We start from the raw sequence: 288,358 nt of genomic DNA on the forward strand, positions 1-288,358 counted from the left end.
CTAGCCATCTTCCCTCTGTGTCCATATACCCTCCCATGTCTGGCATTACCCCTGTGTCCATCTACCACCCCATTCAGCATTTCCTTTTTGTCCCTGTTCCTATGCTTCCATCCATGCCCCCAACAATCCCACTATCGCTCTTTTTGTATATTTCACTGTGTCCAGCTTCTCCCTTCTCTTACTCCCTTACACCAATGTGTCTCACACACTCCTCCCTCTTCTATGTTCAATATTTAACTCACCCTTTATCTCCTTGGTTCAGCTTTTCTCTTTCCCTTCTCTCTCCACCCTGCAGGTCCCTTACCTCTCTCCCTCTAGTTCCTTTCCCATGGATCCAACACCTCTTTCCCCTCCCTTCAGTACCCAGGTGTGGGTCTGGCACCTCTCCCTTCCCTCCAGCTCCAGTCCCCCCTCACTTTGGTCCAGCAGTCTTCCCCCCAGACCAGATCCAGCACCTGTCTCCCCTTCATATCCAGCAGCCCCCACAATTGCGGGTCTAACACATACCACACATCACACTGTACAGCTCACAATACCACTACATACTACACAACACAATACACAACACATACTACATACAACACACAACATACAGTGCAACAATACAACATACTGCAAGAATACAACACTACATAACATACAATGCAAACTAACATGACGACAAAACATTACATAACTGCAACAACACAACACTACAAAACATACAGTGCAACAGCATATAACGCATTGCATATTACAACATGATGAAACTATACAACAACACAACTACAACAACATTGCCATGCACAGAAATATAGGTTAGGGAAGAGTCAAAAATATCGACCAAATCACTTCAGTAGTGAGGCAATTTTTCAGACCAAGACAACAGGACAATCAGTCAAGCAATTCTGCTATTCCTGGACTACTGCAATTCTCCATACAATGGAATTCAGAAAAATAACTCAAAATATTACAAACACCAGAATACAGCAGCCAGCCTAATAGTCAGAGCCAAGAAAATGGAGAAAGCTTTATGACAATACAACCAACATACACACAAAAACAATACCATCACTATCTGGCAAGCTATATGAATCCTGAGTTACTAGTTCACTATTTGGCAAGATTCCAGGTACCATGTAAATCCTGAGTTACTAGCTCATTATTTGGCAGACTTCCAGATATGTGAATCTTGAGTTACTAGCTCATTAGCAGACTGCCAGCAATATGAATTGTTAGATAATTTGTTCTTTCAATTTTCTTTTTTGTTCTTTCTCATTCCCCCTTGAGTTACTAGCTTGTTATTTGGCAGGCCTCTAGCAATCTGAATTCTGAGTTACTAGCACACTATTTGGTAGGCTTCCAGCCAATGTGAATCCTGACTTACAAGATTATTATTTAGCAAACTTCCAGCCATGTGAATCCAGAGTTACTAACTCGCTCTTTGGCAGACTTCCAGCCATGCTGATTCCTGATTTATTTACTCACTATTTGGCAAACATCTAGCCATGCTGTTACTAGAAATTATAGAAACTGCAGGCAATGTACAAGATGCAGGCAAGATTTATTGTACCAAATTAAAATGCAGTAATATAAAAACCTTTTTACCAACAAAGGGACCCAACACGGTCCGTGTTTCGGACAGTACACCTTCGTCAGGGGTCCATGGTAAATAAGGTATAAGATATACCGCAAAGAATAAGGGTAACAACAAATGCCTGTGTATTCAATTCACTAAGGGTCACTGCCAGAAGTAAAGCGCCTCAAAAAATTTTAATTTGGTACAATAAATCTTGCCTGCAGTTTCTGTTGGTTTTTCCGTTTTGGTAATTTTTTACTGCAGCTTCAGTTGGATTTTTCTGTTGTTGCTCACTAGAAATTATAGCTCACTATTTGGCAGGATTCTAGCCACTATGAGAAGCCTAAGTGACTATTTGGCAGGCCTCCGCCCATATGAATCCTGAGTTGATGGCTCACTATTTGGCAGGATTCCAGCCATGTGAATGCTGAGATTTTAGCTCATTATTTAGCAGGCTTCCACCCTTGTGAATCCTGATTTGATGGCTCAATATTTGGCAGGCCTCCACCTATGTGAATCGAGTTGGTTCACTATTTGGCAGTATTGCAGGCACAATGTGAATCCTGAGTTACTAGCTCACTATTTAGCAGGCTTCCACCCATGTGAATCTTGAATTGGTATCTAAGGCTCACTATTTTGGCAGGATTCCAGCCACCATGTGAATCCTTAGTTGATGGCTCACTATTTTGTAGGCCTCCACCCATGTGAATCCTGAGTAAGTGGCTAGTTCAGGGGTGGGCAACTCGAGGACCGGAATCCAATCGGGTTTTCAGGATTTCCCCAGTGAATATGCATTGAAAGCAGTGCATGCAAATAGAACTCATGCATCTTCATGTGGAAATTCTGAAAACCCAATTGGATTCCGGCTCTCGAGGACTGGAGTTGCCCATGTCTGGGCTAGTTGGCAGGCCTACATCCATATCAGGGGTGTCAAAGTCCCTCCTCGAGGGCTGCAATCCAGTTGGGTTTTCAGGATTTCTGCAATGAATATGCATGAGATTTATTAGCATACAACGAAAGCAGTGCATGCAATTAGATCTCATGCATAGACATTGGGGAAATCCTGAAAACCCGACTGGATTGCGGCCCTCCAAGAGGGCCTTTGACATCCCTGATCCATATGAATCCTGAGTTGGATCACTATTTGGCAGGATTCCAGCCACCACAAATGTGAATCCTGAGTAAGTGGCTATTTGGCAGGCTCCCCCCAAATGAATCCTGAGTTGGATCACTATTTGGCAGGATTCCAGCCACCACACATGTGAATCCTGAGTAAGTGGCTATTTGGCAGGCCTCCACCCACATGAATCCTGAGTTGGCTCACTATTTGGCATGATTCCAGCCATCATGTGAATCCTGAATTGGTGGCTCACTATTAGGCAGGATTCCAGCCACCATGTAAATCCTAAGTTAATGGCTCACTATTTGGCAGGCCTCCACCCATATGAATCCTGAGTTGGCTCACTATTTGGCAGGATTCCAGCCACCATGTGAATCCTGAATTGGTGGCTCACTATTTGGCAGGCCTCCACCCATGTGAATCCTGAGTAAGTGGCTGGCAGGCCTCCACCCATATGAATCCAGAGTTGTTGGCTCACTATTTGGCAGGATTCCAGCCACCATGTGAATCCTGCATTGGTGGTTCACTATTTGGCAGGATTCTAGCCACCATGTGAATCCTGGGTGGGCTCACTATTTGGCAGGATTCCAGCCATATATGTCAATCCTGAGTTACTAGCCTACTATTTGATAGGCCACCCATGTGAATAGTGAGATACTAGCTCACTATATGACAGGCATCCACCCGTGTGAATCATGAGTTGTTGGCCCACTATGTGGCAGAATTCCAGCCACCATTTGACTACGAGAAAGGAAAAAGAAAGATAGCAAGAACAAGGGAACGAGAAAAAAGGGAAAAGAAAAAAAATGAAAGAACAAGGGAATGAGAAAGAATAAAGAAAAATTGAAAGACCAAGGAAACAACAAAGGGAAAAGAAAGATAGAAAGAATTAGGGAACGAGAACAAAGGAAAAATAGAACAAGGGAATGAGAGAGTAAAAAAGGAAAAATGAAAGAACGAGGGAATGAGGAGGAGAAAGAAAGAACGGTGAGAAAGTATAAGAAAAAGAATGAATGAGGGAACAAGGAAAATTAAAAATGAAAGAACGAGGAAATGAGAAAAGAAAAATAAATGAGGGAATGAGTAAAAATGAAAGATAGAATGAATGAATGAGAAAGAAGGAAAAAGAATGAACGTGAGAATGAGAAAGAAAGAAAATGAAGAAATGAAAGAATGAGGGACCAAGAGAAAAGGAAAAAAATATATAGAATGTAAAAAAGAAAAAATGAAAGAATGAGGGAACAAGAAAGAAGGAAAAAAGATAGAATGAGGGAATGAGAAAAACAAAAATAAGAACATGGAAACGATAAAGAAAAAGCAAGGGAATAAAAAAGAAGGAAAAAGATAAAAATAGAAAATGAAGGAATGAGATAAGGAAACATGAACGAGGGAATGAGAAAGAATAAAAAAGGAAAAATGAAAATGAGGGAATGAGAGAATGAAAAATAAAAATGAGGGAATGAGAAAGAAAGAACGAGGAAATGAGAAAGAAGGAAAATGAAGAAATGAAAGAACGAGAGAAAGAGAAAAGGAAAAAGAAAGGGAATGAGAGTAAAAAAGGAAAAATTAAAGAATGAGGGAACGAGAAAAGGAAAAATAGAATGAGGGAACGAGAAAGGATGAAAATGAAAGAACGAGGGAATAAGAAAGAAAAAGATAGAAAATGAAACAAGAAAGAAGGAAAATGAAATGAAAGTACGAGGGAACGAGAAAGAAGGAAAAAAGAAAGGGTATGAGAGAGTAAAAAGAAAAATGAAAGAATGAGGGAACGAGAAAGGATAAAGATAGAAAGAATGAGGGAACAAAAAGAAAAAAAAGATAGAACAAGGGAATGAAAGAAGGAAAAAGAAAGAAAAACTAGGGAATGAGTGAAAAGGATAAATGAAAGAACAAGGGAATGAGAAATAAGGAAAAAGAAAGACAAGCTATTGAAAGTGAAAAAGAAAAAATGAAAGAACGAATGAATGAAAAAGTTAAAAATGAAAACGAGGGAATGAGAAAGTGACAAAGATAGAAAGAATGAGGGAACAAGAGAAGGCAAAATAAATATAGAAATGAGAAAGGGAATGAGAAAGTATAAAAAAGAAAATGAGGGAATGAGAAATAAAAATGAAAGAACAAGGGAACAAGTAAAAAGGGAATGAGTAAAAAGGAAAAATAAGAATGAGGGAACGAGTGAGTAAAAATGAGATTGAAAGAATGAGGGAATGACAAAAAAGAAAAAATAAAGATAGAACAAGGGAACGAGAAAGAAGGAAAATGAACGAGGGACTGAGAAAAAAGAAAAAATAGAACAAGGGAACGAGAAAGTGACAAAGATAGAAAGAATGAGGGAACAAAAGAAGGCAAAAGAAATATAGGAAGAACAAGGGAATGAGAAAGTATAAAAAAGAAAATGAAGGAACGAGGGAATGAAAAATAAAAATGAAAGAACAAGGGAACAAGTAAGGGAATGAGTAAAAAGGAAAAATAAAAAGAACAAGGGAACGAGTGAGTAAAAAATGAGATTGAAAGAATGAGGGAATGACAAAAAAGAAAAAATAAAGATAGAACAAGGGAACGAGAAAGAAGGAAAATGAACGAGGGACCGAGAAAAAGGAAAAAGAAAAATAGAACAAGGGAACGAGAAAGAAGGAAAAAAGATAGAACAAGGGAATGAGAAAAAGAAAAATAGAACAAGAGAACGAGAGAGTAAAAAAGGAAAAATGAAAACGAGGCAACGAGAAAGAAGGAAAAAAAAAAAGAGAAAGAAGGGACCGAGAAAGATTATAAAAGAAAAAAATGAAAGAACGAGGGACTGAGCAAAAAGGAAAAAGAAAAAATAGAATGAGAGAACAAGAGAGTACAAAAGGAAAAATGAAAGTACAAGAAAAAGAAAGAACAAGGGACTGAGAAAAATTATAAATGAAAGAATGAGGGACCAAGGAAAAAGAAATAGAACGAGGGAACAAGAAAGAAGAAAAATGGAAAAATGAAAGAACGAGGGAACGAGAATGAAAAAAAAAAGAACGAGGGATAGAGAAAGACGGAAAATGAAAAATGAAGGAGCAAGAGACCAAGCAAAAAGAAAAAAATGAAAGAACGAAGGAACGAGACAGAAGGAAAAAAAATGAAAGAACAAGGGAACAAGACAGAAGGAAAAACAGATAGAAAGAACAAGGGAATGAGTAAGAAGGATAAAGAAATATAGAAAGACCGAGAGAATGAGAACGAGAAAAATATAAAATGCAAGAACAAGAGAAGGAAAAAGAAAGAACAAGGGAATGAGAAAGTATAAAAAAGAAAAATGAAAGAACAAAGGAATGAGGGAACAAGAAAAGGAAAATGAATGAATGAATGAGGGAACAAGAAAGAAGGAAAAGAGAAAACAGAACAAGGAAAAATGAAAGATTGAGGGAACAAGACAGAAGGAAAAAGGTAGAATGAGGGAAAGAAGGAAAATGTAAAAATGAAAGAATGAGAAAGAAGGAAAATAAAGAAAATGAGGGAACAAGGAAAAAAGGAAAATGAAAGAACGAGGGCACGAGAAAGAAGGAAAAAGGTAGAATGAGGGAAAGAAGGAAAATGAAAGATGGAGGGAATGAGAAAGAAGGAAAAAAAACAAGGGACGAGAGAGTAAAAAAGGAAAAATGAAAGAATGAGAGAATGAGAAATATAGGAAAAATGAAAGAACAAGGGAACGTTCTTTTTTCTTTTTCCTTTCTCATTCTCTTGTTCTTTTATTTTCATTTTATCTCATTCCCTTATTCTATCTTTCTGTTTCCTTTATTCTCATTCGTTCTTTCAATCTTTTATCCTTTTTTCTCGGCCCCTTGTTCTTTAATTTTTTCATTTTCCTTTCTCATTCCATCATTCTGTCTTTCTTTTCCTTCTTTCTCATTCTTTCTATCTTTATTTTTTCACTCTCGTTCCCTTGTTCTATTTTTCTTTTAACTTCTTTCTCATTACCTCAATCTTTGTTTTTTTTACTTTCTCGTTTCCTTGTTCTATCTTTTTCCTTTCTCGTTCCCTCATTCTTTCATTTTTTTCATTTTCCTTATTTCTCATTTCTGTCATTCTTTTTGGTTTTCCTTTTTTCTCATTCCCTCATTCTTTCATTTTTTCTTTTCCCTTTTTTCTCATCCCTCGTTCTTTCATTTTTTCATTTTCCTTTTCTTGTTCCCTCATTCTATCTTTTTTTTCCTTCTCTCATTCCCTTGTTCTTTCACTTTTCCTTTTTCGCTCGTTCCTTTGTTCTTTTTTATCGTTCTGTTCTTTCATTTTTAATCTTTCTCGTTCCCTCATTCTTTCTATTTTTCCTTTTTTCTCATGCCCTTTCTTTTTTTCCTTTCTTATTCCCTTGTTCTTTCATTTCTTTTTTCTTTCTTGTTCCCTTGTTCTTTCATTTCTCCTTTTATACTCTCATTCTTTCTATTTTTCTTTTTCTAGGTCCCTTGTTTCATGTTTTTCATTTTCCTTCTTTCTTGTTCCCTCAATGGGATTCACTGCTAAAGCAGTGGACCCAGCAGAAACCTGCCCCTGTCTCTCTGGGGAGGGGGGGGGGGGGGAAGAGGTCACCTGAGGCTGCAGTCAAAATGGAGGAGCTTTCCGCCAAAATTGGCACAAAACCCGCTGAGAAAAACTACCCTGAGGCCTGTAGTGGCTGAGAGGCCTGAACTGCCCTGGCCACTAAAGCAGGCAAGCCAGCAGCAGGTGTAAGCGAGCCCCAGCAGCATCGGCGGCAGGGCTGGATTAAAGGATAGGCCTATGAGACACGTGCCTAGGGCCCGACATTGTCTGGGGGCCCTAGGGCCGGCATTATAGGGAGCAAACAGGGCAGCTGCCCTGGGCCCCTCAGATCCAGGGGGCCCCTTGGTCCGAAGTGCTTTATTAAAACTATACCTTTTCAGAGGGGCCCGACATGGCAGCTATTCTCACAAGCTGCCGGCGGCTGCCCCGAAGCTTTCCCTCTGCAGCAATCTGCCCTGTCGGAAACAGGAAGTCGCGGCAGAGAGAAAACTTCGGAGCAGCCGCCAGCAGCTTGTGGGAAATGCTGCCATGTCGGACCCTTCTGAAAATGAAACTCCCGGACGACGCTGCCCGTGCTTCCACCGCACGTGCCTCCGCTCAGGTCAGAAAAGACGGCGGGCAGAGGAGACCCATCCCCATCAGCTCTCATGGGTTCCTCTCTTGGCAATCCTTCAGTGCACCACTTTCCTGCTGCTGCTGGGGCTCCTGGTTTGGATCTGCGCGGGGAAAGGAGCTTTAACTGACAGATGCGGGAAAATAAAAGATCAGGGGGATGGCAGGTATGTTTCCCTTAAAAACAATCTTCTGCAACTGCCACCCCAATCCAAGGCCCTCCCCGACTATCCTAGGCCCCTTATTCCTGTCCCCCACCCTCCCTAAATTCCTGATGATCTAAAAGGTGTAATTGGGGCAGGAGTGATGCCCATTCACTCCTGCCTATAGCCACAGTTGCATCCAATATGGCAGCTGCAAATTTTACCACAAATTTATGGTACCACTAGGGGCCTTGGTAGTAACTTGAGACTTGTGGCCACCCTATTCAGGGTGGCTGAAGCCATAGGCAGGAGTGAATGAGCATTGCTCCTGTCCCAACATCCGACTAGACCATTAGGGATTCAAGTAGGCTTGGGGGACCTATGTGGAGTGTGGAGGGTACAGGACTAAGGGCCCCCCCACCCTTTTTGTTTGCATAAATAATTTTCAGGGTCCCCTTTCCAAGAGCAGATAACCCCCCACCTTCCCTAAATAAAATGACCATTCTAGAAGACACGAAATGATATGAAGTGAAAAAATTTTGGCTACCCATCCTTAATATGTGTCTATGAGAAAGGGTTTGAGTGTCTGTACTGGAGGAGAGTGAGTGAGTGTGTGTGCGTGGAACTTTGAATGAGAGAGATATGTGACCCATCTTCACTCTAGGCTACAGGACTTGGGGATATCTGTTGCTGTTCTTACTTGGTTTCACACGGCCTAGTGCCCATCAACTTCCCTCTCCACTACTTGCTGGGCACCAAGGCTCTATCCTGGAAAGTGTATAGAGTAAGGAGAGAGGTCTGCAAAGAAACCAAACTGATTGGGGATAGCTCAATAGAGAGACCTGATCCTGAGTTTCAGAAAACAGAAAGTAACCAAGCAAAGCTGGCCTACAGTCCTTACAGAAAAAGGACTGGATGCTGCTTAGAGAGGAGGTGGGGGATCAAGTCTTGGGTGCTGCCTGATGTGTATGGTTTAAGTGAAAAGGAGCAGTGGGGAATGGGGAAATGAGGAGGAGACAGAGAGAGACATTGGAGCTTTCAAAATATAGTGAGAGGAGAGTTCAGGTCTTGGCTTATGCCCAGAAGCTAGAATATATCTGAATGATTGATAAAGAGGAGACAGGCAAAAGTCTGTCAAGAGTGAAAGATGTGTGATCTGAGGAGATCAAGAGGTACACTCCTAAACCTTTGAAACCTTTTGATGCTTTTGCAACTTCTTGTTCTTTATCTACATATTTCTATTTTTAGTTTGTGATTCTTTATTCCATACTGGGTGAAGGTGTATCTTTGTTCTGTATGTATGAAAAGACATGGTTTTCTGTTAGCGTTGACTAGTCGTGTTTGGCGAAATGCATCAGGCATGGTTCCTGGGAGCACCTTGAATAAACCTCTTTTGAATTTTCTTATTGTCTGTCAATCTTCTTTTGTTTCATGTTGGATTCTTTGGACTTTTTGTTTTGTCACAAGTTAACATGCATGGAGTGGAACGTACTAGAGGAGTTACAGATTTGGTTGTTTATACATACATATGGGTTATAGTTGGTCGACATAGTGAGGCAGTTGAGAGGCGTTGTAAACTTCATTATTAATATAGACCTGTATATCGGATAGTATTACTGCTTTACAATATATTTGAACACTTTTATATACGTATTGAAAGGGTTCAGAGTTAATGTCCCGGGTAAGTAGGTGGGAAGGAAGGGGGATTTGTTCAGAGATGTTGGATTGCATAGAAGAAAAACTGTGCATTGGTATGCTAATCTTTGTTTTGAATTTATATAAAAAAAAAGAAATACAGGTGGAAATAACTAAGAAAACAGATAAATGGGGCAGAGCAGGGGTGGGGTATGGGTGGGGCAGGGCAGGGCAGGGCCTGGGGGGGCCCAGTGTATTTGTGTGCCTAGGGGCCCTCGAAGAATTAAACCTGCCCTGATCGGTGGTAAGGGAAACCTTATTTCCCTGTCGGCAGGCTGAGGGAAGCCCAGGCTTCCCCACTCTCAGCTGCCGGTGTGCAAGGCACTTGCGAAGGGGATCCCTGGATGCTGGCACCCGAAGCTGAGGTGGCCTTTGCAGCGGCTGGCACACCGCAAGCACAGGCCAGCTGCATCAACATTGCATCTGGAGCACAAAGAGCACTTTTTCCCCTTAAAAGTGCTCATTACACAATATGCGACCTAGCTAAAAGAAAGGTGCTGGCTAAGAATAAAAACAAATACAGGGAATAGAGGGCTCTCTTCAGACTGGCACTGCCTCAGGATTTTTTTTTTTTTCCCATCACTGGCTCTCTAAGCCATATGCCTTGCATATCAGTGGCAAGGCTTAGCTGAGGCACCTCTACAAAACATTGGGGAGGTGGAGGAAGGGACTCAACTCCATCGAGTGTGACACTCCTGAGGTCGGACTCATCAGTACTATCCAGATAACCTCTGGACAAATTAGCTGTCTCAAGTTATGTGGATAATGGTTCTGAATGTTGCTGCTATCCAGGTTAATTTGCTGCTCCTAGCTCCACCCCCAATCCCAGCAGGTAGAATGGCTCCTCTTGGCAGATGGCCACTAGAGAATGACACGGTGACAAAATTCATCACCATTCCCGTCCCCGCAGATAACCGCAGTAAACCATCTTCATGTCATTCTTTAAGTAGAGAGGGAAGAATCAGAGTATGAATGGCCACAACCACTGACCCGCAAGCTTTGCTTTGAAGAATGCTGGTGTAGAAGGACTAAGACAGAAATAGACACTAGGAAATGACATGGGATTATTTCCCTCGGTTATCCGCGGGGACGGGAACGGTGATGAATTTTGTCACCGTGTCATTCTCTAATGGCCACCTCTCAGCTGGAAGTCATAGGTTCAAGGCTAGTTTATCTATCAGCTATTATCACTGGAAAAGAGTACTGAAATTTAAGGGAAATAGAGATGTTTCACACTCCAGATGTGCTCTGACAGTTCGGTGCCTACCAGTGTATTTAGCAAGGCCTGGGAGCATATCAGCTATGTGAGTGAATTCTTGCCTGGCATGCCCTCCCATGGGAGATGGCGGAGTAGAAAGCAGTAACAGAATTCAAGAATGCATGGGATACATACAAAAGGATGCAAAACAGAATGGAATGGAAGCAAAACAGTTTAGAGGTGCTTAAGTGCCAAATCTAGTAGTTGGTAAGTAAGGCTAGTGCCAGGCAGAGTCTATGTCCTAATTATGGCTAGAGAGATCTTGGGCTTGAGTGTGCTTCGGTAGCAACTCCAGTAGTTGAAAATTAAACTATGACCAGAAAATGGCAAGGACACTCGAGCTCAAATATAAATGTTATCGTATACGAGAAGTTTGTCTTGATGGGCATGCTAGTCTTTATCTGTTGTCGTCTACTATGTTATGATGACTTCAATTTCATCAAGACGGTCTTTAAATATTAATTCTTTGAAATTTTGGGTTACGGCGGGAGTAAAATCTGTTGAGAGCTCACCTCCGATGCTTTTTTTCGGATAGGTTTCTGAATGTGCAATGCTTTGGAAGATGTGATACAGAAAGGGTTCGGCTCCTGAAGAACACAGCAAACCAGAGCTCTGTCGGGAGAATTACAGACTTTCCTTTCAACACAGATAAGTCTAATGTTTGGGACATTCTATGTTTTTATGTTTGAACATTTAAACAAATATTCTTTCACTGCGCTCATGGGTATATATGAACAGTATGTGCAACTAACTGAAAATTGGACACTCCTGTGAGAGGGGGTGAATGATACATGTTTATATATATATTTTTTTTTCACTGTTTTATTTAGAGTTGGAGTTTGATTTTTTGCTTCACATCACCATTAAAAGGTAGAGACATTATGATGTATGGGGTGAACTAATTCGGGCTGCAGTGATAGTCCTCATATGAGTTGTCAGCCCGGGGGATACTGTTGCAAACCTAATTTATTCATTTCAGTTTCCCAGTACTGAGGTCTCTTCTAGAGAAATTTATGTGAGGTGAAATATAGTTACGAAGTTACTCATATCATATCACCCTCCCCTCCTCGGGGTATATGGTGAGAGGTGTCTCTCTCCCCATATAATTTGCTGACTTTTTGGAATTTGATTTAAGGTTTTCGGCAATCTTAGGTTTTTTTGCCTGTAAAATATTCAGCAGCACCATCCCAGGAGTAAACCAAGCCAGAATCGTGCCCTACGAGACACATCCCCTTGTGCCACCCACCCTGCCTCCTGCAGGTGAGACAGTGGACAGGAAGTCAATGTTGTGTCCTCATCTCCCTTGCACACTGTGCAATTGCACAGCTCACACAGCCTGAACCACATGGATAGCAGTAACTATTATCTGGATCACTAATTTTGAATATTGAGGGCCAAATGCACAAAGCTCCAGCAATCAGGTAAAAAAATACTGGGTTGGGAGTGATTTTATTTTTCCAGGCAAAGCTAAGAATAGCATGCAAATTATATGCAAGCTATTTGTGCTGAGCAGCCCGATAAAAGGGGAAAAACTGTGCAAATTGGTCTTCTGAGCAGATTTAGAACAGCGCCCAATCACCGGAGCTGCAAGTAATTATTTAATTTTTGACTTGCATTGCCCAGGATCAAAACTACCACCTTAGGTTGCTGAGGCTGGAGCTGTCACCACTTTACTGTGGGTAGGAGAGGCTGGAGCTCACCACTTTACTGTGGGTAGGGTTGCAGGTTGGAAGTTTGTATGTTTGTTTCTGCTGCAGAGCTCCTGCCTTGTCAGCAGCCTGACGTTGTGGGTTTGATTTTCAGCAAGTTTTAGAGTGATTTGAACACAGCTGTTGTGTGTTTATTATGCGAGTGTATGTCCTGTGCCATAGGCATGGGACATACACTAGAGAATGACGCAGGGACAAATTTGTCCCCGTGAGTATTGTCGCTGTCCCTGTCCCATTCCTGTAAGCTCTGCCTTAACTGCCCAAGCCTCAAGCACTTATGATTTTAAAATGTTTGAGGCTTGTGCAGATAAGGATGGAGCTTGCAGGAATAGGAAAGGGACAGGAAAAGAACTCACGGGGATGGAACGTGAAAATGAGTTCCCGTGGGGATGGGGAAAAATTTGTCCCAGTGCCATTCTCTAACATACACTCACATAACAGATGTAGAAACAGCCGACAGCTCCAGCCCTCCCATACCCAGTAAGAGGTGGCCGTTCCCTTTTGTGCATCACATGGAGAGCTCATTTGAATACTAATGAGCTCCTTGTAAATGCATTTGCATAGAGTTCTCAGTGGCTGCTCCGGCCATCGATAGAAGCCCCAGAGAACTCTTGAGCATGGGAATCTGAGCTGCCATACAAGTAAGACTATTATATGCAAAAATTATCTCTATTGGACTTCCTCTATTCTTTTCAAAACAAAAAATAATCACATTCAATAATCAATGTTATATTAACATATGCTCAGAATTGTGTAGCCCCGCCAAGGATCGAAATCCTTATAGCGAGACCCACTATCCAATCATTGCATATGCATTAGAAATATGTTAATTTATATTACTAACCACCCAAAAATTCTAAGTGATGATAAATGAACACTTATCTCTGATGCTTGAGTTAAAGCGCTTACAGGTCCCAGACGCAGACCACGTTTCAAAATATTTTTCAAGGAGCCCAAAAAAGCAGGTTGAGTGCATATATTATATACATGTTTCTTATGCTAGGCATGAACAGATGGTTAGGTTATTTCTTCTTATACTGAAGTAAAAGGCTGCTAACTTTTCTTCACTGGGAGTGTCCGATGTGATGGAGAAAAAAACCCCAAATATAAAAATAAAAACCAAAAATATTATATTGTATATTCCAAAGCAAATAACTTTTTTTATTCTAGTAATTAATATTATAGCAGCATTTGTCAAATCAGAAATAAATCAGTTTGGACATATACAATGGAGAGAAAAAAAACCTCATACCAACAGTTCCAGCATATTTCTGTAAGCATGGCGCAGTTTTTCTAAAGAGACTCTGCTAGAGCATAGGGGTTTTATAGAGAAAGTATGTCTTTCTAGTAAGTCCTTCCCCTGGCTACTATGTACCACCCTATTGGATAATCCAAATGCCTTATCTAACTCCCTCTCCTAGGCCACGCCTCCATTCTTCCCTGGGAGACCCTGGACAAGCATAGCTTCTAGAACTTTCTTCTTCTTGAAGTTTCCATTCTTCACACAGGTACAGCAGTGCCTCAGCGCATTAGCCTGGCATCACTTTATCAGTTCTTAGGTTCCCAGATAGAGTGTTCTGCTGACTTGCATTTTTCTTTCTTTCAGCACTGTTCATTGACTTTTCAGCACTGGCTAGTGTCCTTGAGAGATTTCACAGCAAGAAATCTACACACTCACATGCCACACATTAGCATCTCAGCATCTGAACTGAAACCAGTTTGCACAAGCCCGTGATTAACAACTTCAGCAAAATGTAGGAATAGGTCTCACAACCTGTAAAAGTCTCCCATAGGCTCCTGCCATCTATCTCAACACCAGAACTACTGCAAATAATAACAAAATTTGGGGGTGGGTCTCGCTATAAGGATTTCGATCCTTGGCATGGTTACCCAATATTGAGCATATGTTAATATAACATCAATTATTGAATGTGATTATTTTTTTCTTTTGAAAAGAATACAGGAAGTCCAATAGAGATCATTTTTGCATATAATAAATTTCTTTTGATCTCAATTACTTTATAAGTGAGAGTCCCTGACAATGTATATATTTCTGACTTAGTATGACTGGCTTCAGGACATGCACGGCAGACTCTTGTGCAGTGGGGCCCGAGTCTTGGGTTATGCTTAGGACTGCAAGTGCTTCTTCAGGAAAAGATCCCCATGGCAGAAGCGGAGGTAGCGGCAGCAGAAATTTGAGCTGGAAATGTCCTCCATCCCTTTTTAAACAATGAAAAACACAGGCTACAGATCATTTGCCTAGCACATACACAGCAGTGCAAAAGCACTCCAACTCTGATATATTCTGTGTGCAGCATAGCAAACAAATTAGCTTTATTTATTTATTTATTTAATTTTCAATACTGTTCTCCCAGGGGAGCTCAGAACGGTTTACATTAATTTATTCAGGTACTTGAGCATTTTTCCCTATCTGTCCTGGCAGGTTCACAATCTATCTAATGTACCTGGGGCAATGGGGAGATTAAGTGACTTGCCCAGGGTCACAAGGAGCAGCGTGGGGTTTGAACCTCAGGATGCTGAGGCTGTAGCTTTAACCACCGTGCCACACTTTTCCTATTTTTAATCTTGATGTGTGACAACTGTTTCTTCTTATTTAAAAACCCAATTGGGTTTTAAAATTTTTTTTTTCACAGTGTGCAACATATTTCTCTGAAAAATTATATAATTGTGTTACAAAGTAGGTTTCATTGTGACAAAGCTGAAGTTATAGAACTCCGGCAGGCCCTTGTGCTCTGTCTCATTGAATCTACTCCAGCTGAAAGCAGGGAGTCCGTTCTCCACGGGTGGGCCATTGATAGCAAAAGCTGTAAATTGTGAAGCCAAAGTGATGTCAGAAACCTACGAAACATAAAATAAGAATAGTTAGGAGAATGTGTTGTCTTCAGGTATATGCCCCCACAGCTGTGTGTACATGTTTAAATTTATAAAAGGGAGAAAGAAAATCCAACGTAGTCTGCAGTAAACAACAGCAACCAGAAAACAACAAACAGACTGCAGACAATGTACAAGATGCAGGCGTTGTTTATTAGTAAATGCAGTAACATATACAACCTTATAGCCAACCAAGGGACCCAACACGCCTTCCTCAGGGGTCCATGGTGGTTAAGGTATAAAGCAAACTGTGTAAGACTTGCTTGACCCCATTTGATCGTGATTGGCGTGTGTTTGTTATCTTTTACGCAGTTTGCTTTATACCTTAACCACCATGGACCCCTGAGGAAGGCGTGTCATCCGAAACACGGACCGTGTCGGGTCCCTTGGTTGGCTATAAGGTTGTATATGTTACTGCATTTACTAATAAACAACGCCTGCATCTTGTACATTGTCTGCAGTCTGTTTGTTGTTTTCATGTTTAAATTTATTGCATTATATAATTCATGCTAATATTGCTTTCCTAGTTGAACTTGTAATCTCAGTTTTCATAGGTCAGTCCTTGCATCTGACCCATTTTCACTGAGGAACCTGCCAAGTTTCAGCTTCATCCCCTCAAATACATGCTCTGATCCTCTTGGTCATTTCCTCAGCACTAGTCTTATGGGTATTCTCTGGACACAAGCAGGAGATATGCAGCTGACTGAGCCTGAGTGCCGGTGCTGTCCCCTAGCTAAGTAAGTTTTTGAACTTACTGGGCATGTGCAGGAGTCCCTACACCTAGAGCCCCTCCTTTAGGACGTTAGTTTTTTCTTAGACTGCTCCTGACAGGTCGAAATTCTCCTCTCTTCTTCACAAAAAAATTTATTCTTTTAAAAAGTTTTATTTTCATATTTTTTCCCTTAGTTAGTAAATCAAAAGGAAAGGGGGTAATATATATTTTTAACTGAGTAGCTTTACAAGAACTTCTAACAGTTCTTAAAAAAAACCAAGAACGGAAAAGAAAACAACTTCCATATTTGTTCTTTGATACGTTTTTTATTTTTTAGCTTTGTGTAAAAAAACAACAAAAACCCGGAATCTTCTGCGGTCACTGTGAAGAAATTTTTTCTTTCCTTTTTCAAAAAAAACCCCACCCCAACAACAAAGAAGGTAAGGAAACAAAGCAACGAAAATGGAAAGCTTCATCACTTCGGCAATTGACACGTCCCTGCTTTGCCAGCAAACTTTACTTTTTAGAGCACGGCAGTGCTGTTTATAGTTAGGTGCTGGGACTAGGAGGGCGCCTCTTTAGCTGCTGCGATGAAGGCTTCCCGCGCAGGGTCTAATACTGCAACGCTGCAGAACCTCCTGAAGTAAATCTCAGCATCGCTTGCTCCCTCCCCCTAGGGCCCTGTTTCGGCACCACAAGGAGAGGGAAGCCTGCTGCCGCTGTCGATGTTGACAAACCTTCTCCAAAACAAATGGCAACATCGACAGACTAACAGGAAACGGGATCACTATTCTATTTTCACTTCGGCAGTGATATATAATGGCCAAGGAGTTCCAATTTGCAAGTAGCAGAGGCTCTCTCTCTTTTTCTCGCAACTTTAGAGCTGCCGCTGAAAACGCTAGTGCCTAGAAGTGGAGCATTCAGGATGATCATAGAGATTTTTCTCCCTCCCCCCAGGGCCCTGTTCTGGTACCACAAGGGGAGGGAAGCAACATAGTGCCGAAGACGTAAGTAATAAAAAGCCGGTGGACTTGGCACCCCAGCGGATGGTAGCTGTAGCACTCCTTTATTACTGGCATCTTCAATGGCATGGATTACTTATGAAGAGGAAGCAGCAGAGGTTTCAGCAGAGGCTCCCGTGAGCTCAGTCTCAGCCTCGCAGTCCTCTCCTGACCTTCTTCAGAAGACTTATTCAAGTTAAAAGTATGCTTTTTTCCTTTACTATCACCTACAGCCATTGCCTAGCCTTCCTCTGTTCTTCTCCAACTCAGGGAATTCCTTTCTTCCTGGATTGGTCACAACCAGTGGCGGTTTCTCATTCGAATCCAGATCAGCCTCTTCAGTCATCACTTTTTATGCAGAAGGTGCCAACAGCAGAGTATTGTCATCCAAAAATTTTTACAGAAGGTTTTGTCCCTGTTTTGTCTTGATCAAGGGGCAGCACCTACACGAAGTGAGGATTTCTAAGCCATACTTCAACAGTCCAAGACTCCTCTAAAAGAACTGCAGAAGACTCTAGGTATCTCTCCCAGCAGGAGATCGGGGGTGATAGGGGGGTCACTTAACACAACACCCCCCAACACCCCCCTCCAGGTATCTTTAAATCCTTAAGTTCTTCACCAGATGATAAAGGGGATGGAACGCCTCTCATATGAGGAAAGACTAAAATGGTTAGGGCTCTTCAGTTTGTAAAAGAAAAGGCTGAGGGGAGATATGATTGTAGTGTACAAAATCCTGAGTGGAGTAGAATGGGTACAAGTGGATCGATTTTTCACTCTGTCAAAAACTTCAAAGACTAGGGGACACTCGATGAAGTTACAGGGAAATAATTTTAAAACCAACAGGAGGAATTTTTTTTCACTCAGAGAATAGTTAAGATCTGGAACACATTGCCAGAGGATGTGGTAAGAGCTGATAGCGTAGCTGGTTTTAAGTAAAGTTTGGACAAGTTCCTGGAGGAAAAGTCCATAGTCTTGTTATTGAGAAAGACATGGGGGAAGCCACTGCTTGCCCTGGATCGGTAGCATCAAATATTGCTGCTCCTTTGGTTTTGGCCAGGTACTAGTGGCCTGGATTGCCACCATGAGAATGGGCTACTGGGCTTGATGGACCATTGTTCTGATCAAGTAAGGCTATTCTTATGTTCAGGACCTCCAATTAGCTGATTGGGAAAAACCCCTTTCAATTCTGCAGTTTCAGTGAATGCTCCCGTGGGCTTAGCCTCAGCTTCATGGTCCTTTCTGGATCTCTCTCTCTCTCAACAAGAATTTGCTGTACACCCAGGTACCCCTACAGCTGTTACAAAAAAATATATATATATCTACATCTAAACTCCTTTGAACTTGCCAGAGCCCGACGCGAAGGACAGCATCCTACAAACTTTCTATGCTATCTATGATCAACAGCGTTATGCTAGGGTCAGCCCTGGCCTATGAGGCTCCCTTAGCACGTGCATCTACTGCAGATCTGCTTTGACACTTTCATTACTCATCATTCGCTGCTGAGTTTCTTTCTAGCTGTTCAGTGAGGACATGAAGTCTGCCAATCAAGTGGAGCAGGCTTCGTCCAAGGCAAGACAAATCACGGGCTGCATACGAAGGGGTTTCGTCAGTCGTAAGGCGGAAGTCATTATGCCATTGTATAGATCCATGGTGAGGCCCCACCTGGAATACTGTGTGCAATTTTGGAGGCCACATTATCGCAAGGATGTGCTGAGACTGGAGTCGGTGCAAAGAATGGCCACCCGGATGGTCTCGGGACTCAAGGATCTACCATACGAAAAACGGCTTGACAAATTACAGCTATACTCGCTCGAGGAGCGCAGAGAGAGGGGGGACATGATCGAGACGTTCAAGTATCTTACGGGCCACATCGAGGCGGAGGAAGATATCTTCTTTTTCAAGGGTCCCACGACAACAAGAGGGCATCCGTTGAAAATCAGGGGCGGGAAACTACGAGGTGACACCAGGAAATTCTTTTTCACTGAGAGTGGTTGATCGCTGGAATAGTCTTCCACTACAGGTGATTGAGGCCAGCAGCGTGCCTGATTTTAAGGCCAAATGGGATCGGCACATGGGATCTATTCACAGGGCAAAGGTAGGGGAGGGACATTAAGGTGGGCAGACTAGATGGGCCGTGGGCCCTTATCTGCCGTCTATTTCTATGTTTCTATGTTTCTATTCACATACACAAGCGGATAGCATTTCTCGAGCTATGTCCTTTCTTTGCCGTTAGTCTTCCCATACCTCAAATACACTACAGTAATTTCTTTTCTGTCACTAGTGGCGTAGTGTTTAAACCTCAGCATCCTCAGACAGTGGGTTCCTATCCCATGCTGCTCTTTCTGACCCTGGGCAGGTCACTTCATCTGCCATGGTCCCAGCTACATTAGTGGGGTTGAATATTTTTTTAAAAAGGTGGGGAGGGGCAGTTACAAGTCCTCACTGCTATCATATTTTTCCATACATATCTTCTTTTCTTGTACTCATTATAGCTCTTATTCAGTTCAGGCAGCCTCTGAGGTTTTTCCCCAATGGTTTGAATCCTTATTTTAGTGTTTTCCAATCGAATGGACTATCCTCTTGTACCTTTTTACTTTCCCATTTTTTTCATACTCTCACTAACAAGAATTTTATACGGACAAGAACAAAACATTGAGTCCATTAGATCAACAGTTGTTTGAAATGCTCAACTTCTTATCAGTACAAATAATTTTTTCAAACCATGTACTTCATCGTCCTCATCTACGTACTTCCCACAGATCTTCTCAGTTTTTGCTTGCTACTTGGCTCAGGCAAACCCTCACAATTTCTATTTTTCATCCATTTCAGTCGACCCCCATAAATTTATATCTTCTCTACCAAGCTGGAGACGCTATCTCCTTTTACTTCTCCAATAGGTTTGCGCAAAACAACTTCACTGGTAAAGCAGTGAACTAGTCCTCAGTCCCTGCCTTCACACCCCACTGTTGCAGATGATTCATGCTAAACTATCAGGAATCTATCTACATAACATATGACACTGATAAAACACCAGGTCAGTGAAATTTTCAAATGCGCTCCTTATGACACCCGAATCCTAAATTCATCCATGGTACTGGATGTCCCATTTAACCCCCCCCCTCCCAAACAAACCCCTTAGGAGAAAAAGATTTCTCAGACTACTTTACTACAATCATGAAGCCCTCCTGTAGAGTGCTAGAGTGAATCCACCAGAGGAGAGAACCACGAACTTTTGGAGGCAGAGGAATCATCCGTGCGAGAGTGAAGGAAAGTTGCTGATTCCAGTGCAGCTTTTCTGAGCTTTGCTGAGATAGCATCATAACAACTGGCTCAGGGATTTGTTATGGAATGCAGTCATCCAATCTAGTTTACGGGTGCTTAGCTATTAACCCAACTTATTACTAAAAGTCAGTATCAAATACATTTCTACGCATTCTGAACTGCTCAGAAACTCCAGCTCTGAGCAGACTTCCAAAAAAAAAAAAAAATTTAAAATTCCTGTACACATGTGTAATGCCACATTCTTCTACATGTTTCCTGGTTGGACAGAAGCGATGCACTGTCCCTTCATCTCCGAGGTACTATGCTACATTCATAGGGTATTGCACTTGGTAAGTTTGTACCATCTCTTCCCTCTGCCCACAATATACAATAGAGGTTGAGAGCTCATAATTGCGATATAGCAGTTTCTAGCATTTCACATCTACATAATCAAAGCTCCAAATAAGCACCTAGTGTACAGGGTGTTATCTAGTTAACACATTCATTTTCTTACACCTTAAGTTCCAACCACTATTCCAATAATACTTAGTGGCAACTGGTACATTACAGAAGACTGATTGGGCACAGGCAGCTCTCGGCGTGTGCCCTGAATTTGATTTTAAATATTTTAATGCATGATCTGTTTGAGCCTTTTGGATCTCCTTCGTTTTCTTTCCTTACTTACTGAAGGAAATAGATTTTTCTCACAGTTTTTCACCCACAGGAGTTGGTGACCTTTTAGTGCTAGTCACATCTTTCCCTTCTCTCAAAAAAAAAAAAATAATAATAATAATAATAATTTTTCCTAATGGAGTGCACTTCTGAACTTGTTCCAAATCCCTTCCTAAGATTGTCATGCACTCTCCTGTTAACCCAACTATATCTTGATCATTGTTTTTCCTCCTCCGCATTCTTCTCCAGCAGAAAAATCTTTCCTTCCATTGGACTGCATAGGAGCAATCCCTTTGTACCTCAACTCAACTGCTCCTTTATGCCACAAACACCAACTCTTCCTTTCCTTTAATCCAACTACAAGGAAACCAAGCATCATAACGAACTCTATTCTCTTTGATAACACATTGCATCAAGTTTGGCTACACAAGAGAGCAAATTCTATTACCAGGTACATTTAGATTTCATAAAAGTATGAGCTACATCTTTTCCTATGGCAAATTTTAACATCCATGCTCATTCGGGATATTTGCAAGGCTATAACTTGGTCCTCTGTGCATACTATTTCAAACTACTATTGCTTGGATCAGAGATTCCCTCAAGTTTTTTGTTTTGGTCATTCATTCTTACGGAACCAGTTTGCACAATGACTATTTTTACCACCCCCATCTCCTTTCAGCCTGGGACTCACCAACAAGTATACCTGCATATCCCCTGCTTGTCTCCGGAGAAAGCAAGGTTGTTTACCTGTGACAGGTGTTCTCCGTAGATAGCAGGGGAATACAGCTACACTTGCCTGTCCTCCATCCCCTCGTCTTTCTTCCTTTTCTTGCTAGGGACAAAACTAAGGGGAGGGGAGGGGCTCTAGATGTAGGTACTCCTGCACATGCCTAGGAAGCTCAAAAGCTTACTTAGCTAGGAGAGAGCACTAGCACTCAGGCTCAGTCAGTGGACTTCACCAACAAGTGTGGCTGCATTCCCCTGCTGTCTATGGAGAACACCTGTTACAGGTAAGCAACCTTGCTTTCTCTGCCCATCTTCCCTACAGAGCAGAATTCTCCATCTTGGGCTCTAGAGCAAGCTATCCTTAACTCCATCTCTATCTCCCCTTGGGAGAAAGCATCCATTTTCACAAAAGGTGCCATATCCTCTCCAAATACTTGTACACCTACTATCCCTTCATTGAGCCCTGCATTTATCCAATCAGAAAGACATTCCTTTCTTAGTAAAGTTAACTTCTACCACTGGAAATCAGTGGCGTAGCGATGGTATGAAGCGCATGGTGCAGTGGCGCCCCACCACCATCTCCTCCTCCTCCTCCCCCTGCTCCTTCCCCGATTCCCCCTGCCGTGCGTGCCCCCTTCCCTTCCCCCATATCTCTAGTTGAAGTTATTGCTCGTGGCGGTCAACCACATGCTCCTCACAACCCCATCAGCTCTCCCTCTGACATCACTTCCTATGCACAGCACCCGGAAGTGACATCAGCAGGAGAGCTGATGGGGTTGCGAGAAGCACATTGTTCACCGCCACGATCAACAACTTCAATTTGAGGTAGGGGGAAGGGAAGGGGGGCACGCGTGTGGTGAGGGGAGGTGTGGGAAGAGGTGGTGGGGGTGGAGAGAAGTGCTGGTGCCACCTCCTCACCCTTCCCCTTTACTATGACGCTTACTGGAATAATTTAAAATACATCTCTCCACTCACTCAACATTTGCTCCTTCATTCTGGCAATCTGGCATCCAGCTTCTAGGTTAAAGGACTCCTCCTTCCTGGGATAAAACCTTTTTAACTATCTGCATGCAGTTATCTGTTTCACTTATTTGCAATAAATGATGTAGCATTAAGAAAGTGAATTTTCTTTTGGATACTGGCTTGGTATAGCTGACCGTCAGATCATTGTGACATCTCCAAGAAAAAGCTAGTTATAGGCAGATACAATAGTGTCGGGGACTTAGTGAAAGGTATCATGATCTCTGACCCATAACCCTTTCTTTGTACCTTTGAATCGTGGCAACCCTTTGGAACTGGAGAACCAGGTCTCAGGTCTCCCCGACAACAGATAGTATTACAGGGGTTTTCCTCAGCATAAGGTTCATTCATATAGTCTGTAAGAGACAAAAAAAAGCACGGACGCAGTCTTTCATGACAATTACAACAGGTGCTTTTTTTGGACTTTTAAAATAAGTGCCTTACTTAATAAAGGTAATAGACATCTGTATACTTTATAAAATTGTTCTTTATGAGGACATCCAGCCATGCATAAATACTCTCACTCAAGTGGATGCGAGTTCCAAAGGTGGTCTATATGTGGCATGCACGCTATTCATGTACATGTGTATTTTTTAAATAAAATTCTCCAAAATTCCCAAGCAATCTGGTCTATGACAATCAGGCCCTCAAATAGTGGATTCAGTACCATAAAATATCTTTAGGTACTACCTAAAAAAATAACTCCTCGTAGCTCCAAGATACTTTAGCATGACTCATTTTACAAGATGCAACAATGCACTTATCTTCTCTCTCTCCCCCCCCTAATATTCAGCCAGTTGTGGTCAGCATTTTTTTAAACACTTACTGTTGCTGGCTGAATTAACCCCAATATTTTGTGCTGGACCATGAACGGGCACCAACACTGAATACTGGGGACTAAGACTGGGCTTATGCGGGCCTAGCTGAATATCAGGCCGAAGCCTGCATAAGTATTTTTTGGTTGGAATTAATTCCCCAAGCCCTCGATCCCATTTCACCTGCTCCCTATTCCCCATGCCTAGGATGGCTCCCCCAGACCTACCTAAATACCTGGTGGTTCAGTGGAAGTCTTCGGGATCAGGTGTGCGAGAACTGATGAAGCCATTTAGAAAACAGCACGGGCCCAAGCGGGAGTGCGGAAAGCTTGCTGCTGACGTCCTCGTTCCTGAATTGTGTGCCGCTAGCGAGGGAGGGATACATGCTGGACCACCAAGTATGGGGGGATGATTTAAAAAATACTAGGAAGGGTATGATCTAAAAATACTGGGAGGTTATCTAAAAGTACTGGGGGGGGATGATCTACTGGGGGAAGATCTAAAAGTACTGGAAGGGATGATTTAAAAGTACTGGGGGGGGGATGATTGATCTAAAAATACAGGGGGGATGATTTAAAAAGGTATGGGGGGAGACTGGGGGGCTGGCTGGCTTGGGGCAGGCTGGTTTGGGGCTGGCTGGCTGCCACTATGCGTGTCTACCATTAGACGTACCCTCTAGACGTGCCCTGTACCCTGTCCCGGCCTACCACTAGACCACCAGAGGGGGAACAGAGTACAGGACACACCGTTTGGTTCAAAAAATTTTTTTCCTGGTTTTTCCTCTTCTACAGATGGGTGCGTCTTATGATAAGGTGAGTCTTATGGAGCGAAAAATATGGTAAATCGCCTGGACTGGATAGTATACATCCCAGGGTACTAAAAGAACTCAAACATGAAATTGCTGACCTGCTGTTGGTGTTCTCTAACCTGTCGCTAAAATCGTCTGTACTACCTGAAGATTGGAGGGTAGCCAATGTTACACCGATTTTTAAAAAGGGCTCCAGGGAAGATCTGAGAAATTACAGACCAGTAAGCCTCACTTCAGTGCCGGGCAAAATGGTAGAAACAATAATAAAAAATAAAATTGTGGAACATGTAGACAAACATGATTTAATGAGATGGAGTCAGCATGGGTTCAGCCGAGAGAGATCTTGCCTCACCAATTTGCTTGACTTCTTTGAAGGTGTGAATAAACATGTGGATAATGGTGAGCTGGTTGATATAGTGTATCTAAATTTTCAGAAAGCTTTTGATAAAGTTCCTCACGAGAGGCTCCTGAGAAAATTAATGTCATGGGATAGGTGGCAAAGTTCAATTGTGGATTAGGAATTGGTTATCAGATAGAAAACAGAGGGTAGGGTTAAATGGTAATTTTTCTCAATGGAGGAGAAAAAACAGTGGAGTGCCGCAGGGGTCTGTACTGGGACCGGTGCTATTTAACTTATTTATAAATGATCTGGAAATTGGAAAGTGAGGTGATTAAATTTGAAGATGACACTAAACTGTTCAAAGTTGTTAAAATGAATGCGGATTGTGAAAAATTGCAAGCAGACCTTGGGAAATTGTAAGACTGGGCGTCCAAGTAGCAGATGAAATTTAATGTAGACAAATGTAAAGTGATGTACATTGGGAAGAATAACCCAAATCATAGTTACCAGATGCTAGGGCCCACCTTGGGAGTTAGAGCCCAAGAAAGGATCTAGGTGTCATCATAGACAATACGATGAAACCTTCCATCCAATGTGCAGTGGCAGCTAAAAAAGCAAACAGGATGCTAGGAATGATTAAAAAAGGGATATTTAACAAGACTAAGAATGTTATAATGCCTCTATATCGCTCCATGGTGTGACCTCACCTAGAGTATTGCATTCAATTCTGGTCTCCTTATCTCAAGAAAGATATAGTGGCGCTTGAAAAGGTTCAAAGAAGAGCAACCAAGATGATAAACGGGATGGAACTCCTCTCATATGAGGAAAGACTAAAATGGTTAGGGCTCTTCAGCTTGGAAAAGATACAGCTGAGGGGAGATATGATTGAAGTGTATCAAATCCTTAGTGGAGTAGAATGGGTACAAGTGGATTGATATTTCACTTTGTCAAAAATTACAAAGACTAGGGGACACTCGATGAAGTTACAGGGAAATACTTTTAAAACCAAAAGGAGGAATTTTTTTTCACTCAGAGAATAGTTAAGCTGTGGAACGCATTGCCAGAGATTGTGGTAAGAGCAGATAGCGTAGCTGGTTTTAAGAAAGGTTTGGACAAGTTTCTGGAGGAAAAGTCCATAGTCTGTTATTGACAAAGACAGGGGGGAAGCCACTGCTTGCCCTGTATTGATAGCATGGAATATTGCTACTCCTTGGGACTTGGCCACCGTGAGAATAGGCTACTGGGCTTGATGGACCATTGGTCTGATCCAGTAAGGCTGTTGTTATGTTTTAATTATGTCAAAGAAAATGCCTATTTTGAATAGGAAAACCATCTGGATTTCTCTGTCAGAAAAATGTCTCCAAGATGGAAGTTTTTGGACAGGATATGTCTAAAAAAGAAGAGCCATTTTCCAAACTGACATGTCCAAGTTATAAACACACACACAGGGGTGAGGGGGGGGGGGAGTCCAAGATGGCGACGGAGTGAGTCACGTCTGAAAGCTGCTCCTGCTCTGTTTTGGCAATTTCTGTTTCAATTAAATTTTCTTACCCTTACTATGCCTAAGCGCAGAGGCATACAGAGAGGCGTTCTTCCAGCCTCATCTGGTACTTCAACAACGAGACAGGTGGCAATTACAACATATGCCACACCGGCTGGATCAGGCATATCCATTGACCGAGGTGGGCAGACCTCGGTCTTGGAGAGCGAGGTTTCGCTTAGCCCTTTGGGCCCTGGAGCTCCTCCGTGTCCCGGGAGGATGTCGGCAGTGCAGGAGGTGCCGGAGACGAGTTCTCCTTTGACGCTGCTGAGTTCACCCCTGACCCCGGAAGTAATCCATGGTTTGCCGACTCTCTTGCAGTCGACACTGAAGAATGGAGGAGCAGTTACCTGCGAGGAAGCAGGGATAGAGGAGCAGGGAGCTATTGGGGTAATTCCCGGAATATCTTTGCCCCCTCCTCTAGTAAGACCTGAAGTTATCGACATGGAAGCAATCTGGAGTGGACTTGAATCAATACATAAGGTATGCTCCCAATTTTTTTCTTCAATACAGAGTACTAATTTGCAAGTAAAATCTTTGGAGGAGAAACTCCTAAAGCAGTCCAATAGAATGGACAACCTGGAAAAATCAATGTCAGAAGTGAAGGCTTCCATGAATTTACATTTGTAGGAAAAGTCTTTGCTTGTTAGAAAAATGGAAAATTTGGAAAATGCAAATAGAAATTTAAATCTTAGACTGTTGAACTTTCCGGTATCCAAATTTCAAACTCCAAGAGACCTATTTAATTCCTTCTTACAATCAATGCTGAAATTCTCTGAAAATAATATGCCACCGCTCCAAAAGTTATACTATTTGAATATTCCCAAAGAAGACAAAGGCAAAGGGACTATACCAGGAGACTTGGACCTCACTGATTTGCTGGAAACATCAATTCAAGAAGAAATAATTGTTAGAGCAACTCTATTGGTAACTTTCGTTTTTCTTCAGGATAAAGAGGCAGTTCTCCGTCTATTTTATAGGACTGAGAATGTGGAATTTCACGGCTCCAAAGTATCAATATTTCCTGATGTATCAAAATGGATGCAAGCCAGACGGAAGAAATTCCTGGCCTATCGTCAGTTAACCTTGAGTATGGGAGCAACTTTTCAGTTACGCTTTCCCTGTAAATGCTGTCTTACCTATCAGAATGTTAGATATATATTTTATGACCCTGATCAATTAAATTTTTTTCTAGAGGGTAGGACGGCACTTAGAGCTCCAGATTCTTCCATGGAATCCTTCACCCAGGCAGATGATTACCGTATTTTCGCGGATATAACGCGCACCCGTGTAAAACGCGCACACGGGTATAGCGCGCAGAAATCACGATGATATGTACAAAAACTTTTGTATACCGCGCTCACGGGTATACCGCGCATGATGCCCGACGCTCCTTTCGCCCGCCCTAACTTTCCGTGCGCTGTCCCGACTCTCCGTTCACCCCCCCTGACTTCCGTGCACTGCCCTGACTTTCCGTGCGCTGTCCCGACTCTCCGTTCACCCCCCTGACTTTCCGTGCACTGTCCCCCCTTGAAGTCCTGTCCCCCCTTGAAGGTCTGTCCCCATCCTGAAAGCCTGATGCCCCCCCCGACGTCCGATACATTCCCCCCCCCGGCAGGACCACTCGCACCCCCACCCCGAAGGACCGCCGACTCCCCAACAATATCGGGCCAGGAGGGAGCCCAAACCCTCCTGGCCACGGCGACCCCCTAACCCCACCCCGCACTACATTACGGGCAGGAGGGATCCCAGGCCCTCCTGCCCTCGACGCAAACCCCCTCTCCCCAACGACCGCCCCCCCCAAGAACCTCCGCCCGCCCCCCAGCCGACCCGTGACCCCCCTGGCCGACCCCCACGACACCCCCACCCGCCTTCCCCGTACCTTTGTGTAGTTGGGCCAGAAGGGAGCCCAAACCCTCCTGGCCACGGCGACCCCCTAACCCCACCCCGCACTACATTACGGGCAGGAGGGATCCCAGGCCCTCCTGCCCTCGATGCAAACCCCCCTCCCCCCCAACGACCGCCCCCCCCCAAGAACCTCCGACCGCCCCCCCAGCCGACCCGCGACCCCCCTGGCCGACCCCCACGACCCCCCCACCCCCCTTCCCCGTACCTTTGGTAGTTGGCCGGACAGACGGGAGCCAAACCCGCCTGTCCGGCAGGCAGCCAACGAAGGAATGAGGCCGGATTGGCCCATCCGTCCTAAAGCTCCGCCTACTGGTGGGGCCTAAGGCACGTGGGCCAATCAGAATAGGCCCTGGAGCCTTAGGTCCCACCTGGGGGCGCGGCCTGAGGCACATGGTCGGGTTGGGCCCATGTGCCTCAGGCCGCGCCCCCAGGTGGGACCTAAGGCTCCAGGGCCTATTCTGATTGGCCCACGCGCCTTAGGCCCCACCAGTAGGCGGAGCTTTAGGACGGATGGGCCAATCCGGCCTCATTCCTTCGTTGGCTGCCTGCCGGACAGGCGGGTTTGGCTCCCGTCTGTCTGGCCAACTACCAAAGGTACGGGGAAGGGGGGTGGGGGGGTCGTGGGGGTCGTCCAGGGGGGTCGCGGGTCAGCTGGGGGGGGCGGTCGGAGGTTCTTGGGGGGAGCGGTCGTTGGGGGGGGAGGGGGGTTTGCGTCGAGGGCAGGAGGGCCTGGGATCCCTCCTGCCCGTAATGTAGTGCGGGGTGGGGTTAGGGGGTCGCCGTGGCCAGGAGGGTTTGGGCTCCCTTCTGGCCCGATATTGTCGGGAAGTCGGCGGTCCTTCGGGGTGGGGGTGCGAGTGGTCCCGCCGGGGGGGATGTATCGGACGTCGGGGAGTCGGCCGGGCAAGAGGGCTTGGGCTCCCTCTTGCTCCGATCGTGGATGCGGGTGCGGGTGGGAGCGCGTGCGAGCGGTCGTTCGGGGTGGGGGTGCGAGCGGTCCTGCTGGGGGGGTGAATCGGGCGTCGGGCGGGGTGGGAACTATGTTTAAAAACTTTTGTATACCGCGCTCAGGCATATAACGCGCGGGGGGTATGCGCGGTAGGTAAAAACGCGTATAACGCGCGCGTTATATCCGCGAAAATACGGTAAATCCAACCGCACTCTGTAATGTGATTTGTTATGAGTTTTTTCTTTTAGATCCAACTTCCCTTGGAGGTGATGGACTCCCTCTCTTCATTTTGTGGACTCTGATTAGTCACATATGTGGAATTATTTTATAATTTATTATCTGTTTCCTTTTTCAATTGTTAATTTCCTTAGATTGTTATTAAACAATTTTGTGAAAAAATACAAATAAAAAAAAAAAAAAATAAACACACACACACACAAAAAAAAGCACAGACAAAAGAACATCTATCTGGCATCATTTTGAGGGAATTGGCCACATAGATCATCACTGCCGATCATAGGGATAACTCTGTGCTTGGTGCAGTGGACTTTTAACAATGGCACTCAGGTATAATTCCCATTAAAAAGGTTAGGGCTCTTCAGCTTGGAAAAGAGATGGTTGAGGGGAGATGATTGAAGTCTACAAAATCCTGAGTGTAGAATGGGTACAAGTGGATCGATTTTTTACTCTGTCAAAAATTACAAAGACTAGGGGACACTCAAAGTTACAGGGAAATACTTTTAAAACCAATAGGAAGAAATATTTTTTCCACTCAGAGAATAGTTAAGCTCTGGAACGCATTGCCAGAAGTTGTGGTAAGAGTAGATAGCGTTGCTGGTTTTAAGAAAGGTTTGAACAATTTCCTGGAGGAAAAGCCCTTAGTCTGTTATTGAGAAAGACATGGGGGAAGCCACTGCTTGCCCTGGATCAGCAGCATGGAAAGTTGCTACCCCTTTGGTATTGGCCAGGTACTAGGGACCTGCATTGGCTCCTGGGTTTGATGGACCATTGGTCTGTCCCAGAAAGGCTATTCTTAGCTGCCACTGCTATTGGGGGTGGGGCTCATTATGTCTAAAATAGGCCTCCTATTGTAGTTGTCTCATCTGTTCCTACTTTGTTGTCTATGATACATGAAATGATGGACCATTTTCCTCTAATTACAGTCATTTTCAGATACAAATTGGAAGAAAACAAGAACATAAATGACAGAGATAGAGATCAAACCAGTCTATCCAACAGCAGTTTGCTCATTTCAGACGGGTAGATGCAAAGGAACATTCCCATATGCTAACCAACACCTAGATCCTATTCCCTCCATGCCTATCATTGCTTTTTAGGGCTACAACTGCTACCCCCCGCTTCATTTCTAATCTCTGACACCAGGGATCAGCTGTGTTTATATCCATGTATTTTTGTTTAGGCCATCTCCTGTGGCAGAGGTTTTTCCAGTATACATTGCCTTTTCTGTGAAACAATATTTTCTGACATTGTTCCTGAGTCTAACCTCCCCCCCCCTCCTTGGAGCTTCACATTGTGATCCTTTGTTCCAACACTTTATTTTCATTAAAATATAATGCCCAATAAGCAAACCTAATGCCATTTAAGCATTTAAAGGTTTCTATCGTATCCCCCTAACCTCTTCTAATGTAAGTAACAGCCGCCATCCTGTGCCACATGTGCAGGAAGAGGTGGCACATTCTGGGTTTATGCTCTGGAGCAGTGCCACTCAAATTAATAAGAGGATGGTCTATGCTAGTATTCAGTAAAAGAAAAGCAGAGGCCTACTATTCTTTATAGAATAGGCTCCAAATAGGTATGTTCTAGACAACTAAAAGTAGATATCCCTTTATAGAACTGCCCTCCGCCAGCCTTTCATAAGCTGAATCAACACAATCACTAGACAAGGTTCCACATACTGTTGTATCTCATGATGTATTTCAGCGACTCCATGTCCACCACATTTGCTTGGTCTCGGCGGAAGATCATGGCACGGGGTGTAAGGTCATATGAGAAAAATTTGCCAGCTGGGTATCCACTTTGGTTGTAAATTATTTTATGAAAAGGGATATTGTAAGATGCCCAGTATCCTGAGGGATATAGAACAAAAAGTTTATACAGAACATAATATACTACTAAAATTCAATAGTACTAAACAGCATATGAGGGAGGGTACTGATAAGTGCTTGGCTTTGTAAAGAAAACAACAAGTTACGGGATTGAAAAAGTTTATTCACTCTACATATACCACTGAGCTCCACACACTTATGATTTCATTGTTCTAACTTCTTTAGCCCATCCAACAAAACTTATTTTGGTTGTGCTACAAACCACTCATCCACAGTTAATGTGGCATCCTCAGTGCTTGGATATTTTCTTCCATTGAGATGTTTTTTGAGGTTAGGAAAGATTCCTTTCAAAAGCTTGCCTCAATGTTTGGAGACCTATTGCTGCTTCAGTTTGTCGAAAAGTGCAATGTAGTACTTTGCTGTGATGATTGCACCCTTTTCCAGGCAATCATCATACAAAATTATATCTTTGTTCCAGAAGACAGATGCCAATACTTTGCTGGGCTTCTGTGTCTTGAACTTCTAGGGACAAGGGGAACTATTGTGTCTCCATTTTTTGGATTGTTCGTTTGTCTCTGGAGATTGTTCATTTGTCTCTGTGTGCTTTTGTTTGTACTTGTGATCTATGTTATGCATGGTCATTTGTAAACTGGCTACGTTTAGGTGGTGTGTACATTATAAAATAACTATGGATGAAACTTGAATATTTATTTAAGACAGTTAAAAAATCCCACAGCATCCTGCCAAAATCAGATTGTGAGGCAACCATTTAATCATGCTTCGGTCAGCACTGAGACACTTGGGAATGCATTTGGCTGAGAGCTTTCTCATGTCTAAATCTCATGAATAATATAGACTACTCATTTTTAGGATACCTCCAGGGCCTCTGCTATCTTTTTAGTGGATATTCTCCGATTGTCCAGAATCATTGAATGAATGGCATCCATATATTCTGGAATTGTCAGTTGAGTTGGTCTCCCAGAATGTTCCTCCATGCTCCAATGTCCTTTTCTAAACATAGCAACCCAGTTCTTGACCGCGGAGTAGGAAGAGCACTTATACCTAATGCAGTGTCTCGCAAAATTTTTGAAGCCGCGGCACACTAAACTTGTGGTTGCAGCTCGAGGGCATCCGGAAGTGCATGGTCATTGACACAATGATGTCACATGCATGCGTGATGTCATCACACTGAAGTCCATGCATGTGCGAAGGCCCTCCAGACAGGGCTCTGAGCCACCAGTGTGGAATGCTGGAAGGGAAGAGGTACGGAGAGGCACTGGCACCAGCTGACTGCCTACAGGATGTGCCTCATCACTGCTCAGTACTCTTGCAGTGAAATCTTTGTTGATGAATGTAAATTGAATAACTAAATAATTGGGTGTGTAACCACGCAAGGCCTTATAACACATGGTTCCAAACTTGAAAAAACACCCTAGCCTCTTCTGGCAACCAATGAAGTTCTTTATAATAAGGTGTAACATGATCTATTTTCTTCAAATTAAAAATTGAATGCATGGCAGTACATATTCTCTGAAAATTTTTACGATAACCTGCCAGATGTACTGTGTTAGAATAGTTCAAAATACTCAATCATGCCAAAAGAATCTGACTGTCTTCTTTGACTAGGTGACCAGAGAATTGGATACAGAAGATGTGCTAGATGTGGTCTACCTGGACTTCAGCAAAGCCTTTGACATGGTCCCTCATAGAAGACTCATCAATAAACTTAGCGGGCTGAAGTTAGAACCCAAAGTGGTGACCTAGATTAGAAATTGGTTGACTGACAGACAACAGAGGATGGTGGTGAATGGAATTTGTTCGAAGAAAGAAATAATAATAACAACTTTATTTTTCTATTCCTCCATAGTCAAACTGACTTCTAGGCGGTTCACATAGAAAGAAGGCTGGACAATCAGCGAATTACAAAATGCAAGAAGAAGGAAGTTACATCATGAATTGGAGAAGCATGGGGAAAGATTACATGAGAGAAGAAAGATGTTACATAATATAATGGGGTTATAAGGGGAAGAAAAAAAAAATACCTGAGAGAGGTGATCTGATTAAGCAAGGAATTTGCCAAATAGAACGGTTTTAATTGATTTTCGGAATGTGTTGTAGGTCTGTCTGGCTTTATTTATGTGGTTTCCCAGCCAGGATTGCTGTCTGTTTGCTTGGAACATGAAGGTTCTGTCTAGGAAGGATTTGTATTTGCATCCTGTGATCTTTGGGTATGCAAAGATGTTTTTGTTTCTGGTTGTACGTGTGGGGTTGTGTAGAGTGAAGTGTGTATGCAGGTAGAAAGGTGCTAGGCCCCAGACTCGTTTGAAGCAGATACAAGCAAATTTGAACAGTATTTGCGCCTCCACAGTGTAATTTCTTGTAATAGGGGCTAATGTGGCCTTTTTTTCTCAGTCCTAAGATCAAGCGAACTGCAGTGTTTTGCACTAATCTTAATTTTTGCACTGTTTTTTTTGGGATACCCAGGTAGGTGATGTTGCAGTAATCTAGGGTAGATAGGATCAGTGACTGCGCCAGTAATCTGAATGATGTTGTGTCAAAGTATTTTTTAATAGTCCTTAGCTTCCACAGCATGTGAAAGCATTTTTTCACCAGTAGGTTTGTGTGGTCAGTCATGGTTAAGTGAGTATCTAGAGCAGTGGTTTCCAAACCTGTCCTGGAGGACCCCCGGGCCAGTCGGGTTTTCAGGATAGTCCTAATGAATATGCATGAGAGAGATGTGCATATAATGGAGGTGACAGGCATGCAAATCTGCTCCATGCATATTCATTAGGGCTAACCTGAAAACCCGACCGGCCTGGGGGTCCTCCAGAACAGGTTTGGGAACCACTGATCTAGAGTGATGCCCAGTATTTTTATGGTTTTGGCGATTGGATATTCATGGCCGTTTATTTTTAACGATGTTTTCGTTATTTTGTTGTTGGGGCTTGCCAAAAAGACTTTTGTTTTCTCTGTGTTTAGTTTTAGTTTGAAGCTAGTGGTCCATTTTTCAATTTCTATCATTGTGTGTGAGAGGTTATCTATAGTTTCATTTGTGATGTCATTTAAGGGGATTAGGATGGATATATCGTCTGTGTATATATAGTGTTTTAATTTTAATTTTTGTAGTAGGTGACCTAAGGATGCGAGGTAGATGTTGAATAATGTGGGTAGGGTCCCATTCTGTTTAATATATTTGTGAGTGACATTTCTGAAGGTTAACAGGTAAAGTGTGTCTTTTTTGCAGATAACACCAAGATTAGCAACCTCCTCGAGACCGATTCGAACCTCACCGACCTGTCTAAGAACATATCCTCTTGTATAATGAACCTACAATCCTGGGCCCACACTGTGCAAATGAAATTGAATGAGTCCAAAACAAGACTTCTTTGGCTCGGTCCAAAACTAGATCATCTACCTACCTCCATCCCACTACCCTCTGGCTCCTCTCTGCAGCTTGAGTTCTCGAGCAAGGTCTTGGGCATCATCATTGATTCCACATTGTCCTTCAATGACCACCTCCAATCCTTGGTAAAAAAATGCTTTTTCAGCCTTCACATGCTGAGGAAAGTTAGATCCTGCTTCCATCAAAAACATTTTACCCTCCTTGTCCAATCCATCATCCTCTCCAGATTGGACTATTGCAACTCTATCTACTTAAGCCTAACTAAGAAAAACCTCCACAGACTCCAACGGATTCAGAATGCCGCGGCCAAGCTCATCTTCGCTAAAAGTAAATTTGACCATGTCTCCCCGCTCCTGGCCAAGCTCCACTGGCTTCCGATAATCGCCAGGGTCCACTATAAATGCGCCTGTTTAACTTTCAAAATCCTATATGGTATCCTCCCTCCCTTTATCCCTTTTTCTTGGAATTCCTCAAACCCTAATACCACCAGATCCTCCTACAAATTAAAACTATCCTTCCCCTCGCTAAAAGGCATTTCCCACACAGGAAAGCTAGGGACCTCCCTCCACTTCAAAATCACTGAGCTCTGGAACAACCTTACCTCCCCTCTTTGGAACTTGAGCTCTCTCCAAGTTTTCCGCAAACATCTGAAAACCTGGCTTTTCTCAAAAAAATGTAAGTCTCCCTCCAACTTAGGAATCAAGGAAACTCTTATATCTTGGCATCCCAAGTCCTCTAAATTTTCTTCACACTTCTATCTCTAACCCTCTGTTGTAGTTCCTTCCTATTTCTCCTACTGTAAACCGCGTCGAGCTCTACGAAAGTGGAGATGATGCGGTATACAAACCTAAGGATTAGATTAGATTAGATTAGCAACAGAGCTGCCCCCTATGCCTGGAATAAATTACTTGAGTTTGCCCGCCATTCCCCTTCCCTAGTTTAAAAACAGACTGAAAACACACTGGGATAGGCTGGAGTTAGCTTGGATGGCGACTCCAGCAGTGGGGCCGATGCTGGGTAGACTTCTATGACATGTGTACCATGTGCAGCAATATGGAACAGGAGCAAGAATGCACATTTTTACCACACTCATATACAGTGGTGTAATAAGGGGGGGTGGTCCTCCCCAGGCGCCATCTTGCTAGGAACACGGCACCCCTCCTCCTCTCCCCCCCACCCTGCTCCCCTCCTTGCCACGCACACGCAAGCCCCTTGCCTTCCCCCGTACCTTTTTTTTACTTCCCTGGTGCAAGGTTGCTGCCCACGTTGGCATCGGCACTCTCTCTGATGTCACTTCTGAGACCTGCGCCTAGGAAGTGATGTCAAAAGATGAGCTGACACAGACATTGGCATGCTGCTCACGCCAGAGAAGTTAAAAAGGTACAAGGAAAAGGGAGGGAGTGTGCACGCAGCAGAGGGGAAGAGGGCGGGGGAGGGGCACCCAATCCTGGGTGTCATGCACCTTTATTACGCCACTGCTCATACAGTCGAAGAGTCTTGCCTATCTCAGAGGAAAGGGGAAAAACATCTTAGAGTGGAACTTAGCAAGTAAAAAGAGTAACTACTGGATTGTTGGTGTAACATTGCCTCAGAAATGAATGCGACTATTGGGCAGACTGGATTTTTTTTTTTTTTTTAATATCTTTATTAATTTTTCAGTCTAAAAACAGTGCATAAAGGAATACATACCAGTAATTTGAAAAACAGCACTTACATCAATCAATCTTTTGGGCAGGCTGGATTGACCACAGAGGGCTTTATCTGCCATCAATTACTGTGCTACTATGTAAGAGACATAGTGAGGATCACCTGAATGAATGCACTTGACGAAGAACAAGAGATGCTTGGATTGTATGCAGACTTGGATAGGGAGTGATTTGAGAAGAGGGCTTAATGAATATGGGTAAAGCAACACTGGTAGAGGATAAGTCATACTGCTAAACTTTGAATGGACAAAATAGAGAAAAATAGTTCAGTGGGGAATCTGAGAAGGACAAAAGATTCTATGATAATTTGGCAGAATGATAACATGATAACATAAGAATTGTCGCTGCTGGATCAGACCAATGGTCCATCGTGCCCAGCAGTCCGCTCCCTGCGGCCCGTAGGTCAAAGACCAGTGCCCTGACTGAGTCTAGCCTTACCTGCGTACTTTCCAGTTCAGCAGGAACTTGTCTAATTTTGTCTTGAATCTCTGGAGGCTGTTTTCCTCTATAACAGCCTCCGGAAGAGCGTTCCAGTTTTCTACCACTTTCTGGGTGAAGAAGAACTTCCTTATGTTTGTATGGCATTTATCCCCTTTCAGCTTTAGAGATTGCCTTCTCGTTCTCTCTACCTTGGAGAGGGTGAACAACCTGTCTTTATATACTAAGTCTATTTCCTTCATTATCTTGAATGTTTCAATCATGTCCCCTCTCAGTCTCCTCTTTTCAAGGGAGAAGAGGCCCAGTTTCTCTAATCTCTCACTGTACGGCACCTCCTCCAGCCCCTTAACCATTTTAGGCGCTCTTCTCTGGATCCTTTCGAGTAGTACCATGTACTTCTTTAAGTACGGCAACCAGTTCTGGATGCAGTATTACAGGTGGCCCGGTACAGCAGCATGATAACTTTTTCTGATCTATTCATGATCCCCTTCTTAATCATTCCTAGCATTCTGTTCACCCTTTTTGCTGCTGCTGCACATTGCACGGGCGGCTCCATCGACTTGTTACTGACATGCATCACCTTACACTTATCCACATTAATCCTCATGTGCCATGTTGCAGCCCATTTCTCAAGCATGTTTATGTCACGTTGCAGGTCTTTGCAATCCTTCTGTGTCTTCACTACTCTGAATAACTTTGTGTCATCTGCAAATTTAATCACCTTGCTCGTCGTTCCAATTTTCAGGTCATTTATAAATATGTTGAAGAGCACGGGTCCAAGCACCGAACCCTGCGGCACTCGACTAGTGACGCTTTTCCAGTCCGAGTATTGTCCATTTACCCCACTCTGTTTCCTATCTGCCAACCAGTTTCTAATCCACTTGAGTATTTCACCCTTGATTTACATGGCTTTCAATTTTTTTCAAAGAAGTCGTTCATGCGGGACCTTGTAGAACGCAAGAGGTGTGCATTTAATCATCTTAATCATTTTCTCTTCAAGCTTTTTTCTACATCCAGAATACCATGAACCTTCTCCCCTTCAACTTCCCCTCTTCCATACCTAGAATGCAATAGCAAGCTAATAAGAATATAAAATATGACCCATCTTGGATTTGGTTCATGCCTTTTCAGCAGTAGTTCAGGGCATGTTATATTCAGGTACCATATATATATCCCTGTCCTTGCAGGGCTTACAACCTATGTTTGTTCTCGAAGCAATAGGGGGTTAAATGACTTGTTCAAGCTCACAAGGAGCATCAGTGGGATTTGAACACTAGCTTCTCAGGTTCTTTGCCTACTGCTACTCATTTGCTCGGCATAGGCAGCTTCCTACTCTATCCACACCTAAATTTGGGCCTGTCCCTGCCCCATTCCTGCACAAGTCTCAAACACTTACGATTTTAAAGTGTTTGGAGGGTTGTACAGATGAGGACAGAGCTTGCAGGAATGGGGCAGAGACAGGAAAATAACTCACTGGGACAGGAAAATGAGTTCCTGTGGGGACAGGGAAAATTTTGTCCCCTTGTCATCCTCTAGCCTGTGTCCCATTACTCCTTCCTTTCCTATATCTAGGATGCCCCTACCCAATACCTCTGAAGCTAGCTTCCACTTACCTAGGATTCTTGGTTACAGGAATCCATTACCAATGACCTACACATTCTGATGCTAGAACTCCCAAACCATAAGGTCTGATGAGCTAAAAATCAAAAGAAACAAGAACAAACCATCAGTCAAAAAAAAAAAAAAAAAAAGAGAGAGTGCGAGTAACACATACAAAATGTTTTGGCAAGCAGAAAAGAAAATAATTTGTATGAACCAATCTATATTTTTTTAACAGTGCTGAGCACTGTGACGAAGGAGCTGGAGGAACTTCCAGCTTCAGTTCTTGTAGCAAGGTAGAAATAATGCCTGAGTGCAGAGACTTTGAACAGTCGATGCACCATGGGATCTTCCACCTGGTCCAGGGCCATTACCGCTTCTTGACCACTGTTCTCATGCAGAGAACAAGACACTGCCAGAGAAACTGCATCCTGGGACAATACGGGCATGGAATTGAACTGTCCATCCTCCCAGTCAGTCTGAACCTCCTGGTCCAACTCTGTGTCCTTGTCTGGTCAGGGTGCATACTGAGGGGAGTTCCCCTGTGCTACTGCCTCTGTTGCGCTGAATGCAGATGTTCAGGACCTTCGGCAGTTCAAATAGGCATTCCACATAAGGCTCACAAAATCCAGGTGAAGCCTTGTACTGGGGGTCTTGAGGACCCTGACAGAGACACCCTGCTGGTCCTTCCAGGCTATGCGGCTACTGCACATCTGCGCTTGGCCAATTCACCTTCAGAGGGCCCTGGAAAGGGTCTCTTCCCTTGAGAATACATTTCCTGCAGATCCCCAGCCTTGGAGAATTCAGCACACAGGACATAGATGTTCCACAGCTGGCCATTCAGCACAAACCTGGCATGATATAGGGGTAGGAAGGCCTGAGAGGTTTATCTCTGTTGATTTTAAGTAAAATTGAAGGGGTGTGAGGCAGATGGAGGCTTTAGAAAAAAAATAGTTTAAAATCCAAGATGGCCACTGACAGTGAAATTGCGCCAAACATGGCCTGTGGGGACTTCCTTGAAGTACAAATTTGAAGGGAGAGGGGATTTAGACGTGGGTGACCCTGGCTCTGGTTGCAGAAGCCTTTAAATTTCACTTTTGGAGACCCCCCTCATCCCCCAATTTTCCCCATAGGCTATAAATAGCCTTACTCACTGTGTCATATGGCTGCCTGCTTCAGCTTAGGAATGTAGCTGGGACAAATGGAAAATTACTCTGCCTCATAGGTTTGCCAGACAAACTTGATCTTGGGGCTACTAGTCAGACCGAGGTTGAACTGAGCCTCAACTCCAGGAAAACCTCATGCCACAAAGGGGGAGAGGACCAAGCAGCCAACCCACTATTAAGCCCAGAAAAGCCGGGACTGAGCCAAACAGCCTGTGCTCAAGCTCCTGCTAAATCAGGGATGCGAGCAGCTATGCAGGGAATGGCTCCAGAGCTAAAAAAATACAAAAGCAGGCTGGCTGGCTAGGTGTCCTCAAGCAGCTGCACTTTGTCACAATCCGTCCCCTGTGGCTCCGCTCATTCCAGAGCTGCCGGTGGCTAAACCCTATCCAGTCATACAGCGAGCTAACCACGGGGATAGGATTGTGACCAGTCCCAGGGAAAAATGTGTATTTCCCTTTAACTTGAACCAGTCTGAACTGCAGGGAGTAGAGGAAGGGGAGCAGCACAGCTCAGAAGAGCCCCAGAGGAACCTCCCTCCCTCTGTTCACTCCCAGCTGAAACCCATAATGAAAAAACCAAGACAAGCTAAGCAAACAGTGCAGGTAACTCCTCCCCCTCAGAGAGCAGGGTGTGTTCGGTTGAACAATTTAGAGGCTGCTCTGAGGAGAGGAAAGTCAGTTGGTCTTGGGCCAGCTCAGGAAAGGGTCTCTCCTGATTGTGCTCCTGAATGTGAGGATGTTGTAATGCAGGAAGTAGACACTGACCCTTTTGCCAACCAGCCAGCCCTGCCTGAACCCATGGACTGTGGGGAAAACCTTGGACTGCCTGAAGATATGCTCCTGGAGTGAAGATAAGTGGCAGGTCTGGAGGTTTGTGAAGGCAGGAGCTTACTCTGTTTGATAGAGTGTTGTTATGCAGGAGTGCTGTGTATTAGAAACTGCATAGACTTGTGCTAAGGAAAAAAAAAACACGTTTTTTTTTTGGTTAACTAAATTCATCTGGCCTGAATTTGGGACTCATATATGTGAGAGTGAGGGAAGTAAATGTTGTGATTTGGGGAGAATTCACTTAAGATCCAGGTTGGGTTAGTGGGGCCATTATTGGCATTCTGAAGTATCAGAAACTTGATAAGTGAATTCCTTTACTCCCCTCTCCCGCCAACAGCTTCTATGTTGGTTACAGCCAAGCTTTAATTCTTGCTGAGCTTGGGGGCCCGGAACTTGTGAGAGTGAGAAAAGGTTTCTTTACCTTCCTAAAAGTAAAGACAACCCCTCTAGAGTTCTGTTTGTGATGGCAGTGTTTAACTGTTACTTACCGGGATTGCCTGATTAAAGGTAGAAGTGGTAAACCCATTCCTGTGGGTCCACTTCATATTTTATTTTGATATTTGGTTAAAGCATTCTACTTGGACGTTGAAGAATTTGTTTTTTTTTTTTGAATGCTTGTGGATTAACTAAGGGAGACGTTGCTCCCAGCATCGTTCCACGGAATAAAGTGACTATGAATAAGTAAAGCTGACTTGTTTTACCTTTATATTTGATTCCTGACAAGTGGAGATATACCAACAGGACTTCCTTCCTTCATCGGAAGCACGCCGGAGTTGCGCTCGGGTGAGCAGAGACCGGGTTCTGGAAAATACAGGTACCGGCTCTGTCACATATGGTATCAGGAGTGGGATAGAGCGCCTCCTGTTGGACACTAGTGGAACTTTTGGGAAAAAAAAAAATATTTTTTTTTTATATAGTTGGAAAAAAAAAAAAACAAAAAAAAAGTTTTGGACTTTGGAGCTAATTTGTTGTTTTAGCTTGTTATTTTAGTTTGTTGTGTGGGTTCCTGTCCTTGAGTGCCTGCTTCCTGAGTCTTCTGCCGGGAGTGCCGAAGAAGCTCGTGACCAGAGGGATCCTGTTTAGCCCACGGTGAACCTGTGCTGGAAGAGGACCAGGGAGAGCTGGAAGCCAAGATAAGAGGACAGAAACGCAGCTACACGACTGGGGGCCAAGGAGGCCTACAAACAAAAGGCAAAGACTCACCTTGCACTCTGGTAAGAGGCTTGACCAAGGGGGGTGAGGGGGATTGACTACCCTTATATAGTGGTACCGCACTTGGGTTGGTCTTTCTGCTTGTTTCTTTCTGTAGGTTACCCGGCACGATGGACCAGCAACAGCTGATAGCGTTCCTGACGGCGGAGCGACAGAAACAAAGCGAGGACTTACAAGCAGTGTTAAAAACCAACCAAGAGTTATGGTATCGGTCCCAGGAGCTGTCCCGACGGCAACACGACGAGATGGTGCTGGCGATGGGGGAGCAAACGCAAGTACTGTCTAAAATTTTGCAGAACCCCTCGACAACTGCAGGCAGTGAGCCTGGACTTAGTAATCTACCGCAACCCTCAGGAGCAGCTAACCCTCTAGCCACGCTGAATCTGTGCAAGATCACACCAGCGGATGCTCCGGATGAGTTCCTATCCGCATTCGAGAGGGTAGCTACTGCTGCTGGTTGGCCTCAGGGTCAGTGGGCTGTAAGGCTACTCCCATGCCTTGCAGGAGAAACCCTGTCTGCTTATCAGACATTAGCCCCTGAGGTAGCTAACAATTACCAAGTGGTAAAAACACATATCCTAGAGTATTTAGGCTATACCCAGGAGCATTACCGTCAGCAGTTTAGAGCAACCATTATGCAGGATAAGGAAAGGCCTAAGGCACTTGCTCAAAAGCTGTCTAAGCTGGCTGAGCGGTGGCTTAGTCCATGACTTGGGGATGCCCGGGCTATTGTATTGGAGGTGATCAGGGAGCAGTTTCTGCAATCCGCTCCAAAGAATTTGCGGGGCTGGGTGCAGAAACAGGGCTGCAAAACCCTAGCCCAGACCTTAGAGGTGGCGGAAGCCTATTTGGACGCCCAGGGCGCCTATGAGGAGGAAAAGACAACCACCCTACTGGGTCTGGGAAAAGCTAAGGGCAGCCGAGGTCAGGACCAACCTAGGAAAACCACAGGGTATCCTAGGGCGAAGGAGCCTGTCCCTGAGAAACCCCTGAAGTGTTATCATTGCGGGAAAATAGGACATACCCCGAAGTTCTGCAACTCTAAAAGAGAGCTGATGGTAACTCAAGGAAAACATACCCAGGTTCCGGAGGCTTATAGAGCTACAGTCTCAGTTGCAGGGAGAATAGTTGCTGCTCTGGTAGACACAGGAGCGGATCAATCCATGATGTCTACACCATGTTATAAGAAATTGTTCCCCTCCGAAGCCGAGTATAAGGGGGGGGAATCGGTGGTCATTAAGTGTGTACATGGAGACAGGGTAAGGTATCCTCTTCGTACCACAACCATTTTGAGTAAGGATAGGGTATACCGGGTCAAGATAGCCATAGTACCCGGAGCACCCTACGACCTCATATTGGGTCGGGATTGGAAGGGTTTAGAGGAGTGTCTCAAGCCTAAGCAGGGCCTAGTGAGCACTCGGTCCCAGGGACCTCTTACTTCAGCCGGAGAAGAGGAACTGGGGAAGATATTTCCCTTTAGTGGGGAGGTAATAGGGGAAGCAACCCAGAGGCCGAATCGAAGCTCTAGGTCACAGAACCGCAGACAAAGGCAACAACGGAGCCAGGCTCTGAAACAGGTTAGCACAGTCAAGGATATTCCCTGGTTACCCAAAGAGGTGACACAGGTATTTCCTACCTTCCCAGCAGAGCAGAAAGCTGATGCCTCTCTGTCAGAGTTCTAGAAACAAGCTTCCCAAACCCCTAGGTCCCCAGTGGGCTTTAAGGTGAAACAAGGGTTACTGTACAGACTCACGTTGGGGAAGGACCCCAATTACAACACTGAACAGCTAGTAATTCCTCAGGGGTTCCGGAGGATAATAGTAGAGACAGCTCACGATCATCCGCTTTCTGGACACAAAGGGACTGAGTCAACGGAAACTCAGATCTCCCAAAGATTTTTTTGGCCAGGCATCGTTCAGGACGTAGCAAGTTTTTGTAAATCCTGTCCCACATGTCAAAAGCTCTCATTGAATAGACCAGCTAAGGCCCCGTTAATACCTATACCCAGAGTAGGAGAACTTTGGGCCCGGGTGGCTATGGATATTGTGGGTCCATTGGAAAAGACTCCAAGGGGATATAGCTACATTTTGGTAGTGATGGACGTGGCCACTCGTTATCCCTGGGCCTTCCCATTACGGAAAACAACGTCATCGATACTTATGAGGGAATTAATGAGCCTCTTTTGTACGATGGGGTTCCCCCGGGAAGTCTTAACCGACCAAGGAAGTAATTTCCTGTCAAAAGAAATGGAGAAGTTTTGGCAAGGGTTCGGGATCCGCCACCTTAGAACGGCTGCTTATCACCCCCAGGCTAACGGGATGGTGGAGAGGTTCAATCAAACATTAAAACAAATGATAAAAAAAGTGGCGGGCTCCGAAAAGCGAGATTGGGATCTTTTCCTCCCACTGGTTTTGTTTGCAGCGCGTGAGAGAGTGCAGGATTCCTTGGGGGTAAGCCCTTTTGAGATGATGTTTGGAAGGGTCCCTAGGGGAATACTGGATGTAGTTAAGGACCAATGGGGCTCACAAGAAGGCGAGGATATGAATGTAGTGTCCTACCTAGCCCAACTAAGGAAAAGATTAGAGCAGGTGGCCCAGTTGGGCAAGCATAATTTGGAGTGGTGTCAAGAGAAACAAAAAAGGTATTATGATAAGGGGACTCGGGTTCGCCACTTGGAAATAGGAGATAAGGTCCTGGTCCTGATACCCACAGACCCGCATAAGTTCCTAGCAGAGTGGAAGGGGCCCTCCACGGTGATAGAGAGAGTGAATGAGGTGGACTATAAAGTCAGGGATGAGGCAAACCGAGTTCAGACTTTCCACATAAATCTCTTGAAGCCCTGGAGGGATAGGGAAACTTTAAATATGATGGCCGAGCAGAAACCTGATGACGACCTGGGCCCACAAATAGCGGACATGGCCCAAACTGAAGGGGTCAATATTGGGACTGAATTGTCCACCAGTCAAGCCAGACAGCTAGAGACTTTGGTACAGGCTTTTGGGGATGTATTCTCGCCAATCCCGGGGCGGACCGAAGTAGTCACCCATGAGATAGTTACTACTCCCGGGAAGGTAATCCGGGTGAAGCCTTATAGACTCACAGAGGGAAAGAAAGAACTAGTTCACAAGCTGGTGGAGGAGATGCTAACACTGGGGGTGATCGAACCATCTCAAAGCCCTTGGAGCAGCCCGATTGTTATCGTTCCAAAGGCTGATGGCACACCCAGATTTTGCATCGACTTCTGTCAGTTAAACGAGGTCTCGCAATTTGATGCCTTCCCCATGCCCCGGGTGGATGACCTTTTGGACCGATTGGGTCAGGCCCAATTTCTCTCCACGTTAGACCTAACGAAAGGGTATTGGCAAATCCCGTTATCCCCATCGGCCAGGCCAAAGACAGCCTTTAGCACACCCCATGGCCTGTACCAGTTCAGGCGCATGCCCTTCGGCCTTCATGGGGCAGCTGCGACATGCCAAAGAGGAATCACGGAGGTCTTAAGGGGGCATCATAGTTATGCAGAGGCGTACCTTGACGACATCGTGATTTTCTCTAAAGATTGGGCTCAACATCTAGCGCATGTGCAAGCGATACTGGAATCCCTGAGAAAAGCAGGGTTTACAATCAACCCGAAAAAATGCTATCTAGGGCAGAAGGAGGTGAAATACCTAGGGTACGTGGTAGGCAGAGGTCAAATTAGGCCTTTAGTGGACAAGGTACGCTGTATAAAGGAATACCCCATACCTAGCTCAAAAAAACAGTTGAGGGGTTTTTTGGGACTCCTAGGGTACTACCGCAGGTTTATTCCAGCATTCTCTACTAAGGCCGCAGTCCTCACGGACATGCTAAAAAAAAATAGTCCAGACACCTTGCGTTGGAAGGATGAGGGAAGACAGGCCTTAGCAGAACTAAAGGAAGCTTTGTGCACTAACCCGGTGCTCGTAGCAATCGACTTTAGGAAACCGTTAATTTTACAAACTGATGCGTCTGGAACGGGGCTGGGGGCTATACTAAGCCAAGAGGTTCAAGGGGTAGAACATCCAGTCCTCTTCCTCAGCCGCAAGTTACATCCTAATGAGAGGAGTTATGCGACGGTGGAGTTGGAATGTCTGGCAGCCAAATGGGCAATGCAAACCCTTGAACACTACTTGCAGGAACGAGAATTTACCTTAGTGACCGACCATGCAGCCCTAAAGTGGCTGAACACTATGCGAAATAACAACGCAAGGCTGACACGATGGTACTTGCCCCTGCAAACGTTCAGGTTCAAGGTTTTGCATCGCCCTGGCAAGTTAAGTATGAATGTTGACACCCTGTCTCGAATGCAAGAGGATAGTGAGTTGCCCCTGGAAAATAGGGACAATCAATCCTTAAGGGTGAGGGTATGTCACAATCCGTCCCCTGTGGCTCCGCTCATTCCAGAGCTGCCGGTGGCTAAACCCTATCCAGTCATACAGCGAGCTAACCACGGGGATAGGATTGTGACCAGTCCCAGGGAAAAATGTGTATTTCCCTTTAACTTGAACCAGTCTGAACTGCAGGGAGTAGAGGAAAGGGAGCAGCACAGCTCAGAAGAGCCCCAGAGGAACCTCCCTCCCTCTGTTCACTCCCAGCTGAAACCCATAATGAAAAAACCAAGACAAGCTAAGCAAACAGTGCAGGTAACTCCTCCCCCTCAGAGAGCAGGGTGTGTTCGGTTGAACAATTTAGAGGCTGCTCTGAGGAAAGGAAAGTCAGTTGGTCTTGGGCCAGCTCAGGAAAGGGTCTCTCCTGATTGTGCTCCTGAATGTGAGGATGTTGTAATGCAGGAAGTAGACACTGACCCTTTTGCCAACCAGCCAGCCCTGCCTGAACCCATGGACTGTGGGGAAAACCTTGGACTGCCTGAAGATATGCTCCTGGAGTGAAGATAAGTGGCAGGTCTGGAGGTTTGTGAAGGCAGGAGCTTACTCTGTTTGATAGAGTGTTGTTATGCAGGAGTGCTGTGTATTAGAAACTGCATAGACTTGTGCTAAGGAAAAAAAACACGTTTTTTTTTGGTTAACTAAATTCATCTGGCCTGAATTTGGGACTCATATATGTGAGAGTGAGGGAAGTAAATGTTGTGATTTGGGGAGAATTCACTTAAGATCCAGGTTGGGTTAGTGGGGCCATTATTGGCATTCTGAAGTATCAGAAACTTGATAAGTGAATTCCTTTACTCCCCTCTCCCGCCAACAGCTTCTATGTTGGTTACAGCCAAGCTTTAATTCTTGCTGAGCTTGGGGGCCCGGAACTTGTGAGAGTGAGAAAAGGTTTCTTTACCTTCCTAAAAGTAAAGACAACCCCTCTAGAGTTCTGTTTGTGATGGCAGTGTTTAACTGTTACTTACCGGGATTGCCTGATTAAAGGTAGAAGTGGTAAACCCATTCCTGTGGGTCCACTTCATATTTTATTTTGATATTTGGTTAAAGCATTCTACTTGGACGTTGAAGAATTTGTTTTTTTTTTTTTGAATGCTTGTGGATTAACTAAGGGAGACGTTGCTCCCAGCATCGTTCCACTGAATAAAGTGACTATGAATAAGTAAAGCTGACTTGTTTTACCTTTATATTTGATTCCTGACAAGTGGAGATATACCAACAGGACTTCCTTCCTTCATCGGAAGCACGCCGGAGTTGCGCTCGGGTGAGCAGAGACCGGGTTCTGGAAAATACAGGTACCGGCTCTGTCACAACTTCCACAGCATGAGTCTGTGTCTTCTAGGCTGAGGTCCCAACAAGTGGGAATATCTGGGCACAGAGCCTCCAACTGAACACTCAGAAAAAAATACCTGAAAATAATAAAACCGCAGAGCAGAAACACTTTTGGGCAACTTTTTTGCAGTAAAAATCTGAGGTGGCAGGAGCAGCTCCCTGAGAAGGAGGCGGAGTTCAAAAGATGACTGACAGCATTCTGCAAGCAACTTGCAGGTTCAGATGCATAACCCCTAGCATTTCTGGACCACTAGACACACTGCACTAAAACGACTGGTTGAACAGGTAGAAGAGGAGAGATCTCAAGCCTGGGCAGAAGAGATTGACCCCTGCTGTCCAAGAGATTTCTTCTGCTCTCTATAACCATATATGTTATGCTATTTGACAGCTCCAACTAAAGCAGGGATCTCAAAGTCCCTCCTTGAGGGCCGCAATCCAATCGGGTTTTCAGGATTGCCCTAATGAATAAGTATTGAAAGCAGTGCATGCACATAGATCTCATGCATATTCATTGGGGAAATCTTGAAAACCCGACTGGATTGTGGCCCTCAAGGAGGGACTTGGAGACCCCTGAACTAAAGCTATATGCATATTGACAACAGGTGTCACCAGTTCCATGGGGCAGTCAGACTGCAAATATTCAGTAACAGACATATTGGATTTACAGAAAAATAAATTATCTGCAAAGTGGGATACCTTTCAGCTAGCCAGTTCAAAGGTAATCCAAAGACAACAGAGAAGCAGAGCAGAAGTGGGAAAAATACTCTAGGTAACATCAAAAATTTGGTACTTGGCATCTGTCAATAGCCTGAGAAAGTTGTTAATGCCTGCTGCAGGTCCAAGACCAAGGATCCTCCAGGCAACATAGAAGAGGAGGTCTTAAAAAAAAGGAAGAAGCAGTAGGGAGGGCAAAGGAGAGCAAAGACTAAAAACTGCCTGGCACCTAAGTTTTCTAAATAATATTTTACCACTATTCACAATAATTTCAGATCTAATGCAGGAATCCACATCTCAAAAGCCAAGTACAAGTTTAGATTATTCTTAACAAAGAGCTCATTGTCCATAGATAAAGCAGTTCAAAATTGTACAGTACAGTGTTCCCTCGCAAATTTGCGGTTCGTGGTTTCACTCATTCGTGGTATTCTCCGACCGCCTCTTCCTGTATTAAAGTCAGGCTATACCAATCAGGAGCTGCGTGTCAAAGCAGCTCCTGATTGGTGTAGCCTGACTTTAGTACAGGAAAAGGCGGTTGGAGCATACCGCGAGTGATTTCTTTCACTCACCAGTGCTCCAGCTGCCCTCTCCTGCCTCTCCAGGTGAAAAACCATATTCGCGGTTTTTCGATATTCGCAGTGGTTCCTGGAGTGGAACCCCCGTGAATATTGGGGGAGTACTCTACTACTACTACTACTAATGGCAGATTCTGTGTATAAAAATTCAAAATTCTGTGTTCAAAATTAGTAAATACTGCAAGTATTTTGTGAAAATTTAAACAATATTTAAATGAATTATTACCCATATTCCATATAAAACACTCAATGTTTTTTCTACCTTTGTTATCTGGATGTTTTATTTTTCCATCATGTTTGTTCCAGTTTCTCTTTTCTGCTTTCCTGCATGTTGTCTGCTTATTCTTAATTGGCTGCTGTCTATTTGTCTTTTCTCCTCTCTTCTGTCTATTCCCTCACTACACTTCTGTCTATTCCCTCACTACACTGGCCTCTGATATTCTGATAATTTATTTTTAGCTCTTTTCTGCTTTTCACCCTTCTCTTCTTTTTCACTTTTCAGCTACCTATCAAATTTCTATTTTATCCCAGGACAAGCAGGCAGCATATTCTCACTGATGGGTGACGTCACCGACGGAGCCCCAATACGGGCCACTTTAAAAGTGCATCGCCACTTTAAGTGTTTAGAAAGTTCGCGATAGTCCGAACTGCGCATGCGCGAGTGCTTTCCCGCCCGACATGGGTGCGCGGTCCCTCAGTTTCCATGGAGCTAAGAAGATGTGTCTTTTTCAACGGCCGTTGAAATTTTTTCTTGCTGCCTTCCCGCTCTCGCGGATTTCTGACTTTTTAGTCAGTTTTCTTTTTATTTTATCTGTTAAGTTCTTAAGAACATAAGCAGTGCCTCTGCTGGGTCAGACCAGAGGTCCATCATGCCCAGCAGTCCGCTCACGCGGCAGCCCATCAGGTCCAGGACCTGTATAGTAATCCTCTATCCATACCCTTCTATCCCCTTTTCCTTCAGGAAATTATTTAATCCCTTCTTGAACCCCAATACCGTACTCTGTCCTATCACGCCCTCTGGGAGTGCATTCCAGGTGTCCACTACCCTTTGGGTGAAGAAGAACTTCCTAGCACTGGTTTTGAATCTGTCTCCTCTTAAAAAAAAAAAAAAAAAAAAAGTTAAAATTTTTGTTTTCTTGCTTTCACGGGTTCGGCTCGGCGGGGCCTGTTCGACCACCTTGGCCTCGGATTTTAATTTAGCCGAGGCCGTCTTCCCTTCAATGTCTCACCCGCAGATGGGTTTCAAAAAGTGTGGACGTTGTGCTCGTCCCCATCTCTGTGACTGACCTGGATCGCTGGTGTCTCCAGTACTTGGGGCTCGAGCACCATCCTGAAACCTGTTCCCGTTGTTCGTCTCTGCAGAAGAGGACTCTCAAAAACTGCCTTATTCAGCAGTAGTGCAATGGAAGGTGACTCTTTAGTAGTGCAATGGAAGGTGACTCGACACCGCTGCCGATGTCGGCAGCACTGGCCAAATCAACACCGCACCGATCGGCATCGGTGGAACCGTCTTCAGTGTCGAAAACTTCAGTGGGTAAGCCAGATAAGAAGCCTTCCCTCACCTCTCTGGGCCTCAGGTCAAAGCAGCAGTGAGCCAAGTTCTGCTGACCTCGAGGAGACCCAAGAAACGCTCTGCTTCAATATCGGTGAGTGCCTCAACATCGGCTTCCTCATCGCTGGAGCGTAGAGCCACACCGATGGTACCAGCAAAAAAGCCAGCAGTACTGGTGCTTACTCTTATGCAACATATCCTTGAGTTGTTACACAAGGAATTACGTGAGCAGTTCCAACTGCTAGTGCCGACTCAAACTCTGTCCATGTTGACACCGACTCCCCCGGTGCCAGTCTGGTCTGAGCCTTTGACACCGGTTGCACCTGCACAAATCAAATTTCTATTTTCTCTCCCATTCCCCATCTTATTCCTTCTTCAGCCTTCCTTTTATTTTCAATGTACTCCCCATAACGATTTTTATTGTCTGTAATAACTGTTCTCTCATCCATTTCCTTGCTACCCCTTCCACCCTCTCCTGGCCTCAGGGTTCTACCATTCTCAGTGTCTTCCTTCCTCTATCCTTATAGTACTGCATCTGGTCCTTCTTCCTTCCCTGCCCACCCTCATAGCTTGACGTCTCTCTGTCTTTTCTTTCTTTCTTCCTGGATCCTGTACTCTTCCTCATTGCCCAGCATTTCTCCCACTCTCTTCCCTCACTCACATTGTCAGGCATATCTCCATCACTCCCTTCTGCTCCTGAATCCAACATCTGAATCCCTCTTTCTCCCCCATCCACCCCTTGTCTGTCTCTCTCTCTTCTCTCTCCTTCTCATTTACTCTCATGTCCAACATATCTCTCTCTCTCCCTCCCTTCCACCCTGGGTCCAATCTCTCTCTTCTCCCTCTCCTATGCAGCATTCTCTCCCTTCCATTGCCATATCCAGCATTTCTGTTTCTTTCCCACTATCCACCATCTCTCTCTGCTCCTGCCTTGTGCCCTGGGTCAAACATCTCTATCCATTCCATGCAGCATATCTCATTTCTTCCCCTCCAATCGTCATGTACAACATTTCTTCCTTTCTCCCCATGCAGTATCTCTCCCTCCCCTCTAGCCCTATGTCTCTCTCTCCTCCTCCATACATCTCTTCCACTCCTCCATGCCATACACAAGATTTCTCCCTTTCTCAACCCTCTCCACTTTTTTGTTGCATTTCTCCCTTCCTCTCCTCTGCCCCATGTCCAACACTTCTTCCTCTTTACCCCATGTGCAGCATTTTTCCTTCCTTCTTTCCCTCCCCTACCCCACTGACAATTCTTGATGAATCTCTCTTTTCCACCCTATGTCCTACACATCCTCCCCCCCATGTGTAGCATCTTTCTACCCTTCCCTATCCCACTGAAAACTCTTGTTGCATCTCTCCCTTTCTCTCCTCCACCCCATGTTCAGCACTTCTTCTCTTCCCTCTTCTCCCCTCCCATGTGCAGCATTCTTCTCCTCCCCCACTGACAACTCTCTCTCCCTCCCTCCCTAAGGCCTTGCTTCAATGGGTTGTGGCAGAGATTCCCACATGCTGCCTGCCACTAACCTGGAAGCCTCTTCCAAGGCAGAAGAGACATTTCCAGGTTAATAGCAAGCAGCATGTGGGAATTGCTGCCACGATCCATGGAAGTAACTCCTGATACTGAGTCATGCAGGCAAATTCTGCATAACTGTGCAATTCTGTGGAAGTTCTGTATTGTGCAGTCTTGCAGAATTCCACCAGGAGTATACTACCTTAGAATAGAGCTACCAGGGGAAAAAATCTGGTCCTCACCTTGCCGGAGCATGCTGGTCTGGTCCGAGTACACCACCAGTGTTGGAATTTGCTCAACAACAGTGAGCGTTCCGTTGTCAAGGCTTTTCAGAAGCTTGATCTTCTTCAAATCAAGAATCATATATTGGTTGTTATAGGTTCCTTTTGGGAAAGAAAGAAAGACAGGTATCTCTCAAATCAAATTCTCTCTTTACAGATCAAAAACATTTTCTACAATCAGAGATGCATTTCAGCATTCATGTAGTATAAAAGCAATATATCATTCAATATTGTGTGCTATATACAATTTTAATCCAATATTTTTCATAATTTTAACCAATTTTACCTTTTTTTAAACTGGGTTGCTACATAATAGTCTACAAATCCAGAAAAAAATCATACCTTGGAATACATTATAACTGCAAAACTTTCTGGCTCACTAAATTTCCTGTTTGGGACTAACCAGTTATTTTCAGGCTATTTTATGGGTCACATACAGTGGAACACTTAATTTGAGGGGGGGGAAGCTCTGTCCTAGACCCCGCCTAAGCTCCACCTCAGATCCTCCCAAGCCCCACCTCAGACCCCACCTCATAATAATAGTACTAATTGTATGGCCTCTCTCTCTCTTTCTTTCTCTCTCCTTCCCTTCCTGGCTGGGTATCTCTCTCTCTTGCTCCCTCCCTGGTAGGGTGTGTCTAACTTTCCCTCCCTCCCTCACTGTTTGAGGGTGTGTGTGTCCCTCCCTCACTAGTTGAGTATGTGTGTGTCTCTCTCCCTCCCTGGTTGAGTGTATGTCTCTCTCTCTCTCTCTCCCCCCCTTTCTGGTTGAGTGTGTGTGTCTCGCTCTCTTCCTCCCTCCCTCGTTTGGTGTCACTCTCTCTGTCCCTCCTTCCCTGGGCCTCCCTCCTTCTCTCCCTCCATGGGTTTCTCTCTTTCCTCCTCCCCACGATTGGGTATTTCTATCCTTCTTCCCAACCGCCCCCCCCCCCCCCAATGATTGGGTATCTCTCTCCTTCCTTCTTCCCTCCCTCTTCCCATTGTCTAGTATCTCTCTCCAACCTTCCCTTCCCTCACAGTGCGGTCTCTCTTCCTTCCCTCTCCCTAGGGCCCCATCTGGCACTTCTACCTACCCTGTCAGCAGTGCTTTAGTGTATCAAGCAACACTGCTGGCCGGCTGGCTGGTTGAGTCTCTATTGTCTTTATAGCAGTTGCAGCTAGGCAGGAACAGAAAGTTACTTCAACATCCTGTCCTGCATAGTCAGAAGTTACATCAGAAGGAGGGATTCAGCCGAAAGAAGGCCCCGAAATAGGTCTGCAAAATTCTTTCTTCGATTGCTGAAGCTCCAGTCCTACGGTGCAGATAGCATAGGACAGAAGGGGAGGTGGGGAAGAAGGCATACAGGGGTTGACTTACAGCAATCAAATTTTTACTGCAAGAGCAAGGCTTTTTACCACACCCATGGAGCGGTGAAATGCAATAAACAAGCTGAATTTTCCCTGTTCCCATGGTTTTATTGCAGGAACAGGTATCTGTATCATTCTCTATATTGTATCCAGTAATTTTGGGGTTGTTTGTCTAAAGATTTATTCCCACTTTTTTGAACTCAAGATGGCAGTGTTCTCCCCAGAAATTTTTTCCAGCCGGATGGCATGAAAAAGTAGCCGGGTGGGGTGGGACGGGAAAATTTGGTGGTGGGGAAAATTAAATGTGTACTATTTTTATTAGTTTATTATCATTAATTATTTTCCAACCTTTTTTAAGGTTCAACACTTGTGCCAGAATATTTTTCAGGATCTTGCAATCCTAACAAAAATTTTAAATAACAATTGTTATGACATAAACCAAGCACCACAAGTATTGTCGCTGTCAGGAAGAAAAGTAAAAACAATGAAAAAAAAAATATGGGAAACCTAATGAAGAAAAAGAAAAAAATATTCCTTGTCATCAACAGCAGATGAATCCAGAAACTAGTAGGATTATATCCATCAAGTTTCAGCTTTGAAGGTACACCTGGGCCCTCCCAGCGTCCCTACCTCACCCTCTTCAAGTGAACACCTGGAAACCTCCCAGGTCCCTTACTCTATTAGATGTGGTGCCTTCTGGACTACAGGGGTTCCTCACAGCTCCTGGATTCTACGGTGGATTTTGAAAGATATTTCTGTGGCTTAGGCCTCAGAGGAGAAATGTTCCTGTGGTTTAGGCCTTAGGGAAGGAGAAATGTTCCTGTGGCTTAGGCCTTAGTGGAGGAGAAATGTTCCTGTGGCTTTAAGGCCTCAGTGAAAGAGAAATGTTTCTGTGTCTTTAGGCCTCAGTGGAGAAATATTCCTGTGGCTTTAGGCCTCAGTGGAAGAGAAATGTTTCTGTGTCTTTAGGCCTTAGTGGAGGAGAAATGTTCCTGTGGTTTTAGGCCTCAGTGGAGGAGAAATGTTCCTGCGGCTTTAGGCCTCAGTGGAGGAGAAATGTTCCTGCGGCTTTAGGCCTCAGTGGAGGAGAAATGTTCCTGCGGCTTTAGGCCTCAGTGGAGGAGAAATGTTCCTGCAGCTTTAGGCCTCAGTGGAGGAGAAATGTTCCTGCAGCTTTAGGCCTCAGTGGAGGAGAAATGTTCCTGCGGTTTTAGGCCTCAGAGGAGAAAGGTTCCTGCGGCTCAGGCCTCAGTTGAGCTGCGGGATGGGGGCTGTACAGTGCCATTTTGGGGGGGCAACACCTGGCTCTCAGGTCCCTTCCCCCCTCCCCCCTTGAAGAACCTGGCTACCTAAGTTCCATAAGTTCACTTGTTCTGTGGGTGCGGGGCTACAGAAGTCACCATTCTCTTTGGAGAGGTGCCAGTGGGAGGAGTTTGTTACTACTTTGTCGCATAGGACAGTCGAGGTTGCTTCAGCCGTAGTTGCGCATGGGCAGCAACAGGCCCTGAGGGCGGTCAGCCAGCCAAGGCCCTTCCCTTCCGCCACAAAAGAGCGGGTGTCATGCAGTTGCCGGTGCCACCGCTGTCAGTCTTTCTCCTCTTGGAGGAGGGATACCGCCTCCGGCAGTGATTCCTTTGTCCTCACTATTCAGCAGGCCCTAGTTGAGGTTGGCCTTGGCTGGGGCACCATTTCACTGGCAGTCTAGTGTACCTTGTTTAATCCTGGCCGGCTGACAGCTGGGGCTAGGCTAGTTGTGGGCTAGCTGCAGCTCATTCTCTCTGGATCAGAGTTTTTTTCTTTCCACTCCTTCTGGGTCATTCATGTGGAGGAGTGGGCTAAAAGTTGGATCAGATATCTCAGTGTCTGATGTTGTTGCTGTATCTATTTGGGGGCTCTGGGAAAGGCACTTGTCACTTTGGGGCCCAGGTACAGTTTTGTTGTATTGCTTCTCCTCTGGCATTCTTCTTGACTTTGGTCAACAGTTTGCCTCCTGAGGGAGTTGTATAGATTTGTGCTTCAGAGGCCTTCAGTTAGAGGAGGAGTCTTCCCTTGTCACGTTTCCAGGCTTGATGCCCTAGACCCTTGCGAGGAAAAGATCTGGTCTGCGGTGGTGCTCACGGGTTTTGACATCAGCTAAGGACCATTGCCAGGCATGATGGTTCCATTCCACAGGAGGATATTTGGGGCCTGTCAGATATGATGGGAGGCTGCTTTGCACTCATTCTATTCGTGTGATGTAGCTGTGTTTTCCACAGCATAGTGCTCTCAGACAAGGATGGCTCCTTTTCACATAGGCTATGGAGGCTAGCCTCTGTATGATCGTGGGTAACATACTCTCTGGAATCTCCTTGGACACGTGCTACAGGGCAGGATTTGGGGGTGAGGGATTTCCCGTTCGCTTCTTTATTTCTCTCCCTACGTTTGGACTGCTTTGATACATCTCACTAGTCTCTGGATTTTTCTGCTGTGACTAAAGGAAAGAAAATTATCAGGTAAGGACATAATTTTACCTTCAAAGCCAACTTGCATATGCAGAAGGTATCTTCAGTTAAATATTTATTCTTCTTTTTTTTCCTAGAGGCCCAGTTGTCTGCAGCTTTCCCATAATCAAAGTCCTCAGGATCTGGGCCCTCCAAGGAGATCAGCATGAGATTATTTAGTGTGCTTTGATTCATGCGATTTCTCAAACATAACTTGATCCTTTTAAGGGCAGAAAACCCCCTTTCACATTCAGCTGTGCTCACTGGGATCACTAGCCCAATATGAGCTAGTTTGGCTAAATTTGGAAACGACTCTTTGAGCTCTGATGTTGTTGCCATTTTTAGTAAAATTTGTTTTGGATTGAAGTCTTTTGTATGATTGACTTCTGATCATTTTTGTTGCAACTGTCCATTCTTGCCTGCTACTTTCATATTTTAAAATTGGAGGGCTACCATTTTTGGAGTAATGAGCAAAAAGAATTTCAGCAGACTCACTTGAATCGTGAGTTTCTGCATTGAAAACTTTTGAAAAGCTGGAAATAGTTGGCATGTCAGGGAATCTTGCATCTAGGTGCTTGACAACTGTCTCTAGGTATTTATCATATATTACAATTTTGAATGCCATTACATCACTCTGTGTATGCGGAGATCTGACCATTCTTCTGCCAAAAGATGAAGGCTTTGAAAATATCTCCCAGGAGTGTCTTTCAACTGCATGATAGACAATTTTGTGGCGAGCAAAATTGGCTCAATTTCGGTAAGATTGACATCTTGCCTTTGCCAAGCCGTAGATAAGTTGGACAACAAAGGTAATACATCTGAAAGCATCATCAGAGAGGAAACAAAATTGTACGTTTTAATACATCTGCTTAATCCTTCAGCTGTGATGTCATTTCGTTCAGTGGCCTCTCTTTCCAGCGCAGCTATGACACTCATCATGCACTGTCGTAGTTACTGTACTGCAGAGGCATGAGACAGCCATCTAGTGTCACTGGCCATTTTCAGCTTAATCTGGGGAATGTTCAGAATATTTTGCATTTCTGTTAAACCAGCCATCCTAATTGAAGAATTTTGGAAGAAATAGAACAGCTGCCTTAAGAGGTCATTCAGTTTTGTTAAATAAGGTATGGCAGCTGCTGCTTGGGCACTTGCAAGGGCCAATCGATGGTTTACACAGTGGCAGTTGACCAAGAGTCCAGATATTTTATCTTTAAGCAGTTTTGCCACACCTTTCTGTTTCCCAATCATAACAGCTGCTCCATCTGACCCTAGTCCAACCAGATTAGCAGTTTTCAAGCCTAGTATGTCCATAGTCTCACTTAGTGTGTTGGTTATAGTCTCCGCTTTGCCATCACTCATATTGCGGGTTGATATAAAACTAATTTTGACCTGTTTAGTGACCTGGCAAACATATTTAATGTAAATAATTAATTGTTTTACAACTGAGATGTCTGTGGATTCATCACACAGAATACTGAAAAAATTTTCAGCGTGCATATTTTTCAGTATGTTAGACTTTATTTCTGATGCTAAGACATCCAGCAGCTCTTGCATTATTCTTTCTTTTTTTTTTTTTCAAAGTATTTTTATTGAGAATGGCAAAAGGTCCAGACAAGCGACCACAAGCTGTGCATAAACATACACAATGTCACAATATCACAAAAGATAAGAGGAGCAGCAACAACAAGCATGAACCAGCCTCTCCCGAATGAAAATTGCCAACAAGCGCAAGGCAAAGCGCAGCAAGAGGCCAAAACTAGGAACACACAAACCCCTTCCCAGAACCCACAACGATGAGAAGCCCGTCTAGACCCTCAGCCATAAATTTTTGTGAATATTCCCCACAGGCAACAACACCCAAACCGTTCATCAAGCACACCAGTCCTCACAACAGACGCTCACAAGACACCCAGTCACCACACAAATTGTACTATCAGACACACCTACCCCCCCACACCCAAACCCAACCCCCCCCCCCCCCGCCCCGGAGAGAGTGCAAACACGAAGTGAACCGTGATGAAGACAGCAGCAGAAATAGAAGAATTCCAGACAAGTAGGATGGCCAAAGAAAGCCCTCAAATAGAAGAGATCATGGTGAAAGAAGCTCCAGCAAGTGCTCCCACAGAGCGACATAGTGTCTCAGCTCTAACTTACTAGATTTACTGTAGGCGCGGATCTCAAATTGCGCCATCTCTCTCAGCTTGGTCCGCCATTGGGCCTGGGGAGGTGTGTCCTCGGATACCCAGTAAGTCATAATCATCTTCTTCCCCACTAGAATGGCATTGTAAAGGAATCGTCTTTGCGGGAGTGAGAAACCCTGTTCACGTAGAGACCCCTGTAAGCCCAGGAGGAGAGTGCCATAGTCCCACTCAATAGTGCTGTGAGTAACCACGTCAAGAAGGCCCAGCAGCCCCGTCCAGATAGTGAGTTTTGTGCATTCAAGGAAAGAGTGAAGGTACGTGCCAGGCTGTGATTTACATTTACTGCATGAGTCGCTTTCCCAAAGTCCTATCTGAGCCCCCCGTTGTTTAGTAATATAGACTCTGTGCAAGATTTTATACTGTAGTTCCTGGTAGTCTGCCGATTTAGAGAAGAGGCAAAGAGACTGGAAGCAGTCCAAAAATTGGGGCTCGGAAATACTCAAACCCAGGTCCCCCTCCCACCTCTCCCGTAGGGCACTCATCCCAGGAACCTGGGCAGAGAGACGGAGAACACTATACCAGTGAGACAGCCGATTGAACGCCGGCGGGGTCGCTTCAAAAATCCGATCTAATGGCCCCGCGTCCCAGCTCCGCGCATGAGTCTGCCGGGTGACCTCCCAATAGTGGCGGAGTTGAAGGAAAGAAAACAAGTACCAGGAGGGGAAGTCCCATTTCGTCTGGAGCTGTTGAAACGAGGGGAAAGTGCCTCCCGAAACAGCCATAACATCGGAAATGGTGCGACATCCACTGCGTGCCCAAGCCCTGAATATCGTCCGTCCCCAACCGGGGAGAAAACTCGCATTACCCTCAAGGGATATAAAGGGCGAAACCGCAACCGGCAGATCCTGCCTACGCCGCCACCACTGCCAGGCCCTCCTAAATGGAGCCAACAGGGCTGAGCGACCCCCCGAGCGAGCCATATGGTCCGGTTGAGAATGAAGCAGATTGAAAAACTGAAAAGGTAGGCTCCAAGATTCAACCCAGCCCTGCGGGAAGTAACGCGCTACACCGGTGTGGCCCTCGTGAATCCACCGCAGTAGGGCCGCTATATTGTACAGGCGTAAGTCAGGGACATTCAGCCCTCCCCTTCCTCTAGCCAACATTAGCTTTGTCAGAGCAACACGAGGAGCCTTAGAGCGCCAAAGAAACCGAGAAATCAAAGAATGAAAGCGGAGGACATCGGGGCGGCGAAGCCAGATCGGCACTGTCTGGAGCGGGTAAAGCAGTTTGGGGAGCATGACCATCTTCACCAATGCCACTCGACCCAGCAAACCTAGAGGGAGATCCTGCCACTGGAGGCACAGTTTCCCAATGGCGTCAAGATGACGAATAACATTCATGGAGTAAAACGTGGCCGGGTTGGTGCTGAGGTAAATACCCAGATAATGGACCGGGTGAAGCGACGGCGGAATGGGTAGTAAGGCATGCCACGGTTCCACGGGGCCGCCAGCCAGCAGCAAGAGTTCGGATTTACTACAATTAACCAGCAAGCCAGATAAGGCCCCAAATTCCCGAACAATAGTCAAAGCCGCCTCCAGGTGTATGGGAGCCCGATCCAGATATAGTAAAATGTCATCCGCAAACATGCTAATTCTGCACTCCTGTCCCCCCACTAGGATTCCACGAACCTCCGGTGCCTGACGTATTTTGATAGCTAGGGGTTCTATGGCTAACAAAAATAACAGAGGAGATAACGGGCACCCTTGCCGTGTTCCCCGCTGCAATTCAAACGCCTCCGTCAAACTCCCATTGATAAGTATACGGGCCCGAGGTTTAGTATATAAAGCTTTAATCCAATCCAAAAAACTCCCCATAAAGCCGAAGCCCTCCAATATCTGAAATAAGTACTCCCAGGAGACACTATCAAACGCTTTCTCCATGTCTAATCCCGCCACTGCCGATTGCCCTCCCCTACCCCTATGCTCGTGAATGGCCCCTAACACTTTCAACAGATTCATGGAGGCATACCGACCCGGTACGAAACCCACTTGATCCGGGTGAATCAGGTGCGGTAGATAACAATTAAGCCGCCGCGCCAGCGTCATAGCCAACACCTTGATATCCTGGTCCAGAAGAGAGATCGGGCGAAAAGAACTTACCAGGTCAGGGTCCTTCCCCGGTTTGGGCAACAATACTATATGGGCCATGTTATCAGAAAAGGGGTCGTCCCCTCTCGCCATCGCATTACACATCCTACTGAGCGGAGGAGCCACCAGGTCCCCCAAAATCCCGTAGAATTCCGGACCCAGGCCATCCGGTCCCGGAGCCTTAGCCAAAGTGAGCGAGCCGATCGTGGTAGAGATCTCCTCCGCCGTAATAGGCTCATTGAGAGACGCGGCTTGGCTCGCCGTCAACTGAAGTAACTTCAAGTCGGCAAAGAACTGTGACATAGCGTCGGCATCCAAAAATCGGCGGCCGTAAAGGGCCTGATAGTATTGAACGAATTGAGAGGCAATGTGACTCTCCCCCTCGTGGCGGACACCCCTAGAGTCTTTAATAGAAGTGATAACCTGTCTTTTTTTGTGTGGTCGGATCAAGTTGGACAGGAGCTTCCCCGTTTTACTTCCCCACCTATAAAGCTGATATCGCTGGTAATACAAGGAGGTCTCCGTTCGCTTGTTGAGGATTTCCTCAAGCTGACCCCGCACCGTCCGCATCTCCTCCCGATCCGAATCCGATAATGTGGTGATATGGGATCGACGAAGGGCGTGCAACCGAGTAGATAGCCTCAAGAGCTCCCCCTCCGTTTGCTTACGTTTGCCAGCGATATAAGCGATAATGTGCCCACGGAGTACTGCCTTTGAGGCATACCAGAATGTAACGGGGCCCACCTCCGGTGTGTCGTTTGTAAGTTGGTAATCTAACCAACGTGCCCTTAAGAAAATGCGGAACTCCGGGTCCTGGTACAAAGAAGAGGGCAACCGCCAAGAAGAGGTCCTACCCGCCGGCGCCACGCATAGACGGAGTCCCACCGGTGCGTGATCAGATAATGTGCTCTCATAAATTTCAGAGTGAGTGGCCCTAGAGAAAAGGCGGTGATCAAGGAGGAGGTAATCCAGCCTGGCATACACCTTGTGGGCATGTGAGTAAAAAGTAAAATCAGTGTCATAAGGGTGTAATGTACGCCAAACATCAACCAGTTCTAAATGTTGAGTGAGAAAGCCTACCCCACGTGTGTCGTGGTCCCGGGTCCGTGCCCGAGGCGGCTTACAATCCACACCAGGATTGGCAGTGATATTGAAATCCCCACCCACAACTAAATTGTAATCAGAGTGCTGCGAAATATGGGCCAATACAGTGGAGAAGAACTTATGACAGTAAACATTAGGTGCATACAGGTTGCACAACAATAACTTAAGACCCCAGAGCTCTCCCAGCACCAGAACGAAGCGACCCTCCGGATCCTGAATTTGCTTATGAAGATGAAAAGGAAGGTGTTTGTGAAGGAGAATGGCCACCCCCCGCTGATGGCCCGTAAAGGCCGACGAAAACACGTCCCCCACCCATCCCCTGCGTAATTTGGTATGTTCCAGCTGAGAGATATGCGTTTCCTGTAGGAAGGCTATATCCGCGCCCAACTTGCGGAGGCAAGACAGCACTCGCGATCGCTTAATAGGAGACTTGATACCATCCACATTGAATGTGAGTATCCTGAGGTCAGCCAGGATCAGTTCCAGGCGGATTGGAGCCGGGCAGAAATGAGATAGGAAAAACCGTTCCTGGGCCTCCCAGCTGGACCCAGCAGCCAGACAGCAGATACCAAGTGAGGCTGCACCCCCCCGAGGCCTTTCCCCCATGCCATCCAAACCACAATCCTAGCACAAGCACACCAACATACAAAACCCCATTCACACACCCCCAACAACCCCCCCCAGCCCCCCACACCCCTCTCCCACCCTCCCCCACCCCTCCCCAGTCGTGTAACCCATACACAAACCCTAACAAACCCACTGCCTACCCATAGCAGAACCCTCCCCCCTCCCACAAACTGTCCACCCCCAAAGGACCAGCACAGTGAACAGAAAAGAAACATGTAAGATATAATAAGTCCAAATCAAGCCGAAATAGGCTCAAGAGCAGTGCCATGCCCCGACAACTGAGGGCTAGTGTCCAGAGGTAGTCTAAAGTGGCGTGATAGAAAGCAGCCAACCTTGGATCCTAGGACCACGTGAGGGTCCAACCGATACACCATCAGGAACCAGCAGAACACAAACAACAACAGTCAGAGCGGCAAGTGTCCGCTACAGGTCAGCATCCGAGGCACCCAAAGCACAGTATAGGCCTGGCGATCGAGAATCAAGGAAGAGGGTGAGCTGCCAGATTGCCCACATAGGTGCGGGCCTCCTCCACAGTGGTTAGGGTCTCAGAGGCACCATTCCTCCAGACCCGCAGCTTGGCAGGGAAAACCAGGGCAAACTGGATCCCCCTCTTGTGAAGCTCAGTGCAGAAAGGTGACATCAACTTGCGTTGGGCAGCAACGCGCACCGAATAGTCATTAAAGACCAGTACCTTCACCCCCTCGTACTCCAGGGCTCCAGCCTTGCGATATGCCCTAAGCAGAGCTTCCTTGCCTCTCCAATTGCAGAAACGTGCAATAGCTGTGCGTGCTCTTTTGCCATCCCCCGATTTGGGGCCAATACGATGGGCTCTTTCACAGTCAAATTGCAGGCCGGAGCCCGACAGGCCCATCGTCTCCGGCAGCCATATAGTGAAGATCCGGTACAGGTCAGCATCTCCAACAGATTCTGGTAAACCAACCAGCCGCAGGTTGTTACGGCGGCTGCGATTTTCCAACTCCTCAAGTTGCTCCTGCATGTCGATGTTGGATTTGCGGAGCGCCGACATCTGAGCCTCCAAGGACGCATACGTGTCTTCCTGGCCTGAAACCCGTTGCTCCACTTCGGTGAGGCGCCGCTGCTGGGAATCAAATTTTTCGTGCACCTCATCAACTGCCGATTGCAGTTTGTTGAGGCGGTCCACCAGGGCAGCCGAAACCGATCGGGTAATTTCCTGAATCCAGTCTCCCGCAGGGATGGTGAAAGACGCTGGCTCCGCCGCCATTTTTACAGCGGGAGACTGAGGCCGATCCCGAGAGGTCTTTGCAGAGCGGATTGGCATGCCCGATGACAACGCGCCCCCAAACTTCAAAGTTAACAGCACAAGACTCCCAGCACTGCTCCCGAGGATCTCGCGGTTCAGAACGGGTGGAAAAGCGCTGAGAATTAGCCGATTTCAGCGGGATCAGGACGGAGGTCTCCGCTCCCACAACCGGTCAGGTAGGCTACATCACGTGACCCCCTCGCATTATTCTTTCTGAGGTGTAATGTGCATTTTTACCAACATTGAGATGTTGTAAAAAGGAACAACCCATTTCTTTAGTGTTCCAACAGCTTTTCAAACAACATTGTATGTGGTAACTCATTTTTTGCCAACCAATACATGGATCTTAAAGCTCCCACAAAGGCATCTCTCTGTATGTTATTTAACATAGAAACAGAAATTGATGGCAGAAAAGGGCTATAGCCCATCGAGTCTGCCCATACCAATGACCCACTCCCTGACTTTTACTCCCCTATAGATCCCACGTGAATATCCCATTTTCTCTTAAAATCTGACACGCTGTTGGCCACAATCACCTGCTGAGGCAGCTCGTTCCAATGATCGACCACCCTTTCGGTGAAGAAGTACTTCCTAGCATCACCTTGAAATTTCCCTCCCCTGATTTTCAGCGAGTGTCCTCTGGTTACCGAGGGCCCTGTAAGACTGAAGATATCATCTTTCACCTCTATACGCCCCGTGATATACTTAAAGGTCTCAATCATGTCCCCCCTCTCTCTTCGCTCCTCCAGTGAGTACATCCGCAGTTTTTTTAGCCTTTCTTCATACGTGAGATCCCTGTTCCAGCTGCCATAAGTCCTGCGTCATAAAGTCAGGCACACTGCTTTTGCCTACTATGTTGCATAGTTTGGCGTTGTCGGCAAACAGTGATACTTTTCCTCTAAGCCCTTGAATAAATTGAATAGAATCGGCCCTAAGACGGAGCCCTGAGGTACTCCACTCGTCACAGCTGACGTTTTGGAGGGGGTACCGTTTACCATCACCCTTTGAAGCCTACCATCTAGCCCAGGGGTGCCCACACTTTTTGGGCTTGCGAGCTACTTTTTAAATGACCAAGTCACAATGATCTACCAACAATAAAATTTAAAAAAAACACAATGCACACTGTACGCATAGAAAATGTTAATCATCATTCCTATTCCAGGGTTTTCAAAGAGGTCAAAGCAGATGACTCTATGCACTGTCACCTCAGTAACAACCATACAAAAGTAGACAAATACCCACCCCCTCCCTTTTTACTAAACCACGTTAGCAGTTTTTAGTGCAGGGAGCTGCGCTGAATGCCCAGCGCTGCTCTCGACACTCCTAGGCTCCCTGCGCTAAAAACCTCTATTGTGGTTTAGTAAAAGGGGACCATAGTGTAAAATATAGACAGCAGATATAAATTCAGACACATTTTGATCACAAAATTTAAAATAAAATCATTTTCCCTACCTTGTCTGGTGATTTCATGAGTCTCTGGTTGCACTTTCTTCTTCTGACTGTGCATACAATCTTTCTTCCCTTCTTTTAGCCTGTATGCTTCTTCTCCTCCAGACCTCATTTCTTCCCCCCAACTTTTCTTTCCTCTTCCCTGCCCTTTCTTTCTCTCTGCCTCCCTTTCATTTTTTTCTGTTTCTCTTCTTTCCTTCTGTCTCCCTGCCTGCCCTTTTTCTTTCTTTCTCCCTGCCCTCCCCCAAGCCACTGCCACTGCCATTGCCATCGGGGACCAGGACCCAAACGCCACCAATAACAGGCCCCAAGCTCTCCCTGCTTCGGCCAACCAGCATTCCTCACCCTGACGTCAATTCTGCCATCGGGAAGAGGAAGGCTGATCAGCCCAAGATCGCGATCGACCTATTAGGGGAAATGCTGCCGGGTCCTGCCTTCGCGGAAACAGAAAGTAAGCAGGACCCGGCAGGAAGAAGAACAAATGCTTGTCTCCCGCATTAGCCCGTAGCGAACGCTTGCTTCAGGGCTCTCAACATGTGCGCGCCGGCTTCCCTTCTCCCCTCCCCCCCCCCGGACATAACTTCCGGTTTCGGAGGGAAGAGAAGAGAAGCCGGCACGCACATGTTGAGAGCCCTGAAGCAAGCGTTCGCTACGGGCTAATGCGGGAGACAAGCATTTGTTCTTCTTCCTGCCGGGTCCTGCCTACTTTCTGTTTCCGCGAAGGCAGGACCCGGTTTTTTGTTCAGCAGCGGCAGATGACAGCTGGGCGGATCGCCCAGCTAAAAGGCCCTAGGGAGAAAGAAAACTGGAGAGGAAGGCTGATCGGCCCGTAGATCAGGACGGCAACACGAGTCTATCACAGAGCCCGGGATAGGCTCCGCGATCGACTCGCGTTGCCTTCCTGAGCTACTGGTCGATCGCGATCGACGCGTTGGGCACCCCTGATCTAGCCAATCCTTTACCCACCCTTTAGTGAATGTATCCCCTAATCCCATCGATTTTAGTTTGTTCAACAGCCTGCGGTGTGGGACGCTATCAAAAGCTTTGCTGAAGTCCAAATATATCACATCTAGGGACTCCCCGGCATCCAGATGACTGGTCACCCAGTCAAAGAAGTCAATCAGATTAGATTGGCAGGACCTTCCCCTGGTAAATCCGTGTTGGTGTGTATCATGTAAATTTTCTTCGTCTAGAATTTTGTCGAGTTTCTGTTTGATCAGTGATTCCATGAGTTTGCACACTATGGATGTAAGACACGTATGTAAGACAGTCTGTAATTTTCTGTCTCTGTTCTGCAGCCCTTTTTGTGGAGTGGAATTACGTTAGCTGTTTTCCAGTCTAGGGGTACTTTTCCCGTGCGCATGGAAAGATTGAAGAGCATGGATAGTGGTTCAGCCAGAACTTCACTCAGCTCTCTGAGTACCCTGGGGTGTAGATTGTCAGGTCCCATGGCTTTGTCTACTTTGAGTCTTGAAAGTTCGTGGTAGAGGTTACTGGGTGTAAACTCGTAATCATGAAACAGATCTTTCAATTTGACCGATTCCAGTTTGCTCTAGTACACGCTTTCCTAAAAGATCAGAAGAAGACTCAATGTGTGTTTTACTTTTTTCATGGTCCAGCAAGCTTTCTTTTCGAATTCTTGTGCATGGCATATTTACCCAAGGTAACTCCCTCCTTGGGAGGTGTTTGTTTGAATATTTCATGCACAATGAGCACCACATACCATTTTCTTTGACCATTAGCCAATCAAACTCTTTAAACCATTGTTTGCTTATGCTGGATAAGCGGTGCTTAGATTTATCAATTGGTAGAGTGGGTGCTGAAAAGATTTCCCTAGATGGACCAGCCTCTGCAATGTCTTTGTCTGAAATTGCCACATCAGCAGTTGACGCTGCACCTTCATTGGTTTATGGCGTCTCTTTTCTGAAATAACTGAGCAGTGTTGTTTTCTGAACACTTTTTTTTACTCATGTTGGTAAAATGAAAAGTACCTATGAATAAGACTTTTGAGTGGTAAAATGGGAGCCTATTGGTTATTCAGTGCACACTTACACTACGGCAGGGCAAGATATGAACAAAAAAAGGAATGGCAGATGTGTCACTTTAACAGGAGTGCTACAAGGATTTTTATTTTTTGCTCGTCTGGGCTTAACCTGCCCCAAACACTCTGTGATGAAAGACGAGGGAAAAGCAAAGCCAAGTCTGGCCCTGGACTCTTTTTTTTCCCCCCTTTCTGGAGGACCTACTGCTATTAAATATTTCTAGAGCGCTCTCAGATGTACGCAGTGCTGCAGAGTCACAAAGAGGGAAAAGCACAGCCAAGTCTGGCCCTGGACTCTTTTTTCCCCCTTTCTGGAGGATCTACTGCTACTAAATATTTCTATAGCGTTCTCAGATGTACGCAGCACTGCAGAGTCACAAAGAGAGAAAAGCACAGCCAAGTCTGGCCCTGGACTCTTTTTTTCCCCTTTCTGGAGGACCTACTGCTACTAAATATTTCTATAGCGTTCTCAGATGTACGCAGCACTGCAGAGTCACAAAGAGAGAAAAGCACAGCCAAGTCTGGCCCTGGACTCTTTTTTTCCCCTTTCTGGAGGACCTACTGCTATTAAATATTTCTATAGGTCTACCAGACAACGCAGGCTGCACAGAGTTAAAAGTAAGAAAATAGTCTTTGCTTGAAAGAGCTTACAACTTTTTTCTCTCCAAAAATACCCTGCTGAAAGCACAGAGGGAAGTTAGAACCATCAACCTAACCCGCCCAAAACTTTCTGCCTGGTCACTCAGCACAGCGGGAAACAAAAGTTCGGTCGTTGAAGGGGCGGACCTTTGGAGCGTGGGCGAAAATGTTTTAATAGGTCGATGTTAAAACACTATGCAAATTACCCTTCCCTGCTCACGGTGAAGGAGTAGGGGCGGGGAAGGGGTAATTTGCATAGCGTGCTAAGGCGTTGGACCAATCAAAATACAACCCCTTGGCGCGCTATGCAAATTACCCCTTCCCCGCCCAAACTCCACCGTGAGCTGTGGCGCGATTCGTGGAAAATCCTTTGGTCGCTAATGCTGGTTCTTCTGCTCATGCTCAGTTAGACCTGATCTGAGCGGAAGAACAGGCATTATCCGAAGTTTGCGTGCTGAATTAAATGCTGCTGAAGTTGTGGTTCAGGCAGGAAAGGTATGTTCATCTTCAAGTACGGGGTGCAGGCAAACCGGAAGAAGCAGGTGCTTGACAATACATGCGTGAACCACCTCCGAGTCGCGAATCCGATGTCAGATCCCGGAACCAGTCCGGCGCGGTCTCTGCAGCTGCAAAATGGCAGCCGGGCACTCACTTAAAGTAGCTGGGCGATGCGCCCGGCTGGAACACGCTAGGGAGAACACTGAGATGGTATACAACCCAAAGCACAGACAGACCTGAAAAATGAACTTGCAGAGCTACTGACAGTAATTTGTAATTTATCTTTAAAATCCAGCATGGTACTGGAAGATTGGAGGGTGGCCAAAATAACACCAATTTTTATAAAGGGTGAATCTGTTGGTGCCAGGCAAAATGGTATTCATTCTTTGAAGAAATGTAGTAGACTGGTGAGGCAAGATTTCCCTTAACTAAATCCATGTTGGCTCTGCCTCCTTAATCCATACTTATAAATATGCTCTTTGGTTTGCAAAGAGCCTCGCTCCAGCAAGGTGTGTGAGAACTGCGGCAACGGGAAGCCTCCTTCCCGCACTGAAACCAGCGGGCTGACCTGTTTGCAAAAAGCCCCGCTCCAGCAAGGCATATGAGATCTGCTCTGCCCCTCCCCCGATCCAGCGGGGAGCTCCATAAAAACAACTGCGGCAACGGGAAGCCTCCTTCCCGCACCGAAACTAGCGGGCCAACCTGTTTGCAAAGAGCCCCGCTCCAGCAAGGCGTGTGAGACCTGCTCTGCCCCTCCCACGATTCAGCGGGGAGCTCCATAAAAACAACTGCGGCAATGGGAAGCCTCCTTCCCGCACCAAAACCAGCGGGCTGACCTGTTTGCAAAGAGCCCCGCTCTAGCAAGGCGTGCAAGACCTGCTCCACCCCTCCCACGATCCAGCGGGGAGCTCCATAAAAACAACTGCGGCAACGGGAAGCCTCCTTCCCGCATTGAAACCAGCAGGCCGACCCGTTTGCAAAGAGCCCTGCTCCAGCAAGGCGTGTGAGACCTGCTCCACCCCTCCCCCCGATCTAGTGGGGAGCTCCATAAAAACAACTGTGGCAATGGCACGCAGCCGTTCGGCGCGCCAGCTAAGGTGCACGGCAAAGGCGCCTGCGCCTTAGCATGTGCCTTTGCGAAGCATCTGAACGGAGCATAAGGAGCCTCCCCCACTGGTCAAACTATAAGTATTTGCATGATTGGTCAACCTAATTATTATCTAATTTTATTATCTTATAAGTATTCGCATGTCTGGTAACTTAGTAAAAACTGGCACAACTAGCCAATTTACCTTGATTTAAAAAAAAAATAAAAAATTTCATACTGTCCTGCCTGCTCCACCTCCCTCCATTCAGTAGGTTTTAGTTTCATTTCCTTTAATCCTTTCTTCTAATCTCAGCACCAACATGACCAACCCTACACGATAGTTCATAGCCTTTCTCCTTCTCTACTTGCTAGGCACGAGAGGATGGGTTTCAAAAGCCTTAGCCTTCGAATCTATCCCAACCTACATTACATGGGATAGAATCTCAGGGCCTGAAAAATTTATTCGCCCCCATCGTGTCCTTCATGATTGCACGGAAACAGGTCCATTCCCAGTCTCTGTGGTCAACGCCACCTGCCATTCCTCTAGACCAGGGGTGTCAAAGTCCCTCCTCGAGGGCCGCAATCCAGTCGGGTTTTCAGGGTTTCCCAAATGAATATGCATTAAAGCAGTGCATGCACATAGATCTCATGCATATTAATTGGGGAAATCCTGAAAACCCGACTGGATTGCGGCCCTCGAGGAGGGACTTTGACACCCCTGCTCTAGACCAACGCACAAAAGAAAACGATTTCTAAAAAAATTACAATGTACTGAGCCCTCATTTTCTCTGGACCAATCCATTATCTATGGAGCATATCTGAACATTCGTTCGGTTAGGAATAAAGCCCAATTAGTCAAAGACTGGTTGGATGAAACCCACCTAGATATTTTACTTCTAACCGAAACATGGCTAATTTCCAATCAGGATGCAATCATAGGTGAAATACTACCATCAGACTACAAAATTATCCCTCTATCAAGAAACTCAAAAAGAGGAGGTGGCCTAGCTATAATTCTCTGAGATCATTTTGAGTTTCAAGTTCTAGATTCTAAACTAACCAATGACCTGGAAATTCTCACTTGCAAAATATCCAAAATGGACTGTAAAGATAACTTGATCGTTACAATATTTTATATGCCCCCTAACAAATGGAATCTAGCAAAACAAGACTTCTACAAATTCCTCCTTATAAACTCGGCACCCATAATCTTTTAGCCGGTGATGTTAATTTACACCTCGAGCAGGAAGAGAATTCTAACATAGCTGATCTACTCTCCTTCCTCACATCGCTAGGTTTTTCCAAGCCTCCCCCGACTACAACCCATAGGAAAGGTCACCACCTTGATTTGATTACTTTTCTTTCCAATGTCCCTACTATCCCCAGTGTAAGTCTCATAGGTGAAATCTGGGCTAACACCCCTTGGTCGGACCACCTTCTTCATAATTTTGAATTAAGCTGGATCAAAAAACAACCTGAAAGGAAACCAAGGACCAATCATAAAGAGAAGATGATTTGGACAAGAGGAAAACTAAATCCAGTAGAATTCTGGTCGCACTACAGCCTTATTTCCAACTCTGACTTAGACCCTAATTTTGTCCTAGAATGGAAAAATTTCAGCAATCAGGTTCTAAACCACCGAGACTTCGCAAGAAAACACTTCGTCCTTCAGACAGATGGTTTGATGCTGAGCTATTAGCTTTAAAACGAGAAGTACGTAAATTAGAAAGAACATGGTGTAAATCAGGGATAGACAACGACAGACTCAACTGGCGACTAAAAGTTAAAGAGTATAAAAGAATGATTAAAGAAAAGCATTGTAAACATTATTCCCAAATAATTAATTCCCCTTTTCTGAATAGCAAAGAACTTTTCAGAATAGTCAGTTCTCTGTTTGATATTGATTTACATAAACTCAGACCTCCCACCCTCTGCTGCAACCCTAGCCGACTACTTTGCCAGCAAAATTCATAATCTGAAATTGTCTCTCGTAGTTTCCAGCATAGAACCAATACTCAACCAACCTGCCTTAGGAAAGGAAGGTTCAATAGCAGACATGATCTGGAATCATTTCAAAAACCCAGACTGGAACCTATTTCTCAAGCTCTATTCTAAATATGCAAAATCCAATTGCCTACTAGACAACTGCCCACCCTCTATCATGAAATCTGCCCCCTCCCCATTCAAATCTGAACTTTTCAACTGGGTTTCACTATGCTTGTCCACTGACCACTCCAAGGAACCAATCTCTTCGGCTTCCAACTACAGACCCATTGCCAATATACCACTCTTCTAAAAACTTATTGAAGGTCTAGTTAATCATGACCTCATGAAATACCTAGAGAAGTTCAACATTCTTCACGACCCCCAGTCTGGTTTTCGTACAAATCATAGCACAGAAACTGTCTTAGCTTCACTGACTAATTACCTCTTCCATTTGTTTTCACTGGGAAAAAACGCCCTGGTACTTCAGTTCGACTTGAGCAGTGCCTTTGACCTGGTTGACCATGACATTTTGCTCAGATGCCTTGACTCCATTGGCATCACTGGACAGGTATTAAACTGGTTCACAGGCTTCTTAAAAAAAACGCACTTACCAGGTTCACTGTAACAAAACCTTCTTCCAATCCTGGTGCAATCCCTGAGGAGTTCCACAGGGCTCCCCTCTATCCCCCTCTCTATTCAACGTCTACATGGCCTCACTGGGACATATGTTATCTGACTTAAAACTGAAATCATATATATACGCAGATGACATCACAATTATCATTCCCATAACCTCTCTGACATAAGAGATGGTACAATTCACCTCATCTGTCCTCACCAAGATAGAACAATGGACCACACTATTCAAATTAAAACTGAACCCAGAAAAAAACAAGATTTTCTTGGCAAGTCCTACCTACAAGTTAACAAATACCTCTTTGAAATTAAACAGGTTAAACTACCCAATTAACCCTACTATCAAAATCCTTGGAGCCATCCTGGACCGATGCCTGACTTTCGAAGTCCATACTAATGCTCAGGTTAAAAAATGCTTTTCTACCCTCTGGAAACTTCGCACCATCAAACACTATTTCGACTTCCTCTCCTTTTGACTGCTGGTCCAATCACTAATCTTAAGCATCTTAGATTACTGCAACATTATATACCTGGGATCCTTTAAGAAAACCATCAAACGCTTCAGAATTGTACAGAATGCTGCCATTCGCCTCATCTACGATCTCAAAAAAATCAGATCATGTAAGCCCTTATTACAGAAAACTGCACTGGCTGCCAATGGAGGCAAGGATCATCTTCACATTTGCTTGCCTCTGCTTCAAAACCTTAACAGGCTCTTCCCCAATCTACCTGTTGGAACATTTAGAATTTTCAGGCCCCAACCGCACACGTAATGCCTACCTGTTTGCCTTCCCGTCCTTAAAGGGCTATATCTACAAGAGATTCCTTAATAGATCTCTGTCATTCCAAGCAGGCAAATGCAATAAATGTTTAACCACCCTCATTTCTAATTCACCCTCCTACCAAATTTTCAGGAAATCAATTAAAACCTATCTCTTTGATAAATTCATCTGACTCCCTCCCCGCCTTGTATCCATGCCTTGTATCTCTGATATGCCTCTGGATATACCTGACTAATCCCGATTTGCTAAGCTAATCTGAATGTCTTGTATGTAACATCGCTGTCTGTGTACAGTCTCTTCCTCTGTAAACCGCTCTGAACTGTTGTGGTACCGCGGTATACACAAATAAAGTTATTATTATTATTTTTATCTTTAAAATCCAGCATGGTACTGGAAGACTGGAGGGGGTCAATGCAATGCCAATTTTTAGAATTACAGAGCATATACATAGACATTAATTAATGAGACAAAGCCAATATGGATTCAGCTAAGGGAATTCTTGTCTCACCACATTTCTTTGAAGGGGTGAATAAACATGTGGCTAAAGGTGGGCCGGTAAATATTGTGTATCTAGATTTTCACAAGGCATTTGACAAAGTACCTCATGAAAGACTCCTGAAAGAATTAGAAAGTCATGGGATAGGAGGCAATGTCCTCTTATGGATTAAGAACTGGTTAAAAGATAGAAAATAGAGTATTCTCAATGAAGAAGAGTAGATACTGGGGTCTGTGCTGGGACTGCTGCTTTTTAACATTGATCAATAATCTAGAGATGGGAATAACTAGTGAGATAATTAACCCCCCCCCCCCCTTTTACAAAAGCACAGAGAAGCGTTGGAGCAGCACAGAGCATTCAGCGTGCTGGCTGATGCTAAAAACCTCTTCCGCGCTTTTGTAAAAGGGGGGCTAAATTTGCTGGTGACACAAAGTTAGAAACATAGAAACGCGATGGCAGATAAAGGCCAAATGGCTCATCTAGTCTGCCCATCCGCAGTAACCATTATATCTTTCTCTCTCTGAGAGATCCCACGTGCCTATCTCAGGACCTCTTGAATTCAGACACAATCTGTCTCCATCACCTCTTCCAGGAGACTGTTCACGCATCTATCCCCCTTTCTGTAAGAAAGTATTTCCTTAGATTACTCCGGAGCCTATCACCTCTTAACTTCATCCTATGCCCTCTCATTGCAGTGTTTCCTTTCAAATGAAAGGGACTCGACTCATGTTCAAGGCTGTTAAATTGCAAGAGGATTGTGAAAAATTGCAAGAGGATTTGGGAGATTAGGCATCAAAATGGCAGATGTGAGCAAATGCAAAGTGATGCATGTGGAAAAGAGAAACCTGATCAATAGCTATGTGATGCAAGGTTCCATATTAGCAGTCATTACCCAGGAAAAAGTTCTAGTTATCATCATAGATGATACGTTGAAACCCTCTGTTCAGTATGCAGTTGCAGTTAAGAATGTAAATAGAATGTTAGGAATCATCAGGAAAGGAATGGAAAATACCGAGAACGTTATAATGCCTTAGTATTGCTCCATGGTATAGCTGCACCTCGAATATTGTGTGCAATTCTGGTCACCACATCTCAAAAAAAGATATTAGAAAAGGTACAGAAATGGGCAACAAATTATAAGTGGGATGGCTTCCCTATGATGAAAGATTAAAGCAACCAGGGCAACTTGGAGAAGGAGATGAATCAGGGGAGATATGATAAGAGTTCTATAAAATACTGAGTGACGTGGAACAGGTAAGAACATAAGAATTGCCACTTCTGAGTCAGACCAGTGGTCCATCATGCCCAGCAGTCCGCTCACGCGGCGGCCCTCTGGTCTAAGACCAGCATCCTAACTGAGACTAGCCCTACCAGCGCACGTTCTTGTTCAACAGAAACTTGTCTAACTTTGTCTTGAATCCTTGGAGGGTATTTTCCTCTATAACAGCCTCTGGAAGAGCGTTCCGGTTTTCCACCACTCTCTGGGTGAAGAAGAACTTCCTTACGTTTGTACGGAATCTATCCCCTTTCAACTTTAGAGAGTGCCCTCTTGTTCTCCCTACCTTGGAGAGGGTGAACAACCTGTCCTTATCTACTAAGTCTATCCCCTTCAGTACCTTGATGTGAATCGCTTATTTACTCTTTCCAAAAATACTAGGACTAACGGGCATGCAATGAAGCTACTAAGTAGTAGATTTAAAACAAACTGGAGAACATTTTTTATTAAGATGGACTTGGGGAAATGCACTGCTTATTCCTAGGCTAAGCAGCACAAAATTTCTTATACTCTTTGGGATCTCACCGGGTACTTGTGACCTGGGCTGGCCACTGTTAGAAACAGGATGCTGGGTTTGATGGACCTTCAGTCTGTCTCAGTATGTTAGCTCTTATGTTCTGTCACTCAACATGCTACCAACTTACCTTATTTTTCTCTCCATAAGACACACTCCACCCCCCCCCCCCCCAAAGAGAGTGGAAATGTCTGTGCATCTTATGGAGAGAATATAACAGTTTTTTACATACACTCCCCCCGGTACTGTTTTAAATTATGGTGGTCCAGCGGTGTAACGGCAGGAGCAAGTTTTCCGTACTCCTGCCCCTCCCTCGCTAGATGGCTGCCTCATCATATCTTGCAGCCAGCGGTATACAAGGCAGGAGCGAGCTTTTCGCACTCCAGCCTGGCCCCGCAATGCTCCCTGAATGGCTGCCGTCAGTTCTCGTGTTACTTTTGAAGGTAAGAGTTATATATTCTTTGAACCAAGGGTGTCGGAACGGGGGGGGTGGGACGGGACCAAAGGGGCCCTGGCCTCCCCCAAAATTGGCGGTGGCCCTGTTCACCTCCTCTTTTAGCCACTCTAATTTTAAATTTTTGGCGTGTAGCATGTTATCATTTCATCCCTTCGCCCCTCCCACTCCCCAGCGGGACCTTGCGGCACATCTCTCTTCACCTTCCGACTCCCTCACCCCTCCTCCCTGGTCGCTGTTATTTAAAATCTTCGGGCAGCTGCAGCATCATCATGTTCAGTCTTCGGCCTGCCCCAGAACCCTTCATTCAGCAGTAGCCCGTCTAGGTGGGAACAGGAAGTTGCTGCTGATTGAAGGTTTACGGGCAGGCCGACGGCAGAAGGCTGATCTCGTGACGCTGTGGCTGCCTGACAATTTCCACATTTCCTCCCTGGTTGCTGTTATTTTAACTCTTTGGGCAGCCACAGCATCAACGAGATCAGCCTTCTGCCATCGGCTTGCCCTGGAAGTCTTCAATCAGCAGCGACTTCCTGTTTCCACCTAGGTGGGCTGCTGCTGAATGAAGAGTTCCGGGGCAGGCTGAAGGTTGAACTTGTTGATGCTGCGGCTTGTAGAGGTGATTCCTTCCTCACATCTAAGGTTAGGCCTCTCTCACTGATGTCAAGAAGCATGAACCATCTTCTGCAAGAAAAATCATCTTTGCTGTCTGCTGCCTGCCAGATACATTTTGGGTATGTTACAAGAACTATGTGTTTCTAGCAAGGACACATTTGACAATGGATACGTGCTCAGCTCCTGAGAAATCTGGAGGAGGTAGGAGCTGCTCTGCTGTTCTTATCTTTGGAAGGCGCCTCTCAAGGCTTTGGGACAGAAAAGGCTATCGATTCAGGTTCTGTTTCTGGATTGATCCTAGTGGGGTCATCTGACGAAAACTAAAGAGAAAGGTGTCTAATAATTACTAGTTTATGCTGGGATATATGGGAGCTTGGATCTTAGCATAGGTTTCTCTACACACACCTTCTAATAATTAAGAACTGATAAGTACCTCTTGTGACCTAGCTCTCAGATGAGCGTGAAAACAAAGAACTGCTTTTGAAACAGATCTGGTTTCTATCACATAAGGAACTGTGGCAGACCTAAATTACAGCTTTTTCTAGTGACTAACGGACTGTTCCTGATGAGAAGGATTCTATCCACTGCTGCATTGAGGAAAACGGACGAATTCCATCTCCCTGATCGAAAGAGGCCTTACCTTAACGGGATGAGACAAGAAATTTTCTACTTTATCAGCTGGGCTAGATAAAAATTCTATTGTTTTTGGGATAAGGAAAGTGAATTTCCTTTGGTGATAAGCTATCTTAGATTGCTGCTAATCAGGAATTATTATAAGGAATTACCTAGTGTGTAAGAATTAGTTGTATTTGCTCATTTAGTAACTACTGTATGATAATTATGTACTGAAATATATATGTAATCAGATATTTTGTGAGCAATAATTAGTTATTATTTACTGCTGGCTTGTGAATTATATTTTATATCTATAATAAAAATCTTTCATATAGCTCTGGTCTCTGTATTCGTATAAGTAGGTGGAGGGGTGAGAAGAATAATATACATCACACACCACGGACTGAGGGTAGGGAGTTGGGAAGACATAGAGGACAGATGCTGCATAGGCGGGGGGGGGGGGAAAGGACAGATGCTGCACAGACTTGGAGGAGGTTGGAAATTACAGATACTGCAGGGGCTGGTGGGTAGGAAAGGCCAGATGCTGCATGGATGGGGTGCTGGAAAGGGAGGGAAAGCACAGTTACTTACCGTAACAGTTGTTATCCAGGGACAGCAGGCAGCTATTCTCACATATGGGTGACATCATCTACGGAGCCCGGATGTGGACAGCCTCGCAAGCAGACTTGCTTGTTGAAACTCAGAATTTTCAAGTCTGCCGCACTGCGCATGCATGTGTACCTACCCGCACAGCACAGGGCTAGTCTCCTCAGTTCAGATAGCTAGCAGAGAAGCCAACCAGGGGAGGTGGGTGGGTTGTGATAATAGCTGCCTGCTGTCCCTGGATAACAACTGCTACGGTAAGTAACTGTGCTTTATCACAGGACAAGCAGGCAGCCTATTCTCAAGCTACCCAGAATGGGATGGTGGGAGAGTTGGCAATTTAGGAGAATAAATTTTGTAATACTGCCTGAACAAAATGGCCATCCCGTCTGGAGAAAATATCCAGACAATAATGAAAGATGAAAGTATGAACCGAGGACCAGGTGTCAGCTTTGCAAATTTCCTCAATAGGAGTGGATCTGAGGAAAGCTACTGAAGCCACCATGGCTCTGACTTTGTGGGCTATGACTCGTCTCTGTAGATGAAGTCCAGCCTGGGCATAGCAGAAAGAGATACAAGCAGCCATCCAGTTGGAGATGGTATGCTTAGAAATTGGATATCCCAACTTGCTTGGATCGAAGGAGACAAAAAGTTGAGGAGCAGATCTGTGTGGTTTGGTGCGTTCTAAGTAGAAGGCCAAAGCACGTTTACAGTCCAGAGTATGAAGAGCTGATTCTCCAGGATGAGAATGAGGCCTTGGAAAAACTACTGGAAGTACAATAGATTGGTTGAGAAGAAATTCTGAAACCACTTTAGGTAAGAATTTAGGATGAGTATGGAGGACCACCTTGTCCTGATGGAAAACTGTGAAAGATGGATCAGCAACTAAAGCTTGCAGCTCACTAACTCTTCGAGCAGATGTGAGGGCAATGAGAAACACGACTTTCCAAGTAAGATATTTCAGATGAGCCGTAGACATTGGTTTGAATGGAGGCTTCATTAACTGAGCAAGAACAACATTGAGATCTCAAACCACTGGAGGCGATTTGAGAGAAGGTTTGACATTGAAAAGTCCTTTTATAAATTTGGAAATCACTGGATGAGCAGAGGGGTTTCCTTTCAATAGGCTGATGGAAAGCAGCAATTGCACTGAGATGGACACAGATAGATGTAAACTTGAGGCCAGAGGTAGATAAGTGCAAAAGATAATCCAGAATAGAAGATAAGGAGGAACCTTGAAGCTCCTCATCATAAGAGATGCACCATGTAGAAAATCTAGTCCATTTTTGGTGATAGCATTGTCTAGTGGCAGGCTTTCTAGAAGCCTCTAAAATGTCTCGTACAGGTTGAGAAACCTGAAGAGGAGTTATTTTGAGAGGTACCAAGCTGTAGGGAGATGCAAAAAGATCTATCTGAGGGGTTCCCAACTGAGAAAAAATGTGATGAAGAGGCAAAGAATTGAGTGTCTATTCGTGAGATTGCAGAAGACGACTCAATTTGTCTGCCAGACAGTTTTTCTCTCCTTGAATGTAGACTGCTTTCAGGAAGGTGTTGTGAAGGATTGCCAAATCACAAACCTTCAGAGCTTCTTGGCAAAGATGGAGAGATCACGTTCCTCCCTACTTGTTGACATAGTACATGGCGACTTGGTTGTCTGTTCGAATGAGGACTACCTGGTCGTGAAGATGTTGAAAATCTTTGAGAGCATTGAAGATCACTCTGAATTCCAACAGATTGATGTGACACTGACGATCCGTGCTGGACCAGTGGCCTTGAGTACCGAGACCATCGAGGTGAGCCCCCCAAGCGTAGGTCGAAGAATATGTCATGAGGACCTTCTGATGGAGTGGCGTCTGAAACAGTAAACCTCTGGAGAGATTGGAAGAGAGCATCCACCAGTGGAGAGACTATCTCAAGGAAGGAGTGACTGTAATGTGTCAAGAGAGTGGTTCGCAAGCCTGCGTCCACTGAGATGCCAGGGTCCACTGAGGAATTCTGAGGTGAAGTCTGGCAAAAGGAGTCACGTGAACTGTTGAGGTCATGTGACCTAGTAGTACCATCATGTGCCTCGCTGAGAGTGAAGAGCAAGAAGACACTTTGTGACAGAGCTGAAGAAGAGCATACAGACATTGTTGAGCAAGGAATGCTCTGAATTGGATAGTGTCCAGAACAGCTCCAATGAACTGTAGATTCTGAAAGGGCTGAAGGTGGGATTTGGGAAAGTTGATTTCAAATCCCAAGCTTTGTAGGAACCATGTAGTCCGTTGGGTTGCTACAATAACCCCCTAAGATGTTGAATAATTGAGCTAGTCTTCTAGGTAGGGAAATACCTGAAGACCATGGTTCCTTAAAGCTGCTGCTACCACCACTAGGCATTTGGTGAACACTCTGGGAGACGATGCCAGGCCGAAGGGTAGCACTGTGTATTGAAAATGCAGATTCCCCACCTGAAATCTGAGGTACTGACGGGAGGCTGGATGAATGGGAATGTGAGTGTAAGCCTCCTTGAGAACTAGAGAACATAACCAATCATTCTGATCTAGAAGGGGATAGAGGGATGCCAGGGACAACATGCAAATTTTTTCTTTGACTAAAAATTTGTTGAGAGCCCTGAGAACCAGAATGGGTCACAGCGCCCGTCTTCTTTGGAACTAGGAAGTAACGGGAGTAAAACCCCTTGCTCTGCTATTCCACAGGAACTTTCTCGATAGCACGGAGATGAAGCAGAGCTCGAGGTTCCTGAAGAACAAGGGCGGTCTGGGACGGATTGGAAGGATGCTCTCTTGGAGGAAGCTCTGGTGGAACCTAAGTGAAATGAAGAAAGTATCCTTCCCTGATTATTGACAGCACCCAGAGGTCGGATGTAATGGTCTTCCATCGATGGTAAAAATGATAGAGATGACCTCCAATGGGGGGAAGGGAGGACAGAGACAGAACGATGGAGGTTATGCTCTGTTTGAGACAATCAAAAAGGCTGTGCAGCCTTAGGTGCAACAGAAGGCTGAGGTTTCTGTTGCTTCTGCTGCTGTTGTTTCTTGGGGGGTGCTCGACTGTAAGGAGCCGCCCTTGGAGGATAACGCCTCTGGAAGGATGGAAGAGATCAAGAAGGTTTTGCAAGAGCTGGCTTGGGCTTTGGTCTGACAATTGAAGCAAAAGGGCTCGATGATCTCGAGGCACCTCGAGTGGAGAACAAAGGCGAAGCCTCTCTGGAGTATTGGTAACCCAAGGAATAGGAAGCAGTTAAGTCCTCAGGGTCTGCAATTGGTGACCTCGATTGAGGAGTTGGAGGCCTCGAAGAGCTGGAAGGCCTGGACAAGGAAGGCTGTTCTTTGGAAGAAGACCTGCACCTCGAATGCCTTGATGAGGATCTCGATCGACGACGAGAGTGCTGCCTGGGAGTAGATCTTGGGTAAGATCTAGGAGACTTCGCCCTATGTTTGGAAACGGGCATTGTCGCTGGTGAATGAATAGGGCTTGAAGCTGTAGATCAAAACACCATAGACTCAGTGGTTTGGATCGAGGAATCTCGAAGCACTCCCAAAGACTCGGCTCCTTGTATGGAATGTGAGGATTCCTATTGAGACACTCGCAAAGACTTGGTTCCTTGTATGGAATGTGAGGATTCCTATTGAGACACTCGCAAAGACTTGACTCCTTGCATAAGAGTGTGAAGATTCCAGACCAGACACTTGCAAAGACTCGACTCCTTGCATAGAGTGTGCAGACTCAGCGTGTGAGACTGCTGATTGCCCAGGCTGGACTGCAGGAAGCAGAGTTGAGGCAGGACTGTATTTGCTCAGTAACTGAACAAATAGCTGCTCTAACGTGGTCTGGAGAGAAGCTTGCAATTGTGAATCCAAGTCTGAAACTGGACCACTTGCTGAGGCTAAAGGCTCCGAGGTGACGGTAGAAACATGCTTCAACTTGGAGGATTGATGCTTGGATATTTTAAGTACCACTGCAGGAACCTTCTGCTTAGGTATCTGACCTGAGGGAAGCTCAGGGAAAGATAAGGCAGGTGTACTCGAGGTCAAAGACGATCCAAATGAGGAAGGTCTGATGAGACTCGAGGTCGGAGTTGTGGAAACAGGAGGACACCCCGTTGAAGTTTTGACCGAGTCAGAAATTGAGGTCGAGGGTGTAGCTGAAGAGTCCATCCTGAACAGCTTTTCCACTTGCATCCGACGACGTTTAAGGGCTCGAGGTTGAAGAGTAGCACAGCGCGCACACGACCTCGGACTATGGTTCAGCCCGAGACACAAGACACCAGTGGTGTGGGTCCGTGAGGGAAGTCGCACGCTGACACTGGCTACACTTCTTGAAGCCTGTGACTGGCCAGGACATAGAAGGGAAGATAGACGCTGCGAGGTCGAAGCCCGCCGGCTGCGGGCATGCGATCCGTCCCACCAGTCAGTCAACAAAAATAAAACTTTAACTTTTTTTTTTTTAAAGAAAAGAACAGAACACAGTGATAAGAAAATAAAACTCAAACTGCGGTGAAGAGAAGGCACAAAGCGAACGAAGTTCAGCACAGAGCATCAAAGACAGACTTCTCGGCTCCGCGGAAAACTGAGGAGACTCATCCTGTGCTGGGCGGGAAGGCACTCGCGCATGCGTGGTGCGGCAGACTCAAAACTTCTGAGTTTCAACAAGCAAGTCTACTTGCGAGGCTGTCCGCATCCGGGCTCCATGGATGACATCATCCATATGTGAGAATAGGCTGCCTGCTTGTCCTGGGATAAAGAGATGCTGCCAGTGGGGAGTGAAGAGAAAAAGAGAATTGCTGGACATAGGTGCATGGAATGGAATGGGAAGAAAGATGATATATATATGGGATGGTATACATGGGGAAATGAAGAAAGAGGAAGAATTGTTGGACATGATAGTGATGGAGAGGAGGGAAGGAGAAATGCTACACTGGGAGGGAGGAGAGATGATTCAAAGAAAGGAGAGATGTCGGATTCTGGAGAAGGGTGATGGAAGGAGAGAGAGAAATGCCAGACCAGGGAAAGGAAGAAGGGGAGAGAGAGATGCCAGACTGCAGGAAGGAGAGGAGAGAAGGAGAGAGATGTTAGACCATGGGAAGAAGAGAGAGATGCTGGACCATGGGAGAGGAGAGAGATTCCAGACCATAGGAGGGGGGAAGGGGAAGACAGAGATGTCAGATCAAGAAAGAGGGAGGAGATGGTGCACAGGGATGGAGGGGGAGAGCTAGGGAGGAGATAGTGCACAGCAATGGGTGTGGCAGGGAAGAGAGATAGAAATGCTTCTTATGGAAGATGGGAATAGGGGTGAAGAAAGAGAGACAAGATAGGAAGGGAAGACATAGAAAAGTAGATTTTGAGAAGAAAGCAGAAAAATAGATGAAAGTTGAATGTTAAAAGTTAATGCCAAAGATGGATGTAGGGCAGAAAGTGAAGGAGAGAAACACAGAGCACAGACAGAAGGAAGTGCAACCAGAGACTGGGAAAAGATGTAAATAGGAAAATCTGCTATTATGGGGGGTGTCGGAGTGACGGGTGGTGTCGGGGTGTGGGGGTGTCAGGTGGTCACGGGGTTAGGGGGGGTGATCGGGGGGGGGGCTGTTTCAGGGGGTCTGTCGTGGGCAGGAGGGACTTGGCGCCCTCTTGCCCTTATTTTATTGGGGTGGGGGGGTTGCCTCGGCAGAAAGGGTTGGGCTCCCTCCTGCCGATATTGTCGGGGGTGGGGGTGGATTGCGATCACGGCAGGAGAGAATAGGCATTTCTCATACCATGATTGTTGTGGGGTGGGGGAGTTGTGGATTCTGTAACCAGTGTTGTTTTTGACACGCCAGTTACAGAATCCAGCTTTTAGGTGAAGGACTGGGGAGATAAGGCAAATCTCCTGCAGCGATCGTTGCGGTGGGGTGGGGGGGGGGCAGGTTGCCGAGGCTGCTGAGCTGATCGTGGCAGCCACAATCAGCTCAGCGTCCCCTATTCAGATCTTATACATCAGGGCTACTCAAGTCCGGTCCTCGAGATCTACTGGCAGGCCAGGTTTTTAGGATATCCACAATGAACATGCATGAGAGAGATTTGCATAACAAGAAGGCAGTGCAGGCAAATCTCTCTCATGCATATTCATTGTGGATATCCTGAAAACTTGGCCTGTCAGTAGATCTCGAGGACTGGACTTGGGCAGCCCTGTTATACCTGTTTTGATTTGGTCTAAGTCAGTGGTTCCCAACCCTGTCCTGGAGGATCACCAGGCCAATCAGGTTTTCAGGCTAGCCCTAATGAATATGCATGAGAGAGATTTGCATATAATGGAAGTGACAGGCATGCAAATCTGCTCCATGCATATTTATTAGGGCAATCCCGAAAACCCGATTGGCTTGGTGGTCCTCCAGGACAGGGTTGGGAACCACTGGTCTAAGTCAAAACGTATATGTTCTGACTGGGCAACCTGTCAAAGTGTTTGGTTATACTTGCTGTACGAGGTCATTAGTACTCAGACTTAATGGGGTGGGTCAGTAGAGTGGGCAGACTTGATGGGCTATAGCCCTTTTCTGCCGTCATCTTTCTATGTTTCTATGTTTCTATGACTAAGTCTAGGTCGGCCCACCTCCTGTTCTTTCCCGCCTCTAAAAATGCCTCTTTTTGATCTAGGCATTTAGAGGCAGGGGAAAGGCCTAAGCTGGTTTTAGGTGCATCTAAAACCAGCTTTGATTATCGATACTTGAACGATCTAGCTTTTTGATCTTCCAAATACCAATTTAGGCCACTTTTTGAACTTTTTTTTTTTTTTTTAAATTATGAGCCCCATAGCCTTTATCAATCTACAATTAAGCAGCAAAAAACATAATAGCACATCAACAGTATTAGAGATTGTCAACAAATAAGCATGCCGGGTTAAGGGAACCACAAAATGTTTCTGCTGTGGCTCATGAAGTCTTCTTTGCCTGTCCACCATGTTGCTATATAGGAACCACAGGAATTATCCGTTATGTCACCAGCGGGGTCAGGGCAATTGGTCCCGAGCCGCTGGGACACAGAAGTATTGGCTCTTGTGTGCTGCAGCTAGCTACACAAGAGTAAGTAAGTCAGGATTCAACCCAAAAAGAAAAAAAACACACTGCAAACCGGTAAGTAAGAACACAAAACCTGGACTGGATTAATTGGTGCAATATCCAAAACAAAAAGGGTTGCTTCACACCTCAGCTTGACATCAGTCTTCAAAATAAAGTAATCAAAAAACTAAACTTTGTCAGGCAATAGCCTCCAATAGGTAAGTCCTTGAAATGTTCAAAAGAGGTAAACTTAACAGTCCTATTGCAGTCCAATATTTCTCCAAAAGAAAGAGGTTTCAAAACTCAAAACTAGAAACCTTAAACCTCAACAAAAAGGATTCTTTTCTGCAACAAGCGTTCCCAAACAATACGGTTTCTCTGCACATCGAATAATATAGTCCCAGCATAAGTCCTTATTCTTCACCAAAGAGACTTGTGCTTGAACCAGTGCACCGGCACTGATTCCTCCAGCCGCAGTAGTGCTGGATAAGGTGGTGTGCTCCACGTGATGGAATACTGCCAAGATATGGCCCTCTATCCCTCCACATTTAACGTGGGGCTAACCCCCCCACCTTCAAACAAAACACAGTCTGCCTTGCTCAAAAATAGGCCTTCCAAAAACCTATATACTTGTAATCCACAGTTATACAGCACTTGAACACTTGCCTTTGCTTAGCAGACTTCCATGGGCTGTGTGCTGGCAGTTAACTCCGGCTCCAAATCCAGTTCCATGGGTTGGAACTCTTCCAAAGGCCTTTCAGGTAACCAGTGGCGTACCTAGGGTATGTGGCACCCGGGGCCCATCATTTTTTGACACCCCCCCCCCCCCATGTAAAATTTTTTTTTTTTTTTTTGCAATAACCATGAAATGGAATAAATGGTCAGAATAGAAACAGGCAGTGAAAATTTTCTTTTATTGAACCTCATATATGTATGGAGCGCTGGTCTAGGACATGGCAACTCAACTTCAATGCCAAAAAATGCAAAATTATGCACCTGGGCAGCCAAAATCCATGCAAGTCTTATACCCTTAATGGCGAGATCCTAGCAAAAACGGTAGCAGAACGAGACTTGGGGGTAATCGTCAGTGAGGACATGAAGTCTGCCAATCAAGTGGTGCAGGCTTCATCCAAGGCAAGACAAATAATGGGTTGCATACGAAGGGGTTTCGTCAGCCGTAAGGAGGAAGTCATTATGCCATTGTATAGATCCATGGTGAGGCCCCACCTGGAATACTGTGTGCAATTTTGGAGGCCACATTATCGCAAGGATGTGCTGAGACTGGAGTCGGTGCAGAGAATGGCCACCCGGATGGTCTCGGGACTCAAGGATCTTCCATATGAAGAACGGCTTGACAAATTACAGCTATACTCGCTCGAGGAGCGCAGAGAGAGGGGAGACATGATCGAGACGTTCAAGTATCTTACGGGCCGCATCAAGGCGGAGGAAGATATCTTCTTTTTCAAGGGTCCCACGACAACAAGAGGGCATCCGTGGAAAATCAGGGGCGGGAAACTGCGAGGTGACACCAGGAAATTATTTTTCACTGAGAGAGTGGTTGATCGCTGGAATAGTCTTCCACTACAGGTGATTGAGGCCAGCAGTGTGCCTGATTTTAAGGCCAAATGGGATAGACACGTGGGATCTATTCACAGAGAAAGGTAGGGGAGGGTCATTAGGGTGGGCAGACTAGATGGGCCGTGGCCCTTATCTGCCGTCTATTTCTATGTTTCTATGTTTCTAACTATTATTCCAAACATAACATAACATAAATTATGTCTGAATTGTCATGACATCAGAAGTACATATGGAGTAGTTGCAGGTGATGCTTGGGACAGTTCTGATTATGTTAGTTCGGTTTTATGTGTTTTTTGAATAGAAGGGTTTTTATTTCTTTTTTGAAGGTTTTGTAGTTTGTGGTCGAGGTCAATAGGTTGTAGAGTTGGGGGTCAAGTGTTGCAGCTCGAATGGCTAGGAGGTTGTCAAACAGTTTTTTTCTTTTGACGTTTTTGGTTGGAGGGTGTGTGAATGGTGCATGAGTTCTCCTATGTCTGTTTGAAGTGGATTGAATTATTTAGCTGAAGAAATTAGTTACCCCCCCATTCCACACACAATAATTCTCTTCCATTTTTGTTCCCATTATAAAAAAACACTGATAAGTTCCCAGGAAAAAAATACATTAAAATAAGAAGTGAAAATAAAGGCCCCTACAGATGAGAACATAACATAAGAATAGCCTAACTGGGTCACACCAATGGTCCATCATGCCCAGTAGCCCATTCTCATGGTAGCCAATAGTGCTGCCCGATTCAGAGAAAAATATTTCATTCGATTCGATTCACCCTGTTGAATCGATTTTTCGATTCGATTCACTGTTAATGACACAGCTTTTTAAGTTTAAACAAAGTACAACAATAAATTTCACAACAACAATAAATTTCACAAAGTACTTAAAAAAAAAAATCACATTTTTCCTCTAAAGCAGTTCTGGAGACATTTGCTTGAACAGTCTTTTTTCCCAGTCCATAAGCAAGCAATATGAAAAAGATTTCCTTAATTATCTACTCAAACATTTTTGCTATTTACTTTCATTGTACCTAGACTATTATTCAGTAGAAAAAATTTAGTTTGTTCAATCAAGCAGAACATTCACTCATAGAAGTCCAATGTCCACACAGGATTTGATTGAACAAACCAAATTTTTCTACTGAATAATAGTTTAGGTATACTGAATAGCAAAAATGTTAAAGCAGTAAAAGCAGAAAAGCAGTAAAAGTCAATAGGTTCTCCAAGTGGGAACAACCTGATGTCTCAACACTTGAGGAAAAGACCACGTAATAATGTTTATAAGATAAATCATATAAATGATTATACTGAAGCAGGGTGTCCTCAGCGTGAGAGGTAAGCGAGAGGAGAGAATTCTCCAGCGTTTTACACAATAAGGCACAGGTTAATCACCCTCTGCCTGCAGTGCACACCATCATAGGACACCTCAGGTATGCTCAAATTAATCAATGTGATAAATTAAACAGTGATAAACAATTGGTCAATCACAAGAGTGCAAGATCAAACAGGTTGTTCCCACTCAGAGAACCTATTGACTTTACTGCTTTTCTGTGTGAGTAGATAATTAAGCAAATTTCTGATAGCCTACAGAACTGATTCTCACCTTCCATCCCCAGCCCCCAAGACTTACCAGACCCCCCCTGCCGATGTATTTACTTACTGCCTGAACTGGATATTAAATCGTGGGGAAGAGAGGAGAAATGCGGGGAAAGAGCCAGCCAAAACTAGAATTTGTTGCTGCTGAGTGCACCAATCCAGGGCAAGCAGACGCTTCCCCCATGTCTTAATAACAGACAATGGACTTTTCCTCCAGGAATTTGTCCAAACCTTTCTTAAAACCAGCTACGCTATCTACTTTTAACATAACTTCTGGCCACTTCATTTTTAAGCTTAGATCTTTCCTTCCAAACAGAGACCTTGCTAGATGTCAAATACAGCACAAGGTAACTTCACACGGACTTAACTGTGCAGGAAATGAATCTCCATATAGTGCAAAAATGTGCAAAGGTCTGTTTTTTTCTTTCGATCACTACATAGCCTAATGCCACACAAGCAGCGCTGTTACAAACATATTCTGAAGGTCAATGCTAAGGTTGACAAAGTTTCCTTCCTTGGACCAGAAGGAGATACTGACAAACCACTGGAAGAGATTCTAAAACAACTACCCAGAAATAACACCCAAAGACCCACTCAGTGTGTGAACCAGTTGAGTGGAGTGGACTAACTGGGGGTGGAAATGGGCCCAGAGTTTGCTCAGCAGAATTTCCCAGACTACCTCTTCCTCTCAACACACTGACATGCTACCACCACCACCAACACTAGGAACACCTCACCGAGTATGCCAGCAATGCTTATAAACTTTATAAAACACATTATTATATTTTCTTATAAAGCATATATTTTAACTGAACTCAGCCTTGCCATTCACAAAAATAGAAAAGTTCCCATTTCAAGCTGTCTCATGTACACTTTTCAAATCTAACATATTGTAATCACAAAACAGAAAATAAAATTATTTTTTCTACCTTTTGTTCTCTGGTTAATATTCAAATCTTGTTGGTCCCAGGCTCTTGTTGTCTTGCTTGCCAGGGTCTCCTTTCTCCGTGCTAACCATCCGTCTGCCATCTCTGTCCTCCCCTTCCGTTTCCCTTCCCTCTCCCGGAGATCTGGCATCTTTCCTTTTTTTTGTCTCCATCCATAGATTCACCTTTTCTCAACTCCCCACCACCCCAGGATCCACCATCTCTCCCTTTCTGTTCCCAACTATCCTCCTATCCAGTATCTCTATCCCCCCTCCACACCATCCCCTGTTTCCAAGTTCTCTCCCTTTCTGTTCTTTCACTCCCTAAATCCCATTATGCACCATCTCTCTCCCACTCCTCTGTTTTTAGACCCATTATTTCTAACCCCCAAAGTCTGGCATATGCACGTATCTTTGAACCCCCTCTTCCCTCTCTCCCTCTGTGTACTTTTACACCAGGACCCCCCCTCCCCCGAAGGTCTGTCCCCCCTCCGAAGGGCTACACCCCACCCCTGAAGGCCTGCACCCCCCCGAAGGACTTTACCTCCCACCCGAAGGTCTGTCACCCTCTGAAGGCCTAAACCCCACCCCTAAAGGCCTGCACCCTCCCCGAAGGATTGTACCCCCCACCCGAAGGTCTGTCCCCCCCTGAAGGCCTGCACCCATCCCGAAGGCCTGCACCCACCACGAATGCCTGCACCCCCCTGAAGGCCTGCACCCCCCCTGAAGGCCTGCACCCCCCCTGAAGGCCTGCACCCCCCTGAAGGCCTGCACCCCCCCTGAAGGCCTGTTCCCCCCCTTGAAGGCCTGCACCCCCTTGAAGGTCTGCACCCCCCCAAAGGCCTACACCCCCCCCCCGAAGGCCTGCACCCCCCTGAAGGCCTGCCTGCCCCCCTTGAAGGCCTGCACCCCTTGAAGGTCTGCACCCCCCCCCGAAGGCCTGTCCCCCCTTGAAGGCCTGCCTGCCTGTCACCCCCTCCCCCTTGAAAGCCTGCTTGCCTGCCCGCCCGCCCCACCCTGAAGGCCTGATGCCCCGACCCACCCCGAAGGACCGCTCGCCCCCCTGGCCTCCCCGCACCACCTATGAAGCAGCCGCAGCAGGATCGCGAAGTCAGCGTCAGCGATCCCTGCGCTGCTTCCTGCGCCACGGTCCCGCCCCTCCTCTGACGTCAGAGGAGGGGCGGGATCGCGGCGCAGGAAGCAGCGCAGGGATGCTGACGCTGACTTCGCGATCCTGCTGCGGGCTGCTTCACAGGTGGTGCAGGAAGGTCAGTGGGGCGAGCGGTCCTTCGGGGGTGGCGGGGGACTGAACGGCAAGGCCGGGAACACCCCCTTAGGGCTGGTACCCGGGGCGGCCCGCCCCCCCCTAGGTACGCCACTGCAGGTAACTCTGCTCCAGCCTCTACTAGTTCCATCTGCTCAGGAACCGAACAGCTTTGCAGAGCTCTCAGCCCTGAGCTTTGCGACTGCCTGTCTTCACTGCCAGATGCCTTCTCCCCTTCTAGCCAGGCAGACCTGAGGTTAAGGAGTTGGGGACCACGCCCCAAACGCTCAGGTGTGCCGGATATCCTGACCTTCCTCCCCTGACTGAGTGGGGGAAGGGAAACCTGCATTCTGGCACCAGCACTCCCTCTGCTGGACTCAGGAGCAAATGCAGGCAAAAGGTTACCTTGGGGTTTAAACAAAGCAACTTGGGCCCTATCTGCTCCAGCAGTGGGCTTTACTTTAGGAACAGCCCTAGCAGGCATACCTTGCATATCACAATACGAAAACGAAAATTATTTCCCAAGGAAAATTATTAAAACACTAAGGCCCCCTTTTATAAAGATGTGCAGCCAAGTGCCACACGGCAAATGCTCCAATGCTCATTCAATTCCTATGGATGTCGAAGCATTTACCATGCTGGCCTGTGTTCCTGGTTTTTGTAAAAGAGGGGGTAAATAACCAAACAAACTTATATGGAGTCATCCTTGTGGAACACATTGCCTGGTGAAATAACTGTAATAATTAGTTATTTCAACTTTTGTAAGATTTGGAAAATCTGGTTGTTTAAATATGCTTTTGGATGAGTTGTCTATGTCAGTGGTTCCCAACCCTGTCCTGGAGGACCACCAGCCAGTCAGGTTTTCAGGATAGCTCTAATGAATATGCATGAAGCAGATTTGCATTCCTGTCACCTCCATTATATGCAAATCTCTCTCATGCAAAAACCCGACTGGCTAGTGGTCCTCCAGGACAGGGTTGGGAACCACTGGTCTATGTCATATTATTAGCTTTTTAGTTTTTTGTAAACCTGCTATTTTATTTTACTGTAAACTGCCTTAAAACTTAGGTAGTAGGTGGTATATCAAAATGAAGTAATCAAATCCCCTTCAAAGTAAAATCTATAAAGTGGTTACCCCAAGGAGCAGGCCCATGAACATGGCTACTGTCTTGAAATTTAAAGGGCTTAGGTCTTACATTCAGTGGTCACGTGACTGCTGTTAACATTAATGTGACAATTAACTGTTTAGGCTAATGTACATATTTCTATAAGTTTGTGTGGTGTTTTAAAAAATTTTTTACATAATGTTGGAGGTCTTAATGCACTTATTTACCTGCAGTCCATCACAGGATTAATCCTGCCTTACCATCATGGAACTGGCTTGGCTCACTGGACAGAGGCTTAACCCATCTTTGTCACCTCTCCTCCACAACACTCCTTTCACTTTGCTGAACTCTTTTAGATACTTAAAGGGTCTCAATACACAGTTTTCATTTAATAGCCAAGCAGCCTCAGTTGTTAAATCAAGTTTTCTTGCCCTCCACTATATTCTTTCGTACGTGTCAATCTCAAGAACTCTTCTTGTGCCACCCTGCTTTACACATTACTTGCATCAATATTTGATTTTTGCAATGTTGTCTTTGCAGGTCTGCTCTCTTGAAATGCCTCCAGTTAGTCCAGAACACAGCAGCCAGGATGCTTTCCCATGCTATCTGTTTTGACCGGGTTACCTCTCTATTGCTAAAATTGGTTAGTGGTCTTTGTCATAAATTGTATGGGGACAGACTTAGAGACCTTAATAAGTATACTCTGGAGGAAAGACAGGAGAGAGGGGATACGATAGAGACATTTAAATATCTCCGTGGAATAATGTACAGGAGGTGAGTCTTTTTCAAATGAAGGAAAACTCCGGAAGGAGAGGGCATAGGATGAAGTTAAGAGGCGACAGGCTCAGGAATAATGTAAGAAAATACTTCTTTACAGACAGGGTGGTAAATGCACGGAATAGTCTGTATCTGAATTCAAGATAGCATGGAACAGGCATGTGGGATACCTTAGGGCAGACATGGCAAACTCTGGCCCACGGAGTCATACAATTTGGCCCGCCAAACAATTAAATATTTGTAATTAAGCTGGCCGGCTGGGAGGACGAGGCAGCTGGGAGGACTAGGCTGACCCGAATGGCGACGGCAGACGAGAGTGTGCAGGCGACCATGAGTGGCAGTAGAGAGCGCCGAGAGCACAGCGTGGTGGCTGCGAGGCTTGCCCGTTGGAAGGCATCAACTGTAGATTCATGTGCCAAGTTTGAGGCGTGTGAATCTACAGCTCATGCCTTCTGGCGGGCAAGTCTCGTGGCCGCCACGCTGTGCAATGCTATGATCCCGACGCTCTCTACTGCTGCTCGTAGTTGCCTGCACTCTCCCGGCTGCCGTCGCCATTCGGGTCTGCCTAGTCCTCCCGGCTGCCTGCACTATTGAAAAGGTGATTATCAGTCACATCTAACTGTAATACATAGTGGAAGAAAAATATAAATCACACAGCTGAACTCCTAAAGCAAGAAAGCACAGCTGGAATGGTTTGTAAACACAGAATCCCTGGGATGTATCTGGCTTTTCATTTACACTTCAGTGCACATTTGTGTTAATCTGAGCTTATCCCAGACACACAGTTTTGCATTCCTAAACCATCTACCTGACCAGAAAGTCAACTCAAGGTGGTTTTTAGTGTCAGCAATTGACTATTACCTCAATGTGATATGCTAAGTGTACATTTGGGAACCTGGGTTGGCCACTGTTGGAAGGAGGATACTGGGCTTGATGGACCTTTGGCCTGTCCCAGTATGGCAGCTGTCATGTTCTTATGTCAGGAGAGGTTGTAACCCTATACTTCTACTAAGGCTAAGGGGTGCTTTTATTAAGGTGTGCATTATCGCGCGCTAAATCGGTTAGTGTACCTTAATAAATGGACCCTTAAGTATCGTAATAAAAAATTTGCCCGCGACAGCCTATGATTTAGACGTCGGCCCCTTATGTGATTGAGTTTGACACCCCTGCCTTAGGGAGAGGAGGAGAGAGCAGATGTTGTGGATGAGCAGACTGGATGGGCCATTCGGCCTTTATCTGCCATCATGTTTCTATGTTTCTAACACCATTGGCTTCCAATCACAAATCACATCCAACACAAGATTCTGACTTTAAAACATAAGGGTCCTCCATTTAGGTATATTTCTCTATTTGCACACTATTCTACCTGCATACTTTGCTATGCCTATGAATGCAACTTATCTTTTCCATCAGTATGAGTATTTAGGGCTAAGTTATTGTAGAATACACATGACAGAGCCTTTTTCCATACTGCCCCTTCCCTTTGGAATTCCCTCCCTGCCCCATTTGAGCAGAACTTTCCTACCTTAAATTTTAAACTGCCTTGAAATCCTACTTCTTTAACAAAAACCTTCTGGATATGGTGATGAGGTGATGCTTGAATGAGTTACAGCTTTTCTGTTCCCATTGATTTTGTAGTGCTTTTCTGAAACTGTTATTTTTTTTTTATTGTAAACTGCTTTGATTGCCTTTGAATGGCAGCATATCAAGCATTACTAAACATAAGTGTGACTGCAGGAAAATAAGAAGCTTACCAGAATTGTACCTGGAGAATGTGAGTGCCCAGGCGTTGCCACTGTCAGCCATCATGTTGGCAATGTACATTCTTTGCCAGGAGAAAAGGGCTTCAGGTACCACAGATTCAAATAAAGACATATTAAAGATGGGGTTTGAGGTTTCCATCACCGTTATACCACTGTCCAGAAGATAAAAGTCATCCATCGACACCAAAGTACCTATGCCACAAAAAAAACAAGTTTTATATTACTGTACAGGGACTTGCATGGTACTGTACATCCTAAAAAATGATGCAAATATCCCTGCAGCACCTCCTGTATTCCCAAGACCCACAGAGGAAACAAAATCCTTCTCTCTTTTCCTTATGTTTGCAGATGTACTACAAAACTAGCTTTTTACATGTTAAGCCTATTGTACTGTCTTTCTGGTGACTGACTAGGTGGCAGTAGAGGGTTAAGTGACTTGCCCAGAGTCACAAGGGGCTACAGCAGGAATTGAACCCAGTACATGCGTGCAAGCCCATGTACCATGACTGGAGGTACCTTGATTGCTCTTTTTAATTCTCAGCGAGGAACATATTTTCCTGCCAGCACCTTAAAACAAGTTCACCATTTGTATCAGGGAATCTTTGTTACAGTGTCATAATTCCCCCATCACCTTTCAGATGGTAAGAAACGCTGTTTTTCCCCGCTGTAAAGATTATTTGATTGAAAGCAGACTTTTACCAATAAAGCCACTAAATGGAATAAGCTTCCTAAACCAATGAGATTAGACAGCATAGCTTAAAACATACGTATTTGAAAATTTTGTTGCTCACATACAAAGCTACAGCACATGACATTTTATCTGTAATATACTTTTTCTATTAGTCATCCTAACAAGTGTCCTAGTCTCTCATTTTGAAAGCTGCATAGAATCCAATGGTTGGAATTAGAGAATGACACGGTGACGGTTTACCCGCAGCCACCGCATTTAAGCCGCGGGTCACCGCCGAAAACGGGGAAGAAAACTAGCAGTCGCTGCGGTGACGGGGACAAGGCCATTCACCGACCGCGGAAACGGTGAACAGGTTTGTCCCCGCGGGCCAATGTACCCCCTTCTAGGAACCGCTATTTACCTGTGTTTCACCGTGCTCCTCATTTGTCAGATCAACCCTTCCTGCCAATCGCAGCAGAAGGGTACCCAACCCCTCCTGCCGGTCCTCCCAATGGCCTCCCCTAAGATCGCCGGCAGGAGGGTACCCAACCCCTCCTGCTGGACCCCCCCCCCAACGAACCCTCCCACCCCGGAACCCCCTTAGTCTTACTTTCCAAGTTGGACCGGATAGCTCCTCGCTCGTCTGGCCAGCAGGCCTGCCTCCGTCCAAATGAGGCGGGCCCGCCCCTCCCCTCCCCTGCCTCCCAATGGCCTCCCCTAAGATCGCCGGCAGGAGGGTACCCAACCCCTCCTGCTGGACCCCCCCCCCCCCAACGAACCCTCCCACCCCGGAACCCCCTTAGTCTTACTTTCCAAGTTGGACCGGACAGCTCCTCGCTCGTCTGGCCAGCAGGCCTGCCTCCGTCCAAATGAGGCGGGCCCGCCCCTCCCCTCCCCTGCCTAACCCACAGGATCCTAGGGCCTGATTGGCCCAAGCACCTAAGGCCCCTCCTATAGCGGGAGTGGCTTTAGGTGCCTAGACCAATCAGGCCCTAGGATCCTGTGGGTTGGGCAGGGTAGGGGCGGGCCCGCCTCATTTGGACGGAGGCAAGCCTGCTGGCCATACGTGTGAGGAGCCGTCCGGTCCAACTTGGAAAGTAAGACTAAGGGGGTTCCGGGGTGGGAGGGTTCGTTGGGGGGGGGGTCCAGCAGGAGGGGTTGGGTACCCTCCTGCCGGCGATCTTAGGGGAGGCCATTGGGAGGACCGGCAGGAGGGGTTGGGTACCCTTCTGCTGCGATTGTCGGGAGGGCCGTTGGGGGGGTCTACAGGAGGGGTTGGGTGCCCTCCTGCCATGATCGCTGGGGGGAGGGGAGACTTGCAGCCGTAGCCGCGGTCACTATGCTAATCACGGCAGCATTTAAAGTACATGTCGTGTTTGTTTTTGCATTGCTAGCCCCAGGGGTGGTGGAAGATTAGTGATTGAAAAACTGTATGAAAAATAACTATTTTAAATTTAGTGATCAAAATGTGTCAGTTTTGAGAATTTTTATTAATTAATTTTTTCTCTGTGTGTTTTGTTTTTGTATAATTATTAACTAATATTTAACTAAGTTTTAAAGTTTTAAAGAATGTTTCCTTTATACGTAAATAAAGAAAAGTGAATGGGATTGCAGTGGCGGTGACGGGGCGGTGAATGGGGTGGCAGTGGCGGTGACGGGGCGGTGAAGAGGATGGTGAGACGGGGACGGGGCGGTGACGGGGATGGTGAGACGGGGACGGGGCGGTGACGGGGATGGTGAGACGGGGACGGGGCGGTGACGGGGACCAATTTTTTCACCGTGTCATTCTCTAGTTGGAATTTTGCAGGTGATAAGGTGTGCCTGCTGACTATGAGGGTAGAAAACTGCAAAAGCTTTCAGCACTGTTGTAACACTCTCCATTTGCTTAGCAATTCCAAAGTTTGCAGCAGTTGTGTGAAAAGAGAAGACTATAACCCCAAATAACAACGACAAAAAGATACATTCTTGAAGAACTCACCACTTGAACTCTGCAACAAGCCTCTGTATACAAACACTAGGGGGGGGACAATTTTAAAGCTGGTACCTCCAGTTAGGCACTGCAATGCTAAAGCAAAGCACCAATTCTAAAAAGAGCATCTGAATGCCAGGATGCCTTTTGTACTATTACTATTTATAGAATATTAGCATAAAGGGGGGAAGAGGAGAATGGAATTTGATGTACTGCCTTTCTGTGGTCACAATCAAAGTGGTTTATAAATTATATACAGGTGCTTATTTTGTACTTGGGGCAATGGAGGGTTAAGTGGCTTGCCCAGAGTCACAAGGGGCTACAGTGGGATTTGAACCCTGTTCCTCAGGCCACTATACTAATCATTAGGCAACTTAATTTAGGTTTGACCATTTCTACCATGTCAATGGTTGGTGTACAGGAACATGCCTAAATGTACCATGCAGAGCACATAACAGTATTCTTTAAGTTGCGACTGTATTTTGGAGACATACCCATGCCCCCATGCTCCGCCCACATGCTTGCCCCCCTTGCAGTTATGCACTATCCTGCAGAATAGTGAGTAGGGCAAATACACGCACAAGCGCTGCTTTTCTGTGTGCTTATGCATACACAACTCCTAAACCACCCACAGTCCTTTCAGCTACCCCAGAGGGTGTTTTAATCATTTGTATTCTCTGGGACTGTACCAGGATAGCTGCTGAAGGACATCCTTCTAGTGCAGGTGTTTTGGTCTCTCATATTCAAGTTGTAGTGTTTGTAAATCCTCAGGGTAGATGCGTATGTGAACCAGGTGGAGTGAGCAAAAAGGACATTTTCAAATCCGGGTAGAACCTGGAAACAAGACAGAAACCTTAGCATTTTGTATGTCAACCTGTAACCCATTATGAGCTTGTTGGGGAGGACAGGACATAAAATGAATCAACTAAATAAATAAATAATGAAGTATACAGTGCATAATTAGAAATTGATTAGGGAGGCTACTAAAAAGTCAGTGCTCTTTGTCATAAAGAAGGGTATCGCAAACTGTGTGCCACAGCAGATTCCAGGTGTGCTGTGAGATGCCGGCAAGGAGAGGCGCCGGCTGACTGTTTATAGGACGTGCCTCTCACAGCAAGAGGCACATCCTGTAAGTCAGCCTCCACGTATCCTCTTCGCTGGCGCCCCTGCTCCTTCTCCAGCATCTCCCTCCCCGACAGTAATAGGAGGCTCAGGGCCGCGGCTGTAGGACATCCACACATGCAAAAAAGTCCTATGAACTTCTCCACCACCTGTATGCACAAGCCTCAGAAGTTCAGCAATCAGTTGATTCAGAGCCCCTAGGGCCACATTTGCAAGTGGTGCTTCCTGCCCTCAGAATGAAAATCCAAAAGATCATATGCTGAGCAAGAAATTGAGATTGAGAGGGGACATGATCGAAACATTCAAGGTACTGAAGGGGATAGACTTAGTAGATAAGGACAGGTTGTTCACCCTCTCCAAGGTAGGGAGAACGAGGGCACTCTCTAAAGTTGAAAGGGGATAGATTCCGTACGAACGTAAGGAAGTTCTTCTTCACCCAGAGAGTGGTAGAAAACTGGAATGCACTTCTGGAGTCTGTCATAGGGGAAAACACTCTTCAGGGTTTCAAGACTAAGTTAGAGAAGTTCCTGGTGAGCAAGAGGGTGCGCTGGTAGGGCTAGTCTCGGTTGGAGCGCTGGTCTTTGACTAGAGGGCCGCCGCGTGAGCGGACTGCTGGGTATGTTCTTATCAGTGAAACCAAAGGCATGCATTCGTATAACCTGGACTGGATGATATACATCCCAGGGTACTGAAAGAACTTAAACATGATATTGCTGATCTGCTGTTATGATCTGTAACCTGTCAATAAAATTGTCCGTAGCCTGAGGATTGGAGGATGGGCAAGGTTACGTTGATCTTTAAAAAGAGTTCTGGGAAATTACAAACCGGTAAGTCTGACTTCAGTGCCAGGCAAAATAGTGGAAACAATTATAAAAAATAAAACTGTGGAACACGTAGACAAACATCATTTAATGGGACGGAGTCAGCATAGGTTCAGTTAATGGAGTTCTTGCCTCACCAATTTGCTTGACTTCTTTGAAGATGTTATGCCGCCTTGAGTGAATTCCTTCAGAACAGCGGTAAATAAATCCTAATAAATAAAATTAATAAATAAATATATTAAACCTACAAAGAATTCAGGGGTTGACATTCAGAAACACTTATCCTGGTTGGAATGGCTCTGTCACTGGCTCTCTCCCAGAGGATCCCAGTAAGCATAAACTCATTGAACCTGTAGCCTAATAATATCATCAGACTGCACTCTGAATTCCTTAAGTAAAAAAAATAAATAAACTCTTAAGGAGTCTTGTCTTCTACAAAGTCCACACACAACCGGCGCATCCCAGAGATAGGGGCCAGAAGTGTATTCCACACACTTTGCGGAGGATAATATTGTACTTCAGAACTTAGATGGGGAACAATAATTTTCCTATGGCCATGTGCTAACCTAAAATGGAGTCCATACAGAACAAACAACAAAAGCAGGCAACAAGAAGAGGGGCATCAGTCCACAAAGCATATAGCAATGCACACTAGGAGCTTGTCTTAAAGCCATAAACCTTAGTTACACATTTCAATACAAGCAACCTGTTCCTAAGAATGTGGGGAGCAGAACAGGCACATACCCAGATAAATGCCATGTACTGGGGCCAGTCGCTGGTTTTCAGTGGCATTATCTATATAGTACTGCTGGAAATCTTTGCTGATCACCCTCAGTTCTATTCCACACAGATCTGGGACAGAGCCAAGGCAGAGACAGAATGTGAAGGAATCTATAAGAAATTGTCTTTCCTCCTTATCACCAACCACTCTCTTAGTCACAGGCAGGCAGGGGCGGCCCTATAATAAACCTAACTCAAGCGGTGGCCTCTGGTGGCACTCTTGAAGGAGTGGCATCTTCCTACTGGCCCTCTCTGCTGCTCCTGTTCCCGGCATCTAAGACTTTTACCCTTCTCTCCACAATCAGCATTTTTCACATTCTACCCCCCACTCCGCTGCTGCATCTACCCCATTCCCTGTGTCTTCTCTCCATTGTGGCCTGCCCTCTCTCTGACAACTTCCTGTTTCCGCTGGGGCAGGCTACAGTGGAAAGAAGATGCAAGGACTGGTAGCAGGGCATCATTACCATTGTCCGGTGACTTTTACAGAAAACTAAAGGCAGATGCATCAGCAGGGGAGGGGGAGTAGAATGTGAAAAATGCCGATTGTGGGGAGAAGGGTGAAAGCTTTAAATGCTGGGAAGGGAAGCAGCAGAGAGTCGGCTGCAAGATGCTGCTCCCTCAACAGTGCCGACTGAAGATAGATATTGGACTCGGGGGAGAGAGTGGGAGAAGGGAGATATATTGCACTCAAGTGAGGAAAGGATAGATTCAGGGTAAGGGAGGGAGGGATGTCAGATTTGGCAGACAGATAGGGAGGACAGAGGGGCTAGAAGGAGAACAGGGAGAGATAGCAGGGGTAGAAAGGGGATAAGGGAGAGGCAGAATTCAGGGGGAGGTAGAATTCAGGTAGAGGGGACAAAATGGGAGGAGAGATATGGACTTGGTGGAGGGGGAAAATGGGGGGAGGGAGAGAGAGAGAGAGAGATGGACTTGGTAGAGGGGGGACATAAGAACAACCTTACTGGGTCAGACCAATGGTCTATCAAGCCAAGTAGCCCGTTCTCATGATGGCCAATTCAGGTCACTAGTACTTGGCCAAAACCCAATGAGTAGCAATATTCCATACTACCGATCCAGGGCAAGCAGTGTCTTCCCCAATGTCTTTCTCAATAACAGACTATGGACTTTTCTTCCAGGAAATTGTCCAAACCTTTCTTAAAACCAGCTACACTATCCGCTCTTACCACAACCTCTGGCAATGCGTTCCAGTCTGAACTCTGAGAACTTTCCTAAGAAATCAGACTCCACAAGTGACCCTTAAAGGGAGGAATGCTGGCCTAGTGCCTAACCTTCAGTAAGCCTGGTTCTAAGAGAGAGGTTGTAGAGGATCAGCAGGCCCACCCCTAGCTCATTTCTTTACTTATAGCAACCTGTGAACTATTGTCTGCCTCTGAAACAGAGCATTAATTTGGTAGGATTTTTCTGTCCTATTCTTTTTTTTTCTTCTAGGTATAAGTTCTTCTGCACCACAGTATGGCTGGGAAACATCGTATCACCAAAGCTGCTGCTCAGGTTACAACTTCAGTCTCTCTGCAGACAGAAAATGTTACCCAGGCAGAGGGAGTAGTTCCATGTACAAGCTGCCTTCAGCTTGAATCCCTCTGAAGGAAGTAAAAGAACTGAGAGAGGAGATGGCAAGATTGAGAAGCATCAGTGAGAATGAGATGTACATTAATGAAATGGTTCATGAGGTGCCAAAGAGTTCCACTAGTGGGGAAGAAGAGTCTGTGATGAGGGAAGACAGCTGGACTCAGATTACACAACACTGCAAGATTGGTACTTTGACTACCCCTGCCCTTGAACTGAAGAACTGGTATGCTGTCCTGAAAGTGGAGGAGATGAGAGCAACCCAAGGAGAGGAAGGACCAGAGCTTAAAATCCCCAAAAGTACTGGATCCATAACCACTAGGAGGTGTAAGGTAGTGGTAGTTGGCGATTCCCTTCAGAAGGGTACAGAAGGTCCATCTGTAGAACAGACATGATGTCACGAGAGGTATGCTGTTTGCCTGGAGCCAAAATCCAAGCTGTAATAGAGAGGTTGCCGAGACTGATCAAGCCTGATGACTACTATCTGATGCTACTCATCCACATTGCACTAACGATACTGCTAGGTACCCCTGCGAAAGTGTCAAAAGTGGCTCTGGGAGAGAAGGTGAAGCAGTCAGATGCGCAAGTGGTATTCTCGCCCATCCTCCCTGTCAAGGGTAAAGGCCAGGGCAGAGAAGCTCGCATCCTGGAGACGAATGCTTGTCGTCGAGAGTGTTTTGGCTTCCTAGACAATGGGATGATCTTCCAAGGGCTGCTGAGCAGGGATGGTGTACATCTATCATAGAAGGGAAGAAGTGTCTTTGCCAGCAGGCTGGCTAATCTACTAAAGAGGGCTTTAAACTAGAAGTGAAGGGGCAGGGTGATCAAAGCTCCCGGGTAAGTATAAGCCCTCAGGTAAGTAAATCACTTAATACCTCTACACGGATGGGAAAAGGGGGCAATGTCTGGAAAGCAGTATATACTAATGCTTGAAGTATGGGAAACAAGATTCTGGTTCTAGAAGCTGTGATGGAAGAAGAGGAGTTGGATATAGTAGCGATCACTGAGACATGGTTCACAAAACAACATGACTGGAATGTAGTTATACCGGGCTATAATCTGTTCAGGAAAGAGAGGGTAGGAAGAAAAGGAGGAGGAGTTGCGTTACATTTTAAAGAACATATTAAAGTCACAGAATTGCAGGATCTACAGGGCAAGGAAGAGGCACTGTGGATCAATTTGAAAGAGGGAATGGGGAATACCGTATTTTTCACTCCATAAGATGCACTTTTTTCCCCCAAAAAGTGGATGGAAATAAGGGTGCGTCTTATGGAGTGAATATAACCAAACCCCCCTAAGAGAGGGATGTGTGACATCACAACCCATACCTCCCTCCTACCTCTTGATCAGGGTCGCTGGATACAAGGAAGGAGCTCCTGCCTCCTGATTGGCATTTGGAGTGGAGCTTGAGAGCACAGCTCTGAACTTATGGCTGCAAGTGCTCTTTGTGTGCATGACTTGGGGGAATGGGGTAGGGCGGAAGACCAGGAGCGGAGGAGCCTGCGGTGCAGCCCTCCCCCGGTGACTCACGCAGGAACTCAGAGCAGCCCTGCACTCGATACGCTGAGGCCAGCAGCATTGGATGCCCTGTTGTCTGTCCCCCCCCCACCCAGAACCTACAATCCTGGCTCACTGCGGAGATGGCCGGAGGGTGGGCAGGCATGGACTTGCCCAGTGAAGGCAGAATGAACTGGGGTAGCCCCAGCACTGACTATATGATGTGCTGTTAGAAACTTCTCTGCAAGGGCAAGGTATCTTTCTCCTGAGAATTGGGGGGATGGGGTACACCGGAGTTCCAGCTCCTCCCCATACCCCCCGGGGTCTGTATACAGGCAGAATAGGCTGGCCATTCTCATGGAAAAGTTGAAAGGCAACACTATAGATGTCAAGATTGACATGTATGTCTACATTGACACATGAAATAGGGTCTTGTTTTCGGCTATTGGGACCCTCTTTGGTCTCTGGCCCTTTCCTGCCTCCTGTCTCAGACTGCTAGGGGGAGGTGCCCGTCTTCAGGTGCCAGGATGGAAGGAGGGAAAGGAAGAAGAAAGAAGGAGACCCTGGCAAGTGAGTTATCAGAAGACAACCAGAGCCTGGGACCACAACATGATTTGAAAAATGACCAGACAACAAAAGGTAGAAAAATGATTTTATTTTCTGTTTTGTGATTACAATAAGTCAGATTTGAAATGTGTATCCTGTCAGAGCTGGTGTTAGACAGGGAGGGGAGGGGGGATAGGGTACAGAGCCTGGCAGGGAGTGAGGGGGGAGGCTAGGTGCAGAGTCTGGTATATATTAGTACACAATTTGGTTCAGAATGTTTTTTTTCTTGTTTTCCTCCTCTAAATCTAGGGTGCGTCTTATGGTCAGGTGAATCTTATGAAGCGAAAAATACGGTATATGTACATTGGTGCGATATACAGGCCTCCTTCACAGACGGAAGAAGTAGATAGAGATTTAATAGTAGACATTCAGAATATATCTAAAAAAGAGGATGTTGACTGGGATATTCCTACTGCAGGGTCTTCTAGAAGTAGGGAGATTCTGGATTCTCTACAAGGAGAACTGTTCCTGTAGTTGGTAATGGAACCCACATGGGATGGGGTCATACTAGACTTAGTGCTTACAAATGGGGAAAGTGTTTTGGATGTTACAGTGGGTGATCATCTGGCATCCAGTGATCACTGCATGGTATGGTTTAATATTAAGATGGGTATAGAGAGAGCTCATTCAAAAGCAAAGGTTCTAGACTTAAAAAAACCTAACTTTGTTCAGATGGGGGTTTACGTCAAGGAATTATTGTCTGGATGAGAATGTCTGGAAGAAGTGAAAATGCAGTGGGCAAAACTGAAAGGAGCGATTGTAAGGGCGACAAACCTTTTTGTGAGGCAAATAAGTAAAAGTAAGAAGGCCACTTTGGTTCTCAAAAGTAGCAGCTGAGAAGGTAAGGAATAAGAGGTTAGCTTTCATAAACTACAGAAGATCGCAGAAAGAGGAAGACAGGCAAAAATATCTGGAAAAGTTAAGAGAGGCTGGTCTTGTAGTCAAGAAAGCAAAGAAGCAAATGGAAGAAAAAATAGCTGACATAGTAAAATGGGGAGACAAGACATTTTTTAGATATATTAGTGATAGGAAGAAATGCAAAAGTGGCATTGTGACACTCAAAGTGTAGGGGAGGAATATGTAGAAGCTGATAAAGAAAAGGCCAAATTGCTTAACAGATATTTCTGTTCTGTGTTCACGGCTGAAGCGCCAGTAGCGAGACCGCAAAGACAAATGTGAATAGGGATGGAGGCGTAATAGACCCTGATCGATTTTCAGAGGGTTGTGTTCGTGAGGAGCTAGCTAAAATAAAGGTAGACAAAGCAATGGGGCCAGATGGTGTACATCATAGGGTTCTGAAGGAACTTAGGGAATTTTTGGTAGCTCCGCTGACTGACCTTTTCAATGAGACTCTAGAGTCATGAGTGGTACTGGAGGACTGGCAAAGGGCAGATGTGGAAGTAAGGAAGAAGTAGGGAATTACAGGCCGGTAAGTCTGACTTCTGTTGTGAGCAAATTATTGGAAACACTTTTAAAAGAGAATGGCCAAGTTTCTGGAATCCTGTAGATTACAGGACCGGAGGCAACAAGGATTCACTAGAGGTAGGTCTTGTCAGACAAATCTGATCAATTTCTTTGACTGGGTGACCAGAGAATTGGAAAGAGGATGTGCGCTACATGTGGTGTATTTAGATTTTAGCAAAGCCTTTGAAAGTGTTCCACACAGACATCTAATAAATAAACTGAGTGCCCTCGGGATGGGTCCCAGAGTGACGGGCTGGGTCAATAACTGGTTGAGTGGAAGGCGACAGAGGGTAGTGATCAATGGAGATCGCTCTGAGGAAAGGGATATTACCAGTGGTGTGCCTCAAAGTTCGTTCTTGGGCCTGTTCTTTTTAACATTTTTATAAACGATATTGCTTAAGGGTTGTCGGGTAAGATTTGCCTTTTTGCGGACGATATGAAAATCTGCAATAGAGTTGACACACTAGATGGTGTGAATAACATGAAGAAAGACCTGGCTAAGCTTGAAGAATGGTCTGAAATTTGGCAGCTAAAATTTAATGCTAAGAAATGCAAGGTCATGCATTTCGGCTGCAAAAACCCGAGGGAACGGTACAGATTAGGAAGTGAAGAGCTTATGTACATGAGAGAAGAGCGGGACTTGGGTGTGATTGTATGTGATGATCTTAAGGTGGCCAAACAGGTTGAAAAAGTAACGGTGAAAGCTAGAAGGATGCTAGGTTGCATAGGGAGAGGTATGGCTAGTAGGAAAAAGGAGGTATTGGTGCCCCTGTATAAGACTTTGGTGAGACTTCATTTAGAATATTGTGTACAAGTCTGGAGGCTGCACCTTCAAAAAGATATAAAAAGGATGGAGTCGGTCCAGAGGAAGGCTACTAAAATGGTATGTGGACTTCATCATAAGGCGTTTGGGGACAGACTTAAAGATCTCAATTTGTATACTTTGGAGGAAAGGCGGGAGAGGGAGATATGATAGAGACGTTTAAATACCTACGTAATGTGCAGTAATTTTCGCTCCATAAGACACACTTTTCCACCCCCAAAAAGGGGGTAGAAAAGTGGGTGCGTCTTATGGAATGAATACACCTTCCCCCCCCCACTCGGTACCTTTGTAAAAGTTGTGGTGCTCTCCTGCCAGACGGCTGTCTTTGTAAGCAGAGCAGAGCGATGCAGGAATGCGACCTTTGTGCTTCCTGCCTGGTCCCGCGCTGCTCGTGATTGGCTGAGATCAGTTCTCATTGAGAACTGACATCAGCCAATCACTGAGCGGCGCAGGACCAGGCAGGAAGCGCAAAGGTCGTGTTCCTGCATTGCGCCGCTCTGCTCTGCTTACAAAGATAGCCCAGGAGAGCACTGTAACTTTAGAAAGGTACCGGGGTGGCTTCGGGCTGGCGGTTTCAGCTTCGAGCAGGTTCCTTCGCTGCAGGCAGCTTTGGGTGCGGGCAGCTTTGGGTAGATTTCTTCACTGCAGGCAGCTTCGGGTGTGGGCAGCTTCAGTCAGGTTTCTTCAGCTGCAGGCAGCTTCGGATGCGGGCAGCATCGGTCAGGTTCCTTCAGCTGCAGGCAGCTTCGGGTGCAGGCAGGTTCCTTTGCTGCAGGCAACTTCGGGTGCGGGTGGCTTTAGGCTGCAGGTGGGCTGCTTCATGCTGCTTAGCACCAGACCACCAGACGCACCCCCATGTAGAGGAAGAAATTTTTTTTTCCTTGGTTTTTCCTCCTCTACAAGGGGTGCGTCTTATGGAAGGGGTGCATCTTATAGACTGAAAAATATGGTAAATGCGCATGAGTCAAGTCTCTTTAATTTTAAAGGAAATTCTGTAATGAGAGGGAATAGGATGAAGTTAAGAGGTGATAGACTCCAGAGTAATCTAAGGAAATACTTTTTTACAGAAAGTGTGGTAGATGCATGGAACAGTCTCTCAGAAGAGGTGGTGGAGACAGAGACTGTATCTGAATTCAAAAGGGCCTGGGATAGACACGTGGGATCGCTCGGAGAGAGAAAGACTGTGGATGGGCAGACTAGATGGGCCATTTAGCCTTTATCTGCCATCATGTTTCTATTAACTATTCTCTTAGTGAAAAAAATATTTCCTCCTATTGGGTTTAAAAGTATATCGCTGTAACTTCATCTAGTCTTAGTAATTTTTGACGGAGTGAAAAATCGATCCACTTGTACCCATTCTACTACACTCAGGATTTTATAGACTTCAATCATATCTCCCCTCAGCTATCTCTTTTCCAAGCTGAAGAGCCCTAACCATTTTAGTCTTTCCTCATACGAGAGGAGTTCCATCCCCTTTATCATCTTGGTCATAGAGTGCACTTGTTTTCATATCCCTCCATAAAATCCTGTCATTATAAAAAGTTCCTTGAGAGAACCCTCTTATTTCAAGCGCTAAATTGAATGTATGGCTTGGAAAAATTATGTTAGAGGTCTCTTCCTATCTTGATTTTAGAAAATTGTTAAAGACTCAACTTTTGATAGGCTGGTAACTTAATGCATTCTGCTTCATTTTTTCAATCAAGTTCCTTATATTCAACTTGATGTATTTTATCTGTTCTATGTATTACTTTTTTTTCCCTGCCATGCCGGTATTTTCTGCATTATATTGTAAACGCTTTCTGTCTTTATCTGTTTTTAAGTCCATTATTCTAATTCGTATTTTATCTGTATCCCATGTATTAGCTCACCTTGTTGTGAACCGCCTAGAACTTTTTCGGTATGGCGATATATAAGAATAAAATTATTTGTTACTATTATTCTTTGAACTTTTTCTAGCACCGCTATATCTTTCTTGAGATAAGGAGACCAGAATTGAATGCAATACTCTAGGTGAGGTCACATCATGGAGCGATACAGAGGCATTATAACATTATTAGTCTTGTTAACCATCCCTTTTAAAAATAATTCCTAGCATCCTGTTTGCTTTTATGGCCGCCACTGCACATTGGGCGGAAGGTTTCATCGTATTGTCTATAACACCCAGATCCTTTTCGTGGGTACTAACTTCCAAGGTGGGCCCTAGCATCTGGTAACTATGATTTGGGTTATTCTTCCCAATGTGCATCCCTTTTAAAAATAATTCCTAGCATCCTGTTTGCTTTTATGGCCGCCACTGCACATTGGGCGGAAGGTTTCATCGTATTGTCTATAACACCCAGATCCTTTTCGTGGGTACTAACTTCCAAGGTGGGCCCTAGCATCTGGTAACTATGATTTGGGTTATTCTTCCCAATGTGCATCACTTTGCATTTGTCCACATTAAATTTAATCTGCCACTTGGACGCCCAGTCTTCCAATTTCCTAAGGTCTGCTTGCAATTTTTGACAATCTGCATGCATTTTAACAACTTTGAACAGTTTAGTATCATCTGCAAATTTAATCACCTCACTCAATGTTCCAATTTCCAGATCATTTATACATAGCACCGGTCCCAGTACAGACCACTGTGGCACTCCGGCAGTACAGATCCCTGCGGCAGACCAATTAAATAGCACCGGTCCCAGTACAGACCCCTGCGGCACTCCACTGTTTACTCTCCTTCATTGAGAAAAATGATCATTTAACCCTACATTCTGTTTTCTATTTGATAATCAATTCCTAATCCACAACTGAACTTTTCCATCTATCCCATGACTCTTTCATTTTCTCAAGAGTCTCTCATGAGGAACTTTAGCAAAAGGTTTTGGAAAATATAGATACACTACATCAATCAGCTCACCTTTATCCACATGTTTATTCATATCTTCAAAGTAGTCAAGAAAATTGGTGAGGCAAGATCTCCCTCGGCTGAACCCATGCTGACCCTCATTAAATCATGTTTGTCTATATGTTCCACAATTTTATTTTTTATAATTGTTTCCTCCATTTTGCCTGGCAGTGAAGTGAGGCTTACCTGTCTATAATTTCCCGGATCTCCCCTGGAGCCCTTTTTAAAAATCGGTGTAAATTGGCCATCCTCCAATCTTCAGGTACTACAGACAATTTTAGCAACATGTTACAGATCACTAACAGCAGGTCAGCAATTTCATGTTTGAGTTCTTTTAGTACCCTGGGATGTATACCATCCGATCCAGTCGATTTATCACTTTTTAACTTGTCAATTTAGCTTAGTACATCTTCCAGATTCACCGAGATTTCTTTCAGTTCCTTACCCTTGAAAACCATTTCTGGTTCAGGTAGACCTCTTACATCTTCTTTCGTAAAAACCGAAGCAATCGGAAAATCTGGACTCCCGAGACCCGCCCCCAGGTCCGCCCAATTCCACCCATTCCTGCCCTATAATGCCCTAATCCCACCTCCGCTGACTGCTCTTGTTGAACAGGGTGGAAGTCTGCGTGACATCATTGTGGGGCATCTGCATATGTGCAGGCTTCCTCCCTGCCCGTGATTTGAGGAGGCTTTTCAAAACCTGGACAAAGTGCCTCATAAGGAGGACAGGTCCAGGGAAATCCGGACGTCTGGTAACCCTAAACTTATGACTTAGCAGGAGCAGAGCAGGGAAGGCATGACCAAGGCAAGATTTTAACCTTCAGCATAGATCAGGGAGGCTCAGAGGAGAGGAGAGAAACCTTCTACTATATTAGTGTAAGCTAAAGAAGCTCCAGTCTGATAGACCAAGTTTATCTTGGAACTCTGCTAAACTTGTAACTTTTGAAATGAGGACACGCTTGGCCAGTTGTATTGCACTGTTGAAAGAGAGAACAGTAACTCTGGGATTCTACGCCAGAATAGGATTACCATATTTATAAAGACAAAAAAGAGGACAAATGACTCTGTCCCTGACTAGGGTTACCAGATATCTGGATTTTCCAAGGGGGGGGGGGAGCTATGGAAGGATTGGGGGTGGGACTGGGGCATAACAGGTCGTGCCTGGGGGGCAGGTCTAGGGGGGGTCCAGATTTTACTAAAGTAAAATCTGGTTACCCTATCCTTGACCCCTATCATAGTTTGTCCCTGCCTCCCACCAGTGCCATGCCTCCACCTTTCACCCATTTCCTTAGTCATCTTTCCCATCCTCTGTACCCATTTTTAGCCCTCATCTACCCTCTACTGCATCACATCACTCTATCAGTCCCAACTCCATTCCTATCTCTCCTTCCTACCCTTGCCTCCAAGGCCATTCTTCTATCCTTGTCCCCATATTCTGTCCTTGCTCAACTTCTCTTCCTTCTTTTCCCTTTCTCCTGTACCCCCACCTCAGGACCAATATCTCTTATCTTCTCTCCCCTGCCTCCTCCTCATGGTACTGCATCTCTCTTTCCCTCCCCGGATCCACCATCTTTCTCAATCTCCCCCTCATCCCAGCATCTATTTCTCTCTCCCTCTTCACCCTCTATTCCCCAAAAGCTCCCCCCATGGTAGCATTTCTCCCTATCCCCCAGCCAACACCATCCCTAGAGATGCTTCCACTACTACTTATCATTGCTATAGCCACTGTACATTAAACATGTAAGAGACAATCCCTGCTTCATAGAGCTTACAATCTAATTAAAACAGACAAACAAGACAAATAGGAGTTAAGGAATTTCTCAGAGGGAATGATAAAACAGACATGGGTACTTTACAAGAGTTAGGAGTTAAACGCAGCTTTGAATTTGAACACTGCCAGAGATGTAGCTTGTCCTTTGACCATCTTTTACTCCTCAATTTCTGAACACTTGCTTCCTGTGTCTGCATGTATTTAATTCAATATCTTAATTCTGATTTTAATTTTTACAGGGGATTCCTTATGCAGGTTGGGAATATAAGATCTCTACTTTTGCAAATGATATCTTGCTTCATTTGAAGAATCCTGAATCCACCATTCCACATTTACTGGAATTGATTGATAGATTTGGTAAATTTTCTGGGTACAAAATAAATTAGAGCAAATCGGAGGTTCTTCTATTAAATGTGCATTGTGCAAAAGGACTATTTAATCCATTCCCATTCATTTAGAAATAGGAGGGTATAATATATTTAGGTATCATGATACAAAAAACATTGGAAGAAACAATGACAATAAATGAAAAATCTTTATTGCTGAAAGTCAAAGAAATGTGTGAGCATTGGAGCCTATTACATCTCTCTTGGTGGGGGAGAGTCCAAATTGTCAAGATGATGATTTTGCCTGTAGTTTGTTACCAAATGAGTATGTTACCGGTTTATTTTCAAGGGTCCTTTTATAAAAAATTTAATGGTATTCTCACAAAATGTATTTTGCTGGGTAAAACTGCTAGAATTGCTTTAGTATCTTTACAAAAACCAATTGTGGTGGGTAGGGTAAATTTTCCAAATTTCTATAGATACCATCACACTTTTATTATGCGGCAGGGTATGTATTGGATCCTTCCTGAAGTCTTGGAGCATCTTCCGGATTGGCTTTACTTAGAATGGCAACTTATGTCCCCATTACGGTTATAACTGGATAAGACTTCTCAGTATACAAATAAACAAAATATATGTCTGGCTTATAAAGTAAGTAAAGTGTTCACATACATTCATAATTGTGAAATTTGACCAAGAGCATTAGCTCCTATAGCCAAACCCACCGCCCCATCACTGAGTATGACTTATTTTGAAAAAGTGCTTAAAAAAGAACATACTGTTCAAATGCTCAACTAATTTTCAGTGGCAAAAGAGAGAAAAAAGTTCCCACTTAGCTTTCAACAGTTGAAAGCTAAGTGGGAACTTCTTTGTCTCTTTTGCCACTGAAAATTAGTTGAGCATTTGAACAGTATGTTCTTTTTTAAGCACTTTTTCAAAATAAGTCATACACAGTGATGGGGTGGTGGGTTTGGCTATAGGAGCTAACGCTCTTGGTCAAATTTCACAATTCTGAGTGTATGTGAACACTTTACTTACTTTATAAGCCAGACATATATTTTGTTTTTTTGTATACTGAGAAGTCTTATCCAGTTATACAGTATTACTTTGACTTCTTTGCCCTTTAAGCTACGATAACACATACCCTCTATTATATTCAGTGTGACTTAGTCTGCCCATTACGGTTATGTCATATATTGAGTATCAAGTTACCCAGAATTTATAAGGACAATAGCATTCTTTTTACCACCTGGAAAACCTTAAAATTTATATCAATACAACAATCCACGATTCAAATTGGCAAGTCTAAGATCCTCTGGAAACATTGGCTGCAGGCAGGTATATGTACTTTAGATGATGTGTTATCAAATGGGAAAGTTTTTCACAACTGGAACAATCATTCGGCATTGTAAAATCTCAAACATATAAGTGGTTGCAGTTGAAGCAGGCCATTCAAAAGGGGTTCCCTGATTGGTGCAACTTAAAAAATCAGTAGAGTTTGCCAGGTCTATGCTTCCAGACAGATTTGCTAGGGCATCAGATAGCCAAATGGTATAAATTAATATCTGAATAAAAAACCTAAAACTAGTCTAAGAGACATTTGAAGCAGAGATAAAGCAACAAATTTCTGCTACTCAATGGCCATGGATTTGAACTTGTAGGATGAGATGTACAGCGTCAGCATCTATGAGACAAACCTGATTTTTTTTTGGACTCCTTCAGGTTCTTTAGATCCTGCACTGCAGACATATAAGAACCTTGTTCTGCAGGATATTGAATCTAAACAGCAAAAATCTTTTTTTCCACATTGGAATTTGTCTAGAATAGAGAAGAATGCTTTGAAACAATTACAAAGTTATGATCAAATTATTATCCGCCGTGCGGATAAAGGGGGAGCAGTAGTGGTACAGGATAGGGTTCAATACATCTCAGAAATTACACGACAGCTCCAAGATATTTCTGTGTATCATTTATTGATAGAAGATCCCACTGAACACATTAGAGAGCTAATTTTTGAGGTGGTAGGTAAGGGGTTACAACAAGGTTTTCTTACTCAAAATGAGTTTAAGTTTTTGACACCTAAATATTCTAGAATTCCTTTTTTATATACCCTTCCTAAGATTCACAAGAACCTTTCCTGTTCCCCTGGGAGACCAATTGTGTCAGCCAAAGGATCTCTTCTGGAAAGAGTAAATCAGTATGCGGACCTATTTTTGAACCCATTAGTTCCCTCAATCACATCATTTGTACAGGATACTACTCATTTTTTGAAGATCTTGCAGCAACATCATCCTACTAGTTCTACAGTTTTAGTTACTCTTGATGTACAGTCATTATACACTAACATACCACAAGAAGAAGCATTGTCAGTTCTGAGTACTAGACTGGAATCTCGCCAACGTCCACACTTGGTGCCCTCTGAGTTTATTATTCAACTTCTATCTATTTCCCTAAAGAAAATTTTTTTTATGTTTCAAAATCGGTTCTATCAGCAATGTAGTGGGACTGCAATGGGGGCATCATGTGCTCCGGCGCTAGCCAACTTGTTCATGGCACACTTTGAAGATACATATGTTTATCCAGCAAGTTGGTTTTCAAGGATGAAACTATGGTGCAGATATATAGACGACATCTTTGCCCTCTGGGAAGGATCCATGGAGGATCTTTTGCTTGCTGTAGATGATTTGAATAGTTATACTCAATCTATTAAATTTACTTGCACATGTGATCTCAAGAAAATTGCGTTTTTGGATGTTCAGATTGAGATCAGAGATCTGACTTTTTTTTACTACTGTCTACTGTAAACCGACTGATCGTAACACCTTTTTGCATTTTTCAAGCTCTCAACCTCAGCATTTGAAGGAGAGCTTGCCTTGTTCTCAATTTTTAAGATATCGTCGGATCTGTTCCACTAAGGAGGAATATAAGTTACAGTCAGTTAGATTGAAACAGAAATTGCACAGTAGAGGGTATCCTGGACAATGTGTCAACAATGCTTATAGAAGAGCACTCTATAATCCCAGAGAACGTCTTTTGGAATATTCTAAATCTAGAGATGAAGATCAAAGAATCACATGTGTGTTGCCTTATTCTCAGCAGGCTAGCATCTATGGCCATATTTTGAAGAAATATTGGAAATGTCTATCAGTGCATCCTTGTTTTCGGGAGTGCACTATGATGTTTTCTTTTGCACGCAATAAATCTATTCAAGATGAATTGTGTCCCACAAGCAGGGTAGCTATAGAAGCTGTAAGTGAACAGAGGAATATGAATACGGTAAGAGGACATACTAAGTGTGGTCATTGCTCCGTATGCAGTGTTATGGAAGAGAGTTCATCTTTCACCAATCCAGCAGATTTGAAATGTTATCAGCTATACTATTCCACTAACTGTATTAGCAGTGGCATTGTATATATCATTAGATGTCCATGTAATAAATTATATGTGGGACAGACCTCGAGAGCCTTTAAGACTCGGCTCATAGAAGTTCCGATGGTGCAACATTGCATGGATTACAATCATTCATTTGAAGAATTACGCTGCTGGGTTTTGGAGTGTGTGTTTCCTTCCATTCGAGGTGGGGATTTTAAACAACTGTTACTTAAGAGAGAACAACGCTGGATATTTGTTCTTCAATCCTGTACTCCCATTGGTTTGAATTGGGGTGTGGAATGGAAATCCTTTTTCTAATGCTTTTGTTTTGAATTTTTTCACTCTGACTTTTGTTTTGGAGTGAATATGCATGATGCTGATGTCATCATGTGGGTGTGGTGCCAGGAGGAGTCCTATATCAGTAAGAATGCCAGGGGGCCATTTTCTTGACAGAAATTGAAGCGGGTGAATCGATGCTGTGAGTTGAGCTGCAGTGGAATATATGTTTTCCTGTCCTTTTAGAGTTTTTTTAAGCTCTGTTTTTGTGTTTTTTTCCAGCAAATCCCTGAAGAAGCGCACCAGCGAAACAGGGAACCCTGTTGGATTATGCTAGTGGTGATATTTAGTAGCTGCTATGCTCTGAGTTTGTCTCCTATGGAGTGATTTTCTCCTGCTTCCAAGCTCCAGGATCACGTTCTTGTGTTTGCAATTTGATTGAGAAGACAACAATTTTCAGATAAGTGTTTTTTTGAAAACTTTTTGAGACTTAGAATTAAGACTGTTGAAATTCACTGTGAAATTGTGTCCTCAACTTTTTGGGAGTTTTTGACCGAGGATGTGTCTGCTCTTGCTTTGATTTTCCCTATTAGACACTGAGGTCTTTTCTCCCTTAAGAGTAACACTTGGACTTGTTATCCTATACTCTTGAGGTTGTGCTATGTGGATATAGATTTTTTTTTTGTTATACAGAACTTTCTGGATTCCTGTTCGTTTGTAAAAGTTAGATAGTTCTAAGTCTAATAGATGCTGGCACTGTCATCTTGAAATAGGGACATTGGATCATTTGTTGTTCTATTGTCCTTTGACACTCAACTTTTGGAAATCTATATGGGGACATATTTATTTGATTCTGGAGACTGTGGTTCTGCTGTTGTATGAAGCGGTAATCTGTGGGACATTGTTATCTCCTACATCTCCAATAGATAGACATAGAACATAAGAACATAAGAACATAAGCGTTGCCTCTGCCGGGTTAGACCAGGGGTCCATCGTGCCCGGCAATCCGCTCCCGCGGCGGCCCCCCAGGTCCATGACCTGAAAGTGTTCCCTACCTAACCTAAAATATCCATACCCTATTCGCTCAATGTCCTGTAAGGTAAACCTCTATCTGTACCCTGTTATCCCCTTCGCTTCCAGGAAGTCATCCAGTCCCTTTTTGAACCCCAGAATTGTACTCTGTCCTATCACCTCTCCGGGAAGCACGTTCAAGGTGTCCACCACCCTCTGAGTGAAGAAGAACCTCCTTGCATTCGTTATGAATCTGTCTCCTCTCAGTTTTTCAGAATGACCTCTTGTTTTAGTTGTCCCTGCTAGTCTAAAGAATCTGTCCCTCTCCACCTTCTCTATGCCTTTCATGATTTTATAAGTTTCTATCATGTCCCCTCTCAGTCTCCGCTTCTCCAGGGTAAAGAGCCCCAGCCTGTCCAACCGTTCGGCATATGAAAGGTTCTCCATACCCTTTATCATCCTCGTTGCCCTCCTCTGGACCCTCTCGAGTATTGCCATGTCCTTCTTGAGGTATGGCGACCAGTATTGGACGCAGTATTCCAGATGTGGGCGCACCATTGCTCGATACAGTGGCAGGATAACTTCTTTTGTTCTGGTAGTGATACCTTTTTTGATAATGCCCAACATTCTGTTCGCTTTTTTTGAGGCTGCTGCACATTGTGCCGCCTGCTTCATTGTGTTATCCACCAATACCCCCAGATCTTTTTCATAAAAGCAGATTACTTGGTATGACTGAGGTAGCCATGCAAATGATCATTAAAAATTTGAAGAATTTTGACAGATTAAATTTCACTTTTTGGAGGAATTCATTATGCTTGTTTTATAAATATGAGAAAATTAATTCTGAACAAATAATAAGTTGTTTAAACTGACGTTTAAACTGACCAATTTAATTAATTTTAATTAAATGGTTTATTCCCCTATTACCGGTTTTATTTGCACATCCAGGGAAAGGGAGTGGGTGGGAGTGAGAGGGATATTATATTAGGATTTGTTTATTAATTACATGTATGTACTGTTGTATGGTTTTATTTAATAAATTGGTATTAAGATATGCATACCTTCTTGCATATCATATTGAGGGATACGGTAAATCCGGGTCTCCATAAAGGAGTACCTAAATGGGCCGCCGCGTGTGCGGATCGCCGGTCTAGATGGACCTCGGTCTGATCCGGTGAAGGCGTTTCTTATGTTCTTATGGGTGGGAGGGGGGAGAAAATGGTTTCTCATGTATTGTTGATGGATGTAAGTGCTGTTTTTCAATTACTTGTATGTATTCCTTTATGCACTGTGTTTAGACTGAAAAAATAATAAAGATATATAAATTTTTTTTTTTAATTTAAAAATTTCTTATATACAGGTAGTCCCCGAATTACAGACGCCCACTTAAGTACGACTTGTACTTAAGAACGTTATTGCAGCTTCATTTGATTTTCAGTGGTATAGACTCCAGTGTTCTTCAACCGGTGCTGGTCCACAAAAATTTCCTGCCGGTCTGCTAAGGGCCGGTGAGATAAAAACTTTATTTTTCCCAGGAAGGGGTTAGGGCGAGAGAAATGAGATAATGGAAGAGCGGTCCTCTCTGAGTTGTGGATTGGTTGTTGGACCACGGATCAGCCAATGAGAAGATGGGAGTGGGAGTTGTGATGGTTTCAATGTGCTGGGAGAAGGAGTCTAGTTTCCAAGGGGGAGCCCTTGTGGGCTGTTAGCGTGTAAGTGGAGTGAGTACTTGGCTATTATTTTTCTCTCTCAGCGGTAGTTGTACAACTTTTTTTTAAAGTTAACACTTTAGTGTGGTACAGTTGCTGTTTTCTGCTCCTTATCGATTTCTACTTTAAAAAACTGCAGGCAGAGCCGCCAGCATCACATTTCAATCACCCGATGAGGCACTGCAGCAGCCTTGGCACCCGATACTGAGAGGGGTCCTTAGAGGCTCCATAAAAGACCAAGGGGTGCTGCTGAACACGGCCCACAGTCGCGTGACCGAAGGGGCGTGACCAAAGGGGCAGGACACACCCATTTTGAGCCCCTTCGGAGTCCTAGAGGAGCAGAGGGCAGGAGAGTATCCCCTAATGGAATGGGGAAAAGAAAGGCAAAGATAGTTCCATCTTTGCCTTTACTAGGGCCATTGGATCGCCATTTCCAGACTTTAACATCACCACCAACGTTGGGGAACAGGATGGTTCCATCTCCTCATACTGCATCTCTCTCCTCGGGCGAACCGTCCCCGCATCTTCAACCAGTAATGAATTCTATGGGGAGCTCTGTACTTGCTCCCGAAGAGGAGAAAGCTTCATCTCCAGAATCAATAATTATGCCAAATGTGAGTATGGACATACAAACAAATATACCTTTCCAGGGAAAAAAAACTGATTCTGGTCTACATGGTGATAGAGTCAAGCCACGATTCTATACCTAAGGACAACGTAATTTCTCTTAATGATGTCTGGCAGGTGGTGAATAGGATTGAGTCCTCATTACAGAGTACTGTTACTAACCTTTGCCAATTCTCATCTGATATAACAGTTAAAGTAAATGAACAACAAACTCAGTTATCTTCACTTACATCTCGATTAGATAAAGTTGATAACTGTAGAAGTTTTGCAAAAAACTACTATTTCTAATATCAAAGATAATTTATCTCTACATAATTGAAGGGACACACATATATGCCTTGTAAGCTTTCTAACTTTGTTTGTGTTGAAAACACAGACACGGTCTGTTTTTCCTTCTTTTTCTGACAGGCTACAAGGTCATTTTCTGAGCCAGGTGTTTAAATACTCTGTTCTGAAGATAGTTGCTTGTGACAAGGTCGCTCCTTTTGCTTCTTATTTAGATAAGAAGCTTTAGATAAGAAAGCAACTTTAGACTTTAGATAATATGCCATAGTTGTGCTCCCCCCTTCCCTTTCCTTGTTTTTTGTAGCTTTCATGTATTCTGATACCAAATATGGCTTGTACTCACGTCAATACTGACCTATGTAAAATACTATAAAAATGAATGGGAAACTGATAATAAACAGACAATCTCCTTGGGACAAGCCTGAGTGTTTTTCTTCCTAACGAGACTGTCTCCAGATATCTGAGAGGTGACAGAGTGTGAGCAAGGTGGTTTTGGGACCAGAATCGGAATAAGTCCGTTTCAATAATCAAATGGAAAAGATGGAGAATTTAGCAAGAGTAAAAAATCTTAGAATATTAAATTTTCCTATATCGCATTACTTGGCACCTTTGGAACTCCTGAAGATGTATATGAGAGACGTTTTACAATATACTCAGGTGGAATCATTTATACCTTATAACTTATATTACATCCCCAGGAGTACCAAGGAAACTGGTGAAGAAGGAGAACTGGATAAGATTGTGTCTCCAGATAGTCTAAATATTTCCCAGTTTCTAGAATCTTGTAAGGATTTGATTACTAAACGAGCAACTTTGTTGGTGATATTTAAAACAGAAATTGAAAAACAACTTATACTTAAATTGTATTTTTTTGAATAAACAAGCTTTGTTTTGTGAACAACAATTAATGATTTTCCCTGATGTGTCCAGACAGACACAACTTAGGAGGAAACAGTTCCTACAGCTTAAGCCTAAAGTCATAGCTGTGGGCAGTGGCATACCTAGCATATGCATGTAAAACAACACTTTCAATTGGCGACTGCTATGGTTATAGGACAATGGAATAGTATCGTTTTGCAGAAACTATGTGAAACAGGTGCCAACTCTAATTTCACTCAAAAAGAAAGAAAAAAGCCTCAGAAAAAGGCCCTCCCACCGCCACAAAGGTGGATATCAAGGTGGTTAGACGGTAACCTCACAGGCAAAACCTTCATTAAAATGAGTGATTTGAGCAAAGAAACTTATGCTTCACATATATACAATTGTGGATAGAGGAAAAACCACTTATCTTCAACTGATCGGCACACCGACGGAGGCCAGCGTTTCACCGACTAGCTGCATCAGGGTGTGACCCGACCGATCAGTCTTGAAAGAGCGAAAACAACCGCTTCAACTGAGTCCAAAAAGATGGCTTCCATAGTTTCTGCAAAACGATACTATTCCATTGTCCTATAACCATAGCAGTCGCCAATTGAAAGTGTTGTTTTACATACATTGGTTTTTCAATATATCTGTGTTTCTATAGGTACCTAGCATATGTGACATCATTTTTTGACACTCCCCCCCATCTATATGAAAAATATGATTTTTAGTAACAATCCACATATCGCACAACAAGAGTGTACCTAGGAAAAGGCAGCATCTTAAACACTGCAATGAGCACTAGAACACCAACACATACATTGTAAAACTAAACAAGCCAGATCCCGCAGTCAATTGATCCTGCAGTCAATGCCAACTGAAAACTATGTCCTTTTCATACACACAGAACAGAAATACACCCTCGCCCAATATGGAATAATCACAAATTAAAAATAGAAATATGTAGACAAAAGTTAAATTGAACCGCCAAGAAACCAGACCCTGGATACAATGCAACACCACATAAACAGTAACACATGTCTTCTAATACAGTGCAAAATATAAAGACAATAGATGTAAATTTGAAAAAACCGATACATAATAATCACCACTTTACAAATTAACAAATAAAAATAAAACAAATAATGAGAAATAAAAAAATACCATTTTATTGGACTAATCCCTGTAAGCTCGGTCCCCATCCCCGCAAACCACCTGATTCCATCCACACAAGCCTTGAATTGTTTTATATTGAACTTATTATATTAAAGTATAAAAAGAAATAATATTCTGAACAATTGTCAATTTATAAATCAGCGTCTTCTCCCCACTCTCTCTTCCCCATTTCCCTTCAGCGTCCTCAGCCCACTCTCTCTCCACTTTCCTTCAGCGCACGCATATAAAAACAAGCAAGTAATTTTATATCATTTTCATTCTATTCATTCATATAAATTAAAGTATAAATAATGCCAGTCACATAACAAAATATGATTTTACAAAAATAATTCCCTGCACAGTCAAGCCTGCAAGGATTACTAGCTGTCTTTCAGCAGCTTCCCTCCATCCCCCTTACCTTTGTGGCCAAGTCAAAATGATCTAACAACAATAAAATTTTAAAAACACAAAGCACACTGTACGCAGAGAAAATGTTAATTATCATTTATATTCCGTGGGTTTTCAAAGAGGTCAAGGCAGATGACTTTATGCAATGTCACCTCAGTAACAACTATACAAAAATAGACAAATATACCCCCTCCCTTTCTACTAAACCGCGATAGTGGTTTTTAGCGCAGGGAGCTGCGCTGAATGCCCCACGCTGCTCTCGACACTCATAGGCTCCCTGCGCTAAAAACCTCTATTGTGGTTTAGTAAAAGTGGGCCATAGTGCAAAATATAGACAGCATATATAAATTCTCAAAACGGACACATTTTGATCACTAAATTGAAAATAAAATCATTTTTCCTACCTTTGGTAATTTCATCAGTCTCTGGTTGCACTTTATTCTTCTGACTGTGCATCCAATATTTCTTCCCTTCTTTCAGCCTCCTGTATGCTTCCTCTCCTCCAGACCTCATTCCCTCTCCAAATTTTTTCTTTGTTTCACCCTGCCCCCTTCTTTCTTTCTCTCTCTCTCCATACCCCCTTTCTTTCTGTATGTCTGTCTGTCTTTCTTTCTCTCTCTCTCCATGCCCCATTTCTTTCTTTGTTTCACCCTGCCCCCTTCTTTCTCTCTCCATGCCCTTTCGTTCTGTATGTCTGTCTTTCTCTCTCTCTCTCTCTCTCTGTGCCCCATTTTTCTTTGTTTCACCCTGCCCTCTTTCTTTCTTTCTGGCTGGCTCCCTGTCCCCCCTTTTCTTTCTTTCTCCCTGCCCGCCCCTCCCCCATGCCACCACCATTGGGAAAATGGTGCCACCGCCGCTGGGGAATAGGCTGCCACTATCGGGAAAAGGCCGGCACTGAGTTCGCCCTGCTTCTCTTCCCCGCGGGGCAGACCAACTCTCGCCGCCCGACATTAATTCTAAAGTCGGAGAGGACGTTCTGGGCCAGCCAGGCAGCGATTGGCTGGCCCAGAACGTCCTCTCTGATGTCAGAATTGATGCGGGCGGCGAGAGTTGGTCGGCCCCACAGGGAAAAGCAGGGAGAACTTGGCGCCAGTCTGTTCCCGATGGCGGCGGTGGCACTCAAGTGGCTAAAGAGCCACAGTTTGCTGGCCTAGGGAGAACACTGGAGGGTGGCCAGCTGTGCACCCCGTTGGGGCGTAAACCCGGGGTGGACCGCCCCACCCCCATCTTGGTATGCCACTGTCTGTACCTCACTCCCTCCCTATGACCAAAAATTCTCCTTTCTTCCATTTCCCGTGTATACAACCATCTCTTTCCCTCCCTTCCTCACTCCCAAGTCCATGCCTTCTGTGTCCAAAAACGCATTCCCTTCCCCACCTCAGCATCTCTTTCCTTCCCTTCCTCTCTCCCAAGTCCATGCTTTTTATGTCCAAAAATGCACGACCTCCCCCCTTTTGTGTTCCACGTTTGCCTCCTAGCCCTCATCTTAGCAACTTTCTCAGCTAAATACAACTGGAGCCACGAGGCTCGTCTTGTGTTCTTACCTGCCCTGCCGGGCACACATAGCCGATCGGAAGTCTTCCCCGATGTCAGCGCTGACGGTGGAGGGAGGGCTTAAGCAAAGCCCTCCCTCCCTCCGACGTCAGCGATGACATCGGGAAGACTTCCGGTCGGCTATGTGTGCGCGGCAGGGCAGGTAGGAACACAAGACGAGCCTCGCGGCTCCAGTTGTATTTAACCCCCGTGGGTCCCCCGTCATCCCACCGTGGCATCCTCCCTTAGGGCGTGCACCCGGGGCGGGCCTCCCCTTAGGGGCGGACCCCCCACCCTAGGTACGCCACTGGCTGTGGGAGCTACTTTTTTCTTAAAATTCCCTTACTAATGTTTGGTAAACTATAAAGCTGATAAATTTGTTTTTGTAGATCCGTCACAATTGGAGAATTTCTTGATTGACAAGGTTACACTGAAAGTTTCAGATACTAATATAGTTGTTGAAGAAAGTTAAGAACATAATGGATTTGGTCATTTTGCCTGTCAAGGATGACTGTAAATTGTTTTCCTTATAATTTTTATCGTACTTTAGGTTTTAATGAGCGGCCTTCGTTAATGTGGACTTGGCATAAGTCTTAAATTTGAATTTTAAGTTGTTTCTTTTGAATTGTTTTCTTTTTGTTTTTCCTGATTTTTGTTATTGATGTAACAAATAATAAAAATGTAAATAAAAAAACAACAAAAACTGCAGGCAGCATTTGAAAAGGCATGAATGGGGTGAATGGAGTCCATTTTGTTGGTTTAGGTCAGGACAGTGCTTTATGTAGGGTCTTCGTTGCCCAGCCCTGTCTATAGGTGCCAACATCTTAATTCTGACCCTATCAAAAGTAGGGTAATGCTCTTTTTGCTTTCTGTAGAAATTTGGGTTGGTGTATTATTTATGTTGCATGTTTGGGTGAGGCTGGGGGACTGTTTAGCTCCTGAAAGCTACTCAGGTAGTCCCGAATAATGCTAGAAGAATAAGTGTTGTTTGGGTTTTTTTTTTTAGCAATATATTTTCTTCATTTAGTAATAAGCAAAAATCCATTCAGATTAGGGTCGTAAGTGCAATCTCTTTTCCCCCTTAAGTAACCAAAATTGGACTGTAAGATAAAAAATAAGGCTTATAGTGCTACCTTTTTTGTTTGATCCTAACGCTGTTTTCATTGTATTCTGGTGAGTCAAGATTGCTTTAGTACGCTTCATAGAGGCAGCCCCTTTCCTTTTAGAGGTACAAGGAATTTAAATCAGTGCTATTTGAAATTTACATAGTAACATAGTAAATGATGGCAGATAAAGACCTGAATGGTCCATTCAGTCTGCCCAACTCTACATACTTCCTAAAAAAAATCAATCATTTAATTAAAATTGTCCTTCTTCTTAGATATTTCTGGGCCAGAGACCCAGATCCCTATTTGAAATTGTTACAACTTCTATCAAATATTTTTGCTTATTGTGTATTTTTCATAAATGGTCATATCTAAAATAGAGATCTTTCCTCAGAGGTGGGCGTGACTCATCAAAGGACCCAAGGCTGTCTAAGTGAATCACTGCACTGACTACTGGTGCTGCTGCAGGCAAGTCTTGAGAGCTGCGGGGAGGGGAAGAAGCCTCTGTTGAAGGCTGGGAAGCTGCTGGACAAAGGAAAATAAAGGGAGAGCTGCTACTGGACCTGGAGGGAGGGAGAAGGAGAGATGCTGCTGGGAGGGGAGTAAGATGAGGATACTTAGGGTGAGCAGGAACCATGAGGTCCGTGGGAGTTAAAACAATGCTTTTCTGCAGTAATTGACACAGGATGTGGGTAATGTACTTTTAATAACGCATGTATTATTTATTTAGGTCCACATTTGGGTGGATGCTGCAGTGGGAAAGCAAAATGGAAATAAAGAAAAGCAAACAGCAAAATCTTTTAACCTTTTTTAATCGAGGCAAAGACAGTAGTCAAGAGAAAAGTAGTGATACTTCTGAAAATGTGCCAAGTACTAGTACATCAAATTTAGAACAAATGAAGAAAAATAAATTTGTTGATACTTCGGAATGCGCAATACCAAAAAATCTAAAGGAAACTTTGTTAGATAATACAATAAGGAGTATTTAAAGCTTGGTTTCATATTAGCACCTGGCAGTGAACTATCGCCATGGCCTTTGTGTGTAGTGTGTTCCGAAATTCTGTCAAATGACACATTGAAACCTTCCAGATTTGCTCGTCATTTGCATTTGAAGCATAGAGATTTTATTGATAAGCCATTGGACTTTTTTGAAAGATTATATGATCAAATGAAAATGTAGAAAAGTGTAATAAAAATGATGACGACTACTGACAAATCACTACTTCAAGCATCTTATTTAGTTGCTCTCTGAATAGCTAAAACTAAAAAGTCGTTTACAATTGGTACGAGAGATTTTGGGACCTCAAGCCGCTAAAAAGCTACAGGTTATACCTATGTCAGACACCACAATTCAGAGAATTGTTGATATGGCCACAGATATTGAAATGCAAATTATAGCGGGGATAAAGAAATTGAGATATTTCTCAATTCAACTTGATGAGTCTACTGATGTGAGTAGCCAAGCTATCCTACTGTGCTTCGTGAGGTATAGTGGAAACGAAGACTTTCAGGAAGAACTTCTTTGTTGCCTTGACTTACCTGGACGAACCACTAGTTCTGAGATATTTAATGCTCTTGATAAATATTTTCAAGCACAAGGCTTAGACTGGAGGAAATGTGTTGGAGTGTGTATGGATGGTGCTGCGAGTATGATTGGACTTTGCTCAGGAGTTGCGAAAATAAAGGAAATCGTGCACCCAGAAATCTTGTCAACTCACTGCATAATCCACCAGGAGCATCTAGCTGCAAAGAAGCTTTCAGCTGAACTGAACACTGTGTTGAATGGTGTAGTAAAGATCATTAATGAAATTCGTAGTCGAGCTATGAATTCCAGGCTGTTCACAATATTGTGTGAGAGTATGGATTCACACTACCAACATCTTCTCCAGGCAGAAGTGAGGTGGTTATCGAGAGGAAAGGTTCTGGCACACCTTTTTGAATTAAGAGAGGAGGTAAAGTAGTTTCTACGAGAACGAAAATCTAATTTAGCAAAACCTTTGTTTAATGAGGAATGGATGGCTAAGCTTGCATATGTGGCGGACATCTTTAACTTTCTTAATGAACTTAATATTTCCCTTCAGGGTTCTTGTACAAATATTTATTGAGAAAATGGATGCGTTCAAAAAGAAGCTGGCTCTTTGGGACATGTAGAAATGGTTCCACTTTTGACAGACTGTTTGATTGCAGCTGATGTCAACCAGAAAGTCATATTCAAAATAATAAGTGAACATTTAAGGACGTTAGCTGAAAACTTTACTATTTCCCTGAAAATGAGGATCCTCGTAAGGGCAACTCGTTCTTAATCCAGGGACTGCCTGTACTGCAAATCTACAAATCTAAGAAGTGTACAACAAACATACATAGAATAGATATAACAACATTAAAACATACGGTATTCAAAATGTCTACAATTTTTACAGTGTCTCTCCTCTGTTGCTGCAGACTCTCTTTTAAATCTTCTTATCTCTTATGTCTCCTCCCAAACTGAAGGCTCTCGTCTCTTACACCTCTCTTTTATCTTCACCTTGTCCTCTCTCATGATACTGCCTTCTCCTATTATACCAAACCACTTCTATGCAATACATTGCAATGCCACCCAGGTGCAAAGATAATGATATCCTGCTTGTCTCAGGGAATAGATACTTAAGAAAAAGCACTTGTAGCTGAAGAGGTAATTAAGGTATGTTCTATTCTTCAGCTTTTATACTGTTTTATTCCAGAGCTGGAGAATGATACTCTTGTGAAAAGATCCCATATTAACTAACTTTCCTTCTCCTGAGGAACTCTGATAAAAGACCTTCTCTTAAGGACAAGTTTGGAAGGAGACAAAAAAAGTAACAGGATAAACAGCTAGCACTGGGTGCAAAAGAGGCTCTCTCCAGCCACCTTCCCCCCGTTGCCAGTCCATAAGCCCACCCAGTTTGACAGGGATGACTTACATCAGGGGTGCCCAACCTTTAGGCTTCCCTGGGCCACACTGGCCGACAAAAATGTTTCTGAGGCCGCACAAATGTGCAAACGCTGCAGCAAGACAGAGGAGGGCGTGGCAAGATGGTAAACACCTGGGGGCAGCAGAGGAAAACACTGCATCGCCCTTGACAGGGGCCGCACAAAATACTTGACGGGGCTGCAGGTTGAACACCCCTGACTTACATGGAGGCCAGTGGCTCTCCCCTCTTACCCCCTTGGTGCTGCAATTAAGTTTTTTTCGGGCCAATGGCAGCTCAGCAAGGTGAGCCTTCTGCCTTTGGCCTTCCTCAGAAGCTTTCTCTCTGCAGTGACTTCCTGTTCCTGTGTAGGCGAGATGCTGCAGAGAGACTTCTGGGGCAGGCTGAAGGCAGCAGGCTCACCTTGCTGACCTGCCAGCGATACGCAGAAAACTGAATTTGCAGCACAGAGGAGGTAAGAGGGGGAGAGCTACCGGACTCCATGTTAAGCTGGCCCTGCCAAACCTGGATAGACTCCCACAATTTAAAAAACCCGTCTGGACTCCCGGACAGCCTTCTAAAAATGAACATGTCCGGGTTTCCCCGGATATATGGTGTGACCAGTCAGACCCCGTGCCTGCCAGAGTCCCAGTAAAGGCAGACGGGAAAGTGAATAAGAAATCCAGGAGGGAAATGTACAAAATCCGACCTGACCCTGATCACGGTGATTTCCCGGCTTTCCACCAGGGGGAGCTGGAAATAACTAGGAAATCTCTAGGCAGTCAGTATTCAGGTCGCCACCAGGGGAGCTCTAGAGCTGCCCAGTTCCCTGCTGATTCAACCAGATTAGGGTGTGACCCTGCATTAGAAAAGCCAGCAATTGGGAACAGGCAGACAGGAAGGTTAGGGAGAAAAAACCTTTCTTCCCTGAGGATCTCCCTGGGCCAAGCAGGAGTGATAGGTGTACACCTATGGAGGTGGAAGAAGCTGTTGTAGCATTGAATCTGTCTTTGCCTGAGGATGAAGTACCGATGGAATTTCAAGCACAACTGCCAGAGGAAGTGATGAGCTTACTTGAACTTATGGAAGTAGGTTTAACCACCAGCTGCAAGTGTTGAGCGGGAAACTGTGAGTTTGATTTATGAACTGTTTTTGGACTCTGTTTTTTTCTGACATTGAAGAAGCTTAAAGTGCCTTTCTGTTTTGGGGAGAGGTTTGCTGTCACCCAGGGAGGGAATTTTGAAGGCTGTTGGAAGAAGCTTTTACAAGGCAAACCTAAGGCACTCTCCATTGCCCAGCAGTACTGTTCCAACTGCTGGAGGCTTTATTTTGAGTACTGTGAATCGTATGAACTTGTGCAGAGAACTACAGCTTATTTTTTTTTCTTTTCTCTCGTTCCAACCTGCTTGGGAGCAGGTTGGGCTGGCCCTGAGTAATTGGGAAGCTCTGAGGAGAGCATTATCTCAGGTGCAGTATTTCCTGACTCTGAAAGAAAGAGAAAGTTGTATTTTAGCTTGAACTGTTTATTTTCCTTTCTTTTGGAGTTTTTGACTTTGTTGGAATTTGTGCATTGACCACTATTTTCTTTGGATCATCCCGACTGATGTTCTTGGAAAGTAAAATTGAAATATTTTCCTTCAAACAACGATAGTGTGTGTTTGATTTTTGGGTTCCTATTTGTGTCAGTCCAATCCTGCAGGGTGACTCCAGGCCGGGTCACACGCTGGTGTAATTCTTTTGCTTAGCCACTCGGTGTGCCGTAGAGTCCCGGGCTTGGGTTACAGTGTGGCTACAATGGTAACCCTACGCCAGAAGCTGTTTGTTCTGCATTAAGAGAGACATATTAGAGCAGGCCATGGTCCTGCCATAGCTGGCCACGGGAAGAATTTTTTGAACAAAAGAACTACATTTTGACGTGTTTACTTTCTCCTGGTCCGTGAGAGGAATGGGTCACCCATTTTTCTGTTCATAATTAAATTGTTTTATTTCACTTATAAACCTCTCTGTGGCTGTGTTTTTCAAGACTCCAAGCCCACTATTGTCCCTTGATACTAAAATTCTGGTGATCTATTTATTAGAAAATCCAGTGGCACTATCATATGATTATTTGGAACATCTATGAGGGCAAAAAGTCAAAAAATAAACTTTTGTTTATAATGACGGGGGTTGCCATGCAGCTTATTTTAAAGAATTGGAAAAGTTGGGATAGATTAAATTATTCATTCTGGTGGGAATCCCTATGTTATGTCTTTAAATTGGAAAAGTTTATGGCCATTCAGAAGGGATATTATAAAAAATTAATGGAAGTTTGGGAATCATTAACTAAATAGTGTAAGGATTGATTTATTTATATAAATGAGGAAAGCATACACATCCGGAGAGGGGGGAGAAGAAGGAGGGGGGAGGGGGGTATGTTTTGGCATTGGTTAAGAGGAATAGATAGGTTGTTTACAGGTATTTTTATGATGTGTTGGTTAATTGGAAAATGGGTGGGGGAAAAAATAAGTCTTGTCTTTATTCTATTAAGTTTATTGTGCTGTGGGGGGCGCTAGTGAGCATCACAGTAAATGGCAGCGTAGCGACTGAGCTCCGCAGCCCAACACACTAAAAAGCTATTTTTGCTACTGTCTTCGGGCTTCTAAGATTCCGGCGAAACAGCGGTTTAAGCTTGTTAGCTATGTCTGCTTCTAAAACCGGCAAGCGAAAGAACGTGGAGCCTATATCGCCGCAGAAATCGCCGGCCGCGAAGGATGAAGGAGACACGCTGCAGACTGTCATGGCGGAACTTCGCGCCATGCGGGAGATTCTGGCGGCCACTAACCAAAACACGGAGGACATAAAATCTGACCTCGCCTCCCTCACAGTTGAGATGGCGGTCTGTCGTTCTCGTCTGGATGTGGCTGAGCAAAAGATCGAGGTGAATGCAGCGCCAATTCAAAAAAATTACTATTCTAGAACAGGAACTCGAAGATGCCCAGAACCGCTCGCGACGGAACAATCTGCGGGTTCTGGGCATTCCGGAAGCGAGGGAGGGAAAAGACGCAATTGCCTTCCTACAGATGTTGCTACCGAAATCCCTCGGAATCGAGTTTAAACACGAGTTAGAAATAGACCGCGCTCACCGAGTGCCGACGCATAAGATCGAAGTGGGGGCCAAATATCCACGACCTATGGTGGCCCGTCTACTGCGCTACTCACAAGTGATGGAAATCATGAGTCAAGCGAAGCTACAGCGTCCGTTGAAGTTTGAGGGTAACAACATCCTCATAGTTCCTGACCTTGCTAAACAAACTGCCAAGAGGAGAAAACAACTTTTGGAATATAGGCCCAAGCTAAAGCACATCGGTGCTAAATATGGCATGTTCTATCCTGCCACTCTCAGAGTCACCTTCAATAACAACACCAGGAATTTCACTCACCCTCATGAGCTGGCAGACTATTTGGAATCTCAAGCTCCAAGTTCTATAGACTCTACTTAGTCCTCGATATTACTACTACTGTTTATTACAGTGTGCCTTTCTGATTGCTGGATTTATTACTGTTTATAGTCTAATTTGATATACCTAATATGACTATATTGTTGATATGTAGCTTGCTAGTTAATGGCTTGTGTTTTGCATTTTTATTATTGCATAGCTGATTAGTTTGCACTACAGATATTTGTGCAAATGATAAGTGATTTTTGTACGGTTTCTATTACCTCTTTCCAGAATGTCTGGGCTGCGTTGAGCGGCTCACTGTCTGCCTTTGTGACCTCACCATCCCTATCTATTTCTACTGACTCTGATTCTGTTACATCTTCCTTCTCTTGCTATGACAGATCCTTATGATTTTCAGTTTTTTGTCATTATTCTGGGTTCATTTTTATCTTTAACTAAGAATATGTGCAATTGTATGGGTGCATATGTGTCTCTATATCTGGTCAATTTTGGTTATAAACTGATATACATAGGATGACATGCTATTTGTTATGTCCTGTACACTATATGGGTGTTACTATTACCTCAAATATCACTCTACTGTTTTGGCTAGTTCTTTTAGTTCTTTATGGATCATTGATGGTTACACAGTCTGGTTATTATTTCTCTGTGACTTTATTACATATTTCTTATGAATATGTCTGCATATTGCTCTCCTTTCCAGTATTGAGCTTGACATACAGGACGATTCCTGATATGGGACTGAGTGTATGCACATCCCATGTAAACCATGAATATAATTGATATAACAAGTCAGTTATTTCTTCTAATTTGATACGACACTTACGTTTTGCTCACTTAATGTGAAGGGACTCAATAATCCTATTAAGCAACAGAAAATTTATGATTATATCTCCCGGCTGCAACCCGATGTAGCCCTAATCCAGGAAACTCATTTATCTGATAGGGACTCTGTTAAATTTCATCTACCCTGGGCTCTCCCTACTCTATACTCCCCTGCTATAGATAAAAAGAACGGTGTTATGGTTATTATTAAATGGAACCAGGGTATTAAACTGATATCTCACTCCACAGATTTAATGGGAAGATGGATTAAATTTCATCTGGATATTAATGGTATACTTCTCACATGCCTTAACATTTATGCCCCTAATGCCGATATCCCTGATTTCTTTGATGACTTGTCTTTACTGCTCTCTGCTTCTCCTGACAGCCTGTATCTCTTAGGAGGGGACTTCAATCTTATCCTTGATCCTTCCACGGACCGTGAGTCTCATGCCCTGTATAAAAAATCCCGCTCTTGGTATAAATTGCAGGAGTTGATCAATCACTTTGATTTAGTAGACCCCTGGAGAATCACTCATCCCACAGATTCCACTTTTACATTCTACTCACCACCGCATAATACATATTCTCGCATTGATTATTTTTTAGTGAGTGCAGCTCTATCCACATATCTCTCCTCTGCTACAATTAAGGAAATTGCAATTTCAGACCATGCGGCCATACTATTAAGCTTACATAAGGTTGTTAAAATTACTCCATATAAACAATGGAGATTCAATAATTCCTTACTCCTTGAAACTGAGTTCAAGGAGCATATATCTGAAGCGATAAATGATTTCTTTAAATTTAATAGTCCCACTTCTACGGACTGGATAAATTTGTGGGATTCTTTTAAGGCATTTATTAGAGGGGAAATTATATCAAGAGCAGCGTACTTAAAACGTGAACGTATATGCACCACTGTAGAATTAGAATCTAAAATCAAAACTGCTGAAGAATTTCATATAGCTCACCCTGCTGATTTTGATGCCCTGATGCGCCTTCGATCACTTAGGGTGGAGTATAATGCACTTTTGAGCAAATCTGCTTCGCATACCCTGTTACTCAAGAATGCTTCTTACTATACGGAGAATAACCGCTGTGGACATCAGTTGGCTCAATATCTGAAAGGGCGTTCTACTAAAACTTTTGTTGCCGCACTGCATTGTGACAACAATTGTGTAGTTACTGATTCTGCAGATATAGTAACACGATTCCATACCTTTTACTCCCATCTTTACACCTCAGAACTTAGTGATGCCGCCGCCACAAAGCAATTTCTGCAATCCCTTCCTCACACGACAATCTCTATGACGCAACAACAAGATCTATCCCGTGCACTAAGTAGTGATGAAATAGAGAATGCTATTAGACATTTGGCTAACAATAAAGCCCCTGGACCAGATGGTCTAACGGCAGAATTTTACCGTGCGTTCCTACCCCAGTTATTAACTCATATTCACACCTTTTTTGCATCTATTATTCAATCGGGTAAAATATCAGGGACTTTTACGGAGGCAACTATAATTGTTCTGCCCAAACCGGATAAATCCCCATTATTAGTCTCCAATTACAGGCCTCTCTCTTTAATCAATACTGATGCCAAGATTTTTGCAAAAGTTATTGCGAATCGTTTAATTCCTAGTATGCACTGTATTATTTCACCAGATCAAACGGGTTTCATTCCGGGGCGCCTGTCCAGTGATAACACTAGACTTCTGGCAGATGTAATACATCTAACTGGTATTAACTCTGAGCCATTACTGATCATGGGTTTGGACGCTGAAAAAGCTTTCGATCGGGTGGAATGGGACTATATCTTCCAAGTTTTACATTGGTATGGGTTTCCGCCTTATTTTATATCAATGATTAAGATACTATAAACATCACCTACAACAAAATTATTTATTAATGATTGCTATTCTGCCCCCTTTCAGCCCAGTAGAGGCACCAGACAAGGATGCCCACTATCTCCGCTGCTATTTGACATAGCTCTTGAGCCACTGTTAACGGCGATTCGTACGTGCCCTAATATTACGGGTTTTTGCACACCATCGGCACATGTTAAACTATCGGCGTATGCTGATGATATCTTATTATATGTAACTCCACCTTCTGTACCCTTTATTCTGAATTTGATATCCTCTTACTCTACTATATCAGGATACAAGCTTAACCTATCCAAGACCGAAATTATGCCACTTCACTGCCCTGACGTCAAAGCAGATCTTGCTAAGTATGGGTTCACATGGGCCTCTAACAAAATTAGATACTTGGGAATTTACTTTGGCCCGACACTAGAGGATACAATATCATATAATTTAGACTTTTTGATCACCAAAATCAAACGACTTACGTCCCAATGGTCACCACTCAAGATTACTTGGTGGGGTCGTTTGGATACTATAAAAATGATGTTAGTCCCGGTAATTAATTACACTCTTTCCATGATGCCTTGCCTGCTCCCGAATTCAGAATACAAGAAAATTGAACAGACTTTAGTCTCTTTTCTTTGGAATGCTAAAACTCCTAGAATCAGTTTACAAAAACTTAAATGCACTAAACGGAATGGTGGGGTTAACTTTCCTAGTGTATATGATTACCACTTAGCTTTCCTCTTGCGTCAAAGCATGGTGTGGAATGATCCCTCCCAACTTACATACATCCCTCTCTGGGCCACTTTAGAATCGAGAGGGATTCTATAAAACATGCTGCTCTTATGGAGGATCATAAAGAGTTGGAACTCCACCCGGTGATGCGCTCCACTCTTACTGCTGTTAGATCAATAGACCGACTGATGGAGATTCCATGGTCCTTGTCATTATTTGCCCCAATCTGGAACAATCCTGTATTTAGGATTCAGAACAAACTGATCTCATGGAAATTGTGGCAGACACATGGTATATGGAGTATCTCCCATTTATTTGATGGCCATTCCTGGTTCTTGTTCGATGATATTTGTAGAAAACATAATTTGCCTCCCTCACAATTTTTTAGGTGGCTTCAATTGACCCATTGTATCAAAAAGATCTTAAAAACTAATGAATACACGATGGATGTGCCTTCCTACTTTACAGCATGTACCACTATTTCAGCTTCTGGTAAGGCGGCCTCTAAATGGTATAAACTACTCCAAAGCTATAAATTTACTCATGATAGATCTATAAAGGAAGTATGGCATAGAGAGCTCTCTTTGGACCTTGATGATTCCACATGGGATCACTTATGGGTCTCTGCTGGTAAAGCCCTTCACTCTTCCTCTATGCTTCAATCAGCAAACTTCTTATTACATAGAGCATACTGGACACCCTGTAGGTTAGTTAAGATGGACCCTTCTGCATCGAAATTATGTTGGTCATGTAAACTGTATGAAGGTTCCCTAAGACACATGATCTTTGATTGTCCATTGCTGAGTAAATTTTGGAAATTGGTTTGGGCAGACATCTGTAAAATACTCAGTATCCATGAAAACTTATCCTATGCTATTCTCATTACTGGTATGCATGCATTAATAACTCCTATTACGGAGTCTGAAGGTATCTTACTTCGGGGCCTCCTCATGTTGGCACTACGGTCCATTTTTTCTAACTGGAAATCTCTGGATATGGTTTCGCCTGCCATACGGTGGTCCAACCTTAATATAGTTGTTAAATATGAAATTCTGTATGCACGTAAATTGGGTTCCTTACACCGTTTTCATGACATCTGGGATCCTGTATTGAATTATTGCTCCCAATGCGTGTAACATCATTGTCATACCTAGACTTTTTCTGATATTTGACTCTTTTGTATTACCTTTTGAGTACACCCATTCATTTGATTCTCATTTAGTGTGTAACTCATTATCTGTATTCATATTGTTGCACATTTTTGAAATGTTCCTTGTACTTTTGGATCTGTCTTTTCATATTCTTATGTGACACAGATGATGGATGTCATGTTCCCTGAATTATTGATTGCAGTTCAGTTCTGTTTCGTTTTGTATTTGGTTATATATAAATTCAATAAAATTTATTGAACTTAAAAAAAAAAGTTTATTGTGCTGTAATGTTAATATTTTATGTAAATGCATAATCTTTTGTGCACAATTGAAGTTTTAAAAATGAATAAAGAATTAAAAAAAAAAAAAAAGACTCCAAGCCCAGCCTTACTTACATTACTACACAGAAGTTACCTGTATACCAATGATATCCAATGCCAATACCTAGATAACAATCAGGTAAGTTAGGACAACTGTTTTGTTGTCCTAATTTATCTGGATGGTAATACAGGTGTCAACACTGAATATTGTTGGTGCCCAGATAACATCTGGGGTACCATCCTATACCCAGTATTTAGCACTGGTATCCAAGTATGGTCTGGCGCTGAATACCTGAAAAGAGAATGGCACAGGACCAAATTTTTCCCCTGTCCCCTGTTTCCCTGTTCCGTTCCTATGAGTTTTGTCATTGTCCTTGTCCCTACCCCATTTCTGTAAGCTCTGCCTTAACTGCACAAGCCTTGAACACTTATGATTTTAAAGTGTTTGAGGCTTGTGTAGATGAGGGCAGAGCTTGCAGGAATGGGCAGGGACAGGAAAAGAACTCATCGGGACGGGAAAATGAGTTCCTGCGGGGATAGGGAAAAATTTGTCCCCGTGTCATTTTCTACCTGAGAATAAATGAAAATGCTGCACTCAGCATTTGAAGTCAATGCATGCTATAGTGTTTAAATATTAGGGAATCACTCTTCTACATGATGAGAACATGCACTAGAACCCTGTACCACAAAATCTGTTTGCAGAAATATACAATTACAATGGAAGATTTGAAAGAATATATATATATTTTTTGCATTTACCTTGATAAGTGCAGAGCAATGACCCATATCCCATCCATAGTCTTTAAGAACTGCCCTCTTACTGAGCTTCCTGCCAATTTTTGCACGGTGATCCAGCGCAGGGATAAGGTCCAAGAGATCTCCAATTCCATTCATGAACAGGATTTGAAATAAATTAAGTGGCTAGATATATAAGGGAAAAAAACCAAAACCACTTTTCAGTAATACATCTTCATTGGAGGGGCTGACCTGCCTCCAAGTTCACTGCTGTTTCTTCTTATCATTTTTTACCCATATTTTATCTTATCATATTTCCACCCAAATTTCAAAAGAAACATATGCAGTGGAACCTTGGTTTACGAGCATAATTTGTTCCAGAAGCATGCTTTTAAACCAAATTACTCGTATATCCACTTCTTCCCCCCCCCCCCGCGGCCACCAGCGCTGCTCCACCCCACCCCATCCCCAAAAGACCACCCCACCCCCGAGGCCACTGGTGCGCTTCCACATCTCCCCCCCTCAAACTGTCATCGCCCCCTACCGCAAACCGGCATTGACCCCCCTCGCAAACACCCGCCCACCCAAACTGAAGCCTTACCCCCATCTAGCATCAGCACTAACCCATAGGAAGTGCCGGTGCCCGAAGATCATGCTGCTTGCTGAACTGGGCCTTGAGCATCTGCGCATGCTCAAGGCCTTCTGGCTCCTGCCTCTCTCCGAGATTCTTGGAGAGAACGAGATTCTAAGAGAGAACAAGAGCCAGAAGGCCTTGAGCATGTGCAGATGTTCAAGTCCCAGTCCGGCAAGCAGCACGATCTTTGGGCACCATCACCAGCACCTCCTTTGGGTTGGTGCTAAGTGCTGGTGCCAGATGGGGGTAAGGCTTCAGTTTGGGCAGGCGTTCGCGAGGGGGGGCAATGTCGGTTCGCCAGAGAGGGGGGCGGTGTTTGCCATCAGGGAGATGCCGGTTCGCGGTGTGGTATGCAGACTATGCCTGCTAGGAGTGTCCCTAGAGCAGTGCACAAGTCCATTCCAGGCTCCACTCAAATTTCCCCTTCTAAAGCACAATTTCAGTCAATTGATGACTTACCTTCTTTGTCCTGTAGAGGGAGCGGGAGAGCAGGATTCCCATCCCCCACTGAAGCCTAGGGTGACTGACCGGAAATCATCTCCACCTGAGGGTTTGGGGCGGGGCTGCAGACTGCTATCCTTGAGAGCCAAGCTACTTGAGAATCAGAAGCAGCAGGAACTCAGGCAGGACAGGCCACAGCACTCAGGGCTGAGAGCTCTGAATGTCAGCCCAATTCCAGAGGCCATGGAGTTAATAGAGGCTGGTGAAGACATGCCTCCTGGTTTGCTGGAAGAACCAGATGACATGGAGCTGGAAGTAAACCCTGAGACAAATGCTGATTTGCCTAGTGAAGCCCAACTTATGGAGGTATGCTGTATGAAAGCCAAGTGACTGACTCTGTTGTAGTGAGTACTGAAAGTTTGTTTTTCTAATTGCTTGCAAGTGCTGGATATTTCTAAGCCAGCTGAAGAGTAAAGAAGTTTTCTTTTGAACTGTGCAAGAACTGTATTTTTGATACTGGTTGTTTGTTTTTTTCCCTTGTTGGAAGTTTATTTTCCCTGGTGGGGGAAAGTGAACTGTTTTTAGGCACAGACAGTGGGTTTGCCCCGTGTTCATGTGGTGGGATAGAGGGCCTATTTTGGCAGAATACCACACGGAGCACACTGCCCAGCATGCCGTTATTGAGGAAGCAGGTGTAATTGCACTGACTTGTGCTGAATTGGTGCAATCCTGAAGTTTGTTTGTTTTGAGTTTTTCTTTCTTTTGTTACACATGCTTTTGAACTGTGAACTAATGTAAATGTTGGGAGAAGATTCCTGTTGGATGTTTTGGGACTATTTTTATTGTGATACACCCACAGAGACTAGTGACTTATTCAGTTTGCCATTTGAACACTGAGTTTATAAGCTGAATCATCCTGACAAGCTTTCCGTTTATTTTTACTTTGAGGAATAAAGTGCAAGTTTATTTTGAAGAAAAATTTACCTGGTGCAGTGTTGTCCTTAATCTAAAAGCTTTATTATTTTTCCTTGTGCTACCCGCAGCGGCTCGCAAGAGGTTTTTCTTGTACCGGTGGCCCAAAACCCATTGCCTTGAGGCTGCTGGTTACAAAAGTGGTACCAGTGTTGGGATTTTTTATTTTACTGCCTAACAGTAGAGGCTGTTGCAAGGGACATCAAACCAGGAACTGAAATTGATTAAGTGCAGTGCTTGACGCTGTGTGTTGTTTTTGCATTTTTTTTGTGTGGCTCTTCATCTGTGGACTGTTGCTGACCTTGGGAGAACTCTGCTTGAGATTGTGCCTGCCAGAAGCCTTGGAAGCGGAACCCAGAAGCAGATCCGGAGGGAGCCCAGCAGTGTTCCAGAAGTGCCAAGCCTGTTGTCAATCCTAAACACTAAGACTCATCAGTCTGTCTGGTAAGAGTACCCTAGGGACAGCTGATTGAGGATTCTGGGGTTGATAGCACGGCTGAGAGGCAGGAGCTGGGACTAGCTCTTTGGGGGTGCGAAAAAGGAAAAAAAAAAAACAACTGCACTTGGGTTCCGTTGTTTTTGTTTGCTTTCTAGGTGGCATCATGGATTTGCAGCAGCTGTTCACCTTGTTGGCGACAGAAAGACAGAAACAGACGGAGGACTTAAAGGTCGTGCTCCAGGCGAATCAGGATCTCTGGCGGGCGAGCCAGGTGGAGGCCGGAAGGAGACACGAGGAGCTGGTACAAGCCATGGGGGACCAGACCAGGACTTTCATTCAGTTTCTCCAAGGGACAGTGTCTGGAGGTTCCAGTGCAGGAGTACCAGCACCAGCACGAGCTCCGGTAGAGCTGAACTATTTTACTAACATGCAGCTTTGTAAGATGGGATCTACCAATGCTCCAGATGATTTTTTGATGGCATTTGAACGAATGGCGGTAGCGGCTGGCTGGCCGGAACAACAATGGGCGACGAGGCTGATCCCGTGTCTCGCTGGAGCAGCGTTGGCGGCATATCAGACTCTCAGCCCTGGGTTAGTTAATAACTACCGGGCCATTAAAAACCATATCCTGGACTACTTAGGGTATACGAGGGAACACTACCGTCAAGAGTTCATGGGTACCCAGTTGAGGGACAAAGAGAGGCCCAAAGCACTACTTCATAGGCTTAGGAAGCTAGTGGAACGGTGGCTACAACCCTGTCTCTCAGATCCCCAGGCTATGTTTGCTGAAATACTACTAGAGCAGTTTTTGGAGGCTCTGCCGAAGAACCTCAGAGCCTGGATCCAGAGACAGGGAAGTCGTCCGCTAGGACAAGTTATAGAGCTAGCTGAAGCTTACATTGACTCCTCTTCATCAGGACTTGAAGGGAGCACTCAAGGAGGTACCTTTGCCTGTAGGGGGCCAATGACTCAGACGGGGGCTACCATAAGTCCCAAGAGAATATTCTTGAGCCCACGAGGAAAGCGCAAGACTCAGGGGCACCTGAGAAAAAACCTGTTTTAGGTGTGGTAAACCCGGATACCTGCAGAAGCAGTGTAGAGTTAAGCTGTCACTTACTACTTCTCGGGAAGGGAGTAAAAACTCTACAAAGCCCTATGAGATAGTGATTCAGATAAATGGCTATAGGGTTAAAGCCCTGTTAGATACAGGGGCGGAGCAGTTGGTTATGTCCCGACCTTGTTGGGACCGAGTAAAACAAACTGGCTCCTTTACCAAGAGTTCAGAGAAGGTCCCTATCGTTTGTGTCCATGGGGGCAAGAACACTTATCCTCAATATAGGATCCCTATAAGGTTTAAGGGGGATGTGAGGTACCTGGGTGTAACAGTGATTCCTAAGGCCCCTGCTTCCCTTATTTTAGGGCGGGATTGGGCAGGCCTTGGGGAGGGCATCCAGGAAAAGAAATCCCTTAGAGGCCAGGGTAAAGAAGGAGGATATAGCTATGCTCTTATGGCCAAAGAGGGTTTGAATTGGAGGCACCGGAGAAATAGGTCCAATAACTGTTTTCCTCGGCAAGAGGAAAGGGCTTATTCTCGTTGGTGTCCTACAATTCGCTGGGCCCCTTTATCTGAAAATGCCCATGCACCGACACAGGCCTATGATAAGGCAGCGGGATGCGATATCTATGCAGCTATAGATGTGGTAGTGCAGAATGGGGGAAGAACATTGGTCCCCACTGATATTCAAGTATCTCCGCCACCGGGGTCTTATCTTAGAGTGGCCTCGCGTTCGGGGCTAGCTTCACAACATGCCCTGGACGTAGGTGCTGGGGTGATTGATCCTGATTTTCAGGGAAACGTTTCCGTTTTGCTAATAAATAGCACAGAGACAGAGTACCAGATTAAGAAAGGGGACCGCATTGCGCAGCTAATCTGCGAATGAATCTGGCAACCAAAGTTGGAGGAATGGAAGCAGTTGCTACCTACACGCAGAGGGACAAAGAGTTTTGGTTCTTCTGATGTTCCTCTAGAGAAGGGCATATCTTTAGGCCCAACGACTTCCCAGTCTGACCAAGACTCTCTGTCAGTCATAGAAAAGGCTGTTGAACAACAAGTGAATGAGGTAGATTATAAGGTCACAAAGATGCTAAAGGGAGAGAACAAATTTACCATGTGAACCTTCTTAAGCCTTGGAGGGAGCATCAGACCTTATCTCAAAGTTGTGAGGAAGATGAATTCGGACCTCAGATAAGAGAATTTAATCTGACGGAGCAGATCAATATGGTGGAGGAACTTACCCCTTCCCAGAAGAAAGGAGTAGGAGGTTTACTGGAAGTGTTTGGGGATGTTTTCTCTCCTATCCCTGGTAGTACTACTCTGATAAGCTATGATATCCAGACTCTTCCAGGGCAGGTAGTGAGGGTTAAACCTTATCGGTTGTCCGAAGAGAAGAGGATTTTGGTTCAGGAATTGGTGGAAGAGATGTTCCAATTCATACCAATAATAAAAAATTTCAAATCAAGTCATGACGATGCATCCAATTACCGCCCCATCTCCAATCTACCATTCTTAATGAAACTCTGAAAAATTAGTTTTTGAACAGCTTTCAGAATTCATCGAATCCTCGAACGCATTACATCCCAATCAAACCGGTTTTCGAAAACACCACAGTACGGAACATTCAATGATTGGCCTCGTAACAAACATACACTACTTTATTGATCACCACAAATCTGTAGCTCTCTTTTCTCTGGACCTGTCTGCTGCATTCGACACAATTGATCATGAGCTCCTACTTAATCGTCTGCAATCATTAGGCATAGAAGGCCAAATCCTAAAATGGTTAACCTCTTTTTTATCAAATCGTACTTCGAGAGTTAAATTTAATGATGCCTTTTCTGCTAACTTCTCCTCATCTTATGGTGTTCCACAAGGATCAATACTATCTCCTCTTTTATTTAATATTTTTCTATCCCCGCTTATTACTATCTCACAGTCATTAGGTTTTACAGCCTTTTCATACGCTGATGATATTCAACTCATGCACCCTCTCAACCCAGAAAACACAGAAGAAATAAAAATTATCAATGACAAATTAGAACTAATAAAAAACTGGCTAAACAATAACAAACTAGCTCTAAATACTCAAAAAACAAAAACAATGCTTTTCACTTGGAAAGGAGATATAACTTTAAAAATACCATTCGCACTCGATAATACTCCTATAGAATCAGTTTCTCAACTGAAAATCCTTGGTGTAATAATTGATGCAGAACTTTCATTTCATAGCCACATTAGTGAAATAGTTAAATCATGCTTTTACAGATTACGACTTCTTCGTTCAATTTCGACTTTTTTAGATTCCAAATCAATCAATATTTTAGTTCATTCTTTAATTATCTCAAAATTAGATTATTGCAATTCTCTGCTTATCAATATAACCCAGAAAGAAAAGAGACGACTCCAAATTATCCAAAACACATCAGTTAAACTAATTCACAAAGCAAGAAAGTTCGACCATGTTACCCCCTTACTTATTAAATCACATTGGCTCCCCATATCTCATCGAATTACCTTCAAAATTATATTTCTGGTATATAAGACATTGATCTTTAATGAACCCCAATTTATATAAAAAATGATTGTCCCGTATACTTCTTCTCGCTCTCTAAGATCATCCTCATCACAATTGTTATCAGTCCCCTCGTTGAGAATTATAGGTACAAGACGTAATGATATGTTCTCTGTGATGGCCCCTACACTGTGGAACTCTCTTCCAAATTTTATTAAAAGTGAAAAAGACCTTGTCTCTTTCAAGAAAATTTTAAAAACATATCTATTTCAAGATGCATTTGATTCTTAAAATGCAATATTTTAAGGTTTTTTATTTTCTCTCTTTTTTTTATATTTAATATCTTTGTACATTTAAAACATTTTATTTTACCTCACCCCATTATTACCCAATGTGTTTTCCTTTTTATGTAAAAATTTTAACAAGCAACGAAATTGTAACTTTCCCCTGCCTTCCCGCTTACTCTTGTCTGTCCAATTTGTCTGTCAGTTGTTTAACTTATTCAAATTATATGTATTGCCACATTCTGATGGTTTTTAATTGTACATCGCTTAGATATTGTTATAAGCGATTCATCAAATGCAAATTAAACTTGAAACTTGAAACTAAGATGCCCTTTGGCTTTCATGGCGCTGCCGCTTCACGTCAACGCCTGATGGATCAAGTGCTAAGGGGACATCAGGAGTATGCTTCCGCCTATTTGGATGATGTCGTCATTCATTCACAAACCTGGGATCAGCACATAGAGCAAGTACGAGCGGTCTTACAAGCATTAAGGGAAGCAGGTCTAACAATCAACCCCAAGAAATGCTGTGTGGGAAAAAAAAGAGGTCAAGTATCTGGGATACTTGGTAGGAGGGGGGGTGAAGCCCTTGGTAAAATCCAGTGTATTCGGGAAAACCCAGAACCAGAGTCCAAGAAGCAATTACGGGGATTCTTAGGGTTGGTGGGGTACTATCAACGATTTATTCCCCATTTTGCCACCTGTGCTGCCTCACTGACGGAGATGCTTAAAAAGAATAGGCCTGACAAATTGCGTTGGGACCCCGAGGGTAGGAAGGCATTGGAGGATCTCAAGACCTGTCTGTGCTCTGAACCAGTGTTGGCATCAGTGAATTTCCAACGTCCATTTGTGTTACAGACGGATGCCTCACAAACTGGTTTAGGGGCAGTACTGAGTCAAAAGGTGGAGGGGCTAGAACATCCGGTCCTTTATCAGAAGCCGCGTGGAGGAGGCAAGAGCAGGCGGCGGCTGAGGCAGGAGAGGTAGCTGTGGGGTGAAGGGAGTCGTTGCCAGTGGGAGTAGAGCCCGGAGGAGGCAGAAGGAAGCAGGGACTGGTGGTGGCGAGGAGCGGGTAGCGAGAATAAGCGCCCACCCGCACCGCGTCACCAGTGTCATCAGCGCCAGGATTCCCCCTTATCAGAAAGGAGCTGCGGCACGAGGGTCACAGAAGCCACATGGAGGAGGCAAAAGCAGGCAGCGGCTGAGGCAGGAGAGGTAGCTGTGGGGCGAAGGGAGTTGTTGCCAGTGGGAGTACAGCCCGGAGGCAAAAGGAAGCAGGGACTGGTGGTGGCGAGGAGCGGGTAGCGAGAGTAAGCTCCGCCCACCCGCACCGTGTCACCAGCGTCATCAGTGCCCGGACTCCCCCTTATCAGGAAGGAGCCGCGGCGCGAGGGTCACAGAAGCCGCGTGGAGGCAAGAGCAGGCGGTGGCTGAGGCAGAAGGAGAGGTAGCTGTGGGGCGAAGGGAGTCATTGCCAGTGGGAGTAGAGCCCGGAGGCAGGAGGAAGCAGGGACTGGTGGTGGCGAGGAGCGGGTAGCGAGAATAAGCGCCCACCCGCACCGCGTCACCAGTGTCATCAGCGCCAGGATTCCCCCTTATCAGAAAGGAGCTGCGGCACGAGGGTCACAGAAGCCACATGGAGGAGGCAAAAGCAGGCAGCGGCTGAGGCAGGAGAGGTAGCTGTGGGGCGAAGGGAGTTGTTGCCAGTGGGAGTACAGCCCGGAGGCAAAAGGAAGCAGGGACTGGTGGTGGCGAGGAGCGGGTAGCGAGAGTAAGCTCCGCCCACCCGCACTGCATCACCAGCTTCATCAGCGCCCGGACTCCCCCTTATCAGGAAGGAGCCGCGGCGCGAGGGTCACAGAAGCCGCGTGGAGGAGGCAAGAGCAAGCGGCGGCTGAGGCAGAAGGAGAGGTAGCTGTGGAGCGAAGGGAGTCATCGCTAGTGGGAGTAGAGCCCGGAGGAGGCAGGAGGAAGCAGGGACTGGTGGTGGCGAGGAGCGGGTAGCGAGAGTAAGCTCCGCCCACCCGCACCGCATTACCAGCGTCATCAGTGCCCGGACTTCCCCTTAAAAGGAGGGGAGCCAACGGCGCACAGCCGTTCGGCGACCGGCAAAGGCGCTCGCCTTAGCGAGAGCCGCCTTTGCGAAGGAGCCTCGAGAAGGAGCCAGGAGACCAGGCCACCCAGCAGCTCAAACTAGAAAGAGAGCAAACAGGATCAGGAGGCAGAGGGGAGGAAGCCGTGTCTGAGAGGAAAAACAGAGGGGCAGCGAGGAGGGGCGGAAGCATGATCAGGGTAGCGGCAAGAGAAAGCTCCGCCCACCCCACCATGTCAGAGGTCGCCTCGGCGCCCGGGCTCCCCTTTAAAAGGCAGGAAGCCGGAGCACGAGGCTGACCACGGCGGCGTTCTAACAAATTCAAACTACAATAAAAAAAAAAAAAAAGCACACAGGTACTTTTTCTTTTTCTTCTCTTCTCTCTCTACTTTTTCAGTTAGCTGCATGCCGGGCACACTCCAACACACCGACGAACTTTAGGTTCGAGAAAAGAGAAATGGAGGCAGCAGAAACCCAGGGAAGCTTCCCAGTATACTGCATCGAGTGTCATATGTATGACTACCTCCCCTCCGGGAGGCAGGCGTACATATGTGGTCGATGTTAGGAATTGGATAGCCTGAAGGAGGTCTGGAGACTGCAGGTTAAGGTCCAGGAGCTGGAGGGACTCCGCACCGTAGAGAAAAGTGGGCAATTGAGGCAACTGAGGATACCACCAGAGAGAGCCACATCAACGAGCAGGTTAGAGAGCTCGAGAGATTCATCGAGGAGGCCTGCAAGATGGTAGAGGCACAGGATCACCAACAATTCAGAAGGGAACCAACAGATGGAGGACAGAACCCACCAGACACCAGAGGGGAAGGACCTTGCGGAGGAACTGAGCGGGCAGAGAAGGCGGAAACCCATCAGAACCAAGAGGATGGTTTGGAGGATCGAGTCACTGATATGGACCTGAGAACAAAGAGGAAGCCTAGAAAAGGAAAATCTGCAATCGTAATGGGAGACTCAATCCTGAGAGAGGTGGACAGTCAGGATAGCAGGAGGCAGAGAGGACCGGCTAGTGACTTGTCTCCCAGGGGCGAGGACAAAGGACATCTCTGACAGAATCGAGAGAATCATGGAAGGAGCTGAGACGGAGGAGCCAGCAGTGATAATCCACATTGGAACCAACGATGTCAGCAGAAGGAACTACAACAGGACTACGCTGACTGAGCAGCTTAAGATCTTGGGGAGGAAACTGAAGCTAAGGACAAGGAAGGTAGCCTTCTCAGAGATCCTGCCAGTACCAAGGGCGGATGCAAGGAGGCAGACCGAGCTGCAAGCAATAAACGGTTGGCTGAGGAGATGGTGCGAAGAGGAGGGTTTCCACTTTGTATGGAACTGGACAACCTTCCTGGGGAAAAACAAGCTCTACAGGAGGGACGGACTGCACCTGAGCACGGCTGGGACAAGGATGCTGGCAAGCAACATCCAGACCGGCATAGACATGGCTTTAAACTGAGGACAAGGGGAAAGCTGATAGTCGATCTGACATCGACACATCGGACTAGAGCAGTGGTTCCCAACCCTGTCCTGGAGGAACACCAGGCCAATTGGGTTTTCAGGCTAGCCCTAATGAATATGCATGAAGCAAATTTGCATGCCTATCACTTCCATCATATGCAAATCTCTCTCATGCATATTCATTAGGGCTAGCCTGAAAACCCGATTGGCCTGGTGTTCCTCCAGGACAGGGTTGGGAATCACTGGACTAGAGTATCAACAAGGATACTGAACAAGGAAAAGGCGATAGAGGGCTCGAGACTGAGTGGACATTTTTTGGAAAAAAAACCCAAAGACACAATGCAGGGGCCCAAGGAACTAATGAAACTAAAGAGCGGGAAAAAGAGGAAATAGCCGGAACCAGAGGGACATCCAAAAATGGGGAATCAGACTGAGGACGAGATAGACACTCCACAGGAGGGGGATGAGGACGAAACAGACACACCTCAGGAGGAGGATGAATGGAACGAGGTTCGGGGACTGGCAGCCCATGAGGAGGTCGGCAGGAGCGGAAAAGGAGGACACAGCCGGAGCCAGAGGGACATCCAAAAATGGGGAATCAGACTGAGGATGAGATAGACACTCCACAGGAGGGGGATGAGGACAAAACAGACACACCACAGGAGGCGGATGAACGGAATGAGGTTCAGGGACTGGCAGCCCATGAGGAGGTCGGCAGGAGCACCAAACCACGAGGAAAACCAACGGAGAAGGTAAATAACCTGGACTTAAATTGCCTATACACTAATGCTAGGAGCCTAAGAAGACACTCCACAGGAGGGGGATGAGGACGAAACAGACACACCTCAGGAGGAGGATGAATGGAACGAGGTTCGGGGACTGGCAGCCCATGAGGAGGTCGGCAGGAGCGGAAAAGGAGGACACAGCCGGAGCCAGAGGGACATCCAAAAATGGGGAATCAGACTGAGGATGAGATAGACACTCCACAGGAGGGGGATGAGGACGAAACAGACACACCACAGGAGGCGGATTAACGGAATGAGGTTCAGGGACTGGCAGCCCATGAGGAGGTCGGCAGGAGCACCAAACCACGAGGAAAACCAACAGAGAAGGTAAATAACCTGGACTTAAATTGCCTATACACTAATGCTAGGAGCCTAAGAACCAAAATGGGAGAGCTAGAGATTATAGCCAGTAAAGAGGACCTAGACATAATTGGAATCACAGAAACGTGGTGGTCCGAAGACAACAAATGGATGTGGTCCTACCGGGTACAAACTCTATAGGAGGGACAGGACACACAAGAAGGGTGGAGGAATAGCGCTATATATAAAAGGACTCCATTCCTTCAACCAGGATGGAAACAACAGCAAGGGCGGACGGCTTCGAATCACTATGGGTTAAGCTACCAGGAGAAAATGGAGCAGACATAAAATTGGGACTGTACTATCGCCCACCAGGACAACTGGAAGCAAACGACCAGGACCTGGAGGTTGAATTGAGGCAGGTATGCAAAAGCGGAATCATACCCGCAAAGGAGGTGGTAGTACTAGTTTTGTACATACTAGCACCACTAGGAAACAGTGATCACAACATGATCCAGTACAAGCTAAAAATAGGAACAGCAAAGGTGAAAAGAACCACAACGACAGCACTCAATTTCAGAAAAGGAAATTACGAGGCCATGAGGAAAATGGTGGGGAAGAAGCTCAGCAACAGCTTAGGGAAAATGGAGACTGTAGAGGAAGCCTGGGCCCTACTCAAGGGCACGGTGCACGAAGCACAAAACCTGTGCGTCCCCAGGTTTAGGAAAGGGTGCAAAAAGAATTGAACAAAAAAAACCCGGCGTGGATAACAAATGCAGTGAAAAAGGCGATAAGTGACAAGAAAACATCTTTCAGAAAATGGAAAAAGGACCAAACAAAAGACAACCAGAAGGAGCACAAAAGGCACCAAAAAGACTGTCACCGAGTGGTCAGGAAAGCGAAAAGAGAATAAGAGGAAAGACTGGCGGGGGAAGCAAGAAACTTTAAACCATTCTTCAGGTATGTGAAGGGAAACAACCAGCCAGGGAGGAAGTGGGATCATTGGACGATGGAGACAGGAAGGGAGTGGTAAAGGAGGAAAAAGAGATAGCTGACAGATTAAACAAGTTCTTCTCGTCTTCACGAGACAGGACACATCCAATATCCCAGAACCCGAGGAGATCATAAACGGAGTCCATGATGAAAAGCTGGTCCAACTAGAGGTAAGCCAAGAGGATGTCCTTCGACAGATAGACAGACTGAAGAGCGACAAATCACCAGGTCCAGACGGCATCCACCTGAGGGTACTAAAAGAGCTGAGAAACGAAATAGCGTAAACACTTCGCCAAATATGTAACCTATCCTTAAAAACTGGGGAGATCCCAGAGGACTGGAAAATAGCAAATGTCACGCCCATCTTTAAGAAGGGATCAAGGGGTGACCCGGGAAACTACAGGCCGGTGAGCTTGACCTTGGTTCCAGGAAAGATGATGGAGGCACTGGTTAAGGACAAAATCTGCGAACACATAGAAAACAAGGGACAACTAAAGGCAAGCCAGCACGGCTTCTACAAGGGAAGGTTGTGCCTCACAAACTTACTGTACTTCTTTGAGGGAATAAACAGCCAGATGGATAAGGGGGAATCCATAGACATCATTTACCTTGACTTCCAAAAAGCTTTCGACAAGGTACCTCACAAACGGCTACTTAAAAAGCTGTGGAGCCACGGGGTGCAAGAGGATATCCACCAATGGATCAGACACTGGCTGGCAAGCAGGAAACAGAAGGTTGGAGTAAAGGGCCATTACTCAGACTGGCAATGGGTCACGAGCGGGGTTCCACAGGGGTCGGTGCTGGGACTGCTCCTGTTCAATATATTTATTAATGACCTGGAGACATGGATGAAATGTGAGGTTATCAAATTTGCTGATGACCCCAAACTCTGCAGCAGGGTTAGAAGCACGGAAGACTGTGAAGACCTGCAAAGGGACCTAACGAGACTGGAAGAATGGGCAAAAAAGTGGCTCAGTGCTGGGCTACCTTAACAAGGTAACCCTGCTGAGTCAGGGGGTGGGGTTCAGCAGGGAGGTGTTTATCTGCCACAGAGGAGTATCATTGGAGAGAGGTCCTCCAAATCTAGAGGCTGATAAAAGCCTCTCCAGGAGAGCTCCCTAGCTGTGTGTTAAGGGTAACCCTGGAAAGTTAATTCTGGAAAGGACTGTTGGAAGGTGCTGACATTGTGAGACTGTTGATACTTGGCTGGCTGAGGTAAGCCCAACATTCTGAGAATTGTGGAATATGTTCATGGGTCTGGCTGGGACTGCTTATTTGAATAGAGAAAATACTTCCCCTAAGCCTATGAGCTCAAAAGAGTGTGTAAATGAAAGCTTTTTCTTATACCTTCCAAAAGTGTCTATGCTGTTTTGAATTCATGTGTGCAGGGCTCCAGGAAGGTCTGGACTGGAGTCTGCCATAGGGCAAAATAACTCTGAAAATGTAATGGCATCGATATCACACTTGACATGGTAGAAAATAGTGAAAAGGTACAGAGTTCAAAAATGGGCCGGACTAGACATTCTAGAGCAATAAGATCCCGCCCCCTAAAAAAATGGCTCAATATATTTGTATGAAAGAAGCTGTTTCAATTTGTGCTGCAAAGACAAATTTAGAAACAATGAAACACAGCAATTAGGGAACTGCTCCTTTTAAACTGTCTCTCCTTTTCCTCTACGCCATCCCCCCACCCGCCTGCCAAATCTACCACCACAACTACCTCCCTCCCTATGCCCATCTCAAGAGCCTTCAATCCATAACTCCAATCCATAACTCTACTCCCCACTGAGCTAAATCGACAAGTTAAAAAAAGTGATAAATCGACAGGACCAGATGGTATACATCCCAGGGTACTAAAAGAACTCAAACATGAAATTGCTGATCTGCTGTTAGTGATCTGTAACCTGTCACTAAAATCGTCTGTAGTACCTGAAGATTGAAGGGTGGCCAATGTTATGCCGATTTTTAAAAAGGGCTCCAGGGGTGATCTGGGAAATTACAAACCAGTAAGCCTCACTTCAGTACTGGGCAAAATGGTAGAAACAATTATAAAAAATAAAATTGTGGAACATGTAGACCAGGGGTGCCCACACTTTTTGGGCTTGTGAGCTACTTTTAAAATGACCAAGTCAAAATGATCTACCAACAATAAAATTTTAAAAAAACACAACGCACACTGTACGCATAGAATTGTTAATTATCATTCCTATTCCGGGGGTTTTTCAGAGGTCAAAGCAGGTCACCTGAGAGTAACAACCATACAAAAATAGACAAATACCCACCCCCTTCCTTTTTACTAAACCACGATAGCAGTTTTTAGCGCAGGGAGCTGCGCTGAATGCCCAGCACTGCTTTCGACGCTCATAGGCTCCCTGCGCTAAAAACCGCCATTGCGATTTAGTAAAAGGGGACCATATTGTAAAATATAGACAGCAGATATAAATTCAGACACATTTTGATCACTAAATTTAAAATAAAATCATTTTTCCTACCTTCTCTGGTGATTTCATGAGTCTCTGGTTGCACTTTCTTCTTCTGACTGTGCATCCAATCTTTCTTCCCTTCTTTTAGCCTGTATGCTTCCTCTCCTCCTGACCTCATTCCCCCCCAACATTTTCTTCTTCTCTCCCTGCCCTCTCTTTCTTTCTCTCTTCATGCCCCCTTTCTTTTTTTCTGTTTCTCTTCTTTCCTTCTGTCTCCCTGCCTGCCCTCTTTCTCCCTCCCTGCCCTCTCCCAAGCCACTGCCACTGCTGCTGCCATCGGATAACAGGCCCCCAAAGCCGCCCGCCACTGGCCAAGCTCTCCTTGCTTCGGGCCCACCAGCATTCCTCTCCCCGACGTCAATTTTGCCGTCGGAGAGGAAGTTCCGCTGGCCAGAACTTCCTCTCCGACGGCAGAATTGACTTCGGGGAGAGGAAGGCTGATCGGCCCAAGATCGACCTTTTGGGAAGAAATGCTGCGGGGTCCTGCCTTTGAGGAAACAGAAAGTAGGCAGGACCTGGCAGCAAGAAGAACAAATCGCAAGCTTCACTGACCCGTCTCCCGCAGCCTGCGAATGGGGCTCTAACATGTGCGTGCCGGCTTCCCTTCTCTCCCCCCCCCCCGGACATAACTTCCGGTTTCAGAGGGAAGAGAAGGGAAGCCGGTACAAGCACACGTTAGCCCCCAGAGCATAAATTCTCCAAGCCGGTTTTTTGTTTTTTTTTAAATGTTGAGCAGCGGAGGCAGCAGCAGAATTCAGGAGCAGGCCAGTCAGGAGGGGAAAAAAGAGAAGGGAAGAAGGGAACCCGCTCTGTGATCGACTAGGGTCGCCTGAGCGAGCGACCTGTCGATCGCGATCGATGTGTTGGGCACCCCTGATGTAGACAAACATGATTTAATGAGACGGAGTCAGCATGGGTTCAGCTTAGGGAGATCTTGCCTCACAAATTTGTTTGACTTCTTTGAAGGTGAGAATAAACATGTGGATAAAGGCGAGCTGGTTGATATAGTATATCTAGATTTTCAGAAAGCTATTCATAAAGTTCCTCACGAGAAAATTAAAGTGTCATGGGATAGGTGGCAAACTTCAGTTGTGGATTAGGAATTGGTTATCGGATAGAAAACAGAGGGTAGGGTTAAATGATCATTTTTCTCAATGGAGGAGAGTAGACAGTGGAATGCTGCAGGGTTCTGTACTAGAACCGGTGCTATTTAACTCATTTATAAATGATCTGGAAATTGGAATGATGAGTGAGGTGATTAAATTTGCGGATTTAAATTTGCAAAGTTGTTAAAACACATACGGATTGTGAAAAATTGCAGGCGGACCTTAGGAAATTGGAAGACTGGGCATCCAAATGGCAGATAAAATTTAATGTGAACAAATGCAAAGTGATGCACATTGGAAAGAATAACCTGAATCAGTGACCGGATGCTAGGGTCTACCTTAGGGATTAGCGCCCATGAAAAGGATCTGGGTGTCATCGTAGACAATACGATGAAACCTTCCGCTCAATGTGTGGTTGCGCCCAAAAAAGCAAACAGGATGCTAGGAATTATTAAAAAGGGGATATTTAACAAGACTAAGAATGTTATAACGCCTCTGTATTGCTCCATGGTGCAACCTCGTCTGGAGTACTGCATTCAATTCTAGTCTCCTTATCTCAAGAAAGATATAGTGGTGCTAGAAAAGGTTCAAAGAAGAGTGACCAGATGATAAAGGGGATGGAACTCCTCTCGTATGAGGAAAGACTAAAACTGTTAGGGCTCTTCAGCTTGGAAAAGAGATGGCTAAGGGGAGATATGATTGAAGTCTACAAAATCCTGAGTGGAGTCTTGTTAGGTGGGCTAGGTAAGGAGCGGTTAGGCTATAAAAAGCTATATTAACAATAATCACAGCTTTAATTACAAAAATTTCATAATAAATATTTATGTGAAAACTCAGACCCTGAACCCGTGAAATAGTGTAACAACACCAACTGAGGTTCAATGGGGGACCATCATAGTTTTTTCACTGTCTTCTAATACCATCCAAACATGTTGAAACAATAAATACAACAAAGTACTTATCTGAATCAAATGGTATTCCGTTGATATAGAACCTCAGAGGAGTTAAAGTGACTTGTGCAGTTAAAAACAAAACCAATGTTGATTGTAGAAAAATTCACTCTAATGAACCTGTCCCCCCCTAGTAATCCAAAGCAAAAATAACCGTTAGAGAAATCCTAACTAAATATAATATAATATAACCCACTACTCAGGTCCTAAGGGAATGTGTATATCTCCAGTTACACTTGGTGGGATCAATGCATTCTTGTCACGGCTGACGTGATAGCATTGTATACTAATATTCCCCAAGTGGAAGCTGTGTCTTTGGTAAATTCTCAGATGGTTAACAAGTCCTTGCTGAATGACTTGGCTGAATTTGTCATTTACAAATGGGGGCTACTGTTGCCCCAAATTTGGCTTGCCTCTTTATGATGGTGTTTGAGGAGACCCATGTATACAAATCACCATCATTCAAACACATACGGTGTTGGAAGAGATTCACTGACGATGTGTTTTTTGTGTGAACTGGTGGGAATGAGGCGCTCAAAACATTTATGGAAGAGATGAATCAATGGGATCCTAACATTAAATTTACTTATCAGCATGATAGCCATCAGATTTCATTCCTTGATATTAAAGTATACAAAGTTCATGGGCGCCCCTCCACCACTCTTCACAAAAAACCATCGGATCGGAATGCCCTTCGGCAATATCAAAGTTTCCATCCACGGCCTCTAAGAGTCAGCATTCCAATAGGGCAGTTTCTCCATTTCAGGAGAATCTGCTCTAATGAGCGAGATTTTGATGATGAGGCCTTTAGAATGTATAACAAGAAGGCTTGGAAACGAGCAAAAAACTGCCATAGACCTTGGGTCATGAAAACAAATTCTAAAAACAACAATAATCTTGATGATTTGGTATGTGTTATGCCACATACCAGTAAAAGTAAGGACATAAAGCAGATCATTCTAAAATATTGGCCTATTGTCCAGTATCATACGGTTTTCCAGGAGAGACCTAAGTTCGCTTTCTCCAGGGCCCCGAATTTGGGGGAGAAATTAAAATACAGGCAGGTAAGATATGATTTAAGGAATTTCCAACCCCACAAAGCGTGTGGTAAATGCCGCTTATGCCAGTATGTATGGGATATTTCTTATGTGGATATCCCCACGGGTCAAGGGAGAAAGTTTAATTTACAATCAGGAACAAATTGTGAATCCGTAGGGGTAGTGTATTGTATAAAATGCCCATGTCAAAAACTTTATATAGGTCAGACGTCTCGTAAGGTCAAGATCAGAATTTCCGAACATTTGAGTAGTATCCGTAATCATAGGATGTCAGCCCCCCTTGCAGCCCATTGGATTGAGGAATCACATTCAATTGATGATCTTAAATACACTGTTCTCATCCAGATCAGGGATCTAGAGGGTGATCTCTCGGGATCTCTGATCCGGAGGGAACAGCGATTTATTTTTGAATGGCATACATTGACCCCACACGGTTTAAATCATGAAATTGAATGGTTATTGACTTAACATCAATGGTGTGGGTAAGCCGTTGTTTCCTGGTTGAGGTTCCGTCATTTCCGGTGGGATTGGAATATAACAGTCGCTCTGGGGAATACTTTCATACTCACACTCTCAGCCAGCCAGTCCTGTTATTGTTACCTCTCTGATGTTCTGTGCCACTAACAGGTATTTTTTATATAGTCTTAAGATAGAGAGTAAGATTGGTAGATCTTAACGGGAGATATACACATTCCCTTAGGACCCGAGTAGTGGGTTATATTATATTATATTTAGTTATGTTTCTCTAACGGTTATTTTTGCTTTGGATTACTAGGGGGGGACAGGTTCATTAGAGTGAATTTTTCTACAATCAACATTGGTTTTGTTTTTAACTGCACAAGTCACTTTAACTCCTCTGAGGTTCTATATCAACGGAATACCATTTGATTCAGATAAGTACTTTGTTGTATTTATTGTTTCAACATGTTTGGATGGTATTAGGGGACAGTGAAAAACTATGATGGTCCCCCATTGAACCTCAGTTGGTGTTGTTACACTATTTCACGGGTTCAGGGTCTGAGTTTTCACATAAATATTTATTATGAAATTTTTGTAATTAAAGCTGTGATTATTGTTAATACAAGTTACGTCATTATCACAGAAGTATATAGATTTTCTCTCCATTATTGGTCAATTATAAAAAGCTATATCCAAACCATCATTACCAGGTGTTTGTTCTTTTTTAATGCTTTTATAATTTTACATATTTCCAAAGTTGTGATTGGTTCATTTAAGCGTCCAACTATTTTTTTCATTTAAAGATTTTTGGATAGAAAGTAGGAATGCATCAATGTGATGTTCAGATGGTGATTTCTGCAATGTATAAAATATCTGCATATAATTCTACAAATAACCTGGCAATAGTTCTAGAGTCTGAACCTATAGGACCTGATTCTGTATAGAACAACTGAGAATTGTGCACCGGCGTCCTATGCAGAATCGCGTCTTATTTTAAAGAACGCCTTAACCTGATTCTCTGACCAGCGCCCAAGTCAATCAGCGCCGGTTAGAGAATTACACCTGCCTGATCATAAAGATAGTAGAACAGGTACAAGTGAATTGATTTTTCACTCCGTCAAAAATTACAAAGACTAGGGAACACTCGAAGTTACAGGGAAATACTTTTAAAATCAATTGGAGGAAAATTTTTTTCACTCAAAGAATAGTTAAGCTCTGGAATGCATTGCCAGAGGATGTGGTAAGAGCGGATAGCATAGCTGGTTTTAAGAAAGGTTTGGACAAATTCCTGGAGGAAAAGTCCATAGTCTGTTATTGAGAAAGACACGAGGGAAGCTACTGCATGCCCTGTATCGGTAGCATGGAATATTGCTACACCTTGGGTTTTGGCCAGGTACTAGTGACCTAGATTGGCCACTGTGAGAACGGGCTACTGGGCTTGATGGACCATTGGTCTGACCCAGCAAGGCTATTCTTATGTTCTTATGATAGGTGGCCCAGATGCCTATCTTTGTTGAAGGATCCATTGCCATCAGCTAATTGTGGAAGGGAATCCTTGTTCAGCTGAGCCTGCAGGACTCCCTGTTATGCCTATGGCTGGCTAGGGCATGGCATATGTGGCCACTTGTATGTGAAGCTTCAATTCTTGTTTTTCTGTGCCAACTTTTAACTTGTTTTCATGAGAGCAAGTTGTTTCAACTTGCATCCTGTGCTGTTTCATGTCTTGCCGAGGAAGGGTTCTTATGGTACTGCGATAAGGGAGGGTTCAAGCAGCGATTAACATTTCAGCCGTGAGAGCTGGGAGATAAGAAAGACACCTATTGGTTTACTGCAAAAACAGCAGTGTGTGAGACGTGATGAGAAAAAGTATATAAAAGGCAACCCTGGGACTTTGTTCTTTGAATCCAGCTGCAGCCAAGGGAAGCCCCGTGTACTGTACCGACCCATCAATCGACCGGGTTCCTGATTGTTAGGATGGACATGGCAGACATTGGTGATATTCTGTATTATCTGGGGTATCTGTATTATCTGATGTTTATCTGATGTTTATGCAATAAAATATCATATTCTTCTGATGCTTTCTTTGGATGTTACTATTGCACACCCTTGTTAGATAGATACGTGGCAGTACACTCCCCAAAACTGAGGCTTTGGGGAGTCCTGCCGGCTGAGCTGATTGGGGGAGGGAGAATACCTCTGCCGTGATCAGATGAGCTGGTAGTTGCAAAGGATCCACCCTCCGATACCCACCCCCACGATCCCTCCTACATAACACTCCCGACACCCTCACATCCAAAATCAGCAGGAGGGTTGCCCACTTCCTTCTGCCATTGGGCCCCCTTGATCACCCAGCACCCCCAACTCTGTACCTGTAGGAGAAGACTGGCAAGAGGGATGCCCACTCCCTTCTGTGGCAGGCCCTGATTGACCCAGATACCTAAGGCCCCTCCCATAGGAGCCTAAGACTCTGATTGGCCAAGATACCAAAGACCACTCCCATGGCCTTTGGTATCTGGGCCAATCGGAGTCTTACGCCTTTCCCAGTACATCCCAGGATGTACAGAGTAGGAGGCCTAAGGCCCTTATTGGCCCAGGTGCCTAAGGCCTGTATGTTGTTGTATTTGAATTTTAAGTAAAGCCATCGTCCCTATGTGTCTGAGCAGTGAGATATTACAGAATACCACAGCAAGATGTCCCAAATGCGGATTTTGAAAATCGGCACTTGGACGTTTTGGTGAGCACAACGTTCCATGTACCGATTTATGCCATTTTTTGGATGTGTCCATTTTTTGAAAATGAGCCCCATAGTTAAGCTCCAGAATTTGTTGCTGCTATGAGCAGTTAGTGCAAACTGGGTTAATTAAAGATTTCAACACGTTTCTGAAAAAGTCCGTAAACTGATATTAGGGTAAGCCACAGCAAATCCATGGGGTTAAGTAGCAAAGAATCTTGCTACTTGTTAAGACCCTGTCAGGTTCCTGTAATCTGGATTGACCACTGTCGAATACTGAGCTTGATGGCATTCTGACCCAGTATGGCAATTCTTATGAATACAGTAGCTTACAGCATTATTTTTTAATATTAATTACAAATACTTACTTGAATTTACATTGGGTGGGGGTGGAGCAGAAGATTTCTCCTGATCCTCTGGGTTTCTGGTTAAGATCTGAAAATTGATTTCCCTGTTTTATATCCTCTTCCCATATTTCTTAGTTCACATATGGCACCGACAGTCCTCTGCTGAGGGCCATTCACCAGGGCTCCTTCCAGAAGCCTATAATCATGGGCACTAAGTCTAGCCAACAGATGTCACCATCGTCTGAGGACTGTGATTAGGGAATGGAAGATTGAAGCTGGAAAGTAAACATGGGTCCTTCTACATAGTAAACAGCACTGAGTCACTGGACCAGACAGCACTCATGGTGGAGTAGCCTAACGCAGGGCTGCCCAAGTCCGGTCCTCGATATCTACAGGCAGGCCAGGTTTTCAGGATATCCACAATGAACATGCATGAGAGAGAGATTTGCATACAAAGAAGGCAGTGCAGGCAATAGGTGGCGCCCCTATGCCGCGTGCCCCTTCCCCTTCTCTGGCAGTGGGCGCAACTCCTCCCAGACCAGTCACAGTAGCAGGTACTAATTTATGCACATGGTTGACTTATAGCCTGGGCCTTTTCCGCCCATGAGAACAGCAGCTTGAACTACTTTAATCAAAGTCGGCTACATACAAAAATCACCATATTCTGGTCAATCAGCACAGCCACGAGGTCATCTCTACCTACTTACTAATTCTCTCTCTCCACCAGCTCCATTTGCCTTAATCCCCTCTTTCCCTCATACACTTTAGCTGTGTTAACTTCTTAATGCCTGTAAAGCATACAGTATTGTTATAACCTTTACATTAAAACATTTTCTTTCTCTGCAGGAAAAAGGTAATGCCTGATGGTGAGGTTATAGCTCCAATAATATTGCTTTGGTCTTGTCATATATATTTTATTTATATTGTTTTACAACCCCCTCCCCCTTTTATTAAGCCATAGTGGAGGTTTCTACCGTGGTCATGAGCGCTACATGCTCTGACGCTGCTCCAACATTCGTAGAATTCCTATGAGCGTCGGAGCATTTAACGCCCTAGGCCATGGTAGAAACCTCTACCACGGTTTAGTAAAAAAGGGCCTTGATTTGTTGCATGACATCTTGTAATCTACCAAGAATTTTAGATCGAGTGGAATAGAAATTTTTCTAAATAGATATCGCAGAGATGCCCTTCATTTGGAAGAAAGAACTGACCATTTATTTTCTTCTGAAGAAAAATAAGTTACTCTCTTCCAATGTAAGACTACAGAAAAGCCACATATCCCTTTAATCCCACATGTAAACCTTCAGCCATCCTAACCGAAGCCAAACATAGTAACTGAGTTCATTTAGTTGTTGGGTTTTTGTGTTGGTTTTTGTTGGGTTTTTTTTTTTACCTTTGAAGCATTACGTTTTGCCCACTCTGCTGCCCCATCACATAGTCCATGAAGTTGGGATATGACATATCCTGCGTGATGCCAGAATGGGTCATCCTTGTTGCATGATATTTGCTGTTTGGTCCATTGGTATTGTTTCCTATGAAGTACAGAGAAGGTCTTTATAGAAATATCAAGGTCTTAATTTGTAGACAAAAAAGAAGTAGAACTGTAGATTCAGAACGGCAAAAGATGTGGAGTAGACCAAAGTCATTGAGAAATATAATATTTATTTATAATCAGATAAACATAACACTCTCTACCAATCCAAAATGGCAATGTTTTGCCCCCTCAAGGGCTACCTCAGGGGCTTGAATGAAAACCAATCGGGAACAGACACAGAGATATCTTGCAATTGCACATTGGTTCACAAATAGAATTTCCTAGGACAGCAAGCTGCATATACTCCCCTTCCTTCCCCTACTCCTAGAGCCTACTGTATTGCCCCTGGTGATCCAAACGGCAGCATGGGCAGGAGTAATCTCCACTCACTCTTACCTCTAGCAGCTCCGTCTAGAAAATGGCCACCATGAGCTCTGGTACTACCACTAGAGATCAGGTGTCCAAATATAGAAGCCTGACCTTTAGTGGTAGTACTATGGAGACTACCACGACAGCTCACAGCAGCCATTTTTAGAGAGAGCCACTAGAGGCAGAAGCAAGTGAGGATCGCTTCTGCCTAGTCTACCCCACTAAATCACCAGGGATGATACAATAGACCCTTTGTGGGGTGGACTACAGATGAGTAGGTATAAGGAGAATTCCAGATCATATTGGGGGGAGGGGGCAAGTGGGAAGTGAGTGTATCTTCAACCGCTACTTGGAAGCTATATGGGTATCAATCAATATTTAGTACCAGCACCCACCTAGCTAAATGACCAAAGTCAGAACAGTTATTTGTGTGGTCCTATTTGATCATTTAGCTATACAGGCCAAATACTTAAAGACCTTTCTTAAATTGACCCCTAAGTGCCCTTGTTGAGACACTCAGATTCTGCTCTATTAAGGATCTCCAGAGACCTCTGATGGCGCTACCAGAGAAGTGTTTCTTTATTTTCTTTTGACTTTACAATACTCACAAGAGTTTTGACAGGGTCTGACTATCCTACCTGTGACTGACAATATCAGGAGGAAGACACTCCTTGGAAATAAATATTGGTATATATATCCTGTCTAGTAGCCATTTCCTTGGCTCCATTTTCCCCAGCCATTATCTCTCTACAGTGAGAGGAAAAGGTTCAGCCCATCTCCCTAAATAATTTACATCTAAGTGGATTATAAATGTGAAAAAAAATAGTACCGAGGGAGAAGACTATCTCTGGCTAGCACAGTCACAAAACCCTAGAGAGAAAGAGAGCATGAAAGCAAATACATGACCCTACTGAAAGCAAAAGCATGACAAGCTACTGAACTTGCACCAGAAAAAATCTAGAAAGTGGAACCAACCCTGCTGAGAGAAACAAGAGTAAAAAAAATAAAATAAAATAAAACTTTAAAGAAAAGGTGAAGAAGCAGAATACATCCAGAAGGGAACCAGAAGGGGAGTCCCAGAATACCTCCGAGGATAAAGAACCCCATCCCCAGAAGATCCAGATGGGCAAACACCCCACAAATGATACTGGGGGTCAATCTTATAACTAGGTGCCTTCATTTAGATACCCCAAGGCTGTGTAGTAGGAACCTAATCTATAGCAGCGTAGGTGTACCTATTTATGAGTTCCTCTGATAAGCTGCTTTTATCTATATTCTTCTCCTCCACTGCTAATTCCAGACTTCATTCCTTTCATCTAGCTGCCTCGTATGCCTGGAATAAACTACCTCAGTTCGTCCATCACACCCCCTGCCCTTTCCTTGTTTAAAAGCAGACAGAAAACCTACCTTTGGATATAGCCTTCAATCCATATCCCTACTCCCCACTGCCCGCTGCTCACCACCCTAGCCAGCAGATTAACCATTGCCCCAACTATATACCCCACCCTGGCATCCTGTTTGTCTGTTTAGATAGCACCTGCTCAAAAGAACTTACAATCTCCATCGTGACTCTTTACAGTGCTGAATACATCTGATAGTGCTTTAGAAATAATAAGTAATAATTGCAGCTCTACACTCTTGAGGAACGTAGGGAGAGGGGAGACATGATCGAAACATTTAAGTACCTCACGGGACGTGTCGAAGTGGAAGATGATATTTTCTTTCTCAAGGGACCCTCGGCCACAAGAGGGCACCCGCTCAAACTCAGGGGCGGAAAATTTCATGGCGACACCAGAAAGTATTTCTTCACAGAGAGAGTGGTTGATCATTGGAACAAGCTTCCAGTGCAGGTGATCGAGGCAGACAGCGTGCCAGACTTTAAGAATAAATGGGATACCCATGTGGGATCCCTACGAGGGTCAAGATAAGGAAATTGGGTCATTAGGGCATAGACAGGGGGTGGGTAAGCAGAGTGGGCAGACTTGATGGGCTGTAGCCCTTTTCTGCCGTCATCTACTATGTTTCTATAATAGTACTAGTAGGAGTTTACTGGTAGCCAATGGAGCCATTTCAATAATGGTGTTACGTGTTCGAATCTGTTCCCTCCACATATTAACCGTGTAGTTGCATTTTGACCTGCAAGGCTCTACATCTAGAAGATGCTATCCCCAGATATAATGCATTGCAGTAATCCAATTTCTGGAGAATCACTGTTTGAACTACTATGCAAAAATCATCCTTTACAGGCAGGCCACTGTTCTGACTGAAGAAACTTAAAATAAAATTGTATTTGTTTTGTTTTCATCTTTGTGCTACTATGCTATGGCCAAGTGGGACTAGTTATTACTCTTCCTCCCCCGACTTAGCAGAGGGGTGCAACTGCAGAAGAAGGGAGCAGTGGCATACCAAGTGTGGGGTGGGCATTTCCAGCCTCATACCAAGGGTGGGGTGGGCAGTCTGCCGTCGATGCAAGAAGCTTGAGGATACTGTAATGGTCACAGATCTCCAGTCCTCTGGCCCTTGCCCCCTCTGACGTCAACTTCCTGTTCGGGAGGAAGGGGGGGAGAGAACCTGCAGAGCTGATGGCCGTGTGCAGGCAGACTGCAGACCTGGAACCACTCCAGCACCCTTAGCTGCCTGGAGGAGGGGAATGCACCGGCCAGAGAATGGGGTGCTGTCCCAGGTTCCTGCTCTTCCACGTAAGCCACTGGAAGGGAGTAGGCTGTTTTCCTCCATGCTAGAGGTCTGCACGGGAACGGGGATCGCGGGAATCCCGTGGGGGTCCCTCAGGAATCCCCTCCTAACCCATGGGACTCCCCTCTGGCCCACAGGACTCCCACGGGGACCCCCTCTAGACAACAGGACTCCCACGGGGACCCCCTCTAGACAACAGGACTCCCACAGGGATGGAAGGCTTTGGAAGCAGGGTTCGTCCATATAATATAATGGACATGTCAGCCTTAGTAAAAGAGGGGGTTTATAAGTTAATTACCTGAACAGAAAACAAAAAAAAGGTTCTACCAAAGAGATTCCACATGGAAAACAGCAGCGCAAACACAAAAGAAACTGTGGAATTGATGATCCTGTCAGAAGTAATTGCTACTTTTTATGGGGATGGAGTAATTCCTTGTGGGGACGGAGAGGATCCTGACGGGGACGGGTGGGGAAGGAGAGGATCATGGCGGGGATGGGTGGGATTTCTGTCCCCGCGCAACTCTCTACTTCATGCCTTGTTATTTCTCTGGTGAAAAGTACCAGAATATTGTCTATCCAAAAGCCAGCCGGGACATTGTGACAGAAGCAGGGATAATCTGGCCTGTCTGAAGACAGCAAGTCACAACAACTTCTTCATTGGCCCTGTGTTACTAATTGTAAGCTACATACCACACGAAGTCCTTAACACTCTTCTGCTGCAAGGGGTTATTGATCAGTTGTGGATAGAAGTTTGCAAAGTGGTGAGACATGTCCCTGAAAACAAAACATTTAAAAAAGAAAAGTTATTCCCTTGCACAAAGGAAAATTTCTAGGTAGTTGTACAGTAAGCGCTGGATCCCAATAAGTGGGAAGTTGTCACTAGAGAGCTGCACGGGAACGGGAACGGGGATGACAGGAATCCTGCGGGACCCGCGGGGATCCCACGGGTTCCCCCTTTGGGTCACGGGGATCCCGTGGGGACGCCCCCTAGGGTCATGGGAATCCTGCGGGGTTCAAAGCAACTCGAGCCGCGAGGCTCATCTTCTTTTCCCTACCTGCTCTGCCGCAGCACACAGCCGACCGGAAGTCTTTCCAATGTCAGCGCTGACATCGGAGGGAGGGCTTAAGCTAAGCCTTCCCTCCCTCCAACGTCAGCGCTGACATCGGGAAGACTTCCGGTCGGCTGTGTGCTGTGGCAGGGCAGGTAGGGAAAAGAAGACGAGCCTCGTGGCTCAAGCTCCATTTTGCTGGCAATTTGCTTGCAGATGAGGGCTGGGAGACGGAACACAAAAGGGGGGAGCATTGTCTCATTTCTAGCCTCATAAAAGTTGAATCAACCCCCATAGACACTGGCTCTTCACTTTATTATCCTTTTTGGCCAATATTTTTCCAGTATTACCAAAGATTCCCCATTATGGATATACAATTGCATTCAATACCCAAAAGAAATATTTCAGCAGCTGGTCAGGTCACATTGAAATACTTAAAAAATTCCTTTGAAGAAACATATCAGTTAGCATTTGTCTGTAAATCAAATGTTTAAGTAAAAATGATTCAAAGGATTAGGAACTGAACACAAATAGATGAAGACAGATGTTTGAAACAGCATTCATTCTGCGAGTTTAAGTTAGATTTAGAATTAGATATTGTCATTTTCGGGGGTTTGCATGGTTTTTCCGTGCTTTTATGGGGGAAGGAGAAGGTATGTGTGGAGGGTGGGGAGTGCATGAGGTGGGGGTGTGCATGGACTGAGTTTGTATGGATGGTGTGTGTAGTCCGGACTCTGAATGCCACAATAGTAATCCTCTTTTTTGACCCGATGATATCCTTGAGCGTTACTGAGTTGGGGGGAGGACTTAGCTGGGACTCCCCCCTCACTACAAACATTGATGTATACCTTGTGTTCATGCTGTTTGGTACAGGTACTAGGCTATGGCACACTTGAATGTAAAATATATCAATGTGGACGGGATCCATTCACCCATTAAGTGCACCAAGATCTTAGCCTATCTCAAGAAAGAGCGTACTGACATACCATTTCTACAGGAGACACTTGACCCATTCAGAGCATGCCAAGCTTCGGAGAGACTGGATGGGCCAGGTGGATTATGTGTCCCATACAACTCGGAAATATGGAGTGGCCATCCTTATCCATAAAAATATACCTTTTCACATACAACAACAAATTACGGACCCTCAGGAGAGATACATTGTCTTGGTAGGGGACCTATGGGGCTTTCCTTTAGTGCTTTGTAATGTATATGCCCTTAACACGTATTCACATAGCTTTTTCTCTAAATTGGTGGGTCTTTTGTCACCCCTGGGGTCCCATTCCCTTATCCTGGGAGGGGACTTCAATGTACTGTAGTAGCCAATCCTGCCTGGGATTGTAAGTCGGCCAAATCTCCCTCGAAAGGTCACTTCTCCAGGGGGGGTGAACTTCCTCATGAAAGAACTGTGTCTTTTGGATTCCTGCACTCTGCACGTGAGCGAATGCGACTTCTCCTTTTACTCCCACCCTCATGCGGTGTATTCCTGTATAGATTATCTTCTCCTCTCTGAAGCGTTCTTTCCCAAGTTGTTAGAGACACAGCTCATGGAGCCTTTGATGTCTGACCATGCATTGTTGGGCCTCACTTTGCAGTATAGTCCCTCAACTGCTACTCACATCTGGAGAATGTCTCCCCAGTTATATTCCGATGCCAATTTTCCTCCCCTTTTTAAACAGAAATGGGATTATTTTGTTCACACTAATTCAGTGGAGGATGTGGGTCCTGTTATATATTGGGAAGCAGCTAAAACGGTCATGAATATTCTGCGGCGTTGAAAAAGCGTAGAGATCAGAGACTAATCTCCTTGTCCTAGGAGTTTCACAACCTGCATAAGAAACACATAGCAGATCTTGACGATGCAACCAGAGAGGCTATGGGTCTGCTCAAGACCCAACTTAATGACCTTCTGAATCAACGAGCGAATCGAAGTATCTATTTCTTTAAGTACAAATTACACCATTGGGGAGATAAAACCGGACGCCTGTTGGCCAACCTGGTGTGCCCACCCAAAGCCAGACATATCATAACCTCCATTAAGGACAAACACGGTACGACACACACTGAACACCAGGCTATCATGAAGCAGTTTGTGAAATTCTATACCGATCTTTACTCGGCTCAGCCAGATGACCCTGATGCCAGCGATCTCTTCTTTCAGAATCTGGCTAGTCCCACGATGTCCGAGGAGCAAAACAGTGCTCATAATTGCCCTATAATGGGGGAGGAGCTTCAAAAGGCCACTAAAAAACTCAAATTAGCCAAAACACCGGGCCCTAATGGGTTGGGTCATGAATTTTATATGCTTTTGGACCCCTACGGTGCTCCAACCCCTACAAGCATATTTTATGGGACTCCGCAATGTGACCCCGCCTGGGGACTCATAATAGAACTCACATTTTCATCCTTCCCAAACCAGGCTGGCCCTTAGATGTTCTTGGGTTCTACAGGCCAATCTCCCTGTTGAACCAAGACATTAAGCAGCTTGCTAGTATTTTGGCCTTCCCTCCCTTGTCTTCCTTCCCTCCCTTGTCCATGAAGATCAGGTGGGCTTCGTGCCTGGCAGACATGCCTCCATGAGCTTGCTGAAGGTTTTGGCGGTGTTGCAATCTCCTTATGCCCCACCTGACAGGGCTTTGATCACCAGCCTAGACGTTGAGAAAGCTTTCGACATGGTCTCTTGGAAACATCTCTTCTGGGTTCTGGAGCGTTTTGGTTTTCAGGGTGATTTTCTTGCTTGGGTGTCTGCCTTATATCATAATCCACACTCTCAGCTGCTAGTGAATGGGGGAGTTTCTGACCCCTTCTCGTTGGGGCATGGTACGAGGCAGGGATGCCCCTCTCCCTTTTTCTTTTATCCCTGGAACCTCTGGCGATCCGCATCCGTCATGATCAAAGCTTGAAGGGTTTGCGGGTGGGTTCTCAGGAATATCATATCAGCATGTTCACTGATGACATGCTGTTGTTTGTTTGGCATGCCGACCGGAATATTCCATACATTATGTCCATTATCACACACTATGGGAAATTCTCAGGTCTTCGAATCAACTGTGATAAGACGGAGGCTCTACTGCTTGGTACCCCAGCTTCACTGCGTTGGGTTGCTCAGCTTGGCATTGGCATAGCCCCTGGTAAGTTGAAATATTTGGGCATCATGTTGTACACCAATCCTGATAAATTGTATGCTACCATAGGCAAAATCAAAACCCTTTGCCATAAGTTGCCTCAGTTAAAATGGTCTTGTTTCCAAAATTATTATACCTGATCCAAAGTTTCAAGTTTCAAGTTTATTGGTTTTTTATACCCCGATCATAAAACAAATATCTGACCGGTTAACAATAAAATTTAAATAGGAAAGCAAGATATATTTAATTGTGTTTAGAGAGAGTAGTAAGAAAAATAGAAACATATAAAACGTATAGACAGACCTGACATTGAGGGTAAGTGGGAGGGTTAGGAAAAAGTTACATAGTCTTAGGAGAAATGAGATAGAGGGAAGGGATATAACACGGGGGGCGGGGGTGCCTGGTATGAGTGATATGCTCTGAGGATGATAATTAGATTGAAAAAGAAATCAACGAGAGGACGAGGAAAAGATTAAGATTTGGCGTAGGCATCTTTAAATAGATAAGTTTTAAGAATAGTCTTAAATTTTGGTAATTGAATTTCGTCCCGAAGAAATTGGGGGAGAGAGTTCCATAATGTGGGTGCAGTTATGGCGAAGTTAGTATTCCTGGTGTAAAAGGATTCTTTTAGAGAAGGAATGAAAAGGAGTTTTTGATCGGATGATCTTAAGGAACGAGGAGAACTTTGGGGGATTAAAAGTTTATCAAGAAATAGGGGTAGGTGTGAGTGTTTGATTTTGAAAGTAAGTAATATAATTTTATAAAGTATCCGATGAGAGACGGGGAGCCAGTGAGCCTCTTTGAAAAGAGGAGTGACATGTTCGAACTTGCCGACATTGTAAATGAGTTTAATAGCAGTATTTTGAACAAGTTGCAGCCGTCGTAGTTCTTTTTGGGGGAGTCCATTGAGAAGAGAATTACTATAGTCTAAGTGTGAGATGACTAGGGAATGAATTAGTATGTTAATCGAGTCGTTAGTTAAAATAGATCTGAGGGAACGAATGATACGTAGTTTGAAGAAACAAGTTTTTACAACGGAGCTGATGTGATCGTGAAATGTAAGTTCGCTATCTAGAAAGACGCCTAATAATTTTATTTTAGTCTCCATACGTAATAGTGTGGATTTGATGTAAATTGTTCCAGGTATTGTTTCGGATTTTTTAATGGGGAGAAGAAGACCGCAGGATTTGTCGACATTGAGTGAGAGTTTGTTAGAGAGGAGCCAATCGCTTAAGATAACCAGTTTGGCATTTAGCTCAGTAATATCTGAAAGGTTTGAGGTGTTAATCGGGTAAAGCAACTGTATATCGTCAGCGTAGGCGAAAATAGTGAAACCTAGTGATTGTGCGAGAGAAAGAAGAGGGGATATCCTGGTGTGGCTTACCTGTACAGACGAGAGACTTTACTAGTCCATTATATGGGCTTTTGTGTGGGGTGGCAAGATGGCCCGTATCAGCAGTCTAAAATTGTTCCAAAGTAAAGAATGAGGGGGGGGGGGGGCTTAGGTCTTTCCGACCTTCAGCTTTACAATGTTGCGGCACTTCTCCGATGGATCCACGAACACCTGGTGTCCTCCTGCGTTACTCCCCTTCGAACCTTTTTTTGGATTGCTGCCTGCCAGACTCCTTTTCTTGCTTCATTCATGGGAAAGGGGGGGGTGTCATGGGGGACTCATTGCAGACCCTTTACCATTCTTACTTTCCTTTCAGAAAGCATGGCGGTGGTGGCACACGAAGCAGGGTCAGCTGCCCAATGTGTCCCCTTTCATGTCTCATCTTCGCAACTGAGTTTATTTCGGGCTTGCGGGTCTCCCGGATCGTGAGGAGTGGGATACCACATTGGGTGATGTTTTACACCTTGGGGGAGGGGGGGGCCTTTTCCCTTCATTCGAGCAAATGTGAACCGATTGGTGTTTAGCTTTCAATTATTCATACATGTACACCCAGATTCATCACTACAATACTCCGCTGATATTCGCGGGGGTTCCATTCCAGAACCACAGCGAATATTTAAAAAAAATGCTAATACAGTTTTTCGCCTGGGGAGGCAGAATAGGGCAGCTGGAGCGCCGGCGAGTGAAGGAAATCACTCGCGGTATGCTCCGACTGCCTCTTCGTGCACTAAAGTCAGACTTCATCAATCAGGAGCTTCTTTGACATGGAACTCCTGATTGGTGAAGCCCGACTTTAGCACAGGAAGTCCCGATCAGAGAATTCCGCAAATGACCGGGACTGTGAACCGCGAATGACTGGGGAACACTGTACTTTCATTCTCTAGCAAGGACCCATGGGGAACGATGGATGTATAGTAGATTGGACCTGGTTTTTCTTTCCACTCCCACTTCCTCTAACAGGATATCCACTTGGTATGCAGAGGGCAGAGATTGTCAGGGGGGAAGTTTGTCCCACTTGGCCAGGGAATGGTCTGCTGAATTGGGGATGACTTGCAGCTGCTCTTTCAGACACTCTATCCTCACGTAAAGGCGGTGTCTCTGCAGGAGACCCAATTCAAAATATTACACAGGGCATATCTTACTCGTTCACGGGGGCATGCCATGGGCCTGTTCTAAATGTAAACTTCAGCGGGAGACTTTCCTCCATTCCTTTTTTGACTGCCCAAAACTGCATTTTTGGGAACCCATACGCTGTTGCTTACTGGGCTTGCTTAACTGTGCTTTCCCTGGAATTGTTCAGCTCTCTTATTGGAGGATGTACAGGTTTTGATTCAGCAGGGCATGGATGTGTCTTCTTAAAAATTTGTCCTGCATGCTCTGCTACTGGGGATAAAGCTTATCCTGAAAGACTGGGCCTCTGCGGCGACTCCTTCCTACCTTATGTGGATAGCATTAATGAAGCAACAGGCCCGCTATGAATTGGATTCTTACTCATATCGACCTTAAATGGTATGGAAGGCCTACTGTGGACTGTAGGAAGGGGTTCTACAACTTACTGCTTGATATTCCCTGTCTGCATGTAACAGATGGGAGTTTTATTGCTGCTCTCCATGACATTTACCTCTGTGCACACTTTTGGTTGCTCTCATTTTCCACATTCCACTTATAGTTCTGTGGTTCCGCCTCACCTCCTGTCACTGCTTTGCTGTCTCTACCTTTCCCAGGTTCGCCAGGGGGTGTATGATGGACTGGAATATGCTGGAGCCTGCATGGGCACTTCCTTTTGTGCTCTTTCTTGTGCTCCTTCTGTTATTGCTCATTGTCACTCTGGGGTAGCATCGGTGATTCAGTGTTCCGGAGGACCACATCTGGTATGAATGGAGTATGGGTTATGTTTGTGAGTGTGGGTATGTGTGTGTTTGTATGGAGGGCTTGGTTGCCCCTGCCTGGAGTGTGTATGTGTTGAATCGTTTGGGGATTCTGTGAGGTTATTGTTAAATGGGACAGAGATATTCGGCTTACATTGCCAACACTTGTGCCTCTCTCTAACCCTGTTATTTAGAGCTTGTGTTTCTTGTTGCCTTTGTTTGTACCTGCAGTGCACTAATGTTTAGGGTACTGTTGCTGATGTTGCCTGTTCGATTATCCGCTGCCATGGATGTACCTTGTGTTTCATTTTTTATTTAGATTTTGGTTCGATCTGTTCTGCAAGCGTTTATTCTCTGTCTTAATAAACATGATATTACAGAAAAAAAAAAACTGCATCGCCACTTTAAGTCTTTAGAAAGTTCACGATAGCCCGCACCGCACAAGCGTGTGTGCCTTCCCGCCCGATGTAGACGCGCAGTTTCTTAGTTTCCGTGGAGTTACGAAGATGTGTTTTGACGGCCGTTGAAAATTTTTCTTGCTGCCTTCCCGCTCGCAGATTTGTTTTACTGTTTCAGTCACTTTTTTTTCTTTTATTTTTTTTTAAAAAAGAAAACACCATTTTTGGTTTTTACCTCTCGCGGGTTCAGCCAGGTGGGGCCTATTCAATCACCTTGGCCTCCGATTCCAATCTTGCCGGGGCCATTTTCCCTTCAATGTCCCGCCCGTAGACAGGTTTTAAAAAGTGTGGACGCTGTGCTCACCCCATTTCCATGACTGACCCGCATCGCTGGTGTCTCCAATGTTTGGGGCCTGAGCAACGTCCAGAGACCCGTTCCTGCTGTTCTTTGTTGCAGAAGAGAACACTAAAGAACTGGCTCATCCAACAGCGACTTCTCTTCGGCGCCAGGATGGAAGGGGACTCGACATCACTTCGGACATCTTCAGTGCTGAAGTTGACACCGACAGAAACACCTTCGGTGTCGCAGCCTTCTGTGGGTAAGCCAGCTAAGAAGCCTTCCCCCACCCCTTCTGGGCCTCAGGTCAAAAGTAGCAGTGAGACAAATCCTGCTGACCTCAAAAAAGCCCAAAAATCACCCCGCTCTCAGTGAGTGCCTCGTTATCGGCCTCCTCATTGCTGGAGCATAGACCCTCACCGAAGGTACTGGCAAAAAAGCTAGTGGTACCAATGCTTACCCTGAAGCAAAAAAATATACAATTTGCTTAGAGAGGAACTCGGTGAGTATTTCCAAATGCTGGTGCCGACCCAACTTCTACCCATGTCAACACCGACTCCCCCGGTGCCAGTCCGGTCTGAGCCCTTGACACCAGTTGCACGTGCAGTGGAGAATCCTCCGGTGAGGATGATTCCCACAACAGAATCGGCACCGTCGACTCGCCAGCACCGGACATCCTCGACACAGAGTCGACTCTGGTCCGGTCCCGGAAGCCATTGCAAAAACTAAAGCATATTGAGCCTTCAACACTGAGTATTCGGCACGGTCCACATTTTGTTCAAGACTCAGACCTGTGGGGGAACTCTGAACAGGATCCTCTTCAGATGATGACTCTCTTCACCATTCCTCTCAGGAGACTCCTGTATTGTCTGAGAAGTCCTCTTTTTCCAAGTTTTTTCATGAAATGTCAGAGACTTTATCCATGAGAACAAACAAAAACTGCAGACAATGTACACGATGCAGGCAAAAATTTATTATCCCAAAATAAAATGCAGTAATATAAAAATCTTATTACCAACCAAGGGACCCAACACAGTCCGTGTTTCGGACAAACACCTTCATCAGGGGTCCTAATAAATAAATACAATACTGAAATAATATAAACAATATTGGCAATATTTAAAAACTTATAAACACTAAAAGAATAAATGGTGATCATAAAATAATAAAAATTATATAAAATAAACTAAAAGGAAGGTGTTGTCATGCCATGCCTAAGAGAAGTGTGATGATGTGACAAAGAGAAGAGGAGATAAATACTTGAAAAACATATAGAAAGTAATAGACATAAGTTAATAGAACAAAATGATTTACTAAACACAAGGAAAGAAACATGCAGTGAAACAAGGTTGATGAGAAATAAAAGTGAAAGCTAAAAGAACAGAAAAACAGAAAGGCGTGACACAGAGGTGAACAAATGAGTCACAGTTTACAAAAAGTGCCGGATTCGTAACATTGTTTTGTGATGAGAGGGCACCTACCATGGTAAATAAGGTATAAAGTATACCGCAAAAAATGAAGATAACAACTGTCATAAAAAACATAAAGACATCAAATAAAACCATAACATCATATAAAGACGTATAGTTAAAAACTTACAATAAAATAAAACCATCCTGAAAAAATGATGATGAGGGTGACAGCTATCATGAAAGGCATTAGACATAACAGTATATGAAATGTGTAAACTACAAATAGAATCAAAATATGATGTCATTTAAAAAAGGAAAAGAAAGTGACAGCTATCATAAAAGGCATGAAACATAAAACATAACAGCATATCAATTGTTTGACCTTACAGATAAAATGGAATATAATATCTTTAAATGAAATCATAAAGTCAAATCATATGGTAATAAAATATGATGTTATTACAAAAACATGTCAATGAACAAGAGGAAAATGGGGGAACAAGCTAATAGAGAACAAAGCTACATATTAGAAATCAGGGAATGAATGTTAACAGCAGAAGTATGTTGAAAAAAAAATATATATAGAAAGGGTTTAAAATGGGAAGACTAATGTATAAAGAGCCAATATTAGTGTTAAGTAATCCTAAACATTAAAAATAAAAAATTAAGTGCTCCTAATAGAAATCGATATGCAAAATGAAAAATAAAAAATATTAAAAACAAGGAATACTTGATTTGACCATGTAAGACAAAGTTATGAGCAATGGAACCAACATAGAGACCTGCAAACGCAACCATTCCATTTGAAGCTGACTCCAAACAATCTAAACAGTTCCTAGAGACCTTAGATTATGATCAACTGCTTAAGGAACTACTCAAGATTTCCCTTCATGATATTTTACAGGAAACCTTTTATAAAAATCTGGAAACGCCACTTACCATCCCTGTGGCTCCTCGCAAGTTGGACTCTCTGTACAGAGTGGTTCCTATTCCTGGGTTTCACAAACCACAACTTCCACATGTGTCCCTCCTGGTTGAGTCTACTTTGAAGAACTCTTTGGGGGCTAGAGTTTACGCCTCTGTACCCCCTGGCAGAGAGGGCAAAGCAATGGATCGGTTTGACAAATGCCTGTACCAAAATGCTATGTTGGCCAACCGTTCTGGCAACTAGAATTTTCATTTTTCATTTTACCTCAAGCATTTACTGTCCAGTTTCTCTTAGTGTAAACCACCTAGAACGTTTGGTAATGGCGGTATAAAGAATAAAATTATTATTATTAATAAACAGATTTCACTTTTCCAGAAATACATTCCAGAATGCAAATTTCCTGCTTTCCAACACCATGTTTCTGATACATTCCAGAACGCAAACTTCCTGTTTTCCAATACCATGTTTCTGATCTGTTTCAGCTGAAGTATATGGTACTTACGACACCTTTGAACTTACCTCCAGGGCTGCAGTCATATCTGTAGCCATGAGAGACCTGGCCTGGATTTATGTATCCGAGCTAGATGTGAACCATCAAGACAGGCTTGCAAATGTTCCGTGTCTGGGAGATGAATTTTTTGGTCCCTCCATGGACACAGCTACTCAGAAGTTGTCAGCTCATGAGACCAGGTGGGACACTCTAGTCAAGCCTAAAAAGAAGCCTCCACCTTCTTGTCCCATCAGACCAGCTTCTTCTTGCCAGTGACGCTTTGCTGTCAAGCCTGTTGCTCCTCCTCAGTTTCAACCTAGAAGGCAAAATCAGCAATCTTGTCAACAACAGAACCACAGGCTACTCCCCAAAAACCCACATAGCCTTTTTGATGTGTTTCTTCAGGGCATAGCCACCGTCACAACCCTCCAGTCTTTGCTTCAGCCCATCGGAGGCCGTCTCTAGTTTTTCATCACTCGCTGGGAGCTCATCACATCAGACCTCTGGGTCTTAACCATCAGGGTTACACTCTCCATTTTCATACCCTGCCTCCAGACCATCCTCCAAGAGAGTTTGCTTTGGATCCTGCACAGTCCTCTCTTCTTCTCCAGGAGGTTCAATCCCTTCTCCTGCTGAATGCCATTGAGGAAGTTCCTCTCTCTCAGCAGAACCAGGGATTCTACTCCTGTTACTTCTTAGTTCTTAGACTGCGACCAATTCTGGATCTCAAGAAATTTCTAGTCAAGGAGAAATTTCAGATGCTCTCCCTTGCCCTGCTTTATCCTCTACTTAATCAGAATGACTGACTATACTTTCTGGATCTCAAGGAAGCCTACACACACATTCCAATTCATCCGGCTTCCAGGAAATACCTATGTTTTGTGACAAACCTACTGCAATACCAAGGTTTATCACAGAGAAATATAGGAAAACATACAAACCCCAGTGCAGAAGGGAAGACTAGTTCAGAGCCCATGACAGTAATTTAGCTGACTATCCTATGTGCAGTGAAGATGAGACTGAGACAGAACAGGAAAGGTTTGCCTTACCTGAAGCAGTGCCAAGCAAAGCAGGAAATCCCTGCCATACTATTATCCAGTTCCTGTAAGGCAGAAAACAGAAAGACAGTTTTCCCTCAGAGAAACGTCCCACGCAGAGGAAGGAAAGCCCTTCCCCCACTGAAGCCAAGGGTGTGTGTTTTTTTTCTCTCAGCTTAAAGTGAGGCTCAGCAGGGAACAGTGGAAGGCAGGATAAGTTGAACTTACCCCAGACCAAGCAGGCAGCCCTGACTGGGAAATGAGAGATGAGCAAGGTGAAGGAAACCTTCCTTCAGGAGTCTGTTCCTCAGAGCTGAGTGAGGATATGATATGGGAAGACAGCAATGCTACAACTGAGATTTGGCTTGTCAAATGGAAGTGGCTTGAAACAAATGTGAGCCTATTGGATGTTTTCCATGGCTGGTTTTTATTTCCCTCTGGTAAGCAGACTGTGTGGGCTACCAGAGAGGTTAATTTTGGACTGTAAAGTTTTCTGCATTTTTCCTCTAGGCTTTAAGCAAAAGGACAGTATCCTTCACTGTAAAAAACAGTTACTAAATTAAAGCCAAATTCTGAGCAGGAAACTCAGCCTGTTTGTTTCTCTGATTGACTCTTAACAGATCTCCATGCAAGAACCCCAGCTGATAGTGGTTGCTATAGCAGCCTGTTAATTGCATTCAGCCTGCGTGCTTCGCAGAAACATATTGAAACCTCTGGATTTAAAACTGCTAAGTTTTCTCTGTTAAACACCAGCTCAGTTTGGATTGAATTCAGCTTTGAGAACCAGTATTTACTGTCTCCTGCTTAATGCTGTATAACTGTCTGTGTACCTTGCTAAAGGACTTGCACAAAAGTATAATTGTTGTCTCATCCTCATGGTTACCTGTGCCAGCAGCCCAGTAGGGCTGGCTCATTAACCACTGCCATAGACTCCCATCCTGCAGCTAAGGAAGAGGTAGCTGCTTATTTCAGCTGATGTACAACAGTGAAACATTTAAGCTAAAGGATTGTATTCTTTTTCCTGCATAATGTATGCCTAACCTTAAGACTCTGGTGAAGAGGATTGTATATAATTTGCTTACTAAAGCCCAGAGCTGGCAATTGAGTTAAAAGTTTGTTTTGAGGAACCTTTTCTTTTGGTTATATTTTCAGGCTCACATTGAAACCTGTGATGGACTGTGATTTTGAGGCCAGTGGCCAAATAAAGCTTATGATTTTTCACCAAGGCCATTCTGACTACGTGGCGTTCTTTAAAGGAACCTTGGAGATAAGTTAAGATAGGCATCTGCCTAGTGGTAACCAATTTGAAAGGCACCCTAATTCTAAAGGGACCAAGCCAGATTGAAGCAACATGTCACTACCCGACTGCCTGTTGCACTCTTTGGGGGCACAGGTGTGACAGTTTTCAAATAATCAACGTCACTACCAATACAAGGTCCTTCCATTCGGCCTGGCCTCTTCTCTCAGTGTCTTCACGAAGTGTCTGATTGTAGTGGTCACATCTCTCCAATCACATGGCCTCCAAGTCTTTCCTTACTTGGATGACTGGTTGATCAAGGCTGTTTCATCTCAGGAAGTGGTCCAAGCAATATCTCAGACCATTTCTTTTCTTCAGGTTCTAGGATTCGAAGTCAACTTCCCCAAATCACATCTCATTCTGACTCAACGTCTTCAGTTTATTGGAGCTATCCTAGACACCACTCTCATGAGAGTGTTTCTCCCATCAGACTGCCTTCAGGCTCTCATCTGCCTATGTCAACAACTGTGTCCTCTTCAATCCATCACTGCAAGACACATGATGGTTCTTCTAGGACACATGGCTTCCACTGTGCATGTGACCCCACTGGCACAACTACACCTTCGCACTCCTCAATGGACTGTTGCATTCTAGTGGTCACAAGCAATGGATCATCTATCACAACATATATCTGAAACATCATCTCTTCTGCAGTCGCTTCAGTGATGGATGACCTCCTCCAATCTATCCAGAGGCCTCCTTTTTCACTTACCCCCTCATCACAGGGTCATGATGACAGATGCATCCCCTTATGCTTGGGGGGCGCATATGGATGATCTTCAGACCCAAGGTCTATGGACCGCCAGAGAACGGAAATTTCACATCAATTTCCTGGAGCTCAGAGGGATGTATTATGCCCTCAAGGCATTCCATCATCTCCTCTGCCCTCAAGTTCTCCTCCTTCGCACAGACAAGTAGCAATCTACTACATAAACAAGCAAGGAGGCATGGGCTCTCTCCTGTTGTGTCAGGAGGACCAGAAAATCTGTACTTGGGCGACAGCTCACAACCTGTTCGTAAAAGCTGTCTACATTCAAGGGTAGCAGAATTCGCTAGCAGACAACCTCAGCAGAATTCTTCAACCTCACGAATGGACTCTCAACTCTGCAGCTCTCCAGTCCATCTTTGTTCAATGGTGCACTCCACAAGTGGATCTGTTTGCGACTCCCCACAATCACAAGTTGCCCCAGTTTTGCTCCAGACTTTACTCTCCTCACTGTCTGGAAGCCAATGCCTTTCTCCTGGATTGGATGGGCCTGTTTCTATATGCATTTCCTCCAAATCCTCTCATGTTGAAGACTCTGTTCAAACTCAAACAAGAGGTGGCCAACATTATTCTCATTGCTCCTCAGTGGCCCAGACAGCATTGGTTGTCCCTTCTACTTCAACTCAGCTCCAGGGAGCCCACACCTCTCACAGTTTTTCCTACTCTGCTTATTCAGCATCAGGAATCACTACTACATCCCAACCTGCAATCATTGCACCTGACAGCTTGGTTTCTCTTGGGCTGAATCCATCTGACTTACATCTCTCTCAGCCTGTTCGACTTATTATTGATGCCTCCAGGAAACCAGCCACCCAACAATGTTATCAACAAAAGTGGACTAGGTTTTCTTCATCAACATGATCCCACTTCCTTGTCAGTGGAATTGGTGTTAGATTATCTACTCCATTTATCCGACTCTGGTCTCAAGCCTACATCTATCAGAGCCTATCTCATTGCTATTACAGCTTTTCACATGCCAATCGAGGGACAATCTCTTACTGCTCATCCTTTGGTCTCCAGTTTCATGAAAGGATTTTTCAATGATAAACCACCTCTCAAGCCTGTCATTTGGGACCTTAATGTGGTTCTTTCCAGTTTGATGAAACCACCATTTGAATCAATGGCCACAGCTCACCTCAAGTTTCTCACCTGGAAAGTTATCTTCCTTATTGCTCTCAGCTCTGCCAGGAGGGTCAGTGAGTTACAAGCATTGGTGGCAGATCTACCCTTCACAGTTTTTCACCATGATAAAGTAGTTCTCTGCACGCATCCTAAGTTTCTACCGAAAGTTGTCTCAGAATTTCATCTCAATCAGTCGATTGTTCTACCAGTGTTTTTTCCTAGACCTCATTCTCACCCAGAAAAATCGCTTTGAACACTCTGGATTGTAAATGGGCTTTGGCCTATTACATTGACCGGACAAAGCCACATCGAACATCTCCCCAACTGTTTATCTTTTTTGATCCAAACAAGTTGGGGCATCCTGTTTCCAAGAGAATAATTTCCAACTAGCTGGCTGCCTGTATCTCATTCTGTTATGCTCAGGCTGGACTGGCACTGGAGAGTCGTGTCACAGCCCACAAAATTAGAGCTATGGCAGCTTCTGTTGCTTTCCTTAGATCTACTTCCATTGAGGAAATCTATAAAGCTGCCACCTGATTCTCATGTTCATACATTCACTTCTCACTATTGTCTGAAGTCTTTCTCCATAAGGGATGGGCACTTTGGCCAATCTGTATTACAAAATTTATTCTCCTAAAGGCCAACACTCCCACCGTCCCATTCTTGTTAGCTTGGAGGTCACCCATCAGTGAGAATATGCTGCCTGCTTGTCCTGGGATAAAGCACAGTTACATACCATAACAGGTGTTATCCAGGGACAGTAGGCAGATATTCTCACAACCCACCTACCTCCCCGGGTTGGCGTCTTAGCTGGCTTATCTTAACTGAGGGACTGCACACCTAAATCAGGCGGGAAGGCACTTGCGCATGCGCAGTGTGGGCTATCGCGAACGTTCTAAAGACTTACAATGGCGATGCACTTTTGAAGTGGTCCATACTGGGGCTCCGTTGGTGACGTCACCCATCAGTGAGAATATCTGTCTGCTGTCCCTGGATAACACCTGTTACAGTAAGTAACTGTGCTTTATCTTACCTTTCTTGTCTGATGATTTTATCTTTCTAATCATTTGGTTTTGCATCTCTGGTTCTGCTTCCCTGTGCTCTATTCACACTTTCTTTTTTTCTCTTCCTGCATTATATCCATCTTTCATGGACAACTTTTCTTTCATTTTTCTATCTCCTATTCAAAGCTGTCCACTTTTTGTCTCCTCTGCCATTCATGGGCACCATCATCTCCCTCCCCTTCCTTTATTTCCCATTCCCTTACATGGGTACCCTCTCTTCCTTCCCTTCCCTCTCTCTACCACTCCATGCTTAACATTCTCTCCCTCCCTCCTCTCTGTCACCATCTCCCTTGTTTTGTCCATCCCTATTTTCAAATCTGGCCCTCTCAAACATTACCCTATACCTCCATCTGCACCTTTTTCTCCCAGCAAATCTTTCAGTGCTCCTACCCTCTCTCTCCCTCCCTGTGAATGGTTATCTTTCTCTCTCTCCCACCCTCTATCCCCGTAGGTATCTCTCCCACATGGTCAAGTTTCTCTCTGCTTCCTTTCTCCCTCCCCCTGTGGCCAGGTATCTCACTCCTTCCTCTTTCCCTCATTCCCCCCCCATGGTCAGTCATCCCTTTCTCTTCTTCTTCCCTCCCACCCTCCCCTGGTCACTTATCTCTCTCTCTCTCTCCCCCCCCCCTGTTCAAGTCTTTCTCTCTCTGTCTCTCTCCTTCCTCCCTCTCATACCCTGGTCACACTCTGTCTCTCTCCTTCCTCCCTCCCTCCTATCCACCCTAGTCAGGTATCTCTCTCTGGTTAGGTCTCTCTCCTTCTTTCCTTCCTCTAACCTTTCACAGCCAGCTAGCAGTGCTGGCAATTAAAGCAGAACACTACCAGCAGGCTCCAGTCTCTTCAGTCCCTGCAACACCAGAACAGCTGATGTAACTTCCTGTTCCGGTATAACAGAGATTGAAGAGACCACGAGAACCTGGAGCCAGCTAGTCTGCTGGCAGTACTCTACTTTAATCGCTAACACTGCTGGCAGGCTAGGAAGATTAAAGGTGGGGATATAGTGGACTGCAGCGGCGATTGTGGTATTAGGTAGCGGGCAGCAGTAGCCACAGGAGGAAGCAAATGGTGGTCAGTGGCAAAGCTGCTTTTCTGGAAGGGCAGCAGCAAGGTGGCTTTCTGGGGTGTGGGCAGTGGTGGCAAGGCAGCTCTCCAGGTAGGGCAGTGGTAGCAAGGGAGGATCTCTGGGATTGGGGGGGCAAAGGTAGCAAAGAAGGCTCTCGGTGGTGGGGACAGTGATAGCAATGGCTCTAAGCCATTGTTCCTCCAATGTCATCTTCTGCCTTGACTTAATTTCCAGTGATTTAAGTCAGAAGAAGATTGCTACGACTGGGAAGGTAGACCATGTTAATCCCCTAAAAATGTTTTAACGTCATTAAACAAACAATTAATGCATTATCGTGTTATCAATATGTTATTAGTAAGGCTGAACATAAATTTTTGATCTAATGAAGCAGCTGGTGTTTCCTATTAAGGGATTGTCTGAGTTGTGAATACATCCTGAGGATAGCACCTCTGAAGGTTACCTTACACATTATACTTGATTTGTTTGAAGGGTATATAAATTTTGTGCTGGAATTATTAAGATATACCTATTTAAATATGCTTTCTGTGCCTTGGTGGGGGGGGGGGGGGTCATTGACAGAACCCTAGTGGAATATATATATATTCAGGTGCTTTATATCTCCATACTCCTGTCTCCTATACCTTTTTCTGATTACTTTTCTGTGTGTATGTACTACTGTCCTATTACCAGTGGAGCTCCTTTCTTATTTCTCTAGAGAAGGGAATATGGTAAAATTAGGACATGAATTGAGGTTGCAGGGTGGTAGACTCAGAGTAATGTCAGGAAATTATTTTTCACAGATGAAGTTGGTTGATGCCTGGAATACCCTCCCAAGGAAGGTGGTGAGACAGAATTCAAAAAAGGCATGCGATGAACTCAGAGTGTTTCTAATTAGAAAATAAATTGCCTAAAAACCAAAACTTAAATTGTTGCCATGTGTGTTTGTGTAAAGGGGTGCTTAGATGGTGACCAACTGTGAAGAACTAATGCCAGTACAGGGCATACTTGCACGGTCTGTGTCCTATATATGGTGATCCAGTTTAGTATGGGCTAGAGAGGGCCTTGATGGAAACTACAGTAATTTGGAATGCAGAGCAGTGCCGGGCAGACTTACAGTCTGTGTCCTACAAATGACATGATGGTACAGCTAGGCTGGAGTGGGCTTTGACAGCAACTCCAATAGTTGAAACCTAAGGACAGTACTGGGCAAACTTCCATGCAGTGGTGTAGTGAGGGTGAGAGGCGCCCCCACCTCCACATGCTCTTTCCCCACCCCCTCCTGCTGTGTGTACACTGCTACCTGTTGCACTAGCTTTGGCTCTTCCTTTGATGTTACTTCCTAGGCGCGGGTCCAGGAAGAGGCATCAGAGGAAGAGCCAACACTGGCGCGACAGCAGGTTGGGGGTTTCTGCTCATGCCAGGAACGTTACAGAGGTATGGGGGAAGGGAAGTGGCTGTTTTGCATGCGTGGCAGTGATAGGGGAAGGAGTGGAAGAGGGTCCCTGCAACCTCACCAATATGACACCTGGGGCGAGGCGAGGCGGACCCCCCACCCCCACGCCACTGTTTCTATGGGCTATGTCCCAGAACTGTAGAATCTGTGAGCTGAACTTACCAAGGGAAGGAATGGGAAAAGAAAGTAATACAAGCTATGACAGAACTGATGAAAATTGAGGAAGAAAACTGCCTTGATGATGGTGAGGCAGTGGTATTTCATGTTGGGAGGGGGAGAAACCAGTTTTTATAATGGGTGAATTTTGCACAAGAAAAATTACAAACAAAAGTGTGCAGAATTTTCCATATTGTGTGGTAATTTTTTTATTTTTCTACACAGAACTTCCCCAGGAGCAATTCTTCAGGAGCCACCATGCTTGGCTAGCAGTACTTTCCACGAGTGTCTGCATACTCCCTGAAGCAAGGCGGGTATAGCTTGCTCAGTTATTTCCTGTGCTGTTCTTTGACCAATCCCTTGGTCTTCCTGCAAGTGTAACATACTCGTCACAACCATCAACCACTAGCTTAACGTCAGTAATGGAGCCAGCATGTCACCTAGTGAAGCAGCATCTGGGATGGGCAGCAAAAAGAAGCATCATTCAAAGCAGAGACATCCTCAAAATGGCAAAATATATTTTCTTTATTGATTTTACAAAAGCTGTCTGTAATTGAGCACCTTCTCCAAGTTGGTATGTTTCTGCTTTGGTTTGAAAAACTACTGAACATACTGCTTTGTTATTAGCACAAGATAAAAAATTTGAGGTTTTTGAAGGAAGGTAATCTAACCTTGAATTGTTGGATACAGCTTTGCCCAAATATACGGTAATGGAGCAGTGAGAAAAATGTATCAAGATGTACTGATTTAAGATTTGAGCATCTCTTTAGTGCAATAGTTGAAAAAAAGCTTTTAACTCCTGCACTTTTCTTATGCTAATTTATCTATGTCAACCAGGACATATTATATACCGCTGCTGATGCCCAAGACTATTTATAAGGCTCTTCCATTTTTGCTGATAGTACGATAACTCAGAACATTCTAAGACTGAGTACATCCTCTTTCTGGGGCAATATTAGTGATATTGTTATTTCAGTATTAGATTGTGATTTAGTTTTGAGAAAATGTTTTCATAAAACACATATAAGTTGTACTATACTTTGAGACTCTGGACGCTTCCAGATGTCTCAACAGCTGCACAAAAGTGTAAGAAACAGTTTCTCTTGATGAGGCCTTAGGTATTTCATAGAGGAAGTAAAGGGTCATGGATTTGATATTCTTCCTTTCTGAGCACAACCAAAGTGGTTTACATACAGTATTATGTACAAGTGCTTTCTCTGTTCCTAGTAGGCTCATCATTTAGGTTTAGAACCTGGGGCAATGGAGGGTTAATTGACTTGCCTATGGTCACAAGGAGCCCTGGTCTAATATATTAGCACCTATCACAAGGATGACTCATGATGCCTAAGCACGTCTAGGCACCACTAAGTGCAGGGCCAGATTAAAGGGTAGACCCAGCAGGCACGTGCCTCGAGCCCAAAAACATCAGGGGGCCCACCAGCGTTAGGGGAAGGCAAAGAGGGCAGCTGTCCTCTTCCCCTTTCCCTCACCTTCATGGAAACCAGAAGGGCACTCACTAGTTGCATGTGCGTGGCTGCCACAAAACTTCTCCTCTGACACGAACTTGCAGAAACCGGAAGTTGCATCAGAGGAAAAGCTTCGGGGGAGCTGCGTGCGTGCAACTTATTTTAAATGTGATCTTGGGAGGTTTGAATGGGTACTCTGCGGGGAATGATAAATATGTTTTTCCCCCCCATTTCCTTTTCTTGAGTGACTGGAAATGTTCACGAAAGACGGCGTGTAATACAACGTGGGCAACAGCGCAGCAGCTGTTGTTCCAGTGCAGCATGTATTCCCCAGTGGGATAGTTCCTCTTCGGGATCTCATTCAAAGAGAGGAGGGACAGGTTTGCTGGAATGTGGTCCAGGACTTTCTGTGGCAGTGATGACCAGGGGGTTGGGGTTCGGTCTGGCGACCGCTCACTTCCTGTCGCTAGCAATTACATCGGTCTCCGCAGCACTAGGTGGACAGAGCCCAAGCCAACGCTGGGAGGAGAGAGGTGGAGTGGGCCAGGGATATTCGAGATCTAGTTCTGACTTCCACCCCATGCTCCTCACCACTACTTATGACAACGGCTTCCCCATCAGGGCCCGTAAAAGAGAGAGAACATCGTTGTTATTGGGCCATCTCCCTCCTTTCCCCTCACCTTTGTGGATGAAGCAGACAGTTTCTGGAAGAGGCATAGAAAGAGATCAGAGGGGCAGAGAGAGGGCAGACAGTGGATGGAAGGAAGAGAATGATGAGAAGATGAGGAAAGCAGAAACCAGACAACAAAGGTAGAAAAAAAAATTATACTGTATTTGTTTTATTTATTTCTTTTTGCTTTAGGATAAAGTATTATTGTAGCTGTGTTGATCTTTTATTAATAGAAAATGGGAATAAGGTGATCCTTTTTATTGGACTAATTTTAGTACTTTTTTTTTTTTTAAACTAATTCAGAGACCAAAACTCCCTTCCTTAGGTCAGGACAGGGATACTGTAACAGCAGTATACTTTACTGAGCTGAAGAAAGAGGTTTTAACCTCTGAAAGCTAATTGAGAAATGTATTAGTCCAATAAAATGGCGGGCACTAAATTTTCTTCCCTCCATTCCCTCATGCCTCCTACCCAAATGCGAAATATAAATTGGTGGGCTTCCCAAAGCCCTGCCAGCTGAAGATCTCTTCCTCTAAGAAGGAAGGGGGGATTTGTTCAGAGATGCTTGGAGGCTGCATAGAAGAAAAACTGTACACTAGCACTGGTATGCTAATCTTTGTTGCTCTGAATTTTAAAATAAAAGATAAACCAAGTGAAAAGAAAGAAGTAAAAAAGAAAGGTAAATAAATGGGGCCGAGGCAGGGCGGGGTGGGGCAGGGGGGCTCAGTGGACTTGTATGCCTAGGGGCCTTCGACAAATTAATCCTGCCCTGGCTAAGTGTGATTCTATAAGCAGCACCTAGTGGGTCTAGCCTCAGTTTTCAGTTCATAATATAGTTTACAACCCTTGTTCCATAGTTTTAAATGTGACAAAGGTAGAAACTTAACTGTAACAGGCTAAAACTTTAAAGTTAGGAGCAGAGCTCAAACTTTCTGTTTAAAATAAAAAAAGTTAGTTTCTGTTCTTTGCCATAAGGAGCAGGAAACAGTGCTGACCTGAATTAGGTGTTAATTAAGATTCTGTGAGGAAGGTAGAATAGCTGTAAAGATTACCAGGGTAATTGGATTACTATGGCCTAGATCACTAAAGGATAGGGAGTCAATCGCTGTTGGCTGATTCCTGGCCGATTTTAAAACAGCAATTGATTCACTATCAAGTTTGCATGCAAATGATTTGTACGATTACCTCCCAGTTGTCGAGAAGTTATATGTGTGTGCTCAGTGCAAAGAGTTCCTAGCTCTCAGAGAACAAGTCCATTTCCTTGAGGCTAGAGGAACAGATTTGGAGAAGCAGGAGAAAGAGAGGTACATAGAGGAGACCTACAGGGACATTGTAGGTGAAGTCTCACTTCCAGTCTGCAATCCTTGTGCTGCCTTGGTGGAAGGAGGTCTCCTAAAAGGAGAGCATCACCCTGGTAAAGTAGAAAATAATCCTGTAGCCAGGACCTACCCAACAGGAGATGCAATATCCTCTTGCACCAAGGATGTGTCTCCAGGGGCTTCTGCCCAGAACATAAGAATTGCCGCTGCTGGGTCAGACCAGTGGCCCATCATGCCCAGCAGTCCGCTCACGCGGCAGCCCTCTGGTCAAAGACCAACGTCCTAACTGAGACTAGCCCTACCTGCGTACGCTCTTGTTCACCAGGAACTTGTCTAACTTTGTCTTGAATCCCTGGAGAGTGTTTTCCCCTATGACAGACTCCAGAAGCGAATTCCAGTTTTCTACCACTCTTTGGGTGAAGAAGAACTTCCTTATGTTCATACGGAATCTATCCCCTTTCAACTTTAGAGAGTGCCCTCTCGTTCTCCCTACCTTGGAAAGGGTGAACAACCTGTCTTTATCTACTAAGTCTATCCCCTTCAGTACCTTGAATGTTTTGATCATGTCATAAGAACATAAGAAGTTGCCTCCGCTGAGGCAGACCAGAGGTCCATCTTGCCCAGCGGTCTGCTCCCCCGGCAGCCCATCAGGCCTAATTGCCTGAACAGTGTCCCTGACTAATTTTGTAACTGCCTCTAATCCTCTAATCTTATCCCTATAACCTACCTCTACTCCTATCTGTACCCCTCAATCCCTTTGTCTTCCAGGTACCTATCCAAACCTTCTTTGAAGCCCTGTAGCGTGCTCCTGCTTATTACATCCTCCGGTAACGCGTTCCATGTATCCACCACCCTCTGGGTGAAAAAGAACTTCCTGGCGTTTGTTCTAAACCTTTCCCCTCTCAATCTCCTCTGTTCGAGGGAGAAGAGGCCCAGTTTCTCTAATCTTTCGCTGTACAGAAGCTCCTCCTACTCCTTAACCATCTTAGTCGCTCTTCTCTGGACCCTTTCAAGTAGTACCATGTCTTTCTTCATGTACGGCGACCACTGCTGTACGCAGTTCTCCAGGTGAGGGTGCACCATGGCCCGGTACAGTGGCATGATAACCTTCTCCGATCTGTTTGTGATCCTCTTCTTTATCATTCCTAGCATTCTGTTTACCCTTTTCGCCGCCGCTGCACATTGTGTGGACGGTTCATCGACTTGTTGATCAGAATGCCCAAGTCCCTCTCCTGGGAGGTCTCTCCAAGTACCGCCCCAGACATCCTGTATTCGTACATGAGATTTTTGTTACCAACATGCATCATTTTACATTTATCCACGTTGAACCACATCTGCCATGTCGATGCCCATTCCTCGAGCCTGATTATGTCACGTTGCAGATCTTTGCAATCCCCCTGCATCTTCACTACTCTGAATAGCTTCGTATCACCTCGCTCGTCGTACCTATGTCCAGATCATTTATAAAGATGTTGAAGAGCACAGGTCCAAGGGTCCCAGGAGGGAAGAGTTAGGACAGCTGTTGCAGTAGGTGATTTGATCATTAGGCATATAGATAGCTGGGTGGCTGATGGACAAGAGGATCGCCTGGTCACTTGTCTGCCTGGTACGAAAGTGGCAGACCTCATGCATCAACTAGATAGGATTTTACAAAGTGCTGGGGAAGAATCGGCTGTCTTGGTACATGTACGTAACAAATGTGGGAAGGTGGTTCTGGAAGCCAAATTTAGGCTCTTAGGTAGAAATACAGATCTTCCAGGGTAGCATTTTCAGAAATGCTCCCCGTTCCAAATGCAGGACCCAAGAAGCAGGCAGAGCTCTGAAGTCTTAGTGTGTGGTTGAGACGATGGTGCAGGGATGAGGGCGTTAGATTTTGGAAAAGGGGGAAGTTATTCTGAAAGGATTGGCTCTACCTTAACCAGGATGGAACCAGGCTGCTGGCGCTAACATTTAAAAATGAGATAGATCAGCTTTTTAAACTAAGATTGGGGGAAAGCAGACAGTTGCCCAGGAGCAAATGGTTTAGTGTATAGTATCCTTGAAGGATACTATTGAAACAAGATATTTAAGGAACCCCAATAGAGAGGTTTCAGTAATGGTGAAGGAAAGCCAGAAGTGTTTAAAAGGAAGGCAGAATAAAGGACACAAATTATCCCTGTCAATTTCTCAACAGCCTGTAAGTGCAAGGGAAAAACACAATTTAAAGTGCATGTATATAAATGCTACAAGCCTAAAATGCAGTGATTCACATTCGGAGGAATAACCCAAATCATAGCTACCAGATGGTAGGGGCCACCTTGGGGGTCAGTGCCCAAGAAAAAGATCTGTTTGTCATTGTAGACAGTACGATGAACAGTTCTGCTCAATGTGCGGTGGCGGCCAAAAAAGCAAATAAGATGCTAGGAATTATTAGAAAAGGGATGGTAAATAAGACTAAGAAGGTTATAATGCTTCTGTATCACTCCATGGTGTGACCTCACCTTGAGTACTGCATTCAATTCTGGTCCCTGTATCTAAAAAAAGATATGGCGGAATTAGAAAAAGTTCAAAGAAGAGCGACCAAGATGATAAAGGAGGCTAAATAGTTTAGGGCTCTTAAACTTGGAAAAGAGACAGCTGAAGGGAGATATGGTAGAGGTCTACAAAATCCTGAGTGGTATAGAACGGGTACAAGTGGATAGATTTTTAATTCATCAAAATTTACAAAGACTAGGGGACATTCAATGAAGTTACAGGGAAATTAAAACCAACAGAATATTTCTTCATTCAGAGAATAGTTAAGCTCTGGAATGTGTTACCAGAGCATGTGGTACGAGCAGTTAACGTAGCTGGTTTTAAAAAAGGTTTGGACATGTTCCTCAAGAAAAAGTCCATAGTCTGCTATTGAGACAGATATGGGGGAAGCTACTGCTTGCTCTTGTGTCAGTAGCATGGAATGTTGCTACTATTTGGGTTTTTGCCAGGTACTTGTGATCTGGATTGGCCACTGTGGAAACAGGATACTGGGCTAAATGGACCACTGGTCTGACCCAGTATGGCTATTCTTAAGTGCTCCCACATTAATTTTTTGCAGGTACCATATGCTAAAATGGGAACATTAGCAAATGACCTAAAAAAAAAAAACCCCTTCAAAAATGCAACATTAAATCTGTGCTTAGCATTTGGGAAAGTCCTATATCAGAACACATTAAGCCCAGGTTTTACTGCATCTTAATAAAAGTGAAAGGGAAGGGAAAAGGATTGTACTTATACTGACTTTTTGCAGATTTACAACCACACTTAAAGCAGTTTACATACAGGTACTTCAAACATTTTCCCTATCTGTCCTGGTAGGCTCACAATCTATCTAATGTACATGGGGCAGTGGAAGATTAAATGACTTGCCCAGTGTCAGAGGGAGCAATGTGGGCCCAGGGTTTGACCTTTAATTAGGGGCTAGGGACGTGGGAAAGGGGAACAAATATAAAGATTTACCTAGGAGTCTAATACCCTGCACCTGTTCTGAGCAGAACCCACTTTAGACAGTACAAGAAAAAGTGCCCTGAAGAAACTGGGAATTCAGCTTTCACATGCAATTGCCAGATGTGATAACCAGCATACCAGAAACCATACTATGTCACAGTAAGATCATCAAGCATTTCAAATTCAAGGAGGTACTAGAATGCTATTTTTGCCACACTAGACCCCTCAGGACACTTACTGAGCACTTAAATAACCCTCCAAGTAGCCAGCAGCATACATAATATCGTTGTTTTCCCTGACCTGAGCTCCATGGCCAGCTCGTATCTCCAGGACATTCCAACCTGTGGATTGTAGGGTATCATTGTAAAATCCATATGCGTCCCCTTCTGTATCCAAGACATTGCTTATGCTAATTTTCTTCTTATTGGCCAAGTATATTGTTGCATACTGGATTTCTGTGAAAGAATTGTTCAGAAAATAAATTATTTGAATTTTCTACAGCGCCTTACACTTACAGGGTGCTTTATACTCTTTATTGTAATTTTTAATTATCAGGGAACCTGCAGCAAACTCTGGGGTGGCTGGACCTGGCTATACCTTAGTAAATGCCCTGCAGAGCAAAGTAGCATCAAAATAAGAACCCAAGAGAGGGGTGACTGCAGGGCAGTCACACGTCACCCATCTATAAGGAAAGCCTGGACATGTCCTCTTTTTAGAGGACAGTCTGGGTGCCAGGACAGATTTGGTAATTTGTCTAAGTTTCCAGAGCTCGGCGCCATGTCTGGAGGGCCTCCGAGCATGCGCGGATGTGATGCGATGACATGTTCATGCATGCTCAGAATCCCTCCACACAGGGCCCCAAGCTTCAGAAATGAGATTAAGGGGGATGAGGCTAGGGCTGGGGCTGGAAGCAGAGTGGTGAGACTGAGGGCGGAACAGGGTGGGATCATATGACCTCTTTTGGTGAAGAACAAATCTGGTAATACTACCCACACACTCCTCAAACCCCTTTTCCCAGGAACTACTTTTGGTATTTCTGCAGCTCATAACTATTACTATAGCACTATCAGACACACAGTGCTGTACATTAAACATATAAGAGACAGTCCCTGTTTGAAAAAGCTTACAAATCTAATTATGACGGGCAAACAGGATAAACTGGCACCACTCCATTAGTCTTGTTTTAGTCTACTTTCTAGAGAATGACATGCAGGAACTCAATTTCCCCGTCCCGTTCCCGTGAGTTTTATCGCTGTCCCTGCCCATTCCTGAAAGCTCTGCCTTAACCACACAGGCCTCGAACACTTATGATTTTAATGTGTTTGAGGCTTGTGCAGATGAGGACGTAGGAATGGGGCAGGGACAGGAAAAGAACTCGCGAAGACGGACGGGAAAATGAGTTCCTGCGGGGGCAGGGAAAAATTTGTCCCCATGTCATTCTCTACTACTTTCCAAAGGGAAGAGGCTTATACACTCACCCTGTTTCTAAGCTAGGTCTCTCCAACTATACCTTTCTGTTTCAGAATACGAAAATTTTAATTAAAAAAAAAAAAATTGACTAAAAAACTAAACTAAACTAAAACTTAGTTTTATAGACCGAGTTATCAACCAAGAGGAGCTTGACTTGGTTAACAATAATGTAAAACATAATACATAAATTTGACAAGAAAAAGTAGACTGAAATAGTTAATTTCCAAAATGTTTAGCAAACAAAAAAGTTTTCAGAACTTTCCGGAATAAAGCAAAAGAACCTAAATTTCTTAATGTAAGTGGTAAGGAACCCAGAATTCAGTTAATTTAAAAGCAAAAGAATAACTAAATCTCTTAAAGGTTCTGTTTTTACCACTGAGAGAGGGAAATGTAAGTTTTAATTTTTGAGAACTTCTGGCGAGATGAACATTCCAGTCTCAAGGAATCACAGTGGCAAAAATGCCAAATAGGATCTTAAATGCAATACAAATGCACTTAAATTGAATTCTGAGATACACTGGAAACCAATGTAATTCCTTGAGCAGAGGGGTTACGTGATCAAATTTACTCTTACCGAAAATAAGTTTAGCTGCAGTGTTCTGTATTGAGAACAAACAATGAGAAGCAAAAATCTGCAGTATCTGTAACCTCCCCCCCTCCACATTTAATTATTTATTCAATTTTCTATACCGTTCTCCCAAGGGAGCTTAGAACGGTTTACATGAATTTATTCAGGTACTCAAAAGCAGTTTTCCCTATCATATGGTGGTTTTTATTATTTCTGTTTTTAAATATTTTTATTGACTATAAACCGTCTAGATAAATTTTGATGGATGGTATATCAAAGAAATAATAAACTTGATAACTGAAGAAGCAGACCAACCTGTCAGTTGTAAGGTTTGCACTTATGCTTGTTGCTGACTGTTGTATCTCCTTGAGACTTATAGCATGGTTATCTTAATCAAAAAATGTTTTTAATATAGTAAAGATGTAAACCGCTTTGGAATGTAAAAGCAGTATATCAAGACATAATAAACTTGAAACTTAAGATGTCATCACAGGGGATATCCTGCCAGTTGTGTTAGGGAAGGATTGGTTACGGCTGAAGAACAATCAAGAAATAAGAGGGGTGTTCAATAATTTATCTACCTGTGTATGAAAGAAAGTAGCACGAGTATTGAAACAAGTCTGTGCATGTTGTGACATGTCTCAAGGTTATTCATGCACAGTTGCGGCTTAGTGCAAATCTAACAGTCCAAGAGACAGGATATCGGGAGAGTCTCATGTGAATCAAATAATAAACTGCTAGATTAGGAGCACTGTTCAGTGATAAAATTTCTCACAAAAGAAGGGAAAAAGCCAAAGGAGATCCTGTAGCTAGGACCTGCCCACCAGGGGATGCAATATCCTCTCGCACCAAGGATGTATCTCCAGGGGCTTCTGCTCAGGAGGGAAGGGTTAGGACAGCTGTTGTAGTTGGTTATTCGATCATTAGGCATGTAGATAGCTGGGTAGTTGGTGGGCGTGAGGATTGCCTGGTCACTTGCCTGTCTGGTGCAAAGGTGGCAGACCTCATGAGTCACATAGATAGTGTTGGGGAGAAACCAGCTGTCTTGGTACATGTAGGTACCAATGACACAGGAAAATGTGGGAGGGAGGTTCTGGAAGCCAAATATAGGCTCTTAGGTAGAAATCTGAAATCCAGATTCTCCAGGGTAGCATTTTCAGAAATGCTCCAAGTTCCATGTACAGGACCCAAGAGGCAGGCAGAGTTCCGAAGTCTCAATGCATGGTTGAGATGATGGTGCAGGGATGAGGGATTTAGATTTGTTAGGAACTTCATATTAAATAAATAAAACTTTTTGAACTGAAAAAAAAAAAAAAAAGTTCTTCTGGGAAAGGGGGGAGCTTGTTCCGAAAGGATGGATTTCACCTTAACCGGGATGGAACCAGGCTGCTGGCGCTACGTTTAAAAAGCAGATAGAGCAGCTTTTAAATTGAGATGTGGGGGAAAGCTGACAGTCGTCCAGGAGCAGATGGTTCGCTGTGAGGTATCCTTGAAGGATAGTATTGAAACAGGATATTTAGGGAGTCCCAGCAGAGGGGTTCCAATAATGGTGAAAGAAAGCCAGGATGGTTTAAGAGGAAGGCAGAGTAAAAGACTTACATTTTCCCTGTCTTCTCAACAGCCTGTAGTTACAAGGAAAAAACACAATTTGAAGTGTCTGTATACAAATGCTAGAAGCATAAAAAATAAAATAAGAGCGTTAGAGTATATAGAACTAAAAGATGATGTAGATATAATAAGCATCTTGGAGAACTAGTGGAAGGAGGACAAAGCACAGTTACTTACCATTAACAGTTGTTATCCAGGGACAGCAGGCAGCTATTTCACATATGGGTGACATCATCCACGGAACCCCGATGCGGACAGCCTCGCAAGCAGACTTGCTTGTAGAAACTCAGAAGTTTTAAGTCTGCCACACCGTACATGCACGAGTGCCTTCCCGCCCAGCACAGAGCGAGTCTCCTCAGTTCAGATAGCTAGCAGAGAAGCCAACCAGGGGAGGCGTGTGGGTTGTGAGAATAGCTGCCTGCTGTCCCTGGATAACAACTGTTATGGTAAGTAAGTGTGCTTTATCCCAGGACAAGCAGGCAGCCTATTCTTACATATGGGTACCTCCAAGCTAACCAGAATGGGATGGTGGGAGTGTTGGCAACAGGAGAATAAATTTTGTAATACTATCTGGCCAAAATGGCCATCCTGTCTGGAGAAAACATCCAGACAATAATGAGAAGTGAAAGTATGAACCAAGGACCAGTGTGGCAGCTTTGCAAATTTCCTCAATAGGAGTGGATCTGAAGAAAGATACTGAAGCCGCCATTGCTCTGACTTTGTGGCTGCGACTCGATTCTGTAGATGCAGTCCAGCCTGGGCATAGCAGAAAGAGATACAAGCAATCATTCAGTTGGAGATGGTATGCTTAGAAATTGGATATCCCAACTTGTTTGGATCGAAGGAGACAAAAAGTTGAGGAACAGATCTGTGTAGTTTGGTGCGGTCCAGGTAGAAGGCCAAAGCACGTTTACAGTCCAGTGTATGAAGAGCTGATTCTCCAGGGTGAGAATGAGGCCATGGAAAAAACACTGGAAGTACAATAGATTGATTGAGATGAAATTCTGAAACCACTTTAGGTAAGAATTTTGGATGAGTACGGAGGACCGCCATGTCATGATAGAAACATAGAATATGACGGCAGAAGAGGGCTGGTGGCCCAACAAGTCTGCCAACTCAAGAACCCTCCCTCCCTGGTGTACCCATTTTTTATGCATAACTCTGCAGCACCTCCACCTGTTTGTCCCATCGACTTTTGAAGTCAAGTGCGCTACTAGCCTCGACCACCTGGCCTGGAAGTTTATTCCATCGATCAATCACCCGTTCGGTGAAGAAGTATTTCCTGGTGTCACCATGAAATCTTCCCCCCTTAAGTTTTAGCGGATGCCCTCATAAGTTTTAGCAGGTGCCCTCTTATATGATGGAAAACTGTGAAAAGTGGATCAGCAACTAAAGCTTGCAGCTCACTGACTCTTCGAGCAGATGTGAGGGCAATGAGAAAGACCACTTTCCAAGTGAGATATTTCAGATGAGCCATAGACCTTGGTTTGAATGGAGGCTTTATCAATTGAGCAAGAATAACATTGAGATCCCAAACCACTGGAGGCAGTTTGAGAGGAGGTTTGACATTGAAAAGTCCTTTCATAAATTTGGAAACCACCGGATGAGCAGAGAGGGGTTTTCTTTCAATAGGCTGATGGAAAGCAGCAATTGCACTGAGATGGACTCAGATAGATGTAGTCTTGAGGCCAGAGATAGACAAGTGCAAAAGATAATCCAAGACAGAAGCCAAGGAGGTATCTCGAGGTTCCATGTCATGAGAGCTGCACCATGTAGAAAATCTAGTCCATTTTTGGTGGTAGCATTGTCTAGTGGCAGGCTTTCTAGAAGCCTCTAAAATGTCTCTTACAGGTTGAGAAAACTGAAGAGGAGTTATGTTGAGAGGTACCAAGCTGTCAGGTGTAGAGACTGCAGGTTGGGATGAAGTAGAGATCCTTGACTCTGTGTAAGCAGAGATGGAAAAACTGGTAGAAGGTATGGCTCCCTGCTGCTGAGTTGAAGTAGAAGGGAGTACCAAAGTTTTCTCGGCCACCAAGGAGCTATCAGAATCATTGTGGTATGATCGTTCAACTTGACTAAGAGTCTTGAGAATTAGAGGGAATGCATACAGGAAGAAATTCGTCCATTCCAGTAGAAAAGCATCTGCCTCTCTCATTTCCATACCAAATATCACAGTATCATAGGATAATGCCACAGGGTTATCTAATAAATTATTAATTTGGTCTCAAATTGATTTCCAAAAATTCATAATAAATGGGCAATGAAACAATAAATGATCTAAAGTTCCTGCTTCTAAATGACAATGCCAACATCTATTAGACAAAGAACTATCTATTTTTTGTAACCTAACAGGGGTCCATAACGCTCTGTGCAACAGAAAAAACCAAAAAGTCAGATTTCTGCAAATAACAATAAATTACTACTTATAATGACTGGAGTTGCCATTCAGCAGATCACATTTAATTGGAAGGATTGGAGGAGATTAAATTACAACTTCTGGTGGAACTCTTTATGCCATATATATATAAAATGGAAAGGTTTATTGCAGTACAGAGGGGTTATTTTAAGAAGTTTCAAGATGTGTGGAAACCATTAACGAAGTATTGTAAAGATTAATTTAAAATTGGTTCCCTTATATTTATTTGTTAATTTAAGGTGCAGGGAAGGGGGGGGGGGATTTTATTATTACATGTTTTATTTGAGAATGGAATTTATGGGAGGGAGAGTTGGGATAGGGATAGGGATGGGGATAAGAATTTGTGAGATGTGTCAATGATTATTTCTAAGTGATATATTTATTGTTTATGTGATTGAATATATTTTAATACTTAATGTAATCTTGAAAATGAATAAAGAATATTTAAAAAAAAGAAAAGCATCTGCCTCGAGGCGATGAGGAGAATATATCCTGGAGCAGAACTGAGGCAGTTTGTGGTTGTGGGGAGATGCAAAGAGATCTATCTGAGGAGTTCCCCAGTGAGAAAAAAATGTGATGAAGAGGCGAGGAATTGAGTGTCCATTCGTGAGGTTGCAGAAGATGACTCAATTTGTCCGCCAAACAATTTTTCACCCCTTGACTATAGACAGCTTTCAGGAAGGTGTTGTGGAGGATTGCCTAGTCCCAAACCATCAGAGCTTTTTGACTAAGGGAGAGAGATCCCATTCCCCCCTACTTGTTGACATAGTACATGGCAACTTAGTTGTCCGTCCGAATAAGGACTACCTGGTCGTGAAGAAGATGTTGAAAAGCTTTGAGAGCATTGAAGATTGCTTTGAATTTCAACAGATTGATGTGACACTGACGATCTGTGCTGGACCAGTGGCCTGAGTACGGAGACCGTCGAGGTGAGTTCCCCAAGCATAGGTCGAAAAATCTGTCGTGAGGAATTTCTGATAGGGCAGCGTCTGAAACAGTAAACCTCTGGAGATTGGAAGAGAGCATCCACCAGCGGAGAGACTGTCTCAAGGAAGGAGTGACTGTAATGTGTCGAGAGAGTGGCTCGCAAGCCTGCGTCCACTGAGATACCAGGGTCCACTGAGGAATTCTGATGTGAAGTCTAGCAAAAGGAGTCACATGAACTGTGGAAGCCATGTAACCTAATAGTACCATCATGTGTCTCGCTGAGATTGAAGAACTGAAGAAGAGTATCCAGATGTTGTTGAAGAAGGAATGCTCTTAGTTGTCCAGCTCCGATGAACTGTAGATTCTGAGAGGGCTGAAGATGAGATTTGGGAAAGTTGATTTCGAAACCCAAGCTTTGTAGGAACCACGAAGTCTGTTTGGTCACTACAATAACCCCCTGAGATGTTGAATCTTTGATGAGCCAGTGGTCTAGGTAGGGAAACACCTGAAGACCATGGTTCCTTAGAGCTGCTTCTACCACCACTATGCACTTGGTGAACACTCTGGGAGATGATGCCAGGCCGAAGGGTAGCACTCTGTATTGATAATGAAGATTCCCCACTCGAAATCTGAGGTACTGATGGGAGGCCGGGTGAATGGGAATGCGAGTGTAAGCCTCCTTGAGATCTAGAGAACATAATCAATCGTTCTGATCTAGAAAGAGATAAAGGGACCCCAGGGAAAACATGCAAAATTTTTCTTTGACCAAAAATTTGTTGAGAGCCCCGAAATCCAATATGGATCGCAGATCGCCCGTCTTCTTCGGAACTAGGAAGTAATGGGAGTAAAACTGTTTGTTCTGATGTTTCAGAGGAACTTCCTCGATGGCAGGGAGATAAAGCAGAGCTTGAGCTTCTTGAAGAAGAAGGGCGGTCTGCGATGGATTGGAAGGATACTCTCTTGGAGGAAGCTCCAGTAGAACCTGAGTGAAATGAAGATAGTATCCTTCCTTGATTATTTACAACACCCAGAGGTCAGATGTAATGGTCTTCCATCGATGGTAAAAATGATGGATACGACGTCCTATTGGGGGAAGGGAGGACAGAGAGAACGATGGAGGTTATGCTGTTTGAGACAATAAAAAAAAGCTAAGCAGCCTTAGGTGCAGCAGAAGGCTGAAGTTTCTGTTGCTTCTGTTGCTGTTTCTTGGGGGGTGCTCGAGTGTAATGAGCCACCCTTGGAGGATAGTGCCTCTGGAAGGATGGAAGAGTTTGTTGAGAAGGTTTTGCAGGAGCTGGCTTTGGCTTTAGTCTGACAACTGAAGCAAAAGATTTTTCATGCTCAGACAACTTCTTGGTGGCAGCCTCTATGATTAATCAAAGAGGTCATTGCCCTCACAAAGAATATTAGCCAGATGGTCCTGAAGATTGGGATCCATATCAATGGTGCAAAGCTAGGCCAGGTGGCGCATCGCTACTGAGAAAGCAGTGACCCTGGAAGAAAGTTCAAAGGCATCATAAGATGGCTGGAGAAGATGCAACCGGAGTTGCACCAAGGTAGCAGAGAGCTCTAGAAACTCCACATGTCTATGTTCATCCAAGTTCTTCATAAAACTTAGAAGATGATCAATCAAGAACTTAAAATAAGTCATGAAAATAAAATTGTAGTGAGGACTTTGGAGACCATCATGGAATTCTGATAAAGGCGACAAGCCAAACTTGTCCATGGTCATTCCCTCTCTTCCAGGATGTACTGTGGCATAGACTCTGGAAGGATGGGTTCTCTTCAATGAGGATTCCACAAGGAGGGATTAGTGAGATAGTTGTGAATTCTCAAACTCTTTGCAATGTAGAGTTCCATACCTCAATTCCAATTTGCTTAAACAGCAGTTATAGCATAAAGAGTCTCCAGATTTCGTTTGAAAGTTTGAGACAAAAGCCTGTTAAGAGGAAGCTCTTTAGAATATTTAGAACCAGTGTCCAATTTAATATCCAGGTCAGCCATTTGACGAAGAAAGGAGTAAAAAGACAATTGATCCACCAGAGCCTGGCCTCGAGAAGGACTCGATGTCCTTGAAGCGCCTCAAGTGGAGAACGAAGGCGAAGCCTCTTCTGGAATATTGACAACCCAAGGAATAAACAGACTTGGAGGATGCACTGGAATCAGCTGAATCCTCGGGGTCTGGAATTGGAGACCTCGAAGAACTGGAAGGTCTGGACTGAGGCCTGGACGATGAAGGCTTTTCTGCGGAAGATCTGTGCCTTGATGGATGCCTTGATCTATGACGAGAGTGCTGCCTGGAAGGTCTCGGGTGAGATCGAGGAGACTTCGCCCTATGCCTGGAAACAGACAGTGCTGCTGGTGAATGAATAGGGCTAGAAGCTGTAGAACAAAACCCCATAGACTCAAGCTCCTTGTATGGAGTGTAAGAATTCCTGTTGAGACACTCGCAAAGATTCAGGCTCCTTGCATAGAGTGTGAAGATTTCAATTGAGACACTCGCAAAGACTCGACTCCTTGCATAGAGTGTGTAGACTCAGCTCGAGGCACAGGCAGGGACTCAACCTCACGGGAGACTGTCGATTGCCTAGGCTGGACTGTAGGAGGCAGAGTCGAGGCAGGACCATATCTGCTCAGTAACTGAACAAATTGTCGCTCTAACATGGCCTGGAGAGAATCCTGCAATTGTGGATCCGAGTCTGAAACTGGACCACTTGCTAAGGCTATAGGCTCCAAGGTGGAAGTAGAAGCATGCTTCTGCTTGGAGGTTTGATGCTTGGATAACTTGAGGACCACTGCAGGAACCTTTTGCTTAGGTATCTGACCTGAGGGTGTATGTCTTAGCTGTCAACAGCGAGTACTACATTATTTAAAGTTTGCACAATTTAAAAGTTTGTTAAAAAGTATTCGTAATCAGGGGGGGCCATGGGGCAGGAGGGCTTGGGCTCCCTCCTGCCCCGAATGAAATCGGCGGCAGGGGTGGGTCGTGGATCGCTGGGGCCAGGAGGGCTTGGGCTCTCTCCTGGCCCGATGTTAAATGGCAGGGCAGGAGGGCTTGGGCTCCCTCCTGCCCCGATGTTGTTGCGGGGTGCCACGGGTGTCCAGGGCAGGAGGGTTTGGGCTCCCTCCTGCCCCGATGTTGTCACGGGGTGCCGCGGGTGCCCGGGGCAGGAGGGCTTAGGTTCCCTCCTGCCCAACCGTAATCATTGGGGGGGGGGTTAGGGATCGCGGGGCAGGAGGGCTTGGGTTCCCTCCTGCCCCGATGTCGTTGGGGGGAATGGGTTGGGTTGGATTCTTTAACCGGTGTTGTTTTTGACAGACACTGGTTACAGAATCCAGCTTTTATGCGAAGGACTGGCTCCTCCTTCACCTAAAAGCCCTTGTGTTGGAAGTTTGGGGCTTAGGCGTTTTTTTGGTTCATTATGGGGTATAAGTGTAGACGTCGTGGGGGGATAAGTGTAGACGTAGTGGTGGTCTGGGCATTTAAACAACTGAATGTAAAGGCAGGCCATTAGCAAAACAAGGACGTTTGTTTTGGTTATGGACACTTTCCCTGCTTCTGCTTTCAACGTTTAAGGCCTTAGGCCAAAAAGGGACTTAGACTTTTTTTTTTATTATACCCCTCTAAGGATATAAGAAGGAGGCATTGAGGGCACTAAGGATATAGGAAGGAGGTAAGGATATAGGAAGGGGCAGTAAGGACATGGGGAGGAGGTACTGGGGGCACTAAGGACATAGGAAGGAGCACTAAGGACATAGGAAGGAGGCACTGGGGGCACTAAGGACATAGGAAGGAAAGAGGGAGGGAATAGCAAGGGACAATTGTTGGGCCTGAGCGCAGAAAGAAAGGATGTACAGTCAGAAGGAAACGCAACCATAGACTCATGAAATCACCAGACAGCAAAGGTAGGAAAAATGATTTTATTTTCAACTAGCTGATGGCCCGGCGTTGCACGGGTATTTAATTATAGCAATAACACTGTAAATGGATTCAAATAAAGATACTTTATAGTGGTGAATGAAATTATACAGCTTTATAAAAAGTACAATATTCAAATTATAATGTGAAATATTTGACAAAATGAATACAATACAACTAACACAAAACTTGATTATAAACAACATTTTTAGTTTCACCTCCAGGAGCAAGAACATATAAATTCTTGGGTGAAGAGACCCCAAGAACATATCACCCCAGTTAGTGAGGGATCTGCATAACAAGTTTCGTTCAAATCTTTCAAGCCGTTTTAGATTTACTGTGAGAATGGCAGCTGTTTACATTTTTTCCATTGACATGAATGGGTGAAATCTGATGTTCTGTTTGTAGCACCGCCCACGTGTGCAGGTGGGCCGAGAGACCCCCCAGAACATATCACCCCAGGTAGTTGGAATTACTGTGAGAATGGCAGCTTTTTACATTTTTTCCATTGACCTGAATGGGTGAAATCTGATTTTCTGTTTGTAGCTCCACCCACATGTGCAGGTGGGCTGCGAGACCCCCAGAACATATCACCCCAGGTAGTGAGGGATCTGCATACCAAGTTTCGTTCAAATCGGTCAAGCCATTTTTGAATTACTGTGAGAATGGCAGCGTTTTACATTTTTTCCATTGACATGAAAGGGTGAAATCTGATGTTCTGTTTGTAGCTCCGCCCACGTGTGCAGGTGGGCCGCGAGACCCCCAGAACATATCACCCCAGGTAGTGAGGGATCTGCATACCAAGTTTCGGTCAAATCGGTCAAGCCGTTTTTGAATTACTGTGAGAATGGCAGCGTTTTACATTTTTTCCATTGACATGAAAGGGTGAAATCTGATGTTCTGTTTGTAGCTCCGCCCACGTGTGCAGGTGGGCCGCGAGACCCCCAGAACATATCACCCCAGGTAGTGAGGGATCTGCATACCAAGTTTCGGTCAAATCGGTCAAGCCGTTTTTGAATTACTGTGAGAATGGCAGCTCTTTACATTTTTTCCATTGACATGAATGGGTGAAATCAGATTTTCTGTTTGTAGCTCCACCCACGTGTGCAGGTGGGCAGCGAGACCCCCAGAACATATCACCCCAGGTAGTGATGGATCTGCATATCAAGTTTCGTTCAAATCGGTCCCACAGCTTTTTACATTTTTCCCATTGACTTGAATGGGTGAAATCAGATTTTCTGTTTGTAGCTCCGCTCATGTGTGCAGGTGGGCCGCGAGACCCCCAGAACATATCACCCCAGGTAATGAGGATCTGCATACCAAGTTTCGTTCAATTCGGTCCCACAGCTTTTTACATTTTTTCCATTGACTTGAATGGGTGAAATCTGATTTTCTGTTTGTAGCTCCGCTCACGTGTGCAGGTGGGCCGCGAGACCCCCAGAACATATCACCCCAGGTAGTGAGGGATCTGCATACCAAGTTTCGTCCAAATTGGTCACAGTGAGAATGGCAGCTTTTTACATTTTTTCCATTGACATGAATGGGTGAAATCTGATTTTCTGTTTGTAGCTCCGCCCACGTGTGCAGGAGGGCCGCGAGACCCCCAGAACATATCACCCCAGGTAGTGAGGGATCTGCATACCAAGTTTCGTTCAAATCGGTCAAGCCGTTTGTGAATTACTGTGAGAATGGCAGCTTTTTACATTTTTTCCATTGACATGAATGGGTGAAATCTGATTTTCTGTTTGTAGCTCCGCCCACGTGTGCAGGAGGGCCGCGAGACCCCCAGAACATATCACCCCAGGTAGTGAGGGATCTGCATACCAAGTTTCGTTCAAATCGGTCAAGCCGTTTGTGAATTACTGTGAGAATGGCAGCTTTTTACATTTTTTCCATTGACATGAATGGATGAAATCTGATTTTCTGTTTGTAGCTCCGCCCACATGTGCAGGTGGGCCGCGAGACCCCCAGAACATATCATCCCAGGTAGTGAGGGATCTGCATACCAAGTTTTGTTCAAATCGGTCAAGCCGTTTGTGAATTACTGTGAGAATGGCAGCTTTTTACATTTTTTCCATTGACATGAATGGGTGAAATCAGATTTTCTGTTTGTAGCTCCACCCACGTGTGCAGGTGGGCAGCGAGACCCCCAGAACATATCACCCCAGGTAGTGATGGATCTGCATATCAAGTTTCGTTCAAATCGGTCCCACAGCTTTTTACATTTTTCCCATTGACTTGAATGGGTGAAATCAGATTTTCTGTTTGTAGCTCCGCTCATGTGTGCAGGTGGGCCGCGAGACCCCCAGAACATATCACCCCAGGTAATGAGGATCTGCATACCAAGTTTCGTTCAATTCGGTCCCACAGCTTTTTACATTTTTTCCATTGACTTGAATGGGTGAAATCTGATTTTCTGTTTGTAGCTCCGCCCACGTGTGCAGGTGGGCCGCGAGACCCCCAGAACATATCACCCCAGGTAGTGAGGGATCTGCATACCAAGTTTCGTCCAAATTGGTCACAGTGAGAATGGCAGCTTTTTACATTTTTTCCATTGACATGAATGGGTGAAATCTGATTTTCTGTTTGTAGCTCCGCCCACATGTGCAGGTGGGCCGCGAGACCCCCAGAACATATCATCCCAGGTAGTGAGGGATCTGCATACCAAGTTTCGTTCAAATCGGTCAAGCCGTTTGTGAATTACTGTGAGAATGGCAGCTTTTTACATTTTTTCCATTGACATGAATGGGTAAAATCAGATTTTCTGTTTGTAGCTCCGCCCACGTGTGCAGGGGGGTCGCGAGACCCCAAGAACATATCACCCCAGGTAGTGAGGGATCTGTATACCAAGTTTCGTTCAAATGGGTCAAGCCGTATGTGAATTACTGTGAGAATGGCAGCTTTTTACATTTTTTCCATTGACATGAATGGGTGAAATCTGATTTTCTGTTTGTAGCTCCGCCCATGTGTGCAGGTGGGCCGCGAGACCCCCAGAACATATCACCCCAGGTCGTGAGGGATCAGCATACCAAGTTTTAGTTCAAATCGGTCCCACAGCTTTTTACATTTTTCCCATTGACTTGAATGGGTGAAATCTGAAGTTATGTTTGTAGCTCCGCCCACGTGTGCAGTTGGGCCGCGAGACCCCCAGAACATATCATCCCGGGTAGTGAGGGATCCGCATACCAAGTTTCGTTCAAATCGGGCAAGCCGGTTTTGCAGAGGCAGTTTTTACATTTTTTCCATTGACATGAATGGGTGAAATCTGATTTTCTGTTTGTAGCTCCGCCCAGGTGTGCAGGTTGGCCGCGATACCCCCAGAACATATCACCCCAGGTAGTGAGGGATCTGCATACCAAGTTTCGTTCAAATCGGGCAAGCCGTTTTTGCGTTGGCAGCTGTTTTACATTTTTTCCATTGACATGAATGGGTGAAATCTGATTTTATGTTTGTAGCTCCGCCCACATGTGCAGGTGGGCCGCGAGACCCCCAGAACATATCACCCCAGGTAGTGAGGGATCGGCATACCAAGTTTCGTTCAAATCGGTCAAGCCGTTTTTGCATGATCGCGGCACATACATACATACATCTGATTTTATATATATAGATTTAGTGATCAAAATGTATCAGGTTTGAGAATTTATATCTGCTGTCTATATTTGTCTATTTTTCTATAATTACTGAGGTGATATTGCATATTTAAAGTCATCTGCCTTGACATCTTTGAAACCCCCCAAATATAAATGATAATTAACATTTTCTCTTCGTATAATGTGCTTTGTGGTTTAAAATTTTTTTTATGGTTACCATTATGAATTAATAAGATATTATGTATACATGAAAAATGAATGGAAGAATTTTTGGGTGGGATTGGGGCGGGGCTGACAATTAATAGATGTCCCGTTTTGATGAAAAAAATAAATGGTCACTTTAACTATGTAGGATAGCATTGCTTAGGGTTATAAGCTATATAGTTTAGACATGGTGAGATGGCCAATGGTTTTGTTGACTCGACTTTCAGTAGGGCAGCTGAAACTTTTTCAGAGCTTGTTAGGGTTTGCTGAGAATTGAATTCTTATCAATGAGGCTAATACATCTATTGTTTAGAGTGAACTGATTGACTAGAATTGTCACATACTGATATGACCTGTTTTTCATCTCTCTGAGATGTTGTCTTGTTTTCACCTTCCATTTGTAAAAAAACAAACGTATCAGTTTCATATTTTGGAAACATGTACCATCTTGTGCTTTGTGTAGGTTTAAAGTAATCCTCTCAACGTGGCTGGCTTGAAGTTCACCTGTGGAGTAAGTGCACTACTGCCCAAGGTCCTTCCATAAGCCCTTCAGACCAGAACATGCTTTGGGGCTTCCCGGTCTGTTTGGAGGCTAGAAGATGCAGCCAATTTTTCACGGTGATGTATTGTTTCTTTACTTTGCAAATACTCTGCCATTTCTTTCTTTTACCAGTCTTTTACTAATAAATGTTATATTTAGTTGCAAGAAACAGCTAGTGTGGATAATTCTGTTTTACCCTAAAAACGTAAGTGGGCTATAAAACTGTGTTGCCCTTGCCTGTTGTCCCCTATATGGCCAGGTGACATACCTAGATTGTTGTATCCCATACAGCTGGGCAATACACCCATAGTTGTATTGGAAGCCAATGATATGACTGGGATTCATGCAGTAATGGCATTTTTGTCGTGTATGATTTTATGGCATAGGAACTTTGAGGCGTCAAGTATTTATTTAAAGTTATTAAGTGAAGTCTGTGTTCTTTCTAACTCCAAGCGAATTTTCAAACACTATTTTGGGTACTATTAAAGCTGTAAGATGAAACATCCTAGCTCTATGCAGACTCTAGAATGGGTAAAAAATTATTTGAAGTTAAAACAGTAAGTTTACATGAATTTGCTTACTATTCAATTCTATAATCACAAAACTGTACCAGATTTCTCAAGGATAAAGTAAGTTAAAATTAAAACCTTGTGAGAAAAAAAATAAAATTTTGCTAACTTAAAAAGGTGCATTAAACTCTATGAATATTTTATATTTTCCCTTGCATCATTTTAACAACAATGAATTTTAGTGTTCAGTGTCTCACAAACATGATCATCATCAATCGAGTGTCATAACAAAACAAAAAAAAAAGGTTTGGATAATTTCTTAAGAGAAATGGCTATTATTGAAATGGCTTTGGGAAATCCACTAATTATTCCTAGGATAAGCAGCATAAAATCTGTTTTACTACTTGGGATCTAGCTAAGTGCTTGGGACCTGGGCTGGCCACTGTTGGAAACATGATACTGGGCTTGATGGACCTTCGGTCTGTCCCAGTATGGCAAAACAAACAAACAAACAAACAAATAAAAAAAACTATAGCAAGTATTTGTTTGATCTGATGGGAAAACTGTTGTGCTATTGAAGTGTATATCATAGCAGGGACAGCGCCAGGTTTTTAACCTCCGTCAGCCACCAGCCTGGCTACAAGAAAAATAACCAGGCCAGCTGGCAACCACAGTTAGGTGTGGTTAACATATACACTCATTTTCCAAGGATTTTTTTAATCACATAAATTAACTTTGTAGTTGGTTACTGAGAAAGCGTGAAAACTATGAACAGTTAAAGCATGCAGCATTTCTTCGTTAACTCAGCAGTCCGCTTTAAAGAGAAACTAAATGGCCTCTGCTGAAGTCACCCATCTACACTTTTCTGGAAGCTCACTCAACGGTGATTAGAAAGTATCGTATTTTTTGCCCCATTAGACGCACCTGACCATAAGACGCACTCTAAATTTAGAGGAGGAAAACAAGAAAAAAAACATTCTGAACCAAATTCTCCCTACCAGGCTCTGCACCCAACCCCACACTCTTTGCCAAGCTTTGTACCCTGTCCCCCCTCTGGTGGTCTAGTGGGAGGCCGGGACAGGGCACACAGGCCTAGTGGCTGGCAGGCAGGTAGGGACAGGGCAAGCAGGCAGGTAGGGATGGGACAAGGCAGGCAGGTAGGTAGGCAGGCAGGCAGCCTTCCTCCCCTCCCAGGCAGGCCTCCCCCCCCAGACAGGCAGCAGGAAAGCCCCGGCCTCTCCCTCCCTATTTTTAATTGGGCAGAGCAAACAGGCAGGCCCTGGCCTCTCCATTCTCCCTCCCTACCCCTCAGGCAGGCAGTAGGCAGGCCCTTGCCTCTTCCTCATCACCCCCCAGGCAGGCGATAGGCAGGCCCATGCCCTCTTCCTCCTCCCCACCGCACCTTTTTTTTTTTTTAATTTCTGCTCGCGGCCAAGGCTGGCTGGCTGGCTGCCTGGTCCTGCGCCGCTTCCTGTGAGAACTGAGTTCTCACGGGAAGCGGCGCAGGACCAGGCAGGCAACCTGGTGTGCCGCTATGCCGCAAGAGAACAGAAGAGGAGGCAGCTGCGACAGCTGGCAGTTCTGGGAGGAAGCGGTGGGAATCAGGCAGCCAGCCAGCCTTGGCCGTGAACAGAAGTTAAAAAAAAAAAAAAAAAAAGGTATGCACGGGGGGCGGCGGGGAGTAGGAAGAGGGCCAGGGCCTGCCTTTCACCTGCCAGCCAGTTGAGGGCACCGCTTCCAGCGAAGGAGGGCGGCTGCATTAAAAATAGGTAACTGGTGGGGGGGGGGGGGTACTTTGGGTATTCACTCCATAAGATGCACCCTAATTTCCACCCACTTTTTTGGGGAATAAAAAGTGCGTCTAATGGAGCGAAAAATACGGTAGCTACACTGGACCGGACACTATGTATACTGTTTATGGTACCTAAAAAAATTGGCATTAAAAAAAGCACTATTCTATAAACCATGCTTAAGGTTTGGCACAGTTTACAGAATAGCACAATTTGAGTATTTGTTGTTGAATTATGACAATATGTAGAAGATTGATGAGGGATACTGCTTTACCCCCTCTTTTACAAAGCCATGCTAGCAGCTGCCAGGCGGCAAAAGCCCCGAATCCCTATAAGTCCCTATGGGCTTCGGGACAGTTACTGCAGTGGCAGCTGTTAATGCAGCTTTGTAAAAAGTGTGTGTGTGTTGGTGGTGGGGCGCTTGTGTTTTATATGGTTTTCTGTCTGGAAATAGATTGTGTATGTTAAATTGCAACTCGCTTGGGTTTTAGGCGGAAAAGAAATTAAAAAAATAAATAAATGACAGGGAACTGTGGTGCAAATAAAAACATGGTGCAAATGCCTGTGCCTAAATTTAGGCACTGATGCCCTTATTCTATAAATTACACGTGTAACTTAAAGTCATGCCCCTGATCTGTCCATTTCTACACCAAGGAAGTTGTTAAGGCGTGGTAATCCTCTTAAACACTGCCATCCTTAACCTTCAGAGCTAGATTAAAAAAAAAAAAAATACTAAAAAAAACGATGAGCTGATAATCGCAGCCATTATAGTAGTGACTGTAAAAAAGCGAGTCATTCTCCCAAAAACGTTCATGCAAATAAGCCCATCGCGAGTTACAGTGATGGGCACAAGCGCAGAATAAACGGAAAAGAAAAGAAAACCCCATAACAGCGGCTTCTGAGTGGGCGTCCTATACAGAATCCGGCTCAGAGTAGAAACGAAAATCAGCAGAAAAACTCTTTTAGCCACAGTGAACTATCACAGCATATCAGAAACTTTGGGCATTAAATCAAGTTATAGTCAATTAAAGATATAATTCCAACATGATACAGTCAGTGTGAAATTATATTTGTGTTTATTTTGAAGGGATCTATCATAATCACCAGTTTGTTTACAGGAAGCAAAACTTTTGGAAAAATTTGTTGTCCAGTGTAATTGGTTGTTAGCACCAATTTTTGCTAGTTAAGGGCTTGTTACTTAATTAAATTGTGCACATCCAAATTTGGGGGGAGGAATTCTGGATGCCATATATAGAATCTGTGAGATGGTTATCTAGTGTAGTGTTCTTCAACCACCGGTCCATGGACCAGTGCCGGTCCACAGAAATTTCCTGCCTGTCCACAGGGCCAGCACATGCATCAGGCCCAAAACAGTGTTCTTCAACCGCCGGTCCACGGTGTGATCGATGCGGCGTTATCTTCGAGCCAGCTCCCTCTTCCTAACCGATTCAGGCTTCCAGATGAGGCATGGGACATGAAAGGTGCAATTAGTACTATTATGGGGGCGGGTTCTAGGGTGGAGATTGGGTAGAGATGGGCAGGGTCTGGCCCATGACTTAGCCCTGTGTTCTTCAACCACGGGTCCACAGACCGATGCCAGTCCACAGAATAATTCTTTTATTTCTGCCGGTCCATAGGTGTAAAAAAGTTGAAAAACACTGATCTAGTGAACAGCATTTGCCATTATTTACCTGCCTCAGATAATCTCATTAATGACAGAGGCTTCTGAAAGCCCAACTTGGAGAGTGTTTGAAAATTAATGCAATTTATGTATGCTTGAACTTTGTTATAAGAACATTATACTTTCCTACTGCTGGTGCAAAGCTGTTCAAGCCTTGAGTGTTTGAAAATGAATGCAATTTATGTATGCTTGAACTTTGTTATAAGAACATTATACTTTCCTACTGCTGGTGCAAAGCTGTTCAAGCCTTGAGTGTTTGAAAATGAATGCAATTTATGTATGCTTGAACTTTGTTATAAGAACATTATACTTTCCTACTGCTGGTGCAAAGCTGTTCAAGCCTTGTAGCACAAGTAATCTGCAGTGCAGGACTTTTTGGACTGAAAGCTGGAAAGTTTTTGCTGCTTGTTTTTTTTTTTGTTTTCTTTTCTTGATTAAAGTTTGAGTTCATTCACCTGTATGAAGATGGGAGAAACCTTTTGCTATGAAGATAACTTTCTCCAAGGAGCTGCAAAGCCCAGGGAAGATAAAAGGGTTTTTTTGCATTACCTTTATTTTGTTACCAAAATGGAATGTTGACTTTTTTGTGTTTTACCAGTTTATTTTCATGCGTTATTAAAGTGACTACTTTGAATAGTGACCAGTTAAAGGTCCAAATAAAATTCAAAGTACCTTATGATTGAACATTGTCTCCTGGGATTCATATTTCATTTGCACTACTAAATAGTAAATATGAATAATTACTATAAACACAAAACTAATCCACTCGATCAACTGAGAGTAATGTAAATGCCTTTAACGGAAGAAAAAGCCTCAGGTTTGGTTAGGCAGGGCATAAATGCTCAAGCCTCCTCCACCCACATCATTGGCAGAAAAAAACTTCCGTAAAGACTCTACACTTGCCGCTAAGCTGGTTTTAAATATGGGACCAAAAAAAAAAAAAAATCGCTTGAATAGCAATGTTGCCAAATGTGTTGAAATGTAAACGTGGCGTCTCTGTAAAAGCCAACGTTTCACGATCCACTACCGCTTCTTCAGGGCTTCCTGACACCCCACATCTTCACACAACTCTGTAAAAATAAAGTATAACTCTATCTCATATCCTTAGCAGGCTCCCTCTATTTTACAAGGGAAAAAATAATGCAAGTACTCACACGATCTCTTCAGCGTCCTGCTTGTCTGGCGGCACTCAGAAACTTTAAAACGAGATGCACCTCCATGTCACTGCCAATGATGTGGGTGGAGGAGGCTTGAGCATTTATGCCCTGCCTAAACAAACCTGAGGCTTTTTCTTCCGTTAAAGGCATATTTCAATTGCACTACATAGCATTTGCTGAAAATACCAGGCGGTTGCCTGTTTTGAGACTCCTGAAGGGCCTCCTCATTTTTCCAGGGGGAGCCACGTCAAGCTTGAGAAGGTCGCTGTTAGCGCTGCCTGCTGACCTAGGCAGGGGCCTAGCATGCACTAACATCGATGCGATGATGTCATGCACGTGTGATGTCAACACACTGACATCAGTACATGCGCGGAGGCCCTCCAGACGGGGCCCTTAGCATGCTATCACTACACCGGGGTGCAGGAAGAGGAGAGTGGTGGAGAGGTGCCAACACCGGCTGCCTACATGACGTGCCTCTTGCCACGAGGGCACATCCTGTAAGCAGTCAGCCAGTGCCTATCCTCGCCAGAATTTCACGGCACACCCGGAATCTCACTGGTCTCTATATACAATACACAGCTGAAAATGCATGGATAGGGCTGTCTGGAGTGCTTATCTGGACAAGAGCTACCATTATAAACTAAACTAAACTAAACCTTAAGTTTGTATACCGTATTATCTCCATAAAGATATAAAGATTATACAAGTAAGTGCCTTTGAATATTGGGGCCTTAATCTTTTAGCAACACTTCTTTCCCCTTTCTTGAAAAAGCACCAGGCACACTAAGGAAGTACTTTTAGCCTAACTGATTTCTGGAACAAGTCATCTGACCCTTTTCCATATCACAACAATTTGTCCACTAGTGAAAGCAAACTGGAGTAAGTTTCAAGGGTTTGAAAGAATAATGCTAAAAAAATATAACAGTGCTGAAATGAAAGCCTATGTGGAAACACAGTACGAGGGTATACAATGCTAACATGCCCATGGCAAGTGGCTATACCAACCTGGCACCCTATTTCTGTAAGTTATGCATATAACTGAAGATCCACCCATATGTACACCTCTTAACATTTATACACTAAACAATCTGCATATTTACGTTTTAGAATAGCACCTAGAAATTATGTTTAAGTGTGCATGATAAGTGTGTAAGTGCTAGTAATTCTGTACACGTCTCCCTCCATATTTGCGGGGGATTAGGGGCAGAGCCGGCCCGCGAATATGAAAAACTCACGAATAACTTTAGGGCCAACTCTGACCCACCCCTGCCTCCCAGACCTGTCCACTGTACTTATTTTTTTAAAGCCTGGTGATCTAGCGGTGAAGTGGGGGGCAGGAGCGATCTTCCTACACTCCTGCCCCGTGCAGAGCCAGGAACAAAAATGGCTGACGTGAGCTCCCACAAGATCATGGGAACTCATGGCAGTCATTTTTGTTCCTAGTTCTGCACATGGAAAGAGCCAGGAAGATCACTCCTGCCCTGCTTCACTGCTAGACCACGAGGTATTAAAAAAGCAAGTAAGTGGAGAGGTCCGGTGGGCCACCCAGACGAAAACCGTGAATAACTGAAGCTGCGAGTTCTGAACCTGTGAATATGGAGGGGGATGTGTGCTTTACATGGCGACCCGTCAAATGCGCGCTGACAATTTCACCCCATTTGCGACAAGGACAAATGTGCGCCACCCTATGCCTCCCCATTAGCATTCTGGGGGAGGGGAGAACCCCTCACTACACTTGCGCTCTCTTTAGGAAACCCCCCCTACTATACTTACAAACTCGCACTCTGAGCACTTCGCCCTATGCCTTCCTGTTTGCGCTCTGAGGGGAGGTATGGTGGGAACCCCCAACTACACTTACAATTCGTGCTGGGGGAGGGGGAACCTTTACAATGACGCGCTCAGGGGGGGTGTTCAATGCCGATGCGCTTTGAATTACAACATTGCTGCAAACCCCTCCCCCACTATACATACAATTCCGCCTCGACAATTCCCCTCTTTTCATGCGCGCACTTGTCAGTGCGCAATTGTGGGCGTGCCAATGTCCTACGCACTATTGACGGTGTACCACTTTACATGTGTAACTGGTGCTTACCAAGCCCTGTGTTACAGAAAAACCAAGTTAACCCTCGGTAACAGACTTAAGAACCAATGAAACTTTACATTGGGGGCTTCCTAACACAAGACTAAGTTCAAGGTTTTGCACCCAATGCAGTAACCAAATACTATGCAAATAGGTTCAGCACATTTGTGTACCTGGATCTGTGCTAGATGCAGGCACCCGGAGTTCATATGCACACAGCTGTGCATGTGCAGGAATGCTATTCAATGCAAAAAATATAGATTGCCAGACCAATATTTATGTGCAGAACAGCATTCCAGCACATGCACAGAGATGTATGTGCATGCATGTGGGGAAAAAGAACCCAAACTATAGCTCAGTGATGCAGGGTTCCACATTAGGAGTCACTACCCAGGAAAAGAATTTAGGCATCATTTTGAAACCCTTGGCTCAGTGTACAGAGATAGCTAAGAAAGCAAATAGAATGTTAGGAATTATCAGGAAAGGAAGATGAGAATGTTGTAATGCCTTTGTATTATCACTTCATGGTGCGGCCGTACCTCAAATGCTACAGTATGTGCAATTCTTGTTGCCGCATCTTAAAAAAGATATAGCGGAATAAGAAGAGGTACAGAATACTAAGGGGAGTGGAATAAGTATAGGTGAATCACTTGTTACTCTTTCCAAAAATACTAGGACTAGGGGGGGTCATGCAATGAAGCTACTAAATAGTAGATTTAAAGCAAACCAGAGAAAATATTTCTTCACTCAATATGTAAATAAACTCTGGACTTTGTTCCCAGAAAACATGGTGAAAGCAGTTAGCAGAAGTTTTATTTATTTATTCATTCAATTTATTTATTTATTTATTCCTTCAATTTTCTATACCGTTCTCCTAGAGGAGCTCAGAATGGTTTACATACATTTATCCAGGTATTTAAGCATTTTTCCCCGTCTGTCCCATTGGCCTCAGAAATTATCTAATATATCTGGGGCAATGGGGGACCAAGTGACCTGCCCAAGGTCATAGGGAGTAATGTGGGTTTGAGTCTAAACTAAACTAAACCTTAGGTTTGTATACCGCGCCATCTCCGCAAGCGCAGAGCTCGGCAGGGTTTACAGAGTTAAGAGGAAAGGAACTACAATAAGGGATAAAGGAGAGGGACTAAGAGGAAAGAGAAGGACAGAATACTGGAGAATGGGAGGTGATTAGATTTTTGCAAAGAGCCAAGTTTTCAAGTGTTTGCGGAAGGATTGGAAGGAGCTTGAATTTCTGAGTGGGGATGAGAGGTTGTTCCAGAGTTCTGTGGTTCTAAAGGGGAGAGATGTTCCAAGTTTTCCTGCGCGGGATATACCTTTTATAGAGGGGAATGATAGTTTCAGTTTTTGGGAGGGTCTGGTGGAGTGTGGTTTTGAGGAATTCCAAAAGAGTGGGATAATGGGAGGAAGGACGCCATGTAGGATCTAAGGCTAAGCAGGCACATTTAAAGAGGACTCTGGAGTATACTGGGAGCCAGTGAAGCTTGGAGAGGAGTGGGGAGACATGATCGAACTTGCCTTTTGCGAAAATAAGCTTAGCCGCGGCGTTCTGAATTAGCTGAAGTCTATGGAGGTTTTTCTTAGTTAGGCTTATATAGATGGAATTGCAGTAATCCAGTCTAGAGAGGATAGTAGATTGAACAAGGACGGTAAAGTGAGAATGATGAAAGCAGGATCTCACCTTCCTCAACATATGAAGGTAAAAGAAGCATTTTTTTATCAGAGTTGAGGTGATCATTGAAGGAGAGAGAGGAGTCTATGACGATGCCTAGGACTTTGCTTGAAAACTCAAGCTGAAGAGTGGGTCCAGAAGGTAATGGGATGGAGGTGGGTAAATGATCTAATGTTGGGCCGAGCCAAAGTAGTTTTGTTTTGGACTCATTCAGTTTCATTTGTACAGATTGGGCCCAGGATTGGAGATTCGTAATACAAGTGGATATGTTCTCAGCGAGGTTAGAGAGGTTCGATTCGGTCTCGAGGAGGATGAGGATGTCATCGGAGTAGGTGTAGAGAGTTTCTAGGGGGGATAGATGAAGGAGTTTCAGAGAGGACATGTAGATGTTGAAAAGGATAGGAGAGAGGGGGGAGCCTTGCGGGACTCCGCATTTCGGTTTCCAGGGGGGGGGGGGATGAAGTACCGTTTAAGTTAACGGTGTAGGAGCGGAAGCTTAGGAATTTCGAGAACCAATCTAGGACTGTGGAGCTTATGCCTATTTCGGAGAGTTGAAAGATAAGGATATCATGATGGACGACGTCGAAAGCTGCGGAGAGGTCGAATTATAGGAGAACAGCGAATTTGTTGCAAGAATGGAGTTGTTGCACCTTAGAGATTAGTGAGGCCAGAAGGGATTCGGTGCTGAAGTTGGGTCTGAAGCCGAATTGGTGGGGTAGGAGGATAGAGAATCTTTCTAGGTAGGATGAAAGTTGAGTGGATATGATGGATTCTAATAACTTGGTTAGGAGGGGGATATTTGCTATTGGGCAGTAGTTTGATGGTATGGAGGGGTCAAGGTCGGCCTTTTTCAATAGAGGGGCCAATGAAATATGTCCCATGTCGGAGGAGAAGAGGCCCGATGTTAGGGCTGAGTTTATAAGTTCGGTGAGGGAAGCGATGGCCTGTGTAGAGGTGTTCTCGAATAGGTAGGAGGGGAAGGGTCCAAGGTGCACTTGCAAGTTTTTAGTTTGAGGCAAAGTTTGGAGACTTGCGATTCGGAAACAAGTTCGAAGACGGTCCAGGATCTGTCGGCTGGAATGGGGGTGGAGACAGGCAAGGTAGGGTTGGGGTCAGTGGAGACCAGGGAGTTGTAGGAGACTGTGGGTGGGAAGGAACGTCTTAGGGTGGTAACCTTTTCATTAAAGAAGATTGCAAGGGCATCGGCTGATATGGACGGTGGGAGCAAGGGTGGGTCTTTTTTTGTAGTTAGGGAGCGCCAGATGTTAAACAGTGCACTGATCTGGTTGTTGGATTTAGAGATCTTGTCTCCGAAGAAGTTCTTCCTGGCTTTTTTTAGTGTTGAATTGTAAAGCTTAATATTGTCCCTCCAGGTCTGTCTATCAGAGGGGGATTTAGATTTTTTCCATTTGCGCTCCAGAGTGCGACATTTCTGTTTCAAATCTCTGTGAAGAGGTAAGTACCAGGGGGCCTTTCGAGGGTAGGAGATGGTTTTAGTGGATATTGGAGCAAGGGAGTGGTAGATGGACTCTGAGAGGGCGGTCCAGTTGCGCCAATGGGATTCGGAGTCTGTAGGTCTAGGGTTGGAGGAGAGTTGGTTGAGGAATTTGGACCAGAATAGATTGCTCTAGATTTTTTTGCGGTAGGTTATGGAATGAGAGGTGTGGGGTGGGGATTCAAGATGTGACATGAAAATGAGGAGGCAATTAGTCCCTAGAAGTGGTCAGACCAAGGGACTTGTTCCCAGCGAGTGTCGTCGATTGAAGTTTTGAAGGCGGTAAGATCGAGGAAAGTGGTGAAATCTAGTGTGTGCCCTTTTTCGTGGGTTGGAGATGGGGTGGGTGAGGGAAAACCTAGTGAAGTAAGGAAGTTGTTGAATTCAGTCGTGTCCTCAAACCTCAGGGTGCTGAGGTTGTAGTTTTAACCCCTGAACCACATTTTCGAAAGGACATCTGGGTTTTAACATTTTGAGAAAGACATCCATAAATTTACTAGTAAAAATGTCCATTCTCAAAACTGCCACATATCTAACTTAGTTTTCCTTTTTTTAAATCTAGACGTTTTAACTCATAGTACGTCTATCTTTTTTTTTTTGACAGCACCAAATATAAAGATGTCTACATGAAAAATGCATAAAAGCAAGCTGTTCGGATGTGGTACCCAATTGTCCTAACCCAACAGATTATTGCTTCAGTATGCAGCATAAAAGCTGTTTTACTCTTTGGGTTCTTGCCAAGTACTTGTGACCTGGATTGGTCACTGTTGGGAAATAGGATACTGGGCTTGATGGACCAGTATGGCAACTCTTAGGGAAGGGGTAAAACGCAGACCTGACGGACCTTGTGGATCTAAAACCGCACGTCCTTAAAAAATCTGAGGTCCGTGCCACTTGTAGTTAGTTTCTGGCTCTGACAGACCTCTATGACAATTTAGCGCCGACGGATCCGTCTCAGCATAGGGAGGGAAAAGTATTAGGATCCGTCAGCGCTAAATTGTCATAGAGGTCTGTCAGAGCCAGAAACTAACAAGTGGCACGGACCTCAGATTTTTAAGGACGTGAGGTTTTAGACCCGCAAGGTCCGTCAGGTCTGCGTTTTACCCCTTCCCCAACTCTTATGTTCCTATGCACCTGCAACTCTAGGTGCTGCTGATAAAATTGTTTGTGCTCAGACAGGTGCACACCTGCAACTCTTAACAGTCCCAGCAGTTTCTCTCCCTTCCAGCATACTTTTCCCCTCAGTTCTGTTCGTACTTTTTTTTACCCTTGCTCTTTAGGGAGCCTAGAATAAAGCTGTAGATCTTATATCCAGGCAATAAAGAGAATAGACAAGTATAAAACTAGTAATGACTGCAGAAGGCCAAACTAATTTTTTTTTAAGTCTCCCCAATGTTCAGCACACTTTTCTGCCTCTCTGCTAAATAAATTATGGTTTCATTAGCATGGATATAAGGGTGTTGCAACCTGGGGAATACACAAGGCTTTGGGCGCTATTGTGCGCCACAAAATCATGCTCTTACCACTGGGCAAAGCCTAGCGGCACCCTTGTAAGGGGAATAGGGAATACCTGCGGTACCTGAAAGTAACTCGCGTCGAGCTAAATGCCAAAATGCTTTGCAGGACAAGGCTTTCTCATTGCCTGGGGATGGAAGCGTCCGTGGGGTTCTGTGCGGAATTCCCTGCAACGGAGGCGGGCAGCCTAACATACCAACCCCCCCTCCGACATCCCCCACCTCACCTGCCAGCGCCCCCGCGATGCAGAAGAGCAAGGAGAGGACTCTTAGTGCCCAGTGCATAATGCAGACGCTACTATTGCCGCTGATTCCTTTGGCTCTCCCCTGGCGGAGTCTGCCCCGAGTGCCGCCGGCTTATGTCTCCCCTCCTCTTCCTTCCCCCACGTTAGAGTTTGTCCCAATGACTTGAGGGGAGGGGCGAGCCGCCCACACATCTTCCCGCCCCAGGCAAATAAATCTGTCCCAGGAAGCGGGAGGCGGGGCCTATAGATCAATCTCTTCCCCGCCTTCAGTGGAGTTTGTCCCGGGACAGGGAAGGGGGGGGGGGGGTAGGTCGGGTCGCCTGCTCAGTATTTCGCGCCGACCGCGCCTAAGTCGCTGCTGTCGTATGAGGTCACATAGAGAGAAAGAGCGAGAGCCTCATGTGGGGGAAATTTGACTCGTGCTTCTGGTCGCTCTTGCCTCCTCGCTGTTCCATTTCTCTGTCCTTAATATCCCCCAATATCAGTGCTATTCCGACCTCTCTCTTAGTCCCAGGAGCTTTTTTTTTTAGTCAAGGTTTATTTATTGAAAATAATTTTCATTAGTACAATAAGTGGAAAAACTGGCATTTGAACAAGTAAAAACGAGATGTATAAAACTACTGAAAAAGTCAGACCAAAAATGTAGTTAACAAGGCAGGTAGTAACAACATGAGATATAAAGCTAATACATTAAAACACCTCCCAAGGAAACAGTGGCGTACCTAGGGGGGGGGGGGCGCGCCGCCCCGGGTACCAGCCCTAAGGGGGTGTTCCCGGCCTTGCCGTTCAGTCCCCCGCCACCCCCGAAGGACCGCTCGCCCCACTGACCTTCCTGCACCACCTGTGAAGCAGCCCGCAGCAGGATCGCGAAGTCAGCGTCAGCATCCCTGCGCTGCTTCCTGCGCCGCGATCCCGCCCCTCCTCTGACGTCAGAGGAGGGGCGGGACCGTGGCGCAGGAAGCAGCGCAGGGATCGCTGACGCTGACTTCGCGATCCTGCTGCGGCTGCTTCATAGGTGGTGCGGGGAGGCCAGGGGGGCGAGCGGTCCTTCGGGGTGGGTCGGGGCATCAGGCCTTAAGGGTGGGGCGGGCGGGCAGGCAAGCAGGCTTTCAAGGGGGAGGGGGTGACAGGCAGGCAGGCAGGCCTTCAAGGGGGGACAGGCCTTCGGGGGGGGGGGGGTGCAGACCTTCAAGGGGGGCAGGCCTTCAAGGGGGGCAGGCAGGCCTTCAGGGGGGTGCAGGCCTTCGGGGGGGGGTGTAGGCCTTTGGGGGGGTGCAGACCTTCAAGGGGGTGCAGGCCTTCAAGGGGGGGAACAGGCCTTCAAGGGGGGAAAGGCAGGCAGGCCTTCAAGGGGGGGGACAGGCCTACAAGGGGGGGGGGGACAGGCCTACAAGGGGGGGACAGGCCTACAAGGGGGGGGACAGGCCTTCAAGGGGGGGTGCAGGCCTTCAAGGGGGGTGCAGGCCTTCAAGGGGGGAGACAGGCCTTCAAGGGGGGGAAAGGCAGGCAGGCAGGCCTTAAAGGGGGGACAGGCCTACAAGGGGGGGGGGGAAGAAGCTACAAGGGGGTGGGACAGGCCTTCAAGGGGGGGACAGGCCTTCGGGGGGTGCAGGCCTTTGGGGGGTGCAGACCTTCAAGGGGGGGACAGGCAGGCAGGCCTTCAAGGGGGGGGACAGGCCTACAAGGGGAAGGGACAGGCCTTCAAGGGGGGTGCAGGCCTTCAAGGTGGGACAGGCAGACCTTTAAGGGGGGACAGGCCTTGGGGGGGGGGACCATGATTTAGAAGTACACGGAGGGAAGGGGGTGTTCAAAGAGACATGCATATGCCAAACTTTGGGGGGGGGGGAAGAAATAATGGGTCTGAAAATAGAGGAGAGGGAGAGATATGATGGACCATGGGATTTAGGGAGGGAAGGAACAGAAAGGGAGAGAAATTGGACACAAGGGATGGTGTGGAGGAGGGATAGAGATACTGGATAGGAGGGTAATTAGGAAAAGAAACGGAGAGATGGTGGACTCTGGGATGGTGGGGAAGGAGGGAGAGATGCCGAATGAAAGGGTATTTAAGAAAAGGTGGATCTGTGGAGGGAGATGAAAAAAAGGAAAGATACCAGACTTCCTGGGAAGGGAAGGGAAATGGAAAGGGAGGACAGAGTTGGCAGATGGATGGTTAGCATGCAGAAAGAAGGAGACCCTGGCAAGCAAGTTATCAGAAGAAAACCAGAGCCTTGGACCAACAAGATTTGAAATATAACCAGACAACAAAAGGTAGAAAAATTAATTTTATTTTCTGTTTTGTGATTATAACATGTCAGATTTGAAATGTGTATCTTGCCAGAGCTGGTGTTGGACTGCAAACGTGAGCTAGGATTTAACAGAAAGAGGAAAAGTCCTTTTTGTTTCTTTATTTTATTTACACCACAGCGCCAGTGTGGTTAGGAGAAGCCAAAGGGGGTGAAAAAGCTATAAAACCCACCAGGAGTTTTGAAAAAAATCACCCAACTGGGCAGGAAAATCGAATTGAAAAACCAATTCAATAGGGCTGAATCGAATCAAAATTTTTTTTCCCTGTATCTGGCAGCATTAGTTTGCGCTACTGTCTTAGACTTTAGGACCTGGAATTGGGGAGAGATGGCATCCTCAGTACTTTATAATGCAAGTGAAACGAGGATTTGGTCAGACTTTTGAAGGGTCTGCAGAAAAAAAATATTGTATAGGCCGGGGACATGAGACAGCAGGAAATGGGAACTTTTCTTCCTTCTATTTTTGTGAATGGAAAGGCTGAGGATGTCAGAGAGGTCAGTTAAAATATGTGCTTTATAAGAAAATATAATAATGTGTTTTATAAAGTTTATAGCATAGCTGGCCTACCCAGTGAGGTGTTCCTAGTGGTGATGGTGGCAGCGTGTCAATGTGTTGAGAGGAAGAGGTGGTCTGGGAAATTCTGCTGAGCAAACTCCGGGCCCATTTCCACCCCCCCAGTTAGTCCACTCCACTCAACTGATTCACACACTGAGTGGGTCTTTGGGTGTTGTTTTGGGATCTCTTCCAGTGGTTTATCTCCTTCTGGTCCAAGGAAGGAAACTTTGTTATCCTTAGCATTGACCTACAGAATATGTTTGTAACAGCGCTGCTTGTGTGGCATTAGGCTATGTAGTGATCGAAAGAAAAAAACAGACCTTTGCACATTTTTGCACTATATGGTGGGTGTATGAGGAGATTCACATTTCCTGCACAGCTAAGTCCATGTGAAGTTACCTTGTGCTGTATTTGACATCTAGCAAGGTCTCTGTTTGAAAGGAAAGATCTAAACTTAAAAATGAAGTGGCCAGAAGTTATGGTAAAAGCAGATAGTGTAGCTGGTTTTAAGAAAGATTTGGACAAATTCCTGGAGGAAAAGTCCATAATCTGTTATTAAGACATGGGGGAAGTGTCTGCTTGCCCTGGATCGGTAGCATGGAATGTTGCTACTCTTTGGGTTTTGACCAGGTATTAGTGTCCTGGATTGGCTACCATGAGAATGGGCTACTGGGCATGATGGACCATTGGTCTGACCCAGTTAGGCTATTCTTATGTTATGTTCTCATCTGTAGGGGCCTTTGTTTTCACTTCTTATTTTAATGTATTTTTTTTCTGGGAACTTATCAGTGTTTTTTATAATGGGAACAAAAATGGAAGAGAATTAATGTGTGTGGAATGGGGGGGTAACTAATTTCTTCAGCTAAATAATTCAATCCACTTCAAACAGACATAGGAGAACTTGTGCACCGTTCACACACCCTCCAACCAAAAACGTCAAAAGAAAAAAACTGTTCGACAACCTCCTAGCCATTCGAGCTGCAACACTCGACCCCCAACTCTACAACCAATTGATATCAACCACAGACTGCAAAACCTTCAAAAAGAAATAAAAACCCTTCTATTCAAAAAACACATAAAACCGAACTAACACAATCAGAACTGTCCCAAGCATCACCTGCAACTACTCCATATGTACTTCTAATGTCATGACAATTTAGACATAATTTATGATATGTTATGTTTGGAATAATGGTTACATATATGAGGTTCAATAAAAGAAAATTTTCACTGCCTGTTTCTATTCTGACCATTTATTCCATTTCATGGTTATTGCAAAAAAAAAAAAAAAATTTTTTTACATGGGGGGGGGGGGGGGTGTCAAAAAATGATGGGCCCCGGGTGCCACATACCCTAGGTACGCCACTGCAAGGAAATATCAACTATCCACAGAGAAGTAGCATGAATCACCATGAAGGAAAAGAAAAGTGAAGAGAGGGAGAAAATAAAGGGTAATGGATAGCGAGAGCAAGAGAATCAAGAGTTAGGAGGATATATATATGATTTTAACAAGATCCAATTAGATTGAAGACGAGAGAATCTATTGGAAGATTTGGCTAAATAGGCTTCTGTTCTATAGGTGAGGCATACCAAATTCCACCACTGTGAGTGAGTAGCCCTAGTTAAGTCTTTCCAGGAGAAAAGAAGAACTTTTAAAGCTAAGGTGAGTAAGATATCCATGAGGAAATGAGCATCCTCGGGAATCAAGTGGTCTAATGCAAAGGATTTCAGGAGGAGCATTTGATAAGTGAGAGCAACATCTATGTGGAAGATAGAACAAATTGTGTCCCAAACAGAGTTCCAAAAAGAACGAAGCAAAGGGCAAAAATATAAAAGATGTTTCAAGGAACCCACTTCATCATGGCAAGTCCAACAATTTTTGGAATAGGACGCGTCAATCTTATGGGACTTAATGGGAGTCCATTGTGCTCTATGTAGGAAGAAGAGCATGTTCTGGAGGATCGAGGCTGTACAAAAAGTGGACTTAAAAATGGAGGGCCAAGCCTCTTCAGGGATGGACATCTCTAAATCCGTTTCCCATGCTGATTGTAGGGAAGTTACAGGTGTGGGAAAAAGAGATTTGAGAAGCTTATAAAAGAGCGAAGCGGTGTGGCCTCATGCTATAAATTGTTGCGAAAGAGTGTATAGAGTAGGGACGGAGTGGGAGATTATTGTGGCTTCCTTATGTCCCGCACTTATCAAGTACGTTTTAATTATGAACTTTCAGATACCTGGAGCAATCCATCCGGTGTGCCACAAGGGTCTCCGCTATCTCCATTGCTCTTCAACATCTACATGTCCTCACTAGGCACGCAGCTAACCCAGTTAGGGATAAAACTATTTAGTTATGCAGATGATTTTACGATGATCATTCCATTCGTTAATTCTATCTCTGAAACTATTCCTAAAACTTCAGAAGCCATAAACGTGATGGAGCACTGGATGACAACCTTTAGGCTCAAACTTAATTCAGAAAAGACAACTTTCTTTGTTGCTTCGCCACATCCGCTTGACACCAAATCACCACTATGTATCAATAATCTTAATTACCCTATCCAACCTACCATAAAGATACTAGGTGTAACTTTGGATCAGTGCCTAACCATGAGAGACCAGGTGAACTCCTTGATCAGAAAGGGATTTTTCACTCTCTGGAAACTCAGACCATTAAAGCTTATTTCGATACAGCGGCATTCAGAACCCTAGTCCAATCCCTCGTACTGAGTCTACTTGACTACTGTAACATCGCCTATTTAGCAATTTCCCAAAAGAACATGCAGCGTTTACAATTGATGCAAAATGCAGTGGTCAAACTGATCTTTGGGCTGAGGAAGTTTGACCACGTGACACCCTACTACCGGCAGCTGCATTGGCTGCCACTGGAGGCGCGCGTAAAGTTTAAATTTGCTTGCTTCTGCTTCAGAGCACTACACGGACTTGCCCCTAAATATATAACTGACCTTTTCATCTTCTCAGCCAACAGACACAAGTGAAGCTCATATTACAACTTCGTTTCCCCCCCAGTGAGAGGTTGTAAACTGAAAAAACACCATGAACATCTTCTCTCGCACCAAGCAGCATCATGGGGTAAAGACCTAGAACAATTGCTTTCGCCCACTACTTATGAGGAATTTAGGAAACGTCTGAAAACATACCTGTTCCTAAAATATCTAGACAACTGATCCTCTCTTCTCTCTCCCCTCTGTAGCGATGAACTTGTTCTATTGATCACTCTCTCCTCAAAAATGGATTTCTTGTCCTATTAACCCTCTTTCTTCCTCCCCTCTTAAAGTCAATCAATTTGTACCTTTGGCTTAATCTTTGTAAACTGCATAGAACTTCACGGTATTGCGGTATATAAGCTGTTATTATTATTATTATTATTGTGGGAAGACCTGATTTTTTGCAGCAGATCTTAGCTGTAACCAATGAAAGAAGTTCGATTCTGCGATTGAGAAAGAGGTCATCAGCTCATGAAAGGTGAGCCAAGTTCCATCTGGGTGGCAGAGAGAGCCACATCCCAAATTTGATGTTGAAACCATGAGGGCCAGGAGATGGGTTTTTTTTATCGATCAAGTTCAATTTATTAAACCACAAGGGGCAAAAAGTAGATTGAGTGTCAAGAGCTGTGAGGACTTTATGAGTAGTTTGCATGATGGGGTTTTGGACGAGGCGTGGGAAGTTCTTAGTACCCAGCAGACGGAGTAAAGGAAAGGATGCATAAATGAAATCTCTAAACGCAACCAATTGGGAATATCTGTGATATGAGAAGTGGAGAGCCACTCTGCACCCTGTCTGAGGATAAATGCTTTGTGGTAGCAGTGAAGGTCAGGAAAGTTAACACCACCTAAAAGGTTGGGAGCTTTCAGTTTCTGGAGAGAGATTCTATGTGGTTTATCATTCCATAGAAAGCGTAACATCAGTTTCTCGAGTTGCCTGTATAAAGAGGGAGGAAATAAGAGAGGAAACATGTTAAAAATGTATGTGACCTTTGGAACTACCATCATCTTTATGGTATCCAGGCGACCCCACCAGGAGAAATGTAAAGGGGACCAGGAAGATAAAGAATCCTGAACCTGAGTGAGGAGTTTAAAAGATATCAGTTGCTGAGACGACCGAATGTCTTTGTCAAATATTTTATGCCAGAGGAAACCCAAGTAAAGGGTTGGGACGAAATGGTGAGAGGCATACCAGAATCACTGAGGGGCATAACTTCGGATTTATCCCAATTGATCTTGTAGACTGAGAACAAGGAAAAGGAGGAGATCAGACGTACTAGCGCAGATAGTGAGTGTTCTGGGTCCGACAGGTAAAGGAGAACATCATCGGCGTAGGCCGAGAGTTTTAATTCAATATTGGCAATGGAAATGCCCTTTATATCTGAAGACTGCCGGATAGCTGCAAGAAGGGGCTCGAGGGCCAAATTAAACAAAAGTGGGGACATAGGACAGCCCTGGCGGGTACCTCTGTGTAGTGTAAATGGAGTGGAAGCCTCATCATTAACTATTAACTTAGCTGTGGGGGTATTATATAATAAGGAAATCATATGAATAAGAGGTGGAAGAAGGCCAAATCTGGAAAGAACATCAAAAAGATACCTCCACTCCACGCCTTTTCAGCGTCTCTAGAGAAACAATCACCGAGGGGTGAGCAGTCGATTGAGAGGAGTGGAGCACATGACACAGAAGTCTGGTGTTGTCTACTCCGTAGCGACCTTTCAGAAAGCCCACTTGATCCCTATGGATCAGACAAGGCATGATCTCCAAGTGGAATACCAAAAGTTTAGCATAAATTTTATAGTCTAAGTTCAAGAGGGATATGGGGCGGTAATTCTTCACCAGCTGAGGTCTCTGTTCGGCTTCGATAGGACAATGATGTTCGCTTCAAGAAATCGATGGAGAGTGTGCGGAGCATCCGGGGGACCCTGATGGTAGGAGAGCAAATGAGGAGTCAGGAGGGTTGAAAATAATTTGTAGAACTCCGAAGTGAGGCCCGGGTGCTTTGGCTGAAGGCAGTGAAGAAATGGCCCAAGCAATTTCATCAGAGGAGATAGGTTGTTGTAAAGATTGTTGCTGATGTTCAGTAATGGTAGGTAAGTTGAGTGTTCGAAGAAAATCCTGAATGGCGGTAGAAGATGAAGAGGATTCTGAGGAGTATAGGCCTTCATAAAAGGCACGAAAATCCTCTAGAATGTCCCTGATGGTAGTATGCAAATGGCCGTCCGATGATTTGATGTGTGAAATACGGTTTTTGGAGTGTTTGCCTTTCAGATAGAGAGCTAGTAGGTGACCAGACTTGTTGGAAGAAGCATAGTACGTGGCTGAGCGACGAAATAAGGAAGCAGAGGCGAGCGAGCTGAATATTTCATTGTATTGAAATTTAAGTTGTTGTAATTTTTTATAAAGCACCTGGTCATGATGGCTGTAGAGTTGAGATTCAAATGTGTGAATGTCCGCTTCTAGTTGGTGCAGTGTAGCCTTTTTTTGCTTCAGTTGAAAGGCTGAGAAGCTTATCGCTTTTCCCCGTAGCTATGCTTTATATGCTTCCCAGATGATAGAGAATTCGGAAACTGATGAAATATTGGTAGCAAAGAAAGCTTGAGTTTCCTCTTTGATGTGGGAGAGAAATGAGTCATCAAACAGCAGATAGTTATTTAGTCTCCATTGTCTGGATGCGGAAGCAGGAGACCAATTAAGGAAACAAGAAACAGCCGCATGGTCCGAGATGGTAATGTGAATACGTGTAGATACAACACAGTTCAATATGTCCTTAGAGCCCAAGATATAGTCGATCCTGGAGAAGGAGTGGTGCGGCGCAGAGTAGAAAGTGAAATCTTTGGCGACAGTTTTGAGGATCTATCTATAAAGGGGTCTATCAGAAAGTTAAAGTCCCCGGCGAATATGGTATCTGTGGTTAATGGTGAGTTGCAGACAGTCTGAAAGGATTGGTAAAAGGAGGGGTCGTCTGCATTAGGAGCATAGATGTTGAATAGTTTCAGTAGTTTCCCAGCAATAGAACCTTCAATGAAGGACCAGCGTCCATTGGGGTCATATTTGTGAGATGAAAGGTGGAAATTGAGAGATTTTTTCATCAGAGTTATGACTCCGTTTTTCTTGCCCAGAGCGGGTGCAGCAAAACAGTGTTGAACCCATCCGCCAACCAGCTTCTGAGCTTCCTCCGAACTGAGGTGAGATTCTTGAAGGAGACAAATATCTGCTTTGAGATGTTTGAAGTAATGTAGAATTTTTTTCGCTTAATTGGACTGTTGATTCCTTTAACATTAAGAGAAACAATGTGCAATTTAACCATTCAAAAAAGGGAAGGATGTAGAGAGCCAGATGGTTAAGACTGATAAGACAATGAGCATCAGAACAAGATGAGATGATAGGTGGACAATAGCGGAACTAGCAAAAGAGAAGGACGATCGCTCTGCAGAAGATGGGTGAAAAGGTGCCAAAAAAAAAAGGAAGAAAATGATTCACGCTGACATTGCTCTGGATTAACAAAACAAACAAAGATCCAAAAATGGGATCGCATGCTGACAAGAGGAGCTCAGCAAGCCTCCTCAGCCCAGGAACTGATCAGTAGCTTGTGTGATCAGAGCCCCATAGAGCAGTAAATAGGACTTAAGTAATAAGAAGTATGTCAGGTCATAACGCCCACAGTGTCGTCAAGAAATTTCTGTAGTTCTAACGGGTCGTCGAAGTTCTTGGTAGTGTTGTGGTAAGTAATCTTCATCCTAGCTGGGTAAAATAACCCATATTGAGCTCCGATGTTTTTAAGCTGGGGCCGCATGGCTAGAAAGGCCTTCCGTCTCTGAGCCGTTGTTTTTGCCAGGTCTGGGACGAATAGAATTCTCTTGCCTTCCACCAGCAGGGCCGATGAGGATTTTGCGGCTTGTAAAATTTGGATGGTTTGCGTGTAGCGTAATAGTTTCAAAACTATGGGCCTCAGGGGTTTGGCAGGCATCGGAGGGCCCGAAGGGACTCTGTGCGCTCGCTCTATCTCCAACGGTGGAGCAAAATGGAGATTCAGGGTCTTGGGAATAAAAGTGAGTAGAAACGCCATAAGATCTGTTCCTTCAGTCGATTCAGGGAGCCCAATGATGCGAATGTTGCTCCGACGCATTCTGTTGGAGATATCTTCCAGGTCGTGCTGTAAAATGGACATTTTGCGGAGGTCGTGTACTTGTGTGCATAGGGGCCCTCAAATTAATCCTGCTCTGATTGCACACCCTTGTTAGATAGATATGTGGCATTACACATTTAAATAATCCGTTCAGATACTCCTGCTCTTCTGCGAAAGACTCCGTCTCTTTTTCTAAAAGAATCAGATCATTGTACCCCCTCCTCCCATTTGTACCTTACTTGTTTTCTATCCTATGCTGATTGTATTTCTATCCCAAATCCCTAATGTGTTATGTAAGTTTTAGGTCGTGTTGTCTTTTTTATGTAACGCCATATACTTAAGTTGTTTTATTCTTCTTAATTGTACTGTCTTTGGCATTTTTTATTTTAATTTGCCTCCCCATTTTTATATTCTGTAAATCGCTTAGGAATTGTATAAGCGATATCATCAATTTTTTTAAAATAACTTTTTCATGATTACAATTTCACAGTTGAAATAAGCAAAGGACAGAATAGAATCTTAATTCAATAACAAACATCACTCAACAAAAAAAAAAAAATTCCTTTCAAGCCCACAATATTGGGAAAAACATGCTTATTTATCTCACAAAAAGAAAAATATTAGGTAACTAGTCTTTAAGCCCGTTACATTAACGGGTGTTAGAATAGATGTGTCTTTCTTTCTTTCTTTCTCTCTCTCTCTCTCTCTCCTTGGCCGCTTTCTGTCTGTCTGCCTTTCTTTCTTTCTGTCTCTTTCCTTGGCTGTCCACCACCACCCCTTGCCTGCTCCCCCTGTCCAACAGTAGCCCTTCTCCCTTCTTTTTACCTCCCCCATGTCCAGCAGCACCCCTTCCCTGCTCCCTCTGTCCAGCAGCAACAATTCACTGCTCCCCCTGTCCAGCAGCACTCCTTACCTGCTTCCCCTGTCCCTCTTCCCTGCTCCCCCTGTCCAGCAGCACCTCTTCCCTGCTTCACCTGTCTCTCTTCCCTGCTCCCCCTGTCCAGCAGCACTCCTTACTTGTTCCCCCTGTCCCTCTTCCCTGCTCCCCTTGTCCAGCAGCATCCCTTACCTGCTCCCGCTGTCCAGCATGCGGCTTCCTGGTCGTTTGCGTCTGACTTCCTCTTCTTTAAAGCAGCCTGCTGAGGATTGTGGCCGGCTGTAGTGAACCTCGCAGGCCGTTCTGCACCTCAGTAGCACGTTCCCTCTGGGGACGCGATTGCATACATCAGAGGGAACGTGTTACCGAGGTGCAGAGTGGCCTGCGAGGTTCGCTACAGCCGGCCGTGTTCCTCAGCAGGCTGCTTTGAAGAGGAGCAGTAGTGTTGGCAACGGTTGGTGAGTGAGGGCGGGAGGGGAGAGTCGCCGGCGTGTTCCCTGCCTCCATGTTCCAAAATTGAATTTGGCACGGAGGGACACAGCACGGCAGCAGTGATCACAAAACCCTAAGTGCGCATGCACGCTTAGGGTTTTATTATAGAGGATGCAAAATGGGCAACAGAATCTATTATTAAATAGACCCTGTTGTCATTCACAAATACAGGGTTTAAAACATTTTATAAACTCACTTATTTATAAGCAAGCAGTAATCATATTGTTTCTTTAGCTAGAAGAAATTATTGTAGCTGCATTGGGTTCCAAAACAAAAATTCATTGTCTTGTAATCTAACAAGACACATACACAGAAACTTAAGAAAAAAAGATGCCTCCAGAGCCACCACTGTATTCTTTAATTTCAAAAATTATTTTCATCTTAATTGGGTGGCTCAGGAGACATCAGGAAAAATCCTATGAGTTTTAAAATACATTTTCATTATCAAAATTTTATCTATCTTACTCATGCAAGTTATCACAAGGATGGATCGAGTCTGGATCAAATCTTCACTATCCTTCAAAAAAACTGTTAAATCAATTTCCGTTGATACCAGATGATCCACTTCCTTATTCGACTCCATCTTCTTTTTTTGTGGAAGATGATAGTAATTTAATATAGGAAAATTCTCCGCATTGAATAATCCCAGAATTTCCTTAAGAAACTTTTTCAATAGAATCTCAGGTGACAGCAAATGGGCAACTGGGAAATTAACCAGCTGGAGATTTTTTGATTTATATAAATTTTCCATTGTTTCTAATTTTGAATGAATTACAGATGAGTCTTTAACTGCAGAGGTAGAGACATGCTGTAAGGTAACGATATCATCAAATTTTAATAAAAACTTGAAACTTGAAAAAACTTGAAACCTGATTGTAATCCAATTTCTTCCATCCATTTTTCATATACATACAATGTAATCTTGATACATAATAGTAACCACAAAATTAAAAACAAAAACAACAAAGAACACTGTACGCAGAGAAAATGTTAAATTATCATTTATATTTGGGGGGGGTTCAAAGAGGTCAAGGCAGATGACTTTAAAATATGCAATGTCATCTCAGTAACAACTATAGAAAAATAGACAAATATAGGGCTCCTTTTACGAAGGCACGTCAGGGCCTTAATGCGCGGAATAGCGCGCTAAAATGCCACGAGTGCTAATCACTACCGCCTGCTCTTGAGAAGCAGGTAGTTTTTCAGCTAGCGTGCGCTAATCTGGTGCATGCACTAAAAATGCTAGCGCACCTTCGTAAAAGGAGCCCATAGTGCACACTATAGACAGCAGATATAAATTCCCAAAACAGGCACATTTCGATCGCTAAATTGAAAATAAAATAATTTTCCTACTATTGCTGTCTGGTGATTTCATGAGTCTCTAGTTGCACTTCCTTCTGACTGTGCATCCAATATTTATTTATTTCTGCCTCCTGCATGCTTCCTCTCCTCCAGACCTCATTCCATTCCCCCAACCAACATCTCTCTTTGTCCTTCCATGAGTCCAACTTTTCTTCTTCTCCTCTGCCCCCATTGGCAACATGTTTCCCACTCTCATTCCCTTCTCTGCTGCAAAGGGACTGGGGTAAGAGAGATATCTCTCCCTTTACTGCCACATCCCTCCCACTCCCTCTATTGCCGCATCCAACATTTCTCCCTCCTTTCCACCAGTCCAACATATCTTTCTCTCTATCTCCTGCATGCTTCCTCTCCTCCAGTCCTCATTCCCTACCCCAACCAACATCTCTCTTACTCCCTCCATGAGTTCAACTTTTTATTCTTTGCCTTCTCTCCCTTTTCCTGAGTGTGCCATTTCTCCTTCCCTCCTTTCTTCCCTCTCCATCAATCTCTTTCTTTCTCTCTCCATGAGTCCAACACTTTCTGCCTCCTGTTCGCTTCTTCTTCTCTGGATCTTATTTCCTGCCCCAACCAACATCTCTCTCTGTCCCTCCATGAGGCCATCTTTTCTCCCTCTCTCATCCCCCGGATCATGTGCAGCATTTTTCACCACTGCCCACCAGTCCCATGCCCATTTCTTCTTCTATCACCTCTCTCCAGCACAATGCCACATCTCTCCCTCCATTACTATGTCTAGCATTCCTCTCCCTTGACATTCAATCTGTCCTGGTCTAATATATGCATCCTCACTGGCATTAAAAAACCTCTTATATAATGCAAAGAGCCATGGAACCAAAATATGTAAATATATTTCTGTATGGCTTTCAATAAATAATAGCTTAAACTTATCTTTGTTGAATGTCTTGCAGTATTCAATAATGGGTGTCCGGTCCACGGGCTTCTTTATATTGATTTTTCAAAGTTTAAAACATATGAGGACCTAACGTTGATGATTGTCAGTGCTTTGCTATTAAGGCTGCTTCAGGGCAAAAGATCCTACTTAAGAACATAAGAATATTCTTACTGGGTCAGACCAAAGGCCCATCAAACCCAGTAGCCTGTTCTCATGGTGACCAATCCAGGCCACTAGTACCTGGCCCAAACCCAAAGAGTAGCTACATTCCATGCTACTGATCCAGGGTAAGCAGTGGCTTGCCCTATGTATCCTATATAATAAAACCCTAGAGCGCTCATGCGCTCTTGAAATTTCGTGATCCCTGCCGCCATGATTTCTGATCCGTGGCAGCCAATCCAGCGGCAGGGAACATTCTGGCCACTCCCCTCCTTCCGCCATCACTCACTCTGGAAGCCAGGCAAGCTCTCTTCCTGCCCGCGTCCTCGGAAGGGAACACAACTCGGCCCTCATTCGCCGCCGCTGCTGCTGATCCTCCTGTAAAGAGCAGCCTGTGATGGTGGCCGGCTTTAGCGAACCTCGCAGGCCATTCTCCAGCCTCGGTAGCATGTTCCCTCTGACGCGATCCCGTGCGTCAGAGGGAACATGCTACCGAGGCTGGAGAGCGGCCTGCGAGGTTCGCTAAAGCCGGCCACCATCGCAGGCTGCTCTTCAGGAGGATCAGCAGCGTAAGAGGAGCCGCCACCGGCACTTTTAAAACTAACCTTCGGCCGCAGCACGCCAGCCCGCGGGAAGGGAAGGGGGAGGGGCCGAACGGAGCAGGCCAAATCGCATTAAGAGAAGGGAGGGGCTGAACGGAGCAGGACAGCTCACGTAAGAGAAGGGAATTGCTTCACAGGGACCTGGAGGGGAAGGGAAATACGCTGCTGCTTCTGCAAAGGAAAGTGTGGGGGGGGGGAGAGAAGGGAATGGGGGGAAATGCTGCTACTACTTCACAGGATCTGGAGGGGAAGGGAAATATCACTGCTGCTTCTGCAAAGGAAAGTGGGGGGGGGAGAGAAGGGAATGGGGGGTGGGGAAAAATGCTGCTACTACTTCACAGGGACCTGGAGGGGAAGGGAAATACGCTGCTGCTTCTGCAAAGGAAAGTGGGGGGGGGAGAGAAGGGAATGGGGGGTGGGGGAAAATGCTGCTACTACTTCACAGGATCTGGAGGGGAAGGGAAATATCACTGCTGCTTCTGCAAAGGAAAGTGGGGGGGAGAGAAGGGAATGGGGGGTGGGGGAAAATGCTACTACTTCACAGGATCTGGAGGGGAAGGGAAATATCACAGCTGCTTCTGCAAAGGAAAGTGGGGGGGGGAGAGAGAGAAGGAAATGGGGGGTGGGGGGAAATGCTGCTACTACTTCACAGGGACCTGGAGGGGAAGGGAAATACGCTGCTGCTTCTGCAAAGGACAGTTGGGGGGGAGAGAAGGGAATGGGGGGTGGGGGAAAATGCTGCTACTACTTCACAGGGACCTGGAGGGCAAGGGAAATACCGCTGCTGCTTCTGCAAAGGAAAGTGGGGGGGGGGGGGAGAGAGAGACAGAAAGAAATGCAGACAGACAGAAAAAAAGACAGACAGGGAACCAGAGAGACAGACTGAAAGAAAGACAGACAGACAAAGGGTGCCAGGGAGAGAGAGAGAGAGAGAGAAAAATAGCAGGAGGGAGAGAGACAGAAATAAAGGAAGAAAGAGACAGGAACAGGGAGAGAGACATAAATAAAGAAAGACAGACAGGCATATATTCTAGCACCCGTTAATGTAACGGGCTTAAACACTAGTTTCTCAATAACAGACTATTTACTTTTCTTCCAAGAAATTGTCCAAACCTTTCTTAAAACCAGCTACACTATCTGCTCTTACCACAACCTCTAGCAATGCGTTCCAGAGTTTAACTATTCTCTGAGTGATAAAATATTTCCTCCTATTGGTTTTGTAAGTATTTCCTTGTAACTTAATGGAGTTGTCAAATGCAAACCCTATTTTTGTTGAAAACTGTATTTTTATTGTAAACCGCTCAGAAGTTTGATTGAGCGTTATAAATTTTTTAAAATAAACTTGAAACTTGAGTGTCCCCTAATCTTTGTAATTTTTGATAGAGTGAAAAATCGATCCACTTGTACCCGCTCTACTCCACTCAAGATTTTGTAAACTTCAATCATATCTCCCCTCAGCTATCTCTTTTCCAAGCAGAAGAGCCTTAACCTTTTTAATCTTTCCTCATACGAGGAGTTCCATCCCCTTTATCATTTTGGTTGCTCTTCTTTGAACCTTTTCTAGTGCCGTTATATCTTCCTTGAGATAAGGAGACAAGAACTGAACACAATACTACAGGTGAGGTCACACCATGGAGCAATACAGGGACAGTATTACATTCTTAATCTTGTTTTTAATAGTTCCTAGCATTTTGTTTGCTTTTTTTGGCCGCCACTGCACATTGGGTGGAAGGTTTCATCGTATTGTCTACAACAGTATCTTTCAAACTTTCTCGAGCCGGGGTACACTAAAGGTAGTGGCCACAGCTCAAGGCTCCCGAAGTGCGCAGACGTCGCTGTGATGACATCATGCACATACATGTCATCATCACACTGACATCCACGCATGTGCAGAGGCCCTCCAGACAGGCCCTGAAATGCCAGTAGGGCATGCCATCAGAGAAGTCTAACAAATATCAACTGAGTACCCCCAACCACAGACCTCCTAAACTCCACCCTAGATCCACCCAAGCTCTTCCCCAGATCCCACCTCCTTTACTAATTGTAATGCAATTTATTTCTTAAAATTTCCCTGCTGCATGGCAATTATCCTTTCCATTTTAAATATGTGGCACAAAGAGTTCCACCAAAAGCTATAATTCAGCCTATCCCAATTTTTCCAATTATTCGTTATCTGTTGTATGGCAACCCCTGTCATAATGAGTAGAAGCTTATTATTAGTAGAGGATATTTGGCTCTTAGCCCTCATTGACATGCCAATCAATACAGTATCTTAGGAAAATGCCACCGGATTATCTAACAAACTATTTATTTGACCTCATATTGATTTCCAAAAAGCAAATATCAATGGACAGTAGAATAACAAATGATCTAATGTCCTAGCTTCAAGATGACAGTGCCAGCATCTATTAGATTTAGAGCTATCTAACTTCTGTAAATGAACCGGGGACCAAAATGCTCTATGTAACAGAAAAAACCAAGTTTGTCTCATAGATGCAGACACTGTACATCTCATCCTCCAAGCCCAAATACGTGGCCATTGAGAAGCAGTAATTTAATGCTTGATCTCAATGCTCCAGATGTCCTGAAGACCAGTTTTTGGTTTCTTATTTAAAAATCCAGATATTAATTTATACTACTGAGCGACCTGATGTCCCAGGAAGTCCACCTAAAAGCATAAGAGTGGCAAACTATACTGATTACTGAGATTTTTCCATTCAGGGAACCCAGCCTGAATAGCCTGCTTCAACTGCAACCATCTATAATTTTGTGATTTATTAAGACCAAATTTGTGTTGCAATTGTGAAAAATCAAGCAGCTTACCATCTGAAATAATATCATCGAAAGCACGTATATCTGCCTTCATCCAATACTTTCAGATAACCTTAAATCCGCCAATTTGAATCTTGGAGTTCAGCCATAGGGTCTGATGAGTTGATTTATGAACTGAAATATGTGTTAAATTATTCACATATTTTAAGGTTTTCCATGTGTCTACTAGGATTCTATTATCCTTATATAATCTAGGCATCTTAATACTCAACACATGACTCAACCTCAATAGTGACATGAGTTGCCATTCCAACCATAACCAGTCTGGGAGATTTTCCATGAGTTCAGGGAGGATCCAGTACATACCCTGACGCATAATATAGGCTTGATGGTACCTATAAAAACATATAGTAACATAGTAAATGATGGTAGATAAAGACCCGAATGGTCCATCCGGTCTGCCCAACCTGATTCAATTTAATTTTTTTTTTATTTTTTCTTCTTAGCTATTTCTGGGCAAGAATCCAAAGCTCTACCCAGTACTGTGCTTGGGTTCCTACTGCTGAAATCTCTGTTAAAACCTACTCCAGCCCATCTACACCCTCCCAGCCCATCTTCCACCAAATGGCCATATACAGACACAGACTGTGCAAGTCTGCCCAGTACCGGCCTTACTTCAATTTTTAATATTATTTTCTGATTCTAGATCCTCTGTGTTCATCCCACGCTTCTTTGAACTCCATCACCGTTTTCCTCTCCACCACCTCTCTCGGGAGCATATTCCAGGCATCCACCACCCTCTCCGTAAAGTAGAATTTCCTAACATTGCTTTTGAATCTACCACCCCTCAACCTCAAATTATGTCCTCTGGTTTTACCATTTTCCTTTCTCTGGAAAAGATTTTGTTCTACGTTAATACCCTTCAAGTATTTGAATGTCTGAATCATATCTCCCCTGTCTCTCCTTTCCTCTAGGGTATACATAGTCAGGGCTTCCAGTCTAAGTTGGGAAAATTTACCCCACCCTCCGCAATTGGTTTTTGTAGAGATACCATGGCAATTCTTGCTGCTTTCCCCAGCCAAATAAATTTTGTCAGAATACTATTTAATTTCTTGTAAAAAATACCCCTGAAAAAACACTGGCAACATACCAATTTGATAACAGACTACAGGCAGAATCATCATCATAACTGTTTGGACTCTTCTCCACCAAGACAGATGCAATGGGTTCCATTGCTCACACATTTCTGTGACTTTCAGCAATAAAGATTTTTCATTTATCTTCATAGTTTCTTCCAGTGTACTTTTTATCCAAATATCTAAATATTTTATTCCCTCTTCCTTCCAGAGAAAAGGGAATGTATCAATTAATCCTTTTGTACAATATACATTTAATGGAAGAACCTCTGATTTGCTCCAGTTTATTTTGTAACCAGAGAATTTTCCAAATCTATCAATCAGATCTAGTAAATGTGGAATGGTGGTTTCAGGATTCCTCAAATGAAGTAATATGTCTTCTGCATAAGCAGAGACCTTGTATTCCCGACCTGTATAAGGCATACCCTGTATCTCCTCTGCCTGCTGAAAAGCCAATAACAAGAGTTCCAATACAATGTCAAAAAGCAAAAGAGATAACGGACACCCTTGTCTAACTCCCCTTTTAAGACAAAACCGTTCAGAAAAATTATTATTAATGTATAATCTTGCATAAGGGGAACTATACAAAGTTTGAATCATTTGTATAAATCCAGAACCAATACCAAACCAATCCATTGCCTGATACATAAATGTCCATTCCACACGATCAAAGGCCTTCTCTGCATCCAAGGACACTGAGAAGGCCGGATCTTCCATAGTTTTTGTTAGATTTAACATGTGAAAGGCTAGTCTGGTATTGTTTGATGAATGTCTCTGAGCAACGAAACCCGTTTGGTGCATACCAATAATATAAGGGAGAGCTTTAGCCAAGCGCAAAGCCAATAACTTAGCAAAATTTTTCCATCTACATTAATCAAAGAAATAGGCCTGTAATTTGAAACCAATGTAGGATCTTTATTTGGCTTCAGTAAAACTATAAAGATTCTGCCATAGTACCTGTAATACAACCTTTAATCAGTTGATCCTGATATAACTTTAATAAATGAGGTAGTAGGGTAATTTGAAATGATTTGTAATACTCTGCAGTGAATCCATCACCACCTGGAGCGGATTCAACTCTTAGGGACTTCAATGTTGTTTGTAGTTCTTTCATTGATAAAGGCTCCTCAAGACTTCATTTTATATGCTCAGGAATTTTTGGTCCCTTAATTAATTTTAAAAATTCTAAACCTTCTAGTTCCTTATTTAAATAAGGCATGGAAGAATACAAAGCTTTATAAAATTTTAAGAATTGTTTTAAAATCGTTCTAATTTGAGAATGAGTTTCCCCATTCTCATCAGTGATAGCCACAATTTTTACTCTCCATTTTTAACTTTAAGGTAATTAGCTAGCATTCTCCCTGCTTTATTCGAGTTTCCATAATACAGAGCCTGTTGAGAAAACAACTCTTTCCTAGCCATTTGAGAGGAAATCTCATTGTATTTATATTTAATTTTCAAGAGGGCCTGCAAAATATTTGCACTGAAGTCCCCAGCTACCACTAAATTAGAGGCAGCCAGTGGCAGAAGTACTTGTTGAAGAGTTTTTAAAAAATTCTGGGGATGCAGAACCCAAGATAAGAGCAGTTAGGAGTCGAAAGCACTCTCAAAGAGGTGGGTTTTTAATTAGGCCTTCAACACTGCCAGAGATGGAGCCCCTCGTAGAGATTTGGGCATATGGCACAGCAAGGCACAAAGGATGGAGTCTGGAGTTGGCAGTTGAAAAAAAAAGGTAGGAGAGACTTACCAGCTGAGTGGAGCTCAGTGGGGTGGGGGTGGGGGGGTCACAGGGGGAGATAAGTGAAGAGATAGTGAGGTGCAGCTGAGTGAGTGCATTTGAAGGTGAGTAAGAGGGGTTTGAATTGTATTTGGAAATGGATGAAAAGCCAATGAAGTGACTTTAGGAAAGGGGTAACGTGAGTATAGCGGCTCTCCCGGAATATGAGTTGTGCAGCTGAATTCTGAATGGATTGGAGGGGAGCGAGATGACTAAGTGGAAGGCCTGGGAGTAGTGAGTTACAGTAGTCTAAGCACGAGTCAATGAGGGTGTGGCTAAGTGTTTTGGTAATGTGCTCACAGAGGAAGGGTCGAATTTTGGTAATATTATAGAGGAAGAAGCGGCTTGAGAATTCAATTACAGTAAATAACTGTCCATAAAAACTAATGTCAATAAAGAAAAGTGCTTGCATATCAATAACATTTTTAATAAACCTTGTTTCTTCGCTAACCTCACCCACTTGCTTATGTCATGTACTACTGGAATAGGATTACAGGAACCAGGAGCCGGCTAAGCCTTCTCTTTAAAAAACAAAAAGATATTCTTTCTCTGCAAGAGGTACAAGCTTCTTCTTCTAGAACCTTTGTGACATTAGCTAATACCAGGCAAAAGAAATATAAGCAAGGGTCCCTATCTAGATTCCCAATCCCCTTTTTAGGTCAGTTGCAGCATATACAGTACTGTAATTCAGCTAGATCTATTCTTCTAGACACAATCCCTTCAGGCACCAGCACAACCTTTCCAACACAGTTAAACCTCAGAAGTTTGTCCAGCTCTTCCTGGCAACCAGAACTTCCACACCAAGCCCATGCAAAAAGTCAACAAATATCTGTGAAGAAAACTCATCTAAAAGCAACACCCATTAGCTAATTAAAGCTGTACCTGGCTTCCAGATCAATAATTTTTTCTAAGAAACTGGCATGTCACTTCAATAAATTTATTCCCAAATTATATGTACACACTCCTAAAAAACAACTTTACTGGTAGAACCTGAACAGATTAAGCCTTTCAGCTTCCTCACTCTCACCAGTCTGAGGCTTTTCCTCAGTTCATCCTGTTTTGATTGTTAATTTTTGTTAACGAAAAGGCACCGAAACACTTCCAATTGATGCTGACAGCTTTCACACACAAAGCTCAAACAAAGCATCAACTGTTTTTAACCAGTTATGACCCAAAATAACTCTTATTTTGCTTTAAACACTGAACAATGTCACTGTCTCCAGAGCTGGTCTCCAACTAACTCCTCACAACCTTTGAACAAAGGCCAACAAAACTCCAACAGCTTCAGTCACAGAGTGTAAACAGCTACAATACACCATGGTTCTGCAAGCAGGCAGCCATGTGGCTACTGCAGGCATCCTTGTGCCAGTTTTGAATAAAAACACGTGGAGGGACATTTTCAATAGGATGTCTGAGTTTGGACGTTTTGAGAAAGATGTCCAGAAATCCAGTAAAAAAAATGTTCATTTTCTAAACTGCAAGACGTCTTTTATTTTTTTGAAAATAACTTATCTAGGCATTTTGGCCTTTAGTATATCTTTATTGGCCATTCTCAAATACAAAGACATCCACACAAAAACGCACAAAAGTAAGCATTTTGGATGTTCAAGCAGCCAGCATTCTTAGCAAACTGTTCACAGACAGCTGGGCACAGCAGAGACTCTAAGAGGTACTGTAGTGAATGTCAAATAAAAAGTTCAAGGTACACATGTCACTATAACCTGCTTATATTGTATGTGAGCCCTCCAAAACCCACCCAAAACTTGCTGCACTCACCTGTACACTACAACCAGAAGCAGCCCTATAATTAGGTCAACTGCCGCCAGTTCTGCTGCTTTCACGTAGAAATGGTTGCACTCCCGTTGGGGAAGGAGGGGGGGGGGGTTTGGAAGGTGGAACCATCTGAAAACTTCTGCTCTCTTGCTGGTCAGGAGTTTTCAGTGTAGTGGGTACCCCCCATCCCCCCAGTGGGAGCGTGAGCAGTTATAAGTGTAGTGGGGGGGGGGGGGTTCCCCCCACCCCCCTCAGAATGCTAATGATAAGGTGTGAAAGCGGCGGAACCGTCGGCACACATTGGTCCTGCGCGCAGATGTCAGTATGGAATTGTCAGTGTGCCAATGTCCAACGCACTTTTGACGTACCACCCTGTACCCCCGATGCAGGCAACTGCTGAAACATGGATCTATTGATGACCAATAAACACTATTTTGCCATATTGGTTCTTCACTTCTTTCATTGTGCTTCTACTTCACTTACACATAAGTGGCATAGTATGTAACTGAAAGGGAGTGTTCACATGGGTGGACCATGGGCGTGGCGCATAACTTCTAGAATACGGTAGATTAGACATACGTTTGCACATTTATGCACTGCAGTTCAGTGGCATAGCCTCACATGAGTCCAGATATGCACAGGCGCACCCACTTTGGACTCAAGTCCCACCCAGGAGTGGTACATCTGTGATGTGCCTGGCAGGGTTCCCCAAGTTGCACCAGCTGAAGACACTCAGCAACCCTGCTTTCCCTCCCTTGCAGGGGGTTTGGTCTCTCTCAATACCCCCCACCCTTTTAAACGCTTAAGTTCTATGCTGGCAACAAGCAGTGATTTATACAAATGAGGGTGGTTTGAAAAGTTTGGTAAAAAAGCAAGTTAAACAACATAGTCTCCATCGAAGACTATATACGTCGTCCAGCAAGATTCCAGTTGTTTTGTAAGCTATTTTTCCTATTATATGAAAACACTGGAAACTTGCTGGACTAAGTAAAAACTATGTTGTCTAACTTGCTTTTTTACCAAACTTTTCAACCCATCCTCATAACGTATACAAGAGGCATGCCCTGTAGGCAGTCAGCCGGCGCTGGCACCTCTCCTCCACCCCAGCGTCTCACGGCACACCTGAAATTTCAGGAGACACATTAGTGTGCCGCAGCACACAGTTTGCAATACAGCAGACCCTCAATATTCACGGGGATTAGGGGCAGAGCCGGCCCGCGAATAGGGAAAATCGCAAATAATTTTTTGCGCAGGCTCTGACCCACCCCCACCTCCCTCCTGCCTCCCCGACCTTACCTGGTGGTCTAGCGGCGACGCGGGGCAGGAGAAATCTTCCTACGCTCCTGCCCTGTGCAGAGCCATGCTGTGCACCCGTGTTGTGAGTTCCTGTGGTCTCACGAGACTACACAGCACGGCTCTGCACAGAGCAGGAGCATAGGAAGATCGCTCCTGCCCTGCGTCACCGTTAGACCACCAGGTAAGGTCTGGGGGATGTCCGGGGCAGTGTTTATCAATTAAAAATTAAGGCAAAAAAAAAAAAAAAAATCGATTGGAGAAACCGCAAATCAGGAGGGGGAGCTGTACACTGTTATAGAATGCCATCTGAGATAAAAGCTGCATTACATGATCTAGCCACTGGATGTCATGGCTGTTTTAGAAATAGAAGGAAATTCACTGAAAATAAATCTCCCTTTCTGCAAACTAGTCTTGAAAGAGTTTTATTTTATGTTGAAATATTTTTATTGAGTTTCAATCACCAATTGGTTTAGTCCAGATGAAATAACATCCTCCAATTCAGTAAACAAATGTTTTCCAAATTCAAATACAACTGTACCCAAAACATGTGAATCTCATTTGTAATCATCTGTACTAAATGCAACCCTCCCAAATTCTATTTAAATCTATGGTGATCCAGAAAACAGAGTATGTTCAATTACAAATTAAGTACCATACTACAGGCTTGATAGAGTAAAAAAGTTCCAAAAGTGTGTCTAGCCCCCCTCCTTGATAAATTCTCCCTTAATACACTAGTTCATTCCCTAGTAATATCTGAATTAGATTATTGCAATTCTTGGCATATTTAAAAGACATAAGGCGTGTTCAACTTATACAAAACACAGCAATAAAGATAATTTCAGGCTCAAAAAAATTTGACCATGTCACACCTTTACTGCAAAAAGCTCACTGGTTGCCAATAACATATAGAATTACGTATAAAATAGCTCTTCTAGTCTTCAAGACAATACAGACCAACACTCCGGCATTTATAGATAGGCTTCTGATTCCACAAAGTTCATCAAGAGTTCTTAGATCATCTTCACAGTTTACCCTTAACGTTCCTTCCTTGAAAATTATCGGAACACGCCGTGCTTCTATTTTTTCTGTAACTGCTCCAATGACTTGGAATTCTCTTCCTTTATATATAAGACTCGAACAAGATTTGCAGAAATTTAAGAGAAGCTTAAAGTGTTTTCTTTTTAAAGAAGCCTTTAACTGAAATTATAAAGTTCATTCAAGAGGTAATACTTTACGATTTCTGCCATCTCCAAAACAAGATCTCTAATAGCTCTCTTATTCGACCCCACTTCTGCCAGCAATCCTCTTCTTCCTACCCTCCTTATGTACTTCCCTTTTATGTACTTTTTCTTTAAAAATTGTATTTCCTCCCCTCTTTCCTATTGTTTCCCGTGGTTTTAAAAAGCAATTACCCATGTAGGTCTGATTAATGTATTATGTATAAGTGATTTCTCTAAAATCATATTTTTATCTTTTGTCAACGCTTTGTAATTTGGAAAAGCATTCAATCAAATAATATGAATAAACTTGAAACTTGAATAGATATATTGTAGCTTTGTTCCTTGGTTAGATTATGACCCCCTTTTATCAGGCTGCATTAGGTTTTTTTTTTATCGTCAGCTGCTGCGGTAAAAGCTCTGATGCTCATATGAGCGTCAGAGCTTTTACCGCAGTGGCCGGAGATTTAAAAAAACCCTAACACAGCATGATAAAAGGAGGCCTATGTTTTGTTTCTTTTCTTTAACTTGAAAACTTTTTATTTTAAATAACATATCAAACAAAGGGCCTTTTTACCAAACTGCTGTAAAAAGTGGCCTTAGCACATCTTTACATGGGTCATTCCTGTGCACTAAGGCCATTTTTACCACTGGGGTAAAATGGCTGATTTTTCTATTTCCACTTTTAGGTACTGATTCTGTATAGGACGCCCAGGAGAGGTGTCCTATACAGAATCGGGCCTACACTAACCCGATTCTGTAACCGGCGTCCATATTACAGACACCGGTTAGAGAATCGGATTAGAGTAGATGCGGCCACTACACTTATCGCGGCAAGGGATAAGTATAGCGGCCGCCTGTCCGATCGCCGGCAGGAGGGTGCCCAACCCTCCTGCCGGAACACCCTCCCCCAAACTCCCAATCGCCGGCAGGAGGGTGCTAAACCCCTCCTGCCGGAAAGCCGCCCCGCCCCTCTGAAACTCTTGATTGCCGGCAGGAGGGTGCCCAACCCCTCCTGCTGGAAAGCCGGACCCCCTCCGGTGACTCCCCTAACCTCCCCCCAACTAACCTCTAAATTGTTGGCCGGCTGGACGGGTCTTGCTGCCGTCCAGCCGACAGGCCCGCCTCGTCAAAATGAGACGGGCCCGCCCCTTTCCGGCCCATTCCCGCTAAGTCTAAGGCCTGATTGGTCCAAGCTCTAGAAGCCTGGACCAATCAGGCCTTAGGCATAGTGGGTCCACCCATCCCCACTAATCCTAGGGCCTGATTGGCCCAGGTGCCTACGAGTGGGGGGGGGGGGCAGCTTTCCGACAGGAGGGGTTCAGCAGTGATTTGGCAGAGGGAAGTCACAGTGGGGCAGGCCATGAAGCAGCCCGTTAAGAGCACCGCTACTGCTGCTACTTTAGGAGGCCTGGAGGTATGTCAGGTTTCATGGTGGGAGGGTCAGTGGGATGCTGCTACACAGGGGGATGGGAGGGAAGGGTGGAAAACTACTGCACAGGGGTAATGGGAGGAACGGAGGGATGGAAACTGCTACACAGGGGAATGGATGGGAGGGGAAGAAAGATATGCTCAGTGGAATGGGAGAGGAAGATAGAATTGGGGTGGAAGACAAGAAGGGAGAGATGAAGCAAAGAGGTAGGAAGGGGTGAGAGAGAGAAATCCTGCATAAGGTGGAGGGGAGAGAGACTGCATGGAGAAGAGAGAGGGAAAAATGTTGGACATAAGGTGGAGGGTATGGAAAGAGGGTGCATGGGGAGAGAAAAATAAATATTTCACATTATAATGGAGGGGAGGAAGGGAGAGATGCTGCATGGAGAGGAGTAGAGAGGTTTGATCCAGGGCACAAGGCAGAGAGAAAGAGAAATGATAGCCAGTAGGAAAGAAACAAATGTTGGATATGGCAGTGGAAGGTAGAAAAATAATTTTATTTTCTGTTTTGTGATTACAATATGTCAGATTCGAAATGTGTATCCTGCCAGAGCTGGTGTTAGACAGCGAGCATGAGCTAGGACCTAACAGAGAGAAAAACTCTTTTTTGGTTGTTTATTTTGTTTACACCACAGCACCAGCATGGGGTTGGAGAGGGCAAAGAGGGGTGGGGTAAGTGAAGAGGCTACAAAATAAACCTGCCAATTGGGCAGGAAAAGCGAATCGGATCGAAAAAGTTTTCCATGAATCGGGCAGCACTAGGGCTTACTGCAGCTTAGTAAAAGGACCTCAAAGGGTTTGAGCAGTATGCTTTATTTTATTTCTTTCTTTAAAACAATTTATATTCTGTCTACAGTAGACAACGAGCTGTCCAAGGTGAAGCACAAAAATTAAGAGTATTTATAAAATAAGTAAGAACAAAAACCTCAAAACTAGACAATGTACAATCAAGACACAAAAAAAGATAGCATGGAAAGTCAATAGGTGCCAAGTGGAGGTGTACATGCCTGAAGAAAGATGGATGTATGTTCATTTGAAACAAAATTTTCCCTATTTTTTTGTGTTCATCTCAACTACTCATTTTTTAGACATGCATCATATATGCACAAAAACTATTTTTCTAATGTGTGCAATTGATTGTACATGCATGAATACAAAACAAACACAAATACTGCTGATTACGGCACCGTTTGCAGAATCTGACCCCCTAGTCTGCGTAATAGTCAAGCCGGCCCTGAAAATAGTTCCTTCTGGAAAACTGGTGCTCTCCAGCCCAAGCTGCACTGTTTTGAAGCTGGCTCATGCTTGACAATTATTAACTAAACAAAATCCCACAGGACACCAAAACAGGAGCCAAAAATAGAAGGGATGACCGCAATGGACAAGTCAGGGGACCCAACATAAAGTTACCAGACTTCTTGGAAAACCCAGATGTGTCCTTTTTTAAGAGGACTGTCCAGGGTCCTGGATGGACTTTCCAAAACCCAGAAGTCAGTCCAGGTTTTGGAAAGCCCCGATGAGCTCTGGCCGCGTCTGGAAGGCATCCGAGCATGTGCAGATGATATCACACACATTCGCGCATGCTCCAGGCCCTCCAGACGCGGCTGGAGCTTATCAGGGAAGAAGAGAGGAGATTTGTGAGAACGGAGCTGAAGGCGGTATAGGGCGGGGCCATGTGTCTAGATTTTTGTGCCCCTAATCCAACACTGAATATCCTTTATTATGAAGCTGTATACAAGGAACATATAAGAGTCTATGAAGAGTCTGGTGTCATTTATTTTCAGAGATTCTTTGAGGAGAGGGAAGAATCAGAGTATGAATGGACATAGTCACTGACCCTCAAGCCTTACATTGAAGAATACTGGTGTAGAAGGACTGGGGTTAAAATAGACACTAAACATAAGAGCTGCCATACTGGGACAGACCAAAGGTCCATCAAGCCCAGTTTCCTGTTTCCAACAGTGGCCAACCCAGAATACAAGTACCTAGATAGATCCCGAGTAGTAAAACAGATTCTATGCTGCTTATCCTTCTCTCCCTAAGAGATCTCATGTGCCTATCCCAGGCTTTCTGTGGCCTCCCCAAAAATTGGCGATGGTTCAGCTCCCCACCTTTGGTGTATAGGGTATGCTCATTCTTTCCTTCCTCCTTCCCTCCCCCCCTCAGCGGGACCCTGCGGCATGACCTCTTCAGCTCCGGACTCCCTCACACCTGCTCCCCCCCAGTGGTTGCTGTTATTTTAAATGTTCCAGCAGCCACAGTGCAGTGTCCATGAGATGAGCCTTCTGCTGTCTGCCTGCCCCAGAAGTCTTTATTCAGCAGTGGCTTCCTGTTCCTGCCTAGGCGGACTGCTGCTGAATGAAAGGTTCCGGGGTAGGCCGAGGGCAGAAGACTCATCTCGTGGACGCTGCGTCACAGCTGTCAGAACATTTAAAATAACAGTGACCCGAGGGGGTGCAGGTGTGGGGATTCTGGAGTTGAAGAGGTCATGCCACAGGGTTCCGCTGTGGGAGGGAGGAAGAAAGAAAAGAGGAACATATGCTACATGCCACAGGCTGGGGATAGGGGGTTGGGGGTTGAGAAGACAGGGAAGACAGATGCTGCATGGGCTGGGGTGGGTGGGAAGGCAGGGAAGAACAGATGTTGCACAGCTTAGGAGGGGATTGGGAAGGATAGATGCTGCACAGGCTGGTGTGGGCAGGGAAAGAGAAATGTTGCTTGGGCTAGGAGGGGGTTGGGAAGGGCAGATGCTGCATGGGCTAGGGGATTGGGAAGGGAGGGAAAGAGAACTGCTGCCAGCGGGGGAGGGAAGAGAAAAAGAAAACTGTTGTTTATAGGTGTATGGAGTGGTAGGGAAAGGGAGATGGTATACATGAGGAAAGGAAGAAAGAGGGAGAATTATTGGACATGATAGTGGTGAAGAGGAGGGAAGGAGAATTATTACACTGGGAGGGAGGAAAGATGACTCAAACAAGGGAGATAGGTCAGATTCTGGAGAAGGATGATGGAAGGAGAGAGAGAGTTGCCAGATCTCTGGAAGGGGAAAGAGAGATGCCAGACCAGAGAAAGGAAGGAGAGGAGAAAGAGATACCAGACTGCAGGAAGGAGAGGTTAGACCATGGGAAGAGGGAGGGAAGGAGAGAGAGATGTCAGACCATGGGAGAGAAGAGAGATGCCAGACCATATGAGGGATAAGGGGGAAGACAGAGATGTCAGACTATAGGAGAGAGAGAGAGAAGATGGTGCACAGGGATGGAGGGAAAGGGGAGGAGATGGTGCACAGCAATGGGTGTGGCAGGGAAGAGAGAAGAAATGCTTCTTATGGGATAGATGGGAATAGGGGAGAAGAAAGAGATAGAAGATGGTACACATGGATAGATGGGAAGGTAAGGTAAGACATGGAAAAGTAGATTTTGAGAAGAAAGCAGAAAAATGTAAGAAAGTTGAATGTTAAAAGCTAATGCCAAAGATGAATGTAGATATCACGAATAAAGATGAATGTAGGGCAGAAAGTGAAGAAGGAGAGAAAAACAGCAAATGGATAATAAGGCCCTGGAAACATAAGAGCACAGACAGAAGGAAGTGCAACCAGAGACTGGGAAAAGATGATTAGATCACCAGACAATAAAGGCAGGGAATATGATTTTATTTTGAATTTAGTGATTGAAATGTGTCAGTTTTGAGAATTTACGTCTGCTGTATATATTTTGCACTGTTCAGGAAGAAATTAATTTCTTTCTATTTCTCTGGGGTTGTACTGCATGTAGAGCCCGGTATCTTAGGGTTTCGTTTATATATATTAGTACTTTTAGTTTGTTGTCCTGTATTTGCATAGCATTTATATGTGTTCTACATGTCTAACCAAGGCCAGGTGTTCTGGTAGGAATGAATGTTGAGAAGCATACAGTGTGCTTTGTGTAGTTTAATTTTGTGGTTAACAATTATGTTAATAAGATTATATTGTGTATATATATGAAAAATGAATGGAAAAATTGTATTATAATTAATACTATCATTATTATGGGGGTGGGGTCAGGGGTGGAGCTTGGGTGGGGCCAGGGGTGGAGCTTGGGTAGAATATGGGTGGAGTTTTTTGGGCCCCCAAACCATAAAGCATTCCACTACCTATGACTGGACCAACATGGTCCAACATTCAATACAATGGTGCTGAAAATTGGTGGCTGATCCCAACAAGCAACACTTATTTGGGTAGGAACTGAATATTAACCTCATTGTGTTTTAATGTTGTGAACCACTTCGCATTTAGATAAACTGAGAAATAAAATGAGCTCTGGAATAAACACCCTGATAAAGTCCTGATCAATGGGAGTGCTACCCAGAGCAAACTGGTGTGTTCAGTATTCAGTGTGCATATCAGATATGTTTTTTTTTACTTCTCATAGACATAGGGTTACCAGATTTACCATTGCAAAAACCCAGCCACATGACCCTGCCCTGTTCTGCCCCAGCCCTGCCCTGTTCTGCCCATGCCCCCCCCTCAAAGCCCTGTTTCTTCTTCACCAACCTCTAGGCTACGTTGGAGTGCCTTGAGCATGCATGTGTAGCATGATATGATTAATTGTGCTGGAGTTAATGTATAAATTTATTGCTCGAGTCAAGAAATGATTGAATTTTGAATTTCTAACTTGGCTTCTGAGAGACTGAGCCATCTGCATTCAAGGGATGACAAAGGAATGGCCAGGTGCAGCTCCCTATCTTCTTAGACTAATCAACAAAGCAACAGTGAGAACTGTCCCAGTATTGTGAATCTAATCAGGCCCTACTCAGACAAAATTTAATCAGATGACATCATGCACTGGGAACATAGGGGAAAGCTGGAATTGATTAACTGCCTTGGGATTGGACAATTGCTCCAAATTCATTGGACCAAGTTTCAATCTACTAACATCCATAAAACCAGAAGATTCACTCATGCTCTCTCTCTTCTCTTGGGGATCATCGTGGGACATGCACCACATCTTGCTGCAATATGTCTTCTACAGGCCATGGGCCCCCAACTAATACCATGTGTTCCTGAAAAGTTCTCTTCCCTTGGGACCATCGCTGAAACATATGCTCTTCTCTTTCCCTCGGACCATCGCTAGAACCATGTCTCTCTCTCTCTCTTCTCTTCGGACCATCACTGAAACATGTGCCTAGCTGTACCATGCAGTTTCCTCTGCAACTAAAGGACTTTTCAACCAGCAAGGCCTACATTGTGAGTAACTTTTGAACCCAGCTAAATTAATCATTCTGCTTTAGCAATATCTTGTCTTATGGCACATTTTCCATTGTTCAAAGATCCTATCTGTAACCTGCTCTACCTGCCTGATTTTGTAATTAATTCTATTCTGTAAGAAAAAAAAGTTTCAGTTTGCTTATAAATGTTCAGAGTTTCTTTTCTTGAATATATACTTGTATATCTATATATATAAAATCGGAGGTATGTATGTGTGTATGTGTGTGTGTATGTGTGTATGTGCCGCGATCACGCAAAAACGGCTTGCCCGATTTGAATGAAACTTGGTATGCAGATCCCTCACTACCTGGGGTGATATGTTCTGGGGGTCTCGCGGCCCACCTGCACACGTGGGCAGAGCTACAAACAGAAAATCAGATTTCACCCATTCACGTCAATGGAAAAAATGTAAAAAGCTGTGGGACCGATTTGAACGAAACTTGGTATGCAGATCCCTCACTACCTGGGGTGATATGTTTTGGGGGTCTCGCTGCCCACCTGCACATGTGGGCGGAGCTACAAACAGAAAATCAGATTTCACCCATTCAAGTCAATGGAAAAAATGTAAAAAGCTGTGGGACCGATTTGAACGAAACTTGGTATGCAGATCCCTCACTACCTGGGGTGATATGTTCTGGGGGTCTCGCGGGCCACCTGCACACGTGGGCGGAGCTACAACAGAAAATCTGATTTCACCCATTCAAGTCAATGGAAAAAATGTAAAAAGCTGTGGGACCGATTTGAACGAAACTTGATATGCAGATCCCTCACTACCTTGGGTGATATGTTCTGGGGGTCTCACGGCCCACCTGCACACATGGGCGGAGCTACAAACAGAAAATCAGATTTCACCCATTCAAGTCAATGGGAAAAATGTAAAAAGCTGTGGGACCGATTTGAACGAAACTTGGTATGCAGATCCCTCATTACCTGGGGTGATATGTTCTGGGGGTCTCGCGGGCCACCTGCACACGTGGGCGGAGCTACAACAGAAAATCTGATTTCACCCATTCAAGTCAATGGAAAAAATGTAAAAAGCTGTGGGACCGATTTGAACGAAACTTGATATGCAGATCCCTCACTACCTGGGGTGATATGTTCTGGGGGTCTCGCGGCCCACCTGCACACGTGGGCGGAGCTACAAACATAAAATCATATTTCACCCATTCATGTCAATGGAAAAAATGTAAAAAGCTGTGGGATCTCCAGTTATTTTACTTAGCAACCTTGACCCACCAAAACTTTGCAATGGCACAAGGCTTTGTGTAAAGAGGTTACTGTCCAATGTAATTGAAGCGACTATCTTAACCGGAAAGGGACAAGGTGAAACTGTATTTATCCCGCGGATACCACTTATTCCAACAGATCTTCCTTTTCAGTTTAAGAGATTGCAAATTCCAGTGAGACTTGCATTCTCTATCACAATCAACAAATCACAAGGACAGACTATTACATACTGTGGAGTGGATTTAAGATCCCCCTGTTTTTCCCATGGACAACTCTATGTTGCTTGCTCAAGGGTGGGTTCACCCAAGAATGTATATGTTCTTGCTCCTGGAGGTGAAACTAAAAATGTTATTTATAATCAAGTTTTGTGTTAGTAATATTTCACATTATTATTTGAATATTGTACTTTTTATAAAGCTGAAAAAATAATTTATTTCACCACTATAAAGTATCTTTTTTTGAATCCATTTACAGTGTTATTGCTATAATTAAATACCCGTGCAACGCCGGGGCATCAGCTAGTCTATATATATAAAATCGGAGGTATGTATGTATGTATGTGTGTGTGTGTGTATGTGCCGCGATCACGCAAAAACGGCTTGACCGATTTGAACGAAACTTGGTATGCAGATCCCTCACTACCTGGGATGATATGTTCTGGGGGTCTCGCGGCCCACCTGCACACGTGGGCGGAGCTACAAACATAAAATCAGATTTCACCCATTCATGTCAATGGAAAAAATGTAAAAAGCTGCCATTCTCACAGTAATTCAAAAACGGCTTGACCGATTTGAACGAAACTTGGTATGCAGATCCCTCACTACCTGGGGTGATATGTTCTGGGGGTCTCGCGGTCCACCTGCACATGTGGGCGGAGTTACAAACAGAAAATCAGATTTCACCCATTCATGTCAATGGAAAAAATGTAAAAAGCTGCCATTCTCACAGTAATTCAAAAACGGCTTGACCGATTTGAACGAAACTTGGTATGTAGATCCCTCACTACCTGGGGTGATATGTTCTGGGGGTCTCGCGGCCCACCTGCACACATAGGCAGAGCTACAAACAGAACATCAGATTTCACCCATTCATGTCAATGGAAAAAATGTAACAAGCTGCCATTCTCACTGTAATTCAAAAACGGCTTGACCGATTTGAACGAAACTTGGTATGTAGATCCCTCACTACCTGGGGTGATATGTTCTGGGGGTCTCGCGGCCCACCTGCACACATAGGCAGAGCTACAAACAGAACATCAGATTTCACCCATTCATGTCAATGGAAAAAATGTAACAAGCTGCCATTCTCACTGTAATTCAAAAACGGCTTGACCGATTTGAACGAAACTTGGTATGTAGATCCCTCACTACCTGGGGTGATATGTTCTGGGGGTCTCGCGGCCCACCTGCACACGTGGGCGGAGCTACAAACAGAAAATCAGATTTCACCCATTCATGTCAATGGAAAAAATGTAAAAAGCTGCCATTCTCACTGTAATTCAAAACCGGCTTGACCGATTTGAGCAAAACTTAGTATGCTGATCCGTCACTACCTGGGGTGATATGTTCTGGGGGTCTCGCGGCCCACCTGCACACATGGGCGGAGCTACAAACAGAAAATCGGATTTCACCCATTCATGTCAATGGAAAAATGTAAAAAGCTGCCATTCTCACAGTAATTCAAAAACGGCTTGACCGATTTGAACTAAACTTGGTATGCAGATCCCTCACTACCTGGGGTGATATGTTCTGGGGGTCTCGCAGCCCACAACTCTATGTTGCTTGCTCAAGGCTGGGTTCACCCAATAATTTATATGTTCTTGCTCCAGGAGGTGAAACTAAAATTGTTGTTTATCACGTTTTGCGTTAGTTGTATTGTATTCATTTTGTCAAATATTTCACATTATAATTTGAATATTGTACTTTTTATTAAGCTGTAAAAAAATAATTTCATTCACCACTATAAAGTATCTTTATTTGAATCCATTTACAGTGTTATTGCTATAATTAAATACCCGTGCAACGCTGGGGCATCAGCTAGTACTGTATATTATAGAGCTAAGTCTTAACAGGTAGAGCTTTATTTCCCCAGATTCAAATTTCTTTATAAAATATATTTCTCTAAGGGCTCCTTTTATGAAGCTGCGTTAGGGCATTAACCCGTGGAATTGTGCGCACTACATCGCCCTGTGTGCTAAACGCTAACGCCAGCATTGAGCTGGCATCAGATCTAGCCATGTAGCATGCGGTAATATCCTGCATGCGCTAAAAACACTAGCGCACCTTAGTGAAAGGAGCCCTCCCATCGTATAGTTGTACCTTGGGTTTCTGCTTGCATGTGGGAAGCAGAAACCCAAGGTACAACTATACGATGGGAGGGATGTTATTGAATGAGAGTACTCAAGAAAGGGACTTGGGGGTAATGGTGGACATGACAATGAAGCTGACGGCACAGTGCGCAGCGGCCGCTAAGAGAGCGAATAGAATGCTAGGTATAATCAAGAAAGGTATTACAACCAAAATGAAAGAAGTTATCCTGCTGCTGTATCAGGCGATGGTGCGTCCGCATCTTGAGTACTGCGTCCATTACTGGTCGCTGTACCTCAAGAAGGATATGGCGTTACTCGAGAGAGTTCAGAGGAGAGCAACACGTCTGATTAAAGGGATGGAAAACCTTTCATACGCTGAGAGAAACTGGGTCTCTTTTCCCTGGAGAAGAGGAGACTTAGATGGGATATGATAGAGACCTACAAGATCATGAAGGGCATAGAGAGAGTGGAGAGGGGCAGATTCTTCAAAAGAACAAGAGGGCATTCAGAAAAGTTGAAAGGGGACAGATTCAAAATGAATGCTAGGAAGTTCTTCTTTACCCAACGTGTGGTGGACACCTGGAATGCGCTTCCAGAGGAAGTAATAGGGCAGAGTATGGTACTGGGGTTTAAGAAAGGATTGGACAATTTCCTGCTGGAAAAGGGTATAGATAGAGGATTACTGCACAGGTCCTGAACCTCTTGGGCCGCCGCATGAGCGGGCTGCTGGGCACGATGAACTTCATGTCTGACCCAGCGGAGGCATTGCTTATGTTCTTATGTGATATATTTTATTGGTGAAGAATTAGTCTTATATATCAATCCAAATAATAATAATAGTCCATAATATGTAGATGCATGCTCGGAGGCCTTCCAGATGTGGGCGAAGTTCGTCAGGGCTTTCCAAAACCCAGACAAACTGCCAGGGTTTGGAAAGTCTGTCCAGCATCCAGACAGTCCTCTAAAAAGAGGACATGTCTGGGTTTCATAGACAACCAAAAAAACTCTGTGGAATGACGATGTTCCTAAATGGACTTTATTTGAAAGTGTCAAAGTTCTAAAGGTATACTGAAATCATCCACATAAAATAATTTCATCCACATAAAAGCTTTAAAGGACCTAGTCCGCTGGGAATACAGGACCCAACACGGTCTGCGTTTCGACAAAAAGTCTTCTTCAGGGGTCCCTGGGGGTCCTATAAAGGTGAATACGTGGGAAACAATTATGTGGTGAGCAGGAAGTGAGACACTGCTTGCATTTGCAATAGAAAGGACATCTGGTAACTCTACATATACATGTTTCAGACCCTGAAAATATCAGGACTGAAAATATTGTCTGTACATTGTATTGACATTTTGTGGAGTTTGTACTACAATGAAACCACTGAAAAGATACTGTTCTATCACTTTGCTTTATTCTATTGGTTACTTTCTCAGTGGCACAGAAACCAGAAAACAAAAGAATGCTCGTATTGGGCTGTTTTAACTTGCTTTTTCTAAATATCTTTAATGTGAAAGTGCAATATGGGCTTGACAACCAGCCAACAATATAGGCATAAGCAGTATCAAAAGGTACAAAAAGGAACACAGCCGAAATTAATACAATGCTGAGAATCACATTTATTGTATTTCCCCGTGGCTTATACATGGGTTTTATAAACCGGTGCGGCTTCCTTATATGGGGCGGCTTATTTAAAGACATTGTAGATAAGCTGCCCCATTAGATAAGCCATGGTGCTACTGGAGTCCCCCGTACCTTTTGATGTTGAATCAATTTTTATTATCAAATAACAAAGGACAAACCAATATGCAAAGACCACATCAACAGAAGAAAACAATCAGAAACAAAATAGTAGATCCAACAATCCCACCCAGACCACCACCCCCTCCCCAAACCCCCTAATCTGAAGCAGGAATAATTGTAGTGCAGTAGGCTTGGACTCAGATAGCCAACTGCCAAAGATAATAATTGACTCCAACACGGAAAGAAAGAAGGAAGAGAAAAAAAAAAGAAGGAAAAGAAAGAAAGAGAAAGAGAAGTATACCTGGCGCCCCTCAAAGATGGAAAACAAGCCCGGGTCTCAGAAAAAATCACAAGGAATTTAGAATGTCACTTCTAGCCCGTGGTGATAATGAAAAAAGGTAAGAATCCCAGATCCGAAGAAAGAGTCGCTTTCGTCGTAAGCTATAAGACGCATCTTAACGCTCCAGCAGCAGCAGAGCATGCAAACGATTCCTCCAGTCCTAAAAGGATGGTAAAGTTTCTCCAATCCAAACAGATAGAATTACCTTCTTCCCCAAGACACCCACCCATCTCATAAACTGCCACTGACCCGAATCAGATAAACGGAAGGCCTCATACTTATCCAGCAAGAGACCAGCTGCAGAGAAAGGTAATGTATTGCCTAAAACGCGCTCCACATAAGATAAAACCTGCCGCCAAAAACGTTTGATTTTCACACAGGACCAAAAGGCATGGATAAACGAATGGGGTTGCTGGAGACACTTAGGGCATAAAGGAGAATCCGTGTAACCTGAATAATATAACTGACTTTTCGTAAAATAGCCCCAATGAAGTACCCTAAACTGACACTTCCGTAGATCTGCATTAACAGAGACTCCCGGGATTCTTGCAATTAAGGAAGGGAGATCTAAAGCGTCCCGTGCTATCCCCAGATCCTGACACCAACAGGCATGTAGGACAGCACGGTCAGTCGGACCCAATAATCGATGGAAGTCCTTATAAATACCAGAAACTGTAAACCCATCTTCCAAATAGGGATCCAGCAGTGCCGCAAATCTGTCCTCAATAGGAAAAGCCAAAGCGGTTCGGTGGAGGGATCGAACATAATGATGAAGTTGCCGAAACGCAAGAAAGTCACCCACAGAAAAAACACCCGACCGGACCAAAGCATCCCAGGACAGTAAAGAGCCATCAGCCTGGAGAACATGGGTAAGCAACGTGAAATCCCGGGATGCCAATTTATGAAAACTAATTCGCTGTGGCTATAGTATTCTTAGAACCTTCCAAAATCACATACAGCAAACCACAAAAACAGAAGGTCAAAAAAGGGAGAATTCTACAATCAAATACAGGGTGTCGCGATGGGAGCGACTCTGGCACCCTCTGTGGCAAGTCTCTATGTGGAAAAATTTGAACAACAACAAGTGTATCCTGCTCAAAACTTCAAACACGTCCTTCTGTGGAAAAGATATCTTGACGATATTCTGATTTTTTGGGACGGATCCGAATCCGAGCTGCAAGTTTTTTTGGGTTGGCTTAACTCCCTTAACCCCCATTTATCTTTTACTATGACCCATCACTGTGATAATATTCCATTTTTGGATATATTAATAAAGAGAGATATAAACCATCGACTATACACTACCTTATATAGGAAAGAAGTGGACAAAAATCATTTTCTCCACTTTACTAGTTTTCACCCATATTTCCTAAAATTCAATATTCCTACCAGTCAATTTTTGCGAATTCGAAAGCTCTGTTCATATCAGGAGGAGTTTGAAAAGCAGTCTAAGATATTAAGTGAACGTTTCTCCAAAAGGGGTTATCCCAAAAAAGCTATTCGTAAAGCTTATTTAAGAGCCAAATTTGCTCAACGGGCCCTTTTACTTAGGGATAATAATGATCAACAGATTGAAACTCAGGAAGACCGTATTATTATGGTGCTTCCTTTTACTACCTTGAGTATTTCTTTTTTTGAGATCGTGAAACGTCACTGGCCAATATTGAAACTTGATTCTCAGTTTCAAAACTTCCCTATTGCCTCCTATAGGAGAGGGAGAACTTTAGGAGAGATTTTATCTCAGCATAAGTTTGAAATTAAAATAAGAGATGAATCTTCTATTTTTGAGCATTCAACATGTAATGACTGCCAATGGTGTGAATACGCCATTACTGGTCCTTCCTGGAGACATCCAGGGACGAATAAAATATATCATGCGTTTTCTAACACCTCCTGTCAGAGCTCAATGGTCGTTTATATGATACAATGCCCATGTCAACTTCTGTACATCGGAAGGACTAGTCGGAAGATTAGTGTTCGCCTGACCGAGCACAAGTCTCGCATAAATACTGGTAATCTTGAGGCACCCCTTGTACAACACTGGAGGGACAACAATCACAATATTACGGATTTAAGATGGAGGGTTATAGATCAGGTTCATGTAGGGTGGGAGGGTGGCGACTCTAAAAGTAAATTAAACTATAGGGAACAAAAATGGATTTTTTCTTTAAATTCAGTGATTCCCACTGGCTTGAATGCCGAAATAGAATGGGCGACCTTAATATGAGGCTAAATAAGAACAGGGGGGCGTTTTTACGTTAAGTTTGATGTCATCACGTTTGGGAGTAGCTAGGAGATTTAAAGGTGTGAACGCCGCGGCCATGTTTCCTGTCTGTAAATCTGACGCGGGGAGCATGAGCTGGAATATTTGAGGTAACTTAGAACTATGTTAATACTATTAAAGTGTAATATATTATAGTAGAATGATATTATAATGATATATTATTACTTTTAATGTTCTGCAGGGGGATTCCTTGATACAGCCCGAAAGGGCGAAACGTAGTCTACGTCGGAGTGCGTACCCCCACCCGCGTAGCTAAAAGATAAGTTATATGCTTTCTAAATATATTATAAACTAAAAGTAAAAATCACTTTAAAAATGACTAAAACTACATGGGACCAATGACGATCAGGGGTCTTGCATGCTTAAAGTATAATAGCATGGAATGGCACTACTGAGGTCCATGAGATAAGAGCTAATGTTTAGCTGAAGAAGTTTATATTGAAAAGTTTTTGACCTTCTGTTTTTGTGGTTTGCTGTAATTTATGAAAACTAGCAGTCTCCATGCCGGGGCTGAATTGTAGATTCCCCTGAATAGGTAAGTATCTAGTAATCGAGGGAGTACCATTCCAGGATTCCAACACATAAGACCAAATAACGCGTAGCGAGTGCAACAACAAACTCCCCCGGAGAGGCGCCAGCAAGGCGGACCGGGGCATGTACACCAAGGACAGAATATACCAAGGTGCAAAAAATTCCTTCTCATAGAATTTTGGAGTAAAATCCTGCCGATCCGAAAGCCACTCCCTCAGAAAACGCATCAAACAGGCAGCATTGTATAACTGAAAATGTGGTAACCCCAGTCCCCCTCCTCCCCACACACCGAACAGATAACGCAACGCCACCCGTGGTCGCCGTCCCCCCCAACAAAATTGAGAAAGCATAGAATGTAATTTAGTAATATCCCGTTTCAAGAGCCATAAAGGGAGCAACTGCAAAGTATAAAGCCATTTTGGAAAAAGGACCATATTAAACAAATGGATCCTGCCCGACAAGGACAGAGGAAGAGGAAACCAACGAGCAAAACACTCAGCCGAAGAACAGAACAAAGAATCAATGTTAACTCGATATAACGCGGAGGTACGAATCGTCAACAAAATCCCTAAATAACGAAATGAGGAAGAAGCCCATTGAAGAGGAAAGGGTCCAGGCCAAGAGTTCCGCAAAACCGAGGATGTGGCCAACGCCAGAGATTTATCAAGGTTAAGCTTAAAACCATAATAATCTCCATATTCTTGAAAAGTGGCCATCAGATTGGAAAGAGAGACTGCGGGGTCCGAGATATGGACCAGGAGATCGTCCGCAAAAGCCGAGATTTTAAATTCGGAAGAACCAATTCGAATACCCGAAATAGCTCCATTAAGCTGAATATCACGGATCAAGGGATCCAACGACAGAGCAAAGAGCAATGGGGAAAGGGGGCAGCCCTGACGCGTGCCACGACATATGGGAAATGAAGGAGAACAAAGTCCATTGGCCCAGACAAAAGCTGTAGGAGAATGATAAAGCACCCGAACCGCATCCTGAAAAAAAAAACCCGTTACACCATACCGAGTTAAAACCTCAAATAAAAAATTCCAAGAGACCCGATCGAAGGCCTTTTCAGCATCAAAGCTGACCAATAGAGAAGATAGTTGGGTTCTCTCCATGAATTCCAAAGACGCCAATATGGATCTAATGTTTTTCACACTAGTACGCCCCTGCACAAATCCCACCTGAGTGGAAGCAATCAAATCAGGAAGAACACAAGCCAATCGATTAGCCAAAACCTTGGCGAACCGTTTGGCCTCCACATTCAGCAGCGAAATGGGGCGGTAAGAAGAAGAGAGGGCTGCATCCTTATGGGGCTTCAATAGTACAACTATTTGAGCCGAAGTGAGAGAGTCCGGAAGGCCACCCCGCTGAATGGCTGCTGTGAAGGTATCAGCTAAGACTGGAGCTAATGTAGGAAGTAGAAGTTTATAGAATTCCATCCGGAAACCATCCGGTCCGGGGGCCTTTAACAAGGACCCCTTCTGTATGACTCCTGCTACCTCCTCAGCCGTTATAGGGGCATTAAGTTTAGCCACCGCCCTATCAGACAAGCACGGAAGGGAAAGACCATCCAAATATGCGGTGCCTTCCATTAAATCAGATTGTTGTGAATAAAGCTTCCTATAATAGTCAAAAAACACAGCATTAATCTCGGCATCCGTCCTGACCATATCCCCCCTGCCGATCGAAGTTGCAGGATATGAGTACGTCCCGCCGATCGACGGACCACCTTTGCCAAAAGCGCCCCACGTTGATTTCCATGGCGAAAAAATTGATATCTATAATAAGCGAGTGACTTGACTGTTCTAGCGTGCAACAATTCCTGAAGCTTACACTGGGAGGCTAAGAGCTGAGAGCGCAAAGAGGAAGCGTGAGACTGACTATAAAGCCGACGGAGGTTACCAATCCTACGTTCCAACTGTAAAAGCTCCCTATCCCGAGCACGACGTTGATGACTGGAATATGCCATGATCTCACCGCGGAGTACCGCTTTCGCAGCCTCCCAGAAAAGCGTAGAATCAGCCCGATGTTCAATATTATGGAGTTGATAGTCAGACCATTTTTGAAGCAGGAATTCCTGAAATTTCGGGTCCTGATACAAACGGAGCGGAAATCGCCAACGGAAGGAACCTGGTGGAGAGACATCCAAATGTAAGACTAACAAAAGCATGGCATGATCAGAAACGTCAAAGGAACCAATCGTGGCCGATTCAATCTAAGAAAACAAAGTGCTAGAGGTCAGCCAGTAATCAATCCGGGATAAGGAAGCATGAGCTCTAGATATGTGAGTATAATCACGCTCCCCTGGGTGAAGCGTCCGCCAAACATCAATAACGTCCAAGGATGAGCAAAGTAAAGAAATACCCTTAGTAGGTTGCATCCGATCCTGGGGAGGAGGAATTGATTTATCCAACAAGGGGTCATGAACACAATTGAAATCCCCCCCCCACAAGCAAAGGCACATCCGAGTGTTGACCAAGAAGGCGAATAAGTGAGGAGAAAAATCGAGAGTCATAGTTGTTAGGAGCATAAACATTACAAAGAATCAGGGGCTGACGATTAAATAGCACCTTGGCGATGATATACCTACCTCCAGGATCCGTCCACTGCTGTTGAATAACAAAGGGTAACCCCTTCTGAATCAAAATCAAAACCCCCGCCTTACGGTTGTTCGCAGGTGCCCCCAAATGATGGCCAACCCACCAGGTCTGAAGTTTAGCATGCTCCACCGCTGACAGATGCGTCTCCTGCAAGAAAACCAAATCAGCTCTCTGACGGTTCAAGGCTCTCAAAATCTTATGTCGTTTAATAGGTGAAGTGACACCATTTATATTCCAGGAAATACATCTAAGAGGCTTCATGAGAAAAAGGATATAGACAAAGATCAAGCAAAAATCCAAAAAGAGAACCGAGAGCAAGGCCGTCCCAGCCAGCGACCAGCTCCCAAAACCTCAATCTAGACCCGAGCATCCACCAAAGGATAAAAGGCCAAATACAGGGCACCAGGAATACGGAAAGAGAAGTAGGAAAGAAGAAGAAAGAGAAAGAGGAGGAAAGAGAAAGAACAAAAGAAAACCCCAGCATATCCACCCCCCCACACCTCCCCCCCACCACCCCTTCCCCATCCCTCATGCGACCCACAAGTGGTCTAAGGGTCCTGTGGATCAGCTCCCAACTCCCCCTCCCAGCAAACTATACCGACAAGAAACCACCCCCAGCCACTCAGATCAATCCCACCTATAAACATACCAAAATGAAAGCACCCTTGAACCCCACCCAGCCAATACATAAACAAGTCCAACAACACATAAGATGTCCAATAACAGGTTGGGCAGCAAAAATGGACAACCACAAGTCATAATAATGTAATGCACTAGAAACCACTACATAATGGCTCAAAAGAGCCTCCATATGTACCACCAAAACCACCCACCCAACATTCAAACACTCCCACCCTTATCCGACTCACGCACACCGCTCCCTCAACCGGTCAACAACTTCAAGAAGGGAGTACCCCCCCTCCAATAAAGAGCATAGCATACCCCCCAACACAAACAGGCACTCCCCCCCCAGCCATCCACACATTCCAGGAAAGAAGGAAAGGAGTATGTCCCAAATAAGTCCAGAGCAATCCATCACCCCAGGCTTCATAGCAAGGCCCTCAAGCCAGCAAAATGAAAGCACTGCAACGATCAGGCCCCCGCGTGAGCGGGCCGCCAGGCGCGAAGGCCCCCAGGAGACATCAAGCTGAGGCAGTTCATAAGGTTCTGTGCTCCAAACAACTTCAACCTAAAACAGAATAACTAAATCCAGAGCAGTCAAGGAGCCGGGTCTGGTGCCTGCATGGAATGTAGAAATCGAAGAGCTTCAGCCACCACAGTAAAGAATCGGGTCTGACCAGCATGTCTGATCTGCAAGCGGGCAGGATACAGCAGAGCAAAAGGAACTTTCATCCGAAACAGCTGGGAACAGATGGGGGTGAATTCCTTCCTTTTGGCTTGCAAAGCTGGAGAATAATCTTGGAAACACAGCACCCTGGAGTTGTCATACATCAGGGGGCCCGAAGTACGAATAGCTCGCAGAATCTCCTGTTTATGGGCTGAGTTCAACAACTTAAGTATGACGGTGCGAGCTCTCGAGCCAGGCTTACCCAGCGGGCCCAAACGATGGGCCCGTTCAATTCTCAGGGGACCATGCACTGTTGTTGGGTTTAGAGTGCGCTGCAGCCAAGATTCTAAAAAGGAATGGAGCTCACCATCCTTCACTGATTCAGGCAAGCCAACCAGTCGCAGGTTCCCCCGGCGGGACCTGTTCTCAAGGTCCTCAAGCTTAACTTCCATGGCGACAAGCTGAGCCCGTAGTTGCTGATGGTCCCCCTCACGTTGCTGCACTCGATCCTCCAAGGCAGTGAGACGTTGTTGGTAGGAGGAAAAATCGCCCTGCAGTGTTTCCAAGCGAGTATCCACCGAGTCCAGTTTGTCCACAATTGGCTGCAATTTCGAAGTTAGAGAGCCCTCTAGGAGAAGCTTTACCTCTGCTACGATCTCGGATACCCACGCGGTCGGCGCCGGGGGCGGCGGGGGGGATTCGCGGTCGGCCATCTTGGAGTCACCCGCACGGCCGCGATCCCTCTCCCGACGGGGCAATCTGCTGGTCATAAAGCCCCAATTCGCTAAAGAGCACGGGCGGAAGGCAACAGCAATCCGAGCGCCAAACCGCAGAGGCAAAATCGCGGCTCTCGGGGTCCAAAGCACGCTGAAGGTGGGAACGGGATCGGGAGCTTACCCCACCGACGTCTGCTCAGCAGCTCGACATCACGTGACCCCCCCCCCCCGTACCTTTTAAAATAGCTCCCTCGCTGGACGGCTGCCTCCTCCAATGTCGCGGCCAGCGGTGCAGGGCAGGAGCAATCTTTTCGGCATCCAGCCTGGCCCCGCGCTTCTTCCTCAATGCCTGCCATCGGTTCTCACGAGTCCCACGAGTCTCGCGAGTCCCGTGAGAACTGACGGCAGTCTTTGAGGAAGCAGCGCGGAGCCAGGCTGGATGCCAAAAAGATCGCTCTTGCCCTGCACCGCTGGCCGCGACATTGGAGGAGACAGCCAGCAGCTGTCCAGCGAGGGAGCTATTTTAAAAGGTACGGGGGACTCCAGTAGCGCCATGACTTATCTAATGGGGCGGCTTATCTAGGATTTTTTTAATGAGAATAGGCGTTTCCTGCGGCCCATACAAAGAGGTGGCCTATTCATGGGGAAATATGGTATTTATTCATATTTCTATACCATTCTCCCAAGGGAGCTCAGAACGGTTTATATGAATTTATTCAGGTACTCAAGCATTTTCCCCTGTCTTTTCCGGCGGGTTCACAATCTATCTAATGTACCTGGGGTAATGAGGGCGATTCATTGGCTAAATAGATAATAAAAAATATTGACTGCAGTGTTGCTTTAGAGCCTAGAATGTGTATGCTGTAGGAGATTACACACTGAAACAATCACTGCTGTGCTAAAGATTGACACGGGTAGAAGCTCTGAGCCACAGATGCAAACTTTGCAGTACAGGGACTGAAAAGAAAAGGCACACTAAGAGCCGCAGACTTTACTTTGAGATTTGGCGATATGATGCTTGGGAAATCACTCCTCGTGTACGTCAGGATCTCTCGGCTTCCAGAAAACACTCCCTGTCACAAGCCTGGCCTTGTCTGCAGGAAACTGACTTACAAAAAAAAACAAAACAACAACAAAAAGCCCTTCAATCAACAGGGGCAAGTTTGCCAAGTTAGTATATGGAACTGATAGCTTTTGCCTGGGCCTGGACTGCCCACTTCCACACCTCCTGGGTGTTCCTTCTCTGAGCAGAGATTTAATTGGTATGTTCAATTGGCAATACGTGCTCTGCTTGGGGACTGGGTGGGGAACCCGCTCTGCTCCATAAATCAGCCAGGGTTGTTTGCCAGCCAAAAAGTGCTGCATGTCACATCACCTCACATGCACAGAAAGGAAATTAGAACTTAATCCTGGGATGAACTTCATTCACATAAACGTAAACCAGTATTTGTTAATTCACTGACAAGTACCGGTAATCCATAAAGTAAACTCTTTCCCTCACTGTTCAATCAATCACTCCAGCTTTAACGTACGTAAGATTCTTCTTTGAATGTAACAAAGCACAAGCTGCGGAGAACCCAGATTCTAGAGCAAGGGGTGTCAAAGTCCCTCCTAGAGGGCCGCAATCCAGTCGGGTGTTCAGGATTTCCCCAATGAATATGCATGAGCTCTATTAGCATACCATGAAAGTAGTGCATGCAAATAGATCTCATGCATATTCATTGGGGAAATCCTGAAAACCCAACTGGATTGCGGCCCTCGAGGAGGGACTTTGACACCCCTGTTCTAGAGAAAGGCTTCCCAAGCCTGTCCTTGTAATCTCATAGTCTGTCTGGTGTTCACGTATCTTAAGATACAAGTGAGATTGGAAGAGCATGGCTAGGGCTTAGTTGAGAGCCAGGATGAGAAGATCTGAATTACTGCTGTGAAAGCAGAGTGTAGGAGTAGCCTAGTGGTTAGAGGTGCTGCCTCAGTACCCTAAAGTTGCAGGTTCAATCCTAACATTGCTCCTGGGCAAGTCATTTATCCCTCCATTGTTCCAGGCACCATAGTTAGATTGTAAGCCTGTTGGGAGATAAACTACTTAGAGCACCTGCTTACTAATCAGTGTAACATAGTAGATGACAGCAGAAAAAGACCCGAATGGTCCATCCAATCTGCCCAACTTGATTCAATATAATTTTTTTTTTTTTAATTCTTTATTGATTTTTAATCAAAAACAGTGTCATACAAATGAAAGAACAAAAGATATTCCACTATTATCTATACAGGTAACATAAATATTATTCAATAATTTCATTTTCCAGAATCCAAAGCTCTGCCCGGTACTTTGCTTGGGTTCCAACTGCCGAAATCTCCGTTAAAACCTACTCCAGCCCATCTATACCCTCCTTGCCATTGAAGCCCTCTCCAGCTCATCCTCCCCCCAAATGGCCATATACAGACACAGACCGTGCAAGTCTGCCCAGTACTGGCCTTAGTTCTATATTTAATATTATTTTCTGATTCTAGATCCTCTGTGTTCATCCCACACTTCTTTGAACTCCATCCCCGTTTTCCTCTCCACCACCTCTCTCGGGAGCGCATTACAGGCATCCACCACCCTCTCCGTAAAGTAGAATTTCCTAACATTGCTCTTGAATCTACCACCCCTCAACCTCAAATTATGTCCTTTGGTTTTACCATTTTCCTTTCGCTGGAAAAGATTTTGTATTGAAAACTGCTTTGATATCTGCAGAGGAAAGGCAGTGCGAGTATATCAGATAAAGATAACCATAATCATTAGAAGCCCAACAATACTCCTGCCCCTCACTCTATAACGTGATTCTTAAATGTAATCTCCATTTGTGCACTTGCGGAGTACTAGCACTTGCATGGGTGTGCATAGACTTCAGGTTTATTTAAAATTTGATAATATCGCTTAGGAAACTTCTAAGCAATGTACATTATAAAAATAAGAATACCATATTACAGGTTAAAAACAAACTAAATCAAATCAAGACTAACATGATACAAAAGGGACAGGGTAGAACTACAATAATTATAGGAAAGATAGAAATAAGGGACATACAAATAGGATAGCAAAGAAAATAACTGGAGCCTCCTATAATTTCGAAGGAGTAATTATATTTCTTTTAAAGAATGAAGAGTTAAGAGTAGAGATTTGGGGCTCCTTTTACTAAGGTGCGCTAGTGGTTTTAGCGTGCACACTAAACGCTAATGCCTCGCATTAGTATTTCTTATTTAGCGCGTGTTTTGCGTGCGCTAATCTTGAGTGCGTGCTAAAAACGCTAGCGCACCTTAGTTAAAGGAGCCCTTGGTCCTCAAAAGCGTCTTTAGAAACATAGAAACATGATGGCAGATGAAGGCCAAATGGTCCATCTAGTCTGCCCATCCGCAGTAACCATTATCTCTTTCTCTCTCTGAGAGATCCCACGTGCCTATCCCAGGCCCTCTTAAATTCAAACAGTCTCTGTCTCCACCATCTCTTCCAGGAGACTGTTCCACGCATCTACCACCCTTTCGGTAAAAAAAGTATTTCCTTAGATTACTCTGGAACTTATCACCTCTTAAGTTCATCCTATGCCCTCTCACTGCAGAGTTTCCTTTCAAATGAAAGAGACTCAACTCATGCACATTTACATTACGTAGGTTGCATGCTTGGTTTGAAGAGGGGGGGTACCTCGGTGCCATGATCACACAACATTTTGACTCATTATATGAACATATTATATGTTGTGCGTCCTCGTATAATTTATTTAAACATCTCTATCGTATCTCCCCTCGCCCGCCTTTCCTTCAAAGTATACACCATTTTAGTAGCCTTCCTCTGGACCGACTCCATCCTTTATATATCTTTTGGGAGGTGCGGCCTCCAGAATTGTACACAATATTCTAAATGAGGTCTCACCAGAGTCTTATACAGGGGCATCAATATCTCCTTTATCCTACTGGCTATACCTCTCCCTATGGAACCTAGCATCCTTCTAGCTTTCGCCGTCACCTTTTCAACCTGTTTGACCACCTTAAGATCATCACATACAATCACACCCAAGTCCAGCTCTTCTGTCGTGCACATAAGTTCTTCACCCCCTAATCTGTACTGTTCCCTCGGGTTTTTGCTGCCCAAATCCATGACTTTGCATTTCTTAGCATTAAATTTTAGCTGCCAAATTTCAGACCATTCTTCAAGCTTCACTAGGTCTTTCTTCAAGTTATTCACACCATCCGGCTTCAGTGAGCTCTTAAATCTATCAAGATTTGGTTCTCCTCTGAGGAACGAAGGCAAAGTGTTCCATATCTGAGATGCATACACTTAAAATATTTCATTTCTTCTGGTATTAATTATTTTTAAGGAGGGAGCTATGAGTAAATTTTGGTCTACGGATCGCAAAGTCCTGGAGAGTATATGGTATTAATAGTTTATCCAAGAAAGCTGGTAGATTTGACTGTCGAATTTTGAAACAGTGGAGTATAATTTTCAATGTAATTCAATGCTGAATCGGTAACCAGTGTGCATTTTGTAGAAGAGGCGTTACATGGTCGAATTTTTTTAAATTTGTGATAATTTTAATAGATTCATTCTGGATTAACTGTAATCGTCTTAGTTTCTGAGTGATGGTCTTATATGATGAGTTACAGTAATCCAGTTTAGAAATGATAAGAGAATGAATAAGGATGTTTAGTATGGATGGTTCTAGGATCTTTGCGATTGACTTGATCATACGAAGTTTGTAAAAACAGTTTCTTACTACCGAACTTATTTGTTCACAGTAAGATAGTTTGTGATCTAAGACCATTTGCAGTGGAGTATTGTTAATATGAATTGGTGCTGGTAGTGATATTCCTTCCTTCCAGGGAAACAAGATGGTTTTAGACTTGCTTTCACAAGTGCTGGGTGTCTTTTTAGTGCTGTTCTATAAATCACATGGGTTTGGAGTGTAACTGCAAGGGGTGTTCACAGTGGAGGAGCTTGGGCAAGGTATGTAATTAGGTGCAGGCATTTACACCTGCCACTAACATGGCTTAAGTGTGCATACTTAAATGCAGGAAGTGGTGGTCATCATAAAGCATATGGGGACAGATTTAAAGATCTCAATGGACCCAACATTCAGAGTGATTTAAGCCGGCTGAATATCAGGGGGCATATGTATACTTTGGAAGAAAGGCAAGAGAGGGGAGATAGGATGGAGACATTTAAATGCCCACATGGCATAAATGAACAAGAGACACGTCTCTTTCAATTGAAAGGAAGCTCTAGAACAAGGGGACCATAGGATGAAGTTCAAGTGAAAGGGGACAGACTCAGAAGTAACTCAAGGAAATATTTCTTCATAGAAAGGGTGGTGAATTTGTGGAACGGACTTTTTGTGGCGGTGGTAGAGGCAAATACAATATCTGAATTCAGGAAAGCTTGGGAAAATACATTTGATCTCTAAGAGAGAGGAAGAGATAGCAGATGTGTTCAGTATCCAGTGTGAAATTAGACACATGTTTGACAATTGAAATTACGCCAGTTGGCAGGACGGTTAAGGAAGGTGATTATGGTCCTGTTGTTTCTGAAGGTATGAAGATTCTGATAAAAAGTCGGATTGTAGGTTTAGATATCATCATTGACTCTCAATTGACTCTATAGGCTCAGACGTCTAAGCTGGTTCAATGTTTTCTCCAACTGAAAGTTTAGAGTAAATTTAGGCTTTTGTTATTAAAGTCTAATTTTTTGAGTTATTGTTCAGAATTTAGTGCTATCAAGGATAGACTATTGTAATAGTCTTTGTGTAGGATTATCTGTGTCTAAGGTGCATGCACTTCAAGTTGGGCAGAATGTAGCTGCAGGCATGATCTGCAGATTGAATCATTTTGATTCTGTGAGTGGGTCGATGAAAGCTTCGCATTGGTTACCAGTATCTTAAGAAGTATGTTTTAAATGTTGGTGTGATGTTCTTACATACTTTTGAGAAAGTACTACAATAGTATGGCCCGGATTCTCTATAGGGCACAATATCGGTAGCCGCCAATAGCATGAAAATCACGTGATGATGCGCCTCAGCAAAAGATAAGTGCTGGAAATGTAGGCCAGGGATTTCTGGGCCTACATTTCTGGTGCCTATATTTGCCGTAAATCGTGTCTACCTAGTTGCTTTAGGCTCTCTAATGCCACTTCCATCATTAGCCATGCCCATAATGGTGTTTGGCGGACTAAAGTGCCTACATAGGCGTGGTTCTGGTGCCAATTTTTTAGGCACTGATAGCTGCTTTGAACCTGAGCTAAAAACATCGTTGTACAGTGTTTTTAACTGAGTTTGGGTGCCTACCAGCGCCTAAAAAAAAAAATCAGCGCAGGTTAGAGAATCTGGGCCTATGTGCCTAATCATGCTTTGAAATTTATTTACCTTTTTGTTTCAGATTTAGGGCTCCTTTTACGAAGGTGCGCTAGCGTTTTTAGCATGCACCGGATTAGTGCGCGCTAGTCGAAAAAGTACCGCCTGCTCAAGAGGAGGCGAAAGTGGCTAGCTCAGGGCTGCCCAAGTCCGGTCCTCGAGATCTACTGGCAGGCCAGGTTTTCAGGATATCCTCAATGAATATGCATGAGAGAGATTTGCCTGCACTGCCTTCTTGGTATGCAAATCTCTCTCATGCATATTCATTGTGGATATCCTGAAAACCTGGCCTGCCAGTAGATCTCAAGGACCGGACTTGGGCAGCTCTGGGCTAGCTCAAGAGGAGGCAGTAGCGGCTAGCGTTAAGGTCCTAACGCGCCTTCGTAAAAGGAGCCCTTAGGACTCAGCAGCGGCAATTCTTGACCCAGCAGCGGCAATTCTTATGTTCTTATCTGTTAGGGCAGGGGTAGGGAACTCCGGTCCTCGAGAGCCATATTCCAGTCGGGTTTTCAGGATTTCCCCAATGAATATGCATGAGATCTATTTGCATGCACTGCTTTCAATGCATATTCATTGGGGAAATCCTGAAAACCCGAATGGAATACGGGTCTCGAGGACCATAGTTCCCTACCCCTGTGTTAGGGCTAGTCTCGGTTAGGGTGCTGGTCTTTGACCAGAGGGCCGCCGTGTGAGCGGACTGCTGAGCATGATGGACCTCTGGTCTGACCCAGCAGCGACAATTCTTATGTTCTTATGATACCCTTGTGTTGTGTGTTTCTGGCTGTGGGTCTTGATGAAATTCTACATTAAAAACAAATTACAAGATTTACCTGAATTATAGTAGTTTTTTGTAGAGAAAGGCATGTTTTATGTGTGATTGAAAAAAGTCGATGTTGCTTCTCCCCTCCTCTCCCTTCCATTCATCCAATAGTGCAGCAGGAAAGGTTTTTTTCCCCAGCGTTTTTCTGCGCATGGGCATATGCGCTGCTGTCCGCCGATCTTATTTGAATGTGCGAATTTTTAGGAATATCTCGGGGTTTTAGATTCAGGGTTCCTTTTACAAAGGTGCGCTAGCATTTTTTAGCGCACCCACCGGATTAGCACGTGCTAGCAAAAATATGACCACCTACTTAAAAAGAGGCGGTAGCGGCTAGTGCGTGCGGCAATTTAGCGCAGGCTATTCTGCGCGTTAAGGCTCTAGCGCACCTGTGTAAAAGGAGCCCTCAGTATCAAATTGGCTGCGGTAGCAGACTGTCGCTTTGTAACGCGGGTTCTTGAAAATCCTGCCCTGAGTGTATTAACTTATTCAAGACCCAGCACCCTAAGAACAGTTCCATTTCTGCAGTATGTGATATCCAGCATCTCCCAGCGTTCTTCCCCATGCTACTTCTAGATCCACTGACTATTTATTACAGTACTCCCCCGATATTCATATGGGTTCCATTCCAGGAACCTTCGCGAATTCCGAAAAACCGCAAATACGGTTTTTAGCGGGGGAGATAGGAGAGGACACCCGGAGAGGCAGGAGAGGGCAGCCGGAGCGCCAGCGAGCGAAGGAAATCACTCGTGCCATCCCCTTTCCTGAGGGAAAAGGGGATCGTGGGGTACTGAGGGAGGTGCTGGGGTGATGCATAAATATAGACAGCTCACCAGGTCGTGCAGGTGCAAGGCCGGAGGGTTAGGACTTTGATGGGAAGATAGGACTTCGATGACAAACCTAGGGGGCAATAGGGGGCCCCTTCTGGTGATTAAGGCAGGTCATGACCTGTTGGGCCGCCGCGGGGGCGGACTGCTGGGCGGGATGGACCTGTGGTCTGACCCGGCAGAGGCACTGCTTATGTTCTTATGTTCTCTGCCCACCTCTTCCTGCACTAAAGTCGGGCCTCACCCAATCAGAAGCTGCTTTGACACGCAGCATACCGTGAGTGATTTCCTTCGCTCGCCGGCACTCCAGCTGATCTCTCCTGCAACTGCGGCTGTCCTCTCTTGCCCTGTCATTTGCGGTCAGAAAATCCACAAATGACCGGGACCACGAATAGCGAACCGCAAATGACCGAGGAACACTGTACTTTGATTTTGCTACTTAGGTCACATCAACAAGGGCAGAGAATGACATGAGGACAAATTTTTCCCTGTCCCCGCAGGAACTCAATTTCCCCGTCCCCGTGAGTCTTATCACTGTCCCCGTCCCATTCCTATAAGCTCTGCCTTAACCACACAAGCCTCGAATACTTATGATTTTAAAGTGTTTGAGGCTTGTGCAAATGAGGATAGAGCTTGCATGAATGGGGCAGGGACAGGAACTCTCTGGGACGGGGAGTTCCTGCGGAGACGGGGCCATTCTCTAAGCAAGGGTGAATGTGAAAAATACAACTGTGAAAACTTTATGGATTGTATTTGGCAAAGGGTAAATCAGTGACAAAGGTCAAGCTACAAAAACTGACTCTGGAATGCTATCTCGAGTTCTTTTTGGTTTCATTTACAATGGAAGAAAAAAAAAAAAAAGAAATTCCTCACTGGTAAAGTCAGAGTGAGAATGTGTAATAAACCTTCTAATGATGGGTGGAGAAGTTCTGCTCTGGCAATTCCATAGGAAATATTGTAAAATTCAAATACACCCATATTGCTCACTGTAAGGGATATCCAAGAAAGTCTTCCTAGTGTTGCTGGCTTACATGCCTTCCACAAGATGCTAGCATGTGTTCCTCATTCGGCAATGAGATTTTAGAGCCAACACTATGACGAGAAACAGTGAAATAGGATGCTAAGTAATAATTGCCCTATTATGCAGGTGTCAGATTTAAGGTTTTTGGCACATATAGGCAGAACCAGAGAAGGGGGGGCACAGTGTGTAATTGTGGTGCTGCTCCTTTTAAAAAGGAGTTGCTGCAGCACATTAAAGCAATTAGGGACAGCCCTCTGTCTGGCCTGGGTACTTGGCACCTTTAAAACTTGGTGCCCTAGGCATTCGGGTTTGTTGCCTATGTCTAAAGCCAAGTCTACCTTTAGGATAATTAAGTTATGGAATTTTAGTTTTATTTTAAGTACTGTAAATTGATTTAATTCTCATTTAGGATATCTAAGGGCTCCTTTTACTAAGCTGCGATAGCGTTTTTAGCACGTGCAGAATTGCCGCATGCCCTAAACCTGCGCTACGTGGCTAGAACCAACGCCAGCTCAATGCTGGCGTTAGTGTCTAGCGCGTGCTAAAACCGCTATCACAGCTTATGGCTCCTTTTACGAAGGTGCATTAGGGCCTTAACGTGCGGAATAGCGTGCGCTAAAATGCCACGCGTGCTAAACACTACCGCCTCCTTTTAAGCCGGTGGTAATTTTTCAGCTAGCGCGTGCTATAGCGCGCGCTAAAATCACTAGCGCACCTTCGTAAAAGGAGCCCATAGTACAAGAAGCCCATTGTAAAAGGAGCCCTATATCTCATGGTATCTCAAAATGTCGAGTCCTTGATTTATGCGTTCATGCTTTTCTTTTCTATTGGACTTTCAGTTTCTCCTTGTATTTTCACTGAAGATTAGCTGACAAATTCTTCCTCTGTCACTCACGGCACTCAGACCCAGAGTGGAATTTTACATGCAACCATTTTTAAGCGTAGTTACTCAACCTAAAACTACTGTAAGCCAACCACTTTTTGTATTTGGAAACGTCAGGAGCATCCACGACTGACATACTTTTTTTGAATTCTGTCAGTGTTTGTCTGCTGCCCTCCCCTAATCCCGACCTATAGCTTTTTTTTTTTTTTTTTTTAAATAAAGAAGTGCTTACTTATATTATGCCTAGAACCTTTTACATAATCACTTTTTATAGAATATTCTTTCCACACAAAATATTCACATTTTATGTATTATTTACAGTCTTATGTTATTAGAACATAGAGTATCTATTATAGCCTCCTCCCAGTTCACATTAAAATGAAAAGTTAGCTGAAACTAGGGTTTTCACTTGCCCTCTGCTGACTTTATCTAATATTGCATTAGGTAGGTGGAAGGGGAGAAAATGGGCTGGGTGCGAAGGAGGACAATGTTTATGTTTTATTAACATTTGATATACTGCTTAAGCATATTAGAAATCTAAGCAGTTACAATAAAATACAGGTACTTAAGACTTCCCTATTTGTCCCGAAGGCTCACAATCTAGCTAAAGTATCTGAGTAAACAATTATTAAAATAGAAAAGATATAACAAAATTCCAAGAATGGTGAGGGAAAGATACAATTCAAATAATAATAATTTTTTTAAAAAAGGAATTGGATTCCCTTCTTCAGGTCTTAGTGGAAGCAGGTACATGGAAGGAATACAGATGCATTTCTACCATCTCTTACCAGTTACAGTAAAGCTACTTTTTGGGAATAGTTTTATCAAGGATTTTTCATATGGAAATAGCTTTATAAAATTGCTCCATGAGTAATGAATGTAAAAGTCTGATTTTCTGATCTTCGTATAGCAGTAGCTTTAGAAGTGTTTGGCGCCTTTTCATGGTTGTTTCGCATTCTGCACATAAAGCATTGTCACATTTTTGAATGAGACATAACCTACTTCGGTCTCCTCATTGTTCTCATTGGCAAATTTGACTCCTGATGCAGGTCGATTGGCTGAAACATGACCTGAGTTGTTTAAGCCATTACAACACCATTGTCCAATAAAGTTTCATTTGTTACCTAAGCCACACCTACTCTGTTTGTTGTCCTATTCCATTGTTGGTTGGTTATTTTATTCACAGAGGAGTTTTTGTTCTTCTGTTATTTCTGCCTGTCCAGTTACTCCTCATCTAAGATCCTCTGGTCAGCCTCCTGCACCTACTTCATCAGGAACCTATTGCAGTCAAGATCTCCTCCAACTTATCATTACGTTTCACATAATGTACTTCCCAGGGCCTGGGCAATGGCAGCTGTCACCGCCACAATTAATCTCTTATTCCCAGACTCATTCTTTCCATTTTGTTTTACATCTTTCTTTTTCTAGATCTTGTTTTCTTCTTGGTTCTCATTATTTGGTTTGTCATTTACACATTTGGGCATGTATGTTATCTAAAGTTTATTCTTTTGTATATATTTTTTATTTATTTTAAGTTCTGTAAATTGATTTAATTGATTGGCTTCTCATGGTATCTCAAAATATTATAGCTTCTAGGACCATTCAGCGTGGCTCACCGCAGTTTGAAAGAAGAGGCCCATAGTTTTAGAATAGCCTGCTTCTCAATTTCAGTTGTCTTTAAAACTGAAATTGAGAAGCAGTTGTTTGTTGCTCCTAGTTTCAAGTGAAATTTGCACAATTTGTCACTTGCTGCTTCTCCTATGGAAGTCCTTCTGTGTCTGCTTTGGTTTCAGGCAGAGTGCTGCTCGATTGTACCCAGAGGAGATTTTTTTTTTCTTCTGAAAAGCAGGTTAACTTAATACCTTTCTCATTTTTGGGGTTGAAGCTCTGTAGCCGTTCAGTTCTGTTCTCTGGTTTGGAAATCCTTCTATTGCCTGAAGCCCTTGGGAATCAGGGCTAAATCCTGTGGCTTGCTACAATCTGGCTCCACCATTACCAGCTTCGTGTTTGGTTCCTTTCTGCTTCCAATTAATAGCATTCTGTTTTTAACAGAGACCCTCAGAGTTCAAACAGCTTGTGAAAGTTATCTCTTGTCACAACTGAATGAGATCAGCGACTTCTTGTGGTTGAAAGAAAACCACTCGTACAAACATAGAAATAATAGCGAGGCCCCTCAATGATGTTGAAGTATGAGAACATAATACAGAAACAAAGATTTTATGTATGTGATATGGAAACCATAGTTGTATGCGGTATATACATTTTTTTTAAAATAAATAATAATAAAAAATAAATGTTTTCCCCCAAAGAGCTCAGAACGGGTTACAGGTTAAACATACATAGTAGGTAGAAAGGAATGACATACAAGGTAGTAAGGAATGACACACTTACAAAGCTTAGCTATGATATATAAAACAGTGGGAGAATGAGTTACAGAATTCTTTGAGCAAGGCCCAATGGAGGGAACCCCCACCCCCCCAACCCCACGTATAATAATACAAAACAGAAAAAGAGTGGGGAAGGGACACAGTCACCCAACTTGAAAGACAATCAATTTATTGAAAACATATAAATAGCTAAGACATATACAAAAAATGATGCAAGCTTAGAGAGTCTTTTAATCCTTTTAGTACTGGACCCCAACACGGTCCATGTTTCGGCTTGGAAAGCCTTCCTCAGGGGTGTATAAAAAGCCCAGTAGATGGCGCCATATTACTTGTTAAAATGCCAAAAAGGAATGCTTTCAATATGTGATCAAAAGCCTGCAACTCAACGTAGTTCAAATCTGAAAATGCTGTGAGCTATCGCATAAGCTGAATGGCTTTGCCGCCGTCTGACCAACTGACTTTCCTACCAAAATTCAAATTGGTGGACTGCCCTGTTCCCAATTAGGTCAGTGAACCCACTATTTCCAAAATCATACTTCAGACTTCAGAGCATACCCTGAAGAAAGCCACAGCATGGTGGTTGAAATGTCGGTTTCTACCTGACAAAGACGCAGCGAGACCTGGAAACCTGCAACAAGCATGGAGAAGGAGGGTTTGGTCTCCAAACATTGGTCACAAATGTATTGAAATTAGTTTATTAAAGAGATATCACCTTATTTCGATTTTCATTATTAATGTATATTGATACAGATACTACACTACTTTATTCTAAACTAACAATAAAATTATTTTTCTTCCTTTGTTGTTTGCTCATTTACTTTTTCTAATTGTGTTGGTCCCACTCTCTAGTGCCCCTTGTGGTAAGAGCAGATAGCATAACTGGTTTTAAGAAAGGTTTGAACAAATTTCTGGAGGAAAAGTCCATAGTCTGTTATTGAGAAAGACATGGGGGAAGCCACTGCTTGCCCTGGATCGGTAGAATGGAATGTTATGTTACTACTCTTTGGGTTTTGGCCAGGTACTAGTGACCTGGATTGGCCACCGTGAGAACGGGCTACTGGCTTGTTGGACCATTGGTCTGACCCAGTAAGACTATTCTTATATTCTTTACTTGTCTTCTTCTTAACTCTCTTGCCAAGATTTCCTTTAATTTGTCATTTTTCTCTCCTTTCTTCCCCTTTTTCACTCACCTTTCTTCAATTTATTTTTCTGCCTCTGTCTAAATTTAATTCTTTCAAACAATACAGTCTACAATTCCCTCCTTCTTTATTATTTTTTTTTTTTTACTGTGTCTACCTACTGCATGCAGTCTTTCCCTTACTCTGGTTCTCCTATTTCACTTCCTCTTATTTACCAATAACTCTGTTCTCTTTCTTCTTCCCATCCACTTCCATCAAGCATCAACCCTTCTCTCTTTTCCCCTGCCATCCAGTGTTTGCCCCTCTCCTCTTTCTCTTCCTTCTATCTAGCATCTGCCTCCTCTTTCTCCCCTTCTATCTAGCGTCTGCCCCTCCTCTAATTTCCCCTTCTATCCAGCATCTGCCGCCTCTCTTCAACCCCCCACATCCAGCATCTGTTCCTCTCTGCTCCTTCCATCCAGCATTTGCTCCTCTCTCCCTCTCATCCAGCATCTATCCCCATCTCCCCCTTCCATACAGTGTCAGCCTCCTCTTTCCCCTTCCATCCAGCATCTGCCCACTCTTCAACCCTCACATAAAGCATCTGCCTTCTCTTTTCCCCTTCCATTTGGCATCTGCTCTTCCTTCTCATCAGTATCTGCCCCTTCTCCCCTTCTATCCAGCATCTGCCTCCTATCCCCTCTCTCCCCTACCACATCTAGCATCTGCCTCCTCCCCCCTTCACCATCCAGCATCTGTCCCCCTAATCCAGTGTCTGCATCCTTTCTTCTCCCCCAACTTGATCATCCCTACCACCACTACTGCGGCTGCTATTAGTCTGAAGAACAGCGGCAGTGGCAGAAAAAAACAAAGAAAAAAGACTACGGTGCTGCACGGTTCCTACTCCTGGCTGCCAGTCCCCCCACTTCTGACATCACTTCTTCTTCCGGGGCAGAGCCTGCAGCTGGGAGTAGGAACCAAGCAGCCTTGTGGTATTTTTTCTTTGTTTTTTCCATGGTGGTGGTGGCAGCGCTGTTGGTGGGGAGATGTATTTTTGGGAATGCCATTGCACCCTTGGCTCTCCCCATTCTGATGCCTATGATTTTAGCAGTAACTAAATTTAATATCTGCTCAATTATGAGAGGGTAGCAGTCATCTACCAACCCCCCGATATGTCCTACTCATCATTCCTCACCAACTTTGACTCCTGTCTCTCCTCCTTCCTCGAGCCCTCATCCCCTTCTCTCATCCTCAGTGACTTCAATATCCACGTTGATGACCTTTCTGACTCCTTCGCCTCTAAGTTCCTTCCCCTAACATCCTCATTCAATCTCCTGCTGTGCTGCACCATCCCTACACACCGGAAAGGACACCACCTAGACCTAATTCTTTCCTCCAACTGCTCAACCACCAAATTCTGCAATACCACCCTTCCCCTCTCTGATCATCACCTGCTAATATTCACTATTCATCACCCTATCCCCCAGATCCGGCCAATCACCACCAACACATTCAGGAACTTTCAGTCTATTGACCCCAGAGCCATCTGCACTTCTGTTTCATCCCTCTCTTCAATTACACAAGACTGTCAACGAGGCTGTCCTCTTTATAACACCATTCTCTTCTCTGCTCTAGATACCCTTGCTTCTCCAATCTCACGTCCTGTTAGGTGTGCCAAACCCCAATCCTGGCTCACACCCCGCATCCGCTACCTGTGCTCATGTTCCCGTTACGCTGAACGTCTCTGGCTTAAATCTCATGCACATGCTGACTTCAAATTCATGCTGACATCATTCCAATCTGCCCTCTCATTGGCCAAACAAGAATACTATATCCACTTAACCATTTCTCTTAGCTCCAATCCTCGCTGTCTCTTTACCACACTAAACTCCCTACTCAAGCACCCTCACCGACTATCCCCCTTCAATTTCTCCCCAGACAATTGCAGAGTTCTTCTACCATAAGAATCAAAAGATTTCCCCTCCCCTCTCTTCATCTGCCCCGTAGTTCCTCCTCCTCCATAGCTTTCTCACTATCGATTGGTGTACCTCAAAGTTCTGTCCTGGGACCACTCCTTTTCTCAATCTACACTTGTTTACTTGGAGCACTGATCTCCTCCCACAGTTTCCAGTATCACCTTTATGCTAACAACTCCCAGATCTACCTCTCTGCGCCAAATATCTCTACTAAAACCCAGAACAGAGTTTCAGCCTGCCTGTCCGACATTGCCACCTGGAAGTCTCACCGCCATCTAAAATTGAATATGGCTAAAACAGAGCTGCTCATCTTCCTGCCTAAACCCACCTTTATGCTTCCCTCATTCTCTGTCTCTGTGGACAGAACTCTCATCCTTCCTGTTATGTCTGCTCGTAATCTCGGGGTCATCTTTGACTCCTCTCTCTCCTTCACCGGCCAGAAACAACATATTGCTAAAACCTGCCACTTCTTCCCCTTTAATATTACCAAAATCCGACCCTTCCTCTCTGAGCACAATATCAAAACACTTATCCACGTCCTCATCACATTGTGCTTAGACTACTGTAAGTCACTACTCTCAGGCCTTTTGCTTTGCCATATCCCTCCCCTCCAATCCATCCAGAATTCAGCTGCACGACTCATATCCTGGGAGAGCTGCTATTCTCACGTTACCCCTCTCCTAAAGTCACTTCATTGGCTTCCCATCCATTTCCGAATACAATTCAAACTCCTCTTACTGACCTACAAATGCACTCACTCAGCTGCCCCTCACTATCTCTCTTCACTTATCTCCCCCTATGTTCCCCTCGTGAGCTCCGCTCAACTGGTATCCCTTCTACCTTGCTGCACTGTATGCTTGGAACATGCTGCCCGAATCCCTATGGCAGGCTCTGTCTCTGGCAGTGTTCAAGGCCCAGTTAAAAATCAAAACTCATCTTTTCAAAAAACACTTCCCATCATTCTAACCTCACTATAGCACTAGAATATACTCTCATGAATACCACCACCACAGCAACACCAAGTCAATTCATCAAACCTTTTCCCCACTACATAGTCAGAAACCTATACAAGAAATCACCGTCTGTAACCAGAAAACGGCTTCCTTCAACATTGTATAACTCACTACTGTATCCCGAATATATTATTATTCATCACAGTAACCTATTATATACTTACTCTTTGTTTTGTAATTATCTTGGAAATATCCAGACTATCAATTGTAACCTGCTATATACATGATTCTTTGTATTGTAACGCTCCTGGAAATATCCAGACTACTAATTTGTAATCCGCTTAGAACCGCAAGGCATAAGCGGAATAGAAATCACTAATGTAATGTAATGTAAAAGTCCACCTCTTCAAGAGTGCTTTCAACTCCCTCCTCTCACCTTGGGTTCTGCATCCCCAACCTATATGTCATGTCTGTCTGTCCAAGTTAGATTGTAAGCTCTTCTGATCAGGGACCTTCTATAAATGTCAAAATGTACAACGCTGCATATGCCTTTCAATGCTATATAAGTGATAAGTAGTAGTAGTAGTAGGGTAATTATAAAATCCCACTTAAATGGTATGTGACACCTGTTAAATTACCATAATCCTACTATAGTCCCATGTGTAATTGTGCATGTGCTAGCAATATATTTTGTACCAGAAATGTAAAATATCTATCTATCTACTCAGTGACCCAGAGAGCACCTGAGACTTCCTCAGAAAAAAGTCTCACCAATCAATTACCGCACATATACATATCTTTTAGTTTTGGGGTCCCAACATGGACCATGTTTCATGTCTGCTTCAGGGAACCCAAATGAAAATCCAAATATTGTTAATAAATGTGGGTCTCTATAAGTAAAAAAAAAAAAAAGAGAAATGTATGTATATACATCACTTCACTATAACAGAATCACTATAACAGATTTAACATATTCTCCATAAGACTTTAAACAATCCTAAGGCTGGACTGAGGGGTACCTTTTTGTCTTTGAGCGTCCTCGCAACTTGCTTGTTTGAATCAGTGAATAACCACTACAAATTGCCACGATGTTCAGCTATTAAGAAGGAGTTTGTCATCACATTGGATGACGTCACGATGTCATAACTGTCAAACTAGCCACCAATGAAAAAAATCATTACATCAGAAATGCTCTCCATTCAAGTTCATTATTAAAGCCATGGGGATGGATCGTATTCAACTTATATATCCATCATTGCTCTCTTTTCCATAGTACTGCCATGTCCACCCCTCCCCTCCCCAATTGAATGGCAGAGCCTCCAACAATGAATCTTCCATCTTGTGTGAATATACAGGCCACTGTTGGGCTAAAGGGGCTTCTAAACTCCTGGTTTTAATTTTACTTAGATGTTCCACAATACGGGTTTTGACAGCTCTTATAGTGTACTCTACATATAACCTAGGGAAAGGGCATAGTATTGTATACATTACCCCACGGGTCTTGCAATCAGTGTCTATCGTACAACTTTTCTTTTTAACCCATTCAGATACTTCCATTTCATTCAAAGAAACACCATGATGACAAACTCTTCACTTGCCGAAGGGATGATGGCCTCTTAAACCACCAATACCACCAGTCTAAGCAGCAATAAACTGAGATCTCATAAGACAGTGTTTTAAATTTGGTCCTTTAGAAAATGCAAAACAGGACAATTCTTGAAAACTTGAATGACACTGTAAAATACTCCAATGAGATTTAATGATATGTTTTGCTATCTCTAACATTCCTCCTATTCCTTAATTCCTTCTCAACTACCATATCCAACATTTCTCCTTCTATTCCCCATGCATCTCTACCTCACTCCTCTCTCTATATATGCCCAATTTTCCTTTCTTCCTTTCCCCAAGTGCACCCTCTCTCTCATACACTCATGTCGAACAATTCTCCCTTTCTATTCCCTCCCTCCTATGTCCCAAGTTAGTACCCCTTTCTCCCTCCCTTCTATGTCCCATGCTCATGCCTCCCTCCCTTCCTTTTTTATCCTGAGTTCATGCCCCCCTCCCTGCTTTCCAGCCTTTGTACCAAAATCATGCCCCTCCCATGTCCCAATGCGCTCCCTTCAGGCCCCCCTTTCTCTTTTTGTCCGAGATCATGTCCCCTCTCTCCCTTACTTGCTCGAGCCACGCTCACTTCCTTCTGGGCCGTCCAGCTGGGCTGCTCCTTCTGCCTTCAGTGGCACTTGTTGCAGCGGTTCACACACTGCACGTGGCTGACCCACAATCCTTCCCTCTGATGTCAACTCTGACGTCAGATAGATGGATTTACGCTTGCTGAAACCAAGTGTAAATGCTGGCACCTAACAGGCATGCTTTGACCAAATTTTGTGAAACTTTTCAGGATGCCCTGACATGCCCCCTTTCCAGATACGTCTATGAGATTTAGGCACCAAACCCTATAGAATGCAGCGAGTTGCATGTGCAAATTCTAATGGATTCCAATTAACCGCAGTAATTTGTTATAAGCACCCAATTATCACTAGTTAAGGATTTGTTAATCAATTGTTACATGTACAACAGAGGCGCTCATCCAAATTTCAATGCATATATAAAATCCATGATCTCTGCCTCGGACTCACATCTATCGCATAGAAGTGGTCAACTACTTCTATGAATGCATATGCTGGGTCAATTGTATAGCTACAATAGACAAAAGTGTCACTTCATTATAGTAACTGGCTGAAATAAGCACTGTTGTGATATTTGAGGACTGTAAGGGCTCAGTTATAATGGTTGTTTGAAAAATGTACTTCACATTGCAGAAAATTGCAAGTGCTCAGCTTTAAAGGACCGACTGGGAAAAGCACTGCATGAATGCTTCTAAACAACAAGGCCTTTATGAGTCTTTATAGCTCCACAGCGTGCAGAGTTCAAGAGCTTAGAGACTTGGCAGAGAGTCATGGCAATTGGATTTATTTGCTACAAAAAAATATGAAAAAAATGACTGAAATTTAATACTTTTGTAATCTACATGAGACTGATGAATGGTGAACTCGGTACTGAGGAAGTTGGGAGATTGATATATGATGGTAGATCAATACAGGTGCCTACATTTAAGTGGACTATATAGAAATTTCCAGTTAGGGGCTGATTCTGTAAATAGTGCCTAAATCGGCCGTCACATAGAAAAATTGCGCCGGCCACATGTCAATCAGGCATAGGCACTGGTTACAGAATTGCGGCTAGCGACTCATTTGTAAAAAAAACAAACCATAGGCATCTGAAATGTAGGCCAGGGTTTTAAGGGCCTACATTTCAGGCGCCTAAGTTATGGGAGAATCGTGCTTAGCGGCACTTAAATCACGCCCCACCCATAGAAATGTCCACTTAGGTGTTAGGCGCCGCTAAGCACCATGTGATGGGTGCCTATCTTTTATAGAATTGGATAGGCACCTGTCACCCAATTATATTTTTTTCTCTAGGCTATTAAAGATATTTTGCTAATTAACTACCCCTTTTACAAAACAGTAGCATGATTTTTAGCACTGGTCGCGGCAGTAACAGCTCTGGATGCTCATAGAAATTCAGTGCATCAGAGCTGTTACCGCTGCAGCTGGCACAAAAAAATGTGCTATAGTTCTGTAAAGGGCGAAGGGGGAAAGTTAGACACCCTTTTTAGAATCAGCCCTTTAGGAGGAAATTCTTTAACCAGCACCTAAATTTAGGCTTCAGAAGGCACCATGCCTAAGTAATTGAAAAATGTCTAAGTAATTGAAAAATGCGGTCAGAAAAGGCAGTGTTGAAGCACCTACCAACGCCTAAATAAAAGATGGCTGAAATGGCCGCTGGAATTGCGGCTAGGTAGCTGCTTTAGGCCGTGGAATGCCAAAGTAGGCATGGCCAACAACAGAAGTGGCGTTAGGCGGGCTAAAGCAACTACCTAGCCACAAATCATGCCAAAAATCCTGGCCTATATTTCAGCCGCCTATCTTTGCACTAGTCCGCAGTAGCCGTTCGTGGCAGGGGAATTCCCCCCTCCCCCATCAGCTCAGCGGCAGGGACTCCCCAAAGCCATGATTCTATAATTGGTACCTAAGTCAGATTGCCTGTCAATCATTCTAGGGTGCCGGTTACAGAATCATGGCTTTGGGAAGTCCCTGCCACCCAGCTGATGGAAGAATGGGAGATGTGTGTGTGTGTGTGTGGGGGGGGGGGAATTCCCCTGCCGGGGGGGGGAATTCCCCTGCCGCGATCAACAGAGCGGCCATGGCAGGAAACCCCCAGAACCTCACTGAAAGTCGGTTGGCCCAATCCCTCCTGCCACCACCCCCACAACATCTTCAGAAGGGATGCCCATTCCCTTCTGAAGCCCCCCCCAAACCCTCCCAGCCCCCTGATCCTCCCCCCGGATCCCTGGTGTCTTTTTCTGGAAGGCTGGCCAGAGGGATGCCCTCTCCCTCTGGCCAGCAGGTCCACCTCTTCAGAATGGTGGGCTTTCCCTTTCCTGGTGCATCCTGGGATGCACCGGGGAGGGGCCAAAGACCCTGATTGGCTCAGGCACCTAAGGCCCCTTCCATAAGAAGGGCTTTTGGCACCTAGGCCAACCTGACTCTTATGCCTCATTCCCAGTGCATTCTGGGATGCACTGGTAGTGGCCTAAGACTCCAAATGGCCAGATCCCTAAGGCCACTCTCAAGGATTAGAGATCCCTCCTGCCAGGGATGTTAGTGGGGGTAGTAGCAGGAGGGATTCGGCATCCCTCATGCCGGGGATTAGCGGGGGTAGGGGTAGGCTAAGGCCATGGGAGTTTCCTTAGGGATCTGGCCAATTGGAGTCTTAGGCCACTCCCGGTGTATCCCAGAATACACTGGGAATGAGGCCTAAGACTCAGGTTGGCCCAGGTGCCAAAAACCCCTCCTATGTCACATTAAATCTGGACTTCGTGTGTAGGAAAGTCAAAACTGAGTAAAAGACCCCCCTAAGTTTGTTCTTGAGGCAATGGAGGGTTAAATGACTTGCCCAAGATCACAAGGAACAGCCACAGAATTTGAGCTGGGCTCTATTAATTGTCAGCCTGGTGCTCTAACCATAAATTACTCCTCCACTTAGATACACAACAATAAAAGTTTGAAATTTAATTAGATTTGTCAGAAAATTGGTCTAGCAATGGGATTATACTCGTTTATCAAATAAGAATGTATAGTGAGATCGGAAAAGGACTAGATATACCGTATTTTCTCGCATATAACGCGCGCGTTATACGTGGTTTTTACAAACCGCGCATACCCTTGCGCGTTGTACAAAATTTTTTTTACATAGTTTCCCCCCCGACGCCCGATTCATCACCTGGAAGGAGCGCTTGCACTCCCACCCCGAAGGACCGCTCGCACCCCCACCCGAAGGACCGCTCGCACCCCCACAGCCTCCCCCCCTCCCCCATGGAGAAGCTGTCTACCTTGTTTCCGGATGCCAGCCCAGCTGCTTCCTCTGCCGGCGGTCCTGCCCCTTCTCAGAGCCCTGTGTTGCGCTGCTTCCTCTTCAGGCGGTCCCGCCCTTTCTCTGACGTCAGAGAAAGGGTGGGACCGCCAGAAGAAAAAGCAGCGCAGCAGGGCTCAGAGAAGGGGTGGGACCGCTGGCAGAGGAAACAGCTGGGCTCGCTGGCATCCGGAAACAAGGTAGACAGCTTCTCCATGGGGGAGGGGGGAGGCTGTGGGGTGCGAGCAGCCCTTCGGGTGGGGATGCGAGCGGTCCTTCGGGGTGGGGGTGCGAGCGGTCCTTCAGGGTGGGGGTGCGTGCGAGCGGTCCTTCGGGGTGGGGGTGCGAGCGGTCCTGCGGGGGGGGGTGAATCGGATGTCGGGGGGGAGGGGCATCAGGCTTTCAGGGTAGGAACAGGACTTCAAGGGGGAAAGGAGAGTCGGGGCAGGCGAAAAGAGAGTCAGGGTCTCCAAAGGAGAGTCGGGGCGGGCGAAAGGAGAGTCGGGCAGCATGCGCGGTATACGGGTGTGCACGGTATATAAAAATTTCTGTACATAAATTTGTGTTTTTCGTGTGCTATACCCGTGTGCGCGTTTTACACGGGTGCGCGTTATCTATGTGAAAATACGGTACATCCATTTTATATTTTCATTGCAAGGGCTTTAATGTGAATATTATAGATATCTATTTTCCTTGTAACTTTTTGAAAACGTCACCCGTTCAATCCAAACTTATACCTTAATTTCACATTCTAATCATTTGCAAAACAGGCATTGGCACTGCCTTCCTTGCTCAGGTGTGTTCATCAGGTTTATCAGCCAACAGCAATGAGTCATTATCACTGTTTCTCTCCAGCGTGCCGTGCCTGGGATGCTGTGCCAGGCTGCTGATGGACTTGCTCCATGGAGATCACGTTTCTTCAGAGTTATCGCATTGTGCTTTGCTGTCTTTGCAAAGGACATCTTTCGACATGCATTGCTGAGCGCTAAGATCATCGAGTTAGACTTGCAGAAGACTATTTTTTCAATCAGTGGACATTCTTCTGAAATGTGTGTTTATTGCTGCAAATTAATTCGATACTCAGTATTTGATTAAAATATAAATAATGCTAAGATTTCAGAAATATTAATGAGCCTGCAATATGCAGTATGGGGGAGCTGGTAAAGGAACGAGGCATGCCATGAGAGTGATAATGACTTTGTAGGTTTGACAATGACTTAGGCAGTTCCTCTGTACTTGGATGGAATTAAGGGTGTGTTGGGCTGGATTTGTCATGCTACAATGGATAAGTTACACATATCCAGTTCACATGAATTAAATAACACTAAATCAAATGTAATTATTGCATGCTTCATAATAAAGCATGCAAATTAATTTTGTCACCTTAAAATAAATTAGAATCAAGCCAAAATAAATTGTGCTGGAAAAGCAAAGCAGATAAAATCAAATCAGATGACTCCAGTTCAAAACCTGTGCTTAATAATTACAAAATAAAAAATGGCTCATCTGCATGATTTAAGACACAATATTCCAGATCAGTTACACATTTTCATCAATGAATTTTGATATTTCTATTCAAATTAAAAACTACTACTTCAATAGAATTAAAAAAAATCAATGTTTGACCTGCCATTGCTTTGCATATCTTTATTTCAAAATGCATCATTATGCTTTTTTTTTAAAGTCTGATTTCTTATATACCGTAGTACCTACCAGCCCGAAAGTTATGGAAACAGTGTACATTTGGGTGCAATAGTTAGTGAATGTACTACTGGAGAACAATTCAACATTTTTTTCTATTCCGTTAGGACAAATTGAGATACTTAAAGCAATAACCTATATTTTCTCAATTATCTCATGCATCAATATTTTTGAATAGTGGTGGATTAGCTTTAATAAAAAAAATAAAAATCAATAATAAAGGGGATCTAACTTTAAATCAACAAAACCAACCAATAAAAAAGTGTGCAAATTCTCTGCACTGCACAGAATCATAGACACACACATCCAAAGAAATATCTGGCCTCAGCCCTCCAGGATTAATCTTTAAAGAAGTTATTATCAGTGGCATACCTAGGGGGGGGAGGTCGGTCCGCCCCGGGTGCACGCCCCAAGGGGGTGCACAGGAGAGAGCTGAACGGGGACGACGGGGGACCCACGGGGTTAAATACAACTCGAACCTCAAGGCTCGTCTTCTGTTCCTACCTACCCTGCCGCTCACACATAGCCGACCAGAAGTCTTCCCCGATGTCAGCGCTGATGTCGGAGGGAGGGCTTACACAAAGCCTGCCCTCTGACGTCAGTGCTGACATTGGGGAAGACTTCCAGTCAGCTATGTGTGCGTGGCAGGGCAGGCAGGAAATAGAAGACGAGCCTTGCGGCTCGAGCTCCATTTGGCTGATAAAGTTGCTAAGATGAGGGCTGGGAGGCAAACGCGGAACACAAAAGGGGGGAGGGAGTGCATTTTTGGACACAAGACATGAACTTGGGAAAGAGGATGGAGGAAGGGAGGGAATGAGATGCTGAGGTGGGGGAGGGAGTGCATTTTGGACACAAGGCATGAACTTGGAAGAGAGGAAGGGAGGGAAAGAGATGCTGAGGTGGGAGAGGGAGTGCGTTTTTGGACACAAGGCATGAACTTGGGAGAGAGGATGGAGGAAGGGAAGGGAAGAAGTGGGGGAGGGAGTGCGTTTTTAGACACAGAAGGCATAAACTTGGGAGAGAGGAAGGGAGGGAAAGAGATGGTTGTGTACACGGGGAATGGAAGACACCATATACAGCAGTGGTCTCAAACTCAAACCCTTTGCAGGTCCACATTTTGGATTTGTAGGTACTTTGAGGGCCTCAGAAAAAATAGTCTTATTAAAGAAATGACAATTTTGCGTGAGTTAAAACTCTTTATAGTTTATAAATCTTTCCTTTTTGGCTAAAAGTCATAATAATAATATTGTAATTTATAGCTAAAGAGACATATGATCAAGAAACTGTTTTATTTTACTTTTGTGATTATGATAAACATACCGAGGGCCTCAAAATAGTACCTGGTGGGCCGCATGTGGCCCCCTGGGCCACGAGTTTGAGACCACTGATATAGAGGAAAAAATGCACTGTACAATAGATCAAAGGGTTTATTTTAGAATGTAGAATAGTTTTATTTGTGGCAGCATGGAAACATTCAGTAGACATAAGTAATACAACCACTTTACTGCCTTCTGTGCACAGTTCAGTAAGTTTTAAAGAGAGCTTACAAAGAGAGAATACAAAATCTTTGTGGACAAGCCCTGCCTCACCCTTGGCTCTGAGCCAGGCAGTACTTCTCAAGTAACAGCATGCAGTAGAACTAATTAGCCCTTCTCTTCTCAGCAAAAGTGAAGCAATTAGGCATAAGTGAGTTGTTCCTCACAGCAGCTTTTAAACTGTAGAGACAGAACAGAATTTACAGGGGTGCAAAAGGGCATTTTCTCTGGGCTTCCATTTTACAGGGGGCCCCAAAGTCTAACTACAGCTAAAGGAGAGACAGTCAGCTGGTGACATATGCAGTCGGTGACTCAGCTGTTTGGGCAGGCTAAAGTGGGTGGGGCTAGGTGAGGTTAAAGGGTGGGTCTACGGTCAGGGTATGGGATAGAGTGGAACAGTCAAACAAAGAAAGGCAAGGATGGTGTCTTTCCAACTGGTAAAAAAGTTTTTATTGAACAATTAAAAAGTTCCAACAAGGATCCCTGTTTTGGTGTGTAAGAATGCCTTCCTCAGGGGACATGTATCATACAATGCTAACTTCTGTCAGATTAACCATTGGAGAGAGACAGCCTTGTAGCTCCAGAATAACAGTAGATTCTCCTAGGACAAGCAGGATGAGTCAGCCACACATGGGTGTTGTCCCAACAGCTCCCAATTTGCGGATAAGCTCTCCAATAGCTCAGAGAGATTTTTTTTTTTTTCTGTGAACCCGTGCAGTGCCCGAGCCCCACTGGGCATGCCCCAGCCCTACCCATTTCCCCCTGCTTCCCCCTAATCCCCAGTCTTTAGTTTCCGCCTGTTCCCATTGGTTGGATTTTCTACAGCTCTCTATTACGACTTTTCTACTCATCACCTTGAAGATGCCTGACTCATCTAAAGAAACGACGGGGATGCAGGAGAAGGATGAATACACTGGATCCTCATGAATTGTGCGCCCACTGATTGGATCCGGCGCTCGAGGTTTCCGTGTTGCTTGCATTGTGCGCACATGTCACCACATGCACGCAAGCTAAGGAAGAGGGCACTGAGAGGCTTCATGAAGAGAAGTGAGGCCCGAGAATCTTCCTCCAGCAGCCATCCTCATCGGAATGCAGCAGTGGGGGATCCACAAGCTACAGCGGATGCCCTGGCTCAGCTAATCCCCCCGCCTGCACTCAGCCCAGCAGAGAAATCGCTCCCGGAGTCCCTGCATGCTGCTGCGTACAGCCAGCCCCTGCAGGGCAGCCGATAGGAGTCTCACCAGACCGAGAGATCTCCCACGGAGTCCTTGCATGCTGCCGCGTAAAGCCAACCTCTGCAAGCAGCAGATCGGGGTTTTCGCCCTCCAGACTAAGAGATCTCCCACGGAGTCCTTGCATGCTGCCGCATAAAGCCAGCCTCTGCAGCAGCAGATCGGGGTTTTCGCCCTCCAGACTGAGAGATCTCCCACGGAGTCCTTGCATGCTGCCACATAAAGCCAGCCTCTGCAAGCAGCAGATTGGGGGTTTCGCCCTCCAGACTAAGAGATCTCCCACGGAGTCCTTGCATGCTGCCGCATAAAGCCAGCCTCTGCAGCAGCAGATCGGGGTTTTCGCCCTCCAGACCGAGAGATGAGTCCCTGCATGTTGCCGCGTACAGCCAGCCTCTGCAGGGAGCCGATCAGGGTTCCCCCTCCAGCCCCAAAGGTAAGTCCTATGTGCTTGTTTTTGGGAAAACTTCTGATAATCTTTTGCAGCCCCGAGGGCTCTGCCCCACCCTCCTCCCAATCTGAATTTAAGAAGAAAGAAACTCCCATGCTTCTTTGCCTGGGGGGGGGGGAACCTGCAGACCTCTCCCACCAGCAGGAGACATGCTGCCCCAGAGTTCAGCTTGTGCAATCTCCCCACATGCTGAAAAAAAAATAAAAAATAAAATAAAATAAACTCATTGCTTCTTTCCCTCTTGGGTCCTGCAGAGTCTGCAGTTCAGACCTCTCCCTCTCCCCCACTCCCCCCTCATGTCTGGAACGAGGAGTCTGCCTTCCACATTAAGCTCAGACTGGGCGGGGTCTCAGCAACCAGCCATGATGGAAACCGCTGGCAACCAATTGCAACACAGGTTTTTTCTTCCTCCTCGGCAACAAGGGCAGTCCCGGGGAACTCTTCACAAAGCATGGTGCTGATGTCATCAGTGATGCGGCATGTCAGACCACGCCTCCCCAAAGGTGGGGGTTTGAAACTCCTCAGCCTAAAGAGCTGTTTGTACTTCAGATACTTAGGCAGACAGTGCTTTTCCAGCCAGCATGAGGGACTCTGCTACTATTTATGATTTCTATAGCACTGAAAGGCATATGCAGCGCTGTACAGTTTAATATACAATAAGCAGTACAGCAGGAGAAGCCCACACAGGAGGCATCATCACTCCTCTTTCTCTGCCTCCAGGCACAGTGGGAAACATAGCCAGGAGCACTGGCACAGATGAAGGGGTTCATCCTGCCCCCTCTCTGCAGGCTCTCCCCCCCTCTCAAGAAGGACAGAGAAGGGCGGTGGGGTACATGGAGCCACCCAACCAGTCAAGTGGAGCAGCACATGAACCTGCGAACCACCAGGGTTGGGACCAGCAGCAACAGTTAATCCTCCTGCTGACCCACTCCTCTCTCAGTGGGCAACACTCCCCCCAATGCCCCCCTTTAGAAGGAGTCACGCACAACAACATGGCGCGTTCCAGCAGCATGCCATGCACCCAAGCAACGGAGGAACAAGCCTCCAGCCACGCCCCGAGTCACCATCCACAAAAATAAATAAATAACTATTATTTAAAAAAAAACCAACAACCCACAAACGAGGACTCACCCCAAGTTCCTCCAGAAACTCGCGGCCTTTCTCAAGATCCACGTGGGTGGACCACAAGTACCCAAGACAGAGTACTACAATGCCTGAACTACCAGTACCAGTACTTCACGCAGGCGGTGGTGATTCCAGTCCACAAGAACCTCCTGGACTGCAGAGACGAGATTTGGCTGACTCTCTCTTCAGGGCAACCAACATCAAGGAGACTGGGACTGAAGTACCAGATTTTTCCAGCCCGGGGATTCGACAAACTGCAGCAGCCATACATGAACATTGCAGTAGCCTTGGCGCTTAAGAGAAACAAGGCAGCATGACCCCCCCCTCCAACGCCCGTCAGGGAAGGACCTGAAAAACCCTGGATTCCACGGGGAAAAAGACCTTCGAGGGCGCAATGCTGAGCGCACGAATTGCTGCGCTCCAGTTCCAGATGTGGCTTTATCAGGAGGCCATTGAGAGAAAATAAATAAATAAAATAAAACAGGGACTCCAGCTCACCACCGAGCCAGTCCACACTGGCAGCAGTCTGTGCCCCAGTGCTCGCAACAGTAACATAAGTGCTACGTAAACAAGCACCGTCCGAGGGGCAGGGGCATCCAAGGGCAGCCCTCTCCCCAAAACAAAAACAGAACCTTGACCACCCTCCGGCCCAGCAGAATCAGATTGTCTGCAAAGGCTTGGCCCAGGATCACCCTTGACCAGTGGACCCTCAGCATCATCATGCAGGGATTCCGAATTCGTCTCCACTCCCGCCCCCCAAAGTGGGCGGGGCACCCTTCATCTGACGACCCAATTTTCCTGCAGCAAGGAGAGGACCTGCTTCGGCAGAATCAAAAGAGGCGGTGCCGAACAGAGGAGATCACCAAGGGGTTTTTACTCCAGGAACCCCCGCGTCCCCATGGACAAGGACAACGCTCGATCCTGGATCTCTGCAAGCTCAACAGGTGCATACACAAGGTCCAGATGCACTCTCTGGGTACAGTCTTGGCCCTTTTACAGCCCGAGTATTGGCTAGTATCCCTGGACTTATAAGATGCATACACTCACGTGCCCATGCACCCAGCCCACAGGAGGCATCGTCGCTTCTAAAGCCAAGACAGACTCCTCCAGTACAAGGTCCCACCCCTTGGACTCTCAACGGCTCCAAGAGTGTTCACAAAGTGTGTGGCAGTGGCACATCCTCGCCTTCAAGGGGTGTGCGTCCTATCTTATCTCGACAGCTGGCAGCCCCGACAACCACCATAACCCTCCTCCAAGAACTGGGATTCCTCATCAACTACATGAAATCCACCTGATACCCACCCAGGGGATGTCATTCATCGGGGCAGTCATCGACACCACACAGACCAAGGCCGTCCTACGGGACTTCCAGATCGACGCCATGACATCCCTGGCCCAATGCATCCCTGCCAGCAGCTCATCGTCAGCACGCTCCCTCCTGTGTCTCAGCTGCGGTCTTTGTTGTCCAGCACACCAGACTACACATGAGATCCCTGAAAGGGCACCTAGACGTCACTGGGACCAGTATACCCAACCTCTGACCACCCAGATATCCATTCGCCAGCCCATACATAAGATGCTTCACTGGTGAACGGCCCGAGATAACTTAGCGAAAGGGAAACCAGACAACCACCTCACCAGCTGGTGGCCACCATGGATGCCTCCAAACATGGAGGGGGGACACACCGTCTCCATCTTCGCACAGGGAACATATGGTCGTCCCAGGCGTCCTCACTCCATATCTACCTACTGGAGCTCAGGGCCATAGGGAATGCCCTCGAAACCTTCAAACAATGGGTGACAGGCAGGGCAGTCCTCACCCAAACAGAAAACCAGGTGGCCATGTACTATATCAACAAGCAGGGAGGGACAGGGTCAGCCTCGCTATGCAAGGAAGCTTGCCGCATGTGGGAGTTCACCAACTCCATTCAATGCCCCATCCAGGCAACTTACCTCCCGGGGGAGCAGAACGACCTGGCAGAAAGCCTCAGCCACCAGCTGGATCCCTATGAGTGGTGTCTCAACCCAGTGGCGACGAAGAAGATCTTCAGCACCTGGGGCACACCGAGCATCGACCTGAACTCAACCGAACTGAACTCAAAATACTTGACCTTCTGCGCAAAGAGATCACCCCATCGCCGTCTCAGCCCCGACGGTCTGTCTGTGAGTTGGAACCACGGACTCTTATACGCCTACCCGCCATACCCTAAGTCCTGCAGAAGACCCTTCAGGACAGAGCAACGGTGATCATGATTGCCCTGTTCAGGCCCCAGCAACCATGGTTCCAGTTCCGGCAAGGGATAGCGGTTCACCCACCTCTCCCCCTCCCGATCAGTGCAGTTCTCATAACACAACGCGGGAACCTCACCCTCCACCACGACCTGCGTTCCTTAGCCCTGACCGCATGGAAGATGAGAGGATGAACCTACCACAAGACGTGGAGCACACTCTTATGGCAGCCAGAAGACCTTCAAACAGAAAATGCTATGGGTTGAAATGGAGAAGGTTCCGCTACCGGTGCACAGACACACAGCGAGACCCTACAACTGCCCCATACTGGACATCCTGCAGTACATACTGAGCTTATCTCAGTGGGACCTAAAACCTACTTCCATCAAGGTCCACCTAAGTGCAATCGCGGCATACCACACTGGCCTAGACAACAAACCAGTGTTGAGGCATCCAGTAATCACAAAATTTCATGAAGGGACTATCCAATCTGCACCCACCAGTCAGACCACCACCGCCCGGATGGGACCTCAACTTGGTGCCGCATCAGCTCACCTCGACCCCTTCAAACCTTTGGGGGAGGCAGATCCTGTATTCCTGGCCGGGAAAACCCTGACCTCCATTGCGTCAGCCAGATATATCGGCGAGATCCAGGCCCTGGTCCATCACCCCCCGACACACTCCTCCATGAGAACAGGGTAGTACCCAGAACCCATCCCCGATTCTTGCCGAAGGTGGCTTCAGCGTGCCTCCCGGCACTCTACATCCCCCCACAGGGAGGCACACAACCACCTCAGTGACACCTCCTGGACTGTGTGCGGGCCCTGACTATGCAGCATACCAGACAAGCCTCAATTGTTCGTCTCCTATGACCAAAACAGACCAGGCTCTCGCGCTGGATATCCAAGTGCATCCCCTTCACCTATAGAAGAGTGCAGCGTCAACCGCAGGTGGGAGCCCACGCCCACCAGCGCAGAGCCATAGCCACCACAACGGCTCATCTGCGCCACACACCAATAGGGGGCATCTGCGATGCAGCCACTTGGTCCTCCATGCACACCTTAACCAAGCATTACTGCCTCGACATAGTATTCCACGCTCCAAATGCATTCAGCCGAGCAGTCTTGGAAGTGGCTCTTCCCTCCCGGGAGGGACAGCAACCACTAGCACAGCTGTGACAATCACTGATCAAGTAGGGTGTTATAGATATTGATTAAGTAGGTCTTCCAGCACTCCTGTCTAGACTGAATGTGGAATAGGCAAGTATGAATTCTCACATGCAAGTACGAATTGTCACTGTTGACCAGTTGGTTTCTCACTGTTCATTGATTGTCATTGACCAGTTTCACTGTTCTGTGAGTATTATTGCTCAGTTAACACAGCACTTTATCTAAAACCGTGTTTCCACAACTTCACCTGCTTTGTCTGATTACTCTGCCCGGCTCGGCCTCCACAGCCAGGCGAGGGATGCACAGAGCGCGAAGGCGCAGGTCCAGTTAGTACATCCCTCGGCTAGGGAGTCACCCATATGTGGCTGACTCATCCTGCTTGTCCTAGGAGAAAGTGTAGTTACTTACCTGTAACGTAGGTTCTCCGTGGACAGCAGGATAGTTAGCCACATAACCCATCCGTCTCCCCATATGGCCGACCCGGCCACAGCTAGGAACATCCTGGGGATTA

General features: G+C 44.6%; 1 protein-coding gene across 2 annotated transcripts; it reads right to left on the reverse strand.

Moving 5' to 3' along the window:
* Positions 1–15,040: 15,040 nt before the first annotated feature.
* Positions 15,041–212,717, reverse strand: LOC117355991 (phospholipase-B 81-like). 2 transcript variants are annotated; one of them, XM_033935208.1, is made up of 11 exons: positions 212,511–212,717; positions 185,363–185,579; positions 159,940–160,023; positions 156,046–156,184; positions 133,574–133,735; positions 96,203–96,347; positions 92,866–93,066; positions 51,993–52,133; positions 31,165–31,335; positions 23,138–23,244; positions 15,041–15,463 (listed from the first exon to the last, which is right to left on the reverse strand). In XM_033935208.1, the coding sequence occupies exons 1-11, from the start codon at positions 212,566–212,568 to the stop codon at positions 15,296–15,298; spliced, it is 1,593 nt and encodes a 530-aa protein (XP_033791099.1). In that variant the 5' UTR covers positions 212,569–212,717; the 3' UTR covers positions 15,041–15,295. The 2 variants fall into 2 exon arrangements, with proteins under 2 accessions (XP_033791099.1, XP_033791100.1); XM_033935209.1 differs by lacking the exon at positions 212,511–212,717 and having other exon boundaries at positions 185,425–185,579.
* Positions 212,718–288,358: the final 75,641 nt, after the last annotated feature.

This window comes from Geotrypetes seraphini, chromosome 2 (genome assembly GCF_902459505.1).
Source record: "Geotrypetes seraphini chromosome 2, aGeoSer1.1, whole genome shotgun sequence".
Lineage (NCBI taxonomy): Eukaryota > Metazoa > Chordata > Amphibia > Gymnophiona > Dermophiidae > Geotrypetes > Geotrypetes seraphini.

Coding starts and splice junctions, on each gene's coding strand:
- LOC117355991 (XM_033935208.1), bottom strand. CDS start 212,568: ATGCACTGGGCACTAAGAGTCCTCTCCTTGCTCTTCTGCATCGCGGGG. Junction 156,185..159,939: donor AGTGTTAAGGACTTCGTGTG/GTATGTAGCTTA, acceptor TGTACTTCATAG/GAAACAATACCAATGGACCA. Junction 93,067..96,202: donor GTCCTTCAGCAGCTATCCTG/GTACAGTCCCAG, acceptor TTTGTGGCATAG/GTACTTTGGTGTCGATGGAT.